The sequence below is a fragment of the Talpa occidentalis genome, unplaced genomic scaffold (assembly GCF_014898055.3).
Source record: "Talpa occidentalis isolate TD23 unplaced genomic scaffold, MPIMG_talOcc4v2.1 talOcc4.13, whole genome shotgun sequence".
NCBI lineage: Eukaryota > Metazoa > Chordata > Mammalia > Eulipotyphla > Talpidae > Talpa > Talpa occidentalis.
Window position 1 is genome coordinate 29832075 of NW_023601322.1, and position 288358 is coordinate 30120432.

General features: G+C 39.1%; 2 protein-coding genes, 2 long non-coding RNA genes, 1 other non-coding gene and 1 pseudogene across 19 annotated transcripts in view; 3 read left to right on the forward strand and 3 right to left on the reverse strand.

Moving 5' to 3' along the window:
• Positions 1 to 32763: 32763 nt before the first annotated feature.
• LOC119243792 (uncharacterized) lies at positions 32764 to 45999 on the forward strand. Of its 6 annotated transcripts, none has more exons than XR_005124825.2 (5): positions 32764 to 32815; positions 38628 to 38719; positions 39717 to 39869; positions 44732 to 44904; positions 45881 to 45999. It is a non-coding gene; the product is annotated as an uncharacterized LOC119243792 (long non-coding RNA). The 6 variants fall into 6 exon arrangements; XR_005124828.2 differs by having other exon boundaries at positions 39741 to 39869; XR_005124829.2 differs by having other exon boundaries at positions 39774 to 39869.
• Positions 46000 to 51362: 5363 nt separating this feature from the next.
• On the forward strand, positions 51363 to 51423 carry LOC119243842 (U7 small nuclear RNA). Its single transcript, XR_005124844.1, has one exon. It is a non-coding gene; the product is annotated as a U7 small nuclear RNA (small nuclear RNA).
• Positions 51424 to 55052: 3629 nt separating this feature from the next.
• Positions 55053 to 201831, reverse strand: MAPRE2 (microtubule associated protein RP/EB family member 2). 2 transcript variants are annotated; one of them, XM_054694101.1, is made up of 8 exons: positions 201808 to 201831; positions 177208 to 177269; positions 116779 to 116906; positions 92966 to 93111; positions 89437 to 89650; positions 66422 to 66561; positions 61961 to 62119; positions 55053 to 56596 (listed from the first exon to the last, which is right to left on the reverse strand). In XM_054694101.1, the coding sequence occupies exons 3-8, from the start codon at positions 116897 to 116899 to the stop codon at positions 56522 to 56524; spliced, it is 855 nt and encodes a 284-aa protein (XP_054550076.1). In that variant the 5' UTR covers positions 116900 to 116906; positions 177208 to 177269; positions 201808 to 201831; the 3' UTR covers positions 55053 to 56521. The 2 variants fall into 2 exon arrangements, with proteins under 2 accessions (XP_054550076.1, XP_037364560.1); XM_037508663.1 differs by lacking the exons at positions 177208 to 177269; positions 201808 to 201831 and adding an exon at positions 143485 to 143732.
• On the forward strand, positions 73690 to 106450 carry LOC119243109 (uncharacterized). Its single transcript, XR_005124637.2, has 3 exons — positions 73690 to 74058; positions 84669 to 84781; positions 106244 to 106450. It is a non-coding gene; the product is annotated as an uncharacterized LOC119243109 (long non-coding RNA).
• A 31602-nt stretch (positions 201832 to 233433) lies between the features above and the next one.
• Positions 233434 to 234180, reverse strand: LOC119242792 (exosome complex component RRP43-like; annotated as a pseudogene).
• A 17969-nt stretch (positions 234181 to 252149) lies between these two features.
• DTNA (dystrobrevin alpha) overlaps positions 252150 to 288358 on the reverse strand; it is a 325085-nt gene continuing 288876 nt past the window's right edge. For 6 of the 9 annotated variants that reach the window (XM_054694102.1, XM_054694105.1, XM_054694103.1 and 3 more), the window contains 8 exons: positions 283850 to 283963; positions 276517 to 276613; positions 266510 to 266669; positions 264606 to 264695; positions 263130 to 263298; positions 260522 to 260654; positions 258655 to 258703; positions 252150 to 255792 (listed from right to left, as the gene is read on the reverse strand). In XM_054694102.1, coding sequence (XP_054550077.1) covers positions 258686 to 258703; positions 260522 to 260654; positions 263130 to 263298; positions 264606 to 264695; positions 266510 to 266669; positions 276517 to 276613; positions 283850 to 283963 — 781 coding nt within the window. In that variant the 3' untranslated portion in view covers positions 252150 to 255792; positions 258655 to 258685. Of the gene's footprint in view, positions 255793 to 258654; positions 258704 to 260521; positions 260655 to 263129; positions 263299 to 264605; positions 264696 to 266509; positions 266670 to 273698; positions 274869 to 276516; positions 276614 to 283849; positions 283964 to 288358 lie in introns of those variants that run through there. The other 3 variants (XM_037508668.2, XM_037508669.2, XM_037508673.2) reach the window with 2 other exon arrangements.

Here is a 288358-nt window from a genome sequence, read left to right on the forward strand (position 1 = left end):
TGTCTACTAATGTGTCACCATTCACAGCCAAATCCAATGTGACAACTTCCTTCATCTCTAATCTTACTACTAATAGTGAATTTTTATTATTATAGAATTATACTGATCGAATAATTGTTTACTTTATTAACTTGTCTTTTTTGTCTTACACTGTCATGACTCACAAATTTTAGGGCCAGTGAAAGGAACCAGAAAAAAATTGGCCATTTTAAAACTCTGGCACTATTGGATCATCATCTGAAATAGCTCATATTTGTTTACTTTTCCTTTTTCCTTTTTCAGTTCAGGCCTTTATTGTCTTTCTTGTAATGGCTTTTTAATTGATTTCCTTGCTTCTTGTCTGCCCTCATATTCCAGTTGCATTTTTCAGATTGATGCCAGAATCTTAACACATGAATCTAATTATGTAATCATCCTATTTATAAATCTTTGCTGCCCTGCTATGTGCTCACAATATAAAGTGCATTTCTTTGCTATGCCATTTAGCATCTTCTTCCTTCTGACTCTTTGCTATTGTCTCCCTGTGTACATGGCCACCGATACTGATGTGCCATTTTGATTTTCCTACTTTGTCCAACTTCCTTGTCTTTATCCTGTTTTCTTTTTTAAGATTTATTTATTTATGCATACAAGAACTGGGATACAGCCCAGAAGTGTGGGGGGTGAGAGGATTCACCAGAGACAGGGTGGGAAAAAGAACAGGCAGACTGACTGAAATACACTGCTGACGGGAGCAGTGAGCAAGACAGGAGAGGTCTGCTGCTCCATGTGGGTTGTGGCTGCGGATAGCTTCATAGTGCTGTGCTTAACCCCTTGTGCCACCAGGGAGGCCCTATCCTGTTTTCTTTAATGCAACTTTTTTGCTTTCAGTTGACATCTTCTGCACCATTTAAGTCAGTTTATATGTTGTTTTACCTGTGAAAACTTTCTCACCTGCCTGGGAAGGACTTATGATTTGCTTCTTTTTTTTTTTTTTTTAAAGATTTATTTATTTATATAAGAACCGGGGTACAGGCCAGATGCACGGGAAGGTGAGAGGATTCATATGATTTGCTTCTTTTGATGTACACATGTTGATATTCCCAGGATCTAGCAGTGTTCTTTGTGCTTGCTATTAATTTCTTTTTAAAGTTTTTAGAAACTACCCTTAAAAGGTAGTTTTTCATTGCAGTTTAGTTTTTTATCTGGTAAATTTCCTTTCTTTGATTTTGTAGCAAACCAAACCGATATCATCAACCTTGCCATCGTCACTTTGACCAATATTTAACAAATGTCTAGATTGCTTGTATGTAGTTGGGGTACAGAAAGATCTCAGAGAACTATATTGTAGTACTGGGGTGATGTTAAGTGACTGAACTTCTTCTGGTGCTGAACTAGCACAGCCAACAGTGAGTTCTCTTTGATAGTGCATGAAAAGAAGATACATTATAAAAGTCTGCAGGTTTCATTTGAAACCCAAGGTCATAACCCGACTCTTGACACATTACTAAGCTTAGTGGCTGCTTCCTTATATAATTTTAAATAAACCCAAAGTAAATTATTTGCAGTTAAACAAGTCTAGTCAGTTTAGTTTTGTTTAAATAGCAACTGATTTCTCAGTCTCCTTGGAAACTGCAGGGAAACAAGAGACACAAATAATAACCCTTTAAATGGAGAACATGTCAAGATTTGTTAAATCTTAGAAATCAAGGACACTGTTAATTAACAATTTGTGTAGGTAAGCATAATGACATGGTAGGATAAAATGAAATTAAGAAAATATACAAGTGAATGAATGTTGCTAATGATCGAATTTAATCAAATCAAACTAGGCTTGAATGAGTAATGGTTTATCTTTCTAATCTAACTTGCCCTACCTTTTACCATAAATGTTGTTAGTCTAAAAGAGGATCATGTGATAGTCATATCCTATTGCTATAATACAATATATGAAGATGTTGAATGTCAGTCTAAACAGAAGTAACTATGCTGTGGGATACTTCTATTTGAAGTGTTTTCTTGAGCAAAAAATAAGTAAATTAATCAAATTTAAAATCCTTGCTAGCTTTTGTAGTTATTTTATTGTATTATTAATGTTAGCATCTATGCTAATAGTACGGTTATATATTAAGGATTGTTACTACCAACAATAAAAATTTGTGGTATGTGATTATTATGTTATAGCATATTAATCATGTCACTAAAAGGCCACTAAATGTGCATATGAGAGATGTTTCAGTTTACTCAAGTATTGTTCAAATCTTTAGTCTCCCAACTTTTCATTTCCTTATCTCCCTCCTCTTTCCTCTTTGGCTTGGCAGGAACCTTGCTAGTTTGTGTTGTGAGACACCTCTTGTGAATTAACAAGTGAATGATAATTAACAACAGTGGTGACACTGAATCTACTAGTTGTAAAATGGCCAAACCGTAGAATGACTTCTGGAATGGGTAGAGTAAATGGATTTTGTTTATCCTTTGTTCCGCTGTAGTCTCAGATAGAAAAACAGTCACAGGATTCTTGAGCCATTTCCCTGGTACATGCTGCCACCTCTTGGAAAGACAGAGCAGGGCAGCCTCAGAAGAATCCCAGGGGAGCCTGCATGTAATTTTTCATTCCCACTAATATTTAACACTCTCTGAACAAAAAAAAAAATGGATTTTCACCATCTAAAGAATTCATTAAATATTTGAATTTAAAGAAAAACCACAAAACAGCCTAAGGAATCAAATAATCTGGAACACTTTCCACAGAATTACATGAAGAGTGCTTGCATACAATGGGGGTACAAGAAAATCTAACAGTAGGTCTGGCTCTCACAGACTTAGTAAACTATATATAGATGCTGAAAAAGAGCAAAGTCCATTGTAGCTATTTTCAAGTTGTATAAAGTGAAAAAAAGTAGGTGAATTTGACAGTCAGACTCTAAAGGCCCAATTTCTTTTATTGCTTATTCAATCTTCTAAATTTATAATCACTTTTAAAAAGTGATGGCATAGGGCCTCCCTGGTGGTGCAAGGGGTTAAGATACAACCTATGAAGCAATTCCCAGCCATTGCGGCACGAGTTCGATCCCAAGCCAGGGAGGTGAGCCACATGGAGCAGCAGACCTCTCCTGACTTGCCCCCTGCTCCCCTCAGCAGTGTATTTCAGTACATCTGCCTGTTCTGTTCCCCACTCTGGCTCTGGTGAAGCTTCTCACCCCCCACATCTCTGGCCTGTACCCCAGCTCTTGTGTGAATAAATAAATAAATCTTTAAAAAAAAGTGATGGTATACATGAAAACCAAATAACTAACTTAAGTGAAAAATGTGGGATATGTGAAGTGTAATGGTATATAATTTGTGTGAATAATGCTTAATTTTGTTGATATTTAATTACGTCAGCCACTTTTTAAGCACTATTGAGCCAAGCACTCTACTAGGTCCTGTGACTAGTACAGGGAGTAAAGGACATGGGATCTGCCCTCCAGAAACCAGTCTGTGGGTGACGCAGAGACGTGGCAGAATTCTAGAGCAACAGAATCAGGTACAGTTATGTAGAGTACTTTTGGAGCAGGAAAGAACACCAAACTGCAATTTGGGTTATGAAAAAGAAAAGAAAAAGAAAAAGAAAAAGAAAAAAGCAGAATAACAAATATTCTTTAATAGCATAGTAATTTACAGCTCACAAAGGCAGACAAATTTATGTCTCCTGTAACAGAACTTAAAAGCTTGGTTTTAAGATTATATGGGTAGATTTCTATCTACAGTGTATATTATTCATGATAAATTTTTCTTCTTTTTCTCCTCTCAAGGAAATTTAGAAAAATTGTGTATTCTTTCCATAGTTTAGGTGTAAATTATTTAGCAACCAGAGCTTAGACAGAAATGATTAGAGGTTATACAAGTATGTATATTTTTCATCTTTCTGGTTTAATGTTCAATGTCTTAGGAATGATCACTTTTACTTTTTGTGACTACTTACTTATGCTATAATCATGCTGTACCTCATTGTATAATTTTAGTTTAATGTTCTGTGCAGAATTATTTCTTCAAGTTGATTTTTCACTTTCTAGGTCTATCAGTTTGGAGACTGTAATTCCCTTCATCTTTTAAATTTATTTTAATTTTTGCTTTTTTGTGTATAGTTATAAAATGCATTTCCTAATTTTCTAATATTCCTTCTTTTATCATTTCCTTTATGATTCAAGAACTTCTTTTAGCCATTCTTTAGGGTATATCTGCTGGCAACAAATTCTACTTTTCTTTCGTTTGAGAAGGACTTGCATTCTTGAAGCATATTTTCACTGCATTAAAGTTCCTTTTTTTGAGCACTTGAAAATTATTCAGTCATTTTATGTGTACTTTATATATAATGTCCAAGGATTTCAGCCATACTTAGAAGGAGGAATAAGGAGAATTATTTTTACACCATCTTGTCTTGGAACATGAAACCCATGGACTAGCTTTTCATATTAATATTATTTGTTTTCAAACTTGGAAAATAAGGTCTCTGTGAGATCTTGAACATATAGTTTATATATTTTCAAGTATTCTAAAATTATCATCAGTGGTATTAAAATCATATGTCCTGAAGTCACTGAAAAATGATGTGAAGAACAATGTTTAAGAATTGGATGCAAAATCTAGATGCATTTCTGGGGAGTGTAACATGATTTATTTACCAAAAAAAAAAAAAAAAGACATTAGAATGCAAACAAAAATACCTGCTGAATGTATTCAGTGTTTGTGGGATATCCTCTTTTGGGCTGATTACTTTCTGGGAGCTCAATGAAATAGGCCTTTGTGAAAGGAAAGGACCTTGGAAACATTTAGGATTCTTTTCCAAAATTACATATGCAGGGTTTTGGTAAGACACACTCATTAGTGTTGATTGGAGTTATGTAACTCATATTACCCAGGGTATTACAGTTTGCTTTGTTAGTGTCTAATCTAGTGCCAGACTCCCCAAAGGCCTTGAATCTGGCAAGATGAAATGCATAGCTGTTCCTTTAAAAAAAAAAAAAAGTGCAGTCCAAGCTGTTCTCTGTAAGTTTTAAGCTTAGATTTAATCAAGTCCAGCCAAAATTATTCCACCCAGGAGCTATTATCACATTCCTCTTTTTGAAAGCAGCTAAAACCACGAGATTGTTGGCAGTCACATTCAATCCTTTAGAAATGAAAAATTCTTATATTCTCTCAATTCCTAACTCCAACTTCCTTTTCCTGTTTAATGTGTTTGTGAAATTATTTGTAAAAAAAGATTTGAGTTTAATTTGTAAATCTTCAATTTAATGCAATATGACTTTCTGCTAATGAAACAATCTGGGAGAAATAGTATTGGGAAAACTCTGGTTTATAAGGGGATTCATATAGAGAACCATATATCTACATCTAGTTAGACAAGGAAAGTGTAAAACAGAAATTAAACCTGAGATATGGCCATAACTTCAGAATGACATTAAAAAAAACTCCAGTTTTTTATTTATTTAAATATTTTTTGATCTGCAACTTCTTGAAAAACAAAGCTGTAGATTGTCATAATCCCCTCTCTCCACATCTGTTCCTTCATCTTGCTTTATAGATGTTTATGTGAAAAAGAAATGCTTAAAGATGTGTATGTTCTACCTATACTTTGTCGGAAATATCATGGTTTTACTTTAAATCTCTTTCTGCTATATACAATGGCCACTTGCAATTTAATGAACAGACACTTTTTGATTTGCATGGACAGTTCACACTAGGGGAGGTTTCTTTTAGAATTGATCATAAGTGGTACAGGATGTGGTCATTCTACCAAAATTGAGGAATACATGGAAGAATACCTTTGGCATCTTTTAAATCAGTACCCTGTTTCTCTTTCCCAAGTTTGTCCATTTCCACCTTCAGGTTCTATGCTGAGGCCTAATTCTACCTTTGCATGGCTGTAAATTAATTTTTGCTAACATTGGCTTAAGGTACATACAAAAATAGGAAGATATAGTTTCTTCCAACCTTTTTTTACTTTTAAATCAGGATCTTTGGAAGATTTATAAAAAGGGCTTTTCCCTTTTTACTCTTTCTGATGCCAGAAGGAAATAGCTAGCTTGCCATCCTGAAAGGGGCGTGAACTCCTGGTCTGTGTTTGCTTGATATACACATTAGCCTTTTTATGAATTATGGAAGCCACTTCTAGGAGGAGAAGGGCTTTAACTTGAACAAATCACAGGAATCCAGTCACCCAGGGCTCTCAAGGGAAGAGCTTAAGCTAAAGACTTTCACTAGTTGGGACATCAATCTAAATCAAAATGTGTCTGTTCATTAAATTACAAGTGGCCATCTGCTTGCTTAATCATGTGCTTCTTTTTTCCTTTGAGCTGGTTGTCATCATCTGGTCTGTCCCTGTTTACTAATTAGCCTAAACTTGATCTTTACGTAAACCACAGGTCCATTTTATTCTGAACAGAACCATTGGAGAGAAAGTGAAAACAAACAAACAAAAATGGTTGTTATTCTAAAGTTTACAGGGATTGGCTATTTAGAACCTGGATTAATATTTGGCTTTTGCTGTGTATACTTGCACACTCACAAATGAGCTGCTTTATTTTATTCCTTTTCTTCCCCCAGTTTGGCAGTGAAGATGGTAATGTTTACTTTCATTGTTTTTAGAGCTAGAGAGTATTCCTTGTTGTTGATTAAGATATATAGTTATATTGTAATGGAGTCAGGCATATAGTATAAAGGCAAAGTTTAGATAACTGGTGCTAACAGTTTTCTATGCATCATTTTGCTGTGTTTGTACAAAGACATTTGTGTGGGATGGACTAAGAACTACATGCAACAAATAAAGTTGTAAGAGAAATTTTCTATAATGTTGTGGAGTGAAATGTGGGACGGAGGGGAGTTTCTTGTGCAAGATGGAGAACCAGACAGTTGGAGTCAGATTTGAACCACATCAAAAGTTTAAACTTTCTGAAGGTGGTAATTGGTTTGGGAAATTGCTTATAGTGTATTTATTAATATTGCCACTGAATCAGCTAATTGTTTTAGCACCATGTAGGCCTAATTTTGGTCAATAAGTTTAATTCAGATTATTCCATTTTATTAGACTGAATTTAACTATATTTTTTTATGGTTGAAAGAACCGTAAAAATATTTTGAATTGGATGTTGAGCAACTTTACATCCCCAACTGCAATTGGCATATAATAAGGTCCATCCCTTTAGAGGAGAATTTTCCCATTTTGGTTCATTCTTATATAACTTAGGCTGTCATAGCTATTCTTAATAAGTGTTATTGTTCACTTTTTTGCATTTGTTTATATCTACTAAGAATCTGGTAATCTGAAAATTAATTCTAAAAGCACATCACCCCCTGCTGGCCTAAATGTGGAAAAAGTTAACTGTGAAACAGTCTCATTTTGTTTTATAACTATTTTGAAAGAGAATTCATTATTATTTCTTTTTTCCTCTTCTTTATGACGTTCCTCACAGAAAAGGAAACCAAATTCCAATAAACTTTGGAGAGCAGAGAACAAACACTCAAAGCAGGGTGAACAGCAAATGTTTGTAAGAAACTGACAGGAAGATAAGCATTTTTAAGCCTACATTTGAATTGGCTACCTAAAATCAGAAATTAAAAAACACATTAGATACAATTTAATTAATCTCAAAAAATCAAATCAAAGAATCAGAATTCAGGGTTTAAAATGACATTCTTTTGTTCACAGAGCTAGGTTTAATAGCTTAGATCAGAAGTGAAGTCAGCTGTACTCCATATCACTGTCCTTTCACAGTTTCAAGTTACTTCTCATAACTAAAGACTCTCAATTTGGAAAATGATAATTTTTGGAAGTATATAAAGTTAAGCTGAGGTGTGTAGAAAAGGTAAGTTTACAATTCCCTCTAGAGGTTCCACTTTTGGGACCTCTATTGTTTTTGGGACAAGGAGATAATTGGGTGTATAGTGAGGAACACCACATTGGAGGGGCCTGGTGCAAGATTACAAATGCGCTGTTCATATCTTCTCCTGTCACCCCTGCTTGCATTGAAATAATATGCAACCATTAGATAGAATAAAACAACTTTGGAAACTAAAATGGAAGCATCTGGTGTGCATGCGTGTGGATTCCCCAACTAGCAGGCCTAGACCATGTCTTCTCCATTTACTCATAGCCACCCTTGGCACCCAGGAAAGGAACTACACAGCCACAGAAGCTGGGCTTGGAGCCAGTCGGGCAAAGAATACTAGGGTCATGGGTTTCTGCAGTAGGTTCTAGAATGGGGATATCTGTGTGTGAAGATGAATGCAGTGAAAGGAGGACGAGAGTGGGGATTCAGGTCAAGGTAAAGTGCATAAAGATGGACATTGCATGATTTATGGAAGCAAGTAATTAGAAACAATGAATTGTCTAATAAAGGAAAGACTCAATATAGCCCCTTAATAAGAGATTATAAACTATTTTTAAATGATTTATTTATTTATGCATACAAGAACTGGGGTACAGACCAGAGGTGTGGGGGTGAGAGGATTCACCACAGACAAAGTGGGGAACAGAACAGGCAGACTGACTGAAATATACTGCTGAGGGGAGCAGCGGGCAAGTCAGGTGAGGTCTGCTGCGCCATGTGGGTAGCTCCCTGGCTGGCCAGGGAGGGACTCATGCTGCAAAGGCTGTGGGCAGCTTCACAGTGCTGTGCTTAACCCCTTGTTCCACCAGGGAGGCCCTGAGACTATAAACTATTAAAAACTTTAATCTTGGAGTCTATAGAGCAACTCGGGAAATGTTTACTCTGTGTTAATCCAATGTGAAATATCCAGGTTACAAAACTGAAAGGATACTATTACTTTAACTTTATAAAACATAAACTAAAGAAGATTTATTTCTGGGGATATATTATCCTTTCAATATACTTGCATATCCTCATAAAGATATGAGTACTAGAACACTTGTCACATCATTGTAACATGAAAAATTGCAAACAAGTGATTTGGTATACTGTAGGTAAATAAATTATGCTACGTTCATACATTGAAATAATAGGCAATTATTAGAAAGAATAAGACAAACTTTAAGTACTAAAATGGAAGCATCTCAAATAAATATTTTAGGTGAGAAAAAGCAAGATGCATATAGTATAGTCTTGTGGGTGTAAAATAAAGGCTTTTGTATACATGAAAAACCAAGACAAGCTGGAAATATTGCAAATGGTAATAATTTTCTGGGGTATGGGTGATGATTTTTCTTTACTTTCCAAACATTCTTCAGTGCTTTTGTAATTTAAAATGGAAGATGAGGAAAACGAATGCCTAAGCAGTCATAAAAGGAAGTCTTGGTCTAATCACCTCTTCCTGTGCTGTTGAATTCTGGCACAACTTAAACTTAAGCACACTTGTCTATGTCACAAGCCTTCATTGTCTCTGTTATGCTCAGAGGCAGGGTCTATGATTTGATTTCTATCAATACAGTCAGTTAGCATGAGCATATCTGTGGATAATCATAAAATGGTGAAAAATATGGTTTTGGAACTTCATTATTGGATGGCATGATGAGGCTACACCCGAGAGAAGACTGAATTCTAGAGAAATCATTGGCTTTGACTAAGATTTTGTAACCGGTTCATTTCTGTTGATGTTTTCTGGCATGGTCTCATGACTCCCTGATGCTTTCTTGAGCCTTTCTAACTGAACCTTAACTTGCATTATTTTATCTTTAGATATTGTACTTACTTTTGTACCTACGCTCTGACTCTTGATGATAATTTGATTCTAATAGAAAAATGAAGGCAGATTACTCTAGCAATAAAAGGTTCTGATACTATTTTAAGAAACCCAGATAAATTAAATTAACTAAATCTACTAGGTTTCTTGATTTTCTCTGTGTCCTGTGAGATTTGCAAACTCATAAAAATTTATCTTTTACTGGCCTGCCTGGCTATTCAGGCAACGCATCCAGGCCTAAGCTGGTACCTGTTTCTTATTAGCAGCACCTACGGAAGTGCCTGAATTACTAGTCCTTATCAGATTGTCAAGCAATACTGAATCTCTACTTTAGTCCTTGAATTCTAATATTTTTAATTTTTCCCAAATACTTGATAATAATTGCATAAATAAATTACTACCTTTTTTATTGCACAGATGAAGAGGAAATGATCTTAGATTGATTAAATTTTATTCCGGGCACAGGGAAATTGTTTATCATTAAGCTTCCTTAATTGGCATATAAACTAACTTTTAACTGTGGCTTATCTCCTAAAAAATATGATTCATTAAAGTTGGAGGAATTCTCTTGATTTATGCATACAGTTTTCATGTGCCCTTTGTGATAGTTCATTCAAATTAGTAAGTAATCAAATTGCTAAGTTATGCTTGCAAATGGTGTACTAATTAGTTTGGGATGGCAGCTCATTCATATGAAGCCACATAATAAGCCAGAAAAAATGTGTTATAGTTTTGAATTGAATTATTGTCTCTATGTCAATGTTCTATTACATTTTTTACCTACTATTATTTGAATTTGAAATCTATTTATTTAAGAGAGAGCACATTTATTATTTAAACTTTACATTTATTCTTTAAACTTTGCCATTTTCCCCTTAGAAGATTATCAGATAATGCAGAGTGAGACATTTTCTAAGCAAAGTTCCCAAGTGGTCTGGAAATAATTATATATTTTTCATTGTAAAATTTGATAGACAGTTGAGTATGGTAAAAAAAATTTGGGTTTTGAAGTTAGGAACAATGTTGGAATCCTGATGTAGTAAATACTAGATACTTCATACAACTTACTAGGTGCACACATGGGCAAATTAAGCTTTCTGATACAAAGCCGCTTCAAACAGGAAGTGGGAATATATTTTTGTGCTGCTAGGGAGTTGTGAGACATAACAGAGAGAATACATAAGGGTACTCAGAGAGTTTCTCCAATGTATGGTTTTAATTTGGCCTTTAATTCAATAAGCATTCATTGAGTACCCATTATATTCACAATATCATTCAAAATAAAAATCTTACAGATTGCTTCTTAATAAAAGGATACATCACAGTATTGCACTTTAGTAAGAGAATAACTGATATCACCTGGAACCTCTCTTACTCTGTATTTCTGCATATCTGTTATAAAATAATGATTAATCATTAATTAATATTAATATACACCTCAGTGTAATATTTAATCCAGAGGATCCTTCCAAATGATTAAATATAGGGTAAATCATGTGACTTCATATTTAATTTCATATTCATTTTTATTATGTTCTAATTCCTTAAAATTAAATTGAGTTTCCTTTTAGGTACAGGTAAAAAATTCAGAGTTTAATCCTATATATTACTTTTAACAATGAGTATATATAATATACAGATATCATATATAGTTTATCAACCAGAAAATAATTTTTTATAATCATGCCAAACAGCCAATTCATTGAAAATTAGTAAGAGTAATATAACAATAGTTTCCATTATGCTTACTATGCTTACTATGTTGCAAACTTTGTGTGTCTCATCTAATCTCATGTAACATTAAATTGAGCCATGCAGAATGTGTAGTATTAGTCCCATTTCACAGATTAAAAAACCCTGAGAGGTGAAATAAATTGCTCAAGGTTACAAAGGAAGTAGGTGGCAGAACCTAGACACAAAGTTATAGCCATTTTATTTAGCTAATTTACTCCAAGGCTTGGACTCTTAATCTCCATGTAATTTTATTTATTTATTTATTTTAGATTTTTTTTATTTATATAAGAACTGGAGTACAGGCCAGATGTGCGAGAGGATGAGAGGATTCATCAGAGACAGAGCAGGGAACAGAACAGGCTGACTGACTGAAATACACTGCTGAGGGGAGCAGCGGGCAACACAGGAGAGGTCTGCTGCGCCATGTGGGTTTCTCCTTGGCTGGCCTGTATCGAACCTGCGCTGCAGAGGCTGCGGACAGCTTCACAGTGCTGCGCCCAATGGCCTGTGCCACCAGGGAGGCCCTCTCCATGTAATTTTAGACTATGTTTTATATCTAGCTTCTCCTAATTACTTTTTTAATGCCCTGTGGTCAAATACCTCTCTCTGTGGTTTTACGCTAGGAAAATGAATTGTGCCTCATTATTATATGTGTTTTGATATACAAGTCAAGACTATTTCAACAGGAGGCAAAATGTACTGGCTGTAGCAAAATACCACTACATATCTGAGATTGATGAGGAAGAAAGCTCTCACCGTCACTGATGAAGACATATTCAGCAGTGTGAAAGGTCTATTGTAAGTCATTGCCCTACATCGCAGCCAGAGTGTTGTAATGGAAATGATAGGTTTCGCTCCAGTAGAAAATATATGCAAAGAATGGGAGGGCTTGCTGGTAATATCTGGAGAGAGATAACCTGGCAACATTAGCCTGTGACTGAGGATTCTTATCTGTCAGTGGAGACACCCTTAAATTTGGCAGCCATCTGGACCACTTATGTGTGGCATGTGCTTTTTTTCTGGGTGGAGGGCCCATAGCATTGTCAGATCCTCTGTGATATCCACAATCAAAAAATACTAAGAACCAGCTCATCTAAATTTAGCCTTTCCAAAGTGATTTTTAAAAAGATATAGTTTAGGTAATTTTTGATATAGTTGAAGGTAATTTTTGAGGAGGTTAATTATGTGTGGTTATATGTTAAACATTTGGGATAAAGAACTCCGTGGGAAGTATTGCCTAATGGTTAAAAGAAGTAGGTTTTGGAAGTCAATAATAGGTTTCATGATCGCTATCTTACCCATTTGTAACTTCTCCTCTGAGACTCAACTTCCTTTTTATAAAATGGGGATAGTAATATAGTCCTCATTGGTTATAGGGATTGTATGAGGGAATTTAAATTATCTATGTAAAGAAAATATAAATTTTCTAAATAGAGTAAATAGTATGACATTTGGATTTATGGGCACTATGTAAATGACTATATAGTTAGAGCACTATATACTTTACTTCAAGACTTAAAACCAGATAAGTGAATCCAATCAACATCTAGGACATACAAAAAGCATAACAAAAAGATTGAAGTAGCATAAGTCAAAGAAAGTGGCTTTTCAGCCAAGTAGAGATTGGAAATGTGAGAGCAGAAGGCTAGTGTGTAGCACTTACAGCAGTTCTCCAGACTCTGATGGGAAGGCTTGGGGGACAAGTAAGGACTTAGGAGAAAGCTGATCCAGCAGTTGCAGGAAGTGTTTGTGCTGCTTTGGAGTTACCTAGATGTAGGAGTGGGTCACAGACTGCCTATGGCATTGTGTTAGATCCTCTAGTGTTTAATTATGTAAATGACTTCTCCAGGGGATATTTCAGCTGCTTACAAAGCGATGCCTCATTTATTACAGTTAGGAACACAAATATTGTCCTCAAATTGAAAAATGTATTAGCTTATAATGGGGAGTGTGAGATGGAGAGGAAGGCCTTGATAACCGAAAGTGCCCACTGGCCCCTTTGCTCTTACCACATTTGTGAGATAAGGCAAGCACATCCCCTGATCTCAAGCAGAAAACACTTCACAGCTAAGTTTTCCTCAGCCTACTTTATGTATTCATTTTTTTAGTGAATTTAAAAATTTTTTTTTGAAGATTTATTTATTTATTTATACAAGCAGTGGGTACAGTCAGAAGCACGGGAGAGTGAGAGAATTCACCAGAGCCAGAGCGGGAACAGAACAGGCAGACCGACAAAATACACCACTGAGGGGAGCAGTGGGTGCGGCTGGAGGCAGCCTCGCAGCCCAGCATTAACTGCTGCACCACTGGGGAGGCCCTCCTCAGCCTACTTTAAAAGGTGCTGTGTAAAAGAGGCTCTTTCACAATAAAATTAAAAAATTCCAAACAGCAATTGAAACAAGAGAAAAAAATCAGTTCAACGATAATCAGCAATCTTTAAAACCTGAAGATAGAAATTAGCATTAAAACTTTTTTTTTGTTGAGCTGACATTGGTTTACAACATTTTATATGATCGATTCAGGGGAATAGGTTTACACTTCTTCATATGTACATCACCACACCACACCACCACCACCAGAGCACCCATATCTCTTCACCATATACCACTGGGCCCCTTTCTTTGTTTCCTCTCTCACCTTCCCCCTCTAGTAGCCTCAGTTCTGCAGTCAGATTTGTATGCTTTGATTTGGTTCAGTTTTGTCAGTTCCTTTGTTTAATTTCTCTATATTTCACATCTTAGTGAAATCACATGATGTTTGTCTTCCTCCTTCTGGCTTATTTCACTGAGCATAATCCTCTCCAGTTCCACCTATGTTGTCACAAATGGCAAACTCTCATCTTTTCCTTGTAGCTGAATATTATTCCATCATGTCTATGTTCTACATCTTAATCCATTCATCTGTCTTTGGGCACTTAGGTTGTTTCCATAACTTTGGTATTGTAACTAATGCTGCAATGAACATAGGCATACATAAATCTCTTCAAATAAGTGAGTTTGCGTTCTTTATTTTTTTTTTTTAAGATTTATTTATTTATTTATACAAGCACTGGGTACAGTCAGAGGCGCGGGAGGGTGAGAGAATTCACCACAGCCAGAGCGGGGTGTAGAACAGGCAGACTGATGAAGTACACTGCTGAGGGGAGCAGCGGGCGGCCGGAGAGGTCTGCGCACCATGTGGGACCCTCGCCCAGTGGCTGGGGATAGAACCGGTGCTGTAGAGGCTGCTGGGAGCTTCACAACCCAGCGCTCAACTGCTGCGCCACCGGGGAGGCCCGAGTTTGCATTCTTTAAATAAATACCAAGAATTGGAATTGTTGAGTCATATGGTATATTTATTTTTAATGTTTTGATAAACCTGTATATTGTTTTCCATGAGGGCTGGGCCAGTCTACATTCCACTGATAGTAAAAAGAGTTCCTTTTTTCTCTCACCCTTTCCAGTATTTATTGTTTCTGGGTTTCTTGTTTTGTTATTTTTGATTATGGGTCATTCCAGAGTGAGTTGGTATCTCATTGTGGTTTTGATTTGCATTTCCTGACAATAAGTGATATTGGGCATTTTTCACATGGCTATTGGCCATTTTTAAGCCTCTTAATTGTCCATTTAGCTCTTGTGCTAAACAAAAGTCATGTTTTTTGTTTAGAAAGTAACATTTAACATTAATTATATCTTTAACATAACAATTTATATTAAATTTCCTGGTCTGGCACCTGACACATTGTAGGCTTCACCCTTCCCCTCCCCTGCTGTTTCCTGTGTCTTTCCTTTGCGGTGACAGCCTCTGAGACATAAGGGTTCCCAGTCACCACACCACAGTAGTGTTTTCCAATGAATGAAAAGACATATTAGCATGATAACATTTTATTTTAATTTACAAAAATGTCCAGGCCCTCATAATCCAACATTCACTATTCTCCCAGGATATGAAAGCTGATGCCTTTTAACAAATCGAAACAGTGGATTTTCTTTTCTCTGTAGTAAAGGCCATAGAAAAATTTATGGCCTTCTCCTTGGCTTTTATGAATGGGACGTGAAGACACCCACTTCTCTTTTCCAGAGGCTGTTTCTGAGAATGACCTCTTTTTTTCTACTTAGATTCTAAATCCTTGCACAAGGCTATTAATTTACAACTGCTGATTTGACTGTATGTATAATCTCAGCTGTAAAGCATTTCAAGTTCTTTGGCAATCAGAGAAGTTTCCATGTTCCTAAAGGGGATGTTCAGTTTACTTTCTTTTTTAACTAACTAGATGGGACTGTGGTTTTAACTCAATCAAAGGAGGTAAGTTGGAATAGAAAGAAAAATCAAGATATTGTGATGGAATGGTAAGCAAAGACCAAATCATAATGAATGTTAGGCCAGCAAACTAAAACTGAACTCCTGTCCTTAATATTATTGAAACATCTGTATTCAAGATCTGTTTATTTATATTTACAAGAGATGAATTCCAAATTTCATGATAGTATATCATTATTTGCAGTGACAAGCATCATCTCTTTTTATCCAGATGACCCATCATTTTGTGTTATAAGAGAACTTAGGGCTAAATTTTTATTCTCACAATTATTAACTTTATTTGGAATATGACAATTTTCTGGTGTCTTCACTTGTTTTTAAATATGATGTGGTAACAGAGTATTATCCCAAATCATTCCTTAGGGAACACAGTAACTTCTAGCTTTATGGCAAACTGGGAAAAGATGTTGGATAAAGATCTAGAAACTTTAAGAAGACATCTGAGAACCTCCAAATTTCAGACCCTCAGGATCTTCCTGTGTTTCCCTTGCTAAAAGTCTAACATGGACCTAGAATCAACCTGGGTATCCATTTAGATGAAGAGCAGCAAAAGGCACCAGCCAGGAACTCCTGGAAGGGTAGATGAAAATTTGAGAACTGAAAGCTTGGTTTAAATCCTTACAGGAGTGGATGATAAAATGTGGTGTCTGTGGTCAGATCACCTGGATCCCAGTTCCAGTTCTGCCACTGACTGGATGAAAACCCTACTTACTCAACCTCTCTGTGCCTTAGTTTTCTCATCTATAAAATGGGAAGATTAAAGTAGAGTTGTCTGAGGATTAAATAAATTATTTTTTAAAAAGTGGAACAGGTCCTGGCATATAGTAACTTTGTATGTTTAAAAAGGAGACACCAGAGAAGGGGCAGATCAATATGGTCGAGGAATTGGCAGCTATAATCACTTGCCTGCCACCCATTTTTTTTTGTAAATAAAGTTTTATTGGAACACTGCCCACTTATTTATGTGTTATCTATGGTTGTTTTAATGATGCAATACCAAAACTTAGTAGGACAGAGACCATATGACTGACAAAACCTAAAATATTTACTATTTGACTCTTTTCAGAAAAAGTTTATAGGCTCTGAATTATAGTCTTCATTCTTTTGTATTGGTACATTTCAGTATTTCAATAGTAAATGCTTTTGCTGCAGATCCAGGAAAAGTGCTTCCAGCTATGCTTTCTCTCTCCAAATGCGTGAGAGTCTGTAGGTCATGAAACTCCCACGAAGCAACACATTGTACCCAGCCGACAGGCCGCCCATGTCACAGAATGAATTGTGACTGGATCTTTTGTGGTGGTACTGTGGACCATTGAGACTAATATGAAAATTACCTTCTGAGCATTTATGTGAGATAATTTAATTTTAGAGCTCATAAACAAGATCAGAGTTATGTGGTTTAACAAAAGGTCTCCTTATGTGTACACACTCTTGCCAAAAACATGATGAAATCCTGAAACATGGCAAATTTAATATGCACTTTTAGATTTACATGTGGCAAACAGAATTGACTAACGTATCTGTTCATAAATATTCTTGCTGCTATTAGAAGGCACTTGGGAAACCTGGATAGTTCTATTAAAGATGAAAATGATTTCCTCTCTCACTATGGTGTTCCCTCCTAATAAACACACTCTCACCAGTCTTGCAGGTGCAGGCAAGTTTTCTTTTTAAAATTTTATGTTCCATCACAAGCCCTCATCTTTTCCCTGCACCTTGCCTATTGCTTCAAAACTCTGTTCAAACTGTTCATTCTGGGAGGAACTCTGATCTTGATCCTCTGGTGCCTTCAGGCTCCAAAAGCACAGCCGTGTACAAGAAAAGTGAAGTCTGCACTCATCCTAGGTAACTTTAAAAACAACTTTTTTTCCACTTTAAATCTTATTTTTATTTTCACTTTCAAACCCTTTGTGAAAGTCATGCATACATGTCAACTGGGAAAGAATTGGTAGAAGAAAATGTCTTCAAGTTTATTCAAAGTTATTGAGAGACATATAGCCTCTCAGCAATGCACCGATAATAGGAGCTGTTTTTTTTACAATGATGATTAATAGCCAATGCTACCAGTGATCAATTTCATTCAGCCAGTGCCTATTTTGAACAGATTTTATACAAAGCATGTGTGACCATGCTTCTTCAAACTGAATTAAATATATTGAAACTAGTATTCCATTTACCTGACTATAGACTTGGATAAAGACATTTCAGCAATTTTGATTCCCTGAAATAATATATATGTATAATATAAAAAATGTAAGCATTTTCATGATAGCATACATGAAAAAAAGAATGGTAGTCATCTTACTATAAAATATGCATACTGTGTAAAACCCCACTGATAATTAAAAGAAGCAGATCAAAATAAGATACTGTTTTTTACTTACAGATTGGCAAAGATGAAAAAAGTTTGATATATGCCATGTGTTGGATGTGAGAGGAAATGATTGTGTACAGTTGGTAGAAATTTAAATTTGATAAATCTTTTTGGAGGGTAATTTGACAATATATATGAAAATTTATTCCTTCAATTCAGCAATTCTACTTCTGGGAATTAATTCTGCAGATTTACTCATATATGTATAAAGACGCTTATTATACCTTTGTTTTACTATAAAAAGCTGGGAACAACATTTATAATGCTTCTGTTATGGACTATAAGCTTATTTTCCCCGTATTTGAAATGGGATTGATAATACTATCCCAGAGAGTTGTAAGGATTAAATGAACTAACATAATATGAGGCTTCACTTGTAGAAGTGAACAGTGAACAATAAATAAATGCTGGCTACTTCATTGTCATCATTGTATCATTATCTTTATCATCATCCTCATCCTTTGGTGATCATGTTTTTAGTGCATGCCTGCTTTGGACTTGATCTTTCAAGGATCTATTGAATAAGACAAGATACACTTATGGGCTGTTTTGATACTTTTCAGAAGTCAAGCAGTGCCTTGTGCTGTCACTTGACATTCTGCAGTCAACTAAATATTAAAACCTCCCATTGGGCCTCCCCTGGTGGCGCAGGCATTTAAGCGCCGCAATGTGAGGCTGTCTGCAGTCTCTGCAGCGCCTGTTTGATACTGGCCAGCCGGTGTGGGTCCCACATGGCCTGTCTTGCCTGCTGCTCCCCTTGGAGTGTATTTTGTCAGTCTGCCTGTTCTGTTCCCCACTCTGTCTCTGGTGAATTCCCTCACCCTCCCGCGCATCTGGCCTGTACCCCAGTTCATGTATAAATAAATCTTTAAAAAAAAAAAACAGGGCCTCCCCTGGTGGGGCATTGATTGAGCGCTGGGCTGCAAGGCTGCCTGCAGCCTCTGCAGCACTGGTTCGTTCCTCAGCCGCCGGCAAGGGTCCCACAAAAAGAAAAAAAAAACAACACACACACAAAAAAAAACCCCTCCTATTTGGTGTCTACCAGTTACTGGAATTCAATGATCTTATCACATAATGACATTTCTCTTTTTAATTTTATGTGGCTATGTTATGTTGTCAAAGCATGATAATGTATATGGTCTGGTAACAACTCTGTAAAGTCCATGAAACACAAAATGTCATTATAGCAGGGAAGAGAACAATCACTTAAATGTTATCAGGATCCTTGAAATCATTTCTTAAAACTGTGTGTAAATTAAAAAAAAAGTTTTTAAAGATTTTCCTTATTTTTGTAGAGAAGAACTAGGGTGTAGGCTAGAGGTGCGGGGATTCACCAGAGACATCAGGGAACAGAACAGGTAGATCTACTGAAATACACTACTGAGGGGAATAGCAGGTGAGACAGGAGAGGTCTGCTGAGCCATATGTGGGTTAGCTCCCTGGTGAACTCAGGCTGTAGCAATGATAGTGCTAAGTCATAACCCCTAGGCCACCAGGGAGGCCCAGACATATTTGTAATGAAAATTTAATGTAGTAATTAAAAGAAACTCCAAACTGTGAATTGATTTTGTTCCAAAAGCTCACTTTATAGCTCAGGAGCCATTTTTTCATGTAAGCAGTTATAATGTTAGTTCTATCCCCACACTGGCTCCTAAAGTCTCATTTAACACAGATGCCTGCACTCAGGCATGAAACACAGCAGCTCTGCACTCACATTATCAGTACCTGAAGGGTCTGCATAGATCTTCAATAAAAACAAAATCATACAAAGGATCAGAGAAGTTAAGTGACTTATTTAGGGTTACCCAGGACTGGGTCCACATCTCTTGACTTTTAGGTCATGACCCTTTGTAGAGGCAGGAATGGACACAGTGCAGGTTTTCTGATCCAGCAGACCGGGTAAAGGAGGAGTCAGAATCCTCAGTGGCTTTTGCAGGTCTTTTCTTTAGATTTACCAGGCATATGGCAGGCAGGAGACTGGGGGGGCCGGGAGGCTGGCAGTCCTCCCAGCCCCCAGCAAATCCTCACTTGATCTGGGCTCTCTGGAATATCTCTCTGCTTCTCTTCTCTTGGCTTCTGCTCCTGCTGCTTCTCTTCTCTCGGCTTCTGCTGGCGTCCCCGTGATGCCACCCTTAAAAGCCCAGTCTTAGCCCAGGTGAATCCCATCTACCTATGCCCACACCCTACTCCAGGTGCCCGCCATCAGGCATGCATTTGGGATCACAGGGTTCCATCATCCATCCTAATGGCGGGAGGGCAGAAAAGCCTGCTACTTGTACCTTACCCTACACCCTTCCACTGCACTATGATTTATAATTATAAAATTATAATAATTTATAGTGCAGTGGGCCCCTGCTTACTACTTTATATCTCTAAAAGGCTATTCCTAAATAAGTACATCACTTTAGCACATAGAAAATGCTTTCCCATATAGTAGCCTTATACAATCTTCACAGCAATCCTATGAAGATGGTAGAGCAGATTTTGTCCTTGTTTTAAGGATAAAGACATAGATGATCCATGAGATAAATTGTCCTTAGCCGCACAATTACTAGGTAGAGGAATTAAGATTCAAACCTGGCATTTTGAGTCCTTGGCCAGGCTCCACTCATCTCTGAAGCTGTGGTAGGAGGACAGCTCTTCGGACTTGAGTGACAGGATATCCCCCATATCCCACATGGGGGAAGGCAGGCAGCCCCTGTGCAAGCGGGGAGGCTGAGTCAGTCCCTAAGCCCCTCTTTGGGAGTTGCTGCAGTGCTGATGGACAGCAGAGAGAAGAAGGAAGGGGATAGGGAGAGAAGATGGTGGTGATGGTATTGCTTAGGGTAATTCCCAGGGCCCTGGTGTGAGGTTGGTGATCCTCAGCTGTAGAAAGTTGAAATAATGGCAGAGGTGCTGAGCTGTGCTTGTGGTTCTGTTCAGGTTCTTTTCCTTAGGAACTGCCTATGTAAAGATGACTTTTACTTTAGTAGGCCATCTGGCGTGGGCCTGATGCTTTATTTATGGTATTGTCATGATTGCCTATAGTGCCTTGATTAAGTAGGAACTCATTAAGTATTTAACCTATGTTGAACTCAAACAAAAGAACAATCAGTTTTCCAACTTTAACTAACAGGGTTTATTTGGTAGAAAGGAGAATGGACAGGAGAGGGGCTCTTCACCTGCACCTGGCCAAATCCAACACCTCCCTAACTAAGGTCTTCTGGAGGACCTTCCTCTCAGTTATACCTTGGGGAAACAGCATCCTTTCTCATGGAAGATGCAAAGCATATTAGGTCCTGTGGTTTTGCTGATTTATGCACGGCCTTTCTAGCCTCCCAACTTCACTTAAATGGCGCTCTGAATATTAAGATCACACCTAAGTTCTTTTTTAAATTATTTTTTATTTTTGCATAGAAGAACTGGGTTGTTGGCCAGAGGTCCAGGGGGTAAAAGAATTCACCAGAGACAGAGTGGGGAGCTGAACAGGTAGATCTACTGAAATACACTGCTAAGGAGAGCAGCAGGCCAAACGGTAGATGTCTGCGGCAACATAAGTGGGTTCGCTCCCTGTCCGGGGGTTGAAGTCAGGCTATAGTGGTGATAGTGCTGAGACTTAACCCCTAGGCTATCAGGGAGGCCCCATACACCTAAGTTCTTACTGAAATAACCTAACTGGAATTAAACTAAAACTTCTCTATAAACAGCGAAATGGCATTTAAAAAACCTAACCTCCATGTGAAGAAGAAAAGATGTTTACTTGGACAATAAACTCGATGGTTTTTAGCCTCTACCTTTTTTTAGAAAGAAATGTTTATCTACTAAAAGGAACCAATTGAATCTGCAAAAAATTGATTATAAGATGCAGGTTTTAAAGTCTCTAACATTGTTTGCATGGTGTGAATTTGATTTTAAAAGTTCCCTGAGAAGGAGAAAAAAACATTTAGAAGAATGTACCCTTTTCCTGGTGCAAGCTGCTGCTGCCTCCTCAGCCCACCGTGCAGGCTGAAGGTGCTGGCAGGTGTGGGGTGGGTCCCGGGTCTGTTCATGGAGAGTCTTCCTACTTGTTAGTAGTAAAGATGGAGTCAGGTTCCAGTCTACAGCTTGGTGGACTAAGGGGGGAGAGAAAGAAAATCTGTAACAGCAGCTTGTGGTCTAGAGGCTCCCTGCAGAACTGAAAATGGTTCCAGAGCAACATGTTTCAGTGCCACGCACCACATTTCTAAGTATTATGTCATGTCGGAATTTAATTTGCATTCCTCAGTACTAAATTTTCATTGTGAGGGGTCTGTGTGCTCACTGATGCTTTCAATTTATTACCCTGCTATTGCAAAATATATCGCTCAAAGTTGCTGATCCTGTTAATGTCAGGAAAGGGAGGGAAAACCCACATGGCGGGACATGGAACTAATTTATGAAATAACTAGAAGGTTGCATCTGCCTTCTTTATGTCACTCATTTTACCCCACTATTTCTTTGTCCCTCTCTTTAACTTTTTGTTTTTCTTGTTCTGTATTCCTTTTACTTTCTCTCTTATCTTTCATCATCTCCAGATTCCATAGTATCTCCTGTTTCTTTTTATACCTCCTTTTTAAATAGGACCCTTTCTTTCTCACTCTCTCCTTTTTTTTAAACATTTATTTATTTATGCATACAAGAATTGGGGTACAGGCCAGAGGTGTGGAGGGGAGTGAGAGGATTCATCAGAGACAGAGTGGGGAGCAGAACAGGCAAACTGACTGAAACACACTGCTGAGGGGAGCAGCGGGTGAGACAGTAGAGGTCTACTGTGCCATGTGGGTACCTCCCTGGCTGGGGATCGAACTCATGCTGCAGTGGCTGTGGAAAACTTTGTAGCTTGCGTCTTAACCCCTTGCGTCACCAGGGAGGCCCTCACTCTCTCCTCTTATTCTTTGAGTCTCAGGATTCTTCATTCCTCTTTTGAAACTAGCTTGTTGTTTCCGTCTGCTACCTACTCCTGTTGGTTCACTCACTTTTCTTTCTTTGTCCATAACATCTCCTGAGTTTAATGCACCTTTAAAAAATTATGTCTTGAACTGTAAGAAAGGAGGCAGGTTCTAAATTTATGTGCTCTATCCCAAGATACTACTGGGAATAGGTGATAATTTTCATAATCTCCTGGTCTAGGGTTACTGAATAACCTCAAAGATTTTGGAGGAAAAAAACAATTCCAAAATTATTGTGATATTGGTATTGTTATTCCTTCTTATGATTATTCTCTTTAATGGGGAGTTATACCTACCTTGCAGGATTTCCAGCCTGGTTATATACTAGTTTAAACATATGTAATAGTTTCCACATTGCAGAGGCAACACATTATTGTGGGGAAAACATGGATTTTTAAATCAAACAGATGTGTATTTGAGTCTGGGTTCTGCCCTTAATTAGCACTGTAATACTGGCAAATTATTGCCATCATCTAATGATTTCATTTTTATTATGAAATATCTCAAGCTCACAAAGTATATACAATAACGTCTGTTTACTCACCATTTAACTTTGCCAAGTCTTATCATTTTTCCATAGTAATTTCAGATTTCTTTCTTTTTGCTAAGAAACAAAATGTTACAGCAATTACTTCATTGCTCTGATTTGGAGTCGTTCCTACTCTGAAATGGGTCTAATCACATCGATTTCCCAGAGTAGTAAGAATTACACAACACGGCATACCTAAAGTGTCTGTCATATGGTAAGTGCATAAAAACATTAACATTTTATGTAAGCAGTCATGATCGATCACTTTAGTGACTTTTTAAATACTTCATGTGAATTTTTTTTAAAAAAGATAACAACATAATTTTGCTGACTACACATAGTCCTTAATCTTGATTTATTATAAAAATAAAGATGATTTTCTCTATCACTGACTTAGAAAAATAACCCCAAATTTAGTATTTCCTGAAACTGTTTTATAAAGTTATGTTTTTATAAGCATTTGAATTTTTAAACACCATCTTCTTCCTCATTAAATGCATTTTGAAAATAGTATTTTATTGGCTACTTTGTAAAATGTGAAAAAGTTACTTTTCCTGGCACATGAGAGCTGAAACACTTCCTAAGTGAGTTTTCCAGATGTTGCATGGGAAGTGTTTCCTTTGGTAGCTGGCTCTGCCTCAGCAGTTGCCTTCAAATAAACCGTTGTTCTAGCAAATGAGCAGAGTGCCCTGGGGGGCTCTCTGGAGGTTGGGGAGGGGTGGTGGGAGGCACAGCAGGGAAACTTCATTACCAGGGAAACTAGGAGGATCACTGCCTAGAAAATGCCTTGGCAAGCTGAAGAGGCTCATCATTATTTTGTATTTATTAAGTGCCACTGAATACCAGGAACTATTCCATGCACTTGGGTTACAGGAGTAAACAGTCAAAAATCCCTTTTGTCTATGGTGAAGGATAGATTTGGAGCTTTTGCAGTAAACGTCATGTAGTATATACACATGATGCTCAAGGATGAACACCTGAAACTTATATAGCATTATAATGCAATGTTACTTCTATTTAAAAAAAAAAAGAGATGGGCCTCTCCTGGTGGCGCAGCAGTTGAGTGCTGGGTTGTGAAGCTGTCCGCAGCCTCTGCAGCACCGGTTCTATCCCTGGGTGCTGGCGAGGGTCCCACATGGCTTGCAGACCTCTTCTGCCGCCGGCTGCTCCCCTCAGCAGTGTACTTCGGTCCTTCTGCCTGTTCTGCTCTCACTCTGGCTCTGGTGAATTCTCTCACCCTCCCGCGCTTCTGACTGTACCTAGTGCTTGTATAAATAAATAAATCTTAAAAAAAAAAAAGGATAAAAAAATCCCCTTCAATATGGAACTTAGATTCAGGGAGAGAGATGTTGAAGATGAATAGATAATAAATAAAAGATAGTAGGGTAGTAAGACATGGTCCAGTATCTAAAGTTATTTAGGGTCTAGAGTGCCATCACAAGTCATGGGAAACCAAGAGAGGAGCCTTTCAACTCTTTAGAATCTGGGACAGGTTTCTTGGAAGAGGAGATGGTGTTGAGTGACAAAAAAGAGTTGGCATCAGGGCAAGGTTTCAAGCTGGGGATGACTGAGTTGAGGTGTCAAGGACAAGGCTTTTTTCCTGCATGGCCACCTGGTGGTGATAGTTTTGTTGCTTGGGATCAGGGAATGTAGCACTGTTTGGAATGGTGATGCTTTCCATTTGATGTCTGTGGGAATCTGGGGCCATCAGATAGTTGAGCTCAGAGTAGAGAGATCTGGTCTGGAGGAGGAGGTATAATGGGAGATTCCTTGTGAGTTGTCCAACTTGTATATGCTCATAGGTGGTTCCCTTGCGTGAACCAAATGACTTAAAAGCAGAAAGCAGACATGGTTCTCATAGACTGCTTGGTGCTTGCTTTAATATGGGAGAGCTATGGATTTTCCTGTCATTGCAACTTGTTCCTTTCCTGTGAGCTTACACCCCAGGATTTAGGATAAAACTTTAGAGAAAAGGCAGTCTGGTGCAGTGGCAGGAACACAGGCTAGGATGACTCTTTGGGGAAAGTAAGGGACCCCTGTTAAGAGCTCAGGCCAGCCAGCCTTGATGTTAGTGATACTTCGATCATCTGCCTAGTGTCTAGACCACCACGCAAATTTCACTACTGGGCCTTTATATTCCTGGTGGAAATTTGATTCTTCTCCCTCTTTTTCTCTCTTTTTCCTCATCAGTCTGGCTAGAGATTTGTTGGTTTTCTCAAAGAAATAGGTTTTGGTTTCAGCAATTTTTCTTTATTATTGTTCCATTTTCTATTTCATTAATTTCAGCTCTCATCTTTTTTCCTTCATTCAATTCACTGTGGGGTTAATTTGCTCTTTGTTTTTAGTTTCTTAAGGTAGAAAATGAGGTCATTGACTTGAGACCTTTCTCCTTTTTTATTACAGACAACTGATTTTATATTTCCCTTTAAGTATTGATTTAGGGGGATCACACAATGGATTCTACTTGAGTTTCCCTGAAATTCCAGGCACCAGGGCCTGGAATTCCTATCAAGTCAGTAAGCTGGATAAATCATAGGGGTCCCCCCTCATTTGTTTCTTGTTTCTCAGGAATCACTGTACTTCACTGTTTGATATCTAGAATCTTAAAAACCATTGTTTCATATATATTTTTCTGTATTTTACTTTTTTTCTCAACCTTTCAGGCAGAAGAGTAAATCTAATACTTGTTATTTCATGATGCTTGAAAGAAGAGGTTCTTATGTTTTCTTAAAAAAATGAAACGTAAAAAAAAAAGAAATGTATTTGTGTCACTTTGATTATGAAGTTCACGACTCAATTTATTTATCCTAAATTTTCTCTTCTTTTTCACCCTTCAGACATAGACCTGGCATTTCTTTCACTGAGAGACAGTATAGTGCAGTGGTTAGGAACTCAGGTTTTGTTCCTCTTTATAGGATACATCAACCTTTTAATATACTTATTTGTTTTATGTACATACCTTCTGCTCCTATCCCTCCCTATAAGTACTATGTAGAAAAAGGCCTTTGTTTGGTTTCTGCTGAGATTCATATCCAGGCTCTGCCACCTTTACTAGACAGACAATATGCTTTGGCTCCATATGCCCAGTTCCTACCTCTATATGCTATTGTGAGGCTTAAAGGTGTCATGTAAAGCACTTACCTGGTACGTAGTAAATCATTATTCTTAGGGATTTTTGGAATTTTCCTCATTAAAGACTGGGTAGGGTAAAAAGAGGTGATAAATACAAGCTTAGCTCTCTCAGATCAACCACAAACCAGAGCACTTAAAATAGTTTGGATGGGGGTACACATTGAAATGATCCATATAAATATGATGATTAATTATATGTAGACATAAGAGTTATACTGAATTAAAAATAATTGAACATTGACTATTAAATTAGTAAAAGGGCGCTGATGACCCAGAAGAACAATGTAATATAGTGGTATTCTTTGTGACTCTTATTTATCCTAAAAGTGGGGATATCTGAAATCTTTGTGGCTAGGTGTGTTTTAGGATTCATATATTTTTGGATTTTAAAAACATGTATATATTTTCCATTACATAGTGTGTTACAGTTCAGCAGAGCATGGTAAGTATCTCCAAATCCAACACACTAACCCATTTTGTAGCAAAATGTATGAATGTTCATATTAAATGATAAAGAAATACTGTAACCACCCAGTGTTGCTTCAGGTTAGATTTTTCCGCCAAAAGAGTTTGATGTGCATTTAGGAAAAAGCACTTGCGTTTTCAGAACTTTTTGCATCTTGGAATTATGAATGTGGATTGTGGACCTTTCATTATAAGGTTTTAGAGGGGATTAAATATATAAAGCACCAGACATAAATAATTATTACCATTGTTTTAATTGTATCATCGCTATTAGTAGAACAATATTGCAGTAGTATATTAGTAGTAATTACTTTGAGGTTATAGAAATTAAAGGTCTGTTAGACATGTTCCTTAATTTCTCTGATCATTCAGGCCTGGCTGAAGGTATGGAAGGTGTTTTAGGGAGGGTTTATTATTTTTTTTTTTCCAAGCCTCTATTTTTTATTATTATTTTTCTTTTTTATTCTTTTTTATTTTTTATATCATTATTCATTTTTAAACAATATATGCTTCCCCCCCACAGTTTTAGGGAGCATTTAAATAGAGATAATGGGACTGGGAGACCCACCCTTTGTGGTCTTTCATGTAATTACTGAGGGATGAGATAGAGAGGCTGGCGGGAAGTATATGTGATTGTGGCTGAAGGAGCCCTAGGTAGGCTGGTTCCCAGAATATTGAGAATTGCCTTGTTCCTCCTCTTCTTCCCCTCCTTCCCCATCCATCCCTCTCCTTCAACTCCTTCTTTACCTTCATTTTTGAAACTCAATCTTATGAGAAAAAGGAAATGACTTCAACCATGGGCTAGAGATTGAAGTTCACATGTGGATGGCAAAAGGATTTCTGATTCTCTGAGAATCAGAAGAGTAAAGAATACATTATTGCCTGCACTATGGAAGGTGAAATTCAAACTGGTTCCCATAATAATGCTAACAAGACCCTTTAGTTACATTTCAATTTTCCATTTGCTTGGCAGCACCTTGTTTATTGCCCCCTTTTCCTGTGTTACATAATGAACAACAAACTGGGCTGGGGCATTGTTAATGGCGGGGGTAGCTTCCCAAGGAAGTCAGCAGACCTGGGATTTTTTCTGGGAGTGATCCCACCTTAAGTGAAGAGTGAGAGGATTTACAAACACTTGATGCCTAATATCTGGGAAGTACTACGGGTTTTGGAGTATTTTTTTTTTTAAGATTTATTTTATTATTTATTTATTTATACAAGCCCTGGGTACAGTCAGAAGCACAGGAGGGTGAGAGAATTCACCAGAGCCAGAGCAGGGAGCAGAGCAGGCAGAAGGACCGAAGTACACTGCTGAGGGCAGCGGTCGCAGCAGGAGAGGTCTGGGCGCCATGTGGGATCCTCACCGGTGGTGATCGAACCGGTGCTGCAGAGGCTGTGGGCAGCGGGCAGCTTCGCAGCCCAGCGCTCAACCGCAGCGCCACCGGGGAGGTCCGGATATTGGAGTATTTTGAATCCTGGATCTCTTTTTATAAGTGCAGGTAAATTATTTAGCTGCTGTGAGCTTCAGTTTCATGAGTTATAAAAATAAACTAACAATATCTTCCTTAGAGTTGTGAGAATTAAATGTCAGAAATTACATGAACACATTTAGTATATTCTCCAAAGCATTGTATGAGCCTCATAAAACGTAGGAACATTATTTGCATATCTTCTTCACTTTTATCTAATAAGAACATGCTTTGTTCTCATGCTTTCATCATTTGAAGATTCCTTAAAGTTAAAAAATGATAATAAATTTTAACAAATGTATCCCTCTGGAAGGGGATGTTGATACTAGGGAGGCAGCGGATGTTTTGGGGAGGAGGTCTATGGAAAATCTGTGCTCTTTACTCCACTGTGAACCTAAAATTGGTCTAAAAATAAACTATATAATAAAATAAATGAAAATTATGATAGTATAGCAACTGCAATAGTAACTGTAGAAATTCAGCATTGTACAGTAAAATGGGTGATTCTTAAGTAATTTAGGATATAATGCTGTTGTGGAAGGAACCAGAGATTTAGTCAGAGAATACCTGAATTCCAGTCTGTGTTTACTGACTGTATGATCTTGAACACGTTACTTAATTGGATTTTAGTTTTATTGCCAATAAAATGAAGATTATGACATAAATTTTCTGGGGCTGATGTGAAGATCAAATTTCCATGTACCTACATGGAAATACTTTGTAACCTAGAACATGTTAAAGAAAGGATATTGTCTTGTAAACTTATTCTTTTGTTTGCCTTTTTGGCAGGGGACCCCAGGTTCTGATCCAAGGGAGGAGTTAATCATGGGGTAATACTCTGAATTCAAAAGGAACCTCCTCTTCATTTCCTGCCAAACCAACATTTTCGTTGGAGGCAGGGGAATACTGCCACTGAAAGCAGAGAGAGAATATAGGCAGGGATGACTCTAAAGACCTAAATAAGGGACCAGGAAAAAGACTAATTATAATAAAGTAAAAATCAAAATCAACAAGTAACTATAAACCAGAGACACACTATGGGGGGGGGGAAGGAGAGAGAAGGATCAAAACAGGGCGGGGGCTGGGAATTGTATGGGGACTATAACCACGATGAAAATGCATACATTGTGCAAAAATGAAAAATGATGTAAAAATATATAAAATTAAAAAAAAAGTAAAATGAATATCGCACACAGAAAGTCCCTATTTTGGACTTCTCATTTGATACCTAGTGCATTCTTGGCAATGTATACTTCTCTCCTCCTGCTAGGTTTCCATTAATGCATATTTCGTTATTTCAATTTATGCAAACTAGATTAGAGTATAATTATTTGGAAAATAGAGAATGCTTACTGTTTTGTGCATCCATGATACAATCTTGGCTTTTGCAGCCCCAGCTCATATTTTTCTTCCTCTTACGACATTATCAAGTTGTTTTTCTTCATTCCTTTGTGCTATCCCAGGTGTTCTCCTTTGCTGTAATTGGGGCCTTCAAAATTAGTCTACAGTTTCAGTGACACTGCTTACTTACTAAAAGGACTTGGGAAAGGCAGCCTGCTGCCATGGCTAGAACATGGGTTTGTAGTCCTCAGACCTGGCTTTAAATCCTTCTGCTTCTTGATAGCTTTGTGACCTGAAAAGTCAAGTCACCCCCATGAAAACCTCATCCTCTTCATATGGAAAATGAGGATAAGCCTTCCTGCCTTTTAGGATGATTTGTGCTGGTTATCAGTAGCTTAGGATAGTGCTCAATGTAAGGGATCTATTTTTTTATTATTGGGAGGAAACACTTTGGAATTTGAATCCTGTTCCACAACCCACTAGCTGGGGACTAGTGGACAGGTCACTTAACCTTCCTGAATGCCAGTCCCTACAGTAGTAATATAGGGGTTACAGCAATACCTGTGAATGAGGGTTCTTCTGAAAATTGAAGATAATATAAACAAGGTTATGGAAAGTAGTGGGAATCAGTACTTGGTAAAGCTAGTTGCTCAGTGACTGAACTTGCAGCTTGATGGATCTGGGTTTAAATTCCAATTCACTGCTGCATTAGTAAAATGGGGGATGTCTTTGTTGCATAGTTTTTGTGATGATGAGAGAAAGTGTACAGAAAACATCTTGTACTTTAGTAAAACTTCTCAATAGCTACTAGGATTTTCATTGCTACTTGTGGTATTAGCAAATTATTTGTGTATCTGATTTGCTAATTATCATTATTTATTGGAAAATATCCAATAACTGGCAGGAATGTTTAAACTTTAATTATTCTGTTTCTAGACCTGGGAGCATTACAGCAGTGGGAAAAAAATGAGTTCTTGGCATTTATCTCTAGGAGGAAATGAGCCTGGGCAGATGTCATCTGATCTGAAAGCAAGTGTGGCAAAAACCATTCAAAGTCCTTCATGCCAGGTTGTGACAGTGGCCTCTGTTCTTGCCCTCACACCTAGGACAGGTCTGATAACCAGGGTCTGTTAGCCAGCAAGGGGACACAGCTAAGTTTGCTTTTATTTTTTCCCTTTTAGAGGATTGTCTGGAAACTTTTGCTGAGCTGAAAAGTTGTTTATTGAATCAGAAAGCAAAGTACTGGAGAGAGCTGGTCCAGGTAACTCAAACCAGACATTTTTGGTAAAATCTGAACCAATTAGATTAAATCTAGTTATATAATTTGAGCAATTTTCCAAATTGTGTTTTCCTCCATGTAGATCCTATTCAAACCTATAATTGACAATTGATAGTGCAGGATGTTTTTGACTCAGCTTTGTAGGCCAGCTCGCCTGCAGAAATTAATTATAAGGGCATTCACTGACCCTCACTTGCATTTACAAAAGAGGACCTTTTTGATACTTGAATTTGAAAGATAATTCCCTTATCCCCAATTAAGTAGTTTATTTTTGAATGACTACCTAGTTAACAGTAAATAAACAATTGCAAATAAGTGATTATAATAATGAAAGTCATTTCAGAATCAAGACCATCATTTGAAAACACTTCAGTTTCTGGATCCATGCTGCTACCTGAATATTGAAAATGTGGATCTTTAACCAGGTCTCCATTCAATCTGTTGAACCCACGTAATGGGTGCATTTGTTTCCTAATGCTGCTGTACCATTGTAGTACAAAGTGGGTGACTTAAAATGACAAATCTATTGTATAATGTTTGGGGACCTGAAGTCTAAAATCAAAGTGTTGGCAGCTCCCTCTGAAGGTGCTAGCGTGCATTTGTTCCAGGCCTCTCCCAGGGTAACCTCAGGCATTCCTTGGTCCATAGATCCATCATTCCAACCCTCTTTCTTCACATGGTATTTCCCCTATATGTGTCCTCAGATCATCTTCCCTCATTTGTATCTGTTTCTGTGTCAAAATTTCCCCTTTTTATAAGGAAACCAGCTTCCTTGTTTTAGGGCCCACCCTACTGACCTCATTTTAAATTTATTACTTTGGGAAGACCATATTTCCAAAAAAGGGGGGTGAGTACTTCAATGAATCATTCTTGGGGGACAAAATTCAACACCTAACAATGGGTTTGAGTTTCTTATCCAAAAAGACTTGGTGTTCAGTATTTACTCATTGATAAAGGAACTCTGATAATTTTCTCTTTCTCTTCCTCACACATCTGTAGATGCATCTTTGAATGACATGAAACATTCACAAATTCCAGTGGCTACAGTTCTTCCAAGTCCAAGAATGACCTTAACATTTTATTTTGTTTGTTTTATAAATTGTTGAGGGGAGTAACTGAATATTTATATGGTGCCCATTACTTCCATGTGTTTTCATAGGCATTCAAATCATTAGTTAAAAAACAAATTTATTATAAGGTAAAGAATTGAGAATTTAACTGTGTGCATGATTTACAGCAGACACCAATGCAAACTTTTTGTTCACTAAATGCATAAAAATCCATGAGCAACAGAGCAGAGCTAATATAAAAAACATTTCAGAGGAGAAGGTTTTAAATTGGAGCTTAAAGGGAGGAAAAAAGGTACTTATATTTCTAGAACAATTCGGGGAACATCAGTTTAAAAAGAGAGTAGATAGGGAAAGTTGGTGGGGTGGTGAACTTCAGCCAATAAATATTTACTTAGAACTGACCGTATGCCTGCATTCTGGAATAGTTCCATGAACAATCCATAAGAATCACTGTCCTCATGGAGCTTACATTCTTGGTGCTGGGGTGGGTGTGTGCAGTGGGAGGAAACAACATGAATAAGTAAGTGACATAATATATTAGAAGGTGACAATTACTTCAGAGAACAAAAAAATAGGAAAAAGAAGTCTAGAATCATGGAGGAGGGAATGATTGCAATTTTAAGAGTTTTTTTTTTTTTAAGTACTTGTTAAAATATTTTTTATTTTTTTTAAAGATTTGTTTTTATTTATTCAAGAGCTGGGGTGTAGGCCAGAGGTGCGGGAGGGTGAGAGGTTTCACCATAGACAGAGTGGAGAGCAGAACGGGCAGACAGACCGAAAGCACTGCTGAGGAGAGCAGCGGGCGAGACAGGAGAGGTCTGCCATGCCATGTGGGTATCTCCCTGGCTGGCTGGGAATCGAACTCGTGCTGCATAGGCTGTGGACAATTTCACAGTGCTGTGCTCAACCTGCTGCGCCACTGGGGAGGCCCTGATTGCAATTTTAAACAGGAGTTCAGAGTAGGTCTCACTAAGAGGGGAATAGCTGAGCAAAGACTTGAAGAAGGTGAGGATCGAACTCTGTGGCTCTCAGAGGGAAAATTTTTCTAAAAACAGAAAAGCACCAGTGCAAAGGATTTAAGGGAGGACTGTGTCTGAGGTTCTCCAAGCATAGCCAGGTGGCCTTTCCTATTGGGGCAGGCTGAGCAGATTGGGAGAGTTGGAGACAATTGCACTGTGAGGACTTTGGCTTTTATTTGCATGAGATGAACAGTTATAGTCGACCTGAAACGTGGTAATGAAATGATATGACTGAGGTTTAAAGAGGATCCCCTTGGTGCTCCAGAAAGTAAGGATGGAAGCAGAGTGACCATCCAGGCACCCATTGGGGTAATCTAGGAAAGAAATAATGGAGCCTGCATCAGGGTAGCAGCTATGAAAGTAACAAGAGAATGGAATGGATTTTGGTTATACTTTTCTTGATCACTTTCTTGTAGCCATTAGGATTTCTGACAGATTGAATGTAGAAAGAGAGAGAGTCCAGTGTGGCACTAAGACTTATCTTAAGCAACTGGACATTTGATTTTAGCTAAAAGGCTATCATCTTGAGCATCTTGGAGAATGGAATTGTTATATGCCGAGAAAAGGAAATCTGTGGGGGCAGTATGTTTGTGGGATAGGGTAGGGAGAAATTAGGAGTTCAGTTTGGAACATTACATTTCAGAAGTCTATTAGACATCCAAATAGAGACTTAAATATGCTGTTGTGTATATAAGTCTGGAGTTCAGCAGAGAACTTTGTAAGTACTGATAAACATAGACAGGATGAGCTCTCTAAAGATGTAAGTGATGACAGAAAAGAGATCTAGGAACTGAGCCTAGGGTCTTCCAAGGTTAAATGGAGAAACCAGAAAAAGACTTGGAAGTCAACAAATGAAGTAGAAGGAACAGCAAATAAGATTTGTTTGGCTGGAGTGGAGGATTAATAATCTGTTGAGACAAGACAAGGGATAAATCAGTAAAAGGTCTTGGAGATCTCAGAAGCTGAAACTGAAGTATAAATTGATACAAGATTTGTCTAAAATGACTTCTTGGTAAATTTCTCCTTACGTCACTTCCTTGGTTCAATCAGAATCTTTGTGGTTGAGAAAACTTTTCTAATATGCAAGGTCTAGAAATATGCATCTTACATTGTCATAGAATTTGGTATGTGAGATGGGTCATTCAGAAATGTTCAGAAACACAAATTCTTTGTGTGTGTGTTGTGTGTGTGTATGTACTTTTCATCAGTGGCATTTTAGAGCAACTTCCACACAGCCACTAATGTTAGCAGGTCAGCATTGCTTGCTTATAACTTAGTTTTACTCCTAAAAACAATGTCGAAGACCTTATTGTCTAAGTTGTATTCTTGGCCACCAGATCTAAAGATAAGGTTTCCTGAATCCAGGTTCTAGCTTCATGCTCTTTAAGTTTTTGTTAAGATAAACTTCTTGCTTGTTGACCTTTAAGCTAGGGTTTTCCTTATGCAGTATAGTTATGAAATTAAATACCAGTATATTCCAAAGAGACTGAGATAGTGTCTTTGGAAATTCAAATATGATGTCACAATATACTGGAGAGGAAGAATTGGAAATTCAACAGCATCCCATAAAACAGACGAAGAATCAGAAGTGGTGGTTTTTGCATCCAGGTGTGTCACTGCTAACTGGAAAAATGATTCGAGCATGGTACAAAATTTTCATTGTGTGTTTTTCTCCTATTGTCATTGGATAATTGCTGACTAAACTGGTACTTCAAAGAAATAATTAAGTATTGGTATTTAATAATTTTTGAAATTTGCTTTAAGATACTTTTTAGGTCTATTTTTAGGTCTATTTTAGGTCATTGTTGCTTTTTTTGATCTAACTCTCAAACTCTTTCAGAACTGCAGCAGGAAATTTAGATTTAACCTCAAGAGTCAATGTTTTGTCTTGTGTCTCCTCTAATATAATACAGATGTTAGGATGGCTATATTTTACTTGAACACTTATTGAGTTTCTGCCTTAACCCTTTCAATTTTTAATAGGAAACAGTCTAACTCTAGTCCTCATTAATCTCAGAGAATCCAAGTTGTAATCCTGAGAATGTATATAAAGAGAAGATCTATTTAAGGTTATTTGCTTAGATTGTAACCCTTTAAACTGTTTCACTATTGTAAGAAAAAACCTCTGCCAATAAAAATACACTGAAAACAAACAAAAAATGTTAAAGATTAAAAAAGCATTAGGGGAGACTGGGGGCAACACTTGACTATGGTGGGGGAGAGTGCCCAGTGGTGGAGGACAGTGGGTGCTCTGGTATCTATTGTGATGTGGTGACACATCTGAAAAAGTGTGAACCTATGCACCTGAATCATGAACACTTTTGTAAACCAATGTGCCTCAATGGAAACTAGTAACAATTAAAAAGGGTTAGCTTAAGAACTATAAAAGTTGCCATCCAAAATGTTCTTTATTACTAATTTACTTATATTCTTGTACAGTAATTAATTTTGGGACAGTATTTGATTTCTCCCCTCACTTGTAGTCCTGTAGTTCTCCCACACCATACCACCTGTGCGCCATCACCACAGTCTCTTGTGCTCTTCTCTGCCCTGTTTTGACCTTTCTCCTTCCTTCTTCCCTGCTGTGTGCCTCAAATCTATGGTCAATTTGCAAGTTTTGTCCTTTTTCCTGACCCTTTGTTTCATTTCTCTATAATGCACATATAAGTGCAGCCATCCAATATTTATCATTTATCTTTTTCCTTCTAAATTACTTCGCTTAGCATAATCCCTTCAAAATGTTCTTTCTTTCTTTCTTTCTTTTTTTTAACTAATGTGAGTGTTTCATTACCTGGGCAGTCTATAAGTGAGATGTTACTTTTTGACACTCTGCATTCTGTATAGGATGCCTTTATTTTCTCTCTAGAAAGCTAATTTCCTCAAGTTAAGCTACTAGAGAAATGCACAAACCATCTGAATGTTTCAGGAACTTTGAGAATGCCCAGTTTAGTTCTATGCTGCATCCATCTTCCCAGGCCAGAGAAGGAAGCAACATGATAAAAACCATGGCCCCTGGCACCTTTGATCAAAGTGCTGCATTTACCTATCAGCACTGAACCAACAGTTTGAATTATTTTTCAGGTTGGTGGGAAATTTATTTAAGAGTTTAAACAACACTGTGTAATGACAATGTGTATTAGCTGGCCTAGTGACCCGATCTACTTCACCTAGTCTAAATACCCGTGTCACCATGTTTGCATCCTTTCTCAGTTTACCCAGTGACTGACTTTCTTCTTGACTTGTGTTAACAGAAAATCAGACAAAATACTGATTTATTTACTCTTACAGTTACATTTCATGAAACAGAGCTGTCCAAAGATGAAATGGTGGACTCTTCCAGGATGTAGAATGGCCAGGTGACAGGCATGACAGGCATGCAGCCAGGTGATGACATGATGAGGATCTTATGAAGAGACTCATGCATTGAATGAGCAGTTGGTCTAGGTGACTTCCGTGGCTCTTTCTCACACCAAGATTCTTTGATCAGTGCATTTGATTCAATCTTTTAGGACTACAGTGACTGGAGAGTTTGGCTATTAAATGAGCAGTTTGGAGTCATGTCCACATCTGGTCCATTGTGAGCCAGTGAACCTGCTAATAATTACATGGCCATGTAGGCAGAAACACTTGGCCATGTAGGCAGAAACAGCTTTCTAAGGGAGGAACATTTAAAATCATTAATTGTTTTGGCATTGACATTTTCTTTGAAATTTAAATTTTCTATCATTAGGAATGCTGGGCATCTGCTTTAAAAAATCCAAACAACCTGTGTTAGCTGGTATTTCTTAAATAACATACATACAAAACCATAACAACACCATCAGTTATTCTGTTAGTGATACCACTACAATGGCAGTTAGCAATTTCATGTATCTGGTGAAAGACTACGTTGTCTCCTAATATGATAGTGAAATATTTCTATTGCTGTTCCTTCTCTGATATAACTTATCATTGTGGAATTGTAACAAATCTTTATTTAAAAAGTTTATTCCTGCCTTTTCATCTTGCTATGTGTTTCCCACTTTTCCTCAGATTCATAACATTTACATGTATGTTTAAACTTGAAAAGGTGAACTAGCAGGAAAAGGCACTAGCAGGAAAAGGTACTGTTGGTTCAGATTGGCTCAGATTGGTTCCAAACTGTGAAATTCACTAGCTGTGTTGCATGGTTTCCATTCTTTGGAAAAAGACCCATACCCTGGACCTTGGGGAATTCTGGTGACTCAGGTCCTGTGTCCAGAGGGGTACATCTTTCGTAAGAGGCACCACAGTCTCCAGCTGGGAACAGGAGCAGTGGAGTAGATGAAAGGCAACATCAGAACTTCTTGTGTCCTTTTCTCATCTATATCATTGATTTTTACCTTGTTCAGTGGTTAGTAGGAGATAAAAGGTAGAGGAGGAAAGTGGTGAGGCAGTGAAACTTGGGTACCTTCAACAATGAGAAGCCTGACATTCCTGAAAGATAGCATTTATCTCCAATACTTCTGTGTGGCAAAGATGAAAGCATATTAGACTTCTGAGAGTTAGCATGATGACTACTAGAAAGTCTTCTAATAGGAATTTTTTTTTATTTTTCTCTGGAGGTCATAACTGAAGAAAACCCTGAAGAAACAATTTTTATAAGCTTTGCTTTTCCTGGTGTCCCCTGCCTTCATATTTTCCCTTACTCTATGGGTGACCTTATTCAGTGTGACCAGGCAACCCAGTCAGTTTCTGCTCATGTCTGGTGTGGCCTTCTCAAGGATGACTGTAAAATAAAGCTTCACTGGTTTCATTTCCCTGGTAAAGGCTCTTTTAATGGGGAGGTGTGAATCCTGAACCAAACTTGCTTTGACAAGTCCAGCCAGTATAAACATTGCACATTTAATAAAAGAGCTTTAGGCCCTTCAAGTGCTGGGCACCACATAGGTCATTTTAAGGTAGTCTTCCCATATTTGATGATCCTGTATAAAGACTTAGGGTTTACATGGGTCTGTAAACAGAAGATTCTCAAAACTACTGTTTTGGATGCAAAGAACTTGAGTTTAAATTAGGTGACTTTTTTTTTTTTTACATTATACCTGTTAGTGATTATAAATTGTAATATTAAATTTATTTATGGAGCATCTAGTAAAATATACTCTGAATATGGTAACATTGGTGTTCTAATTTATAATTAATTTATCGTGGCATGACTAAGATTTTCATAATTTGATTAATATAGATGAGGATAAGCTTATAGATCAACATCAATATAAAAAACACTCTCATGCATGGGACTGATTTTTGTCAGGCTCTCTGAATCCATGAATTACATTCCTTTTCTTTGCAAAGGTACTGAACTTGGGTGACATGGGAGGAAGCTTGGTGCTATTGGGGAGCACCTGTTGTTATAACTGATCCTGTCCAACTACTCCAGTAGACAGGTGAGTGGCTTGAAGTTGCACCTTATTGGGGATCCTAGAGATGGAGATGATTTGGGGAAGGGCAGAGCTGGCTTGACTGCAGAGCATAGAGCTACAAGAGCATCTGGGCCAAAGCTTGCATGGGATGTTGGACTGGATGAAGGAGCAAGCTGGAGCAGAGAGAGAAAAACTGGCCATGAGGCTATGGTGTCTTAGGACACTAGACTCAGACAATGAGGACATAGGGTAGGAATGAGGCAGAACACTAAAAAGCCCTGGGTAGGGTTAGACAACCTAGCTGATTGGCAGCCTGCTTACTCACCTGCAATGAAAATGCTAAGCTAAAGAAATCAGAAGGAGGGCCTCCCCAGTAGCACAGTGGTTGAGCGCCCCACTGTGAAGCTGTGCAGCCTCTGCAGTGCCAGTTCAATCCCTGGCCGCCGGGTGAGGGTCCCACGTGGTGCGCAGACCTCTCCTGCTATGTCCGCTGCTCCCCTCAGCAGTGTACTTCATTGGTCTGCCTGTTCTGGTCTCCACTCTGGCTCTGATGAATTTTCTCACCCTCCCACGCTTCTGACCTGTACCCCGGTTCTTGTATAAAATAAATAAATCTTTAAAAAAAAAAAAAGAAGTCAGAAGGAAAAAAGAAAAAAATAATGGGTGGTCTCACTTACAGGTGGAATGTAGGGAAAATGAGTAAAGGGTAAGGGAAAATACAAAACTTGCAGGCAAACCATAGATTGGGGCACACAGCAGGGCATCAGGAGGGAGCGGGATCAAAACAGGGCAGGGAACAGCACAAGGACTTAAGGTGATGGTTCATGGGTGCTATGGGTGATGGGATAATTACAGGGATTTCACCTGAGGGGAGAAATCAAACATTGTACAAAAATGAACAATGATGTAAGAAAAAAATTCAATTTAAAAAAAGAGGAAAATGTCTCGACAAATATACGGTGTAAAATACTAACCCCCTGGGTGCCTTAACCTTGTATCCTTACGGTCCTTGGACTTGCAGTTCTTATTGTTTTGGCTTTGAGAGACCGAACTCCAAAAAGTGACTGGTTTATCCCAGGTGAGGCTGAGGCAGCTGATCCTACCTTTCTTCAACAGTCACATCCATAGCAGATCTCAGGAACTGTCACGTTTGAAGGAAAATACTGGAAAAGAGGTAGGAATTTTGGTTCTTTACAAGTGGTTTAAAGCTTTACAATCTGGCAGCTAAGGATGTATTAATTCCATATTCCCTGCTATATACATTTGTTATTTTCTTGTGATATAATGCATTATATATGTGTGTGTGTGTGTGTTTAAATTTTGGTGTTATCTTTTTAATATTAGAAGTTAGCAGTGAAAGGGACAAGGACTTCTTAGTAGAATAAGTGATTACATGGTCTTGGTTTTCAGCTTCATTTCATTAAATGATGGTCTGCTCATTTTAATTTGTAAAACAAAGAAACTATTGAAGTGAAGGAATATTTTCATCTTCTTATATCAGAGCCAAATGAGCAAAACATTAAAGAATAGTAGTTGAAATTGTTTCCAAATCAGAAAAAAGTCACATTTCTCTATAATTTTCTCATTCTGGTTCCCATTTATATTTCCTGTGGAGGCTGAGTTGTGGTTGTCATAGCAATTTCTTTTTCTACATGAAACTCTTGATACTTGGATTTTTGTTATTTGTACCTCATAGCAAGTCAAGATCTATTAAAATCTAAATATTGCCTTTTAAATAATATCTGACCAGAATACTTCTTGTAACCTTCGCCTCATTACCCTAATATTTTTGACCTTTGTATTACAGGATTTCTTAGGATTCCATTTTAATGGGCCAGGAAGCAGTCCTGTGAGCAGGGAGGTTTGAAGCAGATGAATGTGTGTGTGTCCTGGCACCTACCATTCTTCTCTTTGCCTTGGGCACCTTCAGTGCCTCTGAGGTCATTGGTATTTCCATCATTGCTGTACACAGGAGATCCTGGCTTAAATGCCAAAAATCTTTGCTGGATTTTGTTCATTTTGCTTTCTTTCATCTTTTTATTTCCTTCCATCTGCTTTAACATTTTCTTTCATGCAGTTTCTTTAAATTTTTTTGACTCTACTACTCTGTTGAAAATTTTTAAATATTTGAAGATTTGAAGTTGACAATGATCTAATTCTTGTCCAGTCCCTAGCTTCTCAAAATTAACCATTTGTATCATTTCTGTGACTTTGCTATTGTTGACCAGACAATGCTCGTTGGAACAAAACCTCCTGGTTTTGTTTGTTCTTTTTTGTCCTTCTATCTATCTTGCCACTCATCCTTTGCCTCTGATATGCCAAGAGAGTATTCAGTGCCCTGCTTTGTTCTTATCTTTACGTGGGCCTTTCTCAACGTCTTCTAAGCACTCCCCTATTCCAAAATGTGGGCCCTCACCGGATTCTGCCTTGATAAGCACCACATTCCACATTCACTTCTGCGATGGCCTCACTCACACTGGGAGGCCATCTGTCACTAGAGAGGGTTAACCTTCTGATCGGTATCACAGGTCCTTACCACTGTCCTCTTCTGCCGTTTTATCTGCAAAGAGTGATTGAGTCAGAGTGGGATTTCTCTGCTTTGGGGGCCTGCCTCCTAATACTGGGTTCATCCCCTTCTCCCCTAATTCCCAAGTGTCTGAGGCATTACTTTTCTGCCAATTGCCTTCCCTAACATCATTTGCATCTTGGACTCATTTATTTTTCATTTCCATTATCCAGTTTAATATGGATGTTCACTTCTAATTACATCATAATACTTTTCTGTTCCCTGTTCTCTATTTTTGCTGTGACTTTTTAATTTTCAGGTGAGGCAGTGGGGTTTGGAATACTTTGTTGCCTTCCTTATTAGTTACCACAACAAAAAGCTAAGGTCTGGGCCTCCCTGGTGGCCAGGGAGATACCCACATGGTGTGGTGGACCTCTTCCGTCTCACCAGCTGCTCCCCTCAACAGTGTCTTTGGTCGTCTGCCTGTTCTGTTCCCCACTCTGTCTCTGGTGAATTCTCTCACCCTCTTGTGCCTCTGGCCTGTACCCCAGTTCCTGTATAAATAAAAAAACAAATCTTTAAAAAACAAACAAACGAACAAACAAACAAGCAAAAAGTCAAAAAGCCAAGGTCTGATTTGCTGATCTGAATGCAAATTCCTGGTTGAAAACCATGGGTCTAGAGCAGAGGTTCTCACATTTAATGGTTTCATACATCATTTCGGTGAAAAATACATTGAAGACACTGAAGACATTTTGCTTATATGGGTTTTATGGGTTATAGTTTTGCTTATATGGCTTATTGTTATATTAGAAATGATAAATGAGAAATTAAAAATATTATTTAAGAAAGCAATAATAGTAAACTTATTAAATATGAACATAGCATATTTTTATGGAAAAAACTATTTTTTCAAAATAAAAATTTAGTGAGAAAAATGTCACTATTTTACATATTTTGCTAATTTTCTTAAGACTGTTGGACAGTTAAATATGCTTCTGCAGTTGTCTGCTGAGATATGGTGCAACCTCAGGAAAGATCCACTGTAAACTAGAGGAAGAATTAGAGTAAAAAAGGCAGATAATAAAATCTTAGTATCACCATGAAAATGATTTTGATTTTGAGGACTCCCCGAAAGGATCTTGGGAATCTCCAAGGATGCCAGAATCACAGCTTGAGATCATTGTCTAGAGGGTTGCTGCCAAGTCTTTTTCTAACTCAATATTTTATTCTTGTTCATGACCTTTCAAATTTGATTTTGAAGTTATATAAGAAAAGTGCAAAATGAAGCACAATAATGTTGTCATTATACAATATTTTATTGATGGAATTCAGACTCCAAGGCTTGAAAAATGCATCACATGATAAAATAGTAGGGTTTCAAAAAATCATGATGTTAAACTTTCATGCTCATGAGAATCAGGCCACACTCCATTGTTTCCTCCAATTCTGTATGCTGCCTCTCTTGTTCTTCTGGCTTGTAATATCCTTTAATGTAAAACTTTAATCTAAAACTAAATTTTTGTTATTTGTGTTAGTGGAGAGTCAAATGGATAGGCAATAATTCTGATGTTAACCTCCATCACTGCACCTTTCCCCTTCTTCGTTTTATTGGGTAAACATACACTGAGCTTTGCTATGTGCTCAAAACTGCTAGATGCTTGGGTTATTAAATTTGTAGACAAAATTAAATTTGTAGACATTGGAGAAATCAAATCCACATATGACCACAGTCCAAAACACCACTAACCAAATATAATATGTTAAAAGAGATCTAACTCCTTTAAATAAAACCTGTGGTGACACAGGACATTTCTTCTTTTTTCACTTTTAATTAATTAATTAATTAATTAAATTTTTTTGTGTATAGAAGAACTAGGGTGTAGGTGAGAGGTGTGGAAAGTGAGAGGATTCACCAGAGACAGAAGTGGGGAGCAGAACAGGCAGATTTACTGAAATACACTGCTGAGGGGAGCAGCAGGTGAGATAGGAGAGGTCTGCTGCATCACATGTGGGTTAGGGGATTGGATTCACGCCATATCGGTGATAGCACTGAGATTTAACCCCTAAGCCATCAGGAAGGCCCTGGGACAAGATAGTTCTGTCTTCTCAGACACCACTAGGTGACCAGTGATTTCCTGTTCCCTGTCTGTCAAGAGATCATTTAAACATCTATATCCAAAGTTTTTGGTATTTATGATCGAACAGAAAGCTTGTCAACTACTAGTTAACTGTGGAAGTTTTTATTTTTCTGGGGACTGAACATAAGCCATAAGATTTGAATGCATGGTGGTGGCTGAATTGTGGGGAGGGGAGGCAGGAATTTAGAATTAGGCATGAAAATTCTGGTAGTGGGATCCCAAAAGGAGCAGTAGTGTAGGTTTTTGGACAGCTGCCTCTCTCTCAGAGAGCAGAGAGAGTATATCACCTTTTCATCCCACACTTAAATTCAGGCATGGATGGAGAGAAAGAGCATTGCCACCACCAATACTACTACTATTACCACCACCCACTACCACCATCCCCACCAAAGCAGCCAACAATGTACCAAGTACAAAGCATCCCCTAATCAAAGCAGCCAACAATGTATCAAGTACTATGTGCCAGATACAGTCTGAACTCTTTGCATGCAGTCATTATTTTATTAACTTTACATAATAACACTATGTAGAAGCACTTTTCACTCATTATGAATAAATATGGTATGTTGTATACCTCCTATAGATCAGTCAGTGTGCTTGATGCTAGGGTTAGGATGTGAAGCCAGATAGACATAATCAGTATGATTATGGTGCATGGAGTTGAGTAGTGAAAAGGTTAGAAATTAACCAAACCATTACACTAATAAATATACCTAGGTTTATCATAGGTATCTATACACACTGTGCTGAATGCTCATGTATGTAACTCTTATTTATTGAGCACCTGTGATATGCTAGGTGGTGGACATACAGCAGGGCTCCGGTATTACCCCAGATAAGCAAACTGAGTAAATTTTAGTCCATAGTCTAATATCTTGGCAGACTTCAAGGATGGGTCCTCATCCACTGTCCTGGTGAGTTGCTGTGTGCAAGTGGACGGATCATCTTGGCCGTGGTTATTTTCATCAGCATGGCTAAAGCAGAATGTGTCAATGGGCTTCACCAGGCCCTTGAGAGCTAGTGTCCTGATGAGTGTGGCAATGGCTAGGTTTGGGAATACAGAGAAAGACAGAGCATGATTTCTACGTTGAAAGTGGATAATGTGTCCAATAAAATGTGTTTTAAATGATCCTTAAGCTTTTTTTAAAATCACAATCAATGAAGGAATAAATCTACCCAAAGTATTTCCCATAAGTTTCCCTTTGGAAATAGCTAAGTTTCTTAGTCTTTGATATAAGGAAGGCACTTTCAGGGGAAGGAATTTTCGGGGGATGAGCAGGGCAGAAAGCATAGGAATTTTTGTAGGTAACAGTGACTTTTAATGTTTTTCTTAAAAAAGACTTTTTCTTTAGCATCCCTGGTGACCTTGATGTGTGCTTGTTTCACCAGTGAGAGTGATGCTCAGCGGAGGAGTGATACTACAGCAAGGCCTTTTCACTGGTCCTCTGGTCCTCCTGGTCTCCTGGTCTTCTCTGCAGTTATGGGACTTCTGAGAGGCTGAGGCATTGCCACTCATCTTGCTCCCTGCATCAAACACTGCCATGTACACTGCACAGCTTGTGGTAAATACATGATCTCTACTTTCTTTTCGGGAGTGAAAAAGTGCAAAAATGGGCCTCCCTAGTGGAGCAGCTGGTTGAGCGCCACACTGTGAAGCTGTTTGCAGCCTTTTCAGTGCAGGTTTGATCCCAGCCCGCGAGAATTCCACATGGCGTGGCAGACCTCTCCTGTCTCGCCCGCTGCTCCCCTCAGCAGTATATTTTGTCAGTCTGCTTGTTCTGTTGCCTGCTCTGTCTCTGGTGAATCTTCTCACCCTCCCGCGCATCTGGCCTGCACCCCAGCTCTTGTATAAATAAAATAAATCTTTTAAAAAAAAAGTGCAAAAATGAGGTAGAGGTGGCTGAGGCCATGCCTATTGCCAAGAGTGGGTTACATGAGAGTTGATTGTTATATGTGAAAGATGACTTGTTTGTGGCTTTTACCTGTTCAACCACTTTGGAGGGAGAACCTGTGTGTTAGGTGGGGTAGACATGCCCATTGGCTGGACTAGCGGAATGAGACTATAGAGAAAAGTGAAGGAACAAACTGGAGATTATTATCTAACTAATTCAGTTGAAATTTGACTTTGAGCCTGTCTGCTTTTATGCTTTCTCCTCTTCCTCATTTCATGTGCTTAGTCAGTGACTCAGATATAATAACCAAGAAAAAAAAAAACAAAACCCAATTAGATTAAATCAAAGTACCATGGAGGTGACATTTCAATGCAAACAACATATTTTGAGCACCTACTGTGTGTTGGGAAGCAGCCTATAAAAGCACAGTTTTGTTTCACATTGAACTTTTCTCCCCATTCCTCCCTTATCTACAGAGACACTCCCTTATCTACAGAAAGCTATGCCTTGCTTAAGGAACTACCCCTTTGGGGCCATGTTCTTTTTGATTGTGCTAATTATTGGGAATTAGGATTTTTATGAACCAGAAGGGATTCCAAAAGCCATGTTGTCTGACTCTCCCATTTTACATCTTCATTTTATAAAGCTGAACAAAGTAAAGTGATGTGCCAAATTATTCTACAGCTGCTACAGAAGAAATGTGACTGAAATTACCTTCTCTCTGTGTGATGTCTGCACAAAGTCACAAAATAAAACCAGTCCTTCACTGTCATCTACCTGCTCCAGTTATCATTGCTGTGTGACAAGTTCTCCTACATTCAGTGACTCGAGCCAGTTTATTACTATTTCTAGGGCTCATGGGTGAGCAGGGAAGTTAGTTCTTGCTGGGGATTTCCTCTGTGGTTGCTGTCACCTACTTGGGGGCACTGGAAGGCTCCAGGGGCTTGGACACCTGGGACGACTTCTTCATGTGCATCGTGCCAGGTGACTGGGCTTGGGATCAGATTGTCTTGAAACTCCTTTTCTTTAAACTTGGCTGGTTATTCCCTCTCAAGAGTCTCATTTCATGAGAATGACTTAATTATTCTGATTTATTTTAAGATTGCACATACAAGTGACCTCAACGAAGTGGATCAGCCAGATTTCATAAGAAAACTGCCAGGTGCTTCAGGATTCAAGGAAGCAGATGTTTGTGGATCATAGTTAAATGTCCCTTGGTCCTTTCCTGAGTGTTTTCTCCTGCTTTTGCTCCTTTCATCTTCTTTTTCTTGCAGGGCACCTGCTTATGTCTAACATCGGTGGCTACGATCCTGCCTCCTGGTTCCATTTTTGCTGCATCCTCTTAGCCTCTAGCTCCCACTGCTGAAGTCATCAAGGGGAACAGCTGATTGGTCTAGGTCAGTCAGGCCTTGCGGTCACTTGCAGCCCTAGCTGGACTGCCCTTGGTTAGACATGCACTCTGGACCATCAGCTGTGGCTGTGAGGGGGCAGGACTCAGTGGTGTAACACATGGTTGGTTGTCTTCTACAGGAGCAGTGGGTAACATGGAAATGTCCATGACCCGGGAAATAATAATATTAACTACTACTATATTAATTAGATTATTAATATTATTATATATTTTTGTTGTTTTATCTATGTGACCTCCCTTACAGAATTATCAAGACCCAATTAGTAATAATTGCTACCATTTATTAAATATGTACTGTGTGCAAGGTACTTTATAAGCCTCATCTCATTTTTAAAAATTTTGCAAGGTAGGTTTAATCTACATATTCAGGTGAGGAAATGGAGGTTAAGAAATGATGTGCAATTTGTTTACAATCATACAGCTAGAAGTGCTGTGGTTGGGATTTGTGAAAGGATTTTATAGGTACAGATATTTTATTAGAATCCCTTTTAGCCATCCACACTTATGTTTGGATTTAGGATACTTGCCACTTGCCAGTGGCCTATCTTTAGGATAATTTTGTGTAATGAGAGTAAGAGCCAGTAGGTTCGTATTTACAATCTACATTGAAAGTTGTCCAATGAGTAAATTGCCAACAATAATTTAAAAAACAAACAAAAAGAGGCCTCCCTGGTGGCGCAAGGGGTTAAGATGCAACCTATGATGCTATCTACAGCCTCTGCAGCACAAATTCGATCCCTGGCTAGGGAGCAGCCCACATGGCACAGCAATCCTCTCCTAACTCGCCTGCTGCTCCCCTCAGCAGTGTATTTCAGTCAATCTGCCTGATCTGTTCCCCATTCTGTCTATGGTGAATCCTCTCACCTCCCACACCTCTGGCCTATCCCCCAGTTCTTGTATGCATAAATAAATAAATCTTTAAAAAAACCAAACAAAAACAAACTCATAATTCAATACTACTCGTATTTCTGGGGAAAACTGTGAGTCTGCGTGGGTATCCTCCTCTGCTGTGACATGGCCAGGTTCCCCCACCTGCAGCATAGGGCAGCCCCAGCCTGTGCCTGCTTTTAGGAAAACAGCAGCATTCAACAGCTCCCTCTGGCCAGGGTCAGGGGTACCTAAATCCAGGCCTCAAAGAGTGGGGCCTGCAGTGGCCTCCCCCATTCTCCAGAGCACTGCATTTTCCTGGCATGCAGCCCGATGCTCCAGGAGCTATTTCCACACACACCTTTGGTTCTGGGTAGGTTGCTTTGCACTGAGCTATATTGGCATTATGTCATCAAGGATAGTCCTGATGACTAACAGGGATAGGCCTGTTGGACTGTTACTGTATTTGCTGTGAGAGGCTATGATGGTCAGGTTGACAGCATCATTTAATTTCTTCCTGGGAGGAGCCATGGAGAAACTTCTCTGAGGCCTAAGTATTTGCACTCCTAAGCAACTGATTTGTTTTCAGCTTGTGGACACGTTCAAGTGAGTCATGATTTCTTCCCTCTCTGTGAAGCTCAGAGCTAATTTTCCAGCTAAAGTCCAGAAGACCTCAGGGCATTTGTGAAGTGACTGACTAACTTCTGACTTAATTTCTCTCTTCCTTCCCTCATTCCCTATTCTTTCACTCCAATTTCCTCATTTATATATAACATACTGCTTGAAAAAAATATGTGAATTGCTTCAGTTAACTTTTTTGGACTAAGGTAGAAAGCATACAGTATCTCCTTTGGTACAATTCCCTCAGAATAACTGAGGGGTAGTGACTTGATATTTTTGGAGTAGAAGTTACTATTCACAGCTGTAATTTGCCCATAGTTGGTGCTCTACGTTAAAAAATTCTGTTTAATTGGTGGACAAAGCAAAAATTGTACCTTCACTCCATGTCTTTTTTTAGCTGAAAAATTTCTTTTGGATCTTTCTGAGGTAGAGTCAGCAGTTTTCTTGCATATATGTTTTAAATTTACAGACAGGCAGCATTTGGTGATATCCACCTTTGATTTCTTCTTGGACAGTTGAGTCAACATTTGAATACACACATCCTTTCAGTAAGAAATGTGAGCAGGGATAAACAGCCTTTCTGTGAGGCAGTAGACTATTCCTTCTCTGGTTTTCAGGACATGGTTTCTCCAGAGGGGCAAAGTTAATGGGCCAAATGATCAAGACCTTCTATGTACAAGCTCCTCAGAGCCATGAACTTCTCTTGTCTTGAAGGAATCACTTGAGTTGCAGCCTCTTGCTGGCTCTTTGGTCTCTGCCTCATGCCTTCCTCTATCAGCTGCGACTTCCACCCCACTCCCTTGGTTCTGACCCAGCTTGTCTGTGAAGCGAGCATATAGCTCCTGCTTCAAGCCAGTCTGTTCTTGTTCAGTAAGACTTGGGATGATAATAGTGATCAAGTTCCTGCACACAACACTAATGATAAAGGACTGATCACAAAAATCTACAAAGAGCTGATGAGATTCAACAAAAACAAAGAAAATAATCCAGTGAAAAAAATGGGCAGAAGAGCTAAAAAAGAAACTTCTCCAAAGAGGAAATGCAAATGGCCAACAGACCTATGAAAAAATGTTCAACATCACTTGCAATCAGGGAAATGCAAATCAAAACTACAATGAGATACCATCTTACACCAGTTAAGAATAGCACATATTAAACAAACTAGCAACAACAAATGTTGGCGAGGTTGTAGAGAAAAAGGAACTCTCCTGCATTGCTGGTGGGAGTGCAAACTGGTCCAACCAATATGGAGAGCTGTGTGGAGATTTCTTGACCTACTAAACATAGAGCTTCCATATGATCCAGCAATTCCACTCCTAGGTATTTACCCAAAGGACACAGAAACAGTAATTCCAAAGGGTACCTGCATCTCTATGTTGATAGCAGCACTGTTTACAATAGCTAAGCTTTGGAAACAACCCAAATGCCCAAATATAGATGACTGGATCAAGAAGATGTGGTACATATATACCATGGAATATTACTTAGCAATCAAAAAGATAAACACATGCAGTTTGCAGCAACATGGAAGGAGCTGGAAGGGATCATGCTCAGTGAAATAAGCCACAAAGAAAAAGAAAAATACCAGATGGTCTCACTCATAGCAGGAATCCAGAAAACCTAAATAAGGGACCATGAAAAAGACTAATTAATACAAAGTAAAAATCAAAATCAACAAGCAACTATAAACCAGAGACACACTACGGGGGGGTGGGGTGGGTAGGGGCGGGGAGAAGGACTAGGGTCAAAATTGGGGGGGTGCAATTGTATGGGAAATATAAACAAAATGAAAATGTATACATTGTGTAAAAATGAAAAATGATGTAAGAATTATATAAAATAAAATATTAAGAGATGTTAAAAAAGTAAAGCCTAAAAAATTAAAACAAAAAACCAAAAAAAAACCACAACCAAAAAAACAAAACAGGAACAAATGGCTTGAAGGATATAGGATTATTTTAAAATTATCCAGAGGGACCATCTCTTATACCATTGCATTGGGGTAACTTTTACACATAAATTCACCACTTTTTCTTTGTGGAATGTAGCAGAGTCTCATGAGAAAACCAAGAAGGCTGCTTGGAAACCAGGTCAAGTTACAGAACATCCTGTGAAGTGTGGTAGATTGAGACAATCCTGCTTTCAGGAGTTAAGTTATTTCACAATGTTTTGTGTATAGCTGTGCAGTTGAAGGTACCATTTTTAAGTTGGATGTAAAAGGCTATTATGAGTGATCTCAAATATGTTTGGGGCCTCTTCTCAATACTCAGTAGCTAACAAAATTGTGTGTTCCAGCTAAGGCTAACCTAACACTATAAAATCTTTATTTAGTAAAAATGGTGGGATACAGTCACAGGTCTGTCAATTGCCAACATTATGTTCTCAGAAGACAAAATTATTATATTTGAACCCCGTTAGAGCTATTGCAGATATGGCAAGTATAACCATTCATTCTGTGCCTATTACATCTTTAGTTTAAAAGGAATAAGTTTTTCATCCTTCAGTAAATGATGTCAAAATTATAAAAGGAAGGAAATCAGAACCATCTTGGATGACATAGTGATGATATCTCAGCTAAGGACTGGCCAGCATTTTGTGATAATAATTTTGAAACCATTCTCTCAAGAAGAATTGAAAATGGTCTGGAGTAGAGTTTACATTTTCCTTCTCTGTCTTTTTTTTTTTTTTTTTTAAACTCAGGTGACTGGGCAGTATCTGTGTCTACAGGTTAGGAAGGCCCCTGAGCCTATCCTGGAGAGACAGTTTGCCTATATAAACTAATATTTAAACTGATTTTCTGTGATCTTTTTGGAAAAAAAAACTTTCAAGCTGGTATAAAATTGTTCCATTGGTAGGAGATCATATTTCATTTCATAATAAATATATCAGATTGAAAGTGTGTGTTCTAGAGTAACCTGTGAATTTGGATAACATTAAAATTCTAAATACATTTCTGGTCCTGTTCATTACTTCTTTGGTTTCTAAACATTCATTTAAGCTGTTAGCTTTGACAAAACATTTTAGTGAATAAGATAAACATATCTTAAAAAATGTTTTTTATGTAGATAAACTTCAACACCTAAAGAAATACCAGTATAAAAATATGAGGGATGTCTGCTACACTGAAGGAAATGTGTAATTATTTTCATTCCTTGGAAAGAATGCACTTATGTACTGGACTAGTTTCTACTGAATATTATAAGTTGAAAGTATGTTAATATGTTATTACCAGTGTTACAGCTCTTTTAGAATTTGTCTAGCAGGCTTTCTGGTCCTCATGGAAGACCCCCACATTTTATATATATATAAATAAAATTACCCTTGACAAGCAACTGTCTTGATAAAATTATAATAACCACCACAAGAAACCCATTAAAAACTTGGCAAGCTGAAAAGGTGCAACATTTCCTATCAGTGGAGAGGAGACAAAAGCATTCAACACATCAGCTTCAGCTGGGCCTTCCATTTGTGTTACAATCCCAAACCCATCACAGGTGGCCAGTCCTTGGCATAGCACCTCCTGTGTGTGCCCTGTGTAGACAAGACAGGAGGTGTAGGTCAGAAGGTGGGGGCAGGGTTTCCCCTTGGGCGGTCTTATGGTCTGAGGTCTTGGTGTGATGAGGGTCCTCAAGGGCTCAATGGCAATGAAGCCAGGACTTTTTTTTTTTAAGATTTATTTATATATACAAGCATTGGGGTACAGGCCAGATGTGCAGGAGGGTGAGGGGATTCAGCAGAGACAGAGAGGGGAATAGAACAGGAAGACTGACAGAAATACACTGCTGAGGGGCGACGCGGGACAGGTCTGCTTCGCCACGTGGGTATCTCCCTGGCCGGCCGGGATTGAACCAGCGCTGCAGAGGCTGCGGACAGCTTCACAGCGCTGTGCTCAACTGCCTGGGCCACCAGGGAGGCCCCAGGACTCTTCTAATGAAGACAATGTTTCTTATGAGTTCCTACTTCAGCCAAACAAGAGTTAGAGATCCAAGGAGATGCTCAGCTCTCACACTTGTGTGTTTGGCAACATTGCATTAAAGTTGAGAAATTGGGTAACTGCTAGTAATGGCAGCAGTAAGATGATGGAAGCTGTTCTAGCAGTGAAGAGGAAAAGGAGAGGTCAGAAATGAAGCGGTGTGTTTAATTTTAGAGAAATAGCATTTATAACTTATGTCACGGATCTACATTAACCTCTCTGGACTCATGGGAGCACATTAAATTTTTAGAGATGATCTCAGATTTAATAAAATGGAACAAACATGTTATCTCACCACCTTTGAACCATTAGTGATACGATTACTAAAGCCCATCAGTGTGCGTTTCAACTAAGATAAACCACGTTTTCATTTGGTCTTACACTGTGCGTAAGACCTAGTGTTTAAAACTCCAGGGTTTGTGAATTTAGTGGAGACACAGTTGCTTTGAGCATGAGGGCTTACAGCCAGGTAATGGCTCACGAACTTGTCACAAAAGCACCCTGTGGAGAAAAGAGTATATATACATGGGTGGAGAAATGGCAAGAAGTATCCCTGTCTTTGCTTATTTTCCCACTTCTCTGCTCTAACAGCGCCTAAAGGCAAGTGAATGGCAAACAGTTGCCTGAGGACAGTATAAAAACAAAAGTGGCCTCTAGGTGGTGCTTGAAGCAGTTTAGGGAAGCTTGGCCTCCTTCAGGGATTGAAGGGGGCACCTCAGCGAACTGCAGGTTCCTGAGACAGGCAAAGCTTCACAGTCTGTCACCTGCTTGAGTTTCTACAGGTGGCTCCCTGGGCTACTTCTAAGACTTCTTTTTTCACTTATTTCTGTGCCTGTGAGGTTTTGAATTCCATGTGTACCTTATGTCTCTAAATCATAACTTTTTTGTGAAAGTGAGCAAACTGGAGTGGGGGAAACCCACTCAAAAGAGTTTTTGCCAACAAGTGGTCATTTTGCTACAAAGTTTTATATGAAACATCTGCCAGCTTCTCCCAGTTTCTTATTGGCCAGGTCCGTCTCATCCAGATGGAGCAGGCTGGACCTGTGGGAGCTAGGATTTTGCTTGCTTGCAAGTGGAATGTTTCCTAGGGGAATAATTTATCTTTATTTAATTTTGGAAAACATTTTAGGGATTCTGATTTCACTATTTTACTTTTACTGAAGTAACAGTGGTTTACAATACTGTATATGATTTAGAGCTAGAGAGTCATACCTTTTCAGATGTATGTTTTTTTGGTAAACTTTTTAAAAAGGCATTAGAGCTGTTACATTTGCTATTGAATACTAATCTGTAATTCCCATAAAACACTTGCCCTCAGTAAAAGACTCCCTGGCCCTGTGTAAATCACATTAAATGTAGGTAGATATGTGAATCCATATATCCTAATGAATATACTCATGGTCAATCAAAAGGAAACTTAGCATAAAAATTTAAGAATTGATAGATCCAAGCCGATTTTAACATATACTTTTTTTTTATTAAATATGTAAAAAGATAAACGCAAGTCAAGTTATTCACATATTCAGAGACAAAAAACTACTCTACCATGCGACAATAGGTGGGTGATGTAAAATGAATGGGATACATCTGAATAAGACTTTTTCATCTATTATGTCATTGCTTATCTATATTTATAATTAACAATACATATGTGTACATTCCTTTCAGTTTACATTTAATATATAACAAAAGCTTTATGGTGTACTATTTAGTAAAAGTAATTTGAATGCATATTAAACCTTAACGGAATAATGGAAATACTCACCAGGGAAGGGAGGAGTTCTTGGTTCCCTTCTGGAGTTTACTTCTCTCTGTCAACAGGATGTCTGTATATTTTGTCTGCTTTTCTGCTTAGAAAGATGGGCTCTCTTTGCCCCCTGCTTCAATCACTTCCTATCTGACTTAAGCAGTGGAAGTGCTATAACCAGCCACAGTGGGTGTGAGTGAGGGGCACTAAGAATGACATCTGGCTTCTGAGAGGGAGGAGCAGAGAGGAGAAAGGAGCAGCACTGGGAAGGGAGATGTGGTCTGCACAGAAGCTGGGGTGCAGCCAAAGAGGACCAGCTGAGAAATTCAGCAGTTGAAGATTTCCCCAAAGCATCAGTGATGTCATCTGGGATGCAACACAACAAGGACATTTCAGATGGGGACAAAGAGGATTCTTTATCTCTTTTCTAAATCAATGACTTGTCTGCCCCAAGACATCAGGAAGGAGGATGAAGTATGATGATTGGGGAAAGTTCTCTTGACAGGCTATCTGGCCAGTAGTTTGATAACTGAGAAGGCAGGGGCTATGGGGGGAGTGTCACTGATGAGGCTGATGCAATTGACAGTATCCAGTGGTTTCTGAAGGAGACTGCTCTCTGTTCTTGTGTACCCACATGCTTGGAGTTTGGGTCATGATCCACGTGCCCTGGGCATTACTGAGATATCTAGGGCAGGCGAAAGACTGCCTAGAAGCCACTGAAGTGCCATTGCATGAAATTATTTATTGTGCCTCTTAATGAGCTATTTTGAAAAAAAGGAAAATCAGTGAGTGCAACAGGTTTGGGGGTTAGGGTGCTGGGGAGGGGGCTTGGGGTAGGAGAACACACCGTGAAGCATGATGCTACGTACAGCACAACCACTGGCTGCAACCAGGTGCGGGAGGATGTCACTGCTGAGAGCCAGGCTTGCCAGCCTGAGAGAAAGGAGCTGCCATTGTAGCGCAGAGCAAGCAGGAGAGAGAAGAAAGGGAAACCAAACACCACAGAACCTCTGTCCAATTCTGCACAGTGCATTGTAAGAACCTCAAAAATACAAGCAATCTCTTTCACATATAACTCAATAAATACCACTTTGCTGCAAAAGATTTATTTTGAGAAGACTTCTTTTGGTGGAAAGCTTCAATGCTAGAATTTAGAATTAATACTTCATCAATTAATAAAGAAATGTCAAAGCTTTTATGATACAGAATTCAGAAATTTATTTTAAGCTTTTCAGTTAAGAGGAGAGTGAGGTGGGCACACTTGTTTCTTGTTTTTGTTGCACCTGCTAAGTCAAATAACAAGTGAAAGTAAATCTAAAGTTAGAAACCAAGTGAAATGAAGGACCCAGGAAGGGATACCATCTGTCAATGGGGGGAAAAAAAAAGGCAAAGATTTTGAAAGATACTAAGAAAATGTGCAAATATTAGTTTAAAAAAATAAGGAATGCTTCAAATTCATTAATGTTTCCTCTATTTACGAATTGCCATGGTTTAGCAAAAGTCAATGACATTGAGGGCTGCAGTATTAAAGAGGGGAAATGCCTTATTCCAGAAGGTTCTGGGAGTCATAGATTTTTCTTGTGCTCTCATTCCAGTGTCAACACCAGACTTCAGAGCCAGGTTTCTCCCCTGGAATTAGGCTCCTATGAATAAGATCTTCACTGCTAGCCTTCTAGTAAGTGTGCAGCCCAATGCAGAACCCCGAAACTGGGCTGCGCACCATCATTCTTTAGAAGTCCCCTAGTGTGGATGACAGGATTTGGGCTGAAACCCGCACAAGGAGGGAGAGGGACCAGGGCAGGAGGACCTGTACCTACGCAGCCCCCCTTTGGACTGCAGATTAGGGATGACAGCTTCCTGGGAAGAGTGGTTGCCCACCTAAGGGGACCCTGAGAAAGAAAACAGCATGAGAACCTGGGTGTGGGAGGGCAGGGGCAAGCACTCAGAGGGCCAAGTTGAGATGGGGTTTTCCTTGAGTGAATGTCTTTCAAAACTAACAACATACTGTGTGGTTGTTTAACATGCTGATGTATGAACACTGCTGGGCCCTGAAGTCTTACTTTCAAAACCATTTTTTTTCCCCTTTCATGTTGTAAGTAGAGGGAGAAACTGACTGTTTTCCCCCGTGAAACAAGTCACTGTCATTATGGCTTTCATCTCAAGTATCTGTTTCCCTTTGTTCCAATTCATTATTTGACCAAATTTATATTCAGAGGTTAGACTTGCAAACATCAAAGCACCACGAATGTGTGTGATATCTAGTGACACTGGGTTGAGAAATGCCAATATAAATACCATATATCAAATTACCATTGTTTCACACCAGGATAAAAAGGGGGTGGTGGTGGTAGTGGTGGTGGTGGGGTGGGGAAGAGTTGTTCTGGAAAGAAATGAAAAGAGCAGAACCAATCTCAAGCAGCCAAGTGGTGAAGTTGAAGGTATGTGACCCCATGATCTCTCAGGTAGGTGGCCAGAAAGGCCGGCTGCTAATGTGTCTTGGCAAAGGGAATGGGAACCGAGCTCAGTGGCTGGCGTGTGCAGCAGTGCGTTGATGTAACGGCAGATTGGGAACAACTGGTTTCTGTTGAGCTTGAGGCCACACATGTTCCAATTCTCCAGAAGAAAAGTTCCCACACAAAATGGAAGTGTTGAGAGATGCCAAGACGGTTCAGTACTCTTCCTGCTGCTGGGGCTGCTGTTCATGAACTTGTTCCTCTGCTTCTGGCTCTTCTGGGTGGCCCTCCTGTGGTATGGGGGGAGAAGTTTCAGCTGAAACACTTACTGAGGCAGTACCCTCAGCCCCATTATTACTGCTTAGCACAGTGTCCCCAGGCTGTGGGGAGCACAGGCTTAGGCGCAGCTTCCCACACAAGTGTCTCCAGCTCCCTGGAGCCAGTACTCAGTACACACCAGGGACGCCTTCACCTCCCTGCTCCGACCAGGAGCCATTGGCTTTACACACCAAATTGTCTTTTGTTTGATATGGAAATTTTCTTGCTTAAAAAAAAAAAATCTTTCTTATTGAGTGAGTATGGGTTACACCATTGTTTCCATAATAGAAGTGGAGGATCCCCCCTTTAGGCATGGTTCCCATGGTGCCCCCACCACCAAGGAAGCCACAGCCCACCACCACACACCCTTGTGCTGCCTCCCTTCTTTGATCTTGTCCCTGCCCCTCTAGCTGCCCCCATTCTGCAGTCAAGTTTTAAGAGTTAGTTTTTCAGTTTGGCTTTATCTGACCCTTTGTTTTTTTATTCCACATAAAAGTGACACCATCCGGGACTTGTCTTTCTCCTTCTGGCTGATTTCATTTATTATTATCTCTTCCAGCTTGGTATGGAAATTTTCACAGAATTGATTACAGACTTTCCTATCCTCTGTAGGAGGGCCAGAAGTAAACCAAAGCAGGGGCTCAAGAACATCATGCTAAGCATGAGTGGACCTGCTGCGATGCACTAAGAGCCCAGGCCCCACTGGTGTGTCGGAGGGTTATTCTGACACTAATGGCCCACGATGTAAAGCTTCTGGTCCATTTCCTGCCATGCCATCCTCCTCTTGACCTGGTAGCAGTTCTGCTTGAAGTAGGCCCTATGTTATAATCTGTTACTGATCTAATGCAGAGAAGCAACCTATTAGCATGGGAAAGGTAACACGGGACTGAAAACTACATTTTGTAGGCTGCAGTGGGCTAGGGGCCCTCTCCAATAAGGAAGCTCAGGAGCTTTAGCTCAAGGATTTTGGGACATCTATGCAGTGCTGGAGGTCTTATTTGCTTACTCTGTTCTTCCTGTGATATAGATGAGTGAGGGGTTCCTGTACTTGGCTCACGGACCTATTTATTCACTTGCGTAATCTAGGGAAGCCCACCAGGAAAATCAACTCCAGGGAATATCGACTCTAGTCAGTCATATCTGCAAAAGCTTTAAGTTGTTGACCTCACAAAGAATAATGAGCTCTTTATTACCCAAGCACAGGAGGAGTATGGTTTATCAAAAGTTCTGACTGTTGCTTTAAGAACACATAACTTTTTTGTGTTGCAGTTGGGGAGTACATGGAGACCTACAGAGTGCTCCTGTTCTCTCATACTCTGCACTCTCATACTCTGCACACTACAACACAGTGTTGTAGAGGCTCACCGAGAAAAAAATGACCCATGCAAGAGCAAAGAACTTACACACACACATAAGCAGGAGGCCAGGCAAAACCTATGCCAGATATATGATATATGACTAATGCACTGGAGTGCCATCTGCTTAATCAATTCTAATATTTGCCTATTAATCCATCCCATCTTTCTAAATGTTTAGCTGTGAGTGACTGAAGTAGAGTCCCTTATTCTAATTATTATAATCATTAGAAAGAGAAGCAAATTCGGAGATAGTACTGAATAAGGTTCTGGGCACTGTGGGTGGAAAATGTGGGCAAAGGAGGGAGGGGGCATCACCAAAGAGCTGTGATGTATGAGGCAGCACTCAACAGCCTCATCTGCCACCACTATGCCAGCCACATCTGGCTGTCCCTTACTCTCTGCTTTGTTCATGCTGCTTCCTCTGCCTGAAAAATACTCTCCCTATCTGAGCTCAGTAACTGTTGACATTACTAGTCGTCTTCTCTGTGAAGTCTTTGCTTGTCCCTCCAGGCTGTGTTCATGTGCTCTCCACACAAGTTTATTTATGTCTCTATTATCACATTTATCATAATGTGACACATTCCAGTTAATCTGACAGCATTCCTGTCTGTCTCCTCCACTGGGACTGTAGATCCTCTGAGGCAGGGGCTGTCTTCTTCCCATATACCCAATGCCTCGTCCAGTGACAGAAACACAGGTTGTGTCCAAAAGGTGTTGGTTGAGGTGGGACAGACTTTTAGGTCATTCAACAGTGACTTCTGTGACAGTATCTCAGGAAATTAGCACCCGTCTATAAGCAGGTGCATCTGGGCTGACAGATCCATTAGACAGGAGCTGTCAATGACTAAGCCTGGATACCTGTGCTTCCAAGTTAAGTATTGAGGGAAAAAATAAAGAGGGGGGCCTGGGTAGCTGCCTGGTGGTTTACTCTGTGAACATTTATCAGGTTTCTGAAACTGGGACTTGAACAACCTTTTAACTTCTGTACTCAAAACTCCCATTTAGATTTTCAAACATGATATTCTAGGGATGCTTGAGTATAAGAATAAAAGACTAGCCATTGCCAGATAAAGACTTGGGGAAGCGACCTCTCTAGCAAACACTTTCCCCTGAAATTTCAATGTCGGTTCACCTATATTTAACTGAAGAGAAGGCACTGTATCTAACCAAGCAGATGAATGAATACCTGTCTTATCTCCAGGAATCTCTCCCTCTCAGATGAGCATTTACAGTCAGACTAGCAGCATCATGAACAAAGTGGTGGCATTTCTTCCCAACACCACTGTGTGTCATCTCTGCAGGGCGGTGCAAATCACCCACCACAGAAGCATGCGAATGACCTGAGAGTAGGATCCAGTGCCAGGGCCAGTGCCTGGGGCAGAAAGGCAGCTTCTGAGAGCTTGGGCGGTGGGTGCAGTGACACAGCAACCTCTGAGCACATCCCTCTGTCCCGCCCCCAAACGATGTATTTTCTGAGCTAGAGGGCCAGTTTTTTAAAGGCCCACTCCCCCAGTGGTAGAACTGGGTATGCTTCTGGGGTGCTGCCAAGTGAAATTAGGACTCATTATGCTCAGGGGTGAAAGCTAACGCATGAGGGCTTTAAGGCAATTCCTTGAAGTTCTAGGAGGAGCAGCAAAAAGCAGCGTGTGTGCAAGCAGTGGTCAAAAAATACCCAGCAGTGACCAGGTACACAGCATAGTCTTTCCCTTCTTTCTACACAGAAAACAAGGCTTTCAAAAATGGGTGTTAATCACATTCTAAACAGGACACCTGGCACAGACCAGATCAAGTGGCTTAGTCTCCAAGGGAAACTCACTATAGCCTGACAGATTTCTTTTGGAGTTGTCTAGACACAGCGCTGCATTAGAAGATATCCTGGAAATAGAAAAATGAAGGCAATAACTGCATTTTGAAGATTTTGCTGTGGCTACCCTCACATGCAGTTTATGTTAAGTCTATTTTTCCTTTCTGGATTCCAACTGTCTGGTTACTATCTCTAAGCCTTGGAGAAGGGAGAGCATACACTCAGGACTCTAGGGTTCAAATGCCAAAGACTCTATTTAAATTACTTGGGAACTACTGCCTCTGTTTCTCTCATGTGTAAAATGGAAAAACAACGTGTCTACTTAATGGCACTCTCAACAGAATGAACAGAACTGAGAAACAGAAAGTTCTTGGCTCTTCCCTTCAACTCTCATCCCAAGAGTCTGAGGAAAGAACCTGCTTTAAAGTATGACTTCTCCTTCAGGTATCTGCTTTTACGGTCCACATACTGTAAGAAAGGCTCACTGATTCCAGTCCATAGTAAGTTGGTGTTGGGTGTGTGGGTGGGCAGTGGGGACATGAATGGTAAGAGAAGTCGAGTATAGTCATCTAGACAGACCCTCCCTCTCACATCCAGGAGGCCCCTGCTTGCCATTAGCCAGGAATTCAAAGGTCCGTGCCAGCTTTTAGTTTGGAGTCCATCCAACAGTTCTCCAATGCCAGGCCTACCTCTTGGGAGAAGACCTCACTTAAGGTTAGTACAAGAAAGCTTTTCCGCACATTAGAAGCACATGGTTGGGGAGATTCCATCCTGCACAGACCTTTCTTCTGTCAACAAGAACTATCATGGACAGACAACAGCGCTGTTCACACAGGCACATAGTGCTGTGTAGACCTCACTGGAGTTAGTCTCAACCTTATGAAGAGAATAACCATAATTCATGGAGTGCCTGACAGACTACAAAGCACTATTTACACACAGAACATCCTGTTCGTGCCACTCTGGTGCAGACGCACTAGAAATCAGCCCTAGGTTTCTCCCAGCAGATCTGAAAATACTGAAAACCGTACTTTGTGAAACCACCAATGCTTCTGGGACCTGGCCAGGTGGATACTCAAGGTGTCAAGATCTACAGTCTGAACTAATGATAACCAAGAAAAATGCTAAAAAAAACCCAAAAACCACCCAAACCCTGCAGGAAATGAAATAAGTGGTGGGGAATCCCCAAACCCAGTTTTGGAGAATTTCATCACTAGGACTTAAAACCTTAAAATCTTTCATGGAGTAAACGTTTGTTTGGTATTCAGAGGGAACAGACTTAAAGTAAACTCCATGGTGGCTTGCTACATTCTGTGGAAATACTGACACACACGTAACTCAACCACAGAGCCCTTGAAGCTCCACAAGCCTCTGAACAAACAGACCCAAAAGCCTCTACCAGCTTTGACCTGGTATAAGGAGAAGCTGGACATCCAGTCTGTCCTCCCTCACTTCCAAAGAGTGACTCAGTGGAAGGCCAACCTCTGTCAGGCTTCCACTCCGGCTGCTGGGGCTTCTCCCTTCCACATGTGCAGACCTGGGGTGACCCACCTTGGCTTCTGCTATTTATGCTACCCCTTTTCCTTCTTCGGCATTTAGTTCCTCTGCCACTCCTCCTCACACCTGCCTTCTATCACCTGGCAGAGCCACACCTGCGGTCTCCCATCAGCATTCACTCATGAGCAGCAAGTCCTGTGGAAGAGCCCCCTACCCACCGAGGAGACTTTCTAGAAGCCTAAAGGGCTGTTTTACAGTGCTGTAACAAGTAACCAAGACAACCAGCTATAAAAACAGACAGTTGAGGGGCTTATGGAGATTGGAAAACCATACTCTGATCTGTCAATAGGAAAGAAGAATCCTTACACATAGTTCATTTGCTCACAGAGCTGAAAACCATTTTAGATTTGGCAGTATACATAAGCCAGCTTTTCTCAAGTCCTTTCTATCCACCCCCACCCGTATCTTCCTGACTGATGGATGAATGCATGTCCCAAAGGCATGGGTCAATGGATCATGGTGATAATGATGTCTTTTCCGCTGGGACTACTGAATGCACTGGCTGGGCTGTAATTCTCAGTGAGGTCCCAGGGTAGCATCTGAAGGTATGCCAATCACTGCACTTTAATCAAGAGGGTCACCTCAGAACCCCTGAGTCAGTGGCCCACTTCACTTACATGTTCTTCTGAAGCATAGAGGACTTCCATTAGTCGCTGCACGAGGTCATCATTTTCCTGCCCGTGTTCTTGGCAGAGTAGCTCTATCTCTCTCAACTTTCCAAAGTAGAAATCCCTTTCTTTTTCCACACCTTCCAGGGCAAGTTTTAACGAATGTACCTGTAAGAAGCACAGGTGAGAAGACCCTAAAATATAGCATAAGAAATATGTGACCAGTGATGCCTGCAGAGAAAGGCCAGAACTGTGAAAAGACAGACATGTAAAAATGACTGCTGTATGAGTCTGAGGAGGAACAAGGGGCTGTTGTTTGGAGCTTGAGTGTAGGCCAAGACGCCCAGCCTCACAGCACACTAGTCATGGCCTGCGGTCAACTGAGTGTCTATTAACCAGGGCTGGGGGATCGTTCTGCTCCATGCTGTCCCATACAGGCCCTGAGGAAGCTTTCCTCCCCTGCTAGCAGGGGCTACGGCACATTTTTCTCTAACCCTGATCATGGTCTGCTGGGAGAGGGGATGACAAAATGGGAGGAGGTAAAAGAGAAAGGCTGTGCATTTTGGAAAGTGATCTGGATTTACCTTAAGAAGCTAAAAATGGAAATACTGTATGATCCAGCAATCCCACTAAGGGCAGCTAACTAAATAAAGAACATGAAACCATCAACTTAAAAATTATGTGCTTTATAATGCTTATTGCACTATTATTTATATAGCTAGGACATGGAAACCACCAAAGTGCGTATTGATAGAGGACTGGATCAAGAACATGTGGTATACCCACACTATGGAATACTACTCAGCCACAAGGAGACAAAATGTCACCACTTACAGCAAAATGGAAGCATTTCAAAGGCATTATGTGTAATAAAGCAAGCCAGAATAACAGATATTGGATATTCACATAACACATGATCTTACAAAGCAAAACACTTATAAAAATTAGCAGAGTTTCTGAGGTTAAGAGGGAGGAGAGAGAAAAAGAGTCAAAGAGGTATAAGGGATAGTTGTGGGGGATAAAAGGCATTGAACAGCCATAAATTTAAAAAAAAATGTTTTTAAAGATTTTATTTTTATTTATTTATGCATATAAGAACTGGTGTATAGGCCAGAGGTGTGTGTGTGGGGGGGGGGTGAGAGGATTCATCAGAGACAGAGTGGGGAGAACAGGCAGATTGACTGATACTGAGGGGAGCAGCGGGCACGACAGGCGAAGTCGGCTTCGCCATGTGGGTTGCTCTCTGGCTGGCCAGGGATCGAACTCGTGCTGCAGAGGCTGTGAATTGCTTTACAGTGAGGTGCTTAACCCCTTGCGCCACCAGGGAGACCCTCATTTAAATTAATCTTAACAGAATTTTCAATAATTACATTTGGAATGAAAAATTTTCTCTTTCTAATAACTCTGATCATTCATGCAACTATTTACCTACCCAGAATTAATGACTCATTTAAACATACACTGAGCACACCCAGTGTCTGTCCTCTCCTGTGCACCTGGTGGACTTACATGGATCCTGTCAGATTCAGGGATTTGGTCCCTCCAAGTTAACCTCACTGAAGCCCCCATGTATCTTTTCACAAAGCAGTGCAGCATGAGTTGGCTAACCTTTAACTCTTATGTCTAATAATACTATGGTTTGGACATTTGTGAAAACTGAAGGCAACCAGCAGCCTGAATTCCAGAAAAAAGAAAACTCCCTTTGTTCCAGAAATTCTGTCTTACTTTAAAACAAACCACCCCTCTCCCCAGACGTGGCCACAGAATCCTTCTTAAGCCTGTGTTGGTTGGTGCCAGTAGATGCAACTCTGGCAGTTTAGGTTTCTGGTATCTGTCAGCTCCCTCGGACCAGGCAAGAAGGGTCTCCAGACACATTAAGCCCATGAAAACTAGGTTGGTCTGCCTCTCCAGAGGGCTTTGGTCTACACAATGAGCAAAGCACTGAGGCTTCTGTAGAAATACCAGCCAGGTCAGCCTTTGGTGGTATTCCAGATGCATTAGGTAATACATGCACAGTTATAAACATTCCCAAGTGAAAGCCAATGGGAGCTAAATTGTATGATAAAATAGCAATTGACAAATGAAATTCCATTTTCACAGTCTGCTCACAAAGACCAATGCCTCCTCCCTCCCTCACATGTCACAGCAGAGCTTAATTGGTGGATTTGGGGGATGAACCCTTGGGAAAACGCAAGGGAAAGAAATGAAAGGTGCTGTTCTGTTCTTCCATTTCTCCCCACCTCTCCATGTCCACACACTGACCTCCTCCCAAGCAGTTTGAGCCACCCTCCAGCCCCCCAGTGGCCCCTGAGGATAGCAGTGACTCTAACCCACTGCCTGTTTGCTAACCCACTGCCCAGACACAGTCCTTCATTTAAGTCATGTTCCTCCCTTATGTGTTTTGATTAATTTCTGTCAATGGAATGGTCTAGCATCGTGGTACTCTTATAGTAAGTCATGGGAATAAAGGCCTGAGGCCAAGTAAATGAGAATTCTTAAAGTTTATGGCACTTGTCACTTGCTCTATGGCTCTTGTAACTCACTCTTCAGTGAGGCATATTTACTCAGCCCCTCTCATCCTAGTGTCCTCAGTTCCTACACACAGATGCCCATGTAGTTAGTCAGCAGCTTGTCAGGGGCAGGGTGGGGTGGGGTGTAGCTGTAGCCTTTAAGGACAGGAAATGGAAGAAACAAAACAATCATCATGGAAATTGAGCTGGAGTAAGTGTTCAGTAAAAGCTTGTCATGTAGGCTCAGAATTTCCCTGTCAAGGACAAAGGAGGCACACGCACACTCCTCCTTGATGTGAATACATGGCAGGGGTGGGGGTGGCAGGCAGGGGAGTGAAGCTCTTGGAAGTACTGAAGAAATAATAATAAGAAGGAAGATCACTGAAGTGTTTCTCTTTTCTTGCTCTTGTGTCTAGAGTGGCATTTTGGATGGTAGGATGAGGTCTAGGTCCCCTGGGGCTATGGAGCTCTTGGTGTGATTGGAGAGTCAGCTAAGGGGTCTAATTGACACTGACTGGCTGAGGCTGTGAAGGACAGGAAGGACCTTGAGGCCTCCGTGTGATTACACAGGCTGGAGGATTATAAACCTGGGTGCGGAGAGGGGATGACAGGAAAGTCATAAGGAAATTTGAGAAAATAAAGATGTCAAAAAATTTTGAGTTCCCAAGGAGAAAAGAATCATAAATCCAAAGTGTTATAAAGCCATGGCCTAATTCTCTCTAGGTCTAGCCTGATTTGCTTGGAGTTTTAGGAATGTGGCCCAAGGCTCACTATGGCTGTCTTAACTGCCTTTTATCTGAGAACTCATTACTGGAAATTCTAGATGGACTCAAGCTGAGAATCAGCAGGTCATTAGAACATTCTAGTTTCTAAATCAAAGTCCTACTCACCGGATGACCTAGGGTTTCACCTTTTTCATTAAAGTGGTCAGAATTGGGAAAAAATACCCTAGTTAAGTAACTGCCTGCTTTTAAAGTAGATTCTTGATTGCAAATATACAATTATCTCAAAAACGATTTCCAGACTCTTGCTGGCTCATCAAGATGCAGATTAATCACTAGGAATGGCCCAGTGAGTGGCTGGGAACAGCCTGAAGACTTAGAATAAAGGTTCTTCTCCCTGCAGTAGGAGCAGCCAAGGGTAGGCAGCTTCTGCAGGGGGCCTACGCTACCAATTCTTTTATTACTTTTAAACTACGGATAATCTTAGGGGAAATAAACTATTGTTAGTGAGAAAGTGTACACAAGCTTTTATATTGAACATTTCAAAGGCAGTAGAACTAGATTTACTATAATCATGAGGAATATTAGATAAAAAAGAGAGTTAAGCTTAAAACACAACTGAGACTTTTCTGATTTCCCCCAACATCAGGTTCGGAGTTCCTGTGGCACTGAACTTTGTCTGTTGTAGGAAGTGTTTTTTGCTTTTGCTTGCATAACAGCCTATTGTGTGCAACTGCTATAAATTCTAGGAGAGGCAGGAAGGTATCTATCTTGTTACCATTAAATCATTAGCAACAACCTAGTGGCTGTCACACAGAACAGGCTTAATAGTTGGTGAAGGAAAGGATTGGGGGAAAGCAGGTAGGGGACAAGCAGACTAACCCTACAGCCTTAGGACACTATCTAGACTAGCTAGAAGTGGGCAGGTAAGCCATGGTCTAGTCTGGAGCTCAAGACTGATGAGGTTCTGGGGAAAGGAGGCTGGGCCTCAAGCCTGCATTCACCTGGGGCTGAGTCATTTGTCTTTCTGTCTTAATGTATAGCTTGGGATTTGTGACTAATAACTTTTATTCATAAAGTGGCACTGATTTTATCTGCCTAAATAATCCCTTTTATTATTGCTTGCTTGAAATCACAGATTCTGCCTCACCTGCCTTCCCTTCTCCCCAGCCTATCGGGGTTTACTACCTTATCTTTTCCCACTGCGACCAGAGACAGGGCCATGGATGATGAGTTACCTGTTCATTAAGCTGTATGACCTGTGTTTCTAAATCTTTATCAGATTTGGATGCTGAACCACTGGATGAAGCCCTTTTGGCTGATGAGGGACGAGAAGGCGTGGATCCTGGTTTAGATGCTGGACTTGATTTAGCCGCACCTGAAAGGAACCAGCATAAATGATAAACATTGGCAACATCAGAAATTCTTTTTAGATTTATAGAAACTATATGATACGAAAGGAGTTTACTAAAAAGTATAAGTGATACCTCAGTTATCAGAAGTACCACGGCAACACTTGTGCGTGTGTACATACACACACACACACACACACACACACACAAACATTAGGGTTGCTTAGGGCAACCAATTTAACCTTTCTGAGTATGTTTTTTTTAAAGAAACATAAAATTAACACAATGTCTTCTTTCAGAGAAATAAGAGCAACAGATATAAAGGATTTTAAGGTTTTCTTTTAAGGAGGAAAGATGCTTAAACTCAAAGGATCATAACTGAGTTTCCAACAAACAAAACCATCTTTATATAGATGAACACTTTAGAATAACAATACAAATATGTTTTTTCTCTTTCACTATGTCTTCCTAGTTTTAAACATAGAAAGACCCTGGGAGCAATGATATCACCAGAGCAGCTCCTGAGGCTTCAATAAATGGGCTTTTTGAGAAATGGCTGCTTCCAGGGATAATGCCGGGGATGCACAAACTGAGCTTAGGACACCTGGTTGTCAAAAATCTGGGATATGCTCAAGGATGAATGTCAGAGCTTATTCCACGAAGTATAGCTTGAAGGGACTCCCACTTCCCCACACTTGAGAGTGCCTGTCAGAAAGAATAATGGCTGCATTGTATTGTGATGCATTGGGCCAATGAAAAGCTAGTTCGTAAGGACAGGGGAGGAAGCAAGGGAGAAGGACGATGGAATGATCTTTATGGTACACCAGCAGCTAGTAAACACAGAAGTGTTACAACTAAAAAAGTCACTCTTCTGAGCCACTAAATGGACTTTGGAGAGATTCGTTGATGGACTCTAAAACATTAAGTGAGAAGTTTGTGGGGAACAAGACAGGCATATGTGGAAACTATTACCCTATAAATGACTTATTATATAGGGGGAAAGGTGTGGAACAGTGGGGGGGGCTTGGGGATTAGCAGCTTAAAGTGATTCAACAATGTTACTAATAATAATATAAACTGAAAAAAAAAAAAAAGACCAGCACACTGATTTCAGCAAGACCTCACTTGTCTAGAGGTTGGTCAAGACAGAACCTCTCTCTCTCTAGAATATGGCACGGACATAGGAAATGGTCTCTGCAGCTAAAACAGAAGTTCTTAATGTGTATGCAATGAACATCTGTACTTCATGGAATGAGAAACTGAGGGGCCCATTACTGGGGACCCACTCATTCTCTGACCAGGTGGCAGGTCAGTCTGGGGCAGGCTTCCTTCCCACAGTCTCCACTGGCCCTTTTCTACACCACCATCCCCCACTGCTCCTCTAGAAGGATCTTGGAGGGCAAGGAACATGTCTTATTCAGCTTTGTAATCCCACTGCTTACCACAAAGCTTGGTTGAAAATATATTTGGTGAAGGAACAAATATTTAAATAAATACATGAGCAAGTAAATAAAACCTGCTTCCAATTTTATAGTGTATTTCCAACTTTACAGTTTATCAGTACCAACAGGTTATAAAGATCAAGGGTTTTAAAGGGAAGTGTGCTGACAGCAGTTACAGGTTTCAACCAATTTCTTAATTACAAAGTAGCAAGCAGGAAGACCATAAAATTTGTAGTTGTTATGTCTTTAGGTGTCTACAGTCAGTAGGATTGCAAAACCATATGCACCCTCAAGAAACACTGACAGCATCACTCCCTTGAAAACACATGCCTCTCTGCTATAAAGAAAAAAAAAAAATCATCTAAAAGCACAAGGGATATCTTAAAATATTTCAAAGGGTAATTCTTTAGTGACCTGTAATGGTACAGACCCCTTACCTATGCAGAAAGGTTTCCAAGGAATCTAGAGAGCTGATGTTTTATTTGTGATTCAGAGACAGTTGCAAGATCCCTCATCTCTGCAGGAGTCCATATAAGAACTCCTGAAGCACTCCTTCCAAGTTCCACTGGCCAGTTCTCTAAGGAAGGGCCAAGCCAACAGGGAGAAGAAAACATGTGGAGAAGAGCTGGGGAGGCAGGGCTGACTGGCAGAGTGCCTTCTGCAAGGGGATCCACCAGCCAGCACAGCTGGGAAAGCAGCTTTTGAAAAATCAAGTTGCTGCAGACCTTTTTTACAAGCAATATGTCATATTGCATATAAAGAAAGTATAACAGAAAGCAGTTCAAAAGACTGTGATCAATACCTCTGATTTACGGAGTGTAAGTTTATTTTATTTAAAGATTTATTTATGTATGTATACAAGAACTGGGGTACAGGTCAGAGGTATGGGGGGTGAGAGGATTCACCAGAGACAGAGTAGGGAGCAGAACAGGCAGATCTACTGAAATACACTGCTAAGGGGAGCAGAGGGCGAGGCAGGAGAGGCCTGCTGTGCCATGTGGGTCATCTCCCTGGCCGGGGATCGAACTCAGGTGCTGCAGTGGCTGACAGTAGCTTCACAATGTTGTGTCTTAACCCCTTGCACCACCAGGGAGGCCCCTGGAGTATAAGTTTATTATATGCTAACCATGAGCCTTGTGCTGGAGACCCCTGCTCTCCAGGAACGCGTGGGGTCTGATGGGGGGAAGAATTGCCTCAAATGGTCCAGGCATGGCTGCCCTCAAATTCTCAGGAACAAGGCAGCATTCTCCACTGCATGGTCCTATAGTCTCTCTGCCTGGAACACTCCTCTCATCTCCTCCAAGTGACTAAGTCTACCAGCTTTCAGGATGCACCTCAAATGTCGCTGCTTGGCACCCACCCATGTAATGGCACAGTTATTTATTTCATACCTCCTCCATTAGACTTAAAACTCCACGAGGGGCCTCCCTGGTTGGCTCAGCAGGTTGAGCGCAGTGCTGTGAAGCTGTCCGCAGCCTCTGCAGCGCCGGTTTGATTCCCGGACGGCCAGGGAGTTACCCACATGGCATAGCAGACTTCTCCTGTCTTGCTAAGATTTAAATAAATCTTAAAAAAAAAAAAAAAAAAAAAAACTCCACGAGGTTAGGAGTTGCATCTGTTTTGTTTGCCACTTTATGGTCCCATGGCTAATCACTGGGCTGACCCTTAGGAGACACTCAACAAAGTTTTTATAATTCATTAACAACTCCTACAAGAGGCATTTATCCAGGGGTGAAAGCTTAGAGAAAGTTGGAGGAGCTGATGCCAACATCAAAGTAACCAGCAGGCAGAGCCAGCCTACCCAAAGGAAACCAAAAAAGTAATCAGCAGCCTCCCAGAATACAATGGTTTCTGACAAGAGCACCTTCCATCATCACTTAGGCCCTATCTACAGAGTCAGGGCCACAGTTCAAGTGGGTGAAATCAGTCAGTATATGGCTAATGCTGAGTCGGCAGGGTGGTCTGTGCCAGGCTGGCCAAGGCTCTGCATGTTCACTGGCCTCTTCTGAAGGAAAATGCTGCAGAAGCTGCAGGGGCTTCCTTAGAAAGCACATTCCCCACCCATGCTGGACAGCTCCCCCCATCCCCGAATGTCAGCAGCTATGATGTGGCTGGCTGCAACCTGTTGATTTAGGCTAATTGGACATACCTGATTCTCCTACTCTGCTTTATCCAGCCTCATGCAAATTGTGAAAACCAGGAAGGAATAGAAACTAACTGCTTGAAACTAACTGCTTGTAACTATATTGTAACCACTAACTATATTTTCAGGACATCATCAACTGCAGCTTGAAAAAAGATTTGTGATGTTTGAGGTAGAAGGGGCCATGGCAAGCCAAGATGAGTGCAAGGCCAAGTTAGCGGGGAAGAAAAACTAGAAAGAAGCAGAAAGCTGGCTGGGAGAGCCACAGAGGGCCATGGAGCACCCTATGTGGCTCATCGCAGACCTGGGAGCTGCTGAACCTGTCGCTGCTCTATCCACATGCAGTCTCACAGGGAAACCTACTTCTTCCTGAGGCAACTTCTTCCTATGGACAGTACCAATTCAGATATGCTTGTGTGGGTCTGACTCATCAAACCATAATTCACAGTCCTGGCCTTAGGAAGGCATTTTTATTTCATGTGAAGGTCAGTTGGGGCGAAAGTCCAGGGCTTTCTCCCTGGCCTATGTGCACACAGCTTGTGGATCTCCTTCATGTGAGAAAGATGAAGGCAAAGATAATCAGACTTGGCATCCTCAGGTGCTGGGGAGGATAGGGGTGGTAGAGAATAGGGGGTGGGACCCATGAGCCACCATCTCTACTCACCACACCTGGGATGGAAGGCCAGCTTCTGCCCCCACCGGTGAGAGATTCTAAATGGGGGCAAGGTGTAGGCTGGACAAAGAAAGGACTGGATAACAAATTTGAAAAATTTAATAGATCAATTGAGTAATTAGCATTTGAAATTTAAAAATTAGAATGATTTTTAAATTCAGAATATATTGTTTGGAAAGAAATACAGGGAAAAAACTTCTAAATGAGGCTATGACATGTCAGCACTAGCTAACTGTTCATTTATCATTTCTGAGGAACAAATGCAAAGGAATGAAAGAACAAGAAAGACAAAGGGGAAGATCTTAGCATCTTCAGAAGTTTAGAGTTTTAAAAAACCATACAATTAAGGGTTAAATTAAAAGCTAATTTTCAAAGGAATGTAAAGTGAGCTCTTTCAAACATCACAAGATGCAATTTGATACCAAAGTAATTACCCCTCACAGTTATCACATTATTAACATGCACTGAGATATTCTAAATACCAAAATTTGTAAAAATGAAATCTTTGGTTTATTAGCTTTAATAACTTCATTGTTTATTTTTAGAATAATAAACAACACCCTAAAGCACATCACACTCATTAGACAGTTAAGAACTATACTTTGTTTAATTGCTTGAAGTCTTGCTGTTTTCTTTTCACTAACCATACTCTTTTTTTTTTAAGATTTATTTATTTATGCATACAAGAGCTGGGGTACAGGCCAGAGATGTGGGGGTGAGGGGAGAGGATTCACCAGAGACAGAGTGGGAAGCAGAACAGGCAGAGTGACTGAAATACACTGCTGAGAGGAGCAGCGGGCAAGACAGGAGAGGTGTGCTGCGCCATGTAAGTTGCTACCCGGCCGGAGATCGAACTCATGCTGCAGAGGCTGCAGATTGCTTCATATCGAGGTGCTTAACCCCTTACGCCACCAGGGAGGCCCACTAACCATACTCTTAAGTGTACCCAATTTCTGTGAATACCAGATATTCTTTTCCCACTTATCCAGGCTGCTACAGTAAGGATTTTATCAGAGAACTGTACAGTTACTAATATCAGAAATTTGACATTGATATAATACTTTCATGTAAGCCACTACTTGTATTTCAATTTTGTGAAGTGATCCAATAATGTCTCCGATAGCATCTAATCCTAGTTTTAGATACTGGAGTCCTCAACTGCCTTCTGTTTCCCAAAATGCCCCTGACTTCAATACCTTCTCATGCCTCTTTGCTCAAGGATGCTCATGTGAAAACCGTGCAGCCATGCGGGCTACAACACAGATAGACTTTTCTGTACCTATCAGACATTTTCATGTTCTTCCAAGCTATATTTGATGATGCTCTGAAAACATAAACAGTGGTAGCCCTGTTTTACAAGAGTCATTTTTCCCTCCAGCTTTTTTTCTCTCTCCCTAATTTTCCCTTTCAAAATAAAAAGGAGTTTCAGAAGCATAGGAAAATAGACATAAATTCTGTACAAGTCCCTGTAATTCCATGAATTTACTCACTGGATATGGACATGATTTACAACGCTAGTCTTTGAGCAGTTGTGTCTTAATTAATGCCTTTAAGACTTTGTGTATAAATATGATTCTAAGACATTTTAACCATGGTTGTAAAAACAAAGAGTGGTCAGATTCGCTGCATTAGTGAAGCCAGAGCATTTCTGTGTCTAATGTCAATAATTAGTAGCTTACTTAATGTTTATGGAAAATGCGACAGCATTTTGGGCAGATGAGCCCCAATGAATTCAGAACAATGAAACAAATAAAAGCACTGTGCTTGGCTTTGTCCTTCATGGCCAAGGTCTCAAGAAATTCTTCTCACATAATGTGCTGTATTCCTTCTGCCAAAATCATAAACAGAGGAGCTAAAAATATGACATTAAGACTGTTGACAAGAACCGCAGAGACATTAAAAACATGTGCAAACACACACTTGGGAGGGAGCCATTCTTCCGGTCATCCCCAGTTTCTTCACTGTTTTGAAAGAATAGTTTCCTTCACCCCCATCCTTCTCACTCAATTAAAAACCCCCATGGAGACTAGAGGTGGAGGGGGGCTGGGGCTGTGAGGGTGTGGGGGTGTGGAGGGGGAGCAATGGGCAAAACAAATTGAGGTCAAAAGGTACAAATTCCCAGTTTAAAAAAAAAAACTTCTTGGGACGTAATGCACAGCACAGCGACAGAGTTAACAACATCGTCTATTTGAAAGTTTCTATGAGTAGATCTCAAACACTTTCTTTGTAAGTAAACAAATTTCTAACTTTGTGGTGATGGATGTTACCTAGAAGTATTGTCAGGATCACTTCACAAGACACAAATACTGAATCATTATGTTGCATGACGGAAATGAATATGTTACCTATCATTATATTTTAGTAATGACAAAGCCTCACAGAACAAGAGAAACTTGGCAGAAGAGACATGGAATTTACATTGATTCATCACTTATGGGTGGATCTGACATCATTTCTTCATCCTCTTTACCTTGGCAAATAGATTTTATTTTTTAACCTAGATAAGCTTGGTTGAAATAGTTACATATAGACAGATTATATAGATACATAGACCAGGTCGGTAGGTAGGTAGATAGGTAGATAGATAGATAAGGGTACTGCTGGGGAGAAGAGTGTGGGGCTGGACGATGAGAAGAGAATTCCTACAGGAAAAAAGTATTCACAATCACTGAAGAGACACCAGCACTTTCTTACTATAGTGCCTGCTCCCACAAGCCCCCCCCACAAGCCTTTCCTTCAAAGCTGCCCCACACTTTCACTCTGCAGGTTCTGTAATCTGCAAAGCACCTCAGAGGCTGGAATTCGGGCCAAATAGAACTGTAACAGGACTCTGGAAGTCCTGATTCATGAGATCATTAAGAAGTTGGGTTCTTTTATTCTGAAATTAGTAGTTCACAGTCCACATGGCTTCTGTCCCACCAGTGCAGCCAGTGGCAAGGTTTGGCTCTTCCTTTTTGCTATTTCAGCGTCAGCTCGTAAAAGTGGGCAGCTCCTCCTTTGAGCAGCTTGGGACGGCTCTACACAGGCGAACGTGAACCACATTCATCTTGAGAGAATGAAGACCTACTGTGGAGTCTGGCATCGTTCATCTTGTCCCTAGGGAGGCAGTGTTGGCAGGGGAGCCCGGCTCCTCTACTCACATAGTGTGTGACTTTCGCTGGGTTTCTTTATGTTGAAGAGAGGACTAGCAGTGTCCACTGCCCAGAGCAAGGAAGAATACACAAGTTAACAAATGGAAATCTCCTGTATGACAGCCTGGCACACAGTGAGTATACAATAAATGTTAGCTCGTCCCATTATTACGGCACAGCAACTAAGAGCTGATTCACCTAGCCATGAAATAGTATACATATTTCTCATTTCTAGACACTAATAAAAGACCATTAAAATAAGGGAACAAGGCTCATTTTATGTAAAGAAAATCTTCATAAAAATTTATTAACCCACAAGCCACCAATGGGCTCCAAAGCTTTGGTTTGTCCCCCTCCAGGCAGCACCTACCAGTGTGTTATAGTTCAAGTCTTTGTGCTCCTTCTTACCCTGATTCATTCATTCATGCAGTAGATTATTTACTGAATCCCTACTTGTACCCAGCAAGCTGTAGGCACTTGGGATAAAACAAGGAATGAAATATAAAAGATACCTGTTCGTGTGGCATTTATGTTCTAACGGGGGGTTAGGTAATGAACAATAATGTAATAACTCAGTGACACAGTAAACTAGAAAGTAAATGCCATGAAAAAGAGAAAAGCAGGGCAGGGTAGGGAGTAGGAAGGGAGTGCCGGGTGAGGGGGCCTGAGCATCCACCTGAGTTTTCTCCAGTCTAACTCTGAACTTGGACCCAAAGAACTTCCATGGACCATGCTTGGCCTGAGTCCACTCAGAAGGACAGGTGTCAGAAACAGCAAGTCCTCTTGGCGGGTGTCTTGTGGCAGCCCAGCACTTACAGAAGGAGGTGAGCTCCACACCAGGCATGGGTGGGGGTCCTCACTCAAAAATCTCATTCCTCATGGAAGCCAACAACTCTTGCAACATCACCATAGTTGTTGGATCCCTTCAAGGGGCAAGACAGTTGCAGGAGTAACCCTTATTTCTTCAACTTTCTGACTGAGAAAGTTGAGTACAGAGGGTGGAGAGGATGCTGGCCTTCTGGATGGTCATTTCAGGCAGAAGAAAGGCCTGAGGCCAGTGAGTAAGTCTGTCTCAACTGTTCAGGGGCCAGGGGTTGAGTAGAGCCAGACAAGGCCCATGTAGGAGAGAAGGTAACAGAGGGGCAGGCCCTCACAGGTTACTGCTAGGAGGTGGATTTCATTCTGACGGCAAAAAGAAGCTACAGAGGGTCTTCAGCAGACAAGTGACATGACTTCAGTTTTAAGAGTCCTACTCTGCACGCTGTGTGGAGAACAGGCTGTATGAGTTGACAGCAGACACAGAATGGCCAGATAGGAGGCCAGTGCAATGACTATACCCTGGGCATGGGGACTGGGTGCTCTGGAGGAGTCCTGTGTGGCTTTTGGTAAATCACTTACAATGCTACCATTTAGAAATCCTATAGTACAGGCACCAAATGCCTGTCTATTTAATACAACCGACATTTTACAATGTTAACAGCAATAAAAAGACATTCTGTCATTAATAGCATCTGCTACGGATTCCAAGGGACGACTGAAGGAAAAGTAGGCAGTGACAAGAGCTATGAGTCAGCCTGTGTCCCTCCCAATCTACTGCTCAAGGGTTATTCCACAGTACGATAACTGGATCTGGCCTGGAGAGCACACCACTGAGCTGCACCGGAAGGCAGTGCCGCCCCAGGGTGCATCTGTGCTGGCTGCACTGAACGCTAGCAGTGCCTGGGGGCTCCCTTCCTTGAACAGGTCACAAAGCCTGACCCTTCGATGGGCAGGAGGGCCTGATTCCACCAAGCATGTCCAGTCAGCATGAGCCTCCACGTACCGAGTTACTTCTGCCCTGGTTACTGTCCCTGCTGGAGATGATGTGCTTATTTTTAGCTATCATGTGATTCTCCAGTATTTTCCAGGCTCTGCTTGAGTCACTCTGGTTTCAGAGTATTTTTCATAGGGGGAAAAAAATTGCAGGCAAGAACTCCTCATCTTGTATTAAAAATTTTAACTTTTTCAATAGTAATTTGAAGATGGTGTGTATTTCGTTTGATAAACTTCTGACTTTTCCCACCTCTCACATCTTAGTAGAAAATTAAGTGAATCTAGAAACACATTAAGTGCTCACCAATCCCCATTTTAGTTCAAAATTCTGGTTTTTAAATTGTTCTCGGAATAGTATCTTTCTAGAAATGATGAGGATACCTCACCTCCATGGAAATAGCACACACAAAAATCCCGACAGTAATTTAGAGGCACACCCAGGCCTGTTTGCTGCAGCAGTGAGGAAGCTGGAGGTAGAAAGAGCCCAGCAACCTTAGCCAGCCCATGGAGAATAAAGACACACAGGCCTTAGTTACCATGACAACGCATCAAGGGTGTCACTGCTCTCCAGCATACAGCAGTCATTTAAGCAAAACGCTTATCAACTAAGAGAGCCATTTTTGGGAGACACAGTACTTAATTCTTTTATGATGTCTAGTCATATTCCCTATTGGCTTATCATTAACAAGGACAGTGTTTTAGGCAGTTTTCTGATGGTGGCAAATCTGTTGTGCTCCATCAACATTATCTTATCCAAACACCCTTGGCAAGAGAGACGTGACCTGAGGTCACAGAGCAGTTGAGGTCAGGCAAGTGAGAATCAGGGCAGAGCCTACTTGATTCATTAACTCTCCTCTACTCATGCCAGCTCATGTTCCAGGGTCCTCTGCTTCCACCAACCAATCCCCAAGCTAGGAACGTGTGTATCATTTACCCTTGGCTTTCCCTCTCCTTTACTATTTATCTAGTAATTAAGTTTTGATGCCTATCCTTCAAGTCTCTATAATGCACAAGGCCATGTTTAGAACCCCCTGCTCTCCTACCTAATTTGCTCAACAGTTTCTTAGCTAGTTTTCTGGGTGGCAACTGTACCCCCTCCATGTGTTTTCTATCTCCCAGAGTAAACCTGTGCTTAAAATCTTTCGATGACTCTCAACAGTCCCATTTTGAAGTGTAAACCTCTATCTCAGAGAAATCTTAAGGTATACTCCCTCTCACCATAATGATCTCCAACTCCTGCTAGCCCTGCCTTTGTGTAGTTCCCTCCCCTAGAGTGTAGGTAGGACCTGTGATTTGTTTCTTGAATATGGAATATGGAAGGGAAAATGGAATACTTGAAAATGGAAGGGAACAGGATATCACTTCCATTATTATGGTACTCTTTCTCTTTGTGTACACTTATGACTATTTTGCTGGCAGACACACTAGAGAGACGCCCCCTATTGACTTTGAAGTAAGCTGTCAAAGAGTAAGTACCCACATTGGAAAAGCCCATGTAAAAAAGAATTGCAAGTGGTTTCCAGGAACTGAGAGTAACTTCTAGCAACAAACGGCAATCTCAATCCTGAAGCCTCAGCAATACTGCTAACAAGGCAAGAAACTTTCTCAAATTGAGCCTCTGATGAGACCACAGTCACAGCAGATATCAGGATTGCAGCCTGGTGTGCCACTAAAGCAGAGGATAAGGCTAAGTTGTGTCTGAACTTCAAATGCTGTTTGACAATACATGTATTGCTTCAAGTTGCTAAGTTTTGTGGTAACTGTTTTGCAGCAGCAAAACATAAATTCAACCTCTTAAGCCATTATACAAAGGCTGTGCTTACCTCTGTACCTCACACCTCACTGTCCACACAGAACACGTACTTCACTAAATAGACCACATTGTCTCTTGATTTCAACATTCTGTTCTTTCCATTTGCAATACTTTTCACCATAGGTATAACTTGGCATTCAGCGTCTCAGACTGAGAGTAAACCTTATTAGGTCTCAAAAGACAATGATTTGCATTTTTTCTCAGTTTCCATAAGCAGAATATCACAGCCCACCAATGAATATATCTTTTTCCTTTAATATTGGTTCCTTTCATATCCTTCACCTGGCTAACTTTAACCCATTCATTAAGTCTTAGTGGAACTTCACTTTTTCCAAAAAGCCTTTCTAGAATATATAAGACCTGCTCAGGTGGTCTTCCTATACAACCTGACAGCACTTACCCCAGCTTACTGTTACTGTCTGTATATCTTCAGGCTTTTCCACTAGGCTGCACCTTCCTTGAATCACTAGCAGAGCTCCAGAACCTTCTATAATGTTGTAATAAATTTTTGTTGAATGGCTAGATGAATAAGAATTCAAGTAAGGCTTCCACAAAAAGGACAACAAATCCAAGAAATAGAAATGTTTAAGAAATATTTTCTGGGGTGCTGTGTGGTGTACCATGTTGCTTTCTAAGCTACATTGCAAGGGGGCTCCTCAGTGATAGAGATGACTGGAGAGAACTTCTGATCCAGACATGTATTGGCTTAAGTACTGCATCTTCCTTGAGCCAAGTGATATTGCAGTATTTTAATTTAAATCAACTTAGCAAATATGCGTCTGGCAACAAAAACAATGATTGAATAAGAATGACTTGGTTGATAGTTCAGTTCACCTAATTCAAAGGGAGTCTGGAAATTCTTCAAGTCAAAACAGTTTTCTATTCCTTTCCAACAATACCAAATGACAAAGAAAGCATCAATATTAAAGAAAAAAATAGATTCATTGGTGGACTGTGATATTCTGCTTATGGAAACTGAGAAAAAATGCAAGTCATTGTCTTTTGAGGCCTAATAAGGTTTACTGTCAGTATGAGAAGCTGAATTATTATTATACCTATGGAGAGGAAAGAGATGATCCCTTAGCATACTATGTGGGGTTTAGTTGCAGAACCAATTAATATTTCAATATATACAGGGAGAATCTGTATAAGAATGAGCCAATCCTGGCTGTGAAAGGACCAAGTACTGTTTTAAAAAGGGCAAGGATGGTTAGGGTGGGAAATCAATGGACATTCCTTCTTCTGCAAAGTCCTATGTGAAAGTACAGACAGTGGCATGATGAAATACATACCTGCTTTGTCTGAGTTTGCCTTTTGTGAAAGTTTACTCTGCCCTTTGAAATCACTCAGACCACCAACTCAGAAAGTTATCTGAATTTAAGGATTAAGAAATCATAGATTAGCCCTTTGCACTCCGCTGTCCCCTCTCAGGGGACATCGGAATTCTAGCATATCACTTGGATGTCCCCTCTCAGGGGACATTGCAATTTATTAGTGATTACGGGGAATTGAGGTTATTTCAACGCAACTTTTTGAGACATGCATGTTTCCCTGAAGTTTTATCTTGAAATGGCACAAGAAATTAAATCAAAATATCGTAAAATGGTTCGGAGTGCAAAGGGTTAGTAATCCTCTGAATCTAGAGCCCAGTATTCTTGACTTTATACACATTTCTGCTTTGGGGCTGATAAGAGGCCTGGAGTGAGTGCAGGAGTAATGCTTCCAGCATTTACAAATGTGACAAAATATGTTAAGTTTCACCTAAGGGCCTGATGATAAAAGGATGAATGGGGATGTTTTTAAACTTTTAAAAATTATGACTATTAAAAAAAAAAATAAATGCCACCTGAATAGAACAACATGTGTTCTGTTTGAAGCCTTAGTAACACAGAAGTCTTTTATTTCTTGTGTATACTATCAATTGGAATTTAGTTTGTGAAAATTTGCAGTATAGTGTGGAGAGATGACAACATAAAGCAAGACCATATCCATTATATTTGACATGCAGTATAACAGTTAAAGAATGTTGGCTCTGAAATCACAGGGTCAGGTTTCAAATCCTAGTATCTCAACTAGTAGGTAACCTTGGGTAAGATCATTACTAAACATCTGTGTGCCTCAGTTTCCTGAACTCTAAAATGAGGGTAATGATACTATCGCTCATTGAGAAATGTTGTGAAGCTAAACTGAGCTAATACATATTAAGGGCTTAGAATAACTGGCATTTAGTATGTTGTCAATAAATATATGTTGATTTCTATATTTGATGACTCTATCTACATTTTAAATGTTTTCCTTTCCCCTAAATTTTGCGAAAAATATTTTATTCCTATTATTTAGATTTTAGGACTTATAAAGTAAGAGCACTACAACATTTTGCAGGTTTTGATCTTTAAACTTAAAAAAAATCCAGCTTTAGAGAAAACAGTGAACTACTTTGAATCCATAAATCCAAAATAATTATAAACTAAATTAGTAAATCCTCGTCAAAGATGCTGTTTCAGTAAGCAAACAAACTAGGATAGAAATGAGAAATACATGGCTCTCACTAGAAAGAAGCCCTAGGGCTCCTTCACAGATACTGCCAAGAGATTCCTATCTTGAAGCTCTAAATTCTTCATGATTCTTTCCTTCTCTCTGTGCCCAATATTCTAAACTCAGATATTCAGTATCCTGGTAAGCAAAAGCTGTTCATATTTTATGCTGGGGTTTCATCACTATTATAGGTAAGGAAATGTAGTTTCAATTATTCTTTGAGAAGAAAAGTATCCCAATACCCAGAAGTGTATCTTACATATGACATGTGTAACTAGAGGAATAAAACCACCAGTACTTTCTTCCATGAAGTAATTAAGTTATTATATACAGCTCATATGATAGGCAGCTGAGCAAATGGATGGTTTCTTAAATGAACAGACCAATGAGATGCAATGTTGATATGAGTGCATATATATATATATATCTTGAATGTAAGACATAAACATGTTCCATATAATAAGGAGAAGTGCTAAAGTCTATTTGAAGTCTTACTAATTAAGGGACTATTAAGAAAAATGTATCTCTCCCTAGTTTTGAGGTGATTTGCATAATCTCTGAAAAATTAACATTTACCTTTGAAGAAAGCAATTCGATACATGGGTTGGAGGGTATATGACTGCAGACTATAAGGCAGCATATTAAACAGGTGCACAATGGATGGAGAGACCATGAAGGGACAAGAAAAATGCTCTGTGCCCTTAATTGCTTTTCAAAATCAAACTCCATCATGGCTTGTTCTAGCCTAAACAGAAGAAATAAGAAAAGCATTTCTTGGAGGAAATGATGGTTCTGGGGTAAGACCAGCATTCATGGTTAAAGTGTGGTTCCTCAAAAGGAAAATGAGGACTTTCATTTTAGTAGTAGTAATAATAATAATAATAATAATAATAATAAAATAAAAGGAGATTGTGTAAAGAGGCACAGGCCTGAGGTTAAGGTTAGAACCCCTTTAAAATGATTGAACTTAAGCAGGCTTTTTTTTTTAAATCTCTAATTGAATTAAATGCCTGTTAAATAAAACATCAACACGCTCTGGAGCAATACAACAAAATCCAGACTCTCCACAACATCACAATGTCTAGGATATGATCTAAAATTATTTGACATATGAGGAGCCAGGAAAATGTGACATATTTTCAAAAGATGAGACAAAAAACAAATGTCAACTGTGAGATAGTCAGAATCATGGAATTAGTAGCTGAGCACTTAAAGCAGCTATTATAACCATGCTCAGTGAAATAAAATATGCTTATAATGAATGGAAAGATAGACAATCTTAGTAGATAGAGAAAATAACATGAAAATTAGAGACAGAAAAATATAGTAGTGGAAAATGTGCACAATAGCTGAATGGAAATGACAGGAAAAACAGAGGGTAAACTTGAAGATACATCAATGGAAACCACCTAGTCTAAAGATGAGAAAGAATAAAGTTGGAGAAACAGTGAACAGAGTCTTAGGGACCTGTGGGAAAACTGGAATGCTGTAACATGTAGTGGAATCCCAGAAGCACAGAAAAGTGGAGCTGAGTGAATATTAGAAAAAATGACTGAAAATCTCCCAAATATGGTCAGAGACTTAAACTTAGAGATTTGAGATTTAATAAACTCTAAAACAAGATAAAAACAAAGAGAACCATGATAGTTACATCACAGTCACATAAATGAAAGCCAAAGAGAAAAGAGAATGTTGACTACATATAGAGAAAAACAATATATTAAATAGACGGGAAGGATGGACAATGAGCATTCATTTCTATCTTTGTAGGCCACCAATAGTGTAACAACATTTTAAAGTGCTTAAAGAAAATAAAGATCAATCTGAATTCTTTGTCTAGTGAAATATTCTTGAACAATTAAGGTAAAATAATTCATTTACAGAGGAAGGAAAGCTAAGAGAATTTACTGCCAGTGGAACTACATTGTAAGTATGCAAATGAAAGTTCTCCAGTTTGAAGAAAAATGAAACCAGTTGGGAACTCAGATGTTTAGAAATGAATGAAGTATCTATGAAAAATAAATTATTTTTTCTCTTATTTTCTTTAAAATACTTATGAATATATATAGTAGCGCCATATAGTAGAAATATAATGTGAATCATCTAAGTAAAATCTAGTAGCCACATCAAAAAGTAAAAGAGACATTAGCCTTAACATATACAAAATAATATATAAATTATAATTTTTACATGTAATCAATATAAAAATTGTTAGGTGTTTCACATATTTTTTCATACCGTCTTCTAAAACTAGCATGCATTTCAGACATATAGCATATTCCAATGCAAAACAAGCACATTTCAAGTGCTCAAAAGCCACTGTAAAGGACAGTGTTAAAGATTTATTTATTTATTTATTTACTTAAAGATTTATTTATTTATCCATACAAGAGCTGGGGTACAAGCCAGAGATGCGGGGGGTGAGAGGATTCCCAGAGACAGAATGGGGAACAGAAAAGGCAGACGGACAGAAATACACTGTTGAGCGGAGCAGTGGGCGAGATAGGAGAGGTCTGCTACACCATATGGGTTTCTCTCTGGCCAGCTGGGAATCGAATCCACACTGCAGAGGCTGTGGACAGCTTCACAGTGCTGTGCTCAACCCTCTGAGCCACCAGGGAGGCCCTGGACAGTGTTAATTTAAAGCAAAAATTGTTTTTTGGCATTTATAGGTATAAATGTAATGCAAATGACAACGATGACAAAGGATGGTGGGGGGAAGAGCTGTGAAGCTTCCACATTTTTACATGAAGTGGTATAATATTAAATTTAAGTACATGGTGAAAATACATACTGTTATCTTTGGAGCAATCACTAAAACAATTAGTGCAAAGAGGTATAGTTAAAAAGGTAATAGATTCATTAAGATAGAATGCTAGCAAATTTAAATATTTAAAATCCACAAGACAACAGAAAAGGAAAATTAGAGATACACAAAGTAGAGGAAACAATCAGAAAACAAATGATAATATGACAGATCTCAATCTAGCTAAACCAACAATTACATTGTTCAAGCACTAGACACTTCAATGTCTGGAGATCAACATAATGAATACAAACACAAGGTTGAATTATATGCTGTGTACAAGAGACATACTTTAACTATAAAAAAAAGACAGGTGGAAATTATTTAACCTTTCATGGAGAAAGATATAACATGCGAACAGTAAATATAAGAAAATGACTATGGAATGGCAAAAATATCAGATAAAATAGACTTCGAAACAAAGAATATCACAAAAGATAGAAAGGGAAAACTCAAAATAGAAAGTTCAATTAATCAGGATGATCTAACAATCATATATATATATATATAGGTATATATATATTAGGTATACATTTATAGGTATATATATATATATATATATATATTAGGTGTATATTAGGTGTTTTACATATATATATACACCTAATAACAAAGCCCTAAAATACAGGAAACAAAAATGGAGAGAATTAAAAAAAGGGAGAAACAGCAGTTCTACAAGCAGTGCTAACAGCCTCTTTGAAGTTATTGTTAAAACTAGAAACAAAAAATCAGTAATAACATAAAAGACCTGAATGATACCATCAACTACCTTGAGCTAATCTGTATTTCTAAAACAATAGACAACCAACAACTGCAGAACCAGTACTCTTTTCAAATGCATGGGGCACCCTGACTAAGAGACCATATTCTGGTCACAGAATCAAAACTGCTATCTTTCCTTGCCTCCCTTAAAAAACAAAATAAACTTTTTGGGAAAGTAAAAGCTCTTTTTCCCCCCAAATGACAGGTGATGTTCAGATTACAGGTTATTAACAAGTGCTCAAACTATCAACAGAAATCATCACATTGTTATAGTTATATGGACAGCCTTAGAGAATCTCGAATTTAAGATAACTGAGTGAGACTAAATATTCAATACATTTTCTAGGGGCTTCCCTGGGGGTGCAGGGGGTTAAGACACAGCATTATGAAGCAATCTGCAGCCACTGCAGCACGAGTTCGATCCCGGCCATGGAGCAGCAGACCTCTCCTGACTGGCCCGCTGCTCCCCTCAGCAGTGTCTTTCAGTACATCTGCCTGTTCTGCTCCCTACTCTGGTGAGTCCTCTCACCCCCCATATCTCCGGCCTGTGCCCCAGCTCTTATATGCATAAATAAATAAATCTTTTCTAAAAAAAAGAAAAAAAAAAAAAATACATTTTCTAAAAGACACTGTAATGATTATTCAATACTTTATTATAGTTTCAGGTTGCTTCCTTTGTGAAACCATTTTTCTAGATTTCTATTAACTTGATTTTAAGGCTAGAACACTGATTTCCCTAAGGAAAAGAGAAAGCTCCGACTCAATTTCCATAGCAACTCTAAATCCATCACACTATATTTGCATATGGGAGTTTGACTTAAATACATTACTCTGTGAATTGGCAATGTGTCTAAGCTGTGGTTGCTATAGGAACCATAACTTCAAATTTCCTTTTAAGTTAAGTATGTCTTCAAACCTAAAAACTGACCAAGGTTCAAAGATGGTTTACAGTGATAAGTCCATAAATACTGTATCATTATGAAAATGAGAATTATAACACAGTCTTTGGTTTATAGACCAAAAGGAATTCAAGATATGATTTGTCAGAATGCAGATGGAATAAGACTCACCAGCAGCCACACACCCTTATCTGACAACCTCTGCTTATGCTGAAGCTTGCACAATCCAGGTAAATCACCCAACTACACACAGACATCAAGTGCTGACTTCTCTGAGATGGCAGAAAAAGCTAGCACATTCTCACAAACACAGAATGCACCAAGTATGTGGAGTATATCTCTTCACACACAAGCAAATAATTTGTGGTGCGTGGCGACATAAGCAGTCGGATGTAAAAGCACCATTATTTTGCTGGCCAATGTACACAGTCCTTTCTTAATTATTGACAGTGCTAATCCATTCCATCATGTTTCTTACTCTACACAGTCCCTCTGACACAAAAAAGATGCTCTGGATCTTCCACTTAATGCTTTTATTGACTGATTACAGTCAGGTCTCGCAAGTTAATTATAATATTAGCCTATGGTAAAATTTGGGGAAAGATATATATATTGCAAAATGAACCAAGAATTCCAAAACCAAAAATGAAAAAAATGTAAATCATCTATTTTGGATTATACCAGCCATTCCTTGTTTCCACGAATGGAGATAATTAAAAAATGACCAACACTTAGAGAAATGACTGCTGAATTCTACTAACCTGGATCACTGTGAGAGAACTGTGATACATATATATGAATTTCCTAGACAGCAGAACCTCACCGCATCAAGCATTTTAATTTATCTTAAATTTTGGATGGGCAAAAATCAGACTTGTGTATGAAGAGGATGGCCATAGGCAGAGAGAGAAGTTTAGACTGTAAAAATAGTTCATGGGGGCGATGATTAAACAGAGAGAGTTAAATAGAATTTTAAGAACTTGATGGGCGCTCCGAGTGCACCGCTTAGTCATGTGGGTGTCACACAGACCCTGGGGACTGCTGAGAGGCCTGGAGCTAGATGATTCCATAATAAGGGTTGTTCAGTATGGTTTTGTTATGTTTTTTTGGCTTTTCTTTTATTGATGCTTGTACTTTCTGTTGATATCAGTGTACTCCTTGTCCTAATAAGTTACATGCTGAGATAAGTCCATGTTTGTTGTAATTATGTCTAAATAAAGAAAGAGCACATAGACTCTGGACAAGTATTCTAGGAACTCTCATGAGGAGAGAGTGAAGTGCATGCATTTCATAGCACAGATTTTACAACACCTATTCTCAGACTAAGAAGATATTTGGCTTATATTTTCTAGGTACTATTGCTAAGAGTTGGATACATGGCTTCTAGAAAAAAATGATGCCTTATTGTATTTAAAAGGAGCTTTCTCATATAACAGCTTAAAAAAATTGTTCTATACGGAGTATAGAACTTCTTAAGAGATTTTTGCATGGAACAGTTTTACTACCCCACAATATCCAATAGCCAGAACAAGCTTATGAAAAAAAGGATGGCTGGCTTGACTTTCTTCCCAATCAGGATCAATGAAGTAAACATGGTTAGGAGCTATCAGCAACCCAAGTCTCAGCAGTTGCCGTCTGCTGGAATATTTAAAATCCAACCTATTATTTGTTGACTTGTTTCCCAAGTTTTGTCAAGGTTAAATGTATTTCTCTCTCAGGTTCATGTAGTTCTCTATCAAAATGGCCTAAATTTCTCTGCAGATCGGTGAAAGACAGATGAGAGAATTCCTAGAGAATAAGTCCAACGAAGTGTAACAGTTCTGTTTGGAGGAGTAGGAGTGTGGGGTGCCAATTCAAAGACATGTTATGATTGTGGAAGAAAAATATCCTGAGGCCTGTCCAATTTCACTACTAAAAACTTGACAAAGTGGCAGCTGGGTTTCAAGATGAACCTTTCTATACTTCATTAACCACTACAGAAAAAGACCTGAAGATGAAAAATACCAAGCACCCTTGATTTTCTTACCGGCTTACCCTCTCACTCCCTGCACCTGCCAAATTTCCAGCTCTGGAGAAAACATGCTGCTCCTTTTCTTGACTTTAACTTCTAGAAGCAAGAGAGTTTCTAACAAAAGTTGAAAGCCAATTTGAATCACCATGAATTTTTACTTCTCAAATTTCTTCTGCTTAATTTTCATCCACCTCCCCCTGATAACTTCTGCTCCCCAAAGTGAATATTCCCCCTTTCCTCCCAGAGATGCCCCAGGCCTCACTTTCTCCTTCCAGCTTCAAAGTCATGATCCATCGATATTTTCCTCCTTTTTCCTATTGTCAATATTTCTTCCCATGGACTTTTCTTTCATCTTACAAATCTGCTCATGGTGCCTTGTCCTACAAGTAAACAAAATGGAACCATCCGCCTTCCACTCTCACTTCCTGATACTACTACCATCAGCTTTTCCCCTCAGCCAGCCAAATGTTTTTATTTTTCTCAAATTTTCTTTTTAAATTTATTTTCCCCTTCTCAAATTTTTACCAGATAAATTCATTAAAGGTGAAATCTATACTTATACATCATTTTTCACACTTGTCAATGCCCTTGTCAAGTCACCGCAATCTAGATGTATGGCCTCAGCATTTTAATGGACTGATTCTCTATAGGATTATTAATCACCTCCTAGGAGCCACATCTCTTTGGCCTAATTTCAGACTTTGGCTATTTGATCTCTCTGAAATTACTATTTGGCACTTTTTGGTGATTCCTCTTTCTAGAAATTTCCTAGTATTTGTTTTCTGTTGCTGGTTTTCTAGTATTTTCCCTGATGTTCATCTTTTCCTCAGCTTCCTTTTCCTCTTCCCCTTAAATATAAATATTCCCAAAGATTTGTGCTTGTCTTATATAAGCTTATTCTACTGCTTCAAAATTAGATTTTTGCACTGTCTCAATTTCCTTCTTCCAAGTCATTCTTCAACCCATTTCTGGTCCCAACATTTCATCAAATGACTCCCAAGTTGAGAAATCAATTGGATTCTCCAGTCTTCCTTTCACTTGACTTCTTAGCAAATTTAGACTATATTGACCATTTTGATTCCTTCCTTCTTGCTCAATACTCACTTCCAGTTTGAATCACAAGGAGAGGTGGAGATTCACAAATGTTTCCCTCTAGCCTGATTGTCTCTGAGCTTCAGGCATATGCATGCACACACATACATATAATGTCTATTTAGAGCTCCTCTAAGATGTAGCAAAGAAATCTCAAACTCAGAATGTTAAAAAAAAAAAAAAATTAGGATCTCTTCCTATATCTGGTTTTCTTTCAGCACTTCCTGAACTACCATCCATGAAGTAGTGTGAGACAAATCAAGAAGACATGCTAGAAACCTTCCTCTTCTCTTTTATACTAATGTCCACCCATTATCCAATCTATTTTACCTCCTAAATATCTCAGATTTATCTATTCCTCCTCATCTATACTCACTATTTTAATCTTGATGAACAAGAATCCATCTACCATACTCATGAGTTCTTATGTGTCCATGTCTGTGTGCAGATTTAACAGGCCTAACCCGGGAGATGAGAAAACTAAGTCTGGTTGGGTTACAAAACCTGCCCCAAGTGGCAGGCATGGTAACTTAAAGCCACATTTGACTCCAAAGTTAGTGCCATAGGAAAGAAAAGAAAATAAATTATAATATTAAGCAAATCACATGGACATAAAGGAAGTAAGAAAATGGCCTTTCTTTTCATTTTTGTTAATGATAGGATAAGACTATTTGTGACAACTATTATATAATCATATCATTCACACAGAATAGACAGGACATGATAATTTCAAAGATACTCTTTCTCACTTCTGCCATCCCTACACACACACACTTTCCCTGGAACCATATAAGAATTAGTTGCAGACATGATGTGTTAATTTTGATATTGTTAGTATACTTTCAGAAATTGTGCCAGATTTCCAATGGTCTCAGCCTATCTGTAACATAATCATGAAACCCTAAACAAGAAAAAGACATCAGAAATAGTGAGGAAAATTTTGTCACATAGCTATTACTATCTATTTATTATTGCTGTAATAATTTCTAATCCATTCTGACTGGACATAAAGAAGCAATCACTATTATTTACTAATTTAACAAGTGTGAACAACGCTTTTTACATTTGGGAGGGAGACAAATGGCTTCTGAGAATTTCATTGTTTAACTGCCCAGTAGCACAACTGTTGTTTATAATAAGGACCCCAGTTTTACATGAACACATTCTGCTTGGTAAAGTCTGCATTTTATGCAGGGATGTTTTTAATATATTTTAGAAAGATTTTTAATCCACAAAAGTTTTTTTTAAGTGTAAAATTCTAGGAATTTATCCCTCGTGACTTCACTTTTGGATGAAGCCTTGCTGGCTATTAACACTTGAAAACTGACACTGCACTTACAGGACACAGGATGCATAGTTCATGAATTCCCTTTGAAGGATTACAGATGAAGACCCATACTTAAAAGTATAAATCAGCTCATATTTTGATCTATAATGCCAGTAATTAAGCAGTAAAAAATATTTCTGCCAAAATCTAAAAAGACTAGAAATTTCCCAGCAAAACAAGAAGGAAAATGGAACCTATCCTGGAATATTATTTTTAACATTCAGATTCAGTTTTATAAAGCAAGTAGTTCTGCTTTTTGAATTGTATAAATCATGATCATTACTTATGATAGCTAGGTCCCTGCTAGAAAGATAAATGTGATCAAACAGACAATACAAATCATCCAGAAGCACACAAATCCCAGCAGCTGGGGGATTAATTAGACAGAGGGAAGCACAGGAAGGTCTGAGCTATTTTCCAAAATGAAAGTGATTCTGATTTCACTGTTACAATACCTGCTGTGGGGGAGTTTGCATGGTGAGACTTTTTTGGCAGATTGAAGATCTGTTCACCAGGGTCGGGAGGAGGAATTGCATCTTGCCCTTGTCGTGCTTCCACAGGATCATATTCCTTCCCATCATAGTTAGCATCATAGAATTTTTTAAACCACTGAATAAAATCCAGGTTGTCCTGGAAACGTCCTTTCACTAGCTTCTCCACTGGAATTACCTGCAATATAAAATCACAAACCTCAGGGATTTTGTCTTGAATACAGCTGCAGAGTACCTGAAGGGTAACTATATCCAACATGTCTGCAATTCATGACTGCTCCGCTTTCCCCCAACTTCTGAGCCAGCTGTATCCTAGAATTTATGTAATTTTCTTTATCCTATTAAAAAAGTGAACTAGAATGTTAGAGTTGCTTCTCCTGTGAACAAACCAGACAAAATAATGAATACCCTCAGCCATCAAGAGGGGCTGCTCATCTTTATGGCATGTTGATTACCAAAGCATCTCCCCCCAAAACATGAGCTGGGTGTTGTGCTATTTCAAGATTGATGGATTTTTTTCCATTTCTTGGTCTACAACTTGGTAAGCGGTGAGATAAACTCTTATAAGGATTATAGCCACCAGAGAATGTGAATAAGATTCAAATCATTGCAAACATTACACTAATCTAATGGTTCATATGGAACAAAATGAATTTTCATAGGGTTTATCTGCAATGCAGAGAAGTATGAAAGTGACAGATTACACAGGAGCACAGCCATATGCTATGGGAGTGTGGATAAAAGCACATGGAGGCTGGTGAAGGGGATCAGAGAAGTCATTCTGGAGGAGGAGTTTCACAGCATTTATATCAACTTCTGAAACAGGAATCTCAGTTTTGTGGAGATAATCTTTCCTGATGGCAACCTAAAGAGCCAACCAGTCATCCCTCTAGAGAGCTTATGGCACCTGCAGAATTAGGACAAAAAAAAATGGGGCATGATTGCTAAGCATTAATTAGGTGGGTTGCTACTTTTGAAGGAAAATAGAAAAGTACCTTGATATCCAAACTGCACCATTACCAGATTCTTACTTTCTCATCTTTGGGTTGGAACTCTAGTTCAATGTGAGCCATGAGAACTAAGAAGTTAGGAAGGAAGTCAGCTCATATGTATGTAAAATATGTTTGAGTGTGAGATTCTGACAGAAACAGCACTAAAAGCACCTGGCTTCATCATGTAATGATATGAATAGAAGCTGTATAAACTAAATTTACATATAAACTATATATATATGTATATAAACTAAGCAAAACCTTGCTACCAGAGGAGCTATAATATTATGATAGCATACACAATGGATAACCTTTAAAAATCTACAAACACCTTAAAAATTATGACAACTTGAAAGAAAAAAAGGAACCGAAGCACTTAGGCCACCTATACTAAATCATTAGCAGTAAATTAAAAAAATATTTTTATGTAGCTGAAATGAAATAAGTACAGAATGAAATCAAGAGAAGCAAACTTTTGGAGGAGACCACACTTTTCATAGACTCTTCCAGCAATGGAAGATGCTTATATAGAATTCCTTTCATACATGCACTTAATTGACTGATTAATGAAATATATTTTCACATCTTCTGATTTATAAGTTTTGTTTATGCTGATATTGACTGTTTCACAAAGTGCCTTCTTAGTCCATAAGGCCCTTTAACATGCTGCTATATTTTCTGCCAAATAAGTGGACATTTAAAAACAGCTTTAGATAATGGTAATACATTAGCGGTTCAAAGAAGGCACTTAACTCTGTTGACTTAATTTTGCACTCAGTCCCTTCCAGAGGCAGAAGTTAAAAATCAGAAGCAAAGAAAATCAGTGGCAAGCCTATCTCTTCAGAGAAGCTTCCCATGTGCTGTTAAGCTATGACATACAGGAACAAGAACCACTGTCTCTATCCAAGGGCTTTTGGGTAGAATCACAGCTAGAGAAGCCAACATAGGTCATCAAGATCAAGGGAGCTCCTCTATAAGAATGTTATTGTCAATATTCTTAAAAACAGTTCACCCTTCTGTGTATGTACACTTCTAGTGAGATATGGAGGCTACTTTTATATTATATAGCACGTTCTATCAATAAGCCTACAAACTGCCTTCTTTTTGATCTAGAAACATGTATAGAAAAATGAATGAAAGGGCCTCCCTGGTGGTGTAAGGGGCTAAGCACTGCATTAGGAAGCAATCCGCAGCCTCTGTAGCAGCACAAGTTCGATCCCTGGTCAGCCACGGAGAAACTCACATGGTGAGGCAGACCTCTCCTGTCTTGCCCGCTGCTCCCCTCAGCAGTGTACTTTGGTCAATCTGCCTGTTCTGTTCCCCACTCTGTCTCTGGTGAATCCTCTCACCCCCTACACCTCTGGCCTGTACCCCAGCTTGTATGCATAAATAAATAAATCTTAAAAAAAAAAAGAATGAGAAAGATGTAATTAATACTAATAGTAAGTAAGGAGAACCTGCACAGCTCTGGATTTGAATATATATGGAAAGAACTAGTTGAAAATTAACCAGAGAAAGAACATAAAGTTGAAAAGAGTCCAAATTCTTAAGATGTTAAAGAGAACATGTTCTGAAATACAATTTCTGAGAAAGTGAGAAGCTAAGATTTTCTTAATATTTTCATAAGAATGTTTTGATATAGGAAGATATTAATATTAATTGCATTAAATTTTAAAAATATATGGTTTCCCAAACTTTGTTCTTTTCCCTTAGCTTCCATCTTTTATGACCCAGTAATTTATTTTTTATTTCCATAGCCCATTTATTGCTCTATTTATGCAAGTTTCCCTTTCTCCCTTTATTCAAAATTCCTTTCTTTTCAAGTCCCTCTAAGAGACAGATCTTAAATAAAGAACATGCAGAAATTGAGTGGATTTTAGCAATATTTCTTTATTAGGGGGAACAGGACTCCAGTTTTACTCCATTTATGTCATTCCAGGACTAAATTATAATAATTCAACAGGGAAAAGGCAATTTATGAAGGTTGACTTAGTATCTACACTATGATAGACATCCTCACATGCATTTAAACTCCATAATCAGAGGTAAGGCGTTTTAGTTCCATTTTATGGATGGGTAAACAGGCTCAAATAATTTAAATACTTTGCTCATGTCATGGAATTGGGATTCCAACCATTTTCACTGTAACAAGCTGTTTCTCCAAAGGAACAAAAAACACAAAGAACCACAGTGGCATCTGGTAAACATAAAAATTTCTCATCTGCAATGCTAAACAGAATAACCACATTTGAGCATTTGTAATTCCTGTTAGGGTGTTTAGTCTAATGGTGATAAGTTTAGAAATCTCCTTAAATAAAAACCTCAGACAAATACAGGAAGTGAGGGTTGGTGCTTTATGCTATGTACAGACCCCAATCTACTGCTGTGGTATCAGGGTATGTCCCATACACAGATATACTTTTGGATTTTTGCATTTCTGTGCAAAAAATATTTTTAGGGAAGGCAATGCATTTTTATGGAGGTATAAGTTAGTTTCTTACCTTATCAACATTCATTCGCTTAAACGATGCTTGCAGAAGTTTAAAATTGTGAATATACTCATGCTCCAGCTTTGCTTGAAATTTTACTTTCTTCAAACTAATGCAGCCTGGAAAAAGCATGTCCATGAACTGGCAATAGGCAGCTCCTGGAAAGAGACAAGACAAGTACTTGTGAGAGTCTGATATTAGCTGGTGTCACAGGATAGCTAGGCAGGAAGGAGCCCTCCTGGGCACTGGCTGGCTTCTCCTTGCACTTACACCTCCTTGTCAGTCAGGTTGGGTGCTGGAGGGAAGGGCCAGCCTTTCCTTAAGGCAGCTCTGCCACTTCTCCTCCTAGTCACCATACCACATGGAGGGTGCATTCACCACAGCATCATCAAATTCCACAAACAACTGGGGTAGGAAATTGGGATAAGAACAACTCTTAGCTTTTACCAGGAAAAAAAGGAAGATTTTTTTTCTTCCATCTAGTGGCTACCAGCTCCATGTTCTCAAAATATATAAATATAAGAGAAAAACAGCTGAAAATTTAAATAGGAGGAATTATAAAACTTCTCAGGAAATGTGTAGCTAAAAAACCACATATATGCCCAAGCTGTTTTATCCATCTTGCAAAATGACTTAGGTGAAACTGTAACTCAGCCGTCTAATGCCATAACCAGTTGTTTACCAATTTAATTCCAGTCCAGAGCAATGGGGTTCCTACATTAACATGAAGGATGAGGACATGGAGATTCTGAAAATTTATAAAACCTCAGAATCCTGCTGTTTATGACTGAGAAATAAAAATAACAGAAATATTCAATGATTTCCCTAAGGAAGTGGTCAAGAAAAGTCTGATTTTTTTAAAGAACTCTTAGATCATGACAACATTAACTACAAAGACTTCCAAGATCATATTTACTGATTCATAGCTTCTTAATAGTACAGGATAAAGGCATTTACAGAAAAGAAATTCAAAGCCAGAATGACCATTTTTCTTCTACAAGGAAGAAAAGCAACTGAGTGGCAAGAATGGGAACAAGCAGCCATGTTTGTGATCTTGCTTTTCTTACTTCCCACATCTATCAGTCTGTTTCTAGAATATGCCAATAATAGACCTTTCTGGAATATGAAGGGCAACCCTCATTCTTTGGTACCAAGGTTTCTGTGAAAATCTTTTCATTTCATTAAGGTGACTCATCTTTACATGGAAGAATCCACTCCATTTCTAATGTCAAATTGATGTTAAGAATCCTTTCCTGAGATAGGAATCCAAAACAGGAGGGAAGGAGTTGTTAGGGATCTGAGGACTATTAGAACAGGAAGTGGTGGGGCAAATCATTATTTGTACAGAAGAGGATAAGGTGGTGAAATTTAGGTCACCATAATTATCACCTCTAGAATCTTTGCATCTGTGATACATCTCAGACGCCAGCACCCCAACGACTATGTATTAGTGTGTTCTTAGTCAAGCAGATGGTATTTCTTAAAAACAAGACCAAATAAAACAAATCCAAACAAAAACATTAGGGGAGGTAAGGGAAACATCATGATCGTGGGGGCATTCTTACAGTCATCATCCAATTACTCAGTTCTTCCTTTTAAAGTACCACCAGATGGAGCAAATTCCAACAGCCACTTCAACATTATTTTTATGTAGATGGGCATGTTTAAACACAACTGTCTCATCACCTGCTTTTCAAAGAGTTATTTTCACTTTTTTCTAGAGTTTAGCATAAAATTTACCTTTGAAAACCAGATATTTATGTATTCTCACAAACCAACCAGCCAAATTACTCCTCTTCTAAGTTTAAAAAGTAATAACAATTTTTTGGGAAAAAAATTTACAAATAGGGAGAGTTGGAAGAAGGAAAGAAAAAGCATCTCTAGTTTCCACCCATGAAAACTGCTTTTAAGGCTGTGGGGCATACCAAAAAAATTTTTTTTTTTTAATTTAACAGGTCATGATTCCCTTTCTGGCTCATTTAATATTCCCTATGATGTTTTTAATAGCTTTCTGATTTTTATATCATGCTTACAACTTTCTCAAATCAATATTACATAAGTATTCATGTGTATTTTCTTCAAGTACTTTTATGATCTCAAGTTCAACATTTACGTTCTCAATCCATGTGGAATTAATTTTGCTCTGATATAGAGAATAGTTCTAATTTTAGTTCTAATTCCAAATGTTAGAGGAAATTCCTCTTTTGGTCCCCCAGCACTTGGGTACCTTCCCCTCTGGGTCGATACTGCAGTGGGCTGTCTCTCACCATAGTGTTGACACTGGGCACACACTCCTGTCTCCCCACTAGTGGTCAAGATGCAGACCCTGATAATGGATGCATTTAATTTGACTAATGTTGACTGTAGCGTGATTTTTAAAATTTATTTTATTGAAGGAACATTGGTTTATAGCATTATATAGTGGTTTCAGTAGTGAGTTTATTGATAGTGGATCTTTCCTTTGGGTAAGTTACTATGAATAATCATATGTTCACAGAAGTTTGGTAATTTTTAACATGTTTATATACATAGTTCTTATGTGTGTACAATGGACACTATAGTCCATTATGTTATCCATACATGGGGACAAAATGGGTATAATAAGGCTTTGGGGCCTTAGAAGGTTTAGTCTCCTGAATTTACATGGCATTCTCAGAAGTGTAGACTAAGACCTGCCATTTTCCATGGAGTTAGTGAGCTGTAGACCATACACATATGAACACACACACACAGTATATATTCTCTAATACTCCATATACATGTCATTAAATAATCAGACTCCTAATCAAGTTACCATGAGATTATAAGTATACTCTTGCATTAGAATTGAAATAATCAAGTATTTCAGTTTTATGTGATCACCTCTGTAAATTCACTTTGATATCTACTTTACTTCTAATTCCCTCCTCACTCAAATCTCCTCTCTTATAAGCTCTACTCAGATAATTCCTTTATTATTTAAAATGACATTTTCATTTCTCACCAAAAAGAAGAAAATCAGATGTAGGCCCCGAGACCTCCATTCTGTCTGAGTCCGAGTTTTGAGGGAGAGACAGAAACGCGGTATCCAGCCCATCCTAGTCCAGACCCCAGGGCTCGGCCTCCAGCTCCTCAGCATCCTTTGTTTGCTGACATTTCTGAGCTTGGTTTCCCCTGACTCAATATCATGCCATAAATAATCTATACTTTTCCTACTGAGGAGAAACACTATCTTTATTATGTATTACTTTCCTAATACATTTAATTCATTTTTTTTCTAGACTTAATTTTTTTATTGTCTGTCCCTTGGATAGTTTCAAAGTATTAGAGTGTTATTTAAATGTGATGTGATATATTGCTATCTGTAGAATAATTTCCTCACTTCTGTTTCTCAAAATTTTCTTAATTTTTTGTCATATACTTATATTTTCCATTATATTTTTGAATTTTTCATTCATGGTATAGCAAAAAAAGGTTTCTTTTAAAAATTATTCATTTATTTACTATTAAATAAAGTAAAATATCTTTACTGAAATATTCCCATATCAAAAGTTTAACATTTTATTTTATTTATTTTTTTTAAAGATTGATTTATTTATTTATACAAGCACTGGGTACAGTCAGAAGTGCGGGAGGGTGAGAGAATTCACCAGAGCCAGAGTGGAGAACAGAACAGCCAGACTGACGAAATACACTACTGAGGGGAACAGCGGGCGGCAGGAGAGGTCTGCGCGTGCCATGTGGGATCCGCGGCCAGGGATTGAACCAGCGCTGCAGCCTAAGGCTGCAGGCAGCTTCACAACCCAGCGCTTAACCGCTGCGCCACCGGGGAGGCCCCAATTTTAAAGTATAAAATTTTAAATTATAAATTTTAAAGTATAAAATTCAGTGGTGTTTTAATATATGCAGAACTACATGTCCATCACCACTATCTAATTGCAGAAGATTAGCATTAGCAGCCATTCTCTCTGCTTCCCAGGCCTTGGTAATCACTAATCTATTTTTCATCTCCATGGATTTGCTTATTCTGAACATGTCATATAAAAGGAATCATAAATGACCTTTGGTCTGGTTTATTTCACTTAGGAAAATCTTTCAAGATTCATCCATGTTGTGGATGAACTTAAGATTCCTTCTAATGGCTGAATAGTATATTCCATTGTATAAATATACATTTAACTGATCTATTCATCTCCTGATGCATATTTTGGTTGTTCTAACTTTTGGACTACTACAGAGCAATGATGCTATGGACTCTTGGGATACACCTAGGAGTGTAATACGGTATCTTCTATGTTTAATATATATATTATTTGAAATTTTATTTTCCTTTTAAAATTGAAATGTAATTGACATAACATTTTAGCTTCAGTTGTAAGAAACAGCGATTTGATATTTGTATATATTGAAAAATGATCACCATAACAAGTCTAGTTAACACCTATCACATATATAAAAGAATCCTTTTTTTGTTGTGAAAACTTTTAAAATTACAACCTTAGCAACCATCGAATACACAATACAGTATAATTAACTGTTGTTCTCATACTGTATACTGAACACTGTAACATTTATTTTATCTGGAAGTTTTCACTTAAAAAATGTGTTTTTACTTTCTTGATGGTATCCCTGGAAGCATAAATATTAAGTTTTGGTGGAATACAAACTTATCTACTTTTTCTTTTGTCATTTGTATTTTTGTCACACCTAAGATACTATAACCTAAAACAAAGTCATGAAGATTTACATATGCAGTACCTTTAAATGTTGTATAGCTTTTACTGTTAGGTCAATGATCCATTTGGAATTAATTATTGAATATGGCATGAGGTTTGGGTCGAAATTCATTATTTTGCATGTGACCATTTAGGTGTCCAGCACCATTTGTAGAAAAAAACTATTCTTTTTCTACTTAACTGTATTGGTATTCTTATCGAAAAATCAGTAAATTACATGAGAATAAGTTTATTTCTCAGTTCTTATTCTATTTCATTTTTGTCTATCCTATTTAAGAACATAATGTCTTGATTACTGTAGCTATGTACTCAGTTTTGAAATAAAAAATGGAAATTCTCCAACTCTGTTCTTCTCAAGATTATTTCAGCTATTTTGGGGTCCATGTATTTCCATATTAATCTTAGGATCCACTTGCCAATTTCTATAAAATGCATCTGAGATTTTAATAGGAATAACTGAATCTAGAGATTATTTGGGGAGTAATGTCATCTTTACAATATTAAGTACTCCAATTCATGAACATGGGATGACTTTTCACTTGTTTCTTTCAATGATGTTTTAAACTTTTCAGTATACAATTATTGCACTCCTTGTGTTAAATCCATTCCTCTCATTCTTTCAAAAGTTATTACTAGTGAAAGAATAAATCTTAATTTTATTCTCAGATTGTTTATTGTTAATGTATAAAAATACAATTGATATCTGGATATTGATCTTGTGTCCTGCAACCTAGCTAACTCAGTTATTAGTTACAATAACTTTTGGTTGGCTTCTTAGGATTTTCTACATAAAAGGTCATGACATCTGCAAATAGAGATAGTTTTACTTCTTCCTTTCCAAGAGAAATGGGTATTTTGAAATTAATTGTTAATACTAAGAAAATCATCAAGTGTTCTTGTTGGACAGGAGAATACACCATGGAATAAATAATCTGAACAATACTGCTGTATTCTGATTCCCATCAAAGGTTGACCCTCTGATGTACTCTGGGTCACATTTCCTTCTCACGTTCTCACTGATGTCATTATTGTAACTATCCTCCCTCTCTCTTCCAATATAAATTTCTGTATGGGTTATTCTTTACAGCATACAAACATGCTCAAATAGTCCTTGACTTTGAGAAAATACAAAAGAAAATTAAAAACCTCCTTGTATTTCATTTCATCCTTTAGCTATAGTACCATTTATCAATTCCTAGTCACAACAAACCTTGACTATTTTTGCTGCTTCCATTGTTTAATCTACCATTCAAAACAATTCATTGTCTCCAATCTGGCCAAGTTCTGGTCAAGGTCATCAATAGCCTCCAAATCTAACAGTTACTTTTCTGTTTTCATCCTTCTGAAAACTCTGAATAGTAAGTATTTGGCCATGTTACTCACTCTTTCTTCCTTGAAATTCTGTATTTTCTCCCTTACTCAGGCAAAATGAGTACCTAACTGGAAAATTCAGGCGTAACTGCCTTTGTCCTGTAAGTCTCCACTAGTTACAAATCAGAGTATTCCTCATGGACAGCTGTACAGACTTTGGGGTCATTTCATTAACCTCGCAATAATGTGGTGCACATTTTGCACAGATCCACCCTCATTACTTTATGTCAAGGTTATCATTATTCAGATTGTGTACCAGCCTTGCTAAGGATAAGACAGTGGTTCCTACGAAACCACTTCAAAGCCCAAACTTGGGCCTCCCTGGTGGCGCAGGCGGTTGAGCGCCGCACTGTGAAGCTGTCCGCAGCCTCTGCAGTGTGGATTTGATCCTGGCCAGCAGGCGAGAATCCCACATGGCGAAGCAGACCTCTCCTGTCTCGCCTGCTGCTCCCCTCAGCAGTGTATTTCATCAGTCTGCCTGTCCTGTTCCCCACTCTGTCTCTGGTGAATCCTCTCACCCTCCTGCACATCTGGCCTGTACCCTGGTTCTTGTACAAAAATAAATAAATCTTAAAAAAAAAAAAAAAAAAGCCCAAACTTGTTCCATGGCCTGAGGTGACTTATGATAGGCCTCTCTCTACCTCTTGCCTAATTTCCCTTAGGTAGCTCCTCTCATACTGGCATTCCTTGTATTTCTAGAATACCCCAGGTTTGTTCCTGCCTTATGACTTTTACACAGATTGTTTCTTCTGGACTTCACCTTCTTCTTGCCATTCATCAAGGCTTAGATATTACGCCCCCACCCATGCCATCTGAAGTGACCCTCCAGTCATTCTTTATCAACTCATCCTGTTTACCATCTGTTATTTATTGTTAATTCATATATTGCTTTGTGGTTTTAACTTCCCATGCTGGAATGTAATGATCGAGGTCAGTAAGTTGCAGCAGTTGGAATCCCAAATGAGAGCTGGTAAACAGCAAAATTCTATTGTGAACAAAGTTCCAAATAAGAGTCATTACAGGAAGAGTTGCCATATATTCTTTAAAAAATTGATGGGTTATTAAAAATACACACACAACAACCTAAACCAAACTAAGAATCACTCTAAAGATCAAGTCAGCAGAAAAGTGAAAGATAAGTTTCAAAGCTGTAAGATAACACTCTTAGGTGAAAATAATCCAAATTGTGGAATGTTATGCTCACCAAGAGATTAGTTCTCATGGGCTATGCTCTGAGCTCACAGCTATTGCAGCTGTGAATGTCAAAAAGATTCTGGAAATGATCAGGAAATAAGGACAAAAAAGGAAAATATGCTGTCTCTGTACAGTACCATGATCTGCCTGCACCTCTTATCTCTAAGAATGGTTTCAAATGCTATACACCAAAGGTGACTTCACAGAGCTGACACACTTGGGGATAGGAATCCAAAGTCAATAGATGAGGAATTGTGTGATGGTAGAATTCAAAATGAATATTCATTGTCAATAATCTAGGGAATATATGATTTAAGTTTATGATATCAAGGAAGACATATACTCTCATCTTTATCAGATCCCAGGGCTTCAATAGTAGAACAAATACCAGGATAAACAGACACTTTTTTTTTTTTAAACAGACACTTTTAAAAGGAAATTTTCAGGTAACAAAAAGGAAATAGTGCCTTATACATTTATGGAACATACTATGTTAAGAAACAGAAAAAATGAGAACACCCACATTTGTGTAAAATCTGTTAAAGTTTTCATATCTATTTTTAACATTCTAACCCCCACAGATGTAAGCATTTTATTATCATCACTCTATTTTACAGATTTGAAAACAAGGCTCAGGAAGTGACCCTGGTAATAAATAACAGAAGTGGAATTTAAAATGATCAGAACTTCAATTTTTTAAAAAAACCTTTCCTCTTTTCTATGCCACTTCTGGGAAATTATAAGCAAAAATTCAAAGGCTCAAAAAATGCTTAGAAATGGTTCTAGATTATAATTCAATAAGGAGCCACAATGGAAGCTGCAAAACATATGAGCCTTTCAACCAATGTCAGGGTGTCAGTTACACTGAACCTACTCATAGTAGAAACCTGGGCTGGATAGAAAGATGATTAATTTGTCCCAATGTTATGATTTTATATTTTAGCAAACAGACTCATAAGAATTTGACTTTAAAAGTAGTTCCCTACATACTTTTATTATTGCTGTCAAAATCTCCTAGCACTTTCTGAGAAATGTGACACAATCTGTGAAGACACTGAGCTTTGTTGGGATCTGCCATAAATACCTACTCAAATTGACCATTTGATTTTCTCACAGGCTAAGGAACTATTATACAGAAATGACTATCACTGAGGGATTTAGTTATAATTTTCCACTTTCCATAGTATAATTTGGTGTTTGAGAAGGTCAAAAGAAAAAAAATGATGACCTTAATTTGCTGGAAGCATCTATACAATCATACCTTTCATTATAGGAACCACTGCAGGTTAATGCTTTATGAAAAATGATCTTCTCATTCTCTCTTTCAAGCTAATAATCAACGAGGAACACAGAAATGGACTGCTGGTCCTTGGACCAAAGACCTTAATAATCTTCAATGGGCTTTGACATATCATCACATCCTCCTAAGTCACTGGTATTCCCATCACCAAAATATCAGCCTTGGGTGGCTCCCTAAACCCTAAAATTAGATGATTTTAATGATTCTCTAATCTCTAGCGTCAACTTCTCTTTTAAGGGATATTTGATATTTCTGCCCATTATGAGACAGTAATGCTTCATCCCTACAAGACCAAGACTTATTTCAGTGCTCCTGCTTCCGGCCATCACCATCTTTTGTCATGTTGCTATAAGATGTACAGAGCTGTGCTTGAAGGGACAGTCCCAGAGGCACACATACCCTTTCCAGATTATAGTTCTGATGATCCCATCTTTCCATTCTCCTCTCTGAGCTTGTGATAAGTATATAACTGAGCAGCATAATCAAGTATATAACTGAGCAGCATAATCATATTTTCTGCCATTTTCAGTAGGTGAATTATTCAATACCTTTTACACTGGAAGATTGTTTGTATGCAATGGTCACAAAATCATTTCAGCTTTATTTTCACTTTCAGCCCTGTCATTGCTTGAATTGATATTACTGCAGAACCACATCTGTTACCAAAGCCAAAACCTCATATTAAAGCCATATTCCCCTTTAGGAAATCAGGGTTTCCAAAGAAGGAAAGTAAGGCTGCAAAATACAGGGTTACATATTTCCAGCACATCAGCAGAAATCTCTCTACCTATAAACACAAGGTTGGAAGAGCTTAATGGCATTTGTGAAATACTGCTTTAAAATATTTTAAAATCCCAAAGTTCAATTGCATTTTTCTAATCCAACAAAAATATGATGAAAGTAGCAGTAGCTCTGTGTTGTTGATATAGGCATCTTTCACATTCCTGGAATGAGCAGCAGCTTGATAGCTTCAGTTACCACAGTGTTATTTAACTCTGTAAAGTGAACCTAGGACACTGTTTCACCTGCCTCAAATCACAAATGCAAAAATAAGGATCTAGAGTTCAGAAATTTGGTTTCAACTGAGCTTTTTCCCTGGAATTCTCATGGTCCTCAACTGAGCTTCCTGCTCCTTCCAACTGCTTGGAGTTTTATCAAACATTTTATTTGTATTTTAAGTAAGTTCCAAAGACAAGTAGCTTTCAAACTATTGCATGAAGGAAAAAAAGGAGTAATAACCAGCAGGAATATTTCAACTTCTGCAGATATAGACAGAGAAGGCTTATGTGAACTGTGCAGAGTGCTGAAAAGCACCACATCAATCCCCTTCTTCACATACAGAATAAGCTAACAAAGGACATTTGCAGGGCCTCCCTGGTAGCGCAGGGGTTAAAGTCAGCACTATCAAGCTGTCGCCAGCCACTGCAGCACAAATTTGATCCCTGGCCAAGGAGCTAGCTCACATGGCCCAGCAGATCTCTCCTGTCTTGTCTGCTGCTCTCCTCAGCAGTATATTTCAGTCAATCTGCCTGTTCTGCTCCCCACTCTTTCTCTGGTGAATCTTCTCACCCCCACACCTCTGGCCTGCACCCCAGTTCTTGTATGCATAAATAAATCTTGTTTTAAAAAGGACATTTCCATCTCTTTTATAAAAAAAAGAAATAAACCAGCAATCATTATTTAGGCAGATGGACTTTAAAGAGTAACAGTAGATATATTAAAAGACCTAGTTAAAACCATGCTATTGGGATTTCATCTGATATATATGCCCTGAGGTTTTTCCTAAGTTTTTTTTTTTCCCTAAAGCATTAGGATGAAAGTAAAGTTGTACAATAATTACAATTTAATTGAATTAAGTAACTATAAATAGTTGAGGTATACATCAGTGTTCTTTACATTCTAATTTTCAGCTCAGAGAGTTAATTTGTACACAAATTATCTTCCTAAATACCACTCTAAAAATACCAGCTTTGTATTTTACAAAATACACATATGCCATTAAACATCTTTTAGTATAGTGATGCAGCAAATTGCATTTAAAGGTACCAACAATCTCTGTTCACAACCTGCTTTCAAAAACCAAGAATATATTTTAAAAGTAATCTTAAGTTAGATTTTTATTAAGAAACTTACAGAAAAATGCTAGAAGTTGAGACCTGCTATAGAGAAAATTGGTAAGAAAATAGGATGAATATATTGAGTTGATCTGAAGGTGCTTCTTTCCTGAAGAATTGGACAAATATTTTTTGGCCAAAAGAATATTTTCCCCTATATTTCAAAAGGAAATTTTAAGGTAATAAAAAATCTACATACCAAATAGTCCTTGATTAATACTTAGGTAACATATTTTATTAAAATATAAATTTTAGGTAGAAAGTACTAAGTAGAAATGCAAAACATACAGAAGAAAGCTGGTATTTTAAGAGTGGTATTTATGAAGATAATTTTATACAAATTATTATAATTCTCTAAGATGAAAATTAGAATATAAAGAACACTGATATATACCTGGACTATTTACAGTTATATAATTCAATTAAATTGTAATTACTATATAACTTAACTTGCATTTTAATGTTTTAGGGAAGAAAATCTGCAAGTATATCTATTGATACAAAAAAAGATTCAGTCAATTGAAAGAACAGAGAAATGACAGGTGAAGAATTATCCTGTTTGTCTGTAAGATTTCCTTTCATCTGTGAACTGATGACCCAGTGCTGGGGGTTAGTTTCACTTCCAGTTCTAACACCAGTGATTTCCTTTAGAGTAACATGCTCATCATCTTTTACTGAAACATGCTGTCTGCTATAACTAGTTCCAACAATAATCTTCAGCTTCTACATGGGAATCAGGGATGAAGGAAGTGGGAGAGACATGTGGTGCACAGGCAGGAAAAGGTGTGCATGACATAAGGTCACCGGCTTCCAGGAAGCCTGCTAACAAAACTGACTGAGAGATGTCTCAAAGGCTGAAGTCTAAGAATCGAGCTAAAGCTAGAATTTGGCATTTCAGATAAACTTTTCAGTTTATCAAAAAAAAAGCCTTTATGACAAATGAAAACCACGTTAGAAAGATACACATGAAACCTTTCTAAAGGGTTCATCAAATAAATAATAAAGGGTCCTGTTAGGTTCATAAAGATGGAAAAGTGCTGTAAAACTGTAATATAAGGGTATAAGTTTCTCTACTTGGGTGTTTTTATGTATTTGTATTATCCCCTCTAATGAAGAAAATTTTTAAGTACTGAAATTACTTTATTGACTGTAAAAAAGGGAAGACTTAATTTAAAAAAAGTTTTAATAGGAGGATCTTAAAAGGTAGATTTCTAATTTTTGTGGTCATATGTCACTGCTAAAGAAATGTTCATCTGTAGGTGGTACAGAGGGATGTCACTTTGCTTACTAATCAATGAAAACCCAGTAAACCAACAAATATTTATTGAGGAATATGATTTTACTCTTAAGAAACCAAGTAAACTTAGTTTTGAGAAGCCAGGGAAACATGCATGGAAAACCCAACAAAAATATGAAACCACTCTTAAGTGCTAAAACTATTTGGCAGAGACACCTAAGTACCGTAGGGTTAGTTAAAATTTTTTGATGAACAAAGACCTAAGAAGGAATAACCAATATTATCAGATAAAACCAAATCAAACTTGCATGATCATTCTAGTCCTCAAGGAGTTTAAGCTTGCAGGCTGAGGTTACAGGTATTCAGCGACCCTAAGACATTGCAGAACTTTGCAAACCACAAAGAGGGAGAGCTCTCATCTTGCTGAAGGTGATCAAGAAGAACAGGGCAAAGGTGGCATCTGAGCTGTCCTCAAAGGAGACATTCCAAGCAAAGAGAGAGAATCAGAACATACAATGAAAGATGAGTTTGGGCAAACATAAATTATGGGTGGGGGAGGTAATGAGGGTAGATGCTGGAAAGACAGATGGCAGCCAGGCTGCTCAAGGCTTCAAAAGCCAAGAAAAGCAGCATTTTAATTTAATTTGGTAGGTAGTGGTGTCCCAACACTGATTTTTGGGCACAGGCATCTTTAGAGAGAAGAGCCTACACTATACCGTTTTTAAGCTCCAATTTTGAGACCTTATCTTCTTCTGGGGAAGAGTCCTAATACTTATACCCTTCATCCAACTTCTCAGGAATCTCTGAATCATTGCCCAAATTGCTCTATCAACAGTTCTATAGGCCAGGCCACTCTATGAACTCCAGGAGTCATAGCTAAGGGAGAGGTTTTCAGTACTGGGTAAGATAGAGTGGGGATAAAATGCAGTGGTATGAATCAATCATCACAAAACTGCAGTCCATTTCTACATGATGAACCCCTCCTTTAGGTTGTTCTTGGCCAAGGTCACTATCCCTGGGACTGAAGGGTTGGGGGGTAGATCCAGAATCCTTCCCAGATATAAGCCATTTCAGCTTCTCTCCAAGGTCTGCAGGTAAAGGCATCTTATTTATCTCCCCTTCCAGCTTATCCCCAACCAGTTCTCACCAATACCAGTAACACTCTTTACTTTCCAGAGGCAAGTATCCCCATCTACAAAGACATCTGAAAAAAGGCCTAATGAAAAGCCTAAAAGGTAGGATTGCTACCAAAGGAAGGCCCCAGCAATTACAGAGGAACTACCACATAATATTCATGCAGATTCTGACACATAAAGGAATACTTTTCTATAATTGACTTGCTTTCTTTTTATTTCACAGGTTAATCCCAGGATACTTTGCTGTTTTAAGGAGAATTCTACTATTAGAAGGAGCCCAAATTAGCAGGAATACACAGTATTTCCTTTCAGGATTCAATCATATGACCACAGGAGAAATAAATGGATGGAATTTAATTTTAATTAAAAAAAAGCAGGAAAGTATTTTTTTTAAACAGAAGATTTAAGCACAATTTCTTATAATTTAAAAGTTTACACACACTTTTGAATTAAAATTTGGATCCTTCTGCAGTTTCTAAACATCTATGAATAGTCATACAAATGTAATCTAGAAGAAATGGAAGTGGAGAAAGATCCTCCTTATGAAGAAAGTTAAATGAAACTGCAGGAAATCATGTTGGTATAAGTTCTACATTTACATGCTTCATATTGTCAGATAATTTGGCCATAAAAACTTATGTGTTATTAATACATGGGGAAGAACAAACCCTTGGAAGGGAAGGGACAAATAAAGAGAGGTAACTTGCAATCTGCCAGAATTACGTAATGGTGAAAGGGTGGAGAAAACCCAATTTGCAGAGTGAGAGTTATTTTAAGTTGCCAAGCAATTCAACTATTCTGTTTCCAGGTGTGCAATGCCTAACATGCCCAAACAATTGACAGTGACTTCTGACACTCCTTATTCTACAGTGTCTACACGACTGACAGAGAGAAAATTTAAAAACACAATTCAGGAAAAAATAGGTCAGAACAATCATTTTCTTTGAGGAACAACAGAACATGAAGCTACTTGGTTTGGCCATCTCATTGTGTGGAACCTGGATGACCTACCACTTCAGGTTTCCTCCTGCCCATTGGTATTACAAGCTATCTGATGGTGCTGATGTCTTTACTTTTGTCTAGGGACTTTGTTTTATCTTTGCTGAGAAAAACTTGAAAGCTCTGGATACAAGGAGAACTCTGATAATACAGAAATAGATGTGATCTGTGTTTTTTTTTGTATATAGTTGTAGCCCCTGATTCTAATCTGTCATTGGAGACACTGTAGACATTCAAGAAATAACTGCTGACTTCAGAAATAAATAAGGCAGTATGTCAGGACATCAAAATGATATATAAATGGTATCTATAAGTCACAATTTACACCTTCTTCTTCTCAGCTTGAATCCCACCCATATTAAAAAAAAAAACCTAGTTGGAATGTTATTCCGATTAAATTCCAAATAATTCGATATTTATTGACCAGCCACTAAATCTGCACGGCTGTTCGGGAAAAGACCCAAACAAGGCTAAGACAAGGTTTTCTGGATTGGAATAATCTTTTCTTTCTTGGAATACTATCACCTTTATTACCCGACACATCACTGTCACTTTCTTGCTCCTTGATGCTAATATTTGTTCCAGAGTCTTAGGCATGTGTGTACATGCATTGAACATTGCACTTCTCTCTCTTGGATCAAACTTTTTCTGCCAAAAATATCCTCTTGCCACCTTTTACATTTAAATAGAAATTTCCCAGTCACTCAAGTTTAGTGCAAATACCACATCTTTTTTGAAGTTTTTCTTTCCCTGTGCAGAATTGTTTCACTATAACAGCTGTGGAATTCCAAAAGTACAATTTGCATTTTAAATTAACCCTCTCTCCTAGTTGATTGGTGAGTAAGACTAGGGATGGTATCCAACTCATCTTTCTACTGAGCTAGCACCATTTCTATTATGACTGTAAACCACTGGCAGTTCTACAATTTCTTGATGGAGTTAGGAAACAGACATCAGACTAAAGGAATAGAAATGGATGGGTGACTATTCTTAAACATTGCATTAGCAAGGTCCTTTATATAGACTAATAAAACATCAGTTTTCATATAAAAGAAGGAACTGGAAATACTAATGAAGGCTTTCAGCAAAGTTACTGTCCTACCAGTTTAGTGAACTGAATTAATGAATGCTTGAAAAACAGTGATACCTTGCTACATAGATCCTTTGGGGGAACCAAGCTTCTAACAAAGTTATTCCAGAAGATGTTCCACTTCTTTCAATAACTCAGAAAGGAAGAAGTGAGGATGTGACATCAAACTGGGTACAAGCTTGTTAAAGCACGCTGTGGTTCAGCATGAAAGGGCCACATTCTTGGGATTCAAATGGCGGAACAAGCATACGTGTACATGCGTGTATCTCTTCAAAGGCATGGCCCTGTGGTTATCATTTCACTGGCCAGGAATTATTCTAAGAAATTTTAATAACTCTTCCAAGGCAAATGGGAAAGTCTCAGAACAACCTGTTTTGCTTGGAGGAGAATTTAGAGGAGAGGAGCAAGGAAAACAGTAGGAGAAGAAGGGGCTCTCCCTCCGTGCTACTCTTGGTAAGTAAAGCCAAGGTAGGAAGAATTTCATGAGACTGGGAGCAAGCGCCTTTGGTAAGAGAGGTCTTGATGGTGCCACTGAGTTACACCCTTGCCATTAGTAGAATTACCAGATGTCTTGTGTCTTCAATTAATACAATTGAAAGGGTAGGAATATAGACTTCTTGTGTAACTCTTCTGTTCCTAGAGATGTTCCATGGGCTCTTGATAGGCAGATGTGGAATCAAAAAATCAGAATCACAGCCATGTGTACACATGCACAAGGAGAGCATGAGGCTGTGATCCAAGGCCTCTCCAGTCCTACTGTCAGCTGTGAACTCTAGCTCCTCCGAGATTCCATCCTTTTATATAAATAGCAGTAAAAACCTCCTATTTTTCCATGCAGGATTGTTAAAAAGTTAAATTATACACATAAAAGCGCAATGAAAATGGTAAAGAGAGTTATGTAAAAGTTGAGGCATTATGACCTCATTATGCCCTTATAAAACTTGGTCTTGTGTGTCTGGTTAAGATAATAGGAATTATAAAAATGAACAGAACTGAATTGGATTGTTTCAGATATGAAATAGGAATCTCCAAATGCATGTTTTAGATTCACAGGGCAAAGAACCAAAGAACAAAATGAGGTCCTTGGCCTCCAGTTAGCAAAGAAAGGGTATGTACACATTCCTAAGATCTTCCAGTTTATCTACAGAAAAACAGCTGAGGATTTCTCCAATCCTTAAGTTCTTAAGTAATCACAAATTCATTTATAAATGGAAATGACTATTTTTTCCTCAATTTTATACTAAAATCTATCTTTTAGATGATTTAAACTGAATAGGAGAAAGGGGGGAAGCAATATAAAAAGAATATTTTATAAGGAATATATCCATCAAATAATCAACATATTTAGAAAAATCAAAATAGCTTAAGATATGCTGGAACTTTTTTCTTGTTATTTGTTTTTATAGATCTTGGTGAAGGACTTCAAAAATAAATACACTGGGTGGGAGGAAGGAGCACAGGGGACTGAGGTGATGGTGCACAGGTGCATTGGTGAAGGAAATTCTATAGGGACTACACCTGAGGGGGTGGGGGAAAGCAAATATTGTTTAAAAATGAACAATGATGTAAAAAAAAAACCACATCATCCTAAGTTTGAAAAGTAAGTCACTTACCACACAACAAAGTCAAAATCAGAGAAGAAGGGCTCTAGAAGTCTCTGAGATTATGAATTACAAATGAGTCCTAAATTGCACCTTGTCCCTGGGCTCTAGCCCTTTGATGCTCATATCCTTCACTGGGATTCCTGGGCATGGAGTTGGGCTCCAGGCAGAAAACTTGACTGAGTCAATACTGGGGCTTTGAAGGATGCTTTGCTGGTCTAAGCCTTTTATTTTCACCAGTGTCACTTTCATCGTTGGGGCACACCCTACATATTTTTTGGTGGCATGCCCATGGTACAAGAGTTCTCACCCCCTGCCTCATGACCATGGACCCATGCATGGCCTTTGAGCGGATGAAACGCAGTAGTCTTAATGTAGCAAGCAGATTAGAAGAAAAAGAACCTGAGTGCAGAGTTTGTGAATTAGTGATACATTTTTTAAGAACCTTGTAGACTGTATTCAGCAACCACAACTGGGAATTTTCCCAGGTAAGGGAAAATAATAAGATGAAAGATAAGAATTTAACTAAAGGTATTGCTTTGTACAAATTCCTACAATTATTAATTTTTTTTGCAATCTTTTTGAGCATTCTCAAAGATAATCATTCATTTAAGTCTCTAATAATGTCATATATTTATTCGTTTCTGTTAAGGTACTCTATTAAGGTCCTTGTGGTTACATGTTTCTGATTTTTTCATTAAGTACGTATATTGTTAGCAGTCAATAAAGTAATTTACGCTGCAGGTTATATATTTTCCCTGGTCTGTTTTATTTCCCCTAGTTCTGATATTCATCTCTATCTAGGAAGGACTCCAGCAGAAATGGATAAGAACAGAAAGGATACATCTGTAGGTCTGTCCCTGTGAAAAATACTAATGGGGTTATGTGACACCTATTATTACTGAGGTTTGGCTTTATGGCATTACTTTAAAAGAAATGAGCAATTTTATGGTTTCCAGAGAATATCTCACATATCTGTGTAGTTGCTTCAAACAGAGTAAAAAAATTTTCACATACTCCTATGATGAGATCATTGGGGACAACTTTTTTTTTTCCTCTTAAAGAAGACAACAGGCTTCATGCATTGAAGGGCTGTACCTGAAAAAATCCATGTTATCCGATGTACCAATTCTCCACGGTCCCCCCACCACCCCCATCTGACACAACAGGGAGGAGGTGTTTCCCAAATGATCACCATCCTGAGTCATCAGGCAGTCTGGCCACTCCCAGAGAACCTGAAGGCAGTTTTTTCTCCATAGACTCCCAAATCCCCACACCCCCTTCCCACTAAGAATGCTTAAAGTTCTTCCAAAACAGCACTTAGGGGCTCGAGTCTGTAAGGCAGCATCCTGTGGTCCTGAGGTCTTACAGGACAATGACCACCTCTGATATACCTGGGTCCCCAGACCTATCCGGAAGCAGAGTTCAAAAAGTGTCAAGTAAAAGGACACTGATTATCAAAAATGAACACAGAAATGAGACAGATGAAGATGTGGCTGACTGCTTTCAAAGGTTTATCTATAAATTTCAAATGCAAAATTTACAGGGGCAGTTTCACAAATGGAGATGAATGCAGACACTTCACACCTAATTAGCATTATGAAATGCAGAAAACAAAAAGTCTAGTTGTGGTTATTTTCAATAACAAAGTATATAAATAAACTGACTTAGAAGGAAATAATTACTATGGTCTATCAATATATACTATTCAAGAATAAACCCCCCTCTCAGCAAGCACATTGGTTGAGACACTGGAATATATTAGGAACTGCACCTAAGGCTGGGCCCCTTTCCACTTCCCATTATCCACTTCACTTTTGCCTCCTTGTTTTCTGATGAGTTGGTATGCTGAGACCAAGCAAACTGATTTTAAAATTAGCTTAGTCAAATAAAATAAGAGAAAAACTGTCAGCAAAAACAAAACAGACACCAGCTCCCCCAACACCTCTCCAACATAATATATACATCCCAAATATAAATGTGACTAATACTCCATTGCAAAACAGTTACATCTCTAACAACAGAATGCAATCCAAGATGACTTAACTCGTGTACAGCAAAGAACAGTCCATGATTTTTTAAAGATAAGTAAGCTCTCGAGCTTACAGACACTGACGAAATATCCTTACTTGGTTTCAGTTCAAGACAGTCAACAGAGAAGGTCTACTAAATTTAGACTCTGGGTTGATTTCATCACTAACCTGTCCTCCTGATGGAGGTCTCTGTGGACAGAAGAAAGCAGGCACAGGGATGCCACACTGGGCTGGTACCAACTTATTTAACAGGCACAGGCTGCAGCCAAAAATGGTCACAAAGACAGCTCTGCTAGACTGAGAGCACCTGTAGGTATTACAGGTTCTGGCACATTGGAAGCTACACCTTTGTGAATCCTGGAGGCGTACTGTGCAGTCCAGGCCCTTCCCAACAGTCCTCCAGGGTCCCGGATTGTAATATGACTATAGTATTACCAGCCGGCTTTATAAGTCTTCTTGGAAGAAGAACATATCAGAAACTTAATCCAAGAAAAGCTCAAAATAATTTGGAGAAGTACAAATTGAAATTGAATTAAATCCTGATCATTCTTATGTTTTTTTTTTTTTTCAGCTAGTCAAGAAAATACATTTCCCACATTAAAGAATGGGTTCCTCTGGTTTACATTAAAATGCTTGCAAGCCCAGGAAAATATCTGAGCTGTCCACCAGAATGGTGACAGCAGGGGCAGTGCCCACCTTCCATGGGGACTGTATCTCAGCATCTGTGAAAGCTGGCTGTCTGCTTGTCCCATAGAATAGAGGCTGCACAGAGAGAAAAAGACTGCACTGGTCTGCTGGTGTCGGGAGAGTCACTGGTCAGGAGCTTGCTGGCCCTACAGGCTGCTGACTAAGCACAGGTTCCAATGGCTTTGCAGGAGGATCACAGGTAGGGAAAAGGATGGATGTCAGAAATGGTATTTTGGGGCAGAAGGCAGAGTGAAGAAGAAAAAGCAAAGACATATTTCTTCCATTCTCATCAAACTTCCCTCTATATGTCTTTTCTCTCTTCCTTTTCATATTGTCCATTATCTTTTCTATAACCTCCAATATAGTATTTCCAGTTGCTAAGGCTATTTTTAGAAATTTTTAGCGCCATGCTGCCCATTTTCCCTCTGGAGTACCTTACAAAATATCTAGTAAATTGGTTTGAGCTGGTACGAAAGTAAAAACAAAACATCTCCTCATCCCACAAAAACCATACAAATTTTGTAATGCAATTGAATTACAGTATAAAGTGATTCTAAGCTGAACCAATTTGGTGTTTCATGTGGTTCAATTCCCAATCTCACTATAAGAAATTCACAAATATTATTCATTTTCAAAACAGATTTAGGTGAGCAGTATACTGTTGTGTTAACAAAGGAGGTGAGGTATCCATATCATTGAAAGTCTGCTCTGCATTTACACAGCCCCATTTACCTGAGATTTAAAGATGGTTGTTTTTCAGCAGAAATGAATACAAACCAAATATGCATATGTGCATGTGATCTAGATTTATTGTTCAAAGAAAACGTTCATAAGGCTATAGCCTTCGGATAAAATAACAGGAGATAAGAGTGAATTATTTTCATTATTTTCCATTTACTATCCATTTCCAAATATTATACCATCTCACACGATCTTTCTTTTAAAAGATCTTTTAAAAATACTTACACGGAAACAAAGGAGATGTCACATAAAGGCAGACAATTTTGAAGCAAAAGGAACACCAATGTGAAGCAGTATTTCAGATCTTTATGAGTTAAAGCAAAGCTGAGATTAGTTTTAATATTAGCTGGAGATATCTCTCAGATGGGAATTTAAAAAGAACTAGATATAGTGCAAATAGGGACAAAATGCCCTATAGGGAAAAAAAGGGGGGGTCAGAAGGGGTTGTCAGGATTGGCGCCTAAGTGTCTAGTGAAGATTAATTTCTTCTATTGAACAAGAAAAAAATCAGTTTAAATATGTGAAGGTATATTGTGTATTATTCCATAACATATTACTAAAGTAAAATCACACACAGTAAAGAATTAAAAATTGAAGGAAAAAATTATCTGCGAAATTTGTCTATTCATAGGTATGATGAGGATAAATCGCTTAGGAAAGCAGTATTTGATTTTGTTCTCATCCTAATAGTACTGTCCTAGCTGCCTTAAATGTCTTACAGAACAATGAAAGGTATAAATAAATAAATAGAAATAAAGCATCGTCCTCTAAATGCCATTGCTGAAGACAAAAGTCACAGACTAAATTATGAATAAGGACACTGTGCCAGATAGATTTTGGATTATTCTCAGTGGTTTGAATTTCTCTAAAATGCCCTGCAAGCTACTGGCAGAGTCACGAAAATATTTGGGGTGCTTATTACAATGCAGGTTTTAGGTTTCACCCCCAGAGACTGATTTAGAAGGTCAAGGATCCTAAGACTGCATCTTTAAGGGGCTCTCCAGGAGATAAAGTATATGTTCCCTAGTTTATACTTTGAGTAAACTACAGCCTAAAATAAAAGATCTCTCTTCTGTGGAAATTAACAATTTTTTTTTTTTTTTGCGCAAAAAAACATTTTTCATAGTAGAAAGGAACCTTTAAAGCTACTTTATCTAAACCATCAATCTTGTTACCTTAAGGTTGTCAGTGAGTTATCCTAATGGAAATAAACTGCTCATAGTGATGAAAATTCTTTGTTCATCAACTGATAGAAATAAAGACATAAATGGTTTTTTAGAATTAAATGCATAAGAATCCTTCACTAATGCAGCTTACATTTTTGTTGAATTTGTCTTGAGAAATTTAGGAGATCTGCAAGGAAACTGTGTATTACATAAACATAGTACTGTATCTCAACAATTCTAATTTGCTCTCATTTCAGGCAGTTTTTCATAGATTCCTTTAACATTTAAGACCTATGACTGGAAGTTTCTTTCTGACTCTCTTATCAGCCCCTTCCTTCCTGTGTTTCTTTTTCTTGGTAACTACCCCACTCTCCTTATCCACATGGACATACACTCACTTTGCTGGCAAGAGATACATTCATTACAGTACAAAGTCATATGTTCTATTAACGAAGGGATTGCTAATAAGATAAACTCTTTGTGTTTTTGGAGAAACAAATATAAAATAAAACATCAGAGAGCTCCAAAATGTACTGCAAGATGATGATTGTGTGCAGAGTTGAGTAAGATGCAAAAGGGGTTGTTTCTGACAGCCATCTCAACAGGTCAACAATATATATATCTGTGTATCATCATAACCTAAATCAGTTTTTCTCTAGCTTGTACTGAAGGCAGAGAACTGGTGAGTGAGCACCTGTTGACCTCCGAAATCACAAACATCATGTCTGAGGCCTGGGCACTAACAGGATTGGAGAGGCGATGCCTAGACCCTGGCCAATTTCACTGTGTTCATAGAAAACCAAGGGCGTATTCAAAGGCCAATAGTATTCATTTTTTTTTTTTTTTTTTTTTTTTTTTTTTTATAGAGGCATTTTTTTTTATTTTATTTATTTATTTGTTTGTTTGTTTGTTTTTGTTTATACATGCACTGGGTACAGTCAGAAGCACGGGAGGGTGAGAGAATTCACCAGAGCCAGAGCGGGGAGCAGAGCAGGCAGAAGGACCGAAGCACACTGCTGAGGGGAGCAGCGGGCGGCAGGAGAGGTCTGCGCACCATGTGGGACCCTCCTCCGGTGGCTGGGGAGCAGCCGGGGATCGAACCGGCGCCGCAGAGGCCGCGGGCAGCTTCGCAACCCAGCGCTCAACCGCTGCGCCACCGGGGAGGCCCAAAGGCCAATAGTATTCAAAGTTTGGTTTCTAGTCTATTCGGATCAAATGCAGACCTGGCGAGAGGAGAGTATATCTGCGGAAAGAGTGCCGGGGTCGGCCATACTGACTATGACTCGTGGGGGCTTCCCAAACCCTGCCGAGCTGCCACATGAAGTCTTTTTATACACGGCCCCCAGGAAAGAGGGCAGAACACCCAACAGCACCACATCAGCTGAAACAGATCCTTTGTATCTATTATGTCTTCTGGAAGTCCACAGGAATACAGTTAGGGAGTATTTTCTAACACATTTTCATGTCAGAGCCAGAGGCAGAGAAGACATTTCTATTAATTCACACGAAGAAAGTACTTTTGTTTCCAAAAGAAGACTATTTCTTTGATAAATATGCTAACCTAAGAATGAATGTACTAGTGGTGTGTTTTTATAACACACCCCCATTTCATCACTGAAGTTGAATCTTTTTATTTTTCCAACAAGTTAACTCAGTATGTATTCCCCGTGGACCTGTTTTATACCAGGCATGGTGCCACCTTAGGTATTTTGACAAGAAATAAAGATAAAATACAGTCCTGTCCTCAAGGATTCTTGATGCCTTCAGGGAGTGGGAGTTAAACCTTCTAAAGGCGTGGCAAGCATTATTCTCGAAGGTTGAGCAGTGTTTTGGAAACATGAGGAGCCTTGGAGGCTGGGGAGCCTTTCACAGGAGCAACAACTGAATTCATTTCACAGTGCAAACTGGATTTCACCACAAATGAAAAAAGAGTTTCTCAGCAAATGGAGCATGAAAAAGAACAGAGTATTTTGTGGAGTTGTGGTACAAGGGGAGAGATGTGGAGGGTGAAATCAAGGTTTTTATCCTGCAGAAAGGAGCTTTTCAGCCATGTAAAAAGAGTTTTAAACTTAACCAGTAGAAAGGACAAAATGGATCCCTGAAGGCTTTTAAGGAAGGATGTTGCAAGATACAACTGTGTTTTAGGTGGAGAAGTATGGTGGCTGACAGTGGATGCCAGAGAAGAGGCTGGAAGGCAAGGAAGGAGGTATTGTAGAGCTCCAGCAGGACCATTCAGAATATATATCAGGATGGCTCTACACTTAGATGCTCACGCATATATCTCCCCCATGTTCCTTAATTATACCAGTTTTGCCCCTATAATTGCATATCAATATTGATAAATATTTTTTCTGTCCAACGTATCATCTGTGGTTCATAAAATTACATTCCACAAATAGACAATAAGCATTTAGGGAAATACTTAAAAGAAAAGCTCTTACCTGAACACAGCTGTTCCACTTTTGTGTAGTTTAAAGATACTATGTCATTAACCCATGCAATGATGTCATGTCTGCTCATAGTCTCTTGGGTTATCGAGGTAGAATACACATTGACCGCCATTCCCCAGCTAGAAAAAAAAAAAAAAAAAAGAGCAAGCAAGTTTATTGACCTATAAGGAAAAGATTAACTTAGAAACAAACAAAAAAGATACCTATTCAAGGTCTGGACTCTCTGGCAGAATTCAAAGGGATTTAAGTCCTGCTTTGGCTAATCCTTTTAGCTTCTTTTTCTATTTTACATAAATTATGGCTAATTATGGTTAATTAAAAATAAAAATATTCACACAGTAGCATTTTATAGCTCCTTCGACTGGACTCAAATCTTCTTCAGGTTCTGAGATTTCCAGTTTATCACTGTAAGGGACAGGACTGGATACAGTGCAGGTTTTCTGATCCCATGCAGACTGGGTAAAGGAGGAGTCAGAGTCCTCAGTGGTTTTGCAGGTCTTTTATTTGGGGTTCACCAGGCATATGGCAGGCAGGGGTGCTGGCTGGGGGACTGGGAGGCTGGCAGGCCTCCCAGCCCCCAGCAAGTCTTCACTCTATCTGGGCTCTCCGGCGTTCTCTGCTTCTGCTTCGGCTTCTCCTTCAGGTTCTGCTGCTGCTGGCTGGGGCTGCTCGCGTCCCCCCGTGACGCCGCCCTTAAAAGCACAGTCTTAGCTCAGCTGAATCCCATCTACCTATGCCCACACCCTATTCCAGGTGCCCACCATCAGGCATGCATTCAGGACAAGGATCCATCATCTATCCTGATGGCGGAAGGGCAGAAAAGCCTGATATTTTCTTTACCCTACAGTCCACCCCCTCAGGGTTTTCTGCCATACAGTCTATACATATATACACAATTTTCTAAGCAAATAAACAATGCAGCCATGGCCCACAAAAGCAAATACATCAAATAACAAAATACAACATAACAAAATACAACAGAACACAAATAAGTCCAGGCAGGGCACCAACCAAGTGCAAAAGACAATTATTGGTACCAGCAGATGAGCCACCAAATCTGCTGCCGAAGGCACTGCTCATACGAGGGAGGGGAAATCACACACGGCATCTACTATAACACACCAGGAGCCGTCAGGCTTCCTGGCCTTCTCTGGCTGTAGTCTCAGCTACAAGGCACACACAGCATCCACCCCCAGGATGCACTAGCTCTGGGATTGGCAATTTTATTCTGTTGGGGGTAATCGCCAACCCTCAGGGTTTCTGTCTGCAGTCGCTCCAACACTCGGCCTTCATGGCCACCCATGCGACTCACAGACCCCTGCTCTCAAGCCAACCCACTGCACAAGCACATGGGTTGGGGATCCAAACTTTGCATTCGGCTTGGGCTCCACCTCAAGCCACGTTCCCCACCCGTCCCCCAAGGACAGGTTCCTCAGCTCCTCACCCTCGCTCAAGAATGAGCAGGGCATCACCCACAGGTGATTTTACGAGACTCACAGTTCTTCAACATACTAAAGCTGCTTAACAGCCACTCAGGGCTTCTCAACTTATCATCAGTACCAGCTTTTGCTTTCTTAGTTGGCTTTTCTCCTCCACCTGGCTGCTGGGCATGCACAGGCTGCTTTTGGCCATCTAGGCCCACTGGCCACCCTCAGATTCCCAAAAAATAAACATAACCTGCTAAGGTCCTCCGCCTTCTGGCGGGATTGTCAGTCCAAAATCATCAGTTCATCAGTCTATCAGTCCATTGGCCTCTCCCTGCTTCAGCAATGGCCTGCTGCCTCAGGGGTCATTGGCTGGTCCTTTCCGGTGTCGTTGGCTGGTCCTATCCGGTGTCGTTGGCTGGTCCTTTCCGGTGTCGTTGGCTGGTCCTATCCGGTGTCGTTGGCTGGTCCTTTCCGGTGTCGTTGGCTGGTCCTATCTGGTGTCGTTGGCTGGTCCTTTCCGGTGTCGTTGGCTGGTCCTTTCGGGCATCTCCTTCACGCCAGGTCTCATCCTGTAGCTCGTGGACGTATCCATCTTCTATACCGCCATGGTGCCTCCAGCGTCGTCACAGGCAAAGTCTGTTCTCCTTAGTCCCTCCAGGTCTTCGGAGGGCTCCAATACCCGTCTGCATGGATCCTGCCGACTACGCCAATTGTAAGGGACAGGACTGGATACAGTGCAGGTTTTCTGATCCCATGCAGACTGGGTAAAGGAGGAGTCAGAGTCCTCAGTGGTTTTGCAGGTCTTTTATTTGGGGTTCACCAGGCATATGGCAGGCAGGGGTGCTGGCTGGGGGACTGGGAGGCTGGCAGACCTCCCAGCCCCCAGCAAGTCTTCACTCTATCTGGGCTCTCCGGCGTTCTCTGCTTCTGCTTCGGCTTCTCCTTCAGGTTCTGCTGCTGCTGGCTGGGGCTGCTCGCGTCCCCCCGTGACGCCGCCCTTAAAAGCACAGTCTTAGCTCAGCTGAATCCCATCTACCTATGCCCACACCCTATTCCAGGTGCCCACCATCAGGCATGCATTCAGGACAAGGATCCATCATCTATCCTGATGGCGGAAGGGCAGAAAAGCCTGATATTTTCTTTACCCTACAATCACCTAGTTTTAAAATTTCAGTTTCACCCCTAAGTTAATGTGCAGTAACATTTACACCTGATAAAAAGTTATCAAATCTATAAGCAGTGTGCGCTTCAGTCATCCTGTAGCTTTTCAATGATCCTCATAGCGCTTTCATTACAAGTACTCACAAGCTGCACCTCTTCCAGTCAGCTGATCCTGGAGAGGTAAATTGCAGCTCCACCTTCTCCAGCTGCTCAGGCTAAAACCAGAGTTTTTGCCTCTCACCACTATCAAGTTCATGGGCAAATCCTACTGGCTCCACCTTCAAAGTATGTTTGGAAGGTGCTACCCTGACCTAAACCTCCTCCAATTCTCACCTGGCATTGCTCTCCCAGCTGGCACTGTTGGCCCTGCCATTATTTTTAACATACAACCAGAGTGACACTATTGGCATAAAGTAGAACCTTTTTTGCTTAGTTCAAAGCCCTCCAGTAGCTGCTCATCTCACTCAGTAAAATCTGAAGTGCTCACCATGCTTTATAAGGTCTTCCATATCTATGCTCCTTGACACCTGCTACCACCCTCCTCCTCACTCCACTACATCACGATAATCAGCCTGCTGGTTGTTCCCTGAACTCTCCAACTCAAGGCCTAGGCATTGCTGTTGCTTCGGTCATAAGGTTTCCCAAGCAGTTTCTAGGCTCACTGCTCTCACATCCTTCAGGCTCCACTCAATCCCACCTAATCAAGGTCTCCATGAGAACAGGGATTGTATCCATTTAATTTTCTAAATGTTCAATGCTAGACTGTGTGTGTGGGTTTATATATATGTGTGTGTGTATATATGTATATATATGTATGTATGTATATTTTGTATGTATGTATATTTTATATATATGTGTATATATATATATACACACACACACATATATATATATATAAAGTAAGCAGGATAGTAGGTAAGCTAGAAACATTTTTAATCAACTTTTATTAATGTATTCCTTCTGACCATTCCATGACATCCATTATTTCTCCAACTTTTCACAGGAGTGGACCTTGTAACTGAGAAGATTTTGTGTTTGTTTTGATTAAAATGTTTTGATATCTGTAATTTCAGTGCAATTGGTTTCCTTTCCAAAAAATTAATACATTTGTTAAGAGTAGCTTTAGACTGCCAGTAAAATTCAGTGGAAGTAGTTTTCCCACAGCCATACACAAATGTAACTTCCCCCACTGTCAACATCCTGTACCAGCTAGGACATTTATTATAATTGATTAGCCACCAACATAAATGCATAATCACCTAAAGTTCTTAATTTACATTAGAGTTCACTCTTGGTGGTGTGCATTCTATGAGTTGTGACATATTTTTAATAACAAGTACTCACTGCTGTCATAGTCTACCTACCTAACAGTTTCAGTGCCCAAAAAATCCTCTTTGCACTGCAGATTCAGTCCTCCCTCTCGCCAAGTCCCCCAAACCATTCATCTTTTCACTGTAAAAAAGTTTTACTTTTTCCAAAATGACAGAAGTTGTAATCATACAGGTATGCAGCCTTTCCAGATTGGCTCTTTCACCCAGCAATAAGGCTCCTCCCATGTCTTTTCATGGCCTGATAGCTAATTTCTTTTAGTACTAAATAATAGTCTCTTTCTGAATGTACCACTCACTGAAAGATATGTTGGTTACCTTCAAATTTAGGCAATTATGAACAAAGATGATGCAAGCACCCATGTGTGGACTTGAGTTTATGTGTGGACTTGAGTTTTCAATTCATTAGGATAAATATGAAAGAGCACAATTGATGGACATTAAGGTAAAAAGTATGATTAGCTTTGTAAGAAACTGCCAAACTGTTTGCAAGTGGTGGCACCAATTTGCATTCCCACTCACCAATGTCTGAGAATCACTGTTGTTCCACATCCCACCAGCATTTGGCATTGTCAGTGTTTAGGATTTTGGCCATTTTAATGGATATATACTGGTAAAAAAATATTTTTCTCACTTAAGCCTGGTTGAAATTTTGCAATTTTACTAATTTAGTGGAATATACAACAACTAAATGTAATATATGTGTTACACACTTTATTTTAGGTTTTTTTTTGATAAATATGCAAAAGAAGAGAGAAGAGGATAACAAGATGTGTTTACTTTTTGACTCCAACAATTACCAATACTTGGCCAATTTCATTTCACTTAAACTCCCATCAACATTCCCTTCCCCGAATCCCACACTCTGTCCCCAAAATCAGATTATTTTGAAATAAATGCTAAGCATCTCTTCTCACCAAAAAGGACTTCAGTATGTGTCTCTAAGAGATAAAGATATTAAAAGAAAAAATCCTGGCCACAACACCATTAGCACATCTAAAAATAAAAATAATTTCTTAATATTGAATATATACCATAAAGTCTTTGTGGTTTTGATTCAATTTGTTTACATTGTGATTCTTTGATATGTGTTTTAGGTTTTTCCCTCCTTTTCTATAATTTCTCTGGCAAATAAAAAAATTGTTGTTGAAGAAACTTTGTCCTGCAGAGTTTCCACAACTTGGATTTTGTACACCACATCCTATTGTTGTGGTTTAATATATTCCTCTGTACCTTGTAGTCATATAAACTGATCCTCTGATCTAGAGGCTTGATCTGATTCAAATTAAAAAAAAAAAAAAAAATCATGAGAACAAAGAAACAAATCTTTCCTTGCAGGCTCTGTCAATGAATCACACTTTCCTCCAGGTCTTTTTATCTATAACATTCACTTAAGGACAATAATCCTACCATATGTAAAGAGACATTCAGCTAACAAAGGCAAGTAAAGACACTAGCTGCCTTCAAGGAGCTCATTAGAGGACCAGGAAACAATGAAATAGCACCTGATTTTTGCTTTAGGAAAACTCCAGTTAATGAATTACTTCATTCTAACCTCTACCCTATTGCCTTTCTAACCAACACAGCTGCTATCTCCAGAGACCCTGGGGTAAGAGAAAACAGGTGTTCAGGGAAGGGTGGGAAAAGTAGGATAAGAGGACAGACCAAAAATAAGGGTATATCAATGAAGAAGGATGACTGTTTTACAATTTCTTAAGTAAAACCATAGTACCTCAAGTAATAAATAGATTTCCATAACTACTTCAAATTAGTAGCAATGAAATCAATATACTTAATTTCTATTTATCAATACTATTCATGCTGATTAGAATACTCATATAATCTATTTTCTGCAAATTTCCCCAGATACTTCTAATTTTATTTCCTTTGTGGGTCCCTTTTGCTACCTTTGTTAGTTTCCCATCCAAATGCTCAACTCCTTTTGATTTAGGCAGGAGAGTTCTGGGGCCAGAAGCCTCTCTAGACCTCCAGTAAAACAGGTGGTGTCCAAAGAGGTCTGCTATCTACCGTCTTCAAGTTCTTCTTTTCCCCAATTCCTTCAGCTCCCATTTTTTCTACAGGTACAACTTCAATATATTCAAACATAAATTATCCAGTGACTATATAATTCACAGAAGAAAATTTCTATTTTTCCAAATGTTAAACTCAGAACTGGTGAGAGAGTAGTTGCTCATCTCAGCACTTCCATGAATATTACTCTAAACTCTAAAGATTTCCTTAAACCGCTACTCTAATATTCCAAGATTTCATTAAAATTTCTCAGGTCTCAATCTATAGACCCACATAAAGATACAAATATCTGCCCCTGCCTACTCTTTGGAAATGTTGTGTGGATAAAACACGGATTTTTTTCTAGCATTTTAGAGTTAAAGTGATACCAAGCCCCTATTTTCATCCTCGTAAATTTCTGCCAGGGGGAAAAAAAAAAAAAGAATCCTGCCAGGAAAGCAGGGCGGTATTGTATTATTACATGACAAATGTGGGTTCCTATTTCTTATGAAGGTAGGAATTAAAGCAATTCAAAATGTTAATTTTTTAATTTGCAGAGTAATTTCTAGACTCAGTTAAGAAAAATAAATGGCTAGGAAAGGTAAAGTAAGGCCAACTGCTACCAAATAAACAGCTAAGAACCGGTGCAGGGTTTATTCTGTCTGGATCTTCGGCATGCCTTTTACACAGGAACAGCAGTTTATTCTTAGCTGACCTGCCATCTGATCTCTGGGACATAAACATTTCTCTCTGTACCATACTTGCAAAAAAAGGAAGTCAACACACCTTCTTCCAATTTGAGGCTTTTCGTCAGAATCTTAACCAGATCACTACGTATTAAAAACCTGTAAGTATAACACTGAAAGCAGTAGATAAGTAAGTGAAAACTCCCTGCATTACAGGGTCACCATATTTCAATATGGTATTTAACTTTATTTAAAAATAAATCTGCATTTACCATCCCCACTTGAAAATAAACTATTAATCACAGTATATTTACACACTGTTTTTGTGAACATTTGTATGACTGCCTTTTTGGTAGCTGGGAACCAATATATACATTTTTTTTTTGTAAATAGGAGCAAGAAAAACGCACAGAAAGACAAAAATCCCTTTATACCTGCAGAAGGCAAATTCATGGTTCAGGCTTGTCTGTGGACAGTGACCACTGACACACAAACTTTAGAAGAACATTCTCAGACTCAGGGGCACCGTGTGGATTGCCCAGTTTCACCCTGTAGTCAGCATCTGGTGGTAGTGTTGAAGTGAGAGCAAGTTGATGCTCTGCACCAGTCAGCCAGCAACACAGACTAGTGATTGCTTTTCTGCTTACTGAAACAAAAGGGATTTTATGTGACTAAGGGAGACCTGGGTTAGCCTGCTGAGCACAAAAGTCAGGATAAAGACTTGGCAAGCCCTGAACAAAAGAAACCAAAATATGAATTCTACTACCTTACCACTCATGGGCTCCCCTAAAACAACTACAAAATATTCTATAATTTTGTCTAACAACAAATTTGGCAAGGGAATAATTTTTCCCAAGGGAAAATATTTCCAAGGGAATTATCTTTCAAAATTTGACAAATACAAACAATGTTGTTACAGTTGGCAGTATGTGTGCCTATAAGTGAAATTTCTTATGTAATTCATTCTGTCTATTCACCCCACCCTGACCTTACAAGATCAGTCGTGTGTGTGTGTGCGTGTGTGTGTGTGTGTGTATATGCTTCTGCATTTCTTCTCTTCATATTGTGATCACCCCTTTTGGAGGAAAAGGAAGTGTCCCCCACCTCCACAAAGCTCGACAGGCCAGGTGCCCCAGGATCCTAGCTCTGGTGCTGTTTTGGGTATGTGGATATAAGGAGAGGGGGTTGAGAAATTAATTTTGGGAATGAAGCATGTGAAATCTATTTTGATTTTGATTTTTTTTCACAACTAACGTCTGGGTTTGCCAGGCTTCCCAAGTTTAGACACGACCATCTGCAGAAGAACAGCTTTCTGTAAGTAGCTGACTCTGTCTGCTACTCTGTAAGGAGGCCCCATTTGGCTTAGATTTACCCCGAAATCATTTTGAAGCTGAACCTTTATAATAAAGTCTTGTGGACTGAAGTTACCTTCTACATGTCACCCCCTTGAAGGAGTCCATCACAACTGGAAATTTCACATTCAATATAAAAGGTTCTTAAAGTTCAAACCCAAACATGCAAATATAATCTGCTCACACATTTTACACTGACAACCACAGCCCTATTTGTGGCTGTGCTTCTTTTATGTTTAATAGGCTTCCGCTCACTGGGAGAAGTAACCCTCCTCTAATAGTCTAAGGTATATACATACAATCCATCCTTCACCCAGTGTCACATACATGAAAACAAAGAGCTGACTGCTGAAAACGAGGCATGAAGAATAATCGCAGTTTTCTTTCATCTGAGCAGGTATTTTCTTTGCAGTTGGGGCCATTAGGATTTCTGAAACCCTTATATAGTCCTTAACCCAAGTGGTTTCTTTTGTAAAGTCTGAAGGTATGAACACTCCACAGGAAGCCATGTCCTGCTGCCCAGGCATTCGAGCTCCTTTCAAAGTGTCTCAGGAATGGTCATCTGCACCACGTGTCCATACAAGCAGGTGGGAGAAGCATCTGGGAGCCATGAGAACACCTCTCCTCACTAATCACTGGACATAAACTTGGTCAAAGCTTCCACTTTCATTCCCATCTCAAAGGGTGTTCTTATGTTTAAGCTTTTAGGATCGTCCAGGCTGGGCTGTTCTTACACACGAGGTGAAGGGAATTGTGTTATTTCAAACACTGAAGCATATCTTTTTATTCAGAAAGCAGCATATTTTTTGTTGTACAACAAAAAACCATTTTACCAACACTTGTGCATATCCACAAATATTTTTGAGTTTAAAAAGAGATTTAACCAATCATTGATATAACAGTTTTCTCTTAGAAGCAGCATCTTTCTAAAATAAACTGAGTATTTTGAAGAAAAAAAATGTGCATTTATACCTGAAGATCAACTACTGAGCCAAAGGAAGAAGTCTAAAGACAGCTTTTGCACTGTGTATGTTATCTCCCTGGGGGCACTGCGGGGGTGGGGGGTTAGGATAGGGGGGTGTGTGTGAAGAGATTCAGTCCCACAGAGCATGGTCACTGAATTGGGCGAGATTTCCTCTGAGAAGCCTTGTAACAACACAAATAAATTCTGCCCGAGTGCTTCCTTCCAGGCTCCTCTCTAACAAAAGGCTGATGTGAAATCTCCCGTGGCTATCCTTAATAATGAACTGGGCATCAGTAGGGAGTGACGTGTAAATGTGTCCTCTGAACCAGAAACTTCCCTGCTTTTCATCTGTGCATAATTCATTCTCTAGCTTCAATAATGTGAGGGACAGGATTTAAACATTTTACCAAGGAAAGAGTTACCTCCAGATAATTTTCGATTCATCACTTTCTCTTTAATTGTGACCTGAAATGTGGGGACAGGGGGGAATATTTATTTGAGGAGGGGGATCAGGATGGGGTGAAGCTAGAAGAGGGTATCTCTGAAAGACAAACCCTGGCAAGATGAAATCTCCCTGGGGAGACATTAGAGAAACTATATTGAATTTCATTTTTTAAAATTGGGCATGAAAGCTTTCATTCAACTGTGGAATAACTGACGCATGGATTCTAGGATGGGGATGGGGAATTTAAGAGGTCATATATTGTCTTCAGGTGGTAACAAACAACACACTTAAGCTATGGTGGGCTCATGTGCATCTGCTTTATTTTCACAAGGTTCTTTGACTCTGATAGGGGATTAAAGACACTGCATGACTAACTCCTCCAGGCAGGGATGCTTGAGCTGCCATAGACAAGTGGGAGGACCTCATAGGGTAGCAGCACGGGTGTGAGGACAGTACTGACTTGAGACAAGGACACACGAGAAACTCAGGACATGTCCATGGCTATAAAATACATTATGTTTTATTAAAACACAGTTACTAAAATATACTATTTTTTTTCTCCCTCAAAATTAGGCTATTCACAATGTAGAGCTGGTGAAGAAAACCCATGTAAGTAATTTTAATACTAAGCTGCTTGGAGAAGCACTAGATGAAACATGAGGTTTCTCAGAAAGCAGAGTTGTCTGTTTCTTTATTCAGACTTTGCTAGGTCGCCTTCCAATGCAATTAATGTGCCCTTCGTTATTGTTCAGTGCTTAGTGTTAATGCTTTTAATGTGGGCACAAAGTTCCATTTAGTTTGAACCCTAACTTTGCCCACCGGATAACTGCCACCTTCCAGAGAGAATGAACAGAAAAAGAATACTTTTTCGGGGTGCCATTCCTAGTCTCATTCACTGATACTTTCAACAACAGAAAGATTAACCTCTTAAAGGCCTATCATCACATATTCCAAATTGCATTTTTTAAAAATAGAACATGATTAAAAGATACAAATTTCTCCAACTACAGCAAAAGGAAGTTCTACAACTAGCTTTGAAAAGCGACCTCATTTTAAGGCAGTGTCTGGGTTAACCTCATCAGGTACTAGGCAGTGGGTGGCTCCTTAGCCTGTATCAGCCACAATATTGTAAGTAAGAGAAACAGAAATGTGACTTTCAAAACAACATATATAGGTTTTGTTTCTGTTAAAGTAAGAATTAGCAAGTCAATAACTATAACCCTAAAATGACTTGGAAACTTGGCTGTTCACCAAGGAATGAAGAAATTCTGGAATTTTAAAAACATTCTTTGTGGCATTCATAAAGTTCACTGATATGAATGAACCTCAAGTGAGTATGAAAAGAAAAGATGAAGGACGGATGGACACATGGACACACGGACACACACACACATGGCATATGTTTCTTCATATGGTTAGAAATGCAGCTGATTATAGTTGATGATATCTGCCTAAATGTCCATCTGTTTCAAACAGTAGGTGGCTTGGTCCATGCTCTGAAAATAATTTCAGTGACCCAGATCTCATTCCCATGCCACAGGGCTTGGCCAGTCCCTCCAGGGCACTAACTTTGCTCAGTGTGCCCAACCCCCGCAACTTGGCTCCCAGTACATCCACTCATTCTTGACCATATGCCTTCTGTTTACTTTCCCAGCCCTACTTGGCTGTGTTCCTCCTCACCCTGACCTTAGCTCTCTCTCATGATCCCAAGTCAATTTCAGTCAGGTCCCAAACTTCCCCACCCAGAATGAGCCCAGGTCAACTTGTCAGGACATGGGTGCTGTTGCCATCATGGTGGATGATCATGCTTGGTTTTTAATTCAACTTGCATAAAACTGGGTATATGAGATATAGCAGAAGAGTGTTGTGGCAATTAGGCAAAGTAGTGGGGAGAATGAGGGCCCCCAACTTCCTGGTCCTGAAGGATTTTGTGCTCTTGGTGGTGCTGGTTTCCACTTCAGATATTTAGCATCTTCAGCTGCCTGTCTTGCCTAAACCTCCTCATAATAAAAATAAACGAGGTATGACAGTATCAAGGTTAATCCTCAGGGATAACTGGGGCGCAAGCCTGATGCAAAGGGAGAGGTCATTTCCACACGTGGTACTGCTGGCTTCACTACATGCCAGGTTTGGCTTAAGTGTTAACTCTTCAGTAAGCCTTCACGGCCCACCCTCTGTAGTGGCCTCTTTCAGTTACTCTCACATCACACTGTTTTCCGTTGTGACACTAACACAATCGGTGATTATCTTGTCACTGTCTGTCCATTAGAATGTAATAGCCTGCCCTTAGAATGCAAGCTTCATGAAGGCAGGCACTTGACAGAATAGATCTCATTTACTGTGGTATTGCCTGTGTCGATGGCAGTGCCTGGCACATCGAGAAGAATGAATTGGCACAGGAGAAGAACGTATTTAGTTACACATCAGTGTAAACTAAATAATGTCAAATGAATGCATGTGTGGGAGAGTGGAATTCACAGTGCACCTGAAACCATACATGTAAGTAATCTGTCCTCTCCAGTGCTGTGTGAGATGGTTAGGAGGGGATAAATCAGGACCAAGTAGGTTATTGGACTTTGTCTTCTATGTTTCAAAATAAAGAACAGAGTAGAGAAATGTGCCATTCTTGATGTCCCCAACACAGATATGAAAAACTGACTAGTTCTATTGCAACTTCACTAGAGCACTGATCTGGATGTCAGGGAATTTGGCCTCCAGCTGATGGCTATGGTAAGTTTTGACATGGTGCTGATTCTAGGATTCTTGCTCTGATCCAAGTTCCTTTCTGTTTGGTCTTTATTATGTCATGATATTAAGTGGGAAGAAAATGAGAACTCCAAAGGAGGACATACTTGTGGTCTTCAATAAAACCATTTTTCCTTTTTTAGTTCTAGCAAGGCCTCATTTTACATTTTCACTCTAACCAAGATGATTTTTTAGCACAAGTTTCCATGAAGGGACTGAAATGTAGAGATCTGGGTGACTATTCCTCAGTTTATTGGTGGGAACAATTTTGGCTCAACAACCTACAAGCTGTGACATAAAAGCCAAGCTAATATTTTAGGAATCACCACATTTTACATTTCTAGATACTACATATTTTGGACTCAAGTCTCTCAACTTTTTTTTTTATTTTGTAATAGTTTAGACAAAATGGACAGAGACCACCTACATTACTGCTTATATATTTTTTCAACAGTAATCAAAGCCTTTAGATTGGTATCTTTACTATGTTTTAAAATCTGTATCTTTGAAAAAAAATAACAAATTTCTTGGTATCCCATTCTTAAGATTAGGAAAGTTCAAGAGAAACACACTGAATTAAAAATGTAAAACTAAGTACCAATAAAATTAAGTATAACAGGATGAAGGAACTGAAGACCAGTGTTAAAATGCATTCCAGTGAATTCAACTATAATGGTCAATATATTTTCATATCTCCCCAACTCTGTTCATACCATCTACTCTTGTTAATTCTTTCCATAGTAGACTCTGACACTGAATTAAAATGGCAAATTTCAAATTGGTGAACAGTGTAAGTTTTCAAATATGACCTTTAGTTGATAAGGTACTGATCAGCTTTTACATCAGTCCCATTCGACAACCCCAGAGAGTCTCTTGGGAATTACAGACAAGATGGATGCACATTATGAGGAACAGCAAATGGAAATGGGTCAACCTAAGACTGGTAAAGGCCAACCTAAGACTGGTAATGTTCAGCCAAACTAGTGCAGTAGTGAGGAAATGCTATCAAAACTGGGAGCACTATTTCACCACTAGTTCCCCAGGCCACCATCTCCCAAACTTCCTTTCCCAGGTAAGATGATTCATTTTGACCCAAGAATGGACTCTCCCCCATCCTACAGTTCCAGCCCAGAGTGAGAGTTCATCCTTTTCCTCTTTCCCTGCTATTGTTGTTTGGGCAACCACACATGATGACACTGGAGTAGGAGGAGTATTCTGTGTGTATGCTTTTAAACCAATGAACTCATCTGATATTTGTTTACTGAAATGAAGAACACACCGATAGATGCTTGCATCAGAAGTACCCACCAGTCCCTGACAGAAATTAGTTCACATTCACACACATACACCCACACACACCTTGCAGTATCTCTCTGCTCTCCTATCTACTGCTTTGTCACAAGTTAGAAGTTAAGACATTTCTAGCACCAACACAGCACTAATTCTCAAAGGGACACAGAGCATCAGAGTAAAAAGATGAAAACTGTGCCATGTTCAAACTAAATAAGGTACAGAAGTAACAGTGAGACCCTTGGGTTAGGAAACAGTAGAAGCCTGGATGTTTCTAAAATTAAAGGCTCTCTTTTTTAATATAGTACACTGTTGTAATTTAAGAGATGTGGGGGATAGTCGTCACTACTGAATTTAGAATGTCTTGTTAAAAGTTGGGATTCTGAAAGACAGAAAAATAACAATTGACTAATGATCCTTCAGAGATAATTAAGGAAAGGAAATTACTTAAAAGACCATACAAACTATTTGACTAAATAACTAGAGATGTTACTTTAGACAAAAAAGTACAGAATAAGAATTGCAGGTGGATGAAGGTAGTTCGAGTGGATGTGAATATATGAGCCAATTTGAACGGAGACACACATACACAGGGAAGGTCATGTAATATAAGAGGCAGAGATGCAGCTAAAAGCCAAGGAAACCATGGGGTTTCCAGAAGCAGAAAGAGGCAAATCCCTAGAGCCTTGCGAAGGAGCACAAGCACTGTCAACACCTTCATTTTGAACATTCCATCTCCACAACTGTGAGAGAATAAATTTCACGCCACTGAGTTTATGGTAATTTGCTAGGGCAGCCCCAGTAAATGAATATAATACATACATACTTTTGTAGTAATCAGCTAGTTTCTGTTAACTACTGTGAACATTTTTTCTTATCTTATAATATTTGCACTATATTTCATTATGTAGGTATAACACAATATACATGATTTCAGAATTTTATCTTCATATGTTTAACTCCAAGAAATTCTAGCTTGGTTATTTCCCCTCTTTTCTCAGTTCATTACTATTGTAAGACAAAGAACTGGAGGCCACTTAAAAGCTAAAATGACGAAGTCATTGTTGGCCCACATAAATAGACACTGACATTTTTCTATGTCCTAATTCTTCAGGTGAATTTGGGAATAGATTTAGTTGTTTGCTAGTTAAGAGCCTTTAAAGCCAAAAGAACACCATCGATTCTGAGTTCCCTTGTTAACAGGAAAGGAAATAAGCAATCATCTTACTATTTTAAAAAAAAAAGTCATGCCCTTGGCCATCGTAAACTAAGGGAATCACAGGATGTCCTGTCTAATGGTATTTGGCTTCCTTTCACGGAACAACTTCAACTGAAGCTAAAAGAACACTCTCAAATGATACTTCAGTGGCTGTGACTTGCTTGGTCCCAATCAGAACACAGAAAATCTTCATCTACAACAGTAGATAGTAAGAGATTACTGCCATCATGGGAGCAGTAATTCATCTGAAATTTGACCTGAAGGTTTTGCAATACAGCAAATAAAAGATAAATGAAAGAAATTGCACTCACAAAATCTCCTAGCAGACCAGGGCATTTGTGAAATTGGAAGTGACATATTTTATGCTATCTTTGGATTGTGAAACATATGTGGTTAAAGAGTTGGCTTCCAGCTGGAAAAATTCTGGAAGCCAAGCATCTCACCCTCTCACAAATCACAAAGTCCCCTATAGTTGCTTCCAGGTAAACCTAAGACAGTACTGGGCTTTTGTTTCCCAGTTTCTAAATTCTACTTGAGGCAATTTCTCCTTCGGGGTTCAGAGAAGTCACGAGCCAAACTAACAATAACAACAAAACTGCCAAACTAGACAGAATAGAATGGAGTAAGGTAGAGCTGGGGGACGTCTGCCTTAAAATTAAAGAAAAAAAAAGAAAGGAGAATATTCAATTCTTTATCATGGGCAACATTTTGTAAGTATGAAAATGATTCCTGCTTCATTTAAAGAGGAAAACATTCCTACGCACATATGCCTATTAAATTTAATAGTGGAAAGTTTGATCTAGCATTAAAGGGACACTCAAAGGAAAAAAAATCTACGTAATTATCGGGTTCTTCTCCATGGAATTAAGGGAGGATCTTATATCTTTCAAGAACCGAAAGAAAACCTAAATTTAACATTGTCACATGATTAAAAGTGGATTTAAAGTTTTTTGGGGGTTTTTGGGGGGCCTAAAATAATGATCCTGTTATTACTTTGCAATCTTAACAGAATCATATAAGATGCACTATGAGACCTGGACCTAGTAGCTAAAAAGGGCATTTTGGACAAATACTAGGCAGAGCTACTATTTTTTTTTTCTTGAGGGGCTTATATTCAGGTTAAGAACACAAGACCCATGTCCATTAAAAACTATGTCAATACCATATTATAGCATTCAAAATATATTTTTTACGATCCTTTTATAACAATAAATCACCTATTTTTTAAAAATAGATAAAGATTTACCCGCTCCACTAAAGACGATATATAGACAGCCAATAAACAAATGAACAGATGATTATATTTAATCATTAGGAAAACATAAACTAAAACCTTCATGAGATAATCTCTACATAATCCATAGATATGGCCCAAATTTAAGACTGACAATGCCAGGGACTGAGGAGGAAGTGAAATACCTGGAATTTCATCCTCTGCTAGTAGGAATATGAAACGGCACAATTACTTAGGATGAATGTTTGCAGCTTCTTCAGTTCTTTAAAGCTAAAAAAATACCATTTGATCCAATCATTCCATGCCTAGGTATTTACCCCAGAGAAATGAAAACATCTCTTCCCATAAACAATGGTACATGAAAACTGAGAAGTTTTATTATTGGTAAGAATTGGAAACAACCCAAATATTCATCAACCCAAGTTGTGTTCGACAGTAGGCCCAAGAGTAAGAAACCACCGATAAACCCAACGTGGGTGAATCTCAAAATCGTCATGCTGAGGATGAAGTCAGCACGGAAGAGTACAATCTGCATGATGCCACATGTAAGCCATGCAATCTAATCTATGGTGACAGAAGGCAGAGCAGTGGTTGCCTGGATGTGTGGACAGAGGAGATATAGATGTGCAAAGGGTAACAGGAATCTTTGGAAAGGGATGCTTCAAGAGCACATCCACTCCCCAAACTCACTGAATCATATACTTTATTTATTTATTTATTTTTAAAGATTTATTTTTATTTATTTTTTATTTATTTATACAAGCACTGGGTACAGTCAGAAGTGTGGGAGGGTGAGAATTCACCAGAGCCAGAGTGGGGAGCAGAGCAGGCAGAAGGACCGAGGTACACTGCTGAGGGGAGCAGCGGGCGGCAGGAGAGGTCTGCGCGCCATGTGGGACCCTCCTGTGGTGGCCGGGGAGCAGCCGGGGATTGAACCAGCGCTGCAGAGGCTGTGGGCAGCTTCGCAACCTGGCGCTCAACTGCTGCGCCACCGGGGAGGCCCTGAATCATATACTTTAAATGGATGCAGTTTATTGTACAGAAATTAATTTTTAATAAAGTTGACAAGGGAGGAAAGACTATAGTGCAATTTGAATTTTTTTCAGATTCACTTTGGACTTTTAATGATGAACATTTGCTATGTGCTGCCAGGTACTGAGGACACAGAGATCCCAGATAATTATGAAGACAGGGTGAAAGAATAGATTGAAAGTGCAAGCAACAATACTAGCTAACATTTTTTAAGGCATTTACTTCACACCAGTCACTGCTATAAAATATATTTTATATTCTGCCCTTCATTTAAATCCTAAGAATCCTGTGAGGTTGATGCTGTTATTGCTATTTGCATATTAGAAAATGAGGCTTAAACTAGAAATTTTGCCCTAGATCACATAGTTAGGAAGGGGTGGAGCTGAGGTAGAAAACAAGGGTCATGCTGAGCCCATGCTTTGCCTGCTACACCTCACTGCTTCTCTAGGTGGCAAGCAGGGCACTGTGAACAGGCACTGGAGCTAATGGGGGGTGCTGAAGGGAGGTGCTGGATGGGTGTGAACTGCAAATGAGGCAGCAGTCCCACACTCACCACACAGCCTGGAAACATGTCTGTTACTATTGATGCTGATACCTGAAAGCCAGGACAATGTTAGCTGCCTGTCAGAAATTCCAGGGACAGAAAATTGGCTTTCCAAAGACCAAACCTCAGTTAATTGTGTCTTAGTTCCACTAAGGGATTGGAGAGACTCCCCACATCCTCCTGTCATCTGTCCCCTGTCTAGCTGGCTGATGGCAAACAAGGCTTTCCCTCCCTCGTGGGAGAACAGCAGTAGAGGGACAGATTTGCGGGGCTCCCAGAAATAGAAAGAGAGGGTACATGGAGGAGGGAGGGGCAGACTGGAGCTAATGGCTTCCCAGTGGCTGGCACATTCACCCCAAGCAGTCCTTCCCAGAGCCAGTCACACCCACCACATTGCACAGTCTCCCTACCCACTATCACCCCCTCTTCTGCTTCCTCCTTTGCTCACAGAGACAGTCAGCTCACAAGCTTCTGTTTCACCGTTATTGATGGTGAGCAGGTCCCTACAGTTCAGAAAATGTATTCAAAGCTCTCCTCTTCTTTGTTTATTCTTAATTGGTCAGTCTCCATGGGGATTCACTCAGCCTACACCCAGGCTGGCTGGTGAAGGACTGGAGCAGAGAGGTACAAGGCTTGTTTCTTGGCCACAGTCACACTATAGCATGGGGGTTATATTCAGGTCAAATTACGCTCAGTAACCTCTTTGAGGTGGAAGGTGAGGCTTGGAGTTAGGGAGAGGACAGGGGACTGCAGGTACAGTGGCTAAAATTGGCAATAACCTATAATCGCACAGTTGCAGGACCACACTAGATATCTGACACACAGCATGTACTCAATAAATGAGAAGAAAACAAAAATTTAAAGAACATATCAAAGGAGAATCCTCACAGAGGATTATTTTGCAGTTAGTGCAAGATTCACGGAGCATACTAAGCAGGCAGAACACATCACAGAAAACACCACAAGACAGTGTCAATGTATTCCAGAGAAAATGAAACAAAATATGGAGATGGATCGCCATATACACATGAAACCCTGAAGGGCAGATGCTGGAGGAGTACATTTCATTGGTGATTTGGGATGCTATTTTTGTATAAAGATGGCACTAGCTTTAGGCAAATCTTTAATCTCATCCCTGTGACTGACTTTGGCTAAATTCATACCTATTTTGAGGTGCTTCCCAATGTATTTAAGAGTGCAAAACATTGTTAACATTAAAACTCATCTAATTTTTTAAATCCAAATTACTAGGGCACTGAATGAAATACCACTGATGGATTAGGTAATACAATATTTTTAAAAACATAAAATGGTACACAGGGACTGATCTGACTGGCTCCCGCCATTATCAGTTTATATTCTTTCAATTTCTCCATACACATCAGTAGGGACATATATTCTGATTTTCCTTACTTTTTACACAAGTCAGTATACGGCACCATTTTAACCTAGTGACAGTCTGTACGAATAACATAAAAATGGGGGGAGCAGAGGAGGTAAGTCTTTTACTTATCCTCAAGTGATTCTCTGTAAGGGAGCAGGGAGCAGCAACCTCCCACCACATAGGTCATTCAACAAAGCTCACACTTGTGCCTCCAGGCGCTGTTAAAGCCTTTACAGAGGGCACTGTAAGGAAGCCACACACTCAAACACAGTATTTATTTACACACTCCATTTCTGAAAGCTTTGGAAAATCGGGCCTCCCTGGTGGCGCAAGGGGTTAAGCACTGCACTATGAAGCAATCCACAGCCTCTGCAGCAAGAGTTGGATCCCCGGCCAGTCAGAGAGAAACCCACATGGCGAGGCAGACCTCTCCTGTCTCGCCCGCTGCTCCCCTCAGCAGTGTATTCCAGTCAGTCTGCCTGCTCTGTTTCCCACTCTGTCTCTGGTGAATCATCTCACTCCCCTCATCTCTGGCCTGTACCCTGCTCTTGTATGCATAAATAAATAAATCTTAAACAAAAAAAAGCCTTTGAAAATCACAGGAGTGATCATTTTCCCAAGTATCAGGACAACCATAAAATATCTTTATTGGGGTCAAGTGAGTGTACCCCTCTATCTCAGATGCCTCCCACAAGTACTGTCAGCCTGTGGTCCCCATACTAGAGGCTTTTCATGAAAGGACTGTGTATTATTTATCTTTGTATTCCAAGATTCCAGCATTAAGTCTGACACATAGAAGGAATTCAGTAAATTTGCTGAAAGAACAGATTAAGAGATCACTGGAATTCTAGCTTAAAATTTAATATAACAATAATTGTGTAAAATCCAAAAGTGGGAATTTAAAAAAATTATTTAGCAGTCTGAACACGTGTTTTAGACCAAAAGGAAGTAGATGGGGGCGGTTGGGTGGGGAGGTGAGGGGTCGAGGAGAGGAGCCTATTTTAGTAGTTTCATTTTCTTCTGATTTGTTGTGCAACAAACACAAATCTTAGGAGTCTGGGGGGGCTGTTAAATGAAGGGACACTTCTGTTTATAATCAAAGTGAAACTATGAACATAAGAAAATCTTCCTGAGATGTCAATGCCTCTGACATTTCTGACAAATTATCTCTCAGGACTTTGCCAAGGTAGGCTAACACTAAATAAATCACAAAGAAGTAATGTCTTAAAAGCAAAACAAAACAAACACACTACCTCTATAGAGGAAAAATAAAATGGAATCACAGAAATCAAAGGCATGCCTTCCATGAAGAGCACTGTCATTTTTAGGCTTAGGTAACACTGGCCTTTAGGCTAACTTTAGGCTAATTGTGTACACAAGGTCACAAGACTTACAGACATCCCCCAATGCACACTATGTATTTCAAAGCGTCTTCTTCCTTCCCAAATCTCTTGCCCTAATTCCCTTCTTTTCCAAGTCATTGCCAAAATAAGATTCTTTTGGCACATTTTACCTGCAAATGGAATGAGGCCTAGAAACAACAGTAAGACTGATCTCTAACTATTTTCTTTACAAAATAAAATACACAAAATGGCACCGTCACTAAAAGCAGCCATCAACCTGACCATCCTATCTGTATATCGCCACCTTGTACCCCTTAAGAGAAAAAACCAAAATTGTACTTTAAGAAACTCTGTCCTGGTTCAAATGAGTAAAATCCTAATTAGCCTGGGGAGATTTGACACGGAAAATGCACAAGTTTTTTTTTTTTTTTTAGTAACCTACTAAGAAATTATTTTTTGATGGCCTATAAAAGTCTTGTTTAATTTTTATCTCACTACTGATTTATTTTCATTAAAATAAACTATCATCTTTGGGGAAGCACTAAACAAAAACATATTTATCAGGGCAGTTTTCTTTGCTTCATACCACAAGGCAAAGGTGGTGTAAATTCAGTTTTTGCCCAAGTGAACCATAGGTTTCTGGTTTGAAAGAATTCTCCAACAAAATCGAAATGCCAAGAGAGATGATCAGAATTTTAAAAATTTTTTTATCAATTAAATTTTCTGTCTACATCATTGTTGCCCCTATAGTTCTCCCACCACTGTATCATTCATGAACCATCACCATATTCCGTTGTGTTCATCCCTCCCCTGTTCTGCATGCCATCCCCCCACACTCCCCACCACCCAGATCAGAAACTTAAAATGAGCTAAGAAATAGGTTCCTATGATACCCAGTGCGATGTAAATGGAGTGTGGTAAGAGGAGGCTGGGATGTGCTTTAGATGTTAGCTGCCACAGCTGACTTAGTATTACAGAAGAGGATGGCTGATAGGCAGCCTGAAGACAGGAAGGCTACACATATTCCAACCAATTTCATGGTGGAAAAAGGCACTTTTCACAGGAATAAATCATTTTTTCTTTTAATGTGGAATTGATAAAATTCAAAAACAAACAAATCCAGGTTAAACTCTCACGCCCCTCCAGAGTCATCATCAAGTTGATCACCCTCTGGCTATAAGGGAATTGGTACTAGAGGCAAAGAGAGTGTTCCATGCAGTTTCATCAGTCAAGTCTGCACAGTTTTATGGCATTAAATGACTTGAGATCACAATGAAGTACTGGACACCCTGCTTCTGAGTTTGGGAGGATAGTGTAAGGATAGTTTGGGAATATAGTGTAAGCTCTCTATACTAGCCACACCTTAGAGTTACACTCTGACTATGCAGTGGACATCTGCAAACACAGAAGCCTCTGTCCGACCTGAGTACCAATCCTGTTGTGGGGTGAAGCTGAGTTGATTCCATCTATGAGAGGAGAGATGCCTTGGGCCAGGCATATGTAGCTACCTTATTCTGATCCCTATATTAAGTTCTGAGAGTTCTCTCACCTGGAAATAAGGATTCTCCAGTATTTCTGGACCCTGTGGCATGTGGCACTGGAAGACTCCACTTTCCTTTCAACTCTTATTTCAAAACAGGAGATAATTCCAGCAGGCACTTTTGCTTTCATTATGCTGCTTTTCAATGAATGAGCTTTCAACAGCTTTCCATTTCTGACTGTCCTGCTTGCCTTTCAAGGTTGCTGCCCTTTCCACCACTGCCCAGCATGTATCTTGCCAGAGCCATGAAATTTTTGATTCCAAAGCCTATATACTCTTTTCACCAAAAATTTTGGTCTTCCACAGTACCTTTTAGTTTCCTCCAGTATTTTGGCCTTGAAGCTATTTTTTTCTACACTGAGTCCCTGTGGGCTTAGGAAATGCAAACCACTTATGTTCTCATACCAAGTCTATATTCACAAGATAAATCTGCTGCAAAATCAACTGCTTACATATCTGACTTCCCTAGAACTCAACAGCTTTGAAGGGGCATCCAGCAGACACCGTGATCTGACTAGATTCACAAATATTTGTTGAATTAATTCTCCAAACCAAGTAGAGTATTTCAGTTTATTTCTCCTTCCATTAAAAAGGGGATTATTTGTGGCAGCTTCAAGAGATCCCTATAAATATAGAAAACACAGGGCATATATGGAAATTAACCTCCTAAATTCAGAGGACCGACTCAAACCACTGTTCTGCTAAGACAATGCACTGTAAATAGATAAAACCAGTGATAACCACTGCTGAGCAGGGGGGAGCCTCAAAGGCAAGAACATACAGGAGACCATCGTCTTAACAGAAGCTCTGATAAAGAACCCTGAAAAGAATTTCCAAAATTGGAAGCCTAACAATCAAAGCATCAAGTCATCCTTTGATTTTTCACTAATACTAATAAAATATTAAAGACAAATATCACTATTTTTGAAAACCTCTTATGACAGTTATAAGATGAAACCAATATGACACGTAAAACTGTTTTGGGGAATGTAATCTGAAACCCATTCTGTTAAAAAGTGAGCCATGTTCCAAAACCTTCTATTAAATGATACATTTAATAGAACTATTTTTCACACATGCACACACATACAAACACAGTATTTTTTTCTTTAAGAATTCCGTTTTTTAAATTGGCAAAGTTGGATGTCAGAGCCCATGCTTTTGGCTTAAATTTTAGTTTTGTCTTTCTTTATAGACCATTTCCTGGGACCAAGTAATTTTTTTTTAAGTCTCCGAAACATATGCTACTGTAGTTGCAAGTTCAAATACCCATGCGGAAAGAGTCCCCTGGACTTTATACATTCATTCTCAAAAGCCTGGAGTATGCAAACAAAGATGCAGTGGGCAGAGGGCCAGTTAATAAATCTCATTTCCTACTAGCATCTGCATGGAATGGAGCTGTAGGGAGTTGCCTCTCCAGGGACAGCCAGAGCACGACTTGTCCGCTCTGTGAATTAAAAGGTGTCACCTCAGATGGCCCACGACACATTCATTTTTTAAGCAGCTCTTAAAATCTATAGATTTCTGGTACTCACAAACACGAGGAGGAAGCTGGGGCTGAGCAGGCCATCACAGTTGTGGCCACCAGCTGCAGAAACATGGCCATACAGCTCTGCTGAATCATTTTTGCACTTGCTCTTTTCAACTGAAATTACTAATAGAGGGTAATTTTCTAAAGGAAACTTACTCTCTTAATCAAAGTGCACACTGGTTTCAATAATAATTTACCAACCACTCTAATCCAGGCTATAAAAATAGGCTCCATTTACGCTAAGAGCTACCTGAGTTAAGATACCTGGGTCATGACCATATGTTTTTTTTTTTAAAGATTTATTTATTTATGCATACAAGAGCTGGGGCACAGGCCAGAGATGCGGGGGATGAGAGGATTCACCAGAGACAGTGGGGAACAGAACAGGCAGATTGACCGAAGTACACTGCCGAGGGGAGCAGCGGGCAAATCAGGAGAGGTCTGCTGTGCCATGTGGGTTGCTCCCTGGCAGGCAGGGGATCGAACTCGTGCTGCAGAGGCTGCGGATAGCTTCATAGTGTGGTGCTCAAACCCTTGCGCCACCAGGGAGGCCCATGAACCATATTTAATTCTTATTTACAAACAATCTGGTGCAAATAGTACAATAACAATGTCTCCTGCTAGGAAGAGTGTGCCTGCTCACTGACAGGGCTAGAGAGCTAGGCCTTGTTTTCCAGGTGTCCTTTCTTGTCACCTATGCTGTTAGCCAGGTGAGTTCTAGTCTGGGAGTCCTGAGAGTCCCTTTTCACAGTAACAACATCCTATATTTACACAGTTGTGTTCCTTTTAAGAATTTTTTTGTTTTAAATGCTTGAAATTAACCTCATAAAACCTTTATAGGAACACAATGAGATGTTGTTATATGCATGGAGCAAATGTAGAAAAATAAATCCAAACAAAAAGGACTTGCTGTGGGCCTATCTTAGAAGTCAGTGATGGAACCAGGAAGAACTTTCCCTCTGAACTTCCCAGGTTCTGGGCTTACTCAGGCCCTCCAAAATGCTTGAACAGAACTCTCAGGCACATCTCATTGTTGAGAGCTATACTGAACCTACAGCCAAAGCAAAGCTGGTGTTTGGTTAAATTTCTATTCTAGCTTTGAAACTGTCTTCCAGTTTTCCTGAGCAACTGACTGGCAATCTATTCCAGCCCCAGGATGCCAAGGTAATTATGGAACACTTCCTGGATAGAGAAATGTGTCATTTTCCCTTCCCCTATGTCCCTTCACAAAATAAGTGGTAGTGACACTACACTGGTCACCCACTTTGAAAGGAAAGCAGACCAAGGAAAACATCCAGAGTGTCTGTCTCCATGTATACGCTTTGAGAATACAATACAATGCAATTTTGGAGATTTTCTTCTTCATTTAACCTATGACTTTGGTCACTATAGGTCGGATAATCCTGTTATACAAAATAGGAGTGCACTGATGCTCCTAGTGAAGAATTTGTTTGGTTAGATGTTTAATAAAATTCAGTTTTTTTTGTTTTTTGGGGGGGACTATTACAGGGATTCAGAAAGTAACCTGGGAATAACTCAATAAATGAAAATAACAACTTGGATTGAATGAAAACGGTAAACAAAATGTTATTTTTAAAGCAATAATTTATCACCAAAGGCAGCAATTTAACCTTCCTGCCAAATCATTTTCCATTGCCATTTTAAGTTAGTTCATATGAGTAATAAAACCCAACTGGGTAACTTCCTTTGGCCCATGTGGTAAAATTCGAACTCCATCTTAAAAGCAACTGCTACCTACAAGGTAGGGATTAACTCATTTAGCAAATGAGGGTTTCACATTTATTACCTTTAAGAAGAACTTAAATAAGTGAGGTTTAAAAGTAACTCTGAGTTTTTGTTTGTATTTTTAAATTCTATTTTAGACTGGAATGTTCACAGAGAAAGGTGGAGGAGTAAGGAACTTTCCAATTACAACAGTCTCCAAAAGGAGAGTCCCAGAAGTTATGGACCAATTTTGGTCTATATTAAGTAAATAACAAGCATTGGGATCTGTAAGGATGCCATGTCAACATATTAGTTGGAATCATAAGGCATGAGATTTTGGTGACCTCATGGGCACTGCCAAAATTAACTCCAAGTATTTATATAACTGCCAGAGATGAGAGGGCAAAGGTTGTGTGTGTGTGTGTGTGTGTGTGTGTGTGCGTGTGTGTGTATGATGCATATACATGTATTTTTTGAGACATAAAATAGTACATTTCTTTGGTCAATGAGAGGGTAAGTGAGGGTTCTTTTTATCCTATTATGCAACATTTATACACACAGCACATTCTATCTATAATACCAATGTTTAGATACTGAATACTGAATGCTTAGATGAAGGGTAAAAAAAGTTATTTCCTGTTACTCACTAGCTGAGAGGATGTGCTTTTGAGGTATGTGTGCTCTGCTTTACAGCAAAAGCATTGTTAGTAGTTATCAAGGTAACATTTAAAAATAACTACCCGGTACAAAAGAACTTCAGAGGAAATATGAGCAAAGCTATCAGTCTCCCTTCAAGTCTGGCGTTCAACTGCATTAGACTCTAGCTGCATTCTCCATTACATTGTTATCCTTATCAAACAATGCAAACAATTTTAATGAGCTTATCTACTAGAACATATTGCCAGATATGCTAATGTAAAAATGATGCCAACTGTACAGGCCAACTCATTAATCAAAAGGCTCACAATACAATCACCAAGATCAGTTCCATCCTCAAATCAGACTCAGCAAAATACCAGGAATTACCTTCCTACTATAAATAAGAAGGGTGGGCTCCCCCACCCATGCGGAGGCCATAAATTCCTATAAAATGCATAAAGGCACCCATTTTTTTCCCCGTTCAACACAGCCCAATCTCTTTCTAATAAACCTTGGGTTGTATGGTGAAAATTTTGGTGAATGCCTGACACGGTGACCTCTGCTGTCAATCCTTGCACCAATCAGCGAGCAGAATTCTTACAAAGCTCCATCAATCTGGCGGTTTAACATCACAGACTGCAGCTTAATCTAGAGGATTCCATCTTTCCTGCACACACCAGGGCAAGCGCAAACATTTTTCTCGCCATCCTCCAGTTCTCAGCCTTTGGGCACAGCTACCTAATGGTTCCTTTATAATCTAAAAGGGAAGGCGGAAAGGAAGTGCTACAGCCTGTCTCCCTTTAGCGAGAGGAGGCAAATTGCATGCATTTTTATCAATGTGGAAGGAAAGAGATGGAGGGGGACCCCTTGCAGGCAGCAAACCTATTCACAAAATGCTTTCCATCTGCAATCGTGAAGCCTCCATGCACACCCCACGAGACACATGGAAACAGATACCCAATAATCACAACCGCCTTCACAAACGCACGTCTGCAGCCCGGTCAGGGGTAGCGGCTGCTCCATTATATAATGCGCCGGATTTCCGCGCGCCCCCGCCGAGGTCCCCGCCCGGGCCGCTCCCGGTGCCAGCCCCATTACCTGTAGGAACGCTCCCCGCGCACTGTGTGCTTCCGGAAAGGGATGATGGTCCCGTTATCTTGGATGATGTCGTTGTTGTTCTCTCCATTTGGGGACAGGGTTTGGGTCGGGCCAGGCATTGGCGCACTCCCGTGGCAGGGGACAAACCGCTGCGCGCTGGCTGGGGAGGAAGGTGGCTGCGTCTCGTCTTCCCGCTCGCCCGCTCCTCGCGCAGACTGCGCCTGCCGCCCGCTCGCTCGCCCGCTCCCTTCTCCAGCCCCGGCTCCCGCCCCGCCCTCCTGCGTCCCGCCCTCCTGGCCGCCGACGTCAAAGCGCCGGCAGCAGCACCCCGGTCACATGGCCCGGCCCGTCCCCATAGCAACCCGCTAACTCATCACCTCGCCTCAATTCGCACAGGGCCGCGGCTGACCAAGCCAGCAGCAGCTCCAGGCAGGCACAGGGCAGGCCTACATCTGGCATGTAAAACCCCAGGCCACCCCCCACCCCCCTCGCAGACTCGCCCTGTCTGAAAACCAGCTCTTCCTCTAACCATTTCCTTTCCGACCCGTGCTCTAACTGCAGCTGTGTACACAAAAGAAGGATTCAGGCACAGGGGTGTGGGGGGACCCTTTAACTCCTTCATACCAAGTCCTCACGCCATTTGAATTAAACTTGGTCCGCATTCAGAAAAAAAAAAAAAAAAAAAAGCACCCAAAACTTAAGATATTATGATCTTCCAGAAAACATCAGATTAAGGAGTTATAATTTCTAGTGTTCTCCAAACAGCATCGGCCTCCTCCCCAGAAGCAGCCCCACATCTGAAAACTTCAGAAGCTTCTATTTCCTTCTAATGGATGTAGTCTTTAATGTGAAAATTAAAGATAGCAAATCAAGAGATTTTCTGCACAAAAGAATCTGCAGAGATGTTTTTTAAATAGATAACCACCATTTTAGAACATATGGTTACCCGAGACCCACCAATTCAAATTCTTATACTGCCTCCTGATACACATCATTGACTCGTTGCCATTTATTTTAGTTGCATTTGAATTTTACTCATGAACACCCAATTTAGTGTTTGGAAGCTCTCAGCATTCAAGCTATTCTGTATCACTGCAACGCCTATTTCAAATGCATCAGCTATGAAACAGGTACCATGATAATCATTCCTATTTTAAAGATGAGTAAACTAGTGAGATTAACTTGCTCAAGGTCACACCTCTAAGAGGTGGTGAGCTGGAGCTTCAAAATGACATGCTTTCATCAATGGGACTGGACAGTAGTGATGTGTATTTAATGTGAACTCAATAAATATTATAGATTGAGGTAAGAACCAAGTACTTTATATGCATTCTCCACATGACTACAGAGAAAAGGTAGCTGTGAGCAGAACTGCTGGAACTATGCAAAGCCTATAGATTAGATTATAATTCTTAACAGACCCCAGATGTGGCCAGTATTTCCCCCTAGAGAGAGGGAGATAATTTAAAGGATTCTCTGCTTATCAAAAGTGTCTCTGGCCTTTTATGGGGTGGGAAGGGAAGGAGAATTGGGGTGTAGAAGACACAACATAAATACATGAAGCAGAAAGTACTAAACTGTCTGATCCTCCATGCCCCATTATTGTATGGTTTATCAGCTGTATCATTTGTGATAAGGATATTAAAAACAAGCGAAAACCCTGTCGTTCCTGACAATTCTCAGTTTATCTCCCTGGCAATAAGTTATTTCTAGCATCAGGCTTCTGGAATTAGAATCCAATAGTTTACAACCCAGATGGTAATGATAATCTCAAACAAAGGGGCAACTCCCCCCTAATTTATACTCTCTTTTTGGGCTTTATTTTAATAATTTCATTTTCAGCTTTTCTAGTGAGTTCACAGTTGATTCCTTTGTCCATGTCTCAAATTAAGGCAGAATTTTTGTTCATTTATTAAAGATACAATTCTGACCCAAGACTTATAAGAGACACAGATAAATGTCTAAGAGACACACACCAAGCCTCACGCTGCACAATGAGCTAAAGGGGCATGAGAGTATAGCCACTTCTGCAAAGATCCATGCTTCCTCTTGCTATTTCTGTTGACTGACCCACAGATGTCAATTTTCTTACTAGTTGTTCCATTTCATGAAGGCTTCCCTTTTTCATTGGGGACAGTCTGAAATTTAAAGGCACAGTCTGCAAATCAAATCTTTAATGTTTTCAGAGCATGCTTTCCCATTTTGGGTTCTTTAATACAGCTTACTTTGCTAAGATCCCATATTGAACTAGTATGTGAGACATAATTTGGGATTATCATGGGACTAAATTAGTCAGAACTTGAGTGTATAGTTCACTGATTATACCAACTAGTTTTGCAGAGAGAATACTCCCACTGTTTCCAGGTTGCTCATGAAGGAGGAGATTATGGCCAAGAATTTGGGTTGATGGGTGGGAGGGGGTTAGTGAGTCAGGTGAAGGGGATATCTGAAGCACCCTTGTAAATCTTCCTTCTAGGACTGCTCTGAGCAACATTACTGTAAAGGGCCTCAGAGAGCTCCAGAGATCCTTGATTACCTTCTGAGATGCAGGGGTAGCAGGGGTAATAATTTGAAAATATTAAACAGATGTGTTTTCATCCCTCTCCCCATAAATCAGGTTACCTAGCAGCCATTCTCCAGTTTAGCCTTAGGGGAAAGGGAAAGGCAAATTCCACTTTGGGAAGGAGAATACAAGGAAATAGAGAAAGTACAGAAAAGGCAGGAAGAGGGAGAGGTTGTCTATGCTTCCAGGCCTAACAGAGTATAGGAAGAAGGGGATGAAAGTAGGAAAAGGCTGAGTCTCCCATCTCCAGGTGTCAAAGGGAGATGACAAAGAGATTATGGATTTATTCTCAATAGGAGGGACTTTTTTCTGATTCATATTCCAGTTGAGAGTCTGGAGAAAGACTGCCTTATAGGGTGTTCTGTAACACTGCTCTCCCCAAATGAAGTGGCAACCCCAGTTCAGCAACTGGTTTGGCATGGTTAGGCAGAGTGGTGAGGAAAGGGCAGAATGTCTAAAAGACAGAAAAGCTAACCCAACAATGGAGTCATTCAAAGAGAGAGGACCATAGATTATAGGAAAAAAAAAACAACCAAAACTTAGCTAAAATGTCTGTGTACATCTGTGTGTAGATTAAGGCTTTGTCTTATGTACACAGGTAAACCTAAAATAAAATACTTGCAGGCCACTGTCCTACATTTCCAACTGCCATAGAAAAATGGCTTCTCTCACCAAACATCATTAATGATGGGGTTCTAAGTATCAGCAGATCTGGGTTCCTGGCTTGGTTTCAGCACCTTCTTCTACTTTGCATTTCCGAGATTTAGTGTCCTCATCTGTGAAGTAGGTACAATACTACTGGTTTTAAATGCTGATGTGAAGATTAGCTATTATATTTAAAGTCATTAACACAGTGTTTGGAATATAGTAAATGCTCTTTAGTTGCACATATATTTTTAAACAAAATTTAGGCATACCTTCAAGTGTTCATTCATTCACTTGACATTTAGAGCTGAATTTCTTGTGTACTAGAAACTGGTAAAACAAGAAGAAAAGTCCCGGACTTTGCCCTTGAAGAATTCATTGGATTGTGATTAGTCAAGATAAAAATACTGGCAATTATAATACAACATAATATAATAATGGCATAGAGTGATATAGGACCATAGAGGATGAGCACTTAATTTAAAATGGAAATTGGGAAGTAGGTCTGCAAAGTTTCTCCAAGGAATAGTAGTAGTAATCTTTTGGTATGCAAGACAGACTGTAAGATCCCTTAGGGTTGGGGCTTCAACTGTTTTGTTCGCTGCTTCATTTGCAATTCCTAAAACATTACTAACAGGTAGTGGGAGCCAAGTGTATATGTATTTCATTCATTTATTCAACAAATATCTGATTTGATTCTGACAGTAATCCTAACGATAAAATTGAGATTTAAGGGGGAAAAACAACTCGTCTGGGATTGGATGTCAGGTTTTCTTGGCCCCAAAGTTCTAGGCTTTATTGTCATTTTAAAAGAGGAATGGTAGTGTAGAAGGAAGACAAAGGGCTTTCAAGCAGATACCCTGAGGCAATGAGGCCAGAAAAGGTGTGTTCTCTGGGAGATAGCAAGTTGTTTCATATGAACCAAAAACACGGTACACTGTGTGTAGGGTAAAGAAAATATCAGGCTTTTCTGCCCTTCCGCCATCAGGATAGATGATGGATCCTTGTCCTGAATGCATGCCTGATGGTGGGCACCTGGAATAGGGTGTGGGCATAGGTAGATGGGATTCAGCTGAGCTAAGACTGTGCTTTTAAGGGCGGCGTCACGGGGGGACGCCAGCAGCACCAGCAGCAGCAGCAGCAGCAGCAGCAGCAGCCGCAGCCGAAGCCGAGAAGCAGCAGAACGAACGCTAGAGAGCCCAGATAGAGTGAGGACTTGCTGGGGGCTGGGAGGCCTGCCAGCCTCCCAGCCCCCCAGCCAGCACCCCTGCCTGCCATATGCCTGGTGAACCCCAAATAAAAAACCTGCAAAACTACTGAGGACTCTGACTCCTCCTTTACCCGATCTGCATGGGATCAGAAAACCTGCCTTGTGCCCTGTCCTGCCCCTTACACTGTGGCAGAAGACAAGGCAGGAATCGTACAGAAAAGTGGTGTGGCCAGGCTAAGGGGCTTTACCTTCATTCTGAGGATGAAGAGGAACCCTGAAGCATTTAGGGAGAAAACTAGTGGTGAAATTTGCTTATCAAGCAGGTCTGATGCTGGCATCAGTATGGAGAAGATCAAATGAATCAGACTGTGATGAAGGTCTACACTAAGATAGAATCTAGAGTTGTAGAAGCAAGCATAGGTTTGAGATATTTAGAGGGTATAACTGTTTGGACTTGATGATGAGCAACATGTGGGCTTGGTATTCATGGGAGTGAGGATGGGTAGTGAAGGAGAAAGAGACATTTCAAAAGAATCCCAAGTTTATGGCTTGGGTGACCAAGTGGCTAATGTTATCATTTATCAAGCTGGGAAATACAGATTGAATTGCCTTTCTGGAAGAAAGGTTCCCATAATGTATTTTGGTCATAGAGAAGTACCTTTATAACATCCTAGTGGTGATAATGAGTGGTCAATGAGCTTCACACATAGTGGGTGTTCAATAAGTATTTGCTGAATGAGTGACTATATAGTAGAGTTGGAGATAATATGATTTGGGAGAAATTATAGGTGATATCTGAAGCCATGTATATTTGTGCCCTCACTTAGAAAGAAAATCTGACGTGGAACTCTTTAAAAACCAAGAGACAGAAAGGAAGCCTGTAAAAAGAGACTACCAAGAATTTTTCCTGATGAGGAAAATCACCAGAGGGAGTGGTTTCACTGAACCCAAGAAAGAAGCAGGTTTCATGGAGGATTCTAGGGCAAATGTCACAAAAGTTTAAATCAGATAAAGTCTGAGAAACATTTACTAGGTTTGATAAGGTGTTCTCAAAGACATTTTTAAGAGGTTGGATTTTAGATCAGACCCACCAATGATTACCAAAAGAAAAGCAAAGAAATCTTTAACAGGCAGGAAAAACTGCAATTCTTTGCAAAATCACTATTATTCTGACTGAACCAAGGCAGTCAAAGTGTTAGGGGGAAATAGAGAGTAGATATCAATAAACACTCTGAAGACTTGGAGGTCAAAGGTCAAGGGGAGGGAGAAAGGGATGGGGGTATAAGGGAAAGGGTGGGGAAAAGCAAAATAAAATCAAGGGGATACCATTTACATGATGATACATCTGGTGTTAGCAGCTACCTAGAATCAACAAGTATCTGCTAAAAACTTGCCAGCAATATTGGAAAGGGCCACCATGCTCATTCATGAGCACTAGTTAGGCATTAGATGAACAGATCCTAACTCTGAGCCTGGACTCTGGTCAAGTCAGGACCCACCTGATACTCCCCTCCTACCCCAAAAATAAGGTAAAACAAATATTTAAAAATGCATGTTTGGTGAACAGGATTACTAAAGAAGACCCAGAGGACACAGAACCAGGAGAGCAACAACCAAAAAGGAAATAAGCAGCAATCTAATCACACAGGTCCAATCAAGGAAGATGGAACTGGGCACCCACCCAGGTTTTAATTTTCAGAGTTCCGAGGTTATTGCACAATCAGATTTCTCTTGAGACTTGGGCAAGTGAACACTGATAATTGTGTATTGGCAGAAATCACTGTCTTCGCTACTTTTCCCACATATGAGGTTCATCTCGAACAAAGATTTTCGTTGTCTTTGGGTTGAGAAATCCAAAATACAAGAGCAGAGGAGATATAAAATATTAACCAGGAATGTATGTTAACCCTAATTCCATCCCAGAAGCACCCATTCAACACAAATGCCTTTTCCAGGTTAAAATGTGTTCACTGAAGCTGATAATCGCTGCTGTCAAAGGCATTCACAGCTGTCACACCACCTTAGATGGGGGCTTCCTTAGATTGTTATCACCTCTGAATGCAGACAGAAGATCCCACTTAGCAGTTACCATTGCTGCTCTGGGACAAGTAATTTCTCCCATGTGTTTCCACTAGGGAAAGGCAGAGGATAGGTTATTAATCAATGGTTTAAAATAAGCTCCATACCCAAAATGTTGAGATTGGTCCTTGCTCATTACTTTCAGTGCTTAGGAATTTATTAGTTCTTCCTTTAGAACTGATAAAAATTTTATGTATATATAATTATATATATATATATATATAATATGTAAAAGCCTCCATGCTTTTAATAATAGCATTTTCTTTAAGAAAAATGGAAAAATAATGTTTTCCTCTTAGATGAAGAAAGTCCTCTCCAAAGCCAATCCAAACAGGTGTGCTCCCCTAGGAGTAAGATTTGAGATTGCTTTGCAGATTATTTATCAGTCACACTTACAACTATCCTGATATGTTCAGGAGGAAGAATTTTGCAAGCTGCTCCCTTTTTGTTAATAAAATGGCAAAATTTCTGTAATAACATAGAACACACCATTGCATAAGATAAGATTTCTCTGCATTGAAATTTACTTTCTAATTTGATTTTTTTGGATTGTCTTGAGCTCGGACTTAATTTTGTAGAATAACTCATAGAACATGATGGGAATGCATTTAAAAACACTCCCAGAGCATTATGATTTTTGTAATCATTCAATCAAATTTGTGCAATGTGGGGTTTCAGTCTATTAAATAAAAATGTGCTTTTGAATTATACCATCTGTTTAAATTTAAGAGATTTAAATATGCTTCCCACAAAAATACAATGTGATAAATGTTATAACTGAAGAATGCATTAAATATCACAGGAATACAGAAATGAAAGTTACCATGCCTGGGGAAACTAGGAAAACCTTCACTAAGGCAGAGAGTGATATTTGTATTAGAGCTTAGTCATTTATTGAACACATATTTACTGAACACCTACAATGCTCTAGGAGACTTCTTGGCATTGGGGGAAGAGAAATGAACAAAATAAAATTCCCTGACCTTATGGAACTTGAACTTGAGTGTATCAGTAGACACGTTGCAGGGCAGGGGGATATTTGTACAGAATGAGGTCAGAAAGATCACCAAGGGACCAGAATGCAGAGTCTTAAATAGTCATTGTAAAGACTTTGGCTTACAAACAAAGTTCTAAACCACTAACTCGTTATAGAGTTAGAAGGGTCTGTTGACAAGGTGGAGTTTTCTCTTAATAACAACAGCCATAGAAAGACCTAATATTTGCTGATTACTTCTTATGGGGCAAGGGCTATGTTTTGCATTGAGTGGGTATTTTGATCTTCACAGAACTTAAGAAGAAGGAGTGATTTTAAATCCCATTTGTCAGAGCAGGTAATTAGTTAAATAACAGCCTGATCACCAGTCAAGTGGTGGCAAAGCCCAGCTGGAACATACCTGCCAGATGTCAAAATCATCATTCTTATCCATTAACTCAGCCTGCCTTTCACCAGGGTCTGATAAAACCTGGGAATAAGAATGGAGAATCTAAGGTCAGGGAGTAGCAGGATGAGACAGCAGAAGGACACCAAGATAAAAGAATATATATTACTGCCATGGAAGCCACTCACTCTAGGGAGCAAGGATATAGAATCAGAAAAAGGCTGGAGGCAAAGAGTGTGAAGACAGACTGGGAGACTGAACAGGATAGTAGTATTTGTGGAAGTATTTGAGGAACTGGCAGAAATGGGAGGGTAGGAGTTATAAATTATGGTTAAGGAAAAAAAAAAAAAAAAAGAGGGAGGGAGGAAGAGATACCAGGATTTGGAATTAGCAGTATGCATGATTGAGAGTGAAAAATCATTTTCTTACCCTTATTTATAGTCATTATTTTTTTTCTGAGTAAGCCTCAACTACAGTGTCCATTTTTCTGATATTTTCTGGAGTTTGTGGAAACTACAGGCATTTTTAGTATTTGTTTTCACAGTGAAAAATCTGCTTTCATTTTCACTATGCCAAGACTGTTATCATTCCACCATACAGTTATCGACATGTTTATTTGAAAACTCTCACTGAAATCTGTCCAGCCCAAGTTTATGAAATTCCCTTATTTCCATCCTCTATTTCCAGGTTTAAATAAAGTACATATTGTTGAATTGATGGGGTATGACAACTGATCAAAAGAGATCAAAAAACGCATCTGGCTCAAGTGGCTAACAAGATAAATGAAAAGACTCTAGGTACTATTTACAGTCTTCCAGAAGGCTCAAAACTTTCAAGAGATGGCTTCTTAGGACTCTCAAAAGTCAATGGAGGGCCTCCCCGGTGGCGCAGCGGTTGAGCGCTGGCTTGAGAAGCTGCCCGCGGCTTCTGCGGCGCCGGTTCGATCCCCAGCTGCTCCCCGGCCACCAGAGGAGGGTCCCACATGGCGCGCAGACCTCTCCTGCCGCCCACTGCTCCCCTCAGCAGTGTACTTCGGTCCTTCTGCCTGCTCTGCTCCCCGCTCTGGCTCTGGTGAATTCTCTCACCCTCCCGCACTTCTGACTGTACCCAGTGCATGTAAAAACAAAACAAACAAACAAATAAAATAAATAAAACATGCCTCTATTAAAAAAAAAAAAAGTCAATGGACTCATTGGACTTTATGACAGACTAAAAGTGAAAGACTCCTTAAAACAAACATAAAGCCCGCCAGGGGTTAGGGTTGTTGAGGTGGAGACAGTAGTTCTAACAGGTACTAGTGGCCTCCAGAATTTCAGAGACACTTAGAACCCAGGCCACCAGGAACATAGGGAGGCAGGGTCTTGCTTGGGCTCCTTTGTCAATCTGCTGTGCTCACGGATGACTCTCTACAGCATGTCAAGGGAACATGAGGCCAGCAGCTGGGAAGCAGTGTGAGTAATGGAAGAGAAATTCCCCAATTTCTGACCTCATGCAAATAAAATTTTTTAAAAGAAAATTAAAGAGGCTTACTTTATTTAAAAAAAAAAACGCAACTGGAAAACATGAAGTCTAAGTTTCCATTGAAATGTTTTAATTAGTGTTTATATTTTGTTTATTCAAGAGCTTATAATGCCAAGTGTCTTCATGTCCTTGATTCACAGTCACAGAACATCTATAGAACATGAACATGAGAGGTCCAACTACAGAGTATAGCACACAAAAACATAAAGTCTTACCTTCAAGATGCTTCCATTTAGAATCAGACTGGAAATCCAAAGGGATTATAGTCTTAACAGGTTATAGGGAGCCACAATGAATTAATGATCAGCTGATAGATCTGGAGTCTAGAGGGATTAACTTCCCTATATAGCTTGCTTTTCAGATCCTTCCCTCACCCTCAATTCCAGTTTCTTCAGGGAGGATCCTATCAGCCTTCAAGGAAGTAATGGGATCATTATAAATAAGAAGTAGTGGTATATAGTACAAAGAATATGCCCAGTGAATTTTTGTTATTTTTCATCTTCTACTCCTTCCTCTGTGAACTACTTCAAACCTTGTGATTCTTGTAGTGCTTGCCAATTCTATCCCATCTTCCTGGTGCTAAGGATTATTCAGTGTTATGCCTATTAGCCAGGCCAGGCCACTTACAATCTCTAAGATTTTTAAAAAATTAGATAAATTATTAGGCAAGGAAAAGAAAAAAAAAGGCATCCAATTTAGAAAGGAAGAAGTGAAACTGCCTCTATTTTCAGGTTACATGAAAGTCCCAAAGACTCCACCAAAAAATGTCAAAACTATTAAATAAATTCAGTAAAATTATAGGATATAATAAATATATAAAATCAATATACAACAATCTGTTGTGTTTCCATATGCTAGTAATAAACTGCCAGAAAATGAAATTAAGAAAATCCCACTAATAATTGCATTAAAAATTATAAAATACCTAGGAATAAATTTAACCAAGGAGGTGAAAGCTCTGTACCCTGAAAACTATAATACTGATGAAAATAACTGAAAACATAATAAATTAGAAAGATATGCTGTGCTCATGGATTGGAAGGAAATTATTAATACATCCATACTCTCCAAAGCAATCAATAGGTATAATTAAATCCCTATCAAAATTCCAACAGGGTTTTCCACAGAACAAAAATAAGTCTAAAATTTATATGGAACTATAAAAGGTCTTGAGCGATCAAAACAGTCTTGGAAAGAACATGGATGGAGACATCATGTTTCATGATTTTAAATTATATTACAGATCTAAAGCAATCAAAACAGTAAGGTATGGCATATAAAGAGATCAGTGGAATAGAATACAGAGTCCAGGAATAAACCCAGACATATATAATCAATTAATTTATAATGTGGGCATCAAGAATGTACAATGGGTAAAGGAAAGTCTCTTCAATAAATGGTGTTGGCAAAACTTGACAGTCTCATGCAAAAGGAAAAATCTGGATCAAGCCACTACCTTATACCATACACAAAAATCAACTCAAAAATAGATTAAAGAATGTAAGAACTAAAACTCCCAGAAGAAAACATAGGTGGTAAGTTCCTTGACATAGGTCTTGGTGATGATTTTTTGGATTTGATTCCAAAAGCAAAGGTGGCAACAACAATCAAAAATCTAAACAAGTCTGATTATATCAAACTAAAGAGGTTTTGTATTCCAAAGGAAATTATGAACAAAATGAAAAGACAATATACTGAATGGGAGAAAGGATTTGCAAATAATTACTGATAAGGGGTTAATATACAATATATATATAAAACACATACTATTCAATAGTTAAAAACTTTTTAAAAAGTAGAACAACAAATATTGACGAGAGTGTGGAGAAAAAGTGTGGAGTGTTGGTGGGAATGTAGATTGGTCTTGCCCCTATGGAAAACAGTATGGAGGTTATTCAAAATATTAAAAATAGGGCCTCCCTGGTTGTGCAAGGGGTTAATCATTGCACTATGAAGCTACTGCAGCCTCTGCAGCACAAGTTTGATCCCTGGTTGGCCAGGGAGATACCCACATGGTGCAGCAGACCTCTCCTGACTCGCCCACTGTTCCCCTTAGCAGTGTTTTCAACCTGCCTGTTCTGCTCCTCACTCTGTCTCTGGTGAATCCTCTCACCCTCCACACCTCTGACCTGTACCCCAGTTCTTGTATGCATAAATAAATCTTTAAAAAAATAAATAAAAAAACACCAAAATATTAAAAATAAATGCACCACATGACCCAGCAGTTTCACTCCTAGGTCTCTGTTGGAAGAATTCAAAAATGTTAATTCAAATGCATCCTATGTTCATTGCAGCACTGTGTATATTATCCATGTTAACATATATTATATGTATATATATATATATATGCCACACCTTCTTAATACAATCATCTGTCATATATATCTCATATATATATATGTTGGAATACTACTCAGCTATAAAGAAGAATGAACTCTTGCCATTGTGACAACATGGATTGAACTGGAAAAGATGTGGTATATATGGAACAGAGAAAGACAAAATAAAGGAAATGACAAAACTAAACCCAAACAAACACTAAAAATATGACTGCAGAATTGAGACTACTAGAGGGGAGTGAAATTGGGAGTGGGGACAGAGGGAGGATGGGGCACAATGGTCATTGGTAAAGGAATATGGGTGTTTTGGTGCTGGGAGTGGTGTGGTGACATATATCTGAGGAGTTATGAACCTAATTCCCCTAATCACATACAGTGTTGTAAATCAATGTTACCTCAATAATAATACTACTAATAATAAAACAGACAGAGGATCTGAATAAACATTTTCCAAAGAAGTTCTACAGATGGCTAATGCATACATGAAAAAGTGTTCAACATCACTAAGTATCAGGGAAATGCAAAACAAAACAATGAGGTCAACTCACACCTGTTAGAATGGCTATTAGCAAAAAGACAAGAAATAAATGTTGGCAAGGATGTGGAGAAAATGGAACCATTGTGCTTTTGGTGGGAATGTAACTTGGTGGAGTCATTGTAGAAGACAGTATGAAATTTCCTAAAAAATTACAAATAGAAATACCATATGATCCAGCAATTCTACTTCTGGGTAGTGATTTGAAGGAAATGAAAATACTAACTCAAAAAGACATATGCACCCCTCCCCCCTTCTCATATTCACTGTAGCATTATTTACAATAACCAAGACCTGGAAACAACCCATGTCCATTGACAAATAAATGGATAAAGGAAATGTGGTATGGCTATATAATGGAATACTATTCATCCATAAAAAGGAAATGCTGCCATTTGTGTTAATGGTAATAGATGTCAAGGGCATTGGACTAGGTGAAATAAGTTAGATGGAGAAAGACAAATATCATATGCTCTTATTTACACATAGACTCTGCAAAAAACCCACAAAAACCAAAACCCCAAATTAAAAACAAAATGAAACTGAACTCAGATACACAGAATAGGTAGGTGGTTGCAAGATGTAGGGGGTGGGGAAGTGGGCAAAATGGGAGAAGGTGGTCAAAAGTTATAAACATCCAGTTTTAAAATATGAAATAAACAACTCATGGGGATGCAATACAGAGCATGGGAACTACAGTTAACAATATTGTATTGAATATCTAAAAGATGTTAAGCGAGATCTTAAAATGTTCTCATCACGAGAAAAAAAATTATGAGTGGTGAATGTAAACTATAATTATTGTGCTAATTTTGTAATACATATGGATATTGAATCATTAATTATGTTGTACACCCGAAGCTAAACATGTTTGATGTCAATTATATCTCAATAAAAATGTATTATATAAATTGTATAATTATTTACTATATTTTACAGATTTGCATTTGAAGCCAGATGCTGGTAGTTAAAAGTTGAATAAGCTTGACCAATTATTTCCTTAACCTCAATTTCTTCATCCATAAAATTGGAGTAATAAGATTGACAAGATAACATTTTGAGATATAAAACTAGGTTACTGATTTAATTTTAAATTCTCTTCTCTTCCAGAGTTTGGATCTATTTCTCCTCCCCTTGAATCTGGAGAGACCCTATAGCAGGAGTGGGAGCAAGATTTTGTTCAAAAATCATGCTAACCAGTTCCTAGTGTAGATCTTTTCATCACTGGCAGTTTCTGCCTCTGTGTCTAGTATGTTACAGAGAGATAGTGAACCGAAAAAGTATTAAAAATAAAAAGTATTAAGACTCTAAGACCCCAAACATGTGACTGAAGAAATATCCTCCAGTGAAAACCACATAGGTTCCTGACTCACAACAGCACAGAAGCAGGAGGGGACTGATGCAGGTGTGGGGTTTAGGGTGACACTGATTTTTCTGCAGAGCAGTAAAATACTTCTGGGGTGGGTATGGAGGGAGACTAAGCTTGCACCCATGTGGTAGCTAATGGTGATCCACTCTGTGGCTCACAGCACACTGCCAAGCCAAGATCTTCCGAAAGTTTGTTATGTCTCATATTTTGATCCATAAAACCATACACTGTCCCCACTCTGTCTCTGGTGAATGCTCTCAAACCTCCCCCTGCACCCCACACACACCTCTGGCCTACACCCCAGTTCTTGTATGCATAAATAAATAAATAAATCTTTAAAAAAAATCGTACACTGTAACAAAATGTTTGTTTTTAAAAATTGAGGTAACATTGGTTTACAACATGTTTGTGTTTTAGAAGTACAGGATCTCAGGATCTCTCTCTTTGGTGTTGTTACCACACCAAAGACAAAATGGTTATTTTAAGTTAATGGGTTTGTTATGCAGTAATACCTACCAGAGCACCCTGTTGATTCTCTGTTGCTGCATAATGAATCACCTCAAAACTTAGTAGTTTAAACAACAGCTATCATTACATTATGTTTCATTATTCTGGAGGCTGATGGGCTCGGCTACCTGGCTGTCACTTATAATCTTTCCTACAGTTGTAATTAGAAGGTGACTGATGTCTGAAATCATCTTAAAGACTCTCTTAGTTGCACAACTGATGGTTGATGTTGCCTTTTGGTTTGGATCTCAGCTGGGACACTGGTAAAGCATGCACATATACACCTCTCCATGTGGTCTCGGCTCCCTCACAACATGGTAGCCGATTCCAAGCACTATCATCCCTACATCCCTAAAAGGTAGTTTTTAAATCTAATATTGGAAGTCAGAGGGCACAACATCTGTCATTCTTGGCTGATCAAAGAAACCAGAAAAGTCCACCCAAATTCAAGAGGAAGGGATCTTGACTCCACTGATATCCTGAATGGGAGTTTTGCTATGGCACTAGATGAGAAACCTGTGGGACAAGAGCTAGTGCACTTGCCACAGCAGGAAAGACACTTTGCCACCTGCTTACTCTCCATTTCCTCAACATGGGGTTGTGAAAGCAGGAACCCAGAGAAGAAAAGACTCGTGCTCAAGTACTGAGTTTCAAAATAGATTTTTAAGCCAATGGCAGAGAAAATAACCTGAAGGAGTATGTGCTTCTCAAAGGCCTGATTTTCAAGTATCAAAAACTTAAGATCCTTAAATGACTAAACCACACCATAAACTGCAAGACTACATGGCTAACTGAAGACTGTAGCAGTGCAGGCTGGTAGGTGTCTCTGAGAAGGGATTCAGGCTTCTCTTACTCCAGACACATACTCCAAGCCTGCTCAGGGCTTTACAGAAGAGGAAACTTGTCCTTTGCTTTATATCTGGAACTCTGAAGGACTGGAAAAGCCACAGTTTCCTGAATCACAACAGCAAAAAGCAGGAGGGGACGGATGCAGGTATGGGGCTTAGGGTGACACTGATATTTCTGCAGAGCTGCCAAATACTTCTGGGGTGGGTGTGGAGGGAAAATATGCTGGAACCCATGTGGTAGTAACAGAAGCATCAGCAGAAAATAAGCCTCCTCTGCTGACCCAGCCCATTCGCCTGAGGGAAGGTTGTCATGAGAGCAAGTCAAAAAAAGCAAATCTCCACTCAGGTTTCTAGAGGTACCTTATAAAAATGTGGTGTGGTGTCTATTGTCAACACTGCATTTTCTCTCTTACCGAATAAGCAGACCAGAGGCAGAAGCAGAAATTAGGTTGGCGCCATTGGTTTGGACAATACACAGTGTATTTAACAAGGAAGTTTCTCTCCCTCTTGGCTCCCTCCTTCTCCACATCTCCTGCTTGAATGAAACCTAGATCCAGCACTTAGTTTTCATTCCTCAGAATCTTTGCTTTCCCTCCCCTGTCTTTTCTTGGGTCACCATACATGTTTCAAGTCACAATGTGACGTGTAGGTCCCCTGTCTCTCCCAGTCCTAACACCCTACTGTAGGCTTAACTCATGCTTAGTTTATGAGACCTAGAGATTTCCCTGCTTCCCAATGCTTACTTTTCAATGCTTCAATGTTTCACCACGGAATCTATTCTCCCTTCTTTTCAAAAGTGTTCAGTGGTTCTCTATCACTTTCATGATAAAAATTAGAAGTTTACTTTTGGCATTTAAGCCCTTATACTCCATCCTTAGAAGCGCACCCTCCACCACATCTAGTAAAGGTGGTGTTCAACTTGGCCTTCTGTGAACCCAGGACACTATAAGAAAGGCCTCTCCACATGTGATAAGCAAAGAGAAGAGCCTGTAAATAGTCCTGTTTTGAACACTTCACATAAGTTCTCACAGAAACAGATTCTTTCATCTGGCTGTTGTACTGGACAAGTTCAGGGGGACAGATAGATCTCTGAAGTAGATAATCATCTCAAAAAGTATGAAAGTAGTCCCTGAATCATATACAGAATGTAAACCAGTGTTAGCTGAATAACGAAACCAAACAAAATTTAAAAAAATTAAGAATGTCAGCTTGTGTCATTATAAAGATAGAAAGGTGGGCCTCCCTGGTGGTGCAGGTGGTTGAGCGCCTGCACTGTGAAGCTGTCCGCAGCCTCTGCAGTGCAGGTTTGATCTCAGTTGGCCAGGGAGATACCCACATGGTGCGGCAGCCCTCTCCTGCCTCACCCGCTTTTCCCCTCAGCAGTGTATTTCAATCTGCCTGTTCTGTTCCCTGCTGTGTTTCTGGTGAATCTTCTCACCCTTCTGCATGTCTGACCTGTACCCGGGTTCTTGTATGTATGAATGAATAAATAAATCTTAAAAAAAAAAAGATAGAAAGGGGGAAGCACTTAGTCAAATAAATCAGGATGTCACCAGACAGATCCAAGTTGACTTCTCCTTAGAATCCCTGTTCAGGAGCCCTGTTCAGCCACCACCATCTCATCTTCTCAACTGCTCCGACTAATCAGACTACATCATTAAAGTTAGAACCACTATGTTTTCAGCAAGTTAAAATATCTGCTCTAAAGTTCCCTGGCAGTTATTGCTTGAAAGAAATGAATAATCATAGCATTGCAATTTCCTACTGCTTGTTAGAACACTCTAAGTTCTGCAATAGGGTAAGTTTGGAGGCTGGATGACAGGTCAAAAAACAGTTCTTTGGCTGGTCACTTACATTTGGACACAACCTGCTGAACAGCAGCCTCATATTCTGCATGCAAAACACTCAACTCTGGGTAAGGTAAATCATTCCACAAGTGAACTCCTCCCACATCCACAACAGTTGAGAAGAGTCCCTGAAGTCTGGACACAGTGCTGTGGCGCTGAGCCAATAATCTTCACAGTGGTTACGAAACAGCTGCAAATCCATGTTTATGTCATGCCTTGTACAAATACTATATAAAGGACACAGTAAGACAAGGATATATGGCTTTGCTAGTGCTAATGAAGAAAAGAAGCTGATTTCACTAAAAAACAAAACAAAACTACCCCTTCCAAAATAACCCAAACACTTAAGCATAACCTCCAATGTTTCCCAATCTTGAATTCTAAAATGTATAGTTAACTTTTCATATTTTTTCTCACTCCACCACCCAGCAAAAGAACTTTTACTTTCATCTTTTAAATTTATCAGTCTAGTTATTCACAGCATGGAGGGGAAATAACTAACCACAAACCAAACAGAAAGAGTCTGTGTGATCTCTCAGTCTGTCCGTATTGATTTTTACCTGGCAGCAGACAACGCACTTTTGGGACAAGAGATATTGTCATTTCCACTATGCTGTCTGTGAAAAGAGGGAAGAAAACACTAATTTACTAAGATCTTTTTTCTGATTCCCCTTGAATGCCAGGAAAGCAAATATGAGAGCCCAGTTTACTACATGATTTTAATTCTTTCAAAATGGGAAATGAAGGTTACGTGAACTTTTGGATCCTGTAGATCTCAGTAAATTTTATTAATCTTAATCTCAAGGCTTTTGTTTCTATTTGCTAAAGAAAAGCAACCTAATGGTAGAATTAGCATGTTTATTTGTATAAAATAATTTGTTCTCCTGTAGACTGAAAAAAAAAAGAGCAACATTTATAAGCAAGAAACTTTCAACAAATAGTTGCAACAGATACTCTATGAGTTAGGGATGTCAGGGTGTGAAAGCAAAGCGGAGTGACCCAGAGAATTTGTAATACAAAGGGGTTTGAGAAAATCTCTATTCCTCCCAGGTTCAAGTTAGGTGTTTTAAACCTTTCAGTATATAGGATTAAAAACGGGAGCTGCTAAAATCCCAGCTCATGGTGGCAAAACAGAATTACAAACTCACTGAAAACTCAACAAATTATTTAGAGTCCTGGAATTTCAACTGCTTCTAATGCAATAAAACATAGGCACTGTCCCCCTTCACAAAGCAAATCATGGGAAGATATCTGATAGAGACCCTAAAGTGTCAAGTCTTTGATGTTTTATATGCAAGTTTTGACCAAAGTTTGATGTTTTTTAACTTGTTTACTGTGGCCTCTGGTGATTCCTTACTATAATCTGTTTGATATACATGATTAAATAAAAAACATTTGGGTTACACATTCTCATTGTGACAAATATTTTACCATATTCTAAATATCACCTAATTAAATGGTCATATTTTTACTTCTTGACTGACCTGGAGAAATAATTGGGGTAGAAAAGAGTAAGGCATCAATAAATGTAAATTAATTATCCTGGTAAATTAAGTGTAATAACCTAGATATCATTTTTGTCAGCTTCAGTTTAGATGACCTCATCAATGAGTCTGAAAATATTATACATTTTTGTTTTATTCCATTTTTTTTTAAAACATCCTGTCCAACTATCTACCCAACCAGTAAATCCTATCATTTTTTCTCCAGTTGCCTCTCACTATTTTTCTTTTGGTTTCCACCAAATTCATATCATCTGAAATGTAGATAAAAGCAATGAACTTCCAAGAATCTTTCTGCTTATATGCTACTTTCCTTCCAATCTATTCTATATGTGAATAATTTGCTTTTTATAATTTATGAAAGTAGTATGCATATGCTAAGAATTTGAGGGCTACTACTACATTAAAAGGAAGTATCTCCTATTACTTCTTACCAAGTCCATTTTCTATTATTTACATTTTAGTACTTTTTCTGGTTTTAGTTCTTCTGAGATTAAAGTTGCGTCTCTAAAGATTTAAATATGTTCTATTCTTGACTTATCAACATAGTAAAAAACATGGATAAGATAGTATTTATCTTCTGCTATGCAAGAAATTCAACATACTTCTGTTACTTCCTGCCTCCTTTCACAATCATTGGTAATACTGTATTTAATTTTTCTAGTTGTTATCTTTACAACTTTGAGTAATGTTCTTGAAATTCTTTTTCTTGACTCATTCCAACGAATATTACCTGTTGCCTCTCCATTATGTTTCTTCTCAACTTTCTCTGCTTTTAATTTGTGTTGTTTTCCCATCATCACATTTAGCCTTTATATTTACATTAATTTCTAAGACTGCAATTAAATCTTCCTTATTGTGATTATGTAACAGGGTGGTCCCCAGGAAAGGGGGAGGTTCCCTGCCCCACCCAAGGGAGGGTGGAGCTGAGCAGGAAGAGGAGAAGCTGCAGAAGAGACTGAGGAAGGAAGCAGGATGGAGCCAGGAGACCTGGAGAAGGCGCGTGGAGCCTAGAGACACGTGAAGAAACTGTGCTTGTCTTTTGGTCGTGGACTGGGTGACACAGATGTGGGTGAGACCCGTGGGGAGGTGACAATGGCAGCTTTTATCTTGATGTTGATTTTGCTCTTTTCCTTCCGGGCTTGTTCGGTTGTTTGTGACCCTTTTCTGTGGGTCCCCACTGGAGGATGCTTTAGACTTGTGGCAGGCCTTGGGGCCTTGCTCTGGGCCAATCCCATTTGGATGGACTTTTACCCACGAGGGGATGGGTAAATTTGGGTGCTTGATTTAGAAACTAGATTCTTTGCCTTACCTGTATTGTTTCCTAGTTTTATTAAAGTTCCTTTTCATTAAAGTCTCCTATGTTTTGTGTTGATGCGGCGGATGGCAGAACCCATTTAGAATAGGCAGGTTTGCGGGGTTTGGGCTGCCCCTCTCCCTGTCCTATAACAATTATAGGTTGCTTCTAACCTTGAAACTCATTTATGAGAATAATTTCTTATTCTCTCCAAAATCAAGTGGTATTTCCTTTCATAGAAAAAGAAATATAATCTCATTAAATCTTGCAATCAGAAGGATATTCTAATGAAAGCATCAAGGTCAAATGGATTCTGGTGTGTGTGTATGTTTTACATGTCATTAATTGTTCAAAAGCATGTTTCATTGCATTTTAAGATTAAACTTAAAATACTAATACATCTATATGTATTAGACATATTTGTATTTCTATATGTTATTTCTATAGTTTGCTTTTCCTAGAGCTTTTAACCATTTTTGACAGAAAAAACATTTACCATCATAATGATTAAAAAACTCAGATTCTAGATACAAATTTATAATACAATCTGACTTTTCTTCAAGACATTTTTCATGGAACGCACTACCTCACTTGGATCAATTACTATGATTTTGCTGCTGGCATTCTAGTATTTCTCACAACTGAATTCTTTCATTAGTTCTACAGTTTTGGAATACTCTGATATCCTTTTTTTCCCCCTTATTTTCTGAAGTACAAGTTTAAGTTATTTGAGAGGTAAGAGAGAAAAAGTTTCCAAGTTGTTTCAGGTCAGAAAACACCTACTTGCTCTCATATTTTTTGTCACTTGAGCTAAGTGTAAAGAACTTCAGCTCCCAAATCACTTCCTTTAGGAATCTAAAAGCATGATTTATGGACTTCCAGCCTCGAGCATTGCTTATTTGAGTTCACACTGTTCAGGTGAACATCCCGCTTCTGTGGGCGTTCTCATATCTGACTTTCCACTCCAGGAGCTCTGAGACCTCTTTTATCTTGAAATTTCAACACGATGGTGTGGGGTGCATTCTACTCAACATTTAATGATCTCTTATAATCTGAACCTTTTTATGCCTTTCTTTTTCTCCCTTATCTTTTTTCCTTTAGAAATTCTTTTTAAACAATATTTAAGTTTCTAGATCATCTTTCCATCTCTTTAATGCTTTTCTCATATTTTCTATCTTCTGATTACTTTATACTCAGAAATTCTCTTTAGTCTCACTCGGTAAGCCTTTTCTTTCGATTTTTAACTTGATAATTACATTTTTAACTTGCCAGAACTCACGTTGTTGGGATTATGCAAAGCAGAGTTAGAAAGATAAAGAAATTTTGGATCCTTGTACCTATATGTATAAAGAAACAAGGTGGATAAATGGACAAAATAAAATAATCTAGTGGATGTTAAAAATAGAAATGAGTTTACCAGTTTACAAGAGGGTGGGGTGGGAGTAAGGGTGGAGTTGGATATAGCATGATAGTAGGTATCTTGTTTTGTTTTTTAAAAACTTCACATTGTCTAACTACTTCTCATCCATAGAAACTCTTGTTTTGGGAAAGGGGTAGTGGGGTTTAATGGGTGTAATACTTTTTATACCATCTAATGATAAAACATTTTGTTTTCTTCTATTCTCAGAATTATTTCATCCAAATCATAATAATTCTGAAATATTTCACCTGCTCCTGCTCTATTTTTGCTTATTTTTTTTCCTGTTGCTCCTATTTTATTTAGCTAGCAATATAACCTATTTATTCCCTTTCCATATTCTAGAAGTTGGTCAATTGCTGGATTCAATTCATGTTTATAGAGTGGCCATGGACTTGCTCTTTTAAAATTATTATTTCAAATTGAAGTTCTGAAGAGAAGGGAAGCTAAACTGTGTGTTTAGACTCATATCCTAAAACAAGACTCACTAATTTTTCTAGAGAGCATTTACATGATGTTCAATATTTCCTACTATCTAAAATATAAAGTGAAACTAACTTAGTCTGGCAATTTGGGACTCTGCACAGTTTGACATCAGTTAATCTCCATTATTTTCATTAGGAATCAGTCATTCCTATAGCCCCTTAAAATGGTTTGTGTTCTCTTCCTTATATTTTCTGATCGGTGCTTGGCATATCCCTTTTCCTCCTTGTCACCCACCCATAGGGTAGGCTCAGATCAAAGTCTACCTCCTCTGAAGTCTATGACTATCCTGGGATAGCCAGGATAATTCTGTATTATTTAAAAACATCTGAGTCACTTCCAGGTAAATGATCCCAATCATTGTGCCAGCAATGCCAATTTTTCCAAAATAATTCTATCTATGTGGAATTAAATTTTCAAAGCAAACATTTCATGTTTTTCTTTCTTTCTTTTTTTATATTTTAGAAGGATAGGTTTATTAGGAAAAGGAGAAAGAAAAAGAGAGGCACCTGCATAATCACAGGTGGGTAGGAGAGTTTCTCATGTTATATTTTTTATTATATAATGAAAATAGAAATTTCAATACGATGCAGCTCTTAAAAAAAATAAAGCAGCATGCCCAAGTTAGGCAACCATTAGTGTATATTTTCTCAAGGTGTTATAGGGCAGCCCCGATACAAAATGGGGTGCTTGCCTGTGGGTCCTCACCAGCTCGCTTAAAAGGACTTATCAATGCTCTACTGCAGGCACACACGAAAGGTCAATAAAAGGTTTATTTACAAGGGAAGGGGAAATGAGGAAATGTACAGCTCAGGGAGAAAAGTGGGAGGCAAAGTTTTAAATGCGTCCTACCTGATCTGCCGATCAGGAATCCCAAATGGCACTCAGAGCTGGCTGCAAGCAAGGAGCCATGAAGCCAGGAGGCGAGCGACAGAGCGAGAGACCCCAAGGCCCATGTATTTGGTTTTTATACCCAACCTGGCTGCTTAACTCCACCCTCAGGTCCCAGCCACCTTCCCTTTGGTGGTGATGGGATTTGTCTTTCCCAATGTCTTGATGACTTTGGTCTGGAGTGGGGGTGGAGTCCACAAAGCCTGTATGGGATTAGCTCAGAACATCCTTTCCCCCTAACAAAGGTAGGAGGCAAGAGTGGTTGAATATTCTTATTTCAAGACATCTTCATATAATTACGCTACTAATTGTTGGAAGCAATAATGTCATAACACAATGTTCCAAGTACTCAATTCATATTTTTTGACAAACTAAGCAAAGGTTTTTCTTTTTTTAAGCCAACTTCTGGAAGAGAATGGTTAAGTTCAGCATATAGCCAAAGTAATGTTGCATAAGCAGCATTACCTCATATATTCTGAAACATTATTCCCCAAGAGCAAAACTGAAGTTAGAAACACAAGAATCCCATGAGAGAAAATTTACCAAGCAGGTAGCAGCTAGCCTAGTCATTGCCTTGAGAAATCATAACATAATAACACAAGAGCATTCTGAAAGTCCAAGGTCCATTCTGAAAACATAGGTATGAATAAAGTCTTAACTTATACTCCAAAGCAGAGATACAAGGCATTTAAAAATTAAAAACATCCTCATGACCTAGAATTTATCCCCTTAGGGAGACACTCTGAGGCTTATCTTGACCTTTACCGTTCTTGTTCCCTAATGTTGTTTGATATTAACCTGATTATCTGTGATCCACTTGAACTGCTTTCTTGAAGACAGAAACAAGACTAATTTTAGAACAGAGACAAACATATCAGTGCATGTATTTTAAGCAGAATGATATTTGCTGTAAGGGATGTTAAAATCTGTCATCCAAAGTACAAGTCACTGGGAAACCCTGATGCAAAGTCTGTTTTATGGATAATACAGAACTCAAGAAGTGACTAATGTCTGAGGGGTATAATTAAAATAGAATGCATCACAGATTGTTTTTGAGAATATGCTTTGGAAATTAAAAACTATACATGTGAAACTTTTTAAAATTCAGGGCATTATCCAATCACGAATTCTGCAGTATAATAAAAGCTATATTCACAGGGGCCATGGAGACACACAGTATGAAATGACCAGTTGGGGTCTTATTTAACAACTCATGATTTAAAACTTTAAAACTTACTAAAGTTATCTATGAAACAGAATCTATGCAGCAAACAATGGTAGGTTGGATAAATAATTGTAGGTCAGCTCCATAGACTATCCTGTAGATGTAAAACTATAGTAATAAACATTGAAAAATTTAAAATAAAAGTTTAAGGAGAAGCATACTAATAACTGAGTAAGATAAGGCTATAACTCTGCAAAATGAGAGCTGGAAGGAAAAATTAAAACAAATGATATGTTAGGGCAGAATTATAGATTATTTGCTTTTGATGATTTCTACTATTAGTTTTTAATGAAGAATTTGAAAATACAGAAGAAAATAAACATGTAAGAGACGCTCAGGAAGGAAGATAGGCAGCAGACAAACTCTGGAATATGTTCGACTAAATGATTGTAGATCTAATATAGTCATAAAATATATCATAAATACATGTAAGTACAAAATGACATGAGATTTTTGCACAGATGGTAGCTAATAGGTTGGAATATGTCTGTGTCTTGAATAGTTTTAATCCAGACAACCAATGTTACATCATCTGTGACACTAACAGTTGTATTTCCACACAGCTGTGTCTATAACGGCAGTAAGGGCAGGAGGGAGAGGAGAGGAAAACATAGGTATGATTTCTGAGACAATCATACTTTTACACACACACACACACACACACACACACACAGAGAGAGAGAGAGAGAGAGAGAGAGAGAGAGAGAGAGAGAGAGAGAGAGAGAGAAAGATTAAAGACATTTGCCTACCATTACTTCCATTCTACCTCCAATCCAATCCTAGATGTTTTTGCTTCTTGGGTATTTCCAAGCATGTGCATCTTATCTGTGAAAACTGCTTGTGGAAATAAATTTGGATTCATACCTACTTGAGTTCTAGTCTTGCACCTACCACTTACTGGCTACATAACTTTAATAAGCTAGTGTCTCTCTAAAACTCAATTTCCTCATAGGTAAAAAAGCATAAAACAGTTTCACAAGGACCTATAAAGATCAATAAGACAACGTATATAAAGTTGCTAGCAGAGTACTTGTGTACAACAGGGATTAAAGTTTGTTCTCTTGTCCACATGTTTCCCCTTTGTACAAAGGCTCTGGTATTCAGGTATTAGTGACAGGGTGTAGGTAGAAATGAAGGTGATTCCAGTTTGTCTGAAGGTTTTTCAGATCTTGCTCACTCCCCAGTACTCACCCATATATGGACCAGACTCCCTAGGCTATAACCAACTTGTTAGTAGCAGGATGAGGCCAGGCTAGACTTGTCTGGACAGCAAAGACCACAATGAGTTTCCAGGAGTGGTTCTGTTTGCAAGTTGTATTCAGAATTTCAATTCTATCTAAACTGATTTCAAGAGCTGGCTGTTGAATACAATAGCCACTGACCACACCTGTGTATTTACAGCGAGTTAAATCAAGTAAAATTTATAATGCATATAAAATGCTGATCAAATGATAGTCCACATTTCAAATGCTCAGTGGATACACGTGACTAGTGATTACACATGAGACAACAATGATGAACATTTTCATCATTGCAGAACATTTAGAATTCTGCTCTAAGGTTCTAGGGATATCAATAGGTAGAAGAAATGTCATCGGATTAGTGCCCATCATCTTTGTTCATTAATTATTTCCTTTTTAATGACTCCCAGGCCAGAAAAATAAACTCAGGTTGTGAAATGGGGCAGAAGAAACACAGCTCTTGATCAGGGGTCCTTAGTGTACCCAAGCATTCCAGTCACGGGCTTATGAGACATCAATAGCATTCTTTCCACATACCGCAATCCACTTGTAAAGAAAATTCTGATAAGATATGTCAACCTCAAAGTAACTTGTGACATTTTTGCTGGCAAAAATGAGTACTACTTAACCAGATCCTGTTACTCTATGCAAAAGAGAGAGATCTCCTATAGGGATATGTAATGTATTAAGGTTTGCTAAGTAGTTGACAATTCTGTTTCTGTATACGACGCAGTAGTTGCCTGTGGTGCTGCAAAGTAGCAGGTAACACAAACTTGTAAGTGAGGGATGTGACATCAAAACTACTTCATAAACTGCTTAGAGTTTCACTCTGAATCAGTAAAATCAATTATTAAGGCTGGTTCCTAATATTCAATTCTGTCAACAGGGGGCTCTGGTGAGTTAGTTATAATGGCTATACAAATATCAAACTTCTTATAAACTAGCAATTTGTCTCCTATAGCATTTTTTTAATTTAAAAATATTTATTTATTTTATAGAAGAACTGGGGTTTAAGCCAGAGATGCAGGGGTTGAGAGGATTCACCAGATACAGAGTGGGGACCAGAACAGGCAGATTTACTGAACTTTACTGTTAAGGGGAGCAGCAGGGGAAGACAGGAGAGGTCTGCTGCACTATATGTGGGTTAGCTCCCTGGCTGGGGATGGAACTCAGGCCACAGAGTTGATAGTACTGAGACTTAGCCCATAGGCCACCAGAGAGGCCCTCCTATAACATTTTAAAATGAAAAAATGAAGCATTAGCTTGCTTAAAACAAATGTATTGTCCTTGTGATCAATTTTCATGTTTCTACAAAGAGGAATTCTTGTGAAGTTTTCATCTGCCCAGGTACATTTGGACTTCTGAGTGCTACCTGGGATGGGAGTAGGTGGGGAGTCTCCCTGCCTAGCAGACCAGGAGGTCAATCCATGACCTCCAAAGCAAGTGGTCTCAACGCTTCCAGATCATCCTTCTGTTTCTCTGGTCAGATCTGTTGTTATTCATAAACAGACAGTGATACTTTCTCTGTTTATCTCTGATTGTTCCACCTTCCCCTCCCTTATCAGATGGTCTTACCTCTGACTTCCCAGGTATATTGAAGTCATTATATAAGAACTTTAGCCCAGCGCCCAAACCAACACTTTTACTTGCAAGCCAGTCATCTCTTTCTGTCTTCCTGTTTGTTGCCAGGAAGAGGTGAACCAGTTGCTTCCCTACTCTTAAAGGCCTGCTCTGTAACTTTTGGCCAGACCCTTATATGCCTTCTATTGGCTTCTTCCCGGCAGCAACTCAACCCATCGTCTCCTCACCTTAAATTAGCTCTCCTTCTTCACTGGCCCTCTCTCTCCTTATAGCCATATAAAAGGTTATCTAAACCTTCTGTCTCCACTTCTCAATTTCTCCTTCACTCTTCAACTTGTGGCATGCTGGTCCACACTTACCACGCCACTGAAATCTCCTGGGAGTCCACTGAACTCCATGGTCTCTGTGTGACTAATTTCTCCTTTGGTGCCCTGAAGGGGCTCCTTTAAGGATCAATGTGTGTTTCTGTGAAAGACCCCTCTCTATCGGTCCCTTTTTTGAACACCTCATTCTGTGTTCTCTATAGACCTTACCTTACTTTGATTTTCCTCTCAGCACTGAAATAGTGCTTGCCACACAGCACACATTCAATAAATGTGAGGGAAGAATTAACCCTTGACTTCTTGTCCAGTCCTGTCCAATTTACCTGTTGAATTGTACCAAATGCACCCATTTCTCCATCTGTCATGACCTCTGTGTCTCTCTACTTCTAATCTTATCTCCTTTGATCATTCCCCACACAGCTGCCAGAGTGATCATTCTAACATAGGAAACTGGTGGATTTCCTTCTCTTCTTAAAATACTTCAAACACCACTTTCAGGATACAACCCAAAGTTCCTCATTGGCTTCTCAAGGCCCTTCCTGACCTGTCTGCTTATCCAGTCTTGTCTTTTCCATTCCCTTGCTGTTGCAGCTCCTTGTTGAAGTTCTTTCAATTCACTAATATGCCATTGGCTTCTCTTATTTCTCTCCCAGTCGCTGAAGACGCCATTTTTTATGCCCAAATAACCTTTCTCTGCAGTCTTTTTGTCCCCAACACATGGCCAGCTCTTCATTTTCCTTCAGGTCTTAGATAAGATATGGTCTCTTGGAAGTTCTGCTTTGCTGTTGTTAGGGGGAAAGGATGTTCTGAGCTAATTCCACGCAGGCTTTGTGGACTCCACCCCCACTCCAGACCAAAGCCATCAAGACATTGGGAAAGACAAATCCCGTCACCACCAAAGGGAAGGTGGATGGGACCTGAGGGTGGAGTTAAGCAGCCAGGTTTGGTATAAAAACCAGACACGTGGGCCTTGGGGGGCTCGCTCTGTCGCTCGCCTCCTGGCTTCATGGCTCCTGGCTCACGGCCAGCTCTCAGAGCGCCATTTGGGATTCCAGATCAGCGGATTGGGAGGGATGCATTTAAAACTTTGTCTCCCACTTTTCTCCCTGAGCTGTACATTTCCTCATTTGCCCTTCCCTTGTAAATGAACCTTTTATTAACCTTTCGCGTGTGCCTGCAGTAGAGCATTGATAAGTCCTTTTAAGCGCGTGGGTGAGGACCCATAGTCAGGTACCCCGTTTTGTATCGGGGCTGCCCTATAACACTGTCACTGCTAGGGGTTCCCATGGAACCCTGTACTTTTCCCACCAAAGTGCTTAGCCCCCTGCAGTAGCCCTGCCTGCTTCATCAGCATTCCCCACAGAGCACCAAGGCCCCATCAGTGTGCAGAGCTGACTTTCTTTTTTTCTTCTTTTCTTAAAAATATTTTATTTTATATAATTCTTACATCATTTTTCATTTTTATACAATGTATGCATTTTCATTTTGGTTATATTCCCCGTACAATTGCACCCCCCTTATTTTGACTCTAGTTCTTCTTCTTCCAGCCCCTCCCTTTACCCCCCCTCCCCCCGTAGTGTGTCTCTGGTTTATAGTTGCTTGTTGATTTTGATTATCACTTTGTATTGATTAGTCTTTTTTCTGGTCTCTTATTTAGGTTTTCTAAATTCCTGCTATGAGTGAGACCATCCGGTATTTTTCTTTTTCTTTCTGACTTACTTCGCTGAGCATGATCCCTTCCAGCTCCATCCATGATGTGCAAACTGCATGTGTTTATCTTTTTTGATCACTGAGTAATATTCCATTGTGTATATGTACCACATCTTCTTGATCCAGTCATCAGAGCTTTCTTGCCCCAAATATACCCTCTGCCCTTGCACAGTAATGGTATTCACAGTGAATATTTAAAACATAATTCTTTGGGACATTTCAAACATCCAGAAAAGTAGAAATATGCTGTATAACAGTATACTATACATTCTCAGTCATGAGCTATGTTTAGTAATTGTTAACATTTAGCCATATTTTCTTCATCTAACCATCTATATTTATTTGACAAATCATTCTGAAGTAAATCACAGAGAAAATGAATTCTTAAGCCTTACCAACATTTCCACAGACCAGATAAAATAAGCTACTGAGGAGAAAGAACCATGAGTAAAACCTCTAAATCCCTACTTAAGCATACCTCAGTGGAATTCAGAAATAAGAACATTAATTTCTGCACTAGATACTTTTATAAATATACTCTCATCCCATCATTTAATTCCCATGAATTTTGTAAGGTAACTTCATTAATAAATAAAAGAAACCCTATGATGAACCTGTGCTCTAGGAGGAAAAGGGAAAGAAAATCAACATTTGTTCCCAATACCTGCTACCTTAGATTATACTCACAACAAACTCAAGGTGTAAAAGCCCCATGAAATCAGGTTTTTTGCCTCGATGGCCCTCATCAAGATCCCTAACTACTTCTTGGTTGCTAAACCAACAGATATTTTTAAAGTCAGTATCTTAGTGAAACATTTAGACATAGGCCTTGGATCATTCCTGAAAATGCTATTTCCCCTTCATTTCCATGACAACACACCCAATGGCTCTTTCTCCTGTGTTTTTGGCTAATCATTACCAAAACATAAATGAAACCAATAATTTTCAGTGATTTGCTTCTGGCTTCAGTGAGGGCCAGGAGGTAGGTGTTAGCAGCCCTGGGGCTCTGTGCATTCTCAGGAAATGTACTCCTCAGGGGATCAGCTATAAATGTATGTAAAGTACATTTACAGCTGATTTTATCTGGAATGTTGGTCAGCAGAAGTACAACTGGAATGACCTCAGAAGGCGATATCCTACAGATTCTGACACAAGTAGACTGTGCCAAAAGGGAGCCAGGAGGAAGCTGCTCTACAGAGAGGCTGCTGCTTCATCTCTACCGCCCTCTGCCCGACAAGCCACCCTGCTTATCACACAATTATTTTCCAAAGTCTCTCCACTTTGATAGTAAGCACACAGACTTCTGTCTTGTTCACCTTTGACTCCTTAGCTGTTAGCATAGGACTTAACACATAGTGGGCAATCATTAAATGTTTGTGGGAGAATGACAAATCTGATCACCTCTGAGTATCCAAGACCAACTTCCTGCCAGGCTCAGCTCAGATGACATCTTTGCCTTTCATTTATTCCTCTCAAGCTCCCATAATATTTTGACTGTATTTCTCCTACAGTGTGTTTTATCTTCTATACTTTATTTTAGCTATTTATGTATATATAGCCCCACCAATGAATTCTATAATACCTAGTAGGCTCTTAATTGATGTGACATAACTATTTAATGTGGATGTATACATAGAACAATTAGCACAGTTCTTTACATATAGGAAATGTTCAATAAATATTATCGAGTAAATTAAATACCATTTCTCATAAATTGTGGTAAGGTTGGCTTCCTGAATTGCAAATGTTTGTAAAGTACTCCAAATGCTTTTCAAAAGAATATGATAGACTGGATTAAAAGTCATGATAGTCATATGCTTAAATAATAGTCTCACTTTTGGGATTTTGTATTAAAGAAATACATGGACAGGCAGCCAAAAAAAAAAAAAAAAAAAAGGCCAACTGTCCCCCCCCAAACTAAACAGAGTCAAGCTAACCAACCAAAACAAAAACAATGAAATCTTAAAAAAAAAAAGTTAGTACAGCATTTCAATGAAAAATTGGAAAGTATTATGTCACACTGATAAAACATAATACTATGCTATCATTTTAACAATAGTTTAGGGACTCATGAAAAATGCTTGTAGCTAATACTAAATACAAATTTCACATATAATATAACATTCACTATAGAAAAATAGAAATACTTATGGGAAAAACAAAATGAAAAATAAAAATATAGTTACTTGGGGATGGTATTGTAATGGGTGATTTTCTTTTTTCCAAAGTTTCCTTTATTATTTTTATATTAAAAAATAAGTATTTCAACACTATTCTTTACAAGTAGTTGTTCAGTGAGAATCAAGGCATAAAAATTAAATATTTTCCTGAAGAATAACTGCTTCAAGAAACACTAAGATTCACGTGACACTTGAACATGGATGCTGTCATATGATGCTATTTATGTATGGTAAAGTACAGTCATGTTGTTCATGGTACAGAAACAGATTTAGAGGAGCAGCAAATAGAATCTCAGCAACCACAAAACTAATGAAATTACTCACTCAAACAAGCTATAATAGCAGTTCCCCAAAGTGTTAGGAAAGGAGGCTGCAACCCAAAAAGATATGAAGAGAGAAGTAAGGATAACTGAATTCTTGGTTCTCTACCATTTTCTAACCCTTTCCCATCTATTATCTTACAAGGGTCTGTAAACTATATCACTGCTGCCTGTTTTTGTAAATAAAGCTTTAGTGGAACACAAACAAGCCTGGTCATTTATGTTCTGTCTGAAGCCGTTTTCACACTTCAGTCAAACAATTGTGACAGAGACCAAATGGCTGCAAGCCAGAAAATATTTACTATAGAGCCCCAGATATAAGGTTTATGTACAGACAACCTGTTTAAGTATTGGGTGACATTTTTCTATTTCTTTTCTTTTTGAAACACAGAAACCTGGAAGATAGGGCAATCATATAATTTATCATCCAAACTGAAATACCTTTGAGGGTGAAAGGGGTACAACCCAGACTATACTCCAGGACAATGGAAGTAACCCAGGACTGCCCCAAACTATAAATATGTGGGTGCTCTGCTGGAAGGGCTTGTTATATAAGAGCAGGTATCAGAGGGTACTCAATGCCTATACACAAAATCTTAGCGGACTCCTCTCCTTGGTTCTCCCTGTTTTAATTTTCCTTACATGCCTTTCCATCTTGTTCTGTCCCAACTCTCTATTACAGACATTTGAAAAGTCCAGTTGTTTGGACACCACTCAGGTAAAGTATCTCTATTTTATTTAGAGCTGAAGCTTACTCAGTCCTTTAAATAACCTTAATTATTTCAATCAATACAAAATAAGAATTCTGTGCTTGCAAATTATACTTGGTTTACCATCAAAGCAATTCCTTAAAATTCTACTCTTTTTTTAGGTAAAGAATTTTTGCTTTTTCTTCTTGAATATTTAAAAATGACCATTAACCACCGCATTTGCCACAATGAGACCCCCAAATAAATATGGTATATAATCCATTGTTTGAGCTTTCAATAATTACCCATGCCTTGTAGAGAATTATTTAAGAATGAAGCTTCTAATGTTATTCCACAATGAAAATCAAAAGAAAATACCTCCCTTCCAAATAATAATTTGATGCTGTCGGTAAAAGCAAATAAAAGATGTTTAGAGTACCTTTGATAAAATCTAGGACATTGTGAGACTATCCTCTATGTGAACAAGAATAGCTTATCGCTCTGAAACCTCACTGGATGGCTTTCCAAATATTGCCATCTGGTGGAATTTCAGTTAATTGTTCCTTTGTTCTGGGGAACTCCTGGATGTGAATGAACCTTGAGGTCTTTATTAGAGGGACTCAATACCAGTGACTTTAACTTCAGTTAAGTTGCCTTAACTGAAGGTCAAATGATTGTGTTTCAAACACAAATCCAAAATTGAAAAAATGAGGCTGTCTGGGTCTTCATCTCCTTTCCAACATACCTGTCACTCTCTGTTAGTAAGTCAACTGTTAGTTGCCTTGATATTTAACAAGATCAGATAAAAATCATTTATTCACAAATAACTGGAAATGTCATGAGGTCATTTGATTTTATCTTGATATTCTCTCCCTCATCACTCACAAGATCTCTAAAATTAAACTTTATTTTTAATTTTTTTTATTTTTTACATCATTGTTCATTTTTAAACATTTGCTTCCCCCCACCCACTCAGTTGTAGTCTACATAGAGTTTCCTTCACCAATGCACCCGTGCACCATTACCTCAGTCCCCTGTGCTCCTCCCTCCCTCCCTCTAATCCCTCTTCCTCTCCTCCCCTGCAGTACGTCTCTGATTTATAATTGTCTGTTTTTGCTCTGTTGTGTTTAGTACAGTTATTATTTTTTTACACTGATGTCTTATTTGGTTCCCCTATATTCCTGCTATATGTGAAACCATCCGATATTTTTCTTTTTCCTCTAGCTTATTTCGCTGAGCATAATCCTACCATAAGACCACTACCTTTCACCATGCACAAAAATCAACTCAAAATGGATAAAAGAACTAGACATAAGACCTGAAACCTTAAAATGTATAGAAGAAGATACAGGTAAAACACTACAAGACATACATCGCAATAACATCTTTAAAGACTCATCACCCAAAGCAAAGAAAGTCAAGGCAAAGATAAACACGAGGGATTATATCAAACTGAAAATCTTCTGTACAACGAAAGAGACATTAACCAAAACAGAGAGACACCCCACTGATTGGGAAAAAAATCTTTGCACCCCAGTCAACTGATAAGGGACTGATCACAAAGATATACAAAGAACTCACAGGACTCAACAAAAACAAAATAAACAATCCAGTCAAGAAATGGGTAGAAGAATTTAAAAGACATTTCTCCAAAGAGGAAATGCAAATGGCCAACAGGCAAATGAAAAAATGTTCAACATCCCTTATCATCAGGGAAATGCAAATTAAAACCACATTGAGATACCACCTTACACCAGTGAGAATGGCACATAAAATTAAACTTTCATTGGCATGACCATTTTTGGAGAAATTGCTGGTAGCAGTTAATTAGCTCTCAGTACATGTGGGAAATGGAATATCGTTTGAAAAATGTTTTAACGGAGCATGTTTATTCCGGTGTTCACTTGTTCACTCTAATTGGTAAGAGAGTTTAGAAAATAGATTTGTTTCAAAGGCATTAATAACACTCATTCCATTTAAACTGAAAAAAAGGAGATGACACAATTTATATTTAAATCTTACCTTGAGCATCCAGGCTCTCTCCCTGGCTGTCGAGATGAACGGTTCCTCTGAGAAATGGGACACTATGAAGGTAAAAATAAAAAAAAAAACAAAAAACAAAAAACACAGATTGAACATTTAGTATGATGAAAACCTAGGAGCAAAGAGTTATAATTTAGTTCATTGGGGAATGAAAAGGAAATTAAAGAAAACATACATTAAAAAATCCAAATTCAGTAATTTTTACCTCCTGAGAGAGATTAAGTCAGCAAAATAGCAATGCAATAGGATTCTCAATCTATGTTATTAGATCAGTTCTTAGGTTGATTAATTTTAGTTGTGAAAATTTAATATAATGTCAATTCTATGAAAAGATTTTGTTTACCTTTTTCTCTGATAATCTGATGTCATGGGACTCACTAGCTACCAGATAACCTCAAGAAGCTGCATCTCTAGTGATATATCAAATGCCAAATCAAAATACTGTTTTCCCTAAACTTAGGGTAATTTGTAGATTTTGTATCTAATACCAATAGAGGCACATTCATCTAGTCAAATCATTTTTTTAATTTTCAAAGGATTAAGCATTGCAAATAATGCCTGGATCAAACTTCAAAATATATATACCAACAAGTAGTAATTTACTTTCTTTGTATGAATTCCAAGCTATTTCTCTTCAAAACTTGGTCTGCCTAAATGATAAAACAAGACATTAAACTGGTAAAGGGCAGATCTAATTATAAAAGCGAAGAAATGTGTCTGAGCTACAGGTTTTGAGGGTTCAATGTTGGGAGGATGGTGGTTACCTGCTTGTGGTATAGCCAGATGCTGCTAAAAAGAAGCTGAGATGCATGTGTATGTATGCCTTAACCATCTTCCACCACCGCTAAGAACCAACTTAGAAATGTCCCGTCACCATCTTCCCACAGAAACCCTCACCCTGCTCATTGCTCTTTGGTGTCCCCTATATACGGCTATTTCAGAAATGCCTTTGGTGCTTATTTAGTTTAAAATCAGTTGCATGAAAATAAAATATTTGTGGTAATTTAATATGATGTGATCTTAACAGATGTTGTTGGAGATTTTTTTAAGGGAAGAGGGAGGTTTTTAAACTTTTTTTTTTTTTTTTTTGTAAAGGAAAGAAGACATAGTAAAGAAAAAAATGTAAAGAACAAAATGGTAAGTGTTGAGAAAATAAAAGTAAAGGTGAAAGTTAAATTTTCAATGTTACACTGTTGAATAAGAGAGCTCAAAAATAATTCATACCATTTAAAATCAGAATATTTAACATGGATGATTTTAAGACTGAATCTTACTCAGGTAAACTAACTACACTTTTGTTTCCTTTAGATAAAACAGATTGAATTTATTGACATATTTTATATGAGAATTTCATAGCATTACATCTTTCCACAATTTATGATAGTCAGTAAAACTAAAATCAGATTTAAAAAATTCTATCCCCATCCACCTCAGTGTCTTTACCTATGACATTCAGTCTTCCAAAGGTTTTAACTGAAACAATATAAAATTTTCATGTGTCCTTCTTCTTAAATTAATATGTAGTAGCTGTGTTAATAGGCAAATTTTTGGCCACCAAGTTAGAAAGCAAGAGCATACGGTTTATAGTTCATCTATAAACCAGATAAATGGCCTTTAGAAAATTCAGGGTTGCCTGTGTACAATTGCCCTTTTTCTGGCAACACCCCATTCCTAAGTTATCAACAGCTGCACTGGATCAGTTTAGAGACGAATGAGATAATTTATTGAGTATCCTGTGCACCAGTTATTTCACATATATTACCTAATTTAATTCTCAAAAGTCATCCTATTAAAAATGAAGAAACTGAGGTTCAGAGCAATAGAACAATTGCTCAATATAATGCAACTAGAAAAGCTACGGATTTCAATGGAGTTTGAGATTTTAGTATCTGCTCTCTCCTCCACAACAGGTTCCTCAAAAGCCAGGCCTCTGACACAGATTTGAAATACCTGAAGAGCTTTTGCCCTGTTCCTGGCACATAGTAGGTGCTCAATAAGACACAGTCTTGTGAGGATGGATGTCTAGGGGTGACAGTGGAGGCAAATTTTTTTTGCGGTGTTTGGCCAGAGTAGATAAGTTATTGTCTATGATAGTCTACTTCATATTAAAATTATCTCAATATGATGTAAATACAAAACACAAATATAAAACTATGAAATTTTTAGGAGAAAATCTTTGTGAACCAGGGGTTGGCAAATACTCAGATTTGACAAACAAAACACAACACAGAAATGGAAAATTGATGACTTGATCATCATCAAAATTTAAAACTTGCCCGTGTGAAGTAAATGTAAATATAAAATATAAACTAGGATAAAGTCGTTGTAAACCATATATCTGACAGAACACTTGCATATGGGATATATAAATAGGTCTCAAAATTCAAGTTAAGGATCTCCCCAGTGGTGCAGTGGTTGAGTGCTGGTCTGCGAAGCTGCCCGCAGCTTCTGCAGCGCCGGTTCGAACCTGGCCACCAGCGAGGGTCCCACATGGCGAGCAGACCTCTCCTGCCGCCAGCTGCTCCCCTCAGCAGTGTACTTTGTCAGTCCGCCTGCTCTGCTCCCCTCTCTGGCTCTGGTGAATTCTCTCACCCTCGTGGGGTCTGACTGTACCCATTGCTTGTATAAATAAATAAATAAATCTTAAAAAAAAAAATCTGCCACATGTTTTCCAGAATAGCTGAACCATTTTACATTCTTATAAGCAATACATGAGAAATCTAGTTTCTTAACAACCTCATCATTTCATATCACTATTTTTTTTTTAGTCATCTGATAGGTGTATAGTGAGATGCCACTGTGGTTTTTAATTTTCATTTACCTGATGGTTAATGATGTTTTCATTTACCTGATGGTTAATTGCTAACTGTATACCCTCTTCAGTTCTTTCCATGTCCTTTATCCATTGCCAGATGAATTTTTTTAACTTGAATTTTCTTCCTTTCTTTTTTTTTTAAAGATTTATTTATTTATTTATTTATTTATTGATACAAGATCAGGCAGACAACTGAAATACACTGCTGAGGGAGCACTGGGTGCGACAGGAGAGATCTGCTGTGCCATGTGGGAATCTCCCTGGCCGGCCGGGAATTGAACCTGTGCTGCAGAGGCTGCAGACAGCTTCACAGCTCTGCGCTCAACCCACTGCGCCACCAGGGAAGCCCAGATTTTTCTTTTTAAAATAAACTAGGAAAAAAAAAACAAAAAACCTAGATATGCAGATAGCACATAACCCACTAATTCTATTCCTAGGCATTTTTCCAGGGAAATATAAACTTAGGTTTATAGTGGTTTTATTCACCAAACTAGAGATACACTAAATGTCCTCCAACAGGTGAGTGGTTACACTGTGATACATCCATAGGACATCCATACAACAAATATCACTCAGTAATACAAAAGAACTAACTATTGGTAACATGGAAGAACCTATATCAATTGCCAGAGATTTATGCTGAATAAAAAAAGATAATGTCAGCCCTCCCTGGTGGCACAAAGGGTTAAGAGACAACCTGTGAAGCAATCTACAGCCACTGCAGCATGAGTTCGATCTCTGGCCAAGGAGATACCCACATGGTGCAGCAGACCTCTCCTGTCCTGCCCACTGCTCCCTTCAGCAGTGTGTTTCAGTCAGTCTGCCTGTTCTGTTCCCCACTCTGTCTCCGGTGAATCCTCTCACCCCCATTCCTCTGGCCTGTGCCCCAGTTCTTGTATGCATAAATAAATAAATCTTTTTTAAAAAGACATTGTCATAAGTTTATATACTGTATGATTCCATTTATTTAAAATACTTGAAATGGGAAAACTATAGACATGGAGCACAGAACAGTGGTCGCTATGGGTTAGAGAGTGGGTGAGGGCTGGAGGGAGTGTGGATGGAAATGTTCTGGACCTTCAACTTGCATCAGTGTCAATTTCTTGGTTGTGACATTGTACTATAGATTTGCAAGATGTTACATGGTTGAGGAGGACACTGAGCAAAAAGAATACAGGGTCTCTTTGTACAGTTCCTCACAACTATATTATTTCAATTATTTCAAAATCAAAAGTTTAATTAAAAAAATCAACAGATTGGGTAAAAACTAGAACTGAGGATTACCTCCCTTTTTTATTTTCTTCCCTTTTCAGAAAGGAAAAAAAAGCTCTTGAGGCGGCAAGCAAGATGGGTTGGGAATTTGCTCCTCTTTGCTGGGATCCAAGAAAAAGATCTCACCCATGAGTCTGGCATTCAGAAACCACAGCCAACATTCTGCTGTCCAATTTTGGCTTACCTTGGAATTGTCTCTGCTACTAACCCCTCTCCCACATGAACCTCCCCAGCCCTTCATTAAAATTCAAAATATTGAAAAAAAAATCAAAATATTGATACAAATACAAACTCAAAATCACAAATGACTTCTAAATAGCAGTATGAGGCACTGTGCATTTTAGAAATGAGCTCTCATACCTTAGAGTTCATACTGCCTAAGGATTTCCATCTTCCCCATCTTCTTTGCACAGGAATAAAATTCCATCTTTAGAAGTCTTTGTGGATAATATACTGAATAAGGGCATAACCTTCATCACCCACACGCAGAGGAGACTGGAGTTATAGGAAAGTCCCTGTGGATGTTCATACTTCTCATTTTGAGAACCAGCTAGCCCCTCAGAAATGAGCTGCTATAGAGCTACCAGTTGCTTGTTGGTTTTATTTTAAATGAAAAGACCAAATATCTTTGTTAGGATAAGAGTCATGACATGGCCAAGCTTTTTTAACAAAGCACTTGCTCAATTTTAGAAATTCAAAATACTTGAAATGAGCAAACTATAACTTTCCACAAAATGGACACAAGTCCATTTTCCCTCATCCTCTACAAATTCAAATCATCTTTCTTTTGACCAACCTGGAATTCTAGCATGCCCTGTGCATGGCATATGACGCCTGTCCCAGCTCAGGAGTGCCCATGAAAAGTCCGTTTCCACGTCTGACCATAAAACTACAGACACCGAAGAGATAATTAGAATGAAAGAAGGATTGTAAAAATATTTCCAGTCAAGCCATGCCATCAAAAGAAGTATGGTCTCTTTTCCTTCAGTGCTAATCTAGCCAATCAGGCTGCCAACAGACACAAGGTTGAAGCTTACTCCTCACTAAGAGACAGGAATTACTGCAGTGGCTACTGCTTGCTTTCCTAAGCGAACACCACTAGACTGGAACCCTGGTTTTCCTCTCAGGGGTTGACTAAAGCTGTCTCAGGATCTTTAGAAGGAGCTGTCTCCTCAATGCAGACTCCCTTTGTGCTTTATGATCTTAAATTACTCCAGTTGTATGTCACATTCTTTACAACAGGAGGGCCACAGCTTTCTAGGAATAAAGCAGCTTGTAAGCATTAACTGAAGGTCACAGGTTATTAATCCTCAGGCTAATGTTACTGGGCATCAGCTTTTCAGAGAGGCCTGCCTCCACCAAGCTAGCCCTTTATCAATTAGTGGCCTCAGGCGGGCCTCAGGGCCTTCCCAGGGGCAGGAGAGGGAGGCCAAGAGCCTGCCCATTTAACTCCCCCAGGGGACTAGGGGCTGGACTGCCAGGAAGCACAGAGCTTGAGCGCACACCAGGGAAACCAAAAACCAAATGAGATTATGTGGCAAGTGAAGGAGGTCCAGTTACACTGAATCTTGGGCACTGTGTAGGGTGCGACGCATTCCTCCCCTGAAGCCAGGCAAACTACCAGATGCCCCCTGTTGTATATTTAAGGGCTTTGGAAAAATTATAGCTGGTTGCAAAAGGGATTTTGGAGGTATATATTAAGAATGATAATGATGTTAAAAACTTCTTATGGTCAAGTGATTTGGGCTTCTATAAAAATAAAAGCTAACCCTCAGAAACTGTCTGAAGTGATGGCTATAATAAAATAGACATTCAGTTTTTTTCAGTCAAGCCGAGCCTCACACCCTCTTCTTAGAATTCTCCTTTATCCATCTGCTACTTCCCATGTGAACCATAATTTTTAAAAATGTTAAGACTGCCCTCTCTGTTCAAAAATAGATCATTCATAGTGCTAAACATACAGAGTCAAATTCTAAAAAGACCAGACAAACTACATTTAAGAGGAACCACAGGCATTATAATTCTGTGAAATGTTTTTTGATCATTATTTTCACTTATCCTCTTATCCATTTAAATAAGATATCCCTGGAAATGGGGTAGTTACAAGAGTGACTATTTTCCTCATACGTATGATTGATAATGGAACTACGCAGAACGTTTTTGACATGGGAAAGAACAGCATGGAACCAGATTCATTTTCAGAGTACAAGGTTCTAATTTTTGTTCAAGTCATAGCAGACACTAAAACCTTCCATGGGTCCTATCTTTATCGTCTGCATTCCTTTGACCATCCAGAGGAGGACAGAGGAACACATGATCTAAATCAGACTTTGGCACAGTTTTATCAGGATCCTGGGTATCAAGGGTCATTGTCACATTCGTCAAAAGGCAGGTCACTCCTGTCCAACTTTTATGTGGTGCTGGGTGGAAGTCTTTTCAAGCTTAGAGGAGTCTGTTAAATGCATTGGAAACAATTGTTGAAATATGTAGGAATGTTTACAAATCATCTGCCCACAAGTTTTCTGAGTCTGATGTGGGCCCTGGAAAGCTGACAGAACTGAAGACTCTTGGGGTGCCTGCTGTGGGGTCTGCCTTACAGAGGAGGGTTCACTTACAAGTATGGGGGCTATCGCAGCAAATAAATTCCTTGATGGGGGAAATTTCTGCTGAATTTCAATGACCTGGTAAATAATATAATGAAGCTCCAGAGCAGAAGTACCAATTATGGCATCAGGGATTAAACAACTATGTGGAGATTCATCAATCATGGGAAATAAACACAGGTGAAATCCCCAACTTGAAAATCTCTCTTCAAGTCTTTTCTTTGCATACTTTTGAAAGTTTATAGCTCCTAATTTTGCAAAATCATTTTACATATAACACCTCCCCTTGATCTTAAAATCATAATATTTTCACAATTTCCTCTAGTCCACTCTGCTTGCCTGAACTTTATGTTTTTCTTTTCCTTAGGAACTCTCATTTTGCATTGAGTTGCTGAGTCAAACTCCTGATTCAGTTTCTCAATCTCCTTCTACACTTACCTCTCTTACCCCCTGCTGACCAGGAACCTTTATGTCAGCTCACTTCCCACCCCCAAGAATTAAATGCTAAGAAATAAGATTTTGTCTGTTAAAGCTGAGTTTAGGAGAGCCACAAGTTATTTAGTATTCATTTTTCATCCCGGCTGAGCATGCAGGTTCTAAGCCAACTGGACAAAGAGGCATCTCCTATGTGGCTAAACTCTGCCCAGGGATACAAAAAGGAGGAAGGTGGGATCTGCCCACCTTTATACCTACTAGCAACACCCTAAGTCTTAGAAAGGTAAGAACTGTCCCTGATGATCTCTGGATGAGTACATGGATGAAGGGCATGAAAAGATAGGAGAAATGAGAAAAATGGTGTGTACCAAGGAAGGAATTTACCTCCTTAAGTTTGCTTTGGTCCGTCTTTGATAGCCAGGCCTGAGCTGTAAATCAGTATATTTCAATCAAATTGCCCAAGCAAATGGCCCACCGAAGTACAAGTTAAACTTCCATGTTGCACATTGTGGAAAGAGCTCTGAAGCTGAGAGGACGTGTCCCTTGCACATGTCTCACAACTCAAAGTGTGATTGCTGGACCAGCAGGTGCAGGAGCAGCAGCATCTGGAAGTTTCTAGTAAGACAGAATCTCAGGCACCACCCCAGACCTACTGAATCATAATCTGCATATTAACAAGAGTCCCGGGTGACTAATCCTATTCTTCAGATGAAGAAAATGAGACTCAGGGAGCTTGTTTGTTCACGGGATCACACAGTCCATAAATGAGAGCTGGGACCTAAACTCTGGACTTCTGATTCCAAAGTGCTTGCTTTTCCTGTGAACTCATGCTATCTTTTTTTCTTTGCTTACATATGTTATGCTTCTTTGCATATTGCTTTTAAATTCAGTTTCATACCTTTGAAGCAATAGGGTGGACATAAAGTTTTGATTTTCATAAAATTTTTACATGAAGCTTCTATTCATTCATTAATTCAATGTCCTCTGAACACATAAGAGTAACAGCTGCCACTTACATATGGTTAATATGCATTAGGTGCTGTTACTTACAGCAGCTCATTTACTCCCCAAGAGCCCTGTGAGTGGTGTTATTTATTCCTATCTTTTTTAGGACAAGGTGCAAGAACTGAGGACTGTGGTAGAGTTGGGATTTAAACTCAGGTGTTTGGATTTGGAGCTATGGTCCTTAAGCATTACCTTAGGCACCTGTTATTTCTCAGGCACTGTGTTAGGTGCTGGGGCTCACAGAGTAATGAATTGCAACACAGACAAAGGAGTTTGTAGATACATAAACTAACAACTACATCACAGGAGTGGGAATGCAATGATATACTGAGAGAGTGAGCGGAGTAAAAGTGAAAAATGTATGGCCATTTTCTCTTGATAGTATGGTCTTTTTCAAGAGTTACCTGGGACTCTTGTTAACATGCTTATTATGATTCAGTAGGTCTGGGCTGGTGCCTGAGATTCTGTCTAACTAGAAACTTATAGATGCTGCTGTTCCTGCAGCTGCTGGTCCAGCAATCATACTTTGAGCCAGGGACACATCCTCTCAGCTTCAGAGCTCTTTCTACCATGCGCAAGGAAAAAGTTTACCTTGTACTTAGGTGGGCCATTTGCTCGGCAATTTGATTGAAATATGCTGATTTAAAGCCTGGCTACCATGGGCGGACCAAAGCAAACTTAAGGAGGTAAATTCCATCCTTGGTGCATACTGTTCTTCTCATTTCTCCTATCTTTTCACACCTTTCATCCTCCAGTGGCCATGTACTCATCCAGAGGTCTGCAGGGATGGTTTTTGCTTAAGACTTAGGGTGTTGCTGCTAAGTATAAAAATTCTTTAGCAACTGTAAATTTCTATGTAAATGGAAAATACTTATCATGTCTATCATCACTACTAAATAATTGAACACATCTGAATATTAATTGACAGGTCAGGAAATAATCAAAGTAAGATCGACTAGGGAAAAGTAATAGTTGAATATTAATTAACACTAGTATTAATTAAAATGTCAGGAAATAATCAAAATAAGATTGACTCTAGGGAAAACTAATAGCTTAAACAGGAAGGGAGAGAAAGCCTTTCTGAAGGGAAGGGAGAGAAAGCCTTTCTGCAGATGTGGCCCTGAGAAAAGGGCCTCATAGAACCCTTTCAATAGGACCTTCACTGGTCCTTCTGAAGTCCATTTTGTTGCCTCTTCTGTATCCGTTATCTCTGAAACCCCCAGTTGGCTACCATCTCTTTAAGGTTGGTAGTAAAGAGGAAAAGAGAAAAAACAAAACTAAACTAAAATATTTTGACCATGTATAGAACTTTTGTTATCTTTATGTTGAACTCTAGATCATAAGATTGTTGTAGGGCTATCACACTTTACAGAAATCACTTTACTGAGTATTCTTATTTCTTTCAAATTTTTGGGATAGTAGAGAAACTAGTTTTTCTGACTTCTTGCTATTTCTCTTATCAGAGGGTGATTGCTTTTTCCTCCTCAGAGAAAACAAATATATTTCCAAGCAGAAGCATGTTTAGATGATGGCCTCTCCGCCCCACCCCGACCTCCCCGCAAAAAAAAAAAAAAAAATGTCAAAGGGAAGCCAAGAGCTAAAACAATTTAAAAGTCTGCAACTACTAAGTGGTTTTAGTATGTAAAACCTCCAGGTCACATTTTTTCATCTGGAGATTAAAGGAGATGATCTCCTAGGCTGTCTGGAAATACTATAATCCTATTCATGTAGCTAACGAAGAGCACATTTTGGAGAGTTATATACTGATTTTGTGAAGTCATTTTTGTCAGGACATAATGATTGTGCAAGATCTTCAGGATACACTACAACCAAAGCTGCTTGCTCACCCTAGAGCGGGGCAGTATCACAGGGCCCTGTCCTGGAGTCCAGGGTGCCCTGCCCCATCAGGGGAAGGCATTGCTCATCACAAGCCTCTCCTTCTGTATTAATCTGGGATTAATTTGAGATTACCAGGGCTACAATTTTCCTACCTCTGGCCATAACTGTTGAAGTGGAGACTTTTTATATTTGCTAGCACATTCAAATGCAGTCTTCTAAGAGGGAACTCCCTTTGCATCAAGCTAAAAGAGGCAGATGATGTTTTAAATCTACTTTCTTTGTTTTTGCATGCTCTAGTGCCTTAGGTCAGGACTGTATCAGTGTCTTGTAATTGTGTAGCAACATGAAACCAGAGGATGTCAGCTTTCTTATCTTTGCCTATATTTGGGGGCAGCACAAAACAACTCACTGATGGGCTGTGTCAGCAGTTCTGCATTTTCCATGTCTTTCCTTATCTTAACAGGGTAAGATACGTGATCACTTGTTTCTCAGTCCAGGTCAACTGATGGAGAACTAACAACCACCTGCACAGGGCAAAGGGAGTTCAACAGGGGTTGCTGAGCCAGAAATCACACTACTTCATATTTTGAGGAGCTGCAGTGGTATTTCCACTGAGTCTTGATTAGACTTATTTGCCTTCAGTCTTGAGTCTTGTCACTACAATTGCCTGTTTCAATTTAATAATTCAATGTGCTAATAGACTATCAAAATGATATATTTTTCTTATGTTTTAAAAAAATATGGATTCTTCATTGACTTTTCTATTATATTTTATTCCAGCAAAGATGGCTACCAACTGCTTTTCTGAGTATTGCAATATCTTGGGAAAAGACAGGTAAAGGAGGCGAGAGGCCACCAGTGAATTGAGTTGTTTTGAATTGCACTTTAAGCAGAGCAGGGACAGAACTAGGTCCCTCAACAATCAGTTTAAATTGACTTATTGTTAGCATAATAATAAAAACAAGATGAAAGAAGTCCTGCCTCATTTGCTAAGATTTTAAGAGATATCACTGTTTAAATAAGGGGAGTCTAAGGTAGAGGGCCCTTTTTGTCTTAACTCATGCTTAATTTTGAAAATTTTGGTAGCTAATGCTGCTTCCTCTTTCATTCTCATTTCTCTAATTTTTCATACATATCTTTAATAAGTTTAACTCGAACCTTTAGTTTTCTAAGTCTATTGAGCCTCTATTCACGATCATTACTAACAAGTCTTTGCATATTTTTTCATATGGAGAAATCAAGGTGTAAATGTCTCTCAACCAAAGTCGTACAAAATTATTAATGGAGTCATAAACCCCCAAATTATTAACTTTTTACTTAACATCATAAAATAAGCTCCTAAAATGTGAAAAACAAACAAAAATGCACATATCTTTCAGATTCCAAGAGTAATCCTTAAAATACACCACTAAACCTCACCAGAATATTGTTAAAATGTCCCCTGGGATGAGCTACAGACTCTATGGGAAAATATGAGTCAAATGGACTTAGGCTTGACATGACAAGGTATAGAACACTCACAATTGTTCTGCCCATCCTGCATGGCTCACCTGCGTCAGATTTCTCAACAGAGTACATTAAGAAGGTGTGAAATGGCTTTCACAAACCCCACCCAAGTTTCCAGGTCTGGGCAAATTACCATGAATTGTATCATCCCAGACACTCAGATAAGCAGTTTAGGACTGAAAGACAACCTAACATAACCTTCACCAAGAGGTAAGCCTGACTAACTCAGATTCTCAATTCAACTAGAGTTGGTGACCATGGAGATGGGTAAGTACAGTGGTAGACTCCCACGGTGGGCGGGGTGGGGGGAGCAGGGGAAGAAAGTCCACACATTCTTGAACATAATTATACTCCTTGTGGGTTGTGGGGCTAATTGTGAGAGCTGTTGGTAAGCTGTACCAGGAGCGTCTCGTTCCTTTCAAATAAGGCAAACAATAGCCCTGTAGGACAGACGTTTCTTGTTTCTGTGTATAATTTGATTCCAAAGCCCTAATCAGTCTCCTGCTACTTCAAAACAGCAGCCTCCAGGGCTAAGCCTCTCTCCCTCCTTTGGATTGTCTACCCCAGCTTTCACAAAACATTCCTTTCATAATGAAAACCAAGTGGTTCCTGAATGCAGTGAGAATTCCCAATAGTTTAGGTGTTATTTAGTTTTAACATGAGTACAGAAACATCAGTGTAGAAGTTCCTGTACTCTATCAACAATTTTAAAACAAATATCTGAAAAAAAATTCCCAGGATATCCGAGGTTTGCTTCAAATCTGGATGAAAGACAGAGTGGAAGAAAGAAAAGATTTTATATAAGAAATGTGATTTATTTTAAATAAAAAAACGTGGCCTATGGTGCAATTTCAGACAAATATATTGTAACATCTGTCACAAACGGAAGTTGTTTGCAACATTCCACCATTCATCTTCACAGACATCTGACAGCATTCCCTCTCTTTTCCTGAGATACCATTATCTTGATGTCTCTCTGATGAGGCAAACTGGCCTGGTGCTCACCTCTCACACCAAGTGAAAACGAGTCTTCCCAAGGTATTGGTGCTTAAAAGACACTAGCATTTTCAGCAAAAGACTAAAGTTCTGGCAGTGAACTTGCAGAGACTATTTGCAGATAGTTTCCCTATCTGCAAAGAGAGATTGTTTCCCTCTCTCCAAACAAGTCTGTTTTCCAAAGTAAAGACTGCAACAGAAGGAAACCGTGAACAAGAGCACAGTTACCAAAAAGAGTCTTCTTGCCCACCCATTTCGCAGAAAGGAAGAAAACGTCCATCGGCATTTCTTCACCCACAAAGTACTAGTGTTGGAAAGTGTTGAATCAGTTCTAAATATTGAAGTCTTATGTGTTAAGCGCTAGACATGGAGATGTGGAGCTGGACATGAGTCCTTTATATATGCCAACTAGTTTGATTCCAGGAATTTTGTGCCAGGAAGGTCCATAAGGAATTAAAGGCAAATTGCAATGAGCCCCCTAACCTATCTGGAATGAGTAGGCCAGTGGGAATGGGGAAGGCAATGGTTAGGAGGTTAGGAAAGGCTTTCGAGAACAATGTTACTTGAAAGTCAGCCCACCATAGTGTACACGTGGTGATCTTATTAAAGTCCAGATTCTAGCAGAAAATATCTGCAGGGCAGTGAAGCCTCTGCTTTATGAGATGCTCCCAACTTAGCACAGCCAGAACCTGGAAGAATTAACACCTGAGTTAAGACAAAAGCTACTTTGAAGTAGCTAAGTGAACATACCAGACACACGACCATTTCAAGATACCAAAACAAACTAGAAGCATTATGTTGGATATGGGAAATGACAATAAACATACTAAGGCAATTTTTATGTCAAGTACTGCTGAATGTGAATACAGACAATAAGATCTTTACACAAAAGTAAAAATAGTACTTGTTATAGTACTTGCATGAATGTGGCAAGATGAGGAGAGCTTCTCATTACCATCTCCCTCATTTTCTTCAGATGTTAATGAACTTATGTTGCATTTTAGATAACAGTGAAAGAAAATGAGTTTCTCCTCCATGTGTTGGTGGGGAGAATTCTGCACTGGGGTGTCTTAACAAAGTTACCACGAAATGACCAGTTTCTTCCACTTTGGGAATATGTGACTGGATGAGAAACAAAACTAATTAATAATTGATACCAATTATGTAATAACGTGGTCATGATGGCTACATAAAAACATGTTTTCTTTTTTTAAATATTTAAATTATTTTATTGCTCTCAAAAATATGACATTGCTAGATAGCTCAAACTGTATTTTTCTTTTGTGTGTAGAAGAATTAGGGTGCAGGCCAGAGGTGTGGGGGGTGAGAGGATTCATCAGAGACAGAATGGGGAACAGAACAGGCAGATCTACTGAAATACACTATTGAGGGGCACAGCAACAGGTAAGACAGGAGAGGTCTGCTGTGCCATATGTGGGTAAGCTCTCTGGCTGGGGATCAAACTCAGGTGTACAGGTGATAGCACTGAGACTTAACCCCAAGGCCACCAGGGAGGCCCCCATAAAAAACATGTTTTCAAAGGAATAATTGAAAGAATATTTTATAGAGTTGAGTAATTTAAAATATTGATGCATGTCTTTTTAATGCATTAATAAACCTGGTGGAAAATGCAGGAGTTGTGTAGAATTTTGGCAAAAAAAAAAAAAATAAGAATAATAAACTGTGTCTTTTGACTTCACAGATCAATAGTGCCACCTAATGAGGAATTCAGGACTTGGTGTCCTGGAACAGTTCATGGTTCCCCAGCCACAAGGAGAACTTTGTGTTTCCAAGGAGCAGAAGAAAGGGTTGTGACTGACATGAACATAGAGCCACAAGCTGTCTTCAAGATTTGTGCTCTGTGGTTCCATCCAATGCATAGATGCAACCATTAAAATCATCATTACCTTTCTACCAAATTAGGAAGGCTGCAAGAAACCACATCGTACAATATTTAGTCAACTGCTAGTCCTATCAGAAGCAGATGATTAAAATGATCTAAGACCGTAAGATCTCCAATCCAATCAGCAATTCCTTCATTAAAATCCAACCTTCTACCCAAAATAATTTTCTTGACTTCTCTTAATTATCCAATGTACAATTAAAAAGAGTTCCTAAAACAGGAATTAATTGGAGTTAGTATATTTTTGTTAAAGTAGGGAATTCATAATTGTCAATTGCTTAAAGGGGGGGAAACAATCCAGAATTCCTTCTATGATACATTAAAACTTCTAGAAAACAAGCAGGCAGGCATAAAGAAGTGAGGTTTTCGAACTCCAAAGGAAAATCTATGGCACCTCCTTGATCTTTTTTTTTGAAACTTAGAATTTTATAACAGTAGTTTGGAATAGGCCACTGGCTCTAACTGTTCAGTTCTGTGCACTGTTCAGTTCTGTGCACCTAGGTGTACAGCTACATGAATGTTTGGTGGTATCATATGAATTGTCTTATGTAAGTTATAGTACATGAAATAAAGATGGACAAAAGAGATTTGCTGGTGAATTTAAGAGTCAGGAAGTATGTGTCACCTAATTTTAATATTTAAATAGGCTGTCGAGTCCATATGTGAATCTTTTTCAAAGACAAAGTTATATTTGTCTTACTGTGTTACACATGCTCATTTTATTGAGCATAAAAAATATGTCATGACTTTTCTGACAATCCAATAAAACAGTTTCAGAAATGGTCACTTAGGATATTCATTTGAGTAAAATAGAAATATAATAGTTGCATATCTTGACCAAGAAACTATTCCTTTTAAGGTGTTAAGGGTTAAGGATTATTCAACATGGTATTAAGCTTGAAGACCAATTTATGTGTGAAAAAATGATCCTTCTAATTCAGGGCTTCCCTAACTTTAATGTACATATGAGTCACCTAAGAATCTTATTAAAGTGAGATCTCTGATTGAGAAGGTCTGAGATGGAGATAAAAATTCTTCATATTAAACATTCCCAGGTGATAATGATTTTACAGGTCCTCATTTGACTAACAGGCATCATTGGAATCATCTGGACTTGAACTTCAACTGGAGATGTTCCACTGATGTTTGGTGGGTTTCTCATGTTACCCCACTTCAGTTAATAATTTACACATTGACACATCTATTCAGTTAAAAGGTTTATGTAGTTGCACTTCCAAAATTATATAGTCATATAAATGATGGCATTTCAATAAACTTTGGTTAAAAAATAAAATAATAAATGAGAAAAAATGAAATAGAAAGTCTGTGAATAAATAGGAAGTACCTTAGAATAGCTTATAAAAACAAACATTTTCTCATTGATTTTGCTTTTCTTTCCCCTCTTAATGAAGCAAATTGTACAGAAAAATTCAGGTACATGGCTTGATTTTTTTTGGTAGGTGAAGGCAGCTAAGAATTTTATTTCCAAAAATATTGTCTCAGTAGATATTTTGCAGAATTAGTCATTCTGAGTCATTTGTTATGGGATAAAAGTAGGGTTGCAAAATGTAGCAAAAACGAAAGTAAAACCCCAAACAACAGCTTCCAAAATAGGATGCCCACTAAATTTGAATTTTAGAAAAAAATTTTCTTAGTATTTCCAAGCAATAAATGTAATGTATGGGACGTATTTATACTAAAAAGATGTTTGTCTGACATGCAGTTTAACTGGTCACTGTTTTTTATCTGACAACCCTAGGTAAGACCGCACCCTCCAGTTCTAACTTACCTTGGAGTGCTGAGAGGGGAGATGCTGGGATGGAGGATTAACAGATGCTCTGACATGTTGTTTAAACATCCCAACCACACAATTGCTCTCTGGATTTGCCAGTGAAATGTTTGGTTACTACTACTGTTAATCTGTGGAAACTCCTTTTAGGAGATTTGTGCCCAAAAGACCACTCTTTAACAAAATCATAATAGAGGGCAAGCTGGCAGTGCAGCTAGTGAGAACCTCCTTTCAACTGCTTCCTGTCTGGGGAGGATCAGGTGTAACACAGAAGGAGCAAGTGAGCACAGTAGGAAGGTTTTTTTCTAACTCCTTCTCTTTTCCATCTTTGGAGGACTGGAGAAGCTCGGTGTGAAAATGGAGATAGTGATTTCTTAGAATCCTGAGAGGTTATTTTTTAATATAACACATTTTGACAAGTTGATGGGATTTAAGAATATCTTTGAAAGAGGAAGGGCAGTGTAAAGTTGCTGCAGGTACCGCGTCTTCTTGCTTATCAGCTGTTGAAAACAGGCTTTAACAGCTTTTAAAGAGGGTTATCTGGTCCTCTGATTTCAGTTTTATGTATGATATCCAATAAAAATTAAGATGCTTTAGGAAAACTAAAGGAATTGCCTATTGCCTCATTTCCTGTTGCTTTTAAAAAAAATTTATCCTACTGACTTCAAATACTCACTCCAGACATAGTGTTTATAATAAATTCTAAGTTAAGAGCAACATTTGCTAGCAAAATACTTTTAAGTGTTTTGCCCCCTTGAAGTAATTGACAATTATGAATTTCCTATTTTAGTAAAAATATACTAACTCCAATTAATTTCTGTTTTAGGAACTCCTTTTATTTGTACATTGGATAATTAAGCGATGTCAAGAAAATGGTTTTGGGTAGAAGACTGGAGGTCATTGAAGGAATTGTTGGTTGAAGAAAAACTTTGCTATATAATTAAAGCCATATGACTATATTTTTTTTAAACTTAAGACAAGTCTAATGCTAGATTAAATAAACAATTGTTTCCTATGTTCTAATCTTGCTTACTAACATAAGCATTACATTTCTCTACTTTGTGTTTTAGGAGCTACTTTGAAGAGAACCACAAGTATGTATGTATGGCATGACTGATGTTTAACAAAATATATTTAGTGAAAATGTGAAATATGACTTACGATAAAGGAGGAGAGTTAATTTCACGTGGACTGATTCTTTACCCGGTCAGTACAGGAGTTACTCCATTTAGCTTCAGTTGTCTTCCTTCCTCCTCTTCCTCCAGTTACTTCCTTGGGAGCACTCCTGAGTTCACTTACTTTGGGAGTGCGTTACCTACCTGTCCTTACTAGCAATGGTTTTAGAATAGTATTAAATACACTTACAACTTTGTGAGATTTAGTGAAAAAGGAACCCCTGGTTGTTGTTTTGTGTAGTGGGGGGCGGGGGAGAGGAGGTTAGGGGGAGATGTTGTCTCTAAATTGCAGGTACACTGATTCTGGAAGGGACAGAAGAGGATAATTCTTTTTTTTTTCCCTAACATTTTTTATTTATTTATACAAGAACTGGGGTACAGGTCGGAGACGTGGGAGGGTGTGAGAATTCACCAGAGACAGAGCGGGGAGCAGAACAGGCAGACAGACCAAAGACACTGCTGAGGAGAGCAGCGGGTGAGGCAGGAGAAGTCTGCCACGCCATGTGGGTTTCTCCCTGGCCAACCAGGAACCAACCCGGTGCTGCAGAGGCCTCTGACAGCTTCACAGCCCTGCACTCAACCCGCTGTGCCACCAAGGAGGCCCCAGAAAAGGATAAATCTTACAGTTGCTCTATTAATCAAAGTGAAACTCACTTACAAATGATCTGTAGCATTAAGAAGTCACATAAAGAGGAAGTTCTAACAGAAGACAATTGCATGACAGGAAACATTTGCAATACAAAATTTAGGCAAGTTGATATCAGTGTAGGTACTCTTCTTTCAAATATTCTTTCTGGACTTTGAATTGATAGTAATCTATCCAGACTTGGGCAGACAACAAATAATTTGAATTTCTGGATCATAATCTGGTATATTTTTAAATCTGGAAATTTCAAATTAAACTGTCCAGCATACTGTTAGTCTTTAGTGATGGAAGGGGCCTTATATATGTCTGCTTATTTCTGAAGGATTGTTGTCTTTATAAATAGCATTTTATCTTAAATCCTTTAGAAGAGTAGCACTATTTCCAAAAGCAGCAATTTCTACATTTTTTTTTTAATGAATGGAGTAACAATGAAAAAATTCTAGACCTGAATAAATCCACAAATTATGCCATCATATTCTAAAACAAATCCGTATACAAAAGCCCTCACGGGTTACAGAAAAATGAAGTTCTTCCTGCTACAGAGTGTGGTAAGTGTTCTTTCCATTTTCTAGAGTGAAAACAATGACTCCCCCCGTGCAAGCTGTAATGGTGCTGTGTGGGATTTTTTAGGTTCAGAAGTTTTACAGTTGACCATGTCACTAAAATTCACATATTACTTAGAAATGTACTGCTTTTGCAAAGTAAATACAGACAAAGGGGAAAAGGAGACTAAACTATCTTCGGTTATTAGTTGACCTACATTTGAAAACTATTTTCCCCTTCTTTAAAGGGAAAAAATTTTGAAAAAAGACCAAGGTTTTAGATAAGCAAATTCTCATTTAATTCTGAACTACACTGAATTGGAATAAATGAAAGGTCTGTCAACTTTGTAAAAATTCAGGAAATATTTTAGACTTTGGGACCCATATAGTCTTTGGTACAACTATTTTACTCTGCTGCAATAGTACAATAGTTGTTAAATAAAGCTAGAAGTAGTTAGATACAAGCAAATAAGTGTATCTATAGTCCAGTACACTTCATTTTGCATGCAGAAATTTGAATTCATATGATTTTGAAATTTTCCAAATAGTTTTCTTCTTTTGATATTTTTTAACTATTAAAACATGTACAAACTGGGCCTCCCCAGTGGCGCAGAGGTTCAGCGCTGGGTTGCGAAGCTGCCCGCAGCCTCCATAGCGCCGGTTCGATCCCCGGCTGCTGGGCGAGGGTCCCACATGATGCGCAGACCTCTCCTGCCGTGCCCGCTGCTCCCCTCAGCAGTGTAGTTCATCAGTCTGCCTGTTCTGTTCCCCGCTTTGGCTCTGGTGAATCCTCTCATCCTCCCGCGCTTCTGAGTATACCCAGTGCTTGTATAAATAAATAAATCAATCTTTAAAAAATATATATACAAACCAATCTTTGTGGATCATACACAAATAGACAGCTGATAAATAGTCACAGATTTGAACTCAACACAAGCTTAATGTCATTCTTTGAAGTTTACCAGTAGTCATTTTTGAAGCATGGAGGTTTATTGGAAGCAAATTTATTAAAATTCTAAACTATAAGGCTCTGATGTAACAAACCACAAATTTTGAGTGCTTCTCTGAAAATTTATGGTCGTACATATTTATATATTTAAGATTGTACATATTTGTAAATATATAAATCTTTATATATTTATGGTTGTACATTTGAAGCAAAAAATGTGTACAATTAACAGATTTCAAATACTATCATCAGATTTTTCTAATTCAGGAGAATAAATTTACGTTAAATATTTAGGATGGTTGCAGATGAATATGAATTGGGTTTAGATAAAGCAGAGTTGAGTTTATTCTTTTGGTCTCCAGCAGGTGAATGCTGCAGAGAGCTTCCCTTGGATGGAATGTGCTTGAAGGGAGACATGAAAGCTTTTAGTAAAGATGTCTCCCAGGGCATTTAAACTTCTGTTAGATGGTGGGACAAATGTGTAAGGGACCCTTAAAATAAGAGAGTTTATGCTTCTGTGATATGGACAAAGATTTGAAGCTTCTCACTTTGATTATCCAGATAAGAAGCTAATAATAGCTCCAATTGTTTAGGTATGTCATTCTCAAAGGTTGATTATGTTAGAATAAACATAGTGAGTATGCCGCCGCCGCATGGGAGTAGTTTCTGCTATTTTAAGGGAGGGAATCATTAGAATTGAGTTTGTCCAGCCAAAGCTGCCAGGTAAAATTATATGAAAATCTATTCAAGGAACAAGCAGTAATATATAACAGACACCAGAAAAGGGGTCTGTACCCCATGTGTCTAGCCTCCTTGGCATTGGCATTTTTGGAAGATCACTTAATTTTTGGGCTTCCTTATGCTATTTGGTATAAGAAGATACTATTTACCCAGTTATATTCAGGCCCTGCTATGTTAACAAGACCAAGGGGTTGTATAAATTTAAGGTAGTAAGACTGGGTGGGTGGTTCTCATCTGTTTTCTAAAACTTCAGAGTTTCTAAAATTGAGATGACACCCTTTTTCTCTAGTTCACCCTTTTAACCTACTTGTGATTATTACAGAGCTAGGTATATCCCATCCTATGATGAAAGGTTTCCATTAATCTGGGTCAGTACCATTTTTCTAGCCTGCATTTCAGACTTTCAGTGTCTTCCACCACTCCAAAAAGGGGCTGGAATTTCAGAAGTGCATTCCCAATACTTTTTCTAAGTTACACAAGTGAGAATGGTTGTATTTACATCATTTTGGCCTTTGGAAATACTTATTAACATTTACTTTTGGACATATCTGTCAAAGAAAACGTCTTACTTCCAAATATGCAGGCTATTTAAATGCATTTATGCTATTTTAATTGGAACAGTAGGCAGATGACAATAAAAGCTGTTTACCTATTAACCTGCCTTTTGTCCTACTCTAAAATAACTCTCAATTTAATGAGTGCCTTATGACAGCCACATAGTTGGATAAGAGCTTTTTCCATAATAATGGGTGAAGAGTGAACTATTGTGAAGTGATTCATCAATCCTTGATGTGAGGGAAGTATCATAACAGCTATGAGTTATGCTCCAAATGCTAAAATATTTTATGTAAAATTCAAAATGAGCTACCATTTTATAGCACTTCAGAAGTGCAATAGAACTTTGGCTCTAACATATCCAGAATATCTGTCTTGGACCCCCCTGGTGGCGCAAGGGGTTAAAATGAAACTTATGAAGCTACCTGCTGCCACTGCAGCACAAGTTTGATCCCCAGCCAGCCAGGGAGCTACCCACATGGCACAGCAGACCTCTCCTGACTTGCCCACTTCTCCCCTCAGCAGTGTATTTCAGTCAGTCTGCCTGTTCTATTCCCCACTCTGGTCTCTGGTGAATCTTCTCACCCCTGGCCTGTACCCCAGTTCTCGTATGCATAAATAAATAAAATCTTAAAAAAAAAGAATATCTATCTTGGTAAATAACAAAACTGAATGTACTCAGGATGCTTTGCTTACAAATGTTCTGATAACACACAACAGCATCAACAACAGAGAGACCTCCTGCTTTGTGCTAACGGCAATTGCAGACATAAAGGCCCCTAAGAGAAAACAGGATACCAAGTGGGGTAGATTAGGTGCTACCAGAGAGGTTCCCAGTTCAATAGCTGACACTATCTTGCTAGGTTCCAGGCAATATTGACCCCCTTTAAGAATCTGAGAATAGGGAAGAAAACATTAGGCTCTGGCAGCAAGTATCATGCTGACAAAGAATAATGAGGTGGCATAAAAACTGAAAGTAAAAGTAAAAAGAAAAATAGGTTTATTTAGTAAATGTATACATGTTTGAATAGGTTATCTGATTTAGGGTCATCCCTTGTGAATGGATTTTTTTTTTTTTTAAAGCAAGAAACTTTTGGTTAATGGCAAACATAAAATTTCATGTAAAATGTTAGGCGGAACCATTTCTATTTAAATAGATCCTTCAATCTACCCCTGAATGTGTGATCAAACAGCCTGTGAGATTTTTTTGGATTCAAAATTTATGTATTGCAATTTCATCCTCTCTACTTTGCATCACTGAGATAGTTCAAACCAGTTTACAGTTTTCCAAGTTTTTTTTTTTTTTATAACTCCCATCAAGAAAGTTACAAGATATTTAGTTGTCTTGATAGTCCCCCTCTAACAGGAGAGAAGCCTGTGAAGCAGGTAGAATGGGTGCTGGAAAAGGGAGTGGCTCCTACACACACACACAGATCCTGATCAGATATCCAAATTTGCTTTCAAGGGAGTGGAGTAGTACCAGTCAATAAGCTACTTGATGTAATTACTTCCTATTCCCTGACTCTGACTCTGCCTTGGAGTGCAGCCTGCTGACTCACCAGGCTGGTCTGAGTTAGTTTCTGCTGGGTTTCCTCACTGCCTGCTACACTTGACTCATCATGGAATGAAAAGTTCCTACCCATCTCCTTAGCAACCATGCAGGAACACTACACTGAGTGAACTTCGATCTTTCCAATAAGAGTCCGAATGTAGGCAGAGGAGAGTGAAAAATAGTATGGCAGGTGTCTTGGACTGTCAATCTGCCAGATTACAGTCCTCAAGCTTACGGCGTCACCTGCACCCCAGTTTCAGTCTTTTCCCCACCCACCCAAGTAGTTAAACTGGTGTCTTGTCTTGCAATGCTTGCAGCTCCTGGTCACTGAACTCTTCCTATGTCAGCGGTTCTCAAACTTTGCTACACAATGAAATCACCCGGAAATTAAAAAAACAACAACAAAAAAACCTATGCCTGGTTCTCATGTCCTTAAGATAAGGCTAGTTAGAATTTTTCAGTTTCCCAGGTAATTGTAACAGACAGTGCAGTTTGGGAATCTGCTATGAAAAACATGGCTCTTCCTATGTAAGTGAAACCTACTACTCAAGCTTACCTAATGGCCACTTGGTGGGCTCCCAAATCTTGGAGATCTACTGACACATAGCCCTTAACTGATACCTTAATTAGTTTGGCAGAAAAGAATGCTAGCAAAGAGATGGGGTTACTTCCAGAAAGGCCACTGACTACACAAGGACCATTCCCCACTTGCTAAAACTTCAGCTTATTTTAATGTCCAAGAGAAGCATCTCAACAGTTGCTATTCCTTCGGTTACCTTTTGATCTCTGTTCTGTTTCATTCCTCAATGTCTTGTTCGGCAAAGTTGTAAGCCTTGGTCCTCTCAGATTAGAAGCAGGTGCTGCGTCCAAACCTCTAACAAGACAGGACTGCACGTTTCACCTCAACTGGGACCCAACAGCCGCCTCGCAGCGGGGCCCAAGGGCAGATACTATGCTAATCAAGAAAGTTCTTCCGTCTCCGCGCGGCGGGCGGACGCGTGCAGGTTTGAATAATTAACCCTTTATTTTACGTGACTACGCTACAGTGCGTTTAGTGGCCTCCAATTGCCTAGCGAATGTGGATCACGTTCCTTTTTCTTTTTGCAAAAGGAGAGCGCGTGAGCAAGAGACGCAGAAAACTCGCAGAGAGGGGAGAGCAATGCTGACTGGTGCTGAGGTGCAGGGATGGCTAATGTTCGGAATATTAATTACCCTACGCTCTACTGACCCGGCGAGGACTCACAGAAAGGGACCGGGGTTAGGACAAAGACTTCTGATCCATCGGCTGCAGCGCCCCTTCTTCTGAGGTTGCAGCTCTGCGCTGGGAGGCCCTTGGCATGGGACTGGCAAAGTGACTCAGTGGGTAACTGAATTAATTATTTGAGCTCCTTGGGGTCTGAAAGTCTGCAACTGAGCGCTCCAGGTCCAGAGGGGAGGGTCTCTCGGTGCCCACTCTTTCTCCCCGCCTTTTATGGGATTTCTGGTCCTGGTGCAGCCCCTCTACTCGTGAACTGAAGAATTCCCTAAGAAACCAGAGTGGGGGAATCGCTGCTCTGTGCGCAAATTGCTTCCTGAAGAAGAACCACTTGGGCTCAAAATAATAACCCTCTCTCTTTCCCACACACCCCATTCCTGGGTCTCGAACCCCGGAAGCCTGAGCGGGAACCGAAGCCGATTGGGGAGTGGGGAGCAGTTCTCCGCCAGAGGGAAAGCCCCCGAAGGGCGGCAGGGTTGGGGGTACAGGGCTTGCTCCACCGCGAACTCCCGCGCGCGGCACTTCTGGCCTGCCCCGGAGCGCGCAGCCCCGACCGCGCCGCGGGTTCCCGACCCTGCGTTCCAACTCCGCGCCCCAGCCGGCTGCAGGCTCTCGCCCGCCAGGCCCCCTCCTTCACCAGCGCCGAGGGTTCCCGTCCTGGACACCCCCTGTCTTTAGCCCCCGAGCAAGTCCACTCTGCTCCTGCCAGCGTGGCAGCCCCGACTCCCTCCCCTTTCCGTGGGTGAGAGCACCGGGCCCCCAGGAGAGCGGCTGCCCGCGAGCGCCTGGCGGGTGGACACCCAGGGTCTGCTACGCACACCCCTGGATTACTTCTTGCTGGGTTGCGAGACCCCGGGTCCCGCTGGCTTCGGGACCCACAGACCGAAGTTCCCGGGAGGCGGGAGGAGACGCTCTCAGGGGCCAGCCTGAGAGGAACTGCGCCAGGGCGAGGGGTGTCGGGGTGCGCCAGGGCGGTACCGCTTTAAATGCACTTGACTCACCTGCTCCGGCGCGGGCGCCTCCTTCCCCGACTGACAGCTGGGGGCTTTGTTTTCTCCACCCCCTCGCGCGGCCACGCTCCGCCCCATCGCCGCACGTGACTCGCCGTCCGCCACCGCTGCAGCCGGCGAGTCCACGCGCCCCCGGGGCTGCGCCTCCCTTTCTCGGGAGTGCGGGCGCGAGTGGGGACCTCAGAGGGGCAGAGATCTGGGTTGGTCTGAGGTGATTCGTCTGCAAGGTGATTCAGTTTGCATGCTGATTAGGGCCTGAGGAAGCGAGGGGGAGTTGGTGGCAGGCAGTTAAATGCCAGGCGGTGAAATAAACTGGGCTGTCTGCCCCGCCTGAGACGTGCAGACAGGCGCTCACAGAAGAGGGGCTTGAAAAGGTGATGCCATAGCCAGGGCTAGTGAATTAAAACTTGTATCCCTGCTATGAGTGAGACCATCCGGATTTTTTTCTTTTTCTTTCTGGCTTAGTTTGCTGAGCATGATCCCGTCCAGCTCCATCCATGTTGCTGCAAATTGCATGAGTTTAACTTTTTTGATTGCTGAGTAATATTCCATGGTGTATATGTACCACATCTTTTTGATCCAGTCATCTATTTTTGGGCATTTGGGTTGTTTCCATAGCAGGAATTTAGAAAACGTAAATAAGGGAGCAGGAGAAAGACTAATTATAATAAAGTAAAAATCAAAATCAACAAGCAACTCTAAGCCACAGACACTCTGGAGGGCGGGGAGGGTAAGAGGGATTACAATCAAAGTAAGGGGGTGGGGAGGGCCTCCCCTGGAGGCGCAGCGGTTGAGCGCTGGGCTGCGAGTGGGTCCCACCAAAAAAAATTATAAATAAATAAATAAGGGGGTGGGAATTGTATGATGACTATAACCAAGATGAAAAAGCATACATTGTGCAAAAATGAAAAATGATGTAAAAAATATATAAAATTATACACACACACACACCCCTGTATCCTGGGACTGGCTTTGTCATGATTGTTAATGTTATTAAATCAGGCAATTCCAAGCCGAAAAATGCCACCAACAATGTAATAATAGCAAGTTTTATTGAGGTTTCAAATCTGCTTGTTGGTGCTGTTGATATTTAGATTCTGTTTGCAAAATGGAATCCAGGCTGGAGAAGTAACTCCAGTTTATTGGTGTGGGCCCTTGTCCATTTGGAACAGAACCAATTTTTAATGAAATGAATTGAGAGAATGTCCTGGCTTCAGGACTCAGCTCTGTATAAGCTGCTTTTGGGAGAGTTCCAACCCTTGCTGATCTCTAGTGTTTGAAACAGCAAGAAACCTGTTGTCCCATTACTTCATTCCTACCTTTTGGTCTTGGAGAACACATATGTAACCCCTCCAGCACCCCCAAGCCCAATTGCAACTCAAGGGAAAGATTGTCTCCTTGTCTCCCATATCCCTTAAAATGAATACTTCCTAATGGAGTGACTTAGCACAGAGCTTCGCAACTTTAATGGACAGAGACATTGTCGAGCCAGATCCTGGCTGGGTGGGTCTGGGGTTTAGCCTGAAATTCTACATGTCTAGCAAACTACCAGATAATGTCAGTGCTGCTCTTTTCAGGACCACATTTTAAGTAGCAAGGCTGAGCACATCCACTATGCCATTGGCTAGCTTATTTTGAGTTCTGACTGCATTTCTTAATAGCTGTGTGATCTTAAGCAAGTTTCTTAACATTAAGCCTCCCAAGCTGCAAAATAGTTCGGATGTAATATCCACTTCATTCTTGAAGATTAAATAGGAGTACTTGTATTAAAGCACCAGGTGTAGTGCCTGTACACATACCTAGAGTTAGGAAGTAGTGTCTGATTAATCCTTGGGGTCATTCTTGCAGGCAAAAAGCTGGCAGAAAGCCCGTCATACCCACAGAAGGAGCAGCCTGTGAAATGAAACGGGCGTGGATTGAGGCAGCCAGATTAAGAATGATGATTGCACCCCCCATAGTGCCTAGTGCCAGCTAGATGTGTAGAATCAGTTTGTTGAGTAAACAAATGATTACAATGCAGAGCAAGTCATACGTGTTGAAAGTTCTGTCTTCTACAAAACTTTAAATCTTGAGAAATTATTTCTGGGACATTATTAAAACATCATTTTGCTTTTTATTACAGATAATGCCCAGTTTCCTGTCAGAGTAAATGGATTGTTAAGGAGGAGCACATTTTTTATCCTCATTAAAAACCTTGGAATTTAAATTTAAATGAATTTATTAATGAAGAGAGGGTATTCTTAGCTCTCAAAATGAATGGGCAATGTCATCATAGTTCTCATGTATCCCTTGCTTCTCTTTTTCTCTGCTTCCCAAATATAAGTGTTTCCTAAGTCTCATTTTGTAGCATTTTTAAATTTTTTCTCACTTTCTGCCATTTTCCTTGGAAATTTTATTCATGTCATTTGTTCATCTTTGAAGTGTGTGAGATTACTTCTGATTACATCCATGACCTCATTCTTAATCTGAGACCCATTTCTGCATTCTCTGTTGCTTGAGTTGCAATTGGAGGTAGTGGAGGGGTTACATGTATGTTCTCCAAGAGCAAAAGGATTGGGACAACAACAATTGCTAGGCATTTCTATCAAATTTTCCACTAGCCTAGAAGTTTCCATGTGTTTTAAATTGTACTCCCACTCTCCAGTAAAACTGATACATCACTAGTAATAAATCAAGATGGTTATTTGTGTTGGGAAGCCCTTGGTGCTAACTAATTCAGGAACCTGGGACATATAGCATGATTTATCCCAGTTACCTCCCTGGTCTTTCCAGATATTTCTGTGAGATACTACCTTCAAGAGGACTGGGGTCAACTCACATACGAGCACAATTTACTGAAGTAACAGCCACATATGTAGCTGTGAACTACTCATAAATAGTGATCACTATGAACTGAGCTAGTGAGAGACTGAATTAGTCAGAGTGGGCAACAAACCCCACTACCATCTCAGTGGTAACATTCATTACTTGCTCATGCAGTCTCTAGGATAGCTCTCATGGTGACTCATCCTAGCCTGATTCATTCCTGTGATCTCTCCAGCCAAAGGAGAATGTGGAAAACTATGCACCAAACCTTAAGTGTTTCCACCAAGAATTGACACAGATCATTTCTCACATTTCATTGGTTGAAGGAAGTCACATGCTAACCTTTAAGGAATATGTTCTCAGAAGTAATGGGAAAGTAGAAATCTTGTTGAGCATGACTAATATCTACCACACTTCACATAGGAAGGTTAGGGATAAAATTAAACTGAAAACTGTCTTGTTAATAGAGGGTGAGCAAGAGCAAAGATTACCAGTTTGAGGAAGGTACCTAGTTGTGAAAGAAGCAAAGAGACAAAGCATTGAATTCTGTACATTCTAAAATGCTATACAGATGTAAGATAGTATAATGTGTTGCTGGGCATGGAGTAGTGCTTTGGTCTCCACAATGTTATATTATCTCTGACCACATCCCAGCATGACATCCTTTTAAAAACACTTAACTCTCATAAACATTTATGAGTGTTTCCAAATAAACATTTTTATGTAAACTAGCATGTTCCTAAAACTTACATTCTGAGTTTCGATCACACAGTTCACAAATATCTAACATAAGGAATTAAAGAGGAGAAGCAGTTTATTCATTAATATTTAAGCTGCTTGCTCAAATCCTTTTTTTTTTATCTGATTTATTTTTAGCTGAGTCCTGCTAAGCTGTAATAATGTTTTCTGTGTAAATATTAACCTCAAGAGATGTGCTACAGTGAACTACATATAAATGAATCAGTAATACCATGTAAGACTGAGATGGAAATGCTCATTATTAAGATATGATAACACTCATCAAGATGAGTTGCATGGTGGCATAAGATGATAGTTTCACAGGGATGATTTCCTTGGAAAGAGTCTAGCATTTTATTACATGTTGAAAGTTGAAATAAAAAACAGTGTAAACTTCAAAACATTGTGTGGAAACTTATGAGTAAATATTTGTGATTTAGCTAGAAAAATCATGTTTTATAGACAAAGAGTGGACTAAGAATGACTTACCAAGTTCTGATTACTAGCTATATCCTCTAGCAAGAACCACAGCCTCCAGAAAGCAACATAGATTGGCAGAGTGAGATTATGCTTAGTATATAATATATATTAGTATATACGTCAAAGGCTATGCATAATATACATTAAAAGGAGCAAAATGTTACCTTGGGTCATGCAAAGTCATTGTATAACAGAAGTGACTATGATTCTATACCACATTAAAAAAAGAAGCCCAGGGCCCTCCCCTGGTGGCACAGCAGTTGAGCACTGGGCTGCGAAGCTGCCCACAGCCTCTGCAGTGCCGGTTCGATCCCCGGCCGCTGGCGAGGGTCCCACATGGCGTGCAGACCCCTCCTGCCGCCTGCTGCTTCTCTCAGCAGCGTATTTCGTCAGTCTGCCTGTTCTGTTCTTTTCCCCGCTCTGGCTTTGCTGAATTCTCTCACCCTCTCGCGCTTCTGACTGTACCCAGTACTTGAATAAATAAATCTTTAAAAAACAAACATAAATAAAATCTTAAAATAAAGCCCATATAATGAAACACCACCATATATATATATATAGAGAGAGATATATACACACACATACATACATACATACATACATACATACATGCATACATATACTAAGCATAATCTCACTCTGGTGGGGTTTCATTGTATGGGCTTTATATATATATATACATGTATATATATGTATATGTATATAAATATATGTATATATCTCCTGCTTAAAACAGATGTTGAACAGTTAAAGAGGCTCCATGGAACCCAAATTCCAAATGGCTTTCTAGTGGCCAATGGGACCACCACCATCTCATCTTGGGATCCTTGGGACATAGTCAGCTTTAATTGAAAGTTATTCTTGATTTATTAAACATTACATTGTCAATCACATTTTCTTTACAGTTTCCCTAAATCCTGTTCATGTGTGGGTCAACCAGTGTGAGAATAATAGTAATTGATACATTGGGTCTCCTCAAAATCTCTTTTCTAATGGTCTTTTTTAAAAAATAAATTATTATTATTTTTTTCAAAGATTTATTTATTTATACAAGAACTGGGGTACAGGCCAGATGCACGGAGGGTGAGAGAATTCACCAGAGATAGAGCAGGGAACAAAACAGGCAGACTGACGAAATACACTGCTGAGGTGAGAAGCGGGTGTAACAGGAGAGGTCTGCCATGCCATGTGGGACCCTTGCTGGCCGAACTGGCACTGCAGAGGCTGCAGAACAGCTTCATGGCACTGAGCTCAACCGCCTGCACCACCAGAGGAGGCCCTGAAAAATAAATTATTGAGGTAACATTGGTTTACAAAATTATACATGTTTCAAGTGTGTAGAGTTATAATTTGACATCTATAAACATAACATCTTTGATTTTTCAACAGAAATTTGCTCTTCTTTGGCTTCTCTAATTTTAAATTTGCTTCATTCATTCTAAGTTGTCATTTATTCCAGTTCTTGATGCATTCTACTGGGCATTCACTTTGGTAGGTGCTGCAATTGCCCAAATGGTCTTTGGATTCCAGGGGCTGACTGCATCAGGAAGGACAGATGTATGCAAGTATGGCTTGAGGGGGATGAACAGGTACAAGCAAAATGCTAAGACAACACTGCGCAGTCAAGAAGAACATCAGAGAAGGACTATTGCTTGTGTTGGGTCTTGAAAGATGAAAAGGTGTATACCAGTTGAGGATGACTTGGAATGAGATAATGTGAGGGCAGAATGTGAAAGTAACGATATGATCAGAGATTTGAGAATGATGAGCAGTTCAGTGTGGCTGAATGTGTGGAGAGGTCAATGGGAACTGATTAGGAAAAACTTGATTAGAGCTGAGATGTTTGGATGTAATATATTGGCCAGGGGATCTTCAAAGTAGGGTGAGAACACTCTGGGGTTGGTTAGATGAAACATTTGGATGTTGGAAGAAAGTGAAAACTTGGATAATTATCTGAGAAGATGAGAAATGATTCAGGCTTTACTTTTAGTAGCACATCGAATGACATTGGTGTTGTGTGGTCTCTATGTCAGCCAGACAGAGAGACTTACCAGGCATATGGAATTCTGAGGGAGGGAAGGTTGGGGTCCACAACACTGAAAGGGTTACCTCAACAAAAAATAAAATAAAACAAAAGAAAAATTTTTCAGTAGGAGTATGTATGTGTGTGTGTGTGTCTGTGTGTGCACATGTGTGTATATGAGAGAGAGAGAGAGAGAGAGAGCAGTAGAGGTAGGGATTTGAAGGTTTGAATCTTGCCAGTTTGAATAGATGGTGGAACTGCTATTTGAGATGAAGAAAGAGGATGTTGAATACCATACAGAGTTGAATTTAGGACAAGCCAAGTCAGAGATGCCCAAGAGATTTCTGGGAAATGACTAGTGGTGTTTTAAATATAGATCTGAAACTCAGGAGTGCTTGGAAATACAGATGTTATAGTAGTTTTAATTTCTTGATCTGAAGCTCTTTCTACAACTACTGACTTAAAAAAAATTCTTTCTTTTAAAGACAACAGCTTAGAACTTATGCTGATGATGACATGAAAATACTTAAGCATTAACTTACCATTGCGTAACAATAAGACATCATCACTAAATAGACACTCTTAGAATTTTAGTTTAGGGTTAGCTTGACTTCTTTACAAGTCTCTTGTCCTTGGATGGTTTCCCATGTTTAGTATTTCATTATTTTTCGAGTTATCTATACTACAGTTTAGTGTAAGAAAGTTTCTCTCTTATATGACATTCTGTCTTTTTATATATGAAAACTGTCCAAACCAGCCAATATTTGCTCAAAATATTCCATTGTTTATTTTGTCATTATAGAAATTGTGAATGTTTTCTAATTCTGCTCTCTTCTTCAGGAATCACAGGCTTTGTAAAACCATGGCTTGATGTCCACTTTACATCCATCTTCTCCATGTTGTCGAACAACCCACCATATCATGCGCTTGCTAAGTTATGAAGATGCTTATCCTACCACATCATTTTCCCCAGTTCCATACCTTGTACTTGTTAAACATCAACAGATAATTTACCAGTTCAATTTTCAGGTTCATACAACTCTATTAATATTTATCTGAGAAATATGATTTTGTAAATAAACAATGCCCCATAGATATTTATTTAAAAATTGAAATTTCTTGTATTGTGGTTGTGCAGCTTTTTATTATTTAGCATCTGTCTTATTATGCACTGTCTTCTTATTAAATTGATATAAATTTGGTGAGTGACATATCTCTTTCCACTAGAATGGAGGCTCTATGAGGGCAAGAAATTTTGACTTTTGTTTACTGTACTAGTGCCAGTGTTTAGAACTATATGGGACATGATGGATGATAAGTAAATATTTTTGAATGATAGAATCAATACATAAGTAAAGAAATGGGCTATATTCATAATGTCTTGATTTGAATTATCCTCCACATTTTTAAAATCAAGATCTTCTTTACTATATATTGTACTACTTCTCTATAGTTTATTAACTGTTAATCTTTAAAAAACACTCTATGTAATATGTTTATTTAATGTAGTTACTTCCACGTACACAACAAGTTTTAATCTTTCTGCACCGAGTAGAAAGATCCTTTCTACTTTCAACCTTCTTTTACCTTACAGATATACTAATGACCATAAACATCTTATGTCAGTGTTCCAGCAATATTTAGGTAAGAAGGTTAAGTTTTTGTCTTAAAATATAAATCCAGCATTCATAAACAACAGTCTTCTCTAGTATATGGAAAATAGGTGAATAAATAAAAGGAAATGTATAAACTGTTGTATATTTAAAAAATCAGGCTGGAGGCCTAGAAATCAGTTTCTTGAAGACAATGGCTATCTGTAGCAATGAAGTGCTATTCATATGCTACACTTACAGACAATTCTAAAATTGCATTTAACCACATCCACAGATTAATTCTTGCCATTATTATCACCCTTTCACAAAATGGGTCCCCCTCCCCTAACTAAAGTCTGAGGCAAGTAATTGGAAATAATGCCACTTAACTCTCTCAGAGAAATCCAGCTGCTGGGAGTCATATGTTGGCTCAGGGGACTTGGATCAGGACCTCCGGAGGTGAAGATAATGGATGGAAAGTAAAATCTGTAGTGGGGGAGTCAGGTTCTGATGCTCCCTAGTTAATTGTGCTTCACAGAAACACTAACGTGGTTTGCCACGCGAGCATGTGTTTCTTTGTTCTCCAAAAACATCCATTCTGCTCACCACCCATGAGTGCACATGTAGTTTTAGCTCATAATTGGGAGTATAAATGAGTAAATACAGAATCCGGAGTCTGTTCCTATTGAGATTTCATAGGCCCATTCATAACTCTTCTCACTCCTTAATTTTTTTCATTGATTTTTTTTTCATTCTTATAAAATCTTATGAGAGTAAACGAATTTTGGACAAGTTGCAAACATTACTATGTTACTTGGAAACAAATGCATGCTGTTAATAGTCACCATGACATGGTAGCAGGAGCCAGGTGTGTGCATCTGCTGCAGACTTCTTTGTTGGGTATCAGATCTTGGTTATCTCCAGAATGGTGATTTTTTTTGAGGCCATGTCAGACTCACTCTGCTGAAGTCTGAATGGGCAGTGTGCTCTTTATTTATAGTCAGCTCTAGTCTGCACCAAGTGGAGCCAAGAGCAACAATTTTTTTGACATACAAAAACAAACAAAAAACCCCTGTACATATGTAATGTATGCAACATTACTTGGCAGGTGTGCATCTGCCAAATGCAACATTTTAGATCCTGACCTCTAGGGACCTCCGATTTCAGAGGCAGTGCCTTGCTGGCTTTCACTTCAGCAGAGAGGGATTTGTATTTAAAGAATAAAATGCAATCATTAAAAAGCCCAGGAATAGTTAAATCATTCAACAGCTATATGATGAATCATAGGGTAGCTGCTAAAATAAGTCATGTTAAAATATTTAGGGGCATGGAAAAAAATGGTCACATGAACTATTAAGGGGCGATGTATATCCAGCATGATGTTATTTAAGTAAAATGTTTTCTTATATTTCTATGTATAGGAAAGTAGACAAAGTCAGAGAAAATATATTTTAGAATGATTTATTCCTTTATTCCTGTATTACAGGGAATATCTATTTTCTATTTTTTACAGTTATTTTGTATATATACATACAGAGAGAGATTGGAAGGGAGGAGGGGAGCGAGGATGCCAGCACTAGCTGACAGGCTGGAAATCTATAGGGAAAACTATTAGCAAATGAAACCTTGCTAAGGTAAGAATTGATGTTGTAGTCTTGAGAATTCTTTTTTCTTTTGGAAACCTCGGTTATTTCTCCTAAAGCCGTCAACTCATTGGCTGGGGCTCACTCATATTATGGCATGAATTTCTTTTCATCCCATTTAAGAAATACCCTCAGAGTCACACTACACTAGAGTTTGTCCAAACAACTGAGCATTGTGGCTTGACAAGGTGACACAAAATTAACCATCACAACTTTCAAGAATACCTGCCACCTTTTCCCCTAGTAATAGGTAGATCTCCCAGTGGGAATTATTCTTTTGCTATGCAGTCCAAGGACTTTTCAAGTGCTTTTTCATTTTCTCAGCAACAGGCATGGTAGAGGTGAGGGGAGATGGCTTTAGCAGTACAGGTAAATTTCAGAATTCTTGTTTGGAGTTCTGGGGTGGAATCCCTAAGTCTCCTAAGTGCTGAAGATATTGCATAATCCAAGACACACTCTTCCACCTGTGTCATGACCCAGTTTGTCACAGGTGAGAGTCTCATTAATCGGGCTACAGCATGCCAAGATTTGTTACCAGGCCACCCACCACCAGCAATGAAGCTCTTGTTGCATGTTCACTGGTGAGTCATTCAATTCTAACATGACCAACCCATTGTGGGGTACAGGACTTAGTCTCCTGGGGAGTTCTTTGGGGGGAATGTGTAGCATACACCTCAGTCACTTGCCCTCTCTTCAGGGCAAGACATCTGGGGTCTTTATTTACAAACCTCTTTTGATATTGGTGGAGAACTTCTGCTTTGTGATGCTAATTCCCTAGTAATTTTGACCTGCTGCAAAGTGGCTAGAAAAAGCCTTTAGGGAAATGAAAACAGATACCTGGGATTGGACATCTGGCCCACAGGCCCTGAAGTGGCATGGTCCTAGGAACATTAATATGGAACTTCCAGCATCCCTGAAAACATTACTTCCCACTTCTTAAGGTTTTTGGTCTTATATGATGTTACGTGTTTATATAAAATGAGACTATTGTAGGTTTTATTTTACAGATTTTTAAACAAATTAACATTTCCAAAATTGCCAAAACCTTTAAAATAACTATGAGGCATTTTTAGAGGGCAAGCTAGTGAGTGTGAATTTTCAGGGGAAGACAGATTTGCTAAACTGAACTATTTAAGCTAAATTATTTATTTTTACTTGTGCTAATAAGACTCCCAGATGTAGATGTGAAGGAATAGAATAAACATGTTTCTTGGATCACTAAACGAAGGAAAGAATATGAGTCATGCATATATAGACAGACAGGAATTTGCTTAGAGAGGAATTAGTACTGCTGGGCATGAATATACCTATTTTAGAACAAATAAGTGAACAAGAATGGAGAATTAGGACTTTTCTGGTACCAGGAGACATTAACAATGAAAACAGAAAAATTTTATTTAATATATGACATGATTAAATTAAATTTTTTTAAGGAGTATGTGCAGGAGAGATTTAAGGAAATTATTACTGGCAACACATGAATTGGTTGGTTTTATATTAATGTGATAACCATATGGAAACTTCTCATTATCTAAAATTTTGTAAACACCATAGCCTAATGTGAGGCACATGTTATCAATTGTCAATAAAATTTTTTAAAATAAAACTTTATGTCTGAGACACTTTCTAATTACTGTATATTCTGAAGATATGCTAAGAAAGTACAATTAATTGTGATAAGGTGTTCTGACCAAATCCTTAACAATACAAATAATGCCTGTGTGTAGAAAAAAAAAAAAACAACAGAATCAGTTCTTCTGATTTACAAAGTCACTTGGCAATCACATGTCAAGCATTAGACTTTCCATATACTTGAACATCCATTATGTGCAAAACCTTTGAGTTGGCACTATAGAGAACACAAGTTAAATTCCAGAATTGCTGCCTACAAGTTGCTTATGGACCAGTATGAGAAAAGCCCTAACTCAGTTTAATACATTGGGGACTCTTAGGACCTTTATGGAGAAGGTGTCATGTTTTCTGACTTTAGAGGAGGGGTTAGTGACTTCACCATAAAATTAGATATTTAGCGAAATCTCATTAGCTGTTGAAGGAAATGATTAGCTCCGCATGTTTAGAAAATCAAGTGGGGATCCCTGAGAAGAGATTCTGAGTGGTCCTCTGAAATATGAATGCTGCCAGATAGATATATCCCAAATGGAATCCTTTTAGGCAGACAGTGCTTCCCATGTGGAAAGAAGCTGGTCTCCCCTGTACAGCATTGTTAAGTGGCTGCAGATGTGGGATGGAGATCCCTACAAATACTCAGTAGCACTCTGTATATTTTGGCAAATATAAACTCTGAAAAATGAATTGAATCTCTGCTATATCCTTGGTTTGCATGAAGGCAGTTTCAATGAGCCATTAGCTGTGATTACAGTTGATGGTCCTGGCCCATTACATGGTTGTAAGTGAACAGATTTACTTCATTATCCACTTTCTCAGACCATTAAAATTACTGGGTAGTCAGTATCCTGTCCAACTCTCTGTCATGATATTAAGTTGATAGGCATCGAGTCTGGAGGAACTTCTCTGAATTGTCTCCACAGCCTTACCCAACCTCTTCTGAACAGAATCCAGGACTGAAGCTTAGTCTCTGTTATCCTTCATTAATCCCCTCAGAAAGTAGAGAGCAAGTGAATCATGTTTAATATTCTTTCAAAAGAGTGTTAAACCAGCTAAAGCTGAGTCTGAGGAAAAGCTAACATTTCTTTCGATTACCTCTCTAGGTCTGAATTTTTTTTTAAAAAGCAAAACTAGGGCAGCTCTTCTGCCCCACCTGTGTCTATACAAGCATCTTTTAACAAACCTGTCCTGTTCAGGGGCAACTCTTTCTGCCTGCTTGTTTCTGTGCAAGCATCCTATCCTTTCCTTTCTTCTTCTTTTTTTTGTAATTTACCTGTCCTTTTGCATAATATATATACGCAAAATTGGGGCCATATTTGTCTCTTGACTAACTGTATAAATAAAATGGCTAATGAGTTAGCACATTCAGGCCAGAGTAGTCTGTTATGCAGACTAAAATAAATTGATAGGAGTGAAAAACAGCACCAAAATATTTCAGTTTTCACTTGCAATCAAATCCAGGGTTCTATTTTCATCTTTGAATCAACTGACATGGGTCTACCAGTTTCATCTGGACAGTCTCAAATACTCTTTTGTTTCATACTGCACTGACATCATTAATGTACGTTTTCCTCAAGCACATTAGGCTGAACTGACGCTTCATGGTGCATTACCACTGGTAAGTGCTTGGACTTCAGTAAGAGCATGGCTATCTGGTCCACCATAATAGAGGGTGATAATGAACAACTCCCAAGTACATAAAATAAGGAGAGAGTCTAGCAATGACCTTGGAGACTGAGAACAGTTATTTCCTATCCAAAGGAAATGCCATGTCCAATTGGGACCACAACTGGTTATGGCCTCTTGTCCAAAATGAAGGATAATTTGAATGGAAAGGACATGGATGGAAACTAAGCTTTGGAAGTAAAGAGATGAAAGAGAGAATTCAGATGCAGATTTATTTCAAGGATCTTACTTGAAGCAAGGTAGAGGTGTATGAGAGCAGGGATCTGCCCTTAGAAAATGTTCTGGTCTGGAACCACTTGAGAAGTAGCTTCCCAGTCAGTCATAGGAGGGACTGAGGAGGCTGGAGATAGTGGACATAGTAGTAAGTTCAGGTTGCTCCAGGCCTGATCTCATTCAGCTTGGAGAGTTCTGGCTTTAGACTGGGGATATCGGTAACGAAAATAGTGAGTCCTGCGTCATTTGCTGTTTTCTAATCTTGGCTCATCTACATTGTAAGTTTTCCCAGGGCATTATGTGCATCAATTCCATCAGTTTTAAACTCTTGAGCTGTTCATATAATCATTTATAGCAGTGCTTCTTAAGAGTGGTCTATTGATCATTTAGGGACCCTGATACCCCTTTCAGTCTGAGAACTCAAAATTATTTCATAGTAATTCTAAGGTGTTATTTGCCTTATCGCTGTGTAGACATTTGTTCTATGGGGCAAAAACCAAGTTTTCACTTAAGAATGCCTACATGCCTTGTGGTTGAAATGCAAACTGCACTAGTCTTTTTTCCCTATGGTACATACAGCATTTTACTTCAAAGAATGACTGTTCAACAAATACAGACATTTGGACTTGGGTATTTGGCACACATATTTCTCAAAAAGTGAATGGACAAGACTGTCACTTTAAGCAGAAAAGCTGACATTTGCCTTTGTAGGCAGTGTTAAAACAATCTTTTCAAGTGCAAATTAGAATTTTGGGAAATCTGAATCTGCTATTATGAGCCAGACAGATTTCCAATTTGTTGTGATGAGATACTCTTGCAATGAAATTGGTGTGATGATTATTGGTGGTGATATAAAAAGATTACATAATAAAATGTGACAAAGTTTGGAAGAGTTGCATAATTCAGTGAACAATATTTTTCAAATGCCCAGTGCATGATGTTATAAAGTTATATTAGTAATCATGGGGCAAGATAGAACTATGGATTTTAATCTAACAGGACAGAAAGGTTCAATTACCATGTTTCAGACTCCACATGGCAATTCATCTTTAAGAAACTACCACTTGCTGAATTTTGGTATAATATCAGAGAAGAATATCCACATTTACCTCAAAAGATTTATAAAATAATCTTCTGTTTTCCAACTTAATATCCCTGAGCAGCAGAATTTTCTTCATACTTTAAACAAACAGCACATTGCAAATGATGGCATTCAGAAGTCATTCCAATCCAGATGTCTTCTATTAACTCAAACTTTAAAGAGATTAGCAAATTATCAAACACTGGCACTTCCTCCATAAATATCACTTGGTTTTGAAAATATAGCTGTTTTTCAAAAAAATGTATTATTTTTGTTAGCATGTCATGGATTTATTATTGTTATTTAAAATACTTAGATTTCTCATTTTAATTTCTAATGTGGTAAACATTGATATATATAACACACATAAAATAAAGTGTAAAGGGGTCTTACTAGCAAGATATTTGGCAAAATGATATATTTTAGATTCTCCTTGATAAAGGGTTTTTCACCCATGTGTTGGTGTAAACTGTGCTTAGTTCTTATGTGTTTGTATGCTTTTTGAGAATTCAAAGTGCTCATAAAAACTCATTTCTAGAGCAGAGGTTTAAGTTCTATAAATAATGTTAGTGAGATTCATGACATTTTACAGAAATTTATTGGTAGTTAGCAACAGAATTAATAAAGCCAGCACACCCTCCTTTCTAGAGGAAAATCTGTTAGGGGAAAATGTTACTTCTACATATTTCTGTTTCAAGTAAATAGGCAAATGTGTGTTCTGATTGAAATTATTCTCTGCCTTTGAGAATGACCTCATTAATTGTTACATTTCTTATTTATTTAATTGCAGTAATACCATATATGATTTAGAGGTATAGGATCACCTCATTTTAGGTGTTGTTGCCACATCACACCCACCTCCAGGAAACCATAGTCCCCCACCATAGTCCATAATGCATCCTGCCCATTCTGCTCTTTCCTCTTCCCTACCTCCTCTGGTAGCCTCATTTTTACAGAATTCTAGGTTTGTTGGTTTGGCTCTATCTGACCCTTTCCTTTGTTTCTCTGTGTTCTTAACATTTCTGTGGCTCAAAGATGAGTAAAGGGCTCTCAATGACATTTAACAAGTCAGTACTTAAACTTGATTTCTTCATAATATAGTTTTAAAATATAAGTAATTTGCCACATTAAAACTTTTTCTAGTCAACACATATCATGCATTCACTAACTAAAAAGTGAAAAATTCCACCACTGATTTTTATTAATAGAATCAATTAACTTCTTTCATTTTCCATGTCAAATATTAGTTCAGAAGTAGTTGGGTTCAACGAGTAAGGAGATTGCTGAAGATGGTGTGTTAGCTGTTCGGGGGAAAAGATTTCAAAGGCTCTTATGCACAGATTGCTATTTTATTTTCCCTATGAAGAACCAACTTCCAGTTGTGTGGTAGGATAAAGCCTTGACATTCATGTATAACGTGGTCCTAGGACAACTGCATCACCCCCAATTAGCAGCTTTTTATAAACGCAAGATCCCAGGCCCCATCCCCAGTTGTTACATAGACACATTACAATCTTTATCTAAACATCTTTTTATTCTCCCAGGTTTGTGCTGCTTGCTTGAGTGGCTGGCCCTGATGATTGGTAGCTCCATGGCAGTCAGCAATAGGTTGGCTGAAACATTGGCAATCTTTTTTGAAATGATGAAAGATCACTTTATAAGACCAGTCAATGTTCTGGAACAGCTAATTATATTTGCATCAGAGAAGGTAGTAATGAAGAAACTCTACAAAATTTGAAGAGAGGTGCGGCCTGACAACATAGAGCCATTTTTTTTTTCACAATCTACATATAGTTTAGCACATCTGTCCTTTGGAATGTGGTCTTCCCCAGGTCAAAGGTCAAAAGCTTTCACTATGAGTAAAGATAAAGAAATCAAGTTTAAGTACTGACTTGTTAAATGTCATTCAGAGCCCTTTACTCATCTTTACTGACTCAGTGCTATGTACTCAGGGCTCTTAATGTTGATTTAATAAACACTTAGCTGTAGTTTTTACAATATAAGGCATGTATGTCAGATTTTCCTGTGTGTAAAGACATTAGAGGTCCTAACCACATCATTCTGTTTTTTAGGAATTTAGATAATGATTCTTCTCTCTTTCTTTTGTCTGCTACCAATTATAATGTAGTCCAGTGATAAATGTTTAAGAAAAAAATGTGCTTTCAGTGTTCTGATAAAATGACTGTCAAAATGTGAATACACTCCACACTTCCTACATATTCCATTAGTCATTATTGGAGGAAACGTGAATAATTTATTGGTGAAAAGTTTGAATCAGTCCTCTGACAACTTAAATCACACTTAATAGTTCCTAAGGGTGTGGGGCTTTGGGGAAAAAGGCACGCTCTTTGTTAATAAGAAGAGTGACTTCTCAAAGGACTAGGGATATAATTTCACTTCTCACAGAAAAATTCAGCACACAATTATCTATTTCCTCATAGTATGTTCATCATTTATTATACCTATAGCTGCTTGGTGCTGTTAGTCATGCCAAATTTATAGTATTTGCCTGCAGGCTTGTAGTAAGCTAATGCAATTTGTTTAAAACAATACGTTTTACATGCACATATTTTAAAATATCAATTTAATGACATTACATTGAAAAACATTTAAATAATTAAATTTAGGATAAAAATAAAGAATCATTTAAAAATTACACAATATATAGAATAGAAATCTACATAGAAAAGGCAGGCAATAGGCATTGAGATGTAATGCAAGAGGGGGTATGAAAAGGGAAAATCAATGAATTGAGATGCCTTAAGAATTGTCAACTCAAAGCAAAATCCCTTACAAGGGTTAATTTAATTTTTTAAAAAAGATTTATTTATTTATGCTTACAAGACTGGGGTACAGGTCAGAGGCACGGAACTGGGGGGTAAGAGGATTTACCAGAGACAGAGGTGGGGAGTAGAACAGGTGGATCGACTGAAATACACTGCTGAGGGGAGTAGTGGGTGAGGCAGGAGAGGTCTGCTGCACCATGTGGGTCGCCTCGCTGGCCAGGGAGCGAATGTATGCTGCAGAGGCTGCAGATCTCTTCACAGTGCTGTGCTTAACCCCTGTGCCATCAGGGAGGCCCAGGTTAGTTTAATTTTTACTTAAGATGATTTTTTTCATAACACAAAAATAATGTATGCTTATTGGAATAAATTTGGAAATTACTAAAATAACCCTTCTTTTTTGTACCATTTCCTTTTTTTCTCTCCTGTCCTTCCTCTAGCTCTTTCTCTTCCATCTTCTTCTCCCCGTTTATGGGAATTATACTGTAGACTACAATGGTGCCTGCTTCTTTTGAAGAAGGAGAAAGGTGAGAGAGTGGCTTAGTGAGACAGATGGAGAGAAACAGAAGGGAATACCGAAGGGAATATGGCAAACAACATATTTAATCATGATAGTGATGACAGGGGATCTATATGCTTTTTTTTAATTGAAGATTTAGTTATTTATACAAGCACTGGATACAGTCAGAAGCGCAGGAGGGTGAGAGAATTCACCAGAGCCAGAGAGGCGAGCAGAGAAGGCAGACTAAGGAAGTACACTGCTGTGGGGAGCAGCGGGCAGCAGGAGAGGTCTGCTTGCCATGTGGGACCCTCGCCGGTTGTCGGGGATCGAACTGGTGCTGCAGAGGCTGCAGGCAGCTTCTCAACCCAGCACTCAACCGCCGCGCCACAGGGGAGGCCCGACTCTATATGCTTTGTATTCTGTCTATGAGCTTGAAATGTTTCAGAAATAAAATGAATAGACCTCCAGGTCTTTATTTTAGATGAAGAGACACTAAACAGTTTTGATTTTTGTTATTAAATATATTGAACTGGGAGATCAGAGGCAGAGCATCCCACCATTCACGAGATGGTTGAATGCCACTCTTTGCTGTCTAAATGCACCAGTGCTTTTGTTAAATAACGTGAGAAATGAGACATAGTAGAATCTGTCTAGAATGTTTGGGTAGGGATGGTTGGGAGATGGACAATATATTTCCTAGGTTTCTTTACAGGCTGCTGGTTATTGGTAGATGCTATATAATGAATTAATGACCTGTATGCAGTTTTAGAAACTTCCTGATGTGTTAAGATAATAAGAGCTGGCGGGTGAGCTGACTGGAGGCTATTAACTTAGTTTCAGAGTCAAATTTTAGAGATTTAGCTTTTTTGTGGTCTGTTACATTTTAATATGTTCCCTTTTCAGACATCTTAGGCCCTATCTGCCACTTGATTAGGCTCTGGAGACTTCATATTGAAGTATAAGTGAAAAGCTATAATGGAGGTGTCTGTCTAAAAGGTACAGTATTTTAAATGCATACTTTTGACATCCATGTGTTAAAGTGAATCAGGGAATTTGGCAAGCATTTAGAAGATTGAAGGAAATATTTTATAAGGCTCCAATTACCTGGACACTTCAGGCCAAGGCTATTTGGGGTATGAAATACTCAAATAGTTCATTTTTCACAGACATATATAGTTTGTCTCATACTGTACTTGTTTTCCTGCACCCAATCACACACACTTTTGTGTAAATGCCTTTTCCCCCCACTTTGGAAAAATGAGAGCAATACTTTTGTTTGGAAATTATTCTTAATGTCGAATCCTATCTCACTTTGGACAAGCAGTTTACTCTCCCTGGATCTCCCTTTCCTAATTTTAGAACTTAAGGTTTAGACTTTATGAACTTTGAAGTAATATTTATTTTTTATGCTTTTAAATTAAAAAAAACCCCTTATATGTCTACCTGGTACCTTCTTTTTTAAACAAAGACCACATTCTATCATAGGGAAAGGATTTGGAGTAAAATTTTCATTTAACATCTTTATTTACTAATTTTTCCAAAGTGGTTTTTAATAATACTTGAACATTTTTTATAATTTAATGTTTTTCTCCCAAAGTTGTTAGAAAACTTTCATATGACAGCCTGAAACTTAAGGATTTTGGCAAAGTTTGACTTTATAACTGCATATATATTTTAAGCAATAAAGATTTTCTGTAAATATCCCTTTGGGTGAATGTTCTTTTGGGAAGTGTTCTTTATTTCAACTCAAATAAATTTTATATTGTATTATCTGTCTTTCATTTATGGAATAGGAGATATAAGTGGTTTCAGATGTGTTGGGAATTCTTTTTATTCTTCAACTTACTTTTCTTTAAACACCACCTATAGAATACTTAATTGCAAGGAAAGTCTTTTTTGCTTTAGTACTGTTTAAAATTGCATAAAGGACTTTTTTTTCCTCCACACAGAGACTTGGTTTGAAAGCAGTTTAAGGCTCTTTAGAGAAATAAACATAGTTACATGGTCATATATTTCATATTAAATCAGCCATTTTCTCTCACCGTGTGCTGTGAGCGAATGGAGAATAGTATTTTAAATATATGGTCAAATTATATTTGCAAGTTATTGGAGCTTGCTAAGGGATTTTGTATAAAATATAGCATGTCTCTGAGAGTTTATTGTTGGTTTAAGGAATACCATTATGAGTTTTTTTTTTTTTTTTAAGATAAGCCTTTTGAATTCCTAGAACTGCAAAGAGAATGTGTTGTACTTCATAAGGAATTTGTTATATATGTCAGTGGATTTTCATAATGCTGCTGTGGTTTCAATTTAGTAACATAACAGAGTCATAAGTGGGCATTTGAAATAATATTTCTTGAAGTTATTCAATTGATATGTACTTGGACTGAAATGCTATATCTTTTTCTGTTTGCTATTTTAAGTGGATGCAGAATGTTTGAATTGTTGGTAGCAGACATTGGTTTACTTAGTTTTAAGAGGGTAAATGGAACATACTATTAGGAAAAGACTTCAAGTTATTTTTTAAAAATTGATTTCAGTAGAGGAGAGAGAAAAACTACCAAGTCATTAACTTGATATTTTAGACGTGAATTATTAAGTGACTGAATATGGAAAGTTTATACCACAGAACTATAGCCAAGAGAAAAATTAGATTTGCTTTATGCCAAATGTAGCAGAAAATGAGTTTCAGGAATATTCACCAAGGCTTACCCAGACCAATGATTACCAGTCTCTTCTCTTGTGATATCCATGACATTCATTTGTGTGATAGAGTCCCATGGAAATACCCAGATGTTAAAACAATTCTCAGTATTTATTCACACATTGCAGTGGATAATTGCTACAACTATTAACATGTACTAGTATCATGGCAAACTGTGGACTGCCATTCAGAACAAGCTGTTGTTATTCGCAATTCTCATTTATCCAAAGTAAGTGAGTGAGAAAGATATAAGGTACTTGCTTGTAGGGCTATATGGGACTCTATATCATGTGTAAAAAAAGCAGAAGATGAAAAAATGTTGATATTTATTATTGCCTGCAAAAATACATTTCAGTATGCTTCGTGTAGTTGGTGCATACTAGTGTGTTTTGATAGCACTTTTAATTACTGGAGAACTGAAAACAGATAACACCCAAGATACTGAAAATAGATAACACCCAAGCATTATGAGTAACCAGATTTCACTATTATTGGTAGGAAGTGAGATTAAAGACCAAAGTTAATGGCAACATACTGATTTTATTGAAGTAAACTATTCACCAACTACTCTATTGACTATGTTTCTAAGAGAAATGCTTTGATGGAATTTTGAAATCAATACATTGGTTTGTCAGCACCTTAAATCATTTGTCATTTTTATGGAGATGATGGTGACCCATCTGGACATATAATTTGATGAATTATGGATAAGAATAATGAATGGACTTCGTTTACATAAGTCAGGATTTTTCAGAATTTCTTGTTGTTTATTATTTCTGGAGAATTTAGAGAATTAGAATTTGGATATCTCTGATTAAATACATGTAAGGCATTGGGTTTGGGCAGGCTGCAAATATTTGCTAGAAATTACAGAAAGATTAAATTTATTTTTCTTTGGCAATTAAGATGCTGTTTAAAGGTTGCAAAGGATGACATTAATTACAAGGTCTGTAGAATAGAGACGGTAAAGACAGATGAGAACAGTGGAGAAAAAAAGAAATTAAACAACAATAGAACATGACAAAGAAAGTATTTAAAGTGAAAGAATGCTACTCTTAAGAAAAATTAGGGCCTCCCCTGGCAATGCAGCAGTTGAGCGCTGGGCTGCGAAGCTGCCCGCAGCCTCTGCAGTGCCGGTTCAATCCCCGGCCACCGGCGAGGGTCCCACATAGCGCAACAGACCTCTCCTGTCACGCCCACTGCTCCTCTCAGCAGTGTATTTCATCAGTCTGTCTGTTCTGCTCCCCACTCTGGCTCTGGTGAATTCTCTCACCCTCCAGTGCTTCTGACTGTACCCAGTGCTTGTATAAATAAATAAATAAATCTTTAAAAAAGAAAAAGAATAGCTGAATTAAATATTTTTCTTTAATATGAATTACACATTTATAGAAGCAGGGAACAATAAACCAAGGCAATGATATATGGAGGAATTATATTTTTCTTTATAAAATGTCTCTATGGCAAAAGAAGACTTTTTATCGAATCATTAAAAATGACAAAGCAAAACGGTCAGTGGAGTTAAGAGGGTAAGTAATGTGTCTGGTAATTTAATATACAGTGTAGGACATGCAATACTGGCTCATTTTTGTAAACAAATGAATGAATGAAGGCATTATAATTATAGTGCCCTCAGATAATTCCTTAAATAATAAAAATGAATTTCTCTACATACTAATAATGAAGTCAATTAATCACCAGAATAAAATTCTAGTGCAGACTTCTGGATAATCCTGCAGCAATATGAACTCTAAAGAGTCCATTGATATATTTATTTATTCAACATCTATTATTGTCAGGAATGGTACTAAGTGCTAGAGAGCACAGTTTTTAAAATAATCAATAATTTTCCATCTACTGAGAAGGGTGCATTGAACCAGTAAATTTCATTCACAAGAGAAAAATAACAACACATCCTCCCCATCTCTTTCTCTGTAAAATAATAAAAAATAAATTAAAAAATTATAATACAGCTTAGTCATTGTGATTGATTACCCAGAAACACTGCTCATCAAATACCCCTGTATTACCCACAAATGCCCTGACACACTTAAACTCAAATAAGGTCATATGTCTGGTTATGGTCAATAAGTTGTGATGGAAAGGAGAATCAACATGGGACACTTTTGGCCAAAACATTTATTGACAGGTGTATAACTCTATAGTTACACACCTATACTGACCAGTAAATTAGACCGGATATCTACGTTTTCACTTTGAAGAGAGCTACCCTGAGTTGTCTCTAGACTCATGGCAGACTTGCTATTAATTAATCCACTGAGAAGTCATAGTTATTGACTTTGTAGCCTAGTCTTTCCTGTGCAAATAAATATTAGGCTGCCAGTATCTGACATTCCATTGTGATTGCCATCAGTTATCTCGGGACGAAAGTTCTAAGCACATTGACTTTGTTCTAGGAAAAGTTAAACTAACTTTATCCCTCCATTCTTTAATTTCTTAACTTACACATTAAATATAAAGTACTTTAAATCTAATCTCTATATCCCCTCCATTTGTTAAAAAAAATTATTTGTGGCCCAATTTTTCAGTCAGCAAAGAAGATGTGTTAGGCTGGAGTAGGCTGAATATCACTCATGCTTTTCCGTGGGATTGTTGGGGTTTTGTAAATGGGAACTTTGGAGCTTAAAATGAACCTGTTGAGGACCTCCCTGGCGATGCAAGGGGTTAAGCACCATACTATGACGCAATTGCAGCCTCTGCAGCATGAGTTCCATCTCCTGCTGGCCAGGGAGCAACCCACACGGCGCAGCAGACCTCTCCTGTCTTGCCCACTGCTCCCCTCAGCAGTGTACTTTTGTCAATCTACCTGTTCTGTTCCCCACTCTGTCTCTGGTGAATCCTCTTACCCTGCACCCCCCACATCTCTGGCCTGTACCCCAGCTCTTGTGTGAATAAATAAATAAATAAAATGAACCTGTTGAAGGTAATAGTGATGTCAACTAATTCCCTGCCTCTACTGACATGGAGGAAATAATTTAAAAAGAAGAAAACAAAAATAAATGAAACACTGCTAACTGTGTTAAGTGAGATGAAACAAAGAACAAGAGACTAAGAAATGGAAAAGCAGATTTGGAGACCTTTAAGTTGGATGTTCAAGAAAGGTATGTCAGGAGAAGAGGCATTTACACTGAGACCTAGGGTTTCAGAAGAGAACTTAGAGGACCTTCAGAAGAGAGAGGGCATGGAATCTAGGCACGATGCTCCATCTTCAGATTCAGTTTCAACTGGTGGTCAGTGTTTATTGTTGGGCTTTCTCTTTCTGACCATATTTTTTGTTGCTAGCTTGTATAAGTCCTCTGCACCCTCACAATGTTTTCATAGAGATCCTCAAGTCTCCCATCCCTTGTTATTTGTACCTACGGCTTGTAAGAGCAGATGGGTAGCAGGAGTTCAGCTAGAGTATGTTTTATTTCTCAACTTCTATGCAATTTGAGTGTCAGGTTATTCTTTTGTACTACTAAAGGAGTGGATAATGCATAATTTTATTTGCTTTCTTTGTTGGTTTTATTTTTCAGGGGATGGAGGGTGAGTAAATTCAAAATCAGTTAGTCATTCTTTGTTACTTTTTCAAATGTTAACATCTTTGAAATCAAGATATATCTTACAGTTGATGTCATAAATAAGAATTGTGTCATAGTTTGAGTGTAATGGGTTTTCTTTTGTAAATAACTTGTGTTTAATAACCAAGAGCATCAAAGATTTGATAAAATATAGTATGTCTTTAAAAGATTACTTTTGCTGCTTTGGGGAGAATGGGTTATAAGGGTAAACAGGGAATTAGCTAAACTAGTTAAATGACTTCCATATCAATTTAGGTGGTTGGTTTTAGGGAGAAAGTAGATAGAAGTGTACAGAGGGGAGGTTTTATTTGGGGGGGGTGCGGGGAGGGGATGTTGTGGTAACGTCAATAGGACTCACCAATAGGAAATGATGGAGAAGAGTAGAGAGTGAATTCTGATTTTTTTTTAGACTTGAGACTTGATACCATTTGCTAAGACAGGAAAGTGTATCTAGGAAGATTAACAAAGGAACGGTTTTGGGAGAGAAAACTAGGCATTCTGTTTTGGACATGTAAACTTTGAATTCCCTGTAAAGCTTTCAGATGGAGCTGTCAAGAAGGCTGTCGTATGTGGGAGTCTGGAGAGCAGAAGAGCAGCTTGTACTTAAGATGCAATTTCAGGTTACTCAGCATACAGGCAGAGGAGAGGATAAAATTGTCTAGAAAGTGAGTGTGGTGAGAGATAAGGTTCAGGATAGAGTTCTGAGGTGTTGCAGTAAAAAATTGCTCAGGGGGCCTCCCTGGTGGCACAAGGGGTTAAGGCAGAGTCTATGAAGCAATCCGCAGACACAGCAGCACGAGTTCGATCCCCCAGCCAGCCAGGGAGGTGACCCACATGGCGCAGCAGACCTCTCCTGACTCACCTGCTGCTCCCCTCAGCAGTGTATTTCAGTCAGTCTGCCTATTTTGTTCCCCACTCTGTCTCTAGTGAATCCTCTCACCATCCACACCTCAGGCCTGTACCCTAGTTCTTGTATGCATAAATAAATAAATCTTTAAAAAAAATTGTCAGGTAGAGATTAAAATTCAGCAAAGCATACTGAAATGGGAAAGCAAGAAAGCAGGAAGTCCAAGAAAATGCATCAATTATGAAGCCAAGAAAGTAGATTGTTTCATGGACTTATGGGTAGAATTTGTTAAAAGTTGCTAAAGGGTCAGGATGATGGACACAGAGACACAGAGGTGTGTGTTCTCACAACACTATCAATTGAAGATGGGCTGAATATTGAAATACTGGAATGTACAAATAAACTGATTTACAGCAGGGAAAAGAATATCTTGTGGGAGGGACTATGGTGATGGTTCACGGGTGATATAGTGGTGGGAGATTTATGGGGACTACACATGAGCAAAAAATCGAATATTGTACAAAAATAAACAACAACGTAAGAAAATTTAAAAAAATGAAAAAATAAAAGTTCCCAGCCTAAAAAAAAAAAAGTGTGTGGCAATGATTCTGTGGAACAATTTTCAAGCATATAAACATTAATTATTGCTTTTCCCACAATTACCATTGCACAGGTGAATAAGTAGAAGTCTGGTGTGGCAGAAATGCTTACAACTATGCACACAAATCCATGCTTTCCCTGGCCAGACCATGCATTTTGTCTCCAGCTGCTGCCCTTGAAATCAAACATGGCCTCATGACTAATTCTTGCTATTGAACTTGGAAGAAAGTAAGATATGTGACTCGTAGTTCAGACTATAATAAAGTGGGTGGGATTTTTCCACATTCTCTTTCATGTTCTACTAGCTGGAAGCAGAGGGCTTTGACATCCTAGTAGAAGGAAGCATTTTAAAAAAGGAAGAAACTGGATCCCTGAATTACCATGAGGTGGAAAGCTGCCTACTGACCAGGACTATTGTACTGAACTGTCCTACGAGCAAGAACCAATCTTTTATCCCCAAAAAAAGCAGTTAGTGATATTTTAACTAATATCTTAGAATATTAAATAACTTTCATAATATCCCATAGAAAATTAACAGCAGGTGATAACTAGAACCCCAGTCTTTAAATTCTTTCTTAGGACTCTGATAGATCATCAATTTCCACTGGAGAAGATGCAACAGGACCTGATTCTCAAAGGTTCATTTTATAGAAAACTCAAACGGTAGGCAAGTAGATGCACCAAATGCTCATTTTAAAATGCTTTAGATTTTGAAATAGGTAAAACCAATATATCCATCCTGGGTTCCTTATAATTCTGTGATTTGTTGAGAAATAAATAATATCAGCTGTATAATATCATATTTTTGGTGGCACAAAACTGAAAAACTGAAATGTACTTCTAACAGTGAGGCACCAACAACATGCATAACATTTTATCCCAGATGGCTCTCTCTTTTGCCAATTTTATGTGGAAATCAACAGCTTGCCTGGGGGAATGCATAAATACCCTTCCCAGGTTAAAGTTCTCCTCCCAGAACAACATTCATGGGTTTTTTTTCTCTAAGAAGAGAGCTGCATTGTAAGCTAGACTCATTCTAGACAAAGTATAATTATTCTTTTCTAAAAGTCTCTATTCTAACAAAAGTATTTTCCAGGGACTGGATACCATGATCCAGGGACTGATGGATACCATTCATAGATAACAATCAAGAATTTGTTACCAGGCTTTTGGTTAGTACTATTTTGGTTAATACTATTTCCAGTATTTTCTTTAAAATAATTACTAGTCATGAGCAAATGATGCCAAAACTTCCACAAGTGATTTTCCATTAAAAAAAATACTTTCCCTTTTGGTAATTCACTGCCCATGTCAACAGTTTGCAGCTGTCTTGTACACAGAGGAAAACTATTGTTATCTTGAACTTGATCACAGGATATGAAGTTGGAGATACTCACTTTTAATTGAAAAAAATCTCTCAGTTGGCTTCTCGTGGTGAATTCATTGACTTGGGGAATTTTCAACAGCACAGAGAATGAGTAGATGCATGGTGCCACAGAAAAACAAAAGTGCCGATTCAAGAAATGTTCTTGTCCTGGTTATCCACTCCTCTTCTATGGTTTCAGGTTCTTCAAGGGCAAAAGCCACATTTTTTCTTTCTTTCTTTTTTTTTTTTAAGATATATTTATTTACGCATACAAGAACTGGGGTATAGGCCAGAGGAGTGGGGGTAGGGGGAGGGTTAGGAGGGGGTGAGAGGATTCACCAGAGGTAGAAAACAGAACAGGTGGAGCTACTGAACCACACTGCTGAGAGGAGCAGCAGGTGAGACAGGAGGGGTCTGCTGTGCCATGTGGGTAGCTCCCTGGCCTGCTGGGGATCGAACTCGTGCTGCAGTAGCTGCGGACAGCTTCACAGTGCTGTGTTTAACCCCCTGTGCCACCAGGCAGGCCCTCTTTTCTTTATTATATGAGGCAAAGCCTCTCCTTTGTATCCAGAGAAGTCATGCATGATGGGTTATAGGTATCATCCCCGGGAGGCTAGGAAAGACTGAGTGAGCCTAATGGGCCTAGGAGTTCGTGTGTGTGTGTGTGTGTGTGTGTGTGTGTGTGTGAGAGAGAGAGAGAGAGAGAGAGAGAGAGAGAAAGAGAGAGAGGCCGTACTTAGGAGCAGAAAAACAGAGAGTTCAGGAGAGTTGTTGGGACTGGAGGGAAGAATCAAGTCAGAGAAGATCCAGGAGAGTTGAGGTCCAAATACCTGCAAAGAGTTTGAAGCTAAGATAAAGCATGGACATTGAAATTAACTGTATGAAGCCCAATGCTCAGAAGGAAGATAGAGTTCAGGCAGAACAGGGTCAAGACCTTAGCCATTTCTTATTTACCAGAATGAACTGTTGTCTATTTTTTGAATGATAGTTCCTTGAAAGTCCTAGAGTTCTTAATTTTCTTTAAACTTAATTCAAAATAAAACAACTTATTAAACCTAGTAAGTAACTCTTTAAACAATAAACTTAGTTTGTTGTGTGTGGGTATCTTTCCAGATAGGGAGATTCCGTCAGGATTGCAGAGTAAGAGGCCAGGAAGCACTCTCTGCTGCATATTGGGCCAGGATTTACTCTATGTCCTTCTCTGGGCAGTGGGATCAGCTTGGGCAAACTAAGCAAAGCACTGGGGATTAGGGAGTGTGGATCCAACTGGTAGCTGAACTGAAATTCTGATCAAAGGAATGCTCTTTGCAGTTGAAGAAGCCCTAGAGAATGGCAAAGAAGCCGTCTGCAAGAGATTGCCGAGCAATAGCTCAAATAGCACAAGAGATTTTGAGATCAAGATTATTACTTTGCTGGGGGTGGTGTCTGGGGAAGGAAAGCAATTAAAAGATCAGAATCTTAATCAGTTTAACTCTCTAATCCCTGTATAACTGTCTGGAGAGGGAAAAAAAAATTGTTTTACTTTACTAAAGGGAAAAGAACCCTATCAATATCTCCCAGGTCTTTACCTAAAAAAATCCATTAACCAACAGTATTTGTCAGAGCAGCCCAGAGCATAAGGAGGAGCTGACTTCAAAGAGGATGGTACTCCCAATAATTTGAGCTCATAGGCAAAAGGAGATGGGGGTGGGATGGGTGGAGGAGTAGCTGGGGATTTCTCAGAGTTTCTAAAAAAGGAAGATAATAGGAAACTGCTGGGGGCATAAGATCAAATACTAGTGCCCAGTAGGGGGCACTGGAAAGTTTGTATTCATATCCGGCCACCTTTCCCTCTTGGTTTTTGAAACTGTTTACAGCCAAGGTTAATTCAATTAATTGCTAGGACTCAGGTTATTGTGGACAATAGGGGTTAATTGCATAAGGCTGATTTTTTTTTTACTTGAGTCAACATTATTAATTCAAACAACACAGTCTAGATTCATGCAGTAGATCTGTGAGGACAATTTTGGAAGACAAACATGTTGATATTCTATAGTTTATTTTTTAATCTCAAAATGATACTTAAGTAATAGTCTCAAATGAATCTTGTTGTCCTGGAGATTATCATTTATTCTTCGCTTATGTTGTTGTATTTTTCTTTAGTAAGTGTAGAGATCATATTCCCAGAAGCAAGTGAAAATTAGGCTGAGTCTGAAAGTGTTTAGGAAAAGAATTCTAATGAAAAAGGAAGTGATGATCTCTCCTCAGTTCCTTCCTTATGCATATTTACATCACTGCTTGAGTTGTGATTAACCCTCCCTCCTGTTATTAATAGGACAACTAAGGAATGTTTTGTTGACTTATTAAAGTTTTCTAGGCCCAATGAAGTACTAAAGCTACATCACCAATGAAGGAAAAGTCTAGAAAACATTCAGATTCATTCCCCCCTCATCCATTTTTAAAAATTGGAATTTTAGACAATGTGAAGTTTATCTACAAAGGATCACCCACCCCTGCGTAGGTCTTTCAACACAATTAAATCTGAGGAATCTTAGTTCATGGCTGTGTTTGGGGCCTGCTGTTTTCTTTTGTTCTGATTACATTGTCGGAATAATAGGTACATAGGTAAAAGTATATAGAGGACTTGTTAAATGTGCACAAAAGAAGAATTTGTTGATGAAATTTCTGGTCCATAGTTATTGGACCATGTAGAAACTTCAGCTTTTCTTTAATTTCATCAGGTCTAGAGTTTAGTTTGAGTTTGTACAGCAGAAATACAGATTAAAGAGGCAGAGAATGCTTATCTTTTAATAACATTGACTTCTTTTCTTTTTGTTTTACAGAAATTCATATATGAATATTAAAAACTTATGATAGCAAATGATCTCCATAAAGAAATCCTTCCTTGAAGATGGGTATTAAGTTCATTAGGTTATCATCATCACATCTTTTTTTTTTTTGGTAAAGATTTATTTTTATTTTTATACAAGAACTGGGGTACAGGCCAGATGTGAGGGAGGGTGAGAAGATTCACCCTAGACAGAGCAGGGAACAGAACTGGCAGACTGACTGAAATACACTGCTGAGGGGAGCAGCGAGTGAGGCAGGAGAGGTCTGCCCCTCCATGTGGGTATCTCTGAGGCTGGCAGGTATCAAATCGGCACTGCAGAGTCTGTGGACAGCTTCACAGTGCTGTGCTCAACCACCTGTGCCACCAGGGAGGCCCGCCATCATCACATCTTTAAAGGTGGTCAAAGCCCACTGTATTTATGAATGCCACTGTATTTATGCTAAAATTCTTTCTCTTAATAACTTACTAAACTTATTTAAGCAAATAATTAGAATGGTTATAATGTTATATAATTAATGATAATTAAAATATTGAATTTTGATTCTAATTTTCCTCTGATGTTAAAATTCAACCAAGGGAACCCTTTATGAGATGATAAAGAGGAAGAAACAAGTACCCTCAATATCTAAGTGCTTCTATAAAAGACTTTGAAATGCTGATGTGGAGTCTTAAAAAGGCAATATGGGGGGGGGGAAGGTGTATACGTGACCAGACAGCTTCTTATTTGGGTGATACCCATGTTGGCATTGAGATACTTATCTGTGGAAGTACTTATCTCTGGAGGAGAATTTGGGGCTGTTTTAGCTTATAGATTGGAAGAAACATGGAAAGCCCACTGACTTCATCTAGATAAGTCAATTATTGGTTCCCTAAGTGACATAAAACCAAAGTAATAAACACCTATTTTAAAAGAAGCTAAATGTACATTGAATGAATGAAGTGGGTAAAACTTCAGCTCCCTCGGTTGAGTGCACTGCCGAGCTCACCATGAAGCGGCTGTTTTCCAACCAAGTAGAAACCACTGGGCAGTCTCTCATCAAATTACCCTGGGGCTCCGGCTGCAAATTCCAAGACTCATATACCACTCCTCTTCTGTTTCAATAAACGAATGCTTCTACAACAGTGGGGAGGGAGGAGAGAGATGGCCTGCTTTCAAACCCAAAGGGGACACTGGCCTTGCTTGTGGGGTGAACTGGGCTGGGGTGCAGCAAGGAAGGCCCAGCTCAGAGTCCAGGATCTGGCTCAGAAACACTGAGATCATTGTCTTTAGAAGCAACAAAAGGGGTTGTTGAGAAACCAAGCTTTACTATAAAGCCAAAAATCTGTGCTTGTCATTTTGTGTTTATTTGGCATTCAACTATGGCAGTCATTCTCGGCTCTTGCTGCTGTTTATGTTTAAAGAAGGCCCATTGCCATGGGGCTGGGAGCCAGCTTTCAATATCTCACAATTAAAAAATAAAACCAAAAAACACTCTATCATTTCTACTCCTATGTCCTTTGACTTCTTGTCTGAACCTTTGGGGATGGTGAGTGACAGTTTAGCCAGCTCCTTATACCAGAGCCTGCTGGAGGGGTGGGGGTGGGGGACAACAGTTCTTTCATAACATTATTGGGGTGGGGGAGAAGACAACATTCCTTTGGCTTTGGGTCAGATTTTTGGGTGGTGCTTTTGCGCGTGTGCTCACTCTCTCTCTCTCATTCTAGTGACACAGTTACTGTCAAATTGCAGGCAGAGGGTGATTGCAATTACTGTGCAGTTTGTTTTAGCTTCTTGGTTAGCAGTTACGTGGGACCTTTGTCTTTGGGAAACAAAACTAACCTATTCTTGAACAATTTGTAATCTCTACACTGCTAGAGTGAACTGAGAGCTGGAGGGGAGGTTGGTGGAGCTGAGCCTGTAACTGGCAAGAGGCAAGGGTCACTGCCATGTTAATTGGTGTTTGCAGGCAGATCAATTTTTCTATGGTGATCAATTTAAGAACATTGTCATTTGTTAAAAAGAACCCATGCTCTTGACTTCTTAGAAGAGAGGAAGGGATCACAGAACATTCTTGGAACATAAAAATTGGCTAAGATAAACTATTAGGACTGATATGTGTGGTAACAATATCTTCTACTTGAATGGTGAATTGCATTTTTTCAAAATGCTTTATTCATATTACTATGAATTACTATGTGGTTATATTTATATTTTATTATTTTATTTGATAATCACAGTTAAGTCTGTAAAGAACTTAAAATAGGAATTTTACACTCAATGAGATGTTTGTGGAAAATGACAAGTTAGTTAGGTGATTTGCCTAGTGTTAGTAAGCCAGCCTACCACCCAGACCTCTTGATTTCTTCATCTGTGTTATTTTTCATTCTATCATCTGACTCCAGGAAATATTGTCAGATAGCCAACACTTAATGAATCAACAGTTGAAATACAATAAAATGATTACATGTCATCTAGTGAAAAAGTTCTAAGGTAATCCTGGTTCCTTTTTTTTCTTTCTGTTTTGAAAATGTGGTAGTTGTTTATTTGGGTTTAATACTCTTAATTCATCCATCACCATTTTTTTTCTTTTTTACTTCCTTGTGTCTTGTAACTGCTTGACTCATACGGTCCTGACATTTGGCTCTAGTTAGCTCACTTCCACCTGGTTAGTGAAGACACCATAGCCTGTCTTCCTTTTCTGCTACTACTGTCAATGTTCCAGGGGTCAGATGCTGTTTCTCTCCCACGAGGTCATCTATGAGCAGTGTCATCAAGCATGGCAAAAGAAGTAGCTCTGGATGAGTACTAATATTCAAATAACTTTTCTTCTTTAAGTGACCTTCTGAAGTAATTTCTTCATTTCCAATAACTTCAGGCAAATGTACATTTTTTTTAAACTGCTAACAAAGCAAATGTACAAGCATCCATCCAAAATATTTGTATCATAGTTGAGGCCAATGAGATCACAGTTCAGAACCCAAGCAAACTTTCCTGAAGAAAGGCATGAGTCCTCTTTCTGACATCTGCAAAGGGCTGGCCAGCCACTTGGGCCTCTTCAGGAGGTCTGGATGGAAATCTGGATAAACACAGAGGAAGGGAATCTACACTAGGAACAACTTAGCCCAACTTATTAGGGGTAATCGGTGGTGGTGCTGCAAATTCAGTAGGTCTTTAATTTTACAAATTACTACAGCACACTCCAGCTTCACTAAAGCAGAACCATCTGCAGTGCTAATTGAATCTGTGTCGACAGTTGTGGTTCTCAATTCATCAAGTTCATCAGGATGGCAAATTCATCTCTCTTTTTTTGAACCCAGCTGTCATCTTCTAGCCAGACGCCTGCACCTGCTCATCCTGGTTCCATAGTTCTCCCATTTATATCTGGAAAAAGAACAAACGCAGACGTGGAATCGTTACCACCTCCTGTGAGCCCCAACATCGACTCTTTGTCATTTCCTCTCTATTCTCCCCTGAAAACCTCTCATTCTTTTTGCCATTAAAATTGATTTTCATTTTGCTTCAATGAAGACTTTCGCGTAATGCTTTTTTTAAAAAAAGATTTATTTATGTATACAAGAACTAGGGTACAGGCCATGGATATGGTAGGGGCGTTGAGAGTGTTCACCAGAGACAGAGTGGGGAGCAGTATAAGCAGACCTACTGAAATACACTGCTGAGGGGAGCAGCGGACGAGTTAGGAGAGGTCTGCTGCGCCATATGGGTGGCTCCCTGGCCAGGCGGGGATGGAACTGGTGCTGCAGAGGTTGCAGATAGATTCACAGTGCTGTGCTTAACCCTTTGGGCCACCAGTGAGGCCCTAATGCTGTTTTGAATTAATTTAATCTCCCAACTTTGAAAGAGTCACATTTCCTTAAATCTTTGTTTTGTGGGTTACAAATGTCATCTCCTTCCACTCATATTAAAAATGTTTGTAATAGTAGATCTAAAGTATTCAGCAGGGGAGGGGGAGGGATCAAAATGGGAGGAAAGAGCACAAGGGACCATGGTGATGGTTCATGGGTGATGAGGTTTATGGGTATTTATTAATTTATTGCACAAAAATGTATAACATTGTAAGAAAACAAATGAATGAGTGAAATAAATAAATGTTTACAATAGTGAATCATTTCAGTCAAAAGTGATTCTGACCTAGGCAACCCACTCAAAAACCCTTTCTTTCTTTTTTTTTTTTTTTTTGTGGGACCCTCGCCGATGGCCAGGGATCGAACTGGCACTGCAGAGGCTGCGGGCAGCCTCGCAACCCAGCGCTCAACCGCTGCACCACCAGGGGAGGCCCTCAAAAATCCTTTCTTAACCAAATTATGATGAGCCAATGAAAGCTTACAAATGGCTGTAGAAATAAGTCCTATGAAATCCCAATTGGCAAACTAGATATCTGAAGCATCCCTACACTGTGACTCACAAGGACTTCCTTGGTCCATAAAAAAAGGCTGGTGGCTCCTTGTACCTCAAAAGAAATTACTCAATAAATATTTGTTGATGGTAAACAACACAACTAGAAATATCTTGGAATTTTGTTTTATTTTCCTTGAACATCTTTACCAATGGATATTTTGTGGAATGTTGAATATAAACATTTAAGAGACACAGCAAAACTCTAGTTCTGAACACTTCCTGCTTCCAAACTTTTGCTTGTTTTCCAGTGAAAATGTACAGTAATCCACTTCAAACACTGGCTTGCATGGCTGTGGACAAGTCTCCCCTGGAAGTAAGGATACCAGGGCAAGAATTAACCAGATTGTAATCTTTGTGCCTGGTAGTCTGACATCACTTATAAATTCTGCCAACATTCCTTCGGAAGCAGGCGTTCCTAGAGGAGAATGGTAATCATTTACCCTCTCCCATTTTTTCAGTAGATGCTGATTTGTGGGAAAAACAAGTATTTAAGTTGTGATTAACTTATAATTCATTAAGAATGCACCTTTCCAGAGAGAATAAACACAATTATTCCAAGATATTTTTTACTCTTTTCCCAGAATTTCTCATTTTTTTATTCAGGTTTTCTATTACTTATAGCCAGTGAGTTATCATATATCTCCACTCTCCTCCCCCATAAACCCCAACATAATGGCTCCAGGTCAGTCTGTGGGGGAGTAATTTACAGATTCTGGTAATGTTTTCCAATTGTTAGTCTAGCATCCAAATGTGAAGTTCAAGTCCTCTTTCTTGTATATGTAACTTATCTCCTTCAGGCAAAAAAAAAAAAAAAAAGGTGGAATAAAAATATAAAACTCCAAAGTGGCAAAATTTGTGATGATTTACAAACAAGGAAAACTGTGGCTATCACATCAACAATATGCTTGCAATGGCTTTTAGTTACTATAATGAATGGGGGAGTATTGATATGTATCAGGAGAATTGTGCCTCTGATATAAAAATATTGTTTTAATTTTTTTAATTCAAGGAGTATGTGCTATTTGGCACATAGAGCTGAGTAGACCTCATCTGAGACTAATTTATATTTGTCTAACTCTCCAACCAAAAATTTCCTTATTGGCGATTCCATTGCACTAAATGAGTAATCAACTACAGATAAGGATGAAAGTTCACTGAAGAGTGAACTCTTTAGGCAACAGCTGAAGCATCTTGCCTAGGAGATCTTGGGAAACTGATTTGAGGTACATTCTATAGTTTCTCTGGGTCATCAGAATTTGCTTAAGTATTTCAAACATTGACTTACAGAATTAAAAATAAAATATGTCAGAACAAGATTCCTTCAGAAATTACAGGATAGTACATAGACAATGTGACATATAAGACTCACTAAATATTAACTTCTCCAGAAACATCAAGGTGTTAGATGTTTTTTGCTTAATTGAGAACACACTTTCTCAATTCTTCTTGTGAATGATTGGTACTTGTGAATCTGGTTCAATGAGTGGAGCCAGATTGTATGTGTTGACCTCAAAAAGGCAATCAGCTAGTAAAATCATAGACAGGATTTATTTGGAAACAAAACAGAAGTAAATGGGCATATAGGGTGTGTTCTTGGCAAGAGTCACATGCATTCCCCTTCTCTAACCACTGCTGCCTCGGAAAAGCCTCCACCTCAGTGCCACGGACAAGTAAACATGTATTATGTTAAAGGAGAATGATATGTATTATGGATTCTGTAGTTCTCTGATCTTCTGCACTGTATTCTCTAGCCTCTCTACCTCATTTAAATAGTTTTATGACATGTTGACATGTTCTCTGACATGTTGACACTTGTTTCCTCTATAGAATCCGAGTATGTGGTTCTTCATAGAGTCTGCCCCAGTGTCCCACTGAGATTGCTGTGAAGGAGAATGAGCACTGGACACAAGGAAATGGTAAAATTAGAACTGAGTCTTAGCAACTCCTCTGAACACACTCTGAAAATTGTGATTCTGCTCTTAGACGGACTAAATGATGTCCTTTTTTCAAAGACATGGGTGGGCAAGTTAGTGATGTGGTCAACATTTCTGAGATGACCTCAAGAACAAATTTATTCTCATAGTCCATCACTGCTTTTTTAAAAAAGCTCAATACTAGCTCTGCCAAAATTCAACTTGATTTCTGTAGACTCTTTTTAGCATCTAGGTGTGTAAACACTTCTAGTTCACATGCTATCTCATTTTAGAAATCCCAAGTGAGCCCACAGGTGTTCTCATTTTAGATTCCCTTCAGTGAATTCTGCAGTTGATATCCTGGCAAGATGTCTGAATATAGTCTTGTAAAAGTTGAGCTTTTGATTAAAAAAAATGCTTTCAAGGAAAAACAAGCATTTTGTCTTCTCCAAAAGTCCCACTCTCAAGTATTATTTTACTTGATTTTTGATGCAGAATTTACCTGAGGACTGTTACATGCTTGAGTGTTCTTTTACTTGCTTTTTTGGATGACCAATTTCTCTGACTTTCCCAGGGCAGAGACTTTCCTCAGGACTTAGAGTTAATAGCACTAAAACTGGATCAGTCCCAGACAAACAGCTGAATCACTTTCTGAAAAAAAGTCCTGGCTCTGCTGTCAGGTATTTTTGCAGCCGAAAGTCAGAATACAAATCAGTATCTTCATTTCCCATCTCACTGGGGAACACATGGGTGGCCTCAACCAAACTTTCACTTCTAGTGTTTAAACCAAACACAGACTTTTGTCTAGTCCAAAGCTTTCATTAAAGATCCTGGCTATGACTATCAGTTTTAGAAGCGTAGCCTGAGGAATGTCTATTGCTTAGCCCCTTTACCCTTTGGCATTAGGGTACATGAGGGTCCAAATGAGTACAGACTCTGCTCCCCAGAGGGCTTAAATTCTGGTAAGCAAATAAGTAAACAAGTAAATATTTGCAAAGTTTTGTCTCTTCATCAGACCAGGCCAAAATAAAGCTACAGTCTTGGAATATACTGTTAACTTTACATTATTTATGTCACAGGCTTGCAATTTAGCATTATTCTAAGTGGCATATGAAGAATAACTTTGTGCTTTTTTTAGGAAAAAAAAAAGACTCTCCCTTTCATTTCTCAGTGTTCAACATGGTTTCCGCCATTGAACAAGTATGTTTGTTGGGAGGCCATAATGAGCATCAGGGAGCTAAGTTTTTCATGTAGTTTCCATTATCTTTTCTTAGCCTTTGTTTAATTTTCTGGCAAAAGTATACTCTTCTGGGGGCCTCCCTGCTGGCGCAAGTGGTTAAGCACCGCACCATGAAGCAATCCGCAGCCTCTGCAGCATGAGTTCGATCCTCGGCTGGCCAGGGAGCAACCCACATGGCGCAGCAGACCTCTCCTGTCTTGCCCACTGCTCCCCTCAGCAGTGTACTTTCGTCAATCTACCTGTTCTGTTCCCCACTCTGTCTCTGGTGAATCCTCTCACCCCACATCCCCCACATCTCTGGTCTGTATGCATAAATAAATAAATCTTAAAAAAAATATACTCTTCTTATTATCCTGTTAAAATATTTGAATCTTTCTCTACCCAGTAGGCTTCTTGGATCTTAGTAGTAGTAATTTTCTCAAATGTTTATCCCCTACAGGCAGCATTTTAAATTGACAATAAGGATTTTTGTTTTTCAGAGGATCATTGTTCCCAATTGGCTTTGAACCAGGGAAAAGATTCTTGCCCTCAGTTTCTCCAACGTTCTACATGTAAACCTACCCCATTCCTCGAGACTATTACCCATGATGTCTTAGGGGATTGTTTTGGGAAGTAGGTAATTCTTCTTGTGCATCACTGGCTTGCTTCATTATCTGATGTCTTAGGAAAAAAATGTGGTTCTAAAAATCTCTTTTCATCTTTCCCTAGATATCTAACTTTCCTTTACTAGTTCAAATAATGTTTAAAACAAAATTTTTTCCAAGTCTAGTATGTGTTGCTAAGACAACCAGAAGACAGCAGCAGGAATTAAAGCAAAGCCAAGAACTGAGTATAACTCCTTGGACAAAACATCATCTTGGTTGCTGCCAGATCTAGGGGGGTGAGCTGAAGCTTACTTAGTCCTGGATGGAGAGAGAGGCCTGCTTTCCGAAACTCCTCCTGAAAGCACCCATCCTCTCATCTTTGGGGAATTTCATGTGGTTTCCCTTCTGTTTCTTGTTTGATGGCAGGCTCAGTTCTTCCCATGTTGGCCTTCTCTGCAGATTTTTTCATGACAAAGACAACTCTCTAGATTATACTTCTTGATGACTAAGCATTTCTGAAATGGGGATTGTGAGCATTCAATGTAAATAAAGCAGGCTTTTTGAAGTTGTAAAGGGTTACAGAAATTTTAGTTTCCATCTCCTCCCCCCACATCTGGAATTCGGGAGGAAAGAGTAAAAGAAAGAAGAGAGAGTAGGGAAGGGGAAGTGGGAAAGAGGAGAAGAGAGGGTATATGGAATTTTGGCCTTGATATGCTTATAAATTTGGGGCAGAGGGGCAATACTAGTGACCTGAAGTAGAAAAGGAGGAAGAGGAAACTTTTTGAAAGTGGTTAAAATGGACCCTGCTGAGTATTCTAACATCTAGTTGAGTTTACCTTGAAAAATTCCTATAAATTACAATCCTTCTTACAGCAACAATAATCTTACTTTTAAGGAAAAAAGATGTAGTTAAGAAAATGAATGGGGCCTCCCCAGTGGCGCAGCAGTTGAACGCTGGCTTGCGAAGCTGCCCGCAGCCTCTGCAGCGCCGGTTCAATCCCCAGCCACCGGCGAGGGTCCCACATGGCACGCAGACCTCTCCTGCTGCCCGCTGCTCCCCTCAGCAGTGTGTTTCGTCAGTCTGCCTGTTCTGTTCCCTGCTCTGGCTCTGGTGAATCCTCTCACCCTCCTGCACTTCTGACTGTATCCTGTGCTTGTATAAATAAATAAATAAATAAATAAATAAACAGACAAACAAATAAATAAATAAATCTAAAAAAAAAATTAATGGAGGGAGGCCATATTTGGTATGGTTTGCAAAAGGATAAAATCTATTCAAGTTTTCTATCAATTAGAAGAGTTATTTATTTAAACTCATGAAAGCTCACCTCCTGCTTATTTAAGTCAGAAATAGCTAGTGACTTAAAAATTTCCCTTACTTAATAATAGCTAAATACTTTCAAGTGATTATTAAAGGTATTTCATATTTAATTCTTACCATTATTTAGTTAGGAAAAATGTCACTTTTAAACTTCATTTGAAAGGGTCGGAGCAACATGGCGGCGAGGAGATGCTGCGAGTAAGATCTCCCATTAAAAAAAGTTAATAGGGAGGAAAAGCGGCAGGTCCCAGTGAGAAGTGGGACAGGGAAGATAAACGGGTGACTCCAGCAAACTACCCAAAGAAGAAAGTTGCCATAAAAGAGGACCAGAAGGGAGGAAAGCGCAGAACCCTGCTCCCCTCCCCCGCCCACAGAGGCGGCACTCTCCGACCAGCAGAGAGGAGGAAAAAACAAACTAAAATGACCAACAAGAACAAACTACGCAGCAAGCGGGACTGGGAGTGGAAAGGAACTATTGCAGCCACCACACCCCGTGAACGGGAGCTGTGGAGAACCCTGCAGGATTCCCCGTGGAGGTGAGCTCCGGGCGCCATTAAACAGAACCCCCGCCCCACAGGAGGAGACCAGCACCAGCACACAGCCCCCCCCCCACCCCCCCTCGCCAGCCGGTAAGCTTGTGTGGAAAAGCGGCGCGCTGTAAAAGCAAACGCAGATCGGGATCTTGCGGAAAAGGAGCGCAGTTGAAAAGCAAACGCGGATCGGGATCGCGGCTGCCCAGGTCCCCGCGCCTGCGACCTAGGCGTGCGGGGAGACGTGCGCGAAGACCCTCACTGAGGTGAAAGTCCCTCACTGAGTAACCAGGAACCAGGCACCCAGGCACGGGAGCAGGGTGCAAAAGGCGCCATTCCTGTGTCACTGAACTGGGCTACAGCCCGCATCCTGGAACTGAGGGCTTTGGAACTGAGACCCGGGGCACGAAGTTCGGGGCGTGGGTTCTCCATGACGGTGGGGCACAAGGCAGACACAGCACCCCAAAGCCGTTGAGGTTTACCCTACCATTCCCGCTCTGTTCCCTGTCCCATGGGGTGGAGGGGGGCGAAAAACAGCCCCCCAAGGACAATAGGAGAGATCTCTGGCGCCACCTAGCGACCAGAAAAAAAAAGTCACTAACACCCCATAGAACAGGGAAATTTTTTAAGACTGCTTGAAAAGGGCAGAAGGCTCCTGGAGGAGACAGTGGCCAGCTGGGAAGTTAGCCCATGCCAGGCCCCTTCCGACCAGCAGTCTGAGCCCACAGAGGGAATAGGCACCCACGGCCAGGGCAGACCTGGCGCGCAGAAGAGTGTGCCTGAGACCGGATGCTCACAGACTGAGTCCCGCTTTGCCATTTTAGAACAGGGACATTTCTTCAGTAAAGACTGCCTGAAACCAGCAGAAAGCTCCCTCAAAAGCCAGAGATGGCTCCTGGAGGAGCCAGAGGGGAGCGGAGAACTTCACCCAAGATGCCGGCCAGTCCGAGCAACACAGTGTCCCAATGCATACGACAAATTAGAAAACAGACAGTAGGGAGTAGAAGAACCACACGCAACCTAACAACTCCTCAGGAAAAAAGCACACCACAAAAAGAAAACCACCCCCCAGATTGCAACGACAGTAACTTGGAAGAACTTCTGAGCCTTCCAGAAAGAGAATTTAAAATTGCCATGATTAAAAAAATGACAGAACTCATAAAGGAAAACAATGATCAGAAGAAGGAAATTGAGTCCCTAAAGAGGGAAGCAAAAGAAACTCAGGAGAGCAAAGAATTAATGGAGGAACTAAAGAACTCTGGGAAAAGCAATGAAAGCAGAATAGATGAAATGGAAGAACGAATAAGTACTCTTGAAGACACAGAAATAAAAAGAACCAAAACAGAAAAGGAAAGAGAAGTATGAAGGAAAAAGAACGAAGAAAGACTTCGGGAACTATCTGACTCCATGAGGAAAGGAAATATAAGAGTTATAGGAATTCCAGAAGGAGAGAAGAGAGATGTAGGAACAGAGAAAATATGCCAGGAGATAATTGAAGAGAACTTCCCAAACGCGAAGAAGGAGCTGAAAATTGATATACAAGAAGCAAGAAGAACACCAAACTTCCACGACGAAAGGAAAAATACAGCAAGACACATAATAGTAAAGCTCTCAAGAATCCAGGACAAGGAAAAAATAATGAAGCTGACAAGAGGGAAGAAACAGATAACATTCAAAGGAAAACCAATCAGGCTGACATCAGACTTCTCTGAAGAAACACCACGGGCAAGGAGAGAGTGGAGGGACATAGTCAACAGACTCCAAGAAAACAGATGCCAACCAAGAATACTCTATCCCGCAAAGCTCTCCTTCCTCTATGAAGAAAGAATAAGGACCTTCCCAGACAAAGAGAAACTCTGGAATTTCATTACGACTAAACCCCCACTCCAAAAAATACTACAAGGAATCCTAAAGCCAGAACCTCAGAGGGACGAATAACAACAAAAGAAGGCCAAAAAAAAAAGTTATTAAGAGAATAAATAAATAAAATCAAAGGAAAGACAAACACAATGGCAAATACAAATGCTATCATATCAATATTAACTCTAAATGTAAATGGACTAAACTCTTCAATAAAAAGACACAGAGTTGCAGCCTGGATTAAGAAACAAAACCCAACCTTTTGCTGTCTCCAGGAAACACATTTAGCTACAAAAGATAAAAATAGGCTCAAAGTTAAAGGATGGAAAACAATCCTACAAGCAAATGGACCAAAAAAGAAAGCAGGAACAGCTATACTTATATCATATAAAACAGACTTCAAACTAAAAAAAATAAAAAGAGACCCCAATGGTCACTACATTATGATCAAGGGGACAATACTTCAAGAAGAAATAACACTCATTAACATATACTCACCTAACGAAGGAGCACCAAAATATATCAGACAACTGTTGTCCTCTCTGAAAACAGACATCAGAGAAAACACATACGTAGTGGGAGACTTCAACACACCACTATCAACAATGGATAGATCAACAAGACAAAAAATAAGTAAAGACACTAAAGCTCTAAATAAGGACCTAGAGCATTTGGGCTTAACAGACATCTATAGAACACTAAACCCCCAAAAAACGGAGTACACATTTTTCTCAAGAGCACATGGATCATTCTCCAGGATCGATCACATACTGGGGCACAAGACAAACATCAACAGATACACCAAGATTGAAATCATATCAACCATCTTTTCTGACCATGAAGGCATCAAACTAGAAATAAACCATAAAAAGAAGGCAAGGAACTTTCCTACCTCATGGAGATTAAAAACCACACTACTGGAAGACCACTGGACTAATGAGCAGATCAAAGAAGAAATTAAAAAATTCTTTGAATTGAATGACAAGGAGGACACCAATATCCTAAATGTATGGGATACAGCAAAAGCAGTAATAAGAGGAAAATATATAGCAATAGAAGCTCACATCAAGAAACAAGAAAGAACTCAAAGAAACAACCTAATCTCGAAGCTCAAAGATCTAGAAAAAGAACAACAAAAAAACCCCAGAACCAGTAGAAGAAAAGAAATAATAAAAACCAAAGCAGAAATAAATGAAATTGAAACTAAAAAAACAATCCAAAAGATCAATGAAACCAAGAGCTGGTTCTTTGAAAAAATAAATAAATAAAATAGACAAACCCCTAGCCAGGCTCACAAAGGAAAAAAGGGAGAAAGCACAAATAAACAGGATCACAAATGAAAGAGGAGAAATCACAACAGATACAGCAGAAATCAAAAGAATAATCAGTAACTACTATGAACAGTTGTATGGAAACAAGTTCAACAATCTAGAGGAGATGGACAAATTCCTACAACTCTACAATCACCCAAAGCTAGATAAAGAAGAAATAGAACACCTAAACAGACCAATTACAATTAGCGAAATGGAAATGGTAATCAAAAACCTCCCCAAAAACAAAAGCCCAGGACCTGAAGGATTTCCAAATGAATTCTACCAAACATTCAGAGAAGAATTAGTGCCTATCCTTCACAAACTCTTTCAAAAAATTGAGAAGGAAGGGACAATACCAAACACGTTCTATGAAGCCAACATTACACTAATACCAAAACCGAACAAGGACAACACAAAAAAGGAAAACTACAGGCCAATCTCCCTAATGAACACTAATGCAAAAATCCTCAATAAATTTTAGCTATCAGAATCCAACAATGTATCCATAAGATAATTCACCACGACCAAGTAGGATTCATTCCAGGGACACAAGGATGGTTCAACATGCGAAAATCAATCAACGTTATCCAACACATCAACAAAACAAAATATAAAAACCATATGATAATATCAATAGATGCTGAGAAAGCTTTCGACAAAGTGCAACACACATTCATGATAAAAGCCCTTGAAATTCTTGGGATACAAGGAACATACCTCAACATCATAAAGGCCATCTATGACAAGCCAACAGCCAGTATCATTCTCAATGGTGAAAAGCTGAAAGCAATTCCATTAAGATCTGGAACAAGACAAGGATGTCCACTCTCACCACTGCTCTTCAATATAATACTGGAAGACCTAGCCAGAGCAATAAGACAAGAGAAAGACATCCAAGGAATCCAAATAGGAAAAGAAGAAGTCAAACTATCACTATTTGCAGATGATATGATAATATACATAGAGAACCCCAAAAACTCCACAGAAATACTAATTCAACTCATCAATCAGTTCAGTAAAGTGGCAGGATACAAAATCAACACGCAAAAGTCAGTAGCCTTCCTATACACAAACAATAAATCTGAAGAAGAAGAAATCAAAAAAACCATCCCTTTTATTATTGAAACAAAAAAAATCAAATATTTGGGAATAAATCTAACAAAAGAGGTAAAGGACCTATACAAAGAAAACTATAAAGCACTGTTAAAAGAAATAGAAGAAGACACAAAGAAATGGAAAGACATCCCCTGCTCATGGATTGGAAGAGTAAACATTATTAAAATGGCCATCCTACCAAAAGCAATATACAGATTCAATGCTATTCCAATCAAAATTTCAATGTCATTCTTCAAAGAAATAGAACAATTATTGATGAAATTCATATGGAATCACAAAAAACCCCGAATAGCCAAAGCTCTCCTGAAAAAAAGAGAAGGGAATGGAGGCATCACACTCCCAGACTTCAAACTCTACTACAAAGCCATAATCATCAAAACTGCATGGTATTGGCATAAGGACAGACATACAGACCAATGGAATCAAATAGAAAATCCAGAAATAAACCCACAGATTTATGGTCAACTAATCTTTGACAAAGGAGCAAAGACTATGCATTGGAGCAAAGAAAGTTTGTTCAATAAATGGTGCTGGGAAAACTGGGTCGCTACATGCAAAAGAATGAAGCTTGACCACTACCTCACACCATACACAAAAATCAACTCAAAATGGATTAAAGAACTAGACATAAGACCTGAAACCATAAAATATATAGAAGGAAATATAGGCGAAACACTACATGATTTGCACATCAAAGACATCTTTACAGACACATCACCTAAAACAGTGATAGTGAAGGCAAAGATAAACAGCTGGGACTACATCAAATTAAAGAGCTTCTGTACAGCAAAAGACACAATAACAAAAACAAAGAGAAACCCCACCAACTGGGAGAACATTTTTGCACCCAACACTAATGATAAAGGACTGATCACAAAAATCTGCAAAGAGCTGATGAGACTCAGCAACAACAAAGAAAATAACCCAGTCAAAAAATGGGCAGAAGAGCTAAAAAGAAACTTCTCTGAAGAGGAAATCCAAATGGCCAACAGGCATATGAAAAAATGTTCAACATCACTTGTAATCAGGGAAATGCAAATCAAAACTACCATGAGATACCATCTGACACCAGTGAGAATGGCACATATTGAAAAAACTAGCAACAACAAATGTTGGCGAGGGTGTGGAGAAAAAGGAACTCTTCTGCACTGCTGGTGGGAGTGCAAACTGGTCCAACCACTATGGAGAGCTGTGTGGAGATTTCTGGACCTACTAAACATAGAGCTTCCATATGATCCAGCAATTCCACTCCTAGGTCTTTACCCAAAGGACACAGAAACATCCATTCCAAAGAACACCTGCACCCCTATGTTTATAGCAGCACTATTTACAATAGCTAAGCTTTGGAAACAGCCCAAATGCCCAAAAATAGATGACTGGATCAAGAAGATGTGGTACATATATACCATGGAATATTACTCAGCAGTCAAAAAAGATAAACACATGCAATTTGCAGCAACATGGATGGCGCTGGAAGGGTTCATGCTCAGCGAAATAAGCCAAAAAGGAAAAGAAAAATACCGGATGGTCTCACTCATAGCAGGAATCTAGAAAACTTAAATAAGGGACCAGGAAAATGAATAACTATAAGAAAGTGAAAATCAAAATCAACAAAAAACTATGAACCAGAGACACTTTTTGGGGGGTGAGGGGTGGGAGGGGAGGGATTGGGGTCAGAATGGGGGGGCTGCAATTGTATGGGGAATATAAAAATAAAATTTATTATTTAAAAAAAATAAACTGCATTTGATATTTCAATCATAAAATCACCAATATTCACTTTAGATTATGCAAATGTTAGAAAGAGTATTTTAGATTATGCAAATTTAGGAAGTATATTTTAAAAATTTATACAAAAATCCAACACCCAAGAATGATCACTCTTAACAGTATTTTTCTTTTTGAAAATAAAAATTATGTTTCTATATTCTAAAAACGATCACTCTCACTAAATTTCCTTTTTCAGAAGCAACTAATTTCAACTTATCTAGTATTTATCTATAAATAGCATCTTTATATGAGTCTTATATTGTTTCTATGTTTTAGGCATTATCTATGGACTCCCCATTATAGAACATAAAAAGTTAACTCCTTCATACCATGTATATACCACATATCCCAGCTCCTGTCTTCCCAATATAGTTACATGTGATACTAGTTGATGAGTATCCTGTGCTTATATTATTAGTATATCTGTGCTATTTGGAGGGGTGCTATCTGCTATACTGATTGCTTTCCCTTTTCTTAAACAGCTTGGAAGTTAGCAATTTTTCTTTTCCTTTTTTATCTCCTTCCTAGGTATAAACAGAGATAGGTCAAGGTGTGATCAGTATGGACATTTATATAATTTTGGGAACATGCTACAAAATAAAATTTTCAAGTTTTCAAAAAGGTAGAAGGAGCCTACATCCTTAACTCATAATTAGGAAAGCCACCTCTGTAAGGGGCAGGAGGACATGGAGCAGGTTCTCTATGACCTGAGCAGACAGGTAAAGGAGAAGAGAGTCCTGGAGCCCTTGGTGGCTTTTGCAGGCTTTTTTTTGGATTTACTAGGTACACAGCAGGCAGGGGTGCTGGGGGGGCCGGTAGGCTGGCAGGCCTCCTAGCCCCCAGCAAGTTTTCACTCTTTCTGGGCTCTCCGGCCTTTTCTCATGTTCTCTCTGCTTCTTGTGTGGTTCTGTTCGTTCTGCTGGCATCCCCATGATGCCACCATTATAAGCTCAGTCTCTCAGCCCAGGTGTACTCACTTACGCTTGCCCATACCCCACTCTAGGTGCCCGCCATCAGGCATGCATTCAGGACCACCGGATTCTGTCATCTATCCTAATGGCAGGAGGGCAGAAAAACCTGATACTTTTTTACCTTACCCTACAATCTCCTTATCAGGAACTCTCCTTTTAGACTAGATGCTATATTGAGACTATTATTACATATGGGTTTGATTGTTGTAGCAGCCAGCATTATCTTACCTGATTTCTTCAGCTTGGTTCATTTTCCCTCTAAGGTGCTTTTCCTGCCTCTTTGTTTTGTTGTTCATCTTTCATATTAAAGGTTTTTTCAAATGTCAGGTTATAGTTGATCATTGCTCATTTATAAGCATGGGAGTCTAGATAGCTAATATGTAAATGCTAATAGTATATGAGCTTTCTGTAGGGTGCATTGGTTTGTGCCATATTTATTACTTTTTGGGTTTTTTTTTTTATATATATTAGTCAGATTCCACCCTAAAGGGCTCTTTCAGCTTTACCTAAAGATAAACACTGGTGGTCACTGTTCTGTGTGTTGAGTGGGTGTAGGGTAAGGTAAAAAGTATCAGGCTTTTCTGCCCTCCCGCCATCAGGATAGATGACGGATCTGTGGTCCTGAATGCATGCCTGATGGCGGGCCCCTGGAGTAGGGTGTGGGCATAGGTAGATGGGATTCACTGGGGCTAACACTGGGCTTTTAAGGGCGGCATCACGGGGACGCCAGCAGAAGCTGAGAGAAGAAGAGAAGCAGAGAGAAGGCCAGAGAGCCCAGATAGAGTGGGGATTTGCTGGGGGCTGGGAGGACTGCCAGCCTCCCAGCCCCCCAGCACCTCTGCCTGCCTTATGCCTGGTAAATCTAAATAAAAGACCCGCAAAAGCCACTGAGGACTCTGACTCCTCCTTTACCCAGTCTGCTGGATCAGAAAACCTGCACTGTGTCTGTTCCTGACCCTACAGCGGGGAAAGCCAGATGGAGGGTCTCAAGATTTAATGTTTGTAAAATCACTAAATCCCCCTGCTATAACAATGTTTTAATTTCCAGATACTTCATTCCTACTGCGTTTGAATAGCTTTCTTTATATTTGTGTTAACATTAAATTTATGTTTATGTGAGTGTAGGGTGAGGAAAAATGTCAGGCTTTTCTGCCCTCCCGCCATCAGGATAGATGATGGATCCTTGCGGTCCTGAATGCATGCCTGATGGCGGGCACCTGGAGTGGGGTATGGGCATAGGTAGATGGGATTCACCTGGGCTGAGAGACTGAGTTTATAAGGGTGGCATCACGGGGACGCTGGCAGCAGCAGAAGCTGAAAGAGAAGCCGAGAGAAAAGCAGAGAACGCCGGAGAGTCCACATAGAGTGAAGACTTGCTGGGGGCTGGGAGGCTTGCCAGCCTTGCCTGCTGTGTACTGGGTAAATCCCAATAAAAGACCTGCATAAAACCACTGAGGACTCTGACTCCTCCTTTACCCGGTCTGCTGGATCATAGAAAACCTGCACTGTGTCTTCCTGACCTTTACAGTGAGCTTTGTGGAAAAAAATTGCCCCCATTTTATGAATGGGAATTGTAAACTTCACCAGGTAAAGAGAGAAATGAACCAAAAAGCTTATGTTCAGGAACCTTCATGACTAGGAATCTTGCTAAGTGCTTCACATGTATTGTGAGGGAATGCTGAGATGGAAGTCAGAGTCAACCCTGTGGATTTATTATGCTGCACAGGCCCTGAGAAGAAAAGCAAACATGAATTTCCTCTCAGTGCTCCTCAAGATTTTATTAAGAACATTGGATTTGGAAACAACAAAGTTTTTTTTTTAAATGTTATTCAGTTAATTCAGTTCAACACACATTTTCATCATTTGACTTTCAAGAACCACAGCTCTTGACATTCTGCTTATGACTCCAAGAAGTTCTTGCTGCAGTCTAGATTTCCCTCCTAAATCCTAGAACTAGATTTCTAACACACTATTACCTCCTCTTACCTGGATATGTAATAAGCATCACAACTATATTGTGTTCAGATCTGAGCTCCGGAAACTCTCCCCATTGAAAGCTTATTCTTCCCAGTCTTCTCTATCTCAGTAATGCTACTCCTCTCCCCAGGTTAGCCCATGGCCTCATAGTCCCAGAGGACAGGATCTAAGGTGCTGTGAAGTCTCTTCTTGGGTATCTGAGAAACTGATGCACCCACTTGCAATGATGAATATGTAGCATTGCCAGCTTCTCTTCAACCATCTTGGTGCTGCCCAACTCTGCAAGTCTCTTTTGGGGCAACTAGGCCCATGAAATCCTACTTTTGGATGATTCTTTGTACCGAGGACACAGACCTAAACTCTCAAGCAAAAGCTTCTTGACCAGACTCCTTGACTCCAACTGTCTTCCGAACTCCTGCTATAGGTTGAGTTGCTGCAATGATACTTGAGCTGCCCAAATCTGCTGAGATTCTATCATGTTCATGTCTTCAGACTTGAGTATCTTTATTTGCTACGTAAAGAACTCCCAAAAGGCCATAATGGAGTACTGAACCCTATTTACTAGTAACAACTTCCCCCAAATTCAATTTATTAGAATTCTATACCCTTACACCTCAAAGTATGGTTTCTCAGACCAATATCAGCATCACTTGAGAACTTGTTTGAAAAGGAGATCTCAGAGCCTTCCCCAGATTCACTAAATCAAAACTCTACAAGTTTGAGAAGTCCTGGACTATCCCATTGAAAGAGTGCCCCTGGTTTGTCATTCCATGCTTCAAGGACCAGATTGAACCTAATCCTGGAAGGCTAGGATTAAAGCTAGGGATCTAGGTCACTGCTTTGTAAATTTTATGGTGAATCCCTTGGGGATCTTGGTAAAATGCAGACTGATTCAGTAGGTCAAGTTTTGAGCTTGTGCATTTGTAAATAGTTCCCAGTTGATGCTTATATTGTTGGTCCCCTGGATCACATTTGGAGTAGCAAGGGAATAGCATTTCTTAAAACTTGTCAAATCGTAAGTATCACCTGAGACACTTACTATACCATGGATTCTCTGTTACATCAGAATTAGTCACCTCCTCAGGTGACTTTTGCAATTAGATGAATTTAGTGAATGCTGAGGCAGGGAGATCAGAGCTAGATGCAGCCCTTAAGAAATGAGGGGATGACCTCAGCAGTGTACTTCGTCTGTCTGCCTGTTCTGTTCTCCGTTCTGGCTCTGGTGAATTCTCTCATCTTCCCGCACTTCTGCACCCAGTGTTTGTAAAAATAAATAACTAAATCTTTTTTAAAAAAAAAAAGAAATGAGGAGATGAAGCAATGAGATGCAGCTGAGAGAGACTTGGCCAGCCCTTGTTTCTCCCTTACACAGGGGCGTGGGATGTGTGAGTTCCTTTAATGGTCCTGTCAGGTCAAGAATTGCTCTTGAAATTGATGCAGAGCATCTTAGTTTCTTTCTCTAGTGTCTCTTGAGTGTTAATATAATTTTCACCGACCCCAAGTCAACCCCAAGTCTGTGAGCACAGACTTTCAGCACTATGTCCAGTGAGTTCCCCAGAATTCCATTCTTGAGATGTTGGGGCTAGACCCATTGATTTCTCTATTGGTTGTGTAAAAAAATCTCCTTCTTGACCAAGAAAACACACAACCCTCCACTGCACAGGATTCACAGAGGTTCCTGGAGGAGAATGAGAATGCAAGGATAACCATGCATTCTCTACACAAATTGAGTTTTTATTCCCACAGTAGAACTCATAATTAGATCCTTGCAGCTATAACCACATTGACATTAAACTCAAAGATTCTCCTTTCTCACTAGTTCTAGAACAAACAAAACAAAAATCACAAATTTATTTATTCATTCACTTGAAAAAAATTCTTGCACTCTTAATATTTACCAAGTATCTGGTTAGATGCTGTGGATTCAAAGGATTGAGTAAAGTAACATGAAGAGCTTATAGCAGAGTCTTATATATAGTAAGCACTAAATATGTTAGTTATTAGCATTCACAAACTCACCCCCATTTGATAATAACAAGGCTTTCCATGAACAACAGAATAGTATCTCATTAAAAAAAATCATGTCTCCTAAGACATGAAAAGTTCAGATATTTTGCTGCAGTTGCTTAATATCCAACTCCCTGGTTTTTTTTCACGCTGGAAATACAGTTTTCTTTAGTAGAAGGACTCCAGGTTGCTTTAGGAAAAAATCATTGAAACAAGGAATAAAATACAGAAGATATAGTGTTTTTAAAAACATTTTTAATGAAGAAATAATTCCATTCCAAAATATAGACACACAATTAAATAGTTTAATCACTTCAAAATATAACATGTCCCCAGGAGGTTCCAACACACACACACACACACACAAAACAATACTTAACAGCAATACAAAAAACCCATACAATAGTAGTTTTGTTACAATACCAATGAATATTGTGAACTCTTTAGTGTCTCTGAATTGGTTATTTCAAATGGTGTCAAACTGCAGTAGTCATAATTAAAAATGTCTTACAGTTAATTAACTTCAAGATGTAGTGATTCTGTTTTATTTCTCTTTTTGGTTCAAAAGTAAAAATGCCCTTTCTTCTGAGGACACAGTGGAGTTCTTATTTGTGGCTCCCAGTGTGGAATCAAACCAAGGTGACTGCAGCAACTGTAGGTTGCTGTATTTACAAGGTCTATCTACAGTTAACAGCCACGAACTAATAAGGGTGGATGAAGATGATCAAAATAAAAGCAGACATCAGTGCTAAATTATGATGCAACAGTTTGGTTCATGCATAGAAGAAAATACATAGTATATCACAACAAAGGCCACACTCTTATGCAATTCAGTTCACATTACTACTTACAAATGAACCTTCCCTGCCTTATAGTAGATCACTCAAGAATCCATTTTTCACAATCTCCGGCACATCTCCCTCTGACCAACCAAACTTACCCCGACTTCCGTCCTGACCAACCACAACTGATTCCTGATTCCCATACAATGGGCTTCACCCTCCTCCCTCCCTCCATTGACATGGTGCTGTGGAAGACGGTTGGCTGTGTTAGACCAGTGCTCATTAATAGACCATCATTTCTGATGGAGATGGATGTGCAATTCTCTGTGGAACAAGAAAGAAACACCCCTTGTGAAAGATAAATGTTATTTGATGGACAGGACAGGTGAAACCTGCTGGTCCCAAAAGTACTTAGAACAGGTCCCAAAAGTAAATTTGGAGAGCCAAGGAAAGAAACCCACCAAAAAACACAAAACCCCAAAACAACACACGCCATTTTGTCTCGGTTACACGACAGGGGTGCTTGAGTCTGGTCTCAGTGCTGACGTGGAGCTAAGAGAAAGAAAAGGTGGCTGGTTAGTCAGGAACTGGTCATTGGCAGCAGTTTCCAGAGTCCTTGCAATGGCTTTGTAGGATGGTATCAACAACCTTGTGATGAAGTTGGCAATGAAAGCTACGACCAGGGAGGTTATCAGCAAAACAGTTCAAACCTTAGACAAACATTTCAATGAAGAAACACAAGTGACAACTTACGTCAGCTCTGTCCAGTCACTGGCTGAATGCCATTTACAGGGCCAGAGTTCCGAGTTCAAGAACTATCTGGCTATGATTTAGAGCCAACAGTAATGTAGGTAGCTGGGGTGTTGGTGATTTTAAGTACTGAGTATGAGGCACAAGTGGCCACCTGCTCCAACTAGAGATGTGTGGTTTCACAGAGGATGGGCAGTGGAGAGGAGATGAATATTAAGATACACCAACCAAACCCGCAATAAAATCCATCTGGTGCAAAGAAATCTGAGCACTGTGCAGTTGTGCCACTTTGGTATCAGCCTGCTCTCAGGGACATTTATCAGGCTGGTTCTCTGGAGGGAAGTATGATTAAATACATCAGTGGACAGAATGGGCTCCTAACGAATGCCAATCAAGAGATTCATCATGCCCAAGGCAAGTGATTTTGTTCCAAAGAGCAGCTGAGATGATTTCTGATTAAATGCAGAGACCCAGACATCTTAAAGCCTCCTGAAGATGGATCTTGAAGATGTCAGGATGTCTATTCTTTGTTGGGGACCCAACAACTACGAGCTAGGTGGGGTAGGAGAAGGATATTGCTGGCCCTGGAAGCAAAATCGAATTGCTGAAGCTTTGAGGTGGACACAAAATCGTTCTTGCTTATTCTGAATAAGGCCTTTCCAGAGTTTTTAAGTTGCAATTTAATGCTAAAGCAGTGGTTCTCAACCTTTAACATGCATCAGAATCACTTGGTGGGTTTATTAAAACACAGATAGCTGGACCCCACCCTGAGTTTATGATTCCATAGGCCTGAGTTGGAACCTAAGAGTTTGCATTTCTAGTAAATTCTCAAGTGATGCAAATGCTGCTGCTCCAAGGAATACCCTGTGAGAACCACTGTTCGAAAATAATGTTCTCTTCTTTCTTTTAAAGGAGAAACAGGAATTCCAGAGATGCTACCAATTTAAGAATAATGTATTACAATGTTGCAGACTTCATTTCACCAAATTTTGAAACAAATAGATGATTTTTTTTCATTTTGCCAGAATCCCTAAGGAGGTCCTCAGCACGCCCCAAAGAAAACTCTGGTAAAGGACCATCAACAGTCTTTCATTCTCCCTTCCTTGACAGTTCTTTTGCACATTGGCTTTTCCCTAAGTGCAAAATCCCAAGTCAGTTTAGAAGACCTGTTTCCTCGCACATGACCACAGAAGGCTGCATGCAGAACACCAGGTAGCCAGCTAAGGCAATAAACATTCAGAAAGAAAAGGAGAGTGAACGTTTGCAAGCGCACTTTAAGCCTGTACATTTAAAGCTGAAGGCCTCCAAACAACCTGATAGGGGAACTTGTGAATGAGCAGTGCTGTTAGAGACATGCTCCCTAAAGCTAAAACAAGAGGAACAAGACCATGGAAGAGCATAGATAACTTTAGTCCATTTGGGGATCTTATGGCACCTGTGGTTTATAAACAGCTTTAGTAACGAGTATTTCAAAACATAGTTCACAGTTTTTAAGAAGATCTGTGCTGATTTTAAAAACTAGATTCTATATAATTTGAATGTTGCCTTTTTTGAATATGATATCTATTTGGAAAAAATATTTACACTAAATTCTATGGCTGATTCATCAGAGTATCTTGAAAGAAAACAACCCCAAGTTGGAAAGAAGCCCCAAGACTGGGTTATCCTGGTGTGATTGCTCCAAGTCACTACTCCCAAGAGACTTGGAGACAACTGCAGAACCTTCAGGCCAAGGCTGTTCTTGGCTTCTGGGCTCTGAGTTTGTATACTCAGGAAACAAATCCTCCAGGGTTAGTGAATAATTGCAAGTGGTTGTTTTTTCCCAATTGCTGTGGAAAAAAAATGTACAGTGTATAATAAACTGTTTTGCTAAAATCTCAAAGAATTCAGAAATCAAACTTCTAGCTATAAACAGTATTAATATTGTTGTTGTAAACTGAACAGGTTCAATATCATGTGCAAAGGTTTACAATGCTTGTTAATACTGCCATCATGAGTCGCAGCAGCATGGGCGTTCAGCCTGTGTGGTTTTATTTTGTTTTAACCAGGGATGAGCCATGTTATAGGAGATGCAACTGATAAGTTATCTTGGAAGAGAAGTCTCTTTTTTTTCCTTCTGAAAACACATACCTATGAACTATAAATTTTAGAACAAAAAGTTAGCTGCACTACAGTCAGCAGAGCACATCTTTAGGGGTGGGGTCTATCAGGAGCTGCTGCGTGTGGTGGCTCCTCTGTCCGATGAGGTTGCTGCCAGGCTGTGTCTTCTCCTCTGAGTGGGTGGGTGCAGCTCTCTCCTTCATCACCAGCTTTCATGTTACTTTCATCATCTGTCTGACTATAGTTTGCCTGGGAATAAGGAATGTGTCATTTTTTTTTTAAGATGAAAACTGTTCTCTAAATTAGGGTTATGAGCTTTGATGAGCCCCTCCTCACCCCCAATACACAATTCGTTCTCTCTCTCTCTCTCTCTCTCTCTCTCCCCCTCCCCCAATCCCCCCTTACTGTGATAATCAGGAAGAACAAAATGTTCTGGAACATCATGACATCATGTGCCTTTGTACCTTGTTGAAGAGAGGACAGAAATCTTCCCTGTCCAGACTCTTGCTTTATGTGTACCTAAGGCATCTAACCTAATTCATCACCAGAATATCATGCTAATTTAAAAAAAAATTACTTTCGAACATCCAATGCCTTAATTTTATGAAGTTAGTATGTGGCTGGCCAAGGAAAGTGGTATACCATGTGGCCAGAGGGATGGGGAAGGGCTAAATCCAGGATTTGAATGGACCAAAACAGAGTTTTTGTAGATGCTGAGAGCTAGCCATGACATATTCTGTTTCATCAAAAGTGGCAGCTGAAAAGCATTAACTACGTCTTGCTCTGGTACTTTTGTTAGTGTGCTGATAAATGCATATTTATCTTCAAATGGTCTAAACCCCTTTTATGAGCAGAGGCTAAGTTCACCAAGTCCCTGGTGTTCCCCCCTTTGTCCCTCCTGCATGACCTTGCCCTGTAGATGCCTAAATGACCTGGAACTGGTGAAGTTGGCTTCAGAACCCTTGGGTAAGAGAGGCATATATTTTGGGATAATATCTGGTCTTGCAGCAGTGTCAGAAAGTCCAAACAAATACATTTTAATAGTATTAACAGTTGTAAAACTTCATCTTTATTTCTTGGCTGTATTAAGAAAAATTACAGTGGGATAAAATTAGATGCAAAGATGAAAAAACCACTAGCTTCTGCAGTGTTCTAATGGTTCTATCAGGTTTTTAATAAATTTTGCCTCGTTTGCTGAAATAGTGACAGACTGGTTCACATTTAGGGTCCTGAGGAACACCAGCTGGCTAGGCACACCATACAGTAAATGGCAGAGACCACAACTGTCTCAATTCTCCATTGTCATAATTACATCAAAAGATTTTAAAAATGGTCTAAGAATTTTAAGAGCATTGAAAGCTTTGGGACATATGTACAAGAACAAATGCTACTTTTTATCAGGGTATATGTGAAGGACATCTTTTTAGACTTTAAAAAATTCTATTTTCCTAAGAACTAGCTACCAATGTCTAAATAATAATAATTAATTAATAATTAATGCAGAACAAAAATAATTAATGCAGAACAAAAATGACCAAGTTGCTGAAGCTAAAGAAAAGAAAATCTATGAAAGGAAAAGGCTTGCTCCTTTGGGGCAGCGTTTGTTATAACTAGAGTAAATATTTTTAGAAGCAGCTCCTGGGAACTTTTTTGTCCTAGACGTAATCAATCAAGAGAGCATGTGGTATAGCATGCTTCACTCCAAGGAAGGGAGACGAGGATATGGTCAATAAGGTGCTTCTTTTCACACCAAAAGAACCTCCCTGCCCAATCTATTTCATAATAGTAAATATGACATGATTTTTACTTAGTGTTAACCTGATGATTGAGGCAGGAGGAGCTATATTTTCCTTTTTTAAATGTAGTAGCCATGATCGAGTTTGCTATCAAGACTATAGACCTACAGGATTCCATGATTGGGAAAGACTATGTATAAAGTAGTCAAGTCCATAGGCTTGTGCAGCCAAATGACTGAGAAGTGTATCATCTTTAACTGTAATGGGGGGACATCCGGACAGCCACAGAAGCCATCTAGACTTATGGGTCAGTGCAGCTGAAGGCTTGTCAAGTCACTGCATACAGTTGAGTCCTAGCATTATTTATAAAAATAGAGCAAGCTAGTTCTGAGTCTTAGAGGGGATGAAGTCTTCTCATATACTTACAAAATAATTACAGCAGCTGCCAGGTTTGAGTTGCTTGTCAAGCACTAAGCATAGTGCCAGACATGTATGTGTTCATGGTAAAACTATAGCATATCTGCCACTATAGGCTCTTTACAGAGTAAAGAGGACAACTGTTGTCATGGGTGAAGACTACTCCTCTGTGAGGTAGGTATTATGACAGATGTTCTAGAGGGAATGGAGACTCATAGAGTTTAATAATTTGTTCAGGTTTATGCTGCTAGGATTGGCGAAACTCTTATTCAAAATTGGGTCTATTAGAGTTGGGAGCCTAGGCCTCAGTGATCCTGTTAGCCAAAGGAATTTCCACCTATTTAGGTAGATCCTTGGAGGAGTGGATCATATGCTACATACGTGGTATTTTACATTAATTTATATCTTGCTGAATTTCATAGTGGATTTGAATCAGTTATTCCAAAGATATAAAACTATAGAAAATTTTCCTCTATTGGAAAATTTATTGTATTGATTCTTTTTTTCTTTAACAATATGTGATTTGTGCTTTTACTTGTGAAGGCACACACATTTAATCTTTTCCCCTGAGTATAGGGGTAACCCATACCAGAAGTGCTGAGCAAGCTTGGACTTTTCTTTCTCTTGTACTAGAAAGGCTGCAAACTTGGATGCTACTTGGACTGGTGTCATTTCATAGCTGCAGAAGATTTCTGGGGCACTGCCAGTGCTATAGAAGTTTCTGTCTCAATTTCCCTAATTAGTAGAGTCAAAACTCAACTCCCACAATTGTCTGCCAAATCTCCACTGGACTAGAATGAAAGGTTCATAAACCAGAATGATTTTTTGATATCAGAAGGGAAGGAGATATTTCATCACACACAAACACCTAAGAGAGAGTGATTGTGAATTTAGGCATCAAGTTATCAGAATTCAGTGTACAGTGGCCACATTTCCTCTTAAATAAGAGGGTACTTACTTGAGAGGAGAGTGATAAAAGGATATTGTATTCAACCTTGCAAGCTGACCTGTGGGTGACAAAGGACACAAACAAGAAAGGTGACATGTCAAGTCTGTGATGCAGTCAAGCTGGTGAATGAGTGGTTGGAAGCCATGCAGAAGACAGAAAATAAGAGTCCAATGGACGAAAGTAGCGGTCTTATCCATCAAACAACCTCAAGCTCACAGAGCTTTCAAGAAAAACCACTTCAAACTTCTCCAGGGCCTATGTCTTGAGTGGGGACACACAGGCCTGTTATTTACTCCTAGTCCTTCTCTTTATTCTCCCCTAGAAGAGACTGGGCATGGAAAAGGAAGGAGAGGAAGAGCTACAGATTTACCAGAGGTAATAAAAACTTCAATAGGATCTTAAGCTACTAATAGACTTTCCTTTGACTCATAGCAAGTTAAATTTCAAATTCATTAAAATAAATAAAAACCTAATATTTCATATGGAATGACTGGTTCCCTTAAAAAGAAAATAAATTGGAATTTTAGTTACTATTGTCACCAAAATACAGAAACTGATATGAGCTCAAAGAGAGAGGTCTAACAGCATGTACCACAGCACTGATTACTAACTGCATCTCCTTCCCTCCATCAGGAGAATCAAGAGGGATTCATGGAGGAAGGTTACCCCTAGCAGTTCCCAGACACCCTGGCTGCTTCATTCCAAGCTAATTTCTTTCGTGGACTGTGGGCTGGCCATAGAAATTGCAAAGAAAAGGGTGCTCCCTGGGTCTGCACTGCAGAACTGAGACTTTGAGAGTCAAAGCTTGGCTTTCTGTATAGAGTACTGCTTTGTTGTTGTTGTTTTTCATTCTTGTATGACTGGGCCAACATTTTCAGTTGCTTCTGAAATATGGGCTGTTAAATAAAAATGCTCATGGAACATTCAGAGACAAAACTTTTATGTCATGTTGTTGGGGTGGGGCTGGTGGGCTCCAATTTCCTTGTTGCCACGTTCTCCTTGGGAAAATCTTTCAAAAGTTAATGAGAAGTAGAAGATAATTTATTCTCTCTGCTTCTACTTCCTTCACAAATACAGCAATAGAGGGCCACTGCTGACCTCAGGATGTGGAAAAAACTTGTCTGGCCATTGGACAGAAAGTCTGATGTGATAAAACTACCCAGTGGGTCCTGGGAAGCAGCAGGTCTCATTCTGGTAGACAACTTTGAAACTCCCAGAGCCCCAACAAAACACAGAAAAGAGAAACAGACAAGAGGAAACATATGGGAGTAGAACAATCTCTATGCAGAAAATGCATCCTCTTAAGGACTAGTTACTAATTACATTTACTCCTAACTGCATGTGTTATGCTCAGTAAATTCTCAGATGGATTATCCTCCAGTAAATATGTTAATCTGTTCATGTGCACTCTGATGAACATGGGGTATATAGTACCCCTCCCCCATTTCTTGTGTATGTTTATCACTCCTATTTATTTGCATCTGACATAAGGTGGAAAGTGAGGGAGACGGAGGTCAAATGGTTCAAGGATATAACGTTTATGGTAATTTACTTCCCTGTGCCCAGTTATCTGTATCTCTTTTTTTAATCTCTAAGGAAAAGCATCTTTCTTAATGATTCTAGAGAAACATGGCCATGAGTCCCCAGGTTTCTGTTAATGTGAGAAGGCCTCTTTTCACCTTCCAAATCAACAGCTCTAAAACATATTTAAAATTTTTACTAGAAAGCATGGCCTAAGGAATACTGTCAGAATATCCTGGAGAGGGAGGGTGGGGAGAAGGAGAGGACACAATGTTTTGAGAAATGTAAAGGACCCAGCCACCAAGGGGCAGAGGCAGCAGTGGGAGGCTGGTTGGTGTGGGGCTGGCTCCTGTACCTGATAGGCCTCATCCTGCAGCTTCTGTTTCAGGTATTCTTCCATCTTGAGCTCATTCTCCAGCTGCCTGACCGAGTCGTCCTCATAGTTCTCTTCCTCTGGCTGCACATAGGGGTCCCCATCTTCTGTAACACTGGGAATAAACCACAGATGTTGTTCAGGGGCAAATCTCTTTTTTTTATTAAAGATTTATTTATTTATGCATATAAGAACGGGGGTACAGGCCAGAGGTGCGAGGGATGAGAGGATTCTCTCAGGTGAGAGGTGTGGGCGGTGAGAAAGAGTGGGGAGCAGAACAGGTTGACTGAAATACACTGCTGAGGAGAGCAGCGGGGTGTGAGGAGAGGTCTGCTGTGCCATGTAGGTTGCTCCCTGGCTGGGGATTGGACTTGTGCTGAAGTGGCTGCAGTTTGCTTCATAGCGTCTTAACCCCTTGCACCACCAAGGAAGCCCCAAGGGCAAATCTTAAAAAGTAAGTATGAGCGGAATTCATGTGTGAGCTCTAATTTATTGGCACATCTATTCAGTCTTCCAATTCATTTATTTATTTCTATCCAGTCTTCTTATAGCTAACAAAAAGCTTTAAAAGATGTAGGGGTGGAGAAGTCGTCTCATGAGCAATTTTTCTATGGCTGGTGCTCACTGGTCATCTAGGGTTGCCCTTTAAATGTTGAATCTTAAAAAAGGCAGGCTTGACTTTTGAAAGGATATAGTTTCCCAAATCTGGGGGCTTTTTTTTTTTTTTTTAAGTGGAAACCAAAAACATTTTCTATAAGGAAAGTGAGCCCTCTAGTGAAATAACTATCGAGACATGCGTTCATAATTCATCCTTGAGTTATGTGCATACAGGCACCCGTAACTGCAGGCTTTATTTTTATAGTAAAAGCAAGCCTCAAAATATCCCCTAATTGATGTCAGGAACATTAATACTTTTAATCCACAGCTCTTGACCTTAAAAGTTTATATTAGCTCTGAATCTAAAAAATCCATTTAAATTGTCTAATTCCACTATGAAGCAGACAGATAAGAATGACCTCATTCACTATGTGCGACTCTATCTCTAGCTGCCCATCCCAGTATATATAAATCTCCTTGTGGACCAAACATAAATGCACTTTCTAAATCATATGACTGAAATATTCTCAGGATACACACAGTACATGTTTAGGTAGCATGGTGTTTTCAAGTACAAGTTTTTGGGTTGGAACTTAAAAGTCATTGTTCATGTTTATTTATATCTCTACTACATGTTCTGGCTATTTTTAGAGGTCTGGGGCCATCCTAAGTAAGTCAGTGAGCACGATGTGGATGTTTTCTCCCCAATTCCTGCAGCCAGGTTGGTAGCTGGTGCTGGCCCTGGCACACCAGGAGGGCAGAGTGGGTAGCTTTACCCATAATCTAGGATCTTAGGAATGGAACAAGAAACTTTCAGAAAACTACCATGTAAATGCTTAATTATAAAAATATCAAATAAATGTTTGCGCCAGACTAAATTGATGACAATTAACTCACAAATAACTCATTGTTCTGAATCATAAATCACTGAATTCTAAATTATAAAGGGAAGCAAAAGAAAGCAAACTAAGATTAAAAGAGGAAGCAAACTGCATTATAACTTTTGTTTTGATCTTATGCTCTTCTTTTTCATAGATGCTTTTCAAACCATGTCTAGTTATAATTACCCATTATTATGGTCTTTTGCTCACTGTTTGGGTTGAGACCCAAAACACAGAAAGCCCTCTGGCTAGTTTCTTCTTTAGGTCTTCAGAAAATCTACTAGGGATGTCACCGATGCTGCTGGCTTCTGTCAAATGACAGAAGCCTACTTGGATGAAAACCTTTGCAAAACATATTTTTTCAGGTTCAGATTCATACATATTCAAAACAAATCAACCAGGGCCTCCCCGGTGGCGCAGCGGTTGAGCGCTGGGTTGCGAAGCTGCCCGCGGCCTCTGCGGCGCCGGTTCGATCCCCGGCTGCTCTCCGGCCGCTGGAGGAGGGTCCCACATGGCGCGCAGACCTCTCCTGCCGCCCGCTGCTCCCCTTAGCAGTGTACTTCAGTCCTTCTGCCTGCTCTGCTCCCCGCTCTGGCTCTGGTGAATTCTCTCACCCTCCTGCGCTTCTGACTGTACCCAGTGCTTGTATAAACAAACAAACAAACAAATAAATAAATAAAAAACATGCCTCTATAAAAAAAAAAAAAAAAAGAAATCATCTGATAATTCAAAACAAATCAACCAAATTAGATTTCTTTATAATTAGCTTTTATACATTTATTTTAATTCCAAGTGCCCACACCCATTTGGACATCACAGGGTCCTCAGGTGGCAGGATGACTTAACTCTTGAACTAGTCCACGAGTTCTAGAAGTCTGGGAGCCACTTTTTAATGCTATTTTGCACAAAGCTAGCACTGTACTTTGGTGAGTCAATAAGCATTGATTGGTTTATGCTGTTGATAGTCTGACAATTGTGAGGGGGAGCACACATGGATGGAGAAAACTGCATCATCCCTATACAAAATAAATGAAGCAAGCGTGTTTTTACTTTCTCATGACCCCTTGGAGTTTCTGTTACTGAGAAAATACCCCCAAGCAGTAGCTACTCACACTTCACCACGCATGGTGCTCGGGGCAGCGCCACTGTGCATATATCCGGGTTTTCGGGCGTGGATTTGTGCTAGAAAAGCCTTTTCAGAGGTTGGTGATGGAACTAGATCCTCAAACTGAGTCCGGGCATATTCAGAATCCACGTTACTCTCGGCTTCACTTCCCACCTCTACTAGGAACAATTGAAAGAAAGAGTGACTTGTTGGATGTTTCTTGAACAGCTAATAAAAGACAAGGCTTATATGACATAAATCGACCCATGCTACATAAAGCACTAAGCAGTTATTGGGCGTAAGTCAGTGAGGGTTTACTTTTCTCAAAATAGGAATTGACGCTGACTAGAATTACTATAAAATCATTGGGTATACAGCAGTTTCTTTTTTTTCCTGGTATTGTTATAAAGAATTTTTGTGACTTAGTAATTAACAATTCCTTAAGACTTCTTTTCTCCCCTTTATAAAAATCTTCACTGGAACTGTTACTTTTGTTTCCTATTACTTTAAGTTAGGAAATATGAACTTAAAATATTAATTTGCTTAATATATCAAAGCATTATAAGAGTATAAACTGATAGTACCTGAGACTTCCAGAATAGGAATAACTTTTTTAGTCATTGTTTGCTAGGGCAGTAGGAACATGCCTTTCATGCATTAACTACTTTCATTTTTATCCTATTGGATAAACTTAGTAACAGCAACAATTTTTGTTACTTTAATTCTTATTATAGAGGTTTAAAAAATTTAAATCCATATTTTTGTTTTAATATTGGATCTTTATTCTTCATTTTCAAACTTTCTGCATTAAGCATGTATTCATAGTATAATTAGCAAAATATAAACCTTACTAAAAATTGTGAATTTACTATGAAAATATCACATATATATTTTTAAATATTAAATTTTTAATGTAAATTGACATGAATATTTACAGCAATCACTAAACTACCAATATATATATGTATTTATTTTAAAATTTGTTTTATACATATTTTATATCATTCTTCATTTTTATACAATGTATGCTTTCTCCTCTCAGGTGCAGTCCCCATGAGATTCCCACCACCTATTCACCAGTGCACCATCACCATAGTCCCTTGTGCTCTTCCCACCTGTTTTGATCCTTCTCCCTCCTCCTTCCCTGCACAATTTCTCTGATTTATAGTTGCCTGCTGATTCTGATTTTTAATTTATTATAATTACTCCCCCCCATCCCTTATTTGTTTCCTCTACATTCCTCCTGTAAGTGAAACCATCCGATATTTTTCTTTTTCTTTCAGGCTTATTTCACTGAGCATGATCCCTTCCAGCTCCATCCATGTTGCTGTGAATGGCATGAGTTTATCTTTCAAAATATGACATATATATTTAAAAGAACTTTTCATATTCAACAACGAACAGGTCTATAACTGAAGCTCCTAGAATTTATGTGTCCTTCTGTGATGGCCAGCAGACAAATGAGAGGGGCCCCTGGACACACCTGAGTTCAGCTCTTTCACGAGAGAGGACATGGTGTTAGTGATGGAATCTGCTGCGACTAGTAAGTCATTCCTTAAATTTCTTCTTGAACCTTAATTGAAGAAGAAATAATAATTAAAAATATAAAAACTTCCAGTTTTCTCTCTCTGATAGAACCACTAGGGAGTGGGAAACATGGGCACAGAATGTCTCCAGAGTGCAGGAAGGGGGAGGATTCTTGCTTTGTTGTTGAGATGGAGGGCTGGTATTGTATTAGCACCTTGTAGGATATTTATTTATCTTGAATTGGAGTAGACCATATTTGTTTTTGGTAGAGAAAGATTATTGATATTTCAGGCACATTAAAGGATAAATGGACATTTGCTGACCGCACATAGGAGTGGGGTAGAGTGTGTACAGAGGACTAGTCACCATATAGTTTCCAAATAGAGGATTTACAGAGGAATCTATGTAGCATGAGCTCTTCATGAGCTGGGAGCTTCTGATAGGCCACATTTTATTCTGTCCTTTCTCAGAAAATCATACTTAGTAAAATAATAGAGATATGAAAATTAAAAAAAGTAGATGAAAACACTAATTATAGCAGAAAGCCCAAATTGATCTAAAATACTGTAAATATCTTCAAAACATTATTTAGGGAAAGGACATTTTTCTCTAAAATTTTTTTAAAGTTATTTGGAAGAGAAAGCTATTACAGGTCTTCCCCTTTTCCTTACGAGTAACAACATTCTCTCCCTTTAAATGTATTGAGGTTTTATTACCATACACCTGGATGAGAAGGTCTATTCTCTTACACTCTTGCTATCCCTGAGTATTACTGATGTTAAAAACATCTTTTTAATCTATTAGGCAAAAGGTCAAAGGTAATACTTACTAAAATTTGTATTGCTACAATTATTTGTGATGTTGAACATCTTTTCATAGCTTTATTAGCAGTTTGTATTTCATCCCTAATTACGAAACTGATTGCGACCTATTTTAGAAATGATTTCCTTGCGTCTCTCTTTGGTCTTTTGACTTTTCTTTAGCCTTAAAAGCGCAGTCATCTATTTCTCTTTTCCTTAGATTTGTATCTGAGGACTTGGAAGAAAGTTCATGATGGGTTTCTAATTTAAAGAAAAATTGAGGGCCAAAACACTATTGACTGATTATGTGTAAATAAAGAGTATGTGTTTATAGAAAAAGAGTATACATATACATGCTTATATATATACACTTACATATCTATCTATTTAAGCACAAAGTTGATAAGGATCAAGCCATTAATAGTGTGTACTAGGAATGAGGGTCTGCAGGAGGAATCTTTTTCTAATTTTCTATACATTTTAAAAAGTGATAGGTAAGAAAGTTTTAAAAGGTGTTAAAATATTTCTAAATGACCCTGGCAGTGTGGTAATTAAAGAGGCAGTTGTGGGAGAGCGCTGTTTGTCACTTGGTATCTCTCTGGGCACCTCCATTAACCATGGAGTTCACAGAGGTAACTACAGAGGCAATGATTCAGCTCTGCAGAGAGTGATTATCTCCTTCTTGGTCACCTCATGGCTAAAGAGCTGGGATTGCTTACTCCCAATCTTAAATTTGCTTTAATGTAAAGAGAAGAAAGCAGGACATAAGATCATTCAGAATTTTAAAATAGATTCCATTTATAAAATTTCCTGGGATATTAGTGAAAGGATTCCCTTCTCTTAATGAGCAAAGATCCACAACAATGGGGGCTGGCATAGAAGTCAAAGGAAGGTGAGAGGGTGAAGTGAGAACATTTTAGTGGGAGTTTGTAAAACACCTCTCAGGAAGACCTTGGAACACTCATGGTGAGGTTCTGATGACTCTGACTGGATCCCTCAATAGACCTTGGTGACTTATTTGCCATGTAAAAGCAGAACACAACAAAATAAAACCACTTACTTTGTGCAAATGCCTCTTGTACATCTCCCCCGACCCCTGTGAGAGAATCCTGAGGCGTGTGAGTCGGGGTGGAGCAGGTAGATGCAGACCGCACGGGCATGGGGATGGGCCTGCTGATGGTGTGGCTGGGGGAGGAGCGAGGGGAACTTGCCCCCTGGGTCTGGAGAGACAATGCAAGTCGTTAATTTGTTTTCCTCCCCAAAAGTCAAATGCCATCCCTAAGGCCTCAGTCAAATGTTAAAAACATTGACAATGAAATTCTGCAGCAGGAGGAAATTTGAGAAGCTAATTCTAAACCTGAGTTGAAGGGGCAGGTAATTTAGGAACTTATTTTATATATATATATATTATATATATATATGATATATATATATAGTTGGAACTTTGGGCTGCATATGGAAAGCAAAAATATTAGTCCAGCATTATTCTGAAATAAAAGAGAGGTGTGTTTATGTAATGAAACTAATGTTAAGTGGTGATAATTACAATTCTCTCCTTGAAGGAAGTTCTATGTAGAATAAAGAGACATTAAGGAGAATTTTAAAAATGTAAACTAGGAAACTATTTGGGATGGATGTGGTTTATGCACTTGTGAAATTTTCAGCCTGTTTGCTCTGATATCATCTTTAAAGGATTATTTACAGTTTAAATCATGCCATGCAATAATAAGCATACAAAATCTCAAATTAAGACTCAGATGAGCTGTAAATTGTTTAATCCCAATTTTTTTTTAGTGGAAGTTGACTTCGTCAAATTACTCTGTGATTCAGGGACTCAAATAGAGAAGAGATAAGAAAATATTGCTTTCTAATTTTTGGTGATTATTTCCTGAAGAAAATATCCTTTTCTTCATCTGTGAAAAAGTATTATATCAGGACAGTAATAATAGTGGGACTTAAAAATGAGTAAAGAAAAAAGGGAGAATAAAACTAATACTACTGCAGTGACTGTCACATGTTGAATTTCATGACTTTGTTTCTACATGGAGACACCTTGGGAACTTTTTCTATATTTTAATAATTAGTTAACAAAGGAAGTCAGTCACATATGAGTAAGAAAATGCAATGAGCTGCTCAAGTGCATTCACAGCAGATTGGGTGTTCACATAAATTTCATTCCAGTCTATTGGGTCCAACCAGAGAGAGCAAGGACACTCCCACAGCAAGGCCCAGAGATTCATCAACTCATTCTCTCTACACGTGCACCCTAACAGCAGTGCCCCAGAGTATTCCATTTGGATCTTTGCTGTGGTTTTAGCTGCTTGCAGTTAAAGCACATAACATCAATCCTGTAAAACGCCATGCTGTTAACTTTCCAGGGTTGAGACCACACATAAAAGTCAAATCTATAAATTGAGAAAAATCCAGGATTAAAAACAAAGAAAAACAGAACAGAGCACAGACAACAGCTCATGTGATGCCCAACGGGCTGAGGATAGCACTCTTTCACTCTCAACAGTACCTTGTAATGGTCTGTCCAGGCCCAAGGAAGAGAACTTTGCCCGGTCGCGATCTTTGTAGCCTGCTTGCCCCAGCCCCATCAAGGATAGATCTGGTTTTCCCACAGACTTTGGTAGCTCAGTCTCATTACCATGGAACTGTTATTTCTGAGCTACCAGGGTATCCCCAGCTTCCTAGGTCAACAATAAATGACTTCATAGTTAAGTTGTGCTTTCCCAGGCATATAGGTTTTTCTCATGTATTCTCATTGACTTCTCTCCATGACCCACTGAAGTGGACATCATTACTCTAAATGTGTGGTTGCGGATGGATACGATGTTCAGAAAGGTGAAAAGAACTTCTCAGGAGATGGAGCCAGAGTGGCTGGGTAGTGTCTGAGCCAGTGCACTGCCTGCCCTGGCCTGCAGAGATCTTGGTGGGCTGTGGCTGGTGACACAGGTTGGTTTGCTGCCCGAGGGTTAATTCCCCCATCAACCCCTGTTGGGTATCACTTTCAAGGCAGGACCCTCAGCAGGGCTCCATGTCCTTTCTTAATTGTTTCCTTTACCAAGGAACTGGTCACAGTAGGGAGAAAGGGCTGGAGATGGGAAGTTGGACAGAGGGGTTGAAAGAATAGGCTATACTTGGCTACATGGTGTGAGTTACCTCTCAACTCTGGGAAGCCAGATCCTCTTCTGTGGTAGGACGTTCACCATAATAATACAGCTGTTTTGTATGGAATTCATATTGTATAAAGCACATTTACATACACTGCTTTGTTTCATTTTCTTAGTAATCAGTTCGAGGAATGTTAGTAGCTTATATTTGAATGGTAGTTTATAATCTGTAAAGCACTTAAACCCAAATACTTCACTAAATCCTCCTAAAAGTCATATGAGGTATCATTACTAGTCTCATTTTTCAGATTAGCAAACTGACAGCTCAGTTTATTGAGCAAACTCAGAGGGGTTAATTGCATTTTCCCAGGTTTCTGAGCTAGTGAATGGCAGAGATAAAATGGATAAACCATCACCCAGTCCCATCTATACTTCACTAAGTGTAGCAAGGCTTAGCCATCTAAGGGCTTACCAGCACATGCCAGGGCAGGGACCCACCAGAGAATGATGCTGGAACAGGGGCCTAGTACTTCCTATGAGGCGAGACCCCACCTTGCTGGGTCCCAGGGAGCCTTGTGAATGCCCAAGAGGGTGGAAGAGCCTTTGGGCTATTTATCGTTCAGCACAAGAAGTACAGATTCATAGTCTTTTATCTGTACTTTGGAAATCCAGAGAACAAGAGATTTTGTTTCATAATGAATTTGGTCCTAACTGATGAAAGCTATTTTATGGTATCTGCTGAACTACATTACATTTCTATAACATAAAAATTCTGAATTCTGGAACATATCTGGGCCCATGATTTCAGATATGGGATTATGCATTTTACAATGTTAATGGCTGTTCTGGGACCATAAATATTCCACTAGGCTCTCCAACACAGCTCATGGGGCTGCCTCCCCTCTAGCCCCCACTACATCTGGGGGCTTTTTAACCTTCCTTATGTGAACAGCTTACCTCTTGGTAGCTCTTCCTGTTTCTCCTCATCCACTGGGCTCTCCTGCTAGCTGTCTGAGGTATTCCCAGCCCTGCCTCTCCTTACTGAATGCCTGATCTCCACAGCCAACTTCTCCTATTACTTTCTGTCTGCCTCCTGTCTTCAAAACTCCTATTAGTGGTTCTCTGTTAAGAGAAAAATAATTGACCATACTTATGTGTTAAGGGGGAAACAATTGACTGAATCTAAATTACACCAATGTCTGGATGACTAATAGCTACCATCTCCTAAATGAATCTCTAATTGGTGCAATTTCAAGCAGTCTGATTATGTGAAGAATGTAGGTAGAAGATTCTGTGCTGAAGTAAAGGAGTTAGTTGATTTTTCTCACAACTTGCAATTCCCAAGTCAGGTCTAGTCTTTACACAGATTTTGGGGGCAGGACTGTGGTTCCCTGGGTGATCACGGCCTGTCTTTTTTTTTGTCAGGACATTGTCCTGTTTGATGCATAGTGCCTTCCTAGGGCTTACTGCTGGGAACACCATTTTGGGCCTTCTTTCTTTTCTGTTCTTAAAGGGGCACTAGGAAAGAACAGTTGCTAATTGGCATTGGGTGGATATGAGGAGATATCATCTTCACAGTTAGTAGTAGCCTCTACAGAATGACCTCTGGCTTGGTCATAAAGCATGCTTGTTGCTAACTACTCAGAAGAGTTAGAGTGAATAATCTCTGTGACCATCCTTTCCTGGAAATTACTTGCTGATTAATGGAGCAAAGACTTAAGGGGCCATGGTCCATGCAGATCAATATATAGATCTAAAATTCCTGAGAAGAGAGCTGATTTATGAGAGAAGGAAAATATACATCATACTTGGCAAATTTAAAATAGCTCCCTTCCCAGAGAATAAATGAAAAATTCATTTCTACACTCCATGCTGAGTTCACCCAACCTGCTGTTGAATCAATTTTTAAAAGGTCTGAAAAGATTCATAAATGTTCTGAGTTTTCCAGAAAGTATTTTGGTTTCCACTCAGCACCAGAAAGAAGGAATGAAGGAAAGGGCCAAGTGAACCAGTGCACCTCGGAGACATGGCAGAGTGGCCACCAGGAGACAGGAGTGGGCAGCACTATATACAACCTTCCCTGGGCCTGAAAACGCCACCTCTCAGCTTGTCTGTGAATCAGGTCTAGTTTAATAGGCTTATTTTTATGCTTAGCAGCCTGAGAAGGCAAATCAGTGTTTAGCTACATTCAGCTTTCTTTCATCCTTTCTTCCAACACACATTCACTGACTATCATCCTACCCATGATAATGCCTACACTTGGGCTTCTAAAAGAACTTGTGTACAAAATATTGTAGGGATACAGATGAAGCCATGCATTCTGACTGTCAGGCAGAAGCATCCTCTGACTTGGGTCTTAATAGTAGAGATCTCACCAGGAAAATGAATAACTATAAGAAAGTGAAAATCAGAATCAACAAAAAACTATGAAACAGAGACACTTTTGGGGAGGTGGGGGGCGGGAGGGTAGGGATTGGGATCAGAATGGGGGGGTTGCAATTGTATGGGGAATATAAAAATAAAATTTATTAAAAAAAACTTTTAATCACAGCCAGTGAATATTCAACTTTGAATTATGTATCCTATGTGCAATAAATAAGATTTTTTCATTTTCTATGTATCTTTATAATATGTGATGCTGATCAGTAAAAGACTATGTTTCACAAAAACACTTTGTTACCACTCTAGTTGGGGATAATAAAATTATAAATTAAGAGTTAAAAAAAAATAGTAGAGATCTCTAGGCTGAAAAGGGGAAGGATTAATTGGAGAGAAGAACATGCTGGGCCTTAGAATATCATGAGTAGAGCGGGAGGCGTGAGGGCACTGCACAGAGCTGTGGAGGCCAGGGTAGCTGACCACTAGGCTCACATAGGCTTGCTGTGCCCAGTGAGAGGAACAAGACTGGGAGGGGCTGGAGCCAGATTGGGGCCTCAAATTTATAAATTGGGACTCAGTCATAAAAGGAGCTCAGTGTTTATCCACAACTAGAGGTCATCTTCCAAGATTTTTAAGTAGAGAAATAATTTTTACTTTTTCTGGAATTAATGAACCAACCACTAATTTTCAAAAAGGATGAGAGAGAGAAAGACAGAGAGAGAGAGAGGTAGAGTGAGGGAGAGAAGATACTTTTGCACACTAGATGTTAGTCCTTAAACCGTAGTTGATTATTTCTGAAGTGCAGTGCCCACCCCAACTCCCACCCCCTCACTTTTGGTTGTTCATTACTTGGCAGAACACACACTGGCAAGGATGAGCAGGGGAGGTGGAATCTAAACTGGGAAAGTTTGTCGTTTCTGGCCTGCAACATGTTTGGAAGAGTAGGAATCTGACTGATTATGATTTCCTCAGTTGACCAACAACCCATATATAGAGACGAGAACAGGTCTAGCTAATCCCAGTCATTATTTCTAAGAACATTATTATGGAGGTCTTCCTGAACTTGAAATCAGGACTCTTGGTTTTAGACTGAAACTTAGTACTTGGAAGTGGAAGCATACTAGAAACCCTGAAACATCCATCACTGAAATAACATTCCAGCTGCCTTCATTATTAAACTTTTTATGAGTGTTCTTTTTATGGTTCCATCCATAAATCTTAAAAATACACAAAAAAAAGAAAGAGGTTAGGATAATTTCGATTCAAGTTTTGTAAAAAAAATTTATTGCTCATGATACCATAATCATCATATTATGTTACAGGCACTATTTTTTTTTTTTTTAAATTCATGTTCTTTCCTCAAGGGGGATAAATTCATGCATTACTTCTAACAAGAAACATATAAGTAGGAATTATCTATATCAGTATAATAAAATACATTGAACCACACAGACTTATGATAAAGCAAGTAGAGGTTATTAAATCAAGCACAATTTGTTATGTGCGGTGTCTTAAATCTGATTTTACAAAGATAATGTCCCCAGAGGGCAAAAGCTCAGAAATAAAAACAGAATTTAGAAGCAGATGCCAGACTAAAGCCTCTAAATTCTCTCCTTAGATCATGTTATGCCAAAGAAGTCTGTTTATTTGGATGGCATTTGTTTATTTCCTTGTGGAACTTCCTTAAACATATGGGGTTTTTGCCTTTAATTTTGACTGATCGTCAGTGTAAGAAATCAGTTCCATGAAATCTACTAGTGCATGCGTCCATTTTATTAATCACTCCTTTTATAAAACTGAGAGTGAAAACTTTTTATATTTTATGCCAACAGAAATTTTGGTCCTCTGAGAACTGGCATTTCTATACTGATAAAACCACTCATTAAGTTTTTCCTTTTGTGCCTCCTTGTCAGAAAGCACAGAGTAACACCCTTGTCCCTCAAGATTAGCATATTTGCATTTTTTCTGAAGTTTTGCTTTTTCTGTTTCTACTTTGTGAAGTCATTGTTTATGTCTTTTGTTTCAAAATGCCTCAGGTCCTTTATGAAAAAAGACCTGAGTAGAAAAGCAAATAAAGAAGTGAGTAAAACAGGCAAGGCCCTCCCCCACACCCCTCTCCCCCAGACAAGGCAGGGCCCACCTCAGGTGTCATCCCTAAAGGCCCTTAGGTAGCTGTGCAGCAGCACTTGCTGTGGGCGGGCTTTCCATGATGCAGCAGCTACCGGTGGCTCCCTGGAGAGGAGCTGGGAGGAAAGGTGACTGTAGTAACGTTTCTATGAACGCTGCCATGGTTTGGCTCTCTGCATCTGTCTGTTTATAAATTCCCTGGTCCACTGAACCTTTCCAGAATGTGTTGCCTGGCAAATGGTAGAGAAGGGGCCTCCGAGGGAAATAGCTAGAGCAAGGCTGACAGAGGACTGGATGACTCCCTCTCTCTCCCCATCAGGAGGAGGAAAGTTATATTTAAACCTTGTTTCCCCTTTCTATGCACATGCTAAATATGAGACTGGAAAGAAAAGAGACTTTGCAAAGAGAAGCACCGCAGCAAGGCATTTTTCTCTACCATGATCTAAGTGTGTCGCAAGTATTGATACAATAGCAATACCCCACGTATGCATTTATGGGCAATTATACAGACTGCAAATGTGTGTCTTTCACCCAGGGACGCTGTCTCTTATTAAAAATTGACTTTAGTAAAGTAACTTTTTTCACAAAGTACAAATTAATGTAATACATTGTCTTTATTGTCTGACAATACATATAGATTTTACACTTTCCTTTTTTACAGACCATGGGAATTGAGGATAAAAATGTGTCCAGCATTTTGCAAACATTCTTCGTTACACACAAACACACACAATGAATAATAGGAAAGAGAATACAGAATTAAAAGTTATGTTGAAATTGGACAGGCTGTCGTTCTAATTGATCCGTGGGAATCATGTGAAATTTTTTGATAAGACTAACAAGTGGACTATATTGTCATACACAGCTTAGTACATGCACTTGACATTAAAGCTGCTTTTATTTTGCTTCTAGTTTATTATTATTTTTTGAGTATGCTGCTCCCTCTGCTGGCTTCTGACTGACCACAGGATTAGACAAGAATGTCCATTTCGGCTACAGTTGGAGCATTAAATGCCCCTATTTCCAGAGATGATGTAGATAAGGGCCTGGGAATTCCTATAGCAAAAAGGTTCTTGGTAATTAAAAAAAAAAAGGCTGAAAGTTGCCTATTCTCTTGATATTGTCAACCCATCATAGGGATTTTGTTGGGAAGAACTAAACAGTGGGAAGTGAACAGTTACTGAGTACAGCCTTTCTCACATAAGATTGAGCATATTTGGGTGAGCAGTAGGGGACAGGGCATAACAATTATGCCATGAAAAGAGATGTAATTGGCAGATTTTTATAGAAAGAGGTTCCACATCTTTTTAGTAAAATGCAAACTGCTGAATATTCACAGCATGAGAGGATGTTGAAGTCAGCTTCCTAGTGCTGTGGGTTTTATCTACCATAGCTTTAGTGACTGTGGTCAGTATATTTCTATGAAGAGAAGGGTCTGATCAACAACCCAGAAAGGTATTTGATTGGTTTGAAACTGAGACCCCCCCCACCCCTGGACATCTCAAAGTTTCCAATAAATTACAATTTTTTCCCTTTTCTGAAAGATGCAATAGTTCTTCTGTTGGTGCCGACAGTAGTAATAGTTATAAAAAATTGCTAAATTTTATATATCTCAATTCAAGCACTACATTGAAAAGGAAGCAAATTAGTATGATTTTTTTTCTCTTTCCAAACTGAAGCATGAACATACATTAGAGGCAAATGCAATGAGAAAAACAGCAGGACGGCAGGCCCCTCCACTGTTAGTTAAGACCTGCAGTAGGGAACATAACTTACTCCCTGCTTCAGTTCTTCTTCCTACAGAAAGATTGAATCAATAATAGTTAGATTACCCAGGGTTCCAATAAGAGCATGTACACAGTGTGAAGGAATGCAGGGTAAGGGAAACATGGATTGGCAGTTAAGCCTCTTTTACCTCAATGACTTCAGTTTCAAGGCTATTGAGGTACTTGAGACTCCAGCTCCATCTCTTTCTCCATCTGTCCAACCACCTCTCAATACAACCTTTCTCTCTATCTTAAGTTTGTATATCCTGATACAGTCACTGTGCTCCAACCAGGCTGACGCTAAGATGGTGGGTGGTAATTAGACTCATAGCTCATCACTATGGTGACAGAAACTGTAGCAGGGAGCTGTTTCAAAGTTTCCTGTCAGTCAGTGAAGGGAAAGATGTGTTCAGCCCTCTTCACTTGGTAATTTGGAAAAGAAAGCAGAAAAAGCTCCTCTGGATCAACAAATGAGAGGATGGGCCAGAAAATAGCAAGAGGTTATTAATTTTCTAGTCCTGTCTTAGCATACGCAGTATAGCCAAAACTGAATTCTATACTTTTTATGTCTAATACACTAAAAAGTAAATTTTGCTTAATTGCAATAAAGCATTCCCAACACTGATGGTAGGAAAAATAGACTAAGACATAAAAATAAAGAAAGAAAACAAAAGAAAAAACAGCAGTTCTGGGACACAGTAAGTTTTTGTAAGTATTTGTTAACTAAAGAAAAGAAGAAAAGGAAGGCAGCAGGAAGGAAAAAGCGAAAGAAACTCAACCAGTACAGAAACAATAATGATGTTGCATCAGGCATGGGGGGGTCCAGGCACTGAAGCAGGCTGCCCGAAGGGGTGTGGCCACCATCATTCTGTCTGAGGGTCATTTCCTGCTTTTGTCACTGCACAGGACCAGTCCACACTGGTTCATGAAAGTCTGCATCAGGCAGGATGACCACAGGGGCTGGACATATTCACTGCGCTGACTCTGGACACGTGGTTGTAATAGTTTACTTTTGACTTGAAATATAATTTAGTGTATACTGAAGAGTGGATACAGATTTATTAAAGGAAGGATGCTACTTCCCAGTAGGAATAATCAACTTTAACACTCTGCAGAGGATATCTATAGATCATCCCTAAAAAACAAGTAAGAAGATATCCCCCTTTGTAGTTTGCATTTAAGTTTGGGAAACATTATGTGACTTGTTGGTAAAGCCACATACAGGTGAGATAAAATATTTTACTGAAATTAGTGAAGTTATTCCTTTTAATAAAACTATAATAACCAAAATTATCTAATGACTGTAGCTTAAATTTCTAAATTAGACATTAACTTATGTTCAATTTGGTCACAATTGTTAAAAGCTATTAAAAAGAAAATATTTCTAATAAGACCAGTTTCATTAGAGGAACTGGAAGTAAGCCAAGCAAAAGTTATCTCACAAAGGAACTTAATGGTTGTGTTCTGGAAAATGGGTAAGAATGAGCTCTATAATTGACTGCTACCATTCATGGTAGCAGTAAGATGACCCAGTATATGAGTTTGAAAACATATTTTGTGGGAAATCACACAGAACAAATTGGAAAAACCACTGTATATTATGAACAAAGTTTTTTTGTTTGTTTTACACAAATACTATACTCATAGGTCTAGGCAACATTTATTTGTAAATGTCTTACCTTTAGTAGCTTCATGAGACCCTCTAACTGGACCATTAGCTCTCTCCGGCTCTCCTGGAGAGCAGACATTCTCTGTTCTAGCTCATCCTTGCGCTGTCTAAGAAAGAAGCAGTCATCATCAGCAACAGCATTTGACTCACTGAAATAATCACGTTTCCAATCTTGGACTACCTGGAAAAGACCTAGGGATCTTTGATGTTGTTATTAGGGAAAATTTTGTCAAATGAATGAACAATTATAGCTTAAATTATATTTATTTGTTAGGAACTGTGTTAAACTCTTCCATACATCCCTTGCTACTATGAGCTAATAATTTAATGAAATCTTTTCTGGATGCTCACTGCCATAAACTCTGGGCTGTTCCACTGAGCTTCCTTTAGACAACAAACTAAAACAAGCTATTGAAAAAGGTCATATCCTTCAAACTCAAAGACTCTTCTGTGAATTTAACAGAAAGTACTGATCACCTCAGTATTTGGAGACTGAGTTAGAAAAGTATATTTTTCATCTTTTCCATACATAGCATGCAATGTGGTTGGTGCCTTTCAGAGGTGAAATATTAATAGTATATGGTAATTATAGTCATTCTAAATTTCCTGGTTTGAGTTTGTTTTCATAAAGTGAAATCAGAATAAAGGAGTTCCTATATAATTGTTCTAACTGAAAATAATCTGTAAGGTCTGTGTTTATTTAATTTTGTTTTGTTTTGCAGAATGTCTATTAAACTGTCAATAAAACTGGAAACCAGAAAGGACAGTGTATACTCGGTCATTTATGTTGACATTAAAAATTACCAAAATTATTTTTAAAAGGGGAAAATGAATAAAACAATACGTAGAAGAGTACTAATACTTCATATTTCTGAAGCATATGGATATTTTTCAAATCAATTTCCAAATCTGTTATTTCATGACCATTAGTGAATAAATAATATATATCTTTTTTTTCTTGCTCCAAAGGCTTCTGAGTCTGAAATATTGGACTTATGTTTTAAAAATGTGTGGCTGCTTTAAACATGTATGTGTTAATATATGAGTGGGTATGCCTGGTCTCACTGTCAAACCCACAATATCAAGTGGAGTTACAACAGGGACTCTGAGATGAAAATCGACAATATAAAAATGTCACACTGAGTTAGGTCAATGACTTATCCAGTTGAAAGATATTTTGTGGGAGGACAGGCTATGGATATAAATGAAATATTTTCAATTTATTTTCACATAGGCTTTCTATAGAATGAATTATGAATTTCAAATATATAAACATATCAACCCTTTGTGAATATATTTATAATTAGCTTTTATTGCCATGTAAAGCTTACTCCTGGAGCAATGCTTCCTTTTATTTCCTTTACAATTGTTTCTTTTCTGAGTCCAGAGCATGAGGAACATCATACTTTATAGACTTTAGTGAGTATTCCTGGACTGAAGCATTCTAATTGTAAAAGACCTGTCCCATTCAAAAATGTTATCAGTGACAAATCCAGTACTGTTTTTCTTTGACCTTATCTGCAAATGGTGCTATAAACACATTCACAATAGGGCCTGGTAGAAAGGTGATAATGTTTCTTATTCCCACTTCTCTTGTAACTACTACTATTCAATTCGTGGTCTTTGGTCACAGGAGTAATTTGGAAAGGTTGAAACAAAATTCTAATACCGAAGGTAATAAATACTAAGAGAGGCATCTAAAATCTATTCAAAAAACTTAACAAGAATTAATTTCAAATTCATCAATATAAGAAAGCTTGTACAGTTTTCTTATAGTAGTCATCTTTTACAACATGGCACACATTTGACTGAATTAAGTTAAAAAAGTTCATTTAATAATGCCTTAAGCTGGGGCCTCCCCGGTGGCGCAGTGGTTGAGCGCTGGGTTGCAAGGCTGCCCGCGGCCTCTGCGGCGCCGGTTCGATTCCCGGCTGCTCCCCGGCCACCAGAGGAGGGTCCCACATGGCGCGCAGACCTCTCCTGCCGCCCGCTGCTCCCCTCAGCAGTGTACTTCGGTCCTTCTGCCTGCTCTGCTCCCTGCTCTGGCTCTGGTGAATTCTCTCACCCTCCCGCGCTTCTGACTGTACCCAGTGCATGTATAAACAAAACAAACGAACAAACAAACAAATAAATAAATAAATAAAAAAACATGCCTCTATAAAAGAAAAAAAAAATAATGCCTTAAGCTAATCTTGTCTATGAATGTATCAGCGGTTATCAAATGTGGTTCTGCTAACAATCTGGTGCAATCTCCACCATGACAAAGAGAAATGAGGAAACAAGGTCTAAGTAGTTATTTTATTTCCATGGAGCTGGATATATTTATCTTCAAAGGAATGATTTTTAATCTAGAGTTCTATTAGTTCATTCCTAATTTTTTTTTTCTTTTTTCTTTTTTTTTGTGGGACCCTTGCCAGCGGCCGGGGAACGAACAGGCGCTGCAGAGGCTGCGAGCAGCCTTGCAGCCCAGCGCTCAACCGCTGTGCCACCAGGGGAGGCCCAGTTTATTGCTAATTTTAAAAACTTCTTTCTTTTATGGCAGTGTTGGGACAATGGACAATATTTAATGACAATAAATTTCAATATTAATTGTCCTGAATTTAAAGATGGTACTATGGTTTTACATATATATGTATGTATGTATATAGACTTTCTTAATACTTAGAAAATATACACATAAGTACTTAGGGGTAAAAGGTTATAATGTGTGCTCTTAAACGGGTCTTCAAAGATGTGTTTGTAGTTTATAAAGTAAACGTGTGTGCATGTGTGAGTGTGTGTGTTGTATGTGTGGAGAGAGAGAGAGAAACAGAGAGAGAGAAAGAGGGGAAGGGAAGGGTGTGGTAAAATGTTTGCAATCTACAGGTGGAGCATAGAGGGAAATTCATTGGAAGTCTTACAATTTTTCTTTGGGCTTAAAATGAAAAGTTAAAAAAACACTGTTTTCATGAACCTATTGTGATAACAGATAATGGATTTTTGAAAAAAGTCATTATATGGTAAAACAAAAGATATTCAATTTTATATTGTTTTCCAGAAAAGAAAAAAAATTAAACTGGTCTATGAAATTCAAGACTGAGACCACAGAATTGCATTAGAGATTACAATTCCATTTTGATTGGTAAAACAAAATAAGGACATTTTTATTAATAAGTTTTCTCAAACAATAATTTCATATACATTGAAATGAATACAATTTGGGGGTTATGGAATATAATGCTTATTTTTTTAGGCAATGGATAGATATAGAAAATTATACTTGTTTTTCTTGAGATTTGTAATGTGAAGTTAGTTGCTTCACAGTTTTAGTGTTTTCCTCATTACAAAAGATGATATTGTCTTAGCAATCACATTTCTTCAGCTGTCTCATAATGGCTTTGTAGTTAACTTTTCACCACACAAGCATCTATTCAGTGCTTTTCCTTTAAGACCTTGTAAATAAAATTTTGACTATGATGCAGCTTCTGTCCTTGGATGAGAGAGAAGGAGACACAAATAAGTGAAAAACAATGAATGTGAATATATAGTAAAAATAAGAATAGAGTGCTGTAAGTGGTATATGAACCATTGTAGAGAAGAGCATGTCCAATTCCATATGGTGGGGAAGGTTAGGGAAGGCTCACTAGATCACTTTGCAAAGTTTCCCTTAGAAACACCATCCAATGTGGGAAGGAAAGATCTAAGGAACTATATGGAATATCCTAGATCTTTCCTGCTTCACGTGAGCCTTTGATTACCTGTATTCTCAAAATAAGCTCAACATTAGAGTAAGATCTTTAATTCACATGAGTCTGACTTGACAGTCTAATCCACACTATAGCTCTATATGTAAGCATCACCCTTCAGTGGCTTCCTATTTTCTGTTTAACAGTAACAACAATAGTCTCAAGATGATGTGGAAGGCCACACTTACAGATCTTAGTTCCATCTCTTGCTAAATTCCCCTGCATTCCAGATCTATAGATCTTTTGATTCCTAAAAAAGTACCAGAATAGCTCCTGACAGTTTGTCTTTGTACATACATTATCCTCTAGGAGCTGCTGGCATCAGTTGCCCCAGCTTCCCTCTATGTCCTTAATCCCCAACCCCATGCCTTCATACTTCAACTCAAATAATCCTTCCTCCATGGTAGCTTCTTCTGACTCTAGTGAAGGACAGGTTTGGTAATTATCTCTCTCTCTCTTTTTTAAAAGAATATCCCTAGAGCACTTAGCTTACAATTATTTTCTTATTTGTGATTATTTGATTTATGTAACTTTTCTATTAGACCACAAATTCTGTGACACCAGAGACTCTTTTTCTATTTACCATGGTAGCATGATGCCCACAAAAGTTCTGGGCACTGAATTTTAGAAACATTTATTGAATGAATAATAAAACAAGGAAAAATAAATCTGGTAACAGTGTAGATGGACCAGAGGTTAGGAATCAATTAAGTATTCATTCTGATAGTCCAGCAGGAGATAATTAATACCTGAGAAAAGGAGACAGAATCCACCTCTGCTACTTATTATGCAGGCTTTTGGACAAGTTAGTTAACTTCTGTGAAAAACCATTTCTGTGTCTATAAAAAGAGTTTAATAACAGTGCTGATTTGCCAGGTTTGTTAGAACAATTACCTGCGACGTTGTAGGTAGAGCCCAGTGCATAGGAATTGTTTGAGCAGTGCACAGAAATGCCTATCATATAATCCTATTGCCAGATCTGGGTTGCAAACTTTGCTTTCAGCTTTCTTGTGGTTAAAGTGAGAAGGGAAATTGGATCATTTAGAAAGGTCATGGTGCTCTTAAGATAAAAATAAACTATGTGTACATGAAAAGCAAAGCGATGCCCTTCTCTCCTCCCCCACCCACCAATGGAAAGAAATTTCCCTTGCTGATTTGTCAGCAAGAGGCTTGGGAAGGAAGTTGTGGTTTGAGAAGACCCTATCAAAACTCAATGAGTTTTTGTGGCTACTTCATATGTCTAATGCTCAAGGTCAACCAATGCCAAAGTAACTGTGCAAGAGGTCATTGCTTTGGCGCTCTTTGGATGTCTGAAGTGACTAAAGGTTAAAACACAGAGTAGTTTCTTAACCTGGGATGTAGGGCATGTGTGAAATGCACAAATTGTGAGATTTACCCTCCTTTATCCTCCTTTGGGGAAATAGAGAAATTGCCTCCAAAGAGGGCTTTGCTTCTCACAGGAGGAAAGACTGCGTAGAAGCAAATCAGCTGGGAGTTAGGTGTCACGGGCTTCACTCCTCAAGTCTCAAGTGTGGGCCATGGGTTGACAGTGAGGCGAGAGCACGGGCATTCCCCACAGAGCCTTAGTGTGGCTCTGGGCTCAGTTGGGGCCATGGGCATGCCCCGTGAGTCAGGGCCAGGCAGATGGTAGGATTAACAGTGTGTCCCAAGATAGCTGCATCATGGAGGGAAGAAATATCAGTTGAAAAGTCATCAGTGACCCAGGCACATTGAGATGCTTTCCCAGGATGTGTCATCCAAATGGAACCAAATATTTTTGAGAGCAAATGCTATTGGGGGAGTCACAAATGAAAGTGCCGTGGAAAATTCCTCCAGTAGAGAATGGGTGAAAAGAACATTTTAAGCAGAGAAACAGCATTCTGATGTGTCAGTGACTGACTACTCCCTTTTGAGTTGGTTCATTTTGTTACATTTCTGTGTAGGTTAGACTTAACTTTCAACTTCTAGATATGGAGGGCCTACATAATACTATTTGGCAAAAGATACTTTCAAGCAGGCCTTGGCGTTTATATGCCTTTAAGGAGGAAGAGGATGTGAAACATCACTTTTCCCTTCTTTTCATGATCAGCCCTTCTGAGAGATGGTATAGTAAGTACATCTCTCTGAAGGGATGGCCAGAAATCACATAGATTAAAAGGGATGGATTTCTCTTTCTTCTATGAAATTATTTTGCTATTTGAAGGATGATGTGATATCTTCTTATCAAGCGACCCTACATGTAGCAGGTTCTATCGACCTCCTTTCCATAGCTCAGACCATGGGTGGGTCTATGCTCCAAGTCAGGCGCATGAGCCTGGGGAGCAGCAAACTGGATCTAGCCTGCCAACAAGGGCCAGGTGGGCGTCAGTGCTCAGATATGATATCTCTGAAGAGCAGGACAGGATGGAGCCTCCAGAAATATCCATGACTACAGTCAGTAGGGACTTGGCAAAATCCAAACATAGCCACCCAGATCCTACTTAATTTAGTCTCTGTGTGGAGGAAGTAAACAGTACTCTAACACGGACAAGGTTTTCTGAGAAGAGGTATCTGTACTTATAAAAATATGTCTCACATTCAGAGTGGGAGGAAGGAGAGAAGGGGGAAAGGAGAGGACAATGGACTGGGGTGAAGCACTCTGGGTGCTTAGGTACTGGGAATATCACAGTGACTACACCTGAGGGGGGAAATCCTATCCTGTCAAAAACAAACAAGGATGTAAAACAATGGTACATCAATTAAAAAAAAAATTGTGCCTCAGTTAGATATACCTGGAATGTACTTGACACCCAACTGAAATATGAAAGGAACGTCATACATGCTACCTGAAAGGGCAATATGACAGTTCTGTGAGGGAATGTCTGAGTTGATATTCAGGTTGTTTGCTACAGAAATGGGCTTAAGTCTATGCAACATTTAAGGCACAAGGCTGAGCCCATCTGGTGTGGAGTCCAGGACACGAATTTCATTTTGTACATAGGCACAGCTGGAGGTAGACAGTCCTTATCCGTGTTCTGCTTTCTGACTCTGAGAAGTGTGCCGAAATTCAGGAATTGACCCTGAGGAACTTCTAAGATCCTTTCTGAGAATTTTGGAATATATTTCCAAATATTTCTTATGACAGACTAGACAACACCAGGGTTTGAATTCCTTGGTAGAACAAGAAGATACGCAAGCTATTTTTAAGACCTGTACATAAAACTGTTAGGGCTCAGGTTTAGAGTAAAGCAGACTCCTTTTTATGGGTTACAGGCAATTTTTAAAATTTAAAAACCTATAAAAATGTTTGAGCTGTTTATGTGTTTATTCTGTTCACCACTGTGGCATAAACACATTGCTGGTAGTGACAATAGCCAAAAAGGTTGAGTTCAAATATCTTTCCAGTGAGAGATTTGATCTAAGAACATGGTTTCCTTCTCTCTGTGTCCAATGAAAGAATAAACTATAAACAGCTTCTCCCTGAATTTCAGCAATTGAGTATTTGCTATTAAAAAGCAAAACAGAACAAATTGTCAGCAGTTCTCGTGGCTAAGAAAGTTCTTCTGGCTAGATGCTTTTCAACTCTATTGAAGATCTCAAACACCTGTATTCCTTGAGACCTGGGGCTCCATCTCTTACCTGAGGAGCCGGAGTTCTGCCAGCAGAGTGGGGTTTTGTTGAGCCTTCTCTGGAGTGGGCTGAGAAGCTTGTTCATGCTCTAACCGCAATCTCTGGATCTCCTGTAAGATTTCTCTTGGGAGAGAAAAGGAAGAGAAGGAGCCAGGGTCAGTTAACTTCCATGGTATCCACGTACTAGTATCTAAGCAGATTAAAATCACCAGAGCAAAGGAAAAAAGGGGCCATGCTATGTTTAGGAGCAGCAGCAACCTTTACTGTCAACTGTGTTTACAAGGCTTGGGCTACAGCTAGTTGGGTGCTGGGGATGACAGGCTGACTGACTTCATTTCCAGTACAGCCAAACCCTGGAGCCTTCAAGCTAAGTGTTATCAACAAGGCCTAATAATCTCTCTTATAAGTAATATAGTACCTTGGTAATGTGTTCAACTTTGAAAAGTGCACTGCTTCAGAGACAAAAACGTATCTTCCTATTATTTATGATCACAGTCTGGCACCATCAAGTACCCAGAGCTACCAAGTAAGAGGTGCTTTGGGGGAAAATAAGGATAAATGGTGCCCATTTCACAAAACTAAATAACTCCATTCTCTCATCAGGGATGAAATGGCTCTCACTGATTTTTTCTGAGATGCCCCAGTTAGGCAAAATTCTATCTCTTTTTCTTAATATTTTCAGTCTCACAATGGATCTCAATGAAGGCAGCCTTAGAAGGAAAGTGCTTTTAAAAGGATTCACTATAATTGAATCTGTGACATAAGAGTGCTAGTGGTGTGACCCCTGTCGGGGGAGACACGTCAGTCTATTATTGATGTTGAGGCCTGGCCTGCCCTCCATTGAGGTGAGCATTAGGCCAGCCATTAAAGACAGCTGACCTGTACAGAGCAAATTATCCCTAAGTGAGTTAGACACCATTAAGCAAGGTTACAAGTCACGTGCTCTTGATGGAAGGGGTGGGTTTCCCATCCAACAGAATGCACAAGAACCAATAAGACAGAACAAAGCACCAAGAATGGGAAGTGAACGTAGTGAGTAAGGGGGTTGTTTCCTTCTGAAAGGCTGATTTACAGCTGCCTGCTTCACAAGCATGCCAGAATCAAGAAGCTAATGACCTAACTCCTGAGGGTGTAATTGTGTACAGCTTGATGATTAGTAATACTGTGTTCCACATTTGAAAGCTGCTCAGACAGTATAACTTAAAAGTCCGCATTGTAAGAATTTTTTTTTTTTTTTTTGGTGGGACCCTCGCCGGCGGCCGGGGAACGAACTGGCGCTGCAGAGGTTCAACCGCTGCGCCACCAGGGGAGGCCCATAAGAAAAAATGTTTTTAAATATGCACAGAGGTAGATGTTATCTATACTTATTGTGGTGATCATTTATTAATATATATAAAAATATTGAATTATTGTATTAGTAAATCTGAAACTAATATAATGTTATGTCAGTTATCTTCAATAAAAAAAAAATTATAGCAGAAAACCTCCTCTGAGAAAAATTGGTCAAATGGCAAATTAGCGTATATTTGATAAACATATTATAGCATCTTTAGTTAATTTCATGTCTTTGTGAGAGCTCACTGACTATGGGATTAATAATGGTGAAGAAAGCACCTTAGTGTGGATTTTTACCCTCTTCAGGAAACTCACTAGCGGAGAGGTGATAGAATTGAGAGCAGGTAGCTGGCTAATGGAGTTATTTGATTACTGAGTCATCACTTCAGCTGCATGTCCTTGTCTTGCGGCTTTTCCACAAATATCTGCATGGCTGACTCTCACCCAAAATGTCATCTCCTCAATAAGGTCTACTATGATTCTCCTAATCATAAGTGTAACATGCTCCTGGCATTACCGCTACACAGGATTCCCATCTTCTTTTATCTGTTTGTTTCTTCAATGCACTTGTCACCTAAGTATGATATACTTCACTTATTACATGTATTGTGTGTCTAGCCCCCTGAGGTCATATAGATATTTATTGTTTTTGTTCCTAGTGCATACCTATCACCAGAACAATGCCTATCACAGAGTGAATGCTCAATAAATATTTGTTAAATTATTATATGATGAAAGCATGAATGTTTGGAAGAATAAATGAACAAAAGAACAGATTAAATAAATGACTCACACAAAAAAGAAAGGCTAATTACTAGTGAGTCACTAGACCTCTTATGGGTTTGGTGAGAAGGATGAATTTAAACCTTTTTGGTTCCCTTTGGTGTTCCATGGTGAAAATATTTCTTTAAAATAAATATCCCAGGGAAACCCAATATGTCAAACTATTAACAGGGAGCAGCCCTGGTTGAAGAGAAGATAAGCCCTGTGCTGTTAGTGCCTCCTGCCTCCTCTTTGGGTCTGCTGAGTTCCCAGGGTAGCATCGGGCTCAGCCTGAAAAGTCAGTGAGCTGGATTTAGAAGATCTCCTCCAGAACTAACATCCTGATATTCTGAGATTCCCAGCAGGTTTCCTTCCTGTTGTTTTTTTTAAATTATTATTTATGCAGATGAGAACTGGTGCATAGGCCAGAGGTACAGGGGGTGAGAGGGTTCACCAGTGACAGCGTGGGGAGCAGAACCGGCAGATCTTCTGAAATACACTGCTGAGGTGAGCAGCAGATGAGACAGGAGAGGTCTGCTGTGCCATGTGGCACCCCTGGCTGGGGATGGAACTCATGCTGCGGTAGTGATAGCACTCCCTAGGCCACCAGGGAGGTCCCCTGCTTGTTGATTTTATGGACAGAGCCATGACAAAATGATTAACCCAAGGAAGCCAAAGAGAGTAGTGTTGATAAGAAAAAAATTATGGTAAGATTTGTAATGAGTGGGCCTCCCCGGTGGCACGGCGGTTGAGCTCTGGGCTGTGAAGCTCCCTGAAGCCTCTGCAGCGCCAGTTTGATCCCTAGCCACCAGACGAGGGTCCCACATGGCGCACAGACCTCTCCTGCCACCCACTGCTCCTCTCAGCAGTGTATTTCGTCAGTCTGCCTGCTCTGCTCCCTGCTCTGGTGAATTCTCTCACCCTCCCTCACTTCTGACTGTACCCAGGGCTTGTATAAATAAATAAATAAATAAATAAATAAATCTTTAAAAAAAAAAAAGATTTGTAATGAGCATTGAGGGCTTAGGCTATAACCAAAAAATGTATTTTCATCTTATTTCATTCAATGCTCATACTTCTATTATATATAGGTACTACTATGATCAGCTTTATGAATGAGGAGATTAAAATACAGACCAGTTAAAAGTTCACCAAGTTCAATAACAGGTAGGTGGTAGAGGTGATCTGAGCTCAGGTTGCTTAGCTGCAAAGCCCATGTATGTCAGACGCCCCCAGTCTTTGTCACTTGCCCTGACAGGTCTATCCTAGCAGGCTGTGACTTACATAACGTAATTTGAAGAATTCTGTAACTTCTAATACTAACCCCATCTGGGACTTCCAAGGGTGCTATAAGGAAACTTTCTCTTCTAAAAATCATTGCTGAAATGTCATGGATTAACTAGAATAGACAGAAATCATGAAGTGAAATCAGGGACTCTATTCTTGTCTGAAGCTCAGAGATCTGATCACTGGATTAACTTGTAGATTATAGGCCTTTGGGGTGCGTTTCCATGGTACAGGAGTATGACATGAATAAGCTTCTGGGCCCTGGTTCTAGGGTTTTTACATAACTTGAAGCCTTTTAGGGGGATGGGTTCAAAATGGACTAGATACACATCACAGATGGGAAGGGGATGAAATACAAGGACATGAAGAACACATGGACAGGATGAAGCTCTTTCCTCATCTCTTCTCATTCCCATTTCTGTATTCTTTCTTTGGCCTTAAAAGCATGTATTTAGAGAGTATAACCCAAAAATGTGCTTGAAACAAGCAGTAAGAGTAAAATCACAGCACAGCTGGGGACAGTCATGGTGCTTCCTGCTGATTCTGGAATAGAAAATAGACAGTTTCACAGGGAGACCGAGATCCCTGGTGTATTTCCTTAAAGGAAGTCCCTCAAGTATTCTATTCCCATGCTGTGTGGAAGCAGAGATTAGAAGTGAAAGCCAAGTGTTTAGGCGAGGTGGGAGAGTAGGCTAACATTGAGCAAGACATTTATTTGGTGGGCTCGTTAGTTTTCACTTGAGTCTTTTTTCTATGAATATCACATACGGATGCTTCCTCATCTTATCCCCTGTGCCAGCTGGGCAGATGGGCTCAGTCCTTTTCTCCAAGTTCACATATATCCCTACCTGGAATTCTTGCCCACATTTTTCACTGTCCTGGAAGGCCCAATTAAAAATCTACCTTCTACTAAAACTAAAAAACTAAAAAAACTTTACACTATAGAGTTTACCCTACATAATCGAGACTAAAGGTTATACTGGAAAAAAATTAGGATATAAACACACACACAGAGACACATAGACACACAGACACACAGACAAAGAGTCCGTATATTGGGGAAGGTATAGGCATCTGTCAGTCACACAGAATTGTTCTGAGGGTGAAATGAGATGTTTGTACACATACTCTATA

What these genes read in the sequence shown, in the direction of transcription:
- MAPRE2 (XM_037508663.1), bottom strand. Translation starts at nt 143,603, where the DNA reads ATGCCTGGCCCGACCCAAACCCTGTCCCCAAATGGAGAGAACAACAAC. An exon ending in AGTGGAACAGCTGTGTTCAG is followed by an intron (nt 93,112 to 116,778) that starts GTAAGAGCTTTT and finishes GTCTCTTTCCAG; the next exon opens with GAGCTGCCTATTGCCAGTTC. An exon ending in TCTATGCTTCAGAAGAACAT is followed by an intron (nt 56,597 to 61,960) that starts GTAAGTGAAGTG and finishes CCCATACCACAG; the next exon opens with GAGGGCCACCCAGAAGAGCC.